Genomic DNA, 288,358 nt, shown 5'->3' with positions numbered 1-288,358 from the left:
CTGTAGAATTTTTGCTGAGAAATTGCTGATATAATGGGGGTTCCTTTGTAAGTTACATTCTATTTCCTTTCACTGCCTTTAAGATTCTTTCTTTATTACTGATTTTTGGCAGTTTCTTTATGATGTATTTTGGAGTAGGTCTCTTTGTATTTAGATAACAGTATGTTCTATTAGCTCCATGAATGTGTATGTTCAAGTCCCTTCCCAAGTTTGGGAAGTTCTCAGCTATTATTTCTTTAAATAAACTTTCTGCCCCCTTATCCCTCTCTTCTTCTTTTGAAACCCTAGTTATTTGAATATTTGCCTTTCTTATCATAATCTATCTGAAAGCTCTTGTAGGCTTTTTTCACTCTTTTTTTTAAATTGAAGTATAGTCAGTTACAATATGTCAATTTCTTCACTCTCTTAAAATCTTAGTTCCCTCTCTTCTAACTGAATTATTTCTATATTTCTATCTTCCAAGTCATTTGTTTATTCTTCCATGTGGTTTGCCCTAATGTAGATGTTTTCTATTGCATTTTTCACTTAATTCATTGACTTCTTCAGCTCCAGAATTTCAATTTGGTTATTTCTTTATAATTTCAATCTCTTTGATAAAGAACTTTTGTTTATTGACTTTATTCCTGATTTCACTGAATTGTTTTTCTGAGTTTTCTTGTAGCTTTTAGATTTCTTCATAATAGCTATTTTAAGTTCTTTATCAGTTAGTTCACAATATTCTGTGCCTTTTGGTTTGTTTGGTTTCTGGGGAATTATTATTTTCTTTTAATGATATCATATTTCCTTGGTTTTTCATTACTGCTTGTCAAGTGCTTCTGCTTTTGCATTTGAAGTAGCAGATACCTTTTTATTTTTTCTATTTTATTTATTTTTATTGAAGTATAGTCAGTTTACAGTGTTGTGCCAATTTCTGGTCTATAGCATAATGTTTCAGTTTTATGTATATATACATAAATTCCTTTTCATATTTTCTCATTGTACGTTACTATGACATTAAATATAGTTCCCTGAGCTATACAGTAGAAACTTGTTGTTTATCTATTTTATATCTAGTAGTTAGTATGTAGCAGATACCTTCTTAACTAAACTTTTATGTCTTCTTACAATTCACCAGGCTGGCTATTTAGAATCCTCTTTTTTGTATTCTAGAATGTGGTGCTAAAGGTCAATTTTGTTGTTCTCCCTTGTCCACCAACCTTGGCCTATTTCTGAGCAAGGTCCCTGTCTACCAGAGCTTACTCTCATGGACACACTCAGTATCATGCATAAGGAGCCAGCAGCATAGTGGAGGGAGGTGTGGGTTTAGCCCTTGGGGCTTAGGGGGTTCTTAGGAATCCAGTGGGAAGATCCTCAAGTTGGGTACTCCTAGAGGTTTGTGGGTGGATTTTCTGTTGAAGTCCTGAAGTGGACAGCAGGAACCATGTTTCTTTAATGCCCTTCAGTATTCTTATATGCTTCCTTTCTTTCATCCTCCTTCCCCTGAGTGATGGAAGTTGCTCCTCAGAAGTCAGAGTAATGCTGGAGAGAAACAGGTTCCTCCAGCTACAACCTGTGCTACTGAGGTAGCCAGGGTGACTCACCACTTTCACCACTCACTTCCTATGCAGGAAAGGTCTCTGCTTTCTACCTCCTCTGTGGGAAAGGTCACCACTGCCACTGCCAATGTCTAAGCCCTTTGAAGTGTCAGCCTAGGGAGGGGGGCAGTTCTGGTAAGTTCCTCCTCCTCCTCTGCATCCAAACTCTCTCTATCCTTTTCAGATAGAATGCTGAAATCTCCCCTCAGGCAGTTGTCACTTTTACAGTTTCTCTTTCACCTGTGAGTACCTGTTCAGGTTTGCCCTCCCCAAGTATTTTTCTGATCACAGTGAGAGGGGATGGTGAAGGGTCACTGAATTTCTTGGATCTGAAGCTCTTACTGAGGTCTTGTTTGTTTATTCATAGGGATACGGGTAGGCAACAATATTTTCTGGTCCCTCGCTGTAAGATATAAAGCACTTTTGTTCAATTTTAGATGTTTCTAATTGTTTAAAAAGAACAGGAAGAGAAGAGAAGAATGACTTACACTTCTATAATGCTGACATCACTCTTCCTGAGGTGTCATGATCAACAGTCTCACTTTGGTTATGCTGGCATCACAATTCTGGCCTATGAATAGTGCTGGTGAAGCAAGACGAGCAGTATTTTGAAAAATCCTGAATTCCAAACCAGAGTTTGTTCAGTTCCAGTTACCTATCCTGAGTAGTTGTGATTAAGAAAAAAGAGAGAAATCTAAGTACAAAAAAAAAAAAAAAAAGAGAGAGAGAGAGAGAGGAAGACAGGCATTGTGATCTCTACTTAAGAGATGATACCTAAACATCTGAGGTCTGACTTGAGAAAAGTATTTTGTTTGGTGCTGTGTTTATGAGTAGACTTGTAAGTGGATATTTAAATTGACAGTGAATTGCCTACTTAAAATAAAGGTAAAGGAATTGAAAGAAAAGACTATTCAGGTTAAAATGAGAAACACATAAAACAAACAAACAAAAAAAACCCCAGAAAGCTGAAAGGAACAAAGTCAATAAGAAGGCAAATATTGGTGCCTAAGGCAGCAGGGTCAACATTAGTATCTAATAAATAATTTGAGAAGGAAAGAAATAAGCAATACCAAAAGGAGTTATTTTACAGTAATAAATGGAACAGTCCATACTAAAGATGTTACAGTGTCCAGTGTACTGGACAACATAACAAAACAGATAAAGTGAAAAAACTTAAAAATACAGAAGAGAATGACATAACTGACAGATATATAATAGCAGTAAAGTAAAATAAGACCTTGACCATCACCATTCCTGCAACATAAATCAGACAAAAAAAAAAAAGATGATAATTTTTTAAAAGTATCTGGTAGGCTTTAGTTAAGTGTGGCATGGCTGTCTGAAATGGGAGTTATTCTGCAACTTTGCATTGTTCCACATTCTTGTCAACTCTTGTTATTGTCAACAATTTTAGCCATTTGGAACTGTGTACAGGAGTATCACGTTGAAGTTTTATTTTTCCTTTCCCCATTGATTGATGACACTGAACACTATATGATTATTAGCTACTCAGATACACTTTTTTTTGTTGTTCAAGTATTTCATCCATCTTTTAAAAATTTGGTGTTCCTCTTATCTTACAGATTTGTAAGAGTTCTTTAGGCATTTCAGATCTGAGTTATTTGAAAACAAAGAAACCAAAAGGAAAAACAGAAAATAGAGCAGAAGAAAACTTCAACATCTGAAGAAAATAGTCCATATGAAGAAATGGACAGTTAGACATTCACCCATAAAATAATTAAAAGCTCTTATAAAATAGAATCACAACAGGAAATAGCAATTTGAGAAAAAAGTAATAGTGGAAATTAAGCATTTATTTGTAGCTTTAAATAAAGATTCAGGAAAGTTTCAGAAGAGAATTAAAATGCAATAAAAGAAATAGAATAAAATGCAGGAAAAGATAGAGAAATTAAATGACTAATTCAAGATGTTAAAGATTCAAATTTAAAAAAAAAAGAATCAAATTTTAAGAGTTCTAGAAAGTGAGGTTATAGAAAAATGGTGACACATTACAAATTGCAGAAAACTGAGCCTAAAGAGAAGATCTAATGTTTTTAGGAAATTTGAAAAAAAAAAAAGAAAACAGTTCATGCAAATGATCATGAACCTGCTACTGGAAATTCTCAGCTGTTATAGCTGGAAACTAGAAATATAGAGAGCAACACTTTCAGAATTCTGTGGAAAAATATTACATAACCAAAATACAAATTGGTATTCCCATAGTAAATATTAAATATTAACTAACAGTTTAAACTAATTTTGTAATTATTTATATCATTTATATTTAAAAGCAAAAATTAAAATATTAACCAACAATTTAAAATAATTTTATCATATATTTAATATATGATCATTTGAGGAATGTTGGGAGGAGGACTGAGGGGAAAGTGCTTATAAGAGAGCTAAATCATTATCCATCATAAAGGCAGCAAATGAAGTTTCAAAATTAAGCATCATCAGCAGATCATTTAAATTATGGAATTAAATATCAGGCAATAGGAACGACTAAGAGTTGAAAATGGTTGTTGAACTGAGTAGGGCTAGGGACTGGGGAAACTATTTTTTATTATAATCTCTTTAGGTCAAAATGACTTAAAATATATACATATATTACTTTAATGATTAATAAGAATTAAAACTATCAACATAATTTTGAAGTATTGTAACTTCATAATTTCATTAAAAGTAACTTGTTTGTGCATACACACACACACACACACACACACATATGATAGGATAAAATATCAATAGGGAAATATTTATTAGACTCTTGATATAGCAGGTTCTTATTAACTAGAAGGTATTTACACATTTTTGTACTTGAATCTAATTAGCAGTTATACAGAGAGATTGGTATCAGTGACCAAGACTGAGAAAATTGAAATGACTGATGGGAGTATTAATATTTGGAACATCATTCTGGTTAATACATTTTGCAATTCTTAAGAGAATTAGAAAGAGTGAAGAATGTGAGTAATTGAGGTCATTTCTCATATAAATCTGGAATTCTGCAGAACTCACATAAGTGGAGAGATTCTTTTGAATTTACTGTTGTAAGCCAAGAAATAGCCCTACTGATTATTAGAAATAAGGGAGACTGTGAGGAGATAATATAATGATTTATGGGCTTTCCTTATAATTAGGTAGAAACATGACTCAAATGCAGAAACACTTATTCACAGGCATTGGACAAATGAGATTTGGTCATTTTTGTTACTGAAGAGTTAATTGGATGAACTTCAAGAGGCTTCTCAGAAAATATCTGATGTTTGTATCCCTGAGGTGTTCTGTGATTTTTCAAAAGTTAGTTATTTTTATGGAGGGTTACTATTTTTTTCAGTTCAATAAATTCTGTTCAGTAAATTAGATCCTTAAATACGTGCTTATAGATACTGGGAACCAAATTGTTCTTTAATCAATGCAAACATTAACTCACTTCATTTCTTTTTTTCCTTCCTTCCTGTTAGTCACCATACTGAGCACTTACTAGATGGCAAGCATTGTGCTGGTGTTTTAAAATACCCTTACACATATCGCAACAACTCAGGGAGTTTCAGGACTATTCTGCAGATGAGGAAATTTACATTCAGAGATGTTAATTAAATTCCCTAGGATCACAATGCTAGCAAATGGAAAAATAAATCTTTCTGAATGCAAATGCAAATCTTTTCCATTACATCATGCTGTATTATTTTAAACACATTTTTTTTCAGTCCACAAGTGTTTATTGAGTGCCTTGTATCTGTCATGTTCTATTCTTGACAACGAGAGAAATAAAATGCAGTCTCTTTTCTTATGATTATCATAGTTTGTTGGAGACAGTATTCACATAAACACATATTTCAGGAAGCATAGAAATTTGGCTTTGACTTTAGTATTCCTTTTTGGGAATTCTGTGCAAGTTGAGAAAATGATTTAAGAGAACAATGCCACTACAAAATTTCATGAGAAAGAAAAGACCCCAAATATCTACGATAAATAGTTTTTAATTATGATATAAAAATAGTGGGTAAGAAGAGAATTTTAAAAGTTGGAGATAAATAATGTACTGAAAACCATATGTTGTTTTCATTTACCAAACTTCAAAACAGAGTTTTCACAAATGATTTAGTAATCTTCTGATGATTTTAAGCCTATAGAGGCAAAAATTTTGAGCAAAGTCTTACTGAAATGTCTGCAAAAGAATACCACACATTTTCTGTGGATGAATATCAAAGAATTTTTAGTTTAATTCAAGCTGTTAATTCTAAGTAACAGAATTCCATTTATAAGACATGTTACTGAAACACTAAGTATTTGACTTACATTCTTCAGTGCATACCAACATAAATGTTAGCAATATTATTGAATTAGTATTTTTCTAACTTTTATAATCACACATTTAGACATAAAGATAAAACCATATATACATATTTTTAAGTTTTACAATGTTGAGTTACTGCTTTACTGAGTGGATCTGACTGATGAACTATTTATGGAATGGAAAATCGGTAAAGCAAATGTCAAATAATTGTGACTGACAATGCACCAAAAGTGGCAAAGGCTAGGAATGACATGTAAATAAGCAGACGATGGGTATTTTTCCCACATATTTCAATTGTATGTTAGAAAAGTAATTATAACACAAAATGTAACAGAATTTCTGCCCTTAGGCAGGGAAATAGTGAGCTAATGTTATCACTCTACTTAATTCAAAAACATCTACATGACATAAAAGAGATGTTGGAACTACTTTGTCAGATATCAGATGCTCAAACAAGATGGAATAGAAGCTACTGCATTAAAAAGATTGAATTAAAGATTTAACACTGCACTCTGCCAATAACAATGCCAGCTTTCAAGACAGCTTGCTTGTAGAGAACATGGTTTATTTGTTAGAACTGGGTAAAGAAATAACCAAACTGGTGTGACTGGAGAGCAGAAGTATTTCTTACATTGTGCCTGCTATAAGGATTTTCCCAACATTTTGCTTCATAGCACATTAGTGTGCAGGAAATGAAAGCTGAGGTGCAGGTGGAAATTTAGAGATTTGTCATATTGCAACCAATCAAATTTCTCCATTGCTCTATTTCTAGATCCAAGATTAAGGTAAATTTTATCTCAGGCAAGTAAGTATAAAACAGCAACTGAGCAAAAATATTCCTGATAAAATAATATGTGAAGACGTTTTTAAGTCTTCTGAAATTATAGAGAATCTTCTTTAAGCAGTGCAAACAACTCTAATTTGCAGGATTGATTAGGTGACATTACAGAAATTGAAGAGCTGATGAATCTTTACCTAGATGATGGAAAACTATCAAACTTAGTGACAATGTTACCACCAACAGTAGCCTACACTGGAAGAATTACCCCAAAACATTTGCACACCCACTGACCTCATTTGGAGGTGAGTGGAGAAATTGGTTTTTTCTAAGTTTTCAAACTAATAGAATTGGCTTTTAACAACTATAGCAGTGAAAGTATAATCATAATTGCCTTTTGGGGAACGTATTCAGATTTTTCTTCAAGTTCCGTGTTTATTCTATGATGGTATTAGTTGGCTTCCCTTAATGATTTTAACATTCAACTGTTTGGCATTTAGTTAAAGAGTATATTGAGACAACATTGTAAAATGACTATTACTCGTTAAGAAAAAAAGTATATTGAGGGCACATCTCATTTAAAATGTGGTGTGATAATTTTAGCCATGGAGACATTAAGGCAAGGTTATTAGGCAGTAGATATCGTAAGTATGGATCCTGTGGTAGGGTATCAAGGAAAGCTCTACACAGAATCTTGAGTAGTAGTCTGCTAAGTGACAAAGTCACTTATATGATAGTATTTAGAAATAAATAAAGTACTGATGATGAGAATTAACTTGATGGAAAGTTCAAACTTAATACAACTGTAAATACAACTTAATAAATCTGCATTGTTTTTGGACAGTTATCATTGTGTCTTCTATGTTGTCTGTACAACCAGTCAAATGTACACTATAAAAATAAAATTTGCATATGTAGACAAGGAGAAGACTGCGATCAGCAGTCCTCCCTGTCACCCCATCCCAAGGAAGCCAGGTGAGCTTCTGCTCTCAGCCCAAGGCCCTCTTCAGGCACTAGTGGCGCTGGTGAAGCAGTGTAGACATCGATGATGCCATTTGGTACTTAAAGTGACTTTACAGTGCTCAGGAGGAGAAATCACTTGCATGGACCTAACTCAGTTCTTTCAGTGTGAGGATTTACATTAATATTCTGTGAATGACCCAATTTGTTTTCCTTTGGATCTAAGCTTTTGAGTACAGTATAATTCTTTTCCAAATTCTTCCAGACTTCATCTAAAGTGGAGCCAACTGGAACACTACAGAAAGGGCCTTTTCTAAGTCCTCTTTACTAATTTTCATATGATTATTCTTTAGCAGTGAGAGAGAGAGAGAAGACCCCATGATTAGGGCTTCTGGGAGTGAGCTATCCAGTATTTGGCTAAACTACCACTGTGTTCTCGATTTGCCTCCCTTTTGTGGTCTAAGAATGTACTTGTCTTACAGTTCCCCTCCCCTTTTATTTTGGCAATTTTTCTCTGAGATCTTGTGAACTCTGTGTGTTTCCAGAATGCATTGACTTTTCACATTATATTTCTAATAACCAAACTCTGATAGCTCTGGTAACCTCCAACAAGACAACAGATTTCTACATTGTCACCACTACCTATTCTACACTAATCTATAGAGATTTGCAGAATCTCCCTGCATACCAATAAGATCAGTAATCCCTTGTAACAAGACAAGCTTCATTTGAAACCATTCTCCGTGTCCATTATGCATGTTTTATTAAGAAACAACAAATTTATTTTTGTGGTAAATTAAAACAGAGATAATAAATAGCATTAATAAATAACTTACTCTAGAATACTCAGTGGTTTATCATATTATTTTCTTTCCTCATTTCTAAAGCTCCTCCTCCACGTATTTTGTGAGTCTCTTTTCAAGTATGTTAAGATGACTTAATATTGAACCAGAGTAATGTTATTGATATTTAGCCCCTAAAAGTCTTGTTTAGTACTGATTTTTTTAAAAAAGGAAATGATGGTGCATTAGTTCAAATGCAGAAGTTTTATGATCAAAAAACTGTGATATTTAATTTTAAAAATACACACTATTCCAAAAGGCCTCTACAGCATGAATGCTTTTCTCTAAATCACTGTGCCATTATTTTCCAGACAGCCTGGCCTGAGGTAATTAGTTTTGCTTCTCTTTGTGAAATCCGTTGAGAACAGGTCAGTGGATAATGAATGTGAATCAGAAAATCTTCAGCACATTCATTTTTAAACAGTTCTCCACAATGACTAGTTGTTTCTGGTGTGGTCCCACTGAACGAGAGCAGCACAGGGGGCAGGATGTGTGACCCAGGTTCCCCTGTGCTGGATGATGTGAATCAGTCTTCAGCATGTTTTAATATTTCAGCTTTTTCTGTAGTTAGGCTCAGATAGACATTTTCTCTTCATTAATTTAATTTAAGTCTTATGAAAACAGATGAGATTGAAATCAAGTAATTTAAGAAGTTTGTTGGAAACATAACTCCTTGTAATCATTTGGGGACCAAGAGACTTGAATGTTGCTTCTAAATTGAACAGTAAGGAAAATGGTCTGAAAGGGAAAGATAAGAGGGTAAAGTGGGTTAGGTGGCATGACTTGTGCCTTAAAATAATGTTAATTTTATTTTATGAGCTCCTGTGAGTAAAAAGAGTAGTAAAGGTCATTTACAAAAAGACTCCATAGTGATACTAGTTTCTCAAAATAATTTTTCAGGATTTCTTAGGAGGAATCCTTCATACAAAGAAAATGTGACCAATTTTAGATTACTTTACAAATGCTGATGGATGGATTCAGCAATTTGAATGTAATTATATTAAATTTAATTTCAGTCATTACAGTTAAGTACCTAGTAACTTACTCATATGTGGTGGATACTTAATGGGAAATATTTTAAATAAGGAAATATGTAATAATGAGCTCTCTTGATTCTAGAAAGCCATAAGAAACATATTAAAACTCCTCTTGTACTACACCTCTGTATTTATTTTTTTAGAATTTTGTGATGACTTTTTTTTTTTTTCAACACAGCATTTCTCAGTCTGTTTCTGGCCTCCCATTCTAACTCAGGGGTGTGACAGTAGGAGGCATTTTGTGATGTAGGCAAAAGAGGGTTTCTTCTAGTCTAGCACTTAAGTTTGAAGGTGATGGAAGCTTGTTGTTTATGCCAGTTACTAATTCCAGGAGATCACTAGGTGGTCTGCATGCCTAATTTGCTTCCAGGTAAAGATGTAATTCTATGCCTAGGAAGCTATTACCCACAATAGATACATCATTGGACATGAGTCATGGGCAAAGAGTGATAACCTCCATGGTCCCAGATTCTTGTTGCAGGTGTATCAGACAGCCAATTGGGCAATACTGAAGAGGGTGTAGAGGGCATAAGCTTATTCCTGGACAGTGTGGAGGCTCTAGTGTGAATCAGAATCAGCTGTGGTGTTTGTTAAAATTTACTTTCTGCCACCTCTAGAGATCGTGATTTAGTAGATGTAGTTTGGCACCTAAGGAGCTAAGTTTAAAATATATACTTTACATTTTAGAAAAGGTTTAGATTTATGGAAAATTTGTGAAGATAGAGCAGACAATTCTTGCATAGCCACCACACAGAGAGCTGTGTTTTACTAAATAAACATGACAATTCTGAATCATGTGTTTTGAAACTCTCACTTTAAGAAGTATTAGGTAACATGATTGAGGAAGCAGAGTGGGGAGTGTATGGATGTCAGGCACAGCTTGCTCTTCCTGGGCACATCATAACCTGAACTATTGGAACAAAAGTCGAGGAGGTTAGCAAGCTCCAGAGATGGGAATTATAAAGAAGTTGATAATCATTGCCCCGAAATACCAGGACTTGAAATGTCATTAAATTGTAGGTCCTACAAGATTGTTGGGACTGAGGCTGCTGATACATTTCCTCTTTCAAACAGAAGCAGTCCCGGCCTGAGCTGTCAGTGGGAGGCTTCTGTAGCTCCAAGTCAAAGTAACCAGAAGCCAAAGGAGTAAGGATTTCTTTAAATCAATTGCACTAGTTACTAGATATGCCTTACTAGAAGATCTTATTTATAAAAATTCTGATACAATGATATTACTTATAGGATCCTCTAATTAGCCCGGAAGCTTCTGCTATTATAAAATATCATCAAGTCTTTAAACTGTAAATTTTATAATCTTTCAATTTTCTGGCTTTCAGAGCACTATTTATGTATCATTCTGAATACTTTCTTTTAGACTACAGGTAAAATACCCTTTAAAAAGTGATGGTTGGGGATCCATATAACTTAGAAGGGAACTAAGAAATGTAATCTAGAACTATGTTTAAAATAATTTTTAAAGGAATGCTGAACAGGTACTTCTGAACATGGGACTTATAAAATTCATAGCTTAATTTATGGACTAGTCTAATGCTTTAATGGATGTATCATAAAAGTGAATGTAAATCATCATAATGAAAGAATTGATAGATTTCTGACAATGCTATGACAGCTGAATTAATGTGTGCAGAATGTCAGTATTAATGATAAACATTAATAAATACTGCATATGATTGAATTAACAATGATGTAAAACAGTCTTTTGCTGCTATGCAAAACCCATTTAACTAGGCGGAGATACTGTTTTAGGCTTAGTATGAACACTTAATTTCAAGGAGCACCTCCTACAAGTTTCTCAAAAAGATTCCATTTATGTTGCATAAGCTTACTTTCTTAAGAACTAATTTTTCTTCATGTGACTTTGTCAGAAATCACAACTTTGATGATAGAAGTTCATATTTATACATTTTTATTTTTGAAAATAGAGTAATCATAAAGCACTGAAAAGGTATAAAATTTGTACTACCAGTAAGTCCTTGACTCCCTTGTCTAAATAGTGGGACACCAGTAACCACCTGTCAGCAAAGTCTACATTTCAGAAAGGGGCTACATTGTATATTAGTTTTGAGTTGTTTCAAATCAAAGGTCCTTTGGATTATTTCAGGATTTATTATTTTTGTGATGAATGAAAGGAGGGTGATATTAAAAATAAGGCATACCTACCATTCCCTTTAATCCTTTAGTGAATCATATAGCATCATTTCAGAATAGCTGAATCTTGCTCATGGATAGAAGAAGTGAACTTGATAATTTTTTGAAAATTTCGAAGAATCATATGGTAACACTATGCCCCCTCCTGTATTATTTGAAGATAGATATATCTCATAAGACCAAATTGTGACTGGAAGCCAGTGCTGTGCAGGATTTTGGATTACCATTGTTTGTAGATTTTGCTACATTTCAATTCTAGCCTCTGCTGAAGTACACATTCTCTTAAAATGAGTCATATCATTGCTTTTGACACAGGCTTGAGCTTGTCTTGTTTTTTTTTCCCCAGCATTCCACAGTTCTGCTCCATGGCTTACAGTAGCTATTATAAAATTATTTGGGAAAATTATACAGTGCTGTTAGATGCAATGGAAAATAATTTTATGCACATATAAACTTGATGCAAATATGCATATAGCTGAGTTTCGTCTCACCCACAATCTACTGAGAAAAAATTAAATATTATAAACATAATTACCTCCATTAGAATCTAAATATTATTTTTCTTAGATATAAAATGACTTTGCAAGCGAAGTATTTTTTCAGCACTATTAATTCTCATCACGATTTGTCCTAAATGATATTTATAGAAATTTTAAACCATAGACTAAAAAGAGAAATAGACTAGAAAGAAAGGAATAATGAATTATATTCATTATTAGAAAGCACGGGTGACTGAGCTTTAGAAAAAAAGATTGATCATTCAGTTTCAGACAGGTAGCTTTTTTCTAGGAGTTTTTATATATTCTTTTGCATTTATCTTCTCCAAATCTTATAAAGTCGATATTATTATACTGTGTTTTTAATGAGGAAGGGGAAAGAAAGTGAAGAGAAGTGAGCCACTCATGGATACACACTGAATCCTTCAGAATCAGAATCTGGTACCTGACCCTGTGTTTTCAGGTCTAATTCTCCCCCCACAGCACCAGAGGAAGCGAGTCAGATCTTCATGTGAGATCAAGGGATGAAACAGAAAGGTGAGGACAGAAAGGGAAGGCTGGGAGACCAAGAAAGAGGGACACTGCTATCTTGCCATTCTAGATCTCCTTTGGGAGCGGATGAATATTCTTGGGACCCAGGGTTCTAAGATCTCTCTCCTGCAGTACCTGGGGCAGATGGTGACTGGAATGGGTGGTTGTTTCATGAGATTTTGTTATCGTCCGATGGGGAAAACAGAACAAGGTGACTTTCTTCCTAGACATAGATGCATCTTAAACATGTCTGAACCATGAATTATCTACCATATTACTAAAATAGCTATCTGTTTTTAACTGTCAGGTGTCAATGGATTGGATTTTATTGTTTAATGACTTTGTTTATACATTAATTTTTAATGGGGATAATATTTTGCTATTAAGTTGGAAAATTCCACATAACATAGTAATAGGCTTTAATGAATCAGAGGCCAAAGGAAATGTGGAAAGTGCTCTTGATGTTCCACGTCTTCACTGGGATCTTTTTTTTGTGTGTGTGTGTCATGAGGTTGAAAGCTCAAATACTTGACTTTTTGGATGTTTAGATTCTTCTAATTTTAGAAATAACTAAATTTTATCATGTCATAAAACTATCAAACAGTGGATTTTCTTGAAATTAAAGAAGTTGATCTTTTTTTTTTTTTTTTTTTGCATTGCTCTGTTTATCTGGATAGGATGAAGTCATGAGATTTTATTATGGATACTGACTTTAAAAGTCTCTTTTCTGACAATCTCTGGCAAGTTTTCATTAAGACAGCTGAATATCTATAATGATGAGAAATTTATCATGTGCAGGAGTCAGTAAAGACTGCTGGTTAAGAGCAAATACTCTGAAGTCAGAATTTTTGTTGTGAATTACAATCACTTACTATATCTCATAAGATTATTGTGATGATTTAATGAGATAATACACCAAAATTATTCAGAATAGAGTGCCACACGGTAAATGCCTTATAAGTATTACTATATCTCAAAGCCACTCATTTCATTTCTGAATTGATATACTTTTAAATACTTAAAATGTATCTTTAATTTAGGATGTGGGTTGGCAAACTTTTCTTCTGAAGGGCTAAGTAGCAAAATTTTCAGCTTTGTAAGCCACAGGGTCTCTGTTGCCATTACTCAACATTGCCACATAAAAGTATAAAAGCCGTCTTTGAAAATACATAAATGAATGGGTGTGGCTCTATTCCTCAAAAATGCTTTATTGACAAAATACAGGTGATGGGCCAGATTTGGTTCAGAGGCCATAGTGTGCTGACCTCTTACTTGGAGATTATTTCAGTTCTTTTATAAAGATACCATTCGGACAAAAAACAGACCTTAAACCCAAGTTGAGAAAAATATTCCCTGTGGAAGGAAATCATGAACTCCGTATTCCCTTGAGCATTAATTAATCTGTGTTAGTCACCTGATCACGACTGCTTACACAGTGGCAGAATGATGGTATTAGAAGGACACTATTAGGGTGAAAACTTGAAAAGGAATATCAACTTTGAGTCTGTAACTAAAATATTAGAGTCTATCAAAAGAATATGCTGAAAAAATTTTCAGCTAGCTTTTAAATGAAGACGTGACACCTGCTGTATTGTATTATCATTTTGAATAGCAGAAACCATACATATTAATATGGTGTATAAAGACCTTGTCTGCCAATGTATTAGAAGAACTCATTAGTATAGATTCATAGCACTTTAATTACGATAATAATATTTTGTATAAATAGAGGCTTAAAACACAGCACAGAATGATTTGGAATTTAAATTAAAAAGGTAAAATATTTAGACAATTTTTTAAAAGTTCAAAACCTTGAAATAACAAGGGTTTGTTTTTGTTTTTTAAACAGTCTTCTCAGCCTTAAATTGCCTACTTCTGGTGATGAGGATGCCTTCTACCATCCTGGTACAGGAAGGTACTTTTTATACACCAGATGTGTTTTCTGCTTTCCGGGGGACAGAGGAAGGTCAGAGTGTCCTTGATGCAGAAGATGTTTAAGTAACCTTTAAAAATGGCTTCTTTTGGGGTGGCATATTCTGGCTTTCCTTCATGAACAGTGGTCTAGTATGACATTAAAAGAATGGGCAGTCATCTTTCTACTTTATCTCCAAGTTTTGGACACTCTATTGCAATACAAAATTTCATCAAAAAGAGTTTAACAGCAATTAGATATCCTAGTTGAAAATTATACATAAAGCAGCTGGAAACAAAAAGAATTAATAATTTAAAATGGTATTCTATTAAAAATAAGTGATCAAATGAATTTTGAAACTGAAAATTAGGAATAGTAGAAAATACCAAGATTTGAAAACAGTTGGTTCTACAAGAATAGTATTCTGAGAAACTTCAGTCTTAAGAAGTACATGTTGAAAGTACTTTTAATGGCTGATATTGTAGGTATATATTTGAATAAGGTTTTGAGCTCTGTATATATATGAAGGAACTTAAATCTAAAAGATAGCAGGATGCATTGCAATTGTGGTCATTTTCCTAAGCGTAAATTGATCTAACATCTAATGCAAATTATTAATAGAATTGGCCGTGGCATTAAAATCCATAATACTTCTCTTGTCTTTCCCTGTAAAAGGTATCAGACTTTTTATTAGGCTACCCAGGCATCCATCTGTGGGAATGGGTGGGGAGGAAATAAGAGGAGATCAGAACTTAGAACAGAGAGAATGGTGGAGAGAAATACTATTACTAATAATTTGTAATATTCTGCTTCTGACATTCAAGACAAGGATCATGCAATTAAGAATAACATTTCAAGCTAGACATTGTTTCAAGGAAACGTTTCTCAAATTTCTTGCACCCCCATTTATTTAGCACCTCAGTTGTCACCTAGCTTGGAGAATTAGGTGCACAGTGGTCAGTAGTGTAGGGGAACATTCTAGGACGCTCTTAGATTTTAGCTAAAGTATGGAGAGAGGAGATGGTTTAGGGCAATTAAAAAAAGTTCAATCCTTTCTCCCTTTGGGGAGTGCCATGAAGGAGAAAGAAAAGACAAATAGGAAACTGGATCAACCAGGCAAATGCTCAGTTTCCACCTTTCTGACTCTGGATTGGGAGAAACAAAATATATAAAGTGAAATGAGGAGAACAGTAAGGGACAAAGATGGTCGGGCACTCACCTCTGGCTCTTCTTTGGAACTCTGGAAAGAAACCAAATTTCAAGCTTCACTGTGTAAATATGGGATGTAGCCCCAGAAGTCAGGATTTCAGAGTGAGTTCCACTGAGCCAAACTAAGTTAGCGTTTATCAGTGACACTGATAACTGGGCTAAGAGCTACTGGGTATGCTGTGGTGTCATGTGGGCAGACTTGGTGGATCTCTAGGCCATTTGACTGGGTAGGAGATATGGTTACAGATTTAGGTATCTGAAAAAGGTTACAGTTATGAAAGGGATTACCTCAGGAACATTTCCTGGATCAAAAAAAAAAAAAAAAAAAAAGACTCTAAGTTCTTCCTTTTCAGATTTTAGCATCAGAAAATGGCAGGAAAATCAATGACCAAAGGACATGTGACACTGTCCAGCAGACCAGCTTATGCAGGAAGCACATGGCCAAAGTCCAGGATAAAGTCTCCCTTATTTAAACTCACAGTAATGCACAGCCACACATCTATCACACATCTGTCCCCCCTTACTCCTAGAGGATATTCTGAGGAGAAAACCAACCTAATGGTGAACTAAATGATAAACTGAATATTCTTTTATTTAAGAAAGTTTGAGCAAAATACAAAAATAAAAACAAAAAAGACTGAGCCCTATTTGAAGGGTCTTATACAGTTATCACGCTGGTTTAACTTTAAACCAAATTAGACATTCAAATAAGTTTCCCCACCTAAGCCCTAAGTACATGCTTTGATGAAAGTCCAGGTTGATTGTAGACTAATAAGAAATTCTGCACAACTGAAATGTAACATACTTATATTTTGTGACCCTGCTTCAAGGTCACAATTAGAATTCATAATGCCTTCTTGATTAATCTCATATTAAATACCTCAATAGTATTTATACACTACAGATAGAAAAATGTCTAATTTATTAACTAGGGTAACTGAAGATAAAGACCTTGGAACTTAAATTTAACAAGTACATAAGTAAGATGTTAGTATGTTGCTTTAATATTCTCTGTCAAATATTAATTTATCCAATGAAAGTAGTTACTTATTTTAAATGCCTATTAAGTATTTTGTGACTGCCCTGTAGTGTCATGGGCATTAAGAAGATATAATGAAAAGTCCTTATACAAGGGAAATTTCTTATTGAAGAGCTACAATTTGAGTACCTGTAAAATTAGATATTAACTCTTAGAAATACCAGTAGATAAGATAAAATATTGTATAAACAATTGTTGTAGAAACTTGGGAAAAAATCACCATCGGTTAACAAAAATTCCTAGGTGATTTGTAAGTACATATAGGGAAAAAATTAGATTAAGGTAGAGATAAGGGAAAAGCAAATATGGAGAGTGACAGAAATGTAACTTTAGGAAAGCTTTGGAATGGGTTCAGTTGAAGTAAAAAAAAAGTTATGTTTGGAATGCATAGTAAGTTCAAAAATAATAGCAATATTTGTAATGTATATGTTTAATATTAATGGTTCTATTATTGAATTTTCTTGTATGTAACTTGCCATAGAGCCAGTAAATAGGAGATTCATACTTAAAGTATTTTAGATCCCTGTCCTAAGCGTTTTCCAAAGCTGAAAGACTAAGATAATGTCAGATGAGATTGGGCATTGCATGTCAGGTTGAAGAGTTCAGAATTAATGAAGTAGACGTGGTAACATAAACATATTTGCATAACAGTAACTTCTACTGGGGTTTATACTTACAAGGCTGACAAGAAAAAGAAAAATAAGTAATGCAACAGCAATATGTATGTTAAAACTTTTGGGCTATCAGACCTGGCTCTTGTTTTTGGTTTGCTGCTTGCAAGCTTTATTACTTTGGTGCCTATTTCCTAATCTATAAAGTAACCATGATAATATCTACATCATAATGTTATGAGAATCCCAACACATCAATCCCAAATAAATGTGAAGACGCTATAGATATTTGAAAAAAAATTAGAATAGTTTTCTCAAATTCAAAATAATATTTTGTAAAGTCTTAAGTGTGTGTAAATGTGACAGTCCTAAAGGAAGGGGGGACAGGGAGTCATTATGTCCATGGCTGTGTACTCAGGATTGTAAGTCTCTCTACTCCAAGGGTACAAATTAGTGACAGTGCAATTTCAGGACACTCAGGGGCCAGGTGCCCTACCCTTTGGTAAATTAAGAATTAAGAATTTTGCGGGTGATATTATACTAAGAATAATGCCTGTGATTCCAGGTAGGATAAGATAGGATTAATTGGCATGATGTATAAAACCACACACCTTACTAGCCAAGGCATGGCCCTAGAACTGTAGCACATGTATTAATTATAACTCTGATTTTATCCCAGTCATTCATGAAGGAGATTCAGAACTTTAGTACTTATCCTCTTGTGGGAGGGCGATGATGAGGTCCAAAAATAAAGAGGTATAGGATATTAAGGATATTATTGAAGACAAAACACCAGGACCCACTTTGCTCTTCTTGAGACATAGCTAAGACTATCTGAACACTACAGAGAGAAGGGAGTGGAATAAATTAGGGCTGAAATTGAGGGTGCACTGTCAGAAATCAATGACAGTGATTTTTAGCAACACAGCACAGAGGTATAGTAGCCATTGGTGGATGCATTGAAAGAGTCACAACTTTGGATCACTGATTTTGAATATAATTTGAAGACAAAGGGGAATTTCAGCAAGCTCAGCAAAGCTAATTTGAGGTGTTGAAAAAATATGGAAACATAATTCTTTTTTTCTTGTATCCCCTTGTGCATCAATGAGGGGAGTGGGGTATTTGTTAAAAACTTTAAACAATGAGCATAATTTTTATGAACCAAAGAGGAAGCTCTTTCCCATACATTTCTTTCTGCCATAATTATTTAAGAGAACTTTTTAGAAAAATAGAATATGGGGGGAAGTTAAGGCATGTAGAATGTGGCATGGCATATTTTGCAGTACACAGCACAAGTGTCTACGTTATTGGGGGTAATCAACTGTCTTATGGGGAACTTGAGAAGATATCTTTGAAGTTTCTAGAAAAGAAAATAAATGATACAAAACTGAAGCTCCCAGACAGTTGGGCACTTACATATTAACAACACTGGCAGAGAGGTTTGAGTGCCTTGAAAATATTTGTAAATTTGATAAAATTACTCTTTATGAACTGCTTATCAATAGGCCTTATTAGTGTTATCGCATGAAAGATTCATCTAATGGCTAGACAAGCACTGAATTTCCTAGATCTGAGAATCAGCCTGGATTATGTTAGAAAGATAGTCATTAAAAATACATTTGTAATTTTCCAAGTATTAATCAAATACATGTAGTATTTGATATACTGTGTTGCTAGGTGTGAGGAGAGAGTTTAATATTAGAAAATTCCATTATACTCATATTTTCTTAAGGTTTTATCTCTATATGCCAACATTTACAATTTTATGGGGTTTTTAGCTTATCATTTGAGGCAACATGAAATATTTAAAATCCTTGTGAGAATATACAGTCAACTTGAACATATCCTGAAGCAAAATTAATCTAAAGGAGAAAGAGTAAAGGAAGTAGATGTGCATAATAGTTATGGGAAAAAATAATGAAATATAAAATACACTTGAATCTACCAGACACTTACAGTCACCAAAATGTTCTCAGCATTGCCTTAATTATTCAACATCAAGTTAACACTTTTACAACACCTGATCATCACCATTTTCCCATTCCCCACTTAAAACCTATTTTTAAATTAAATGTACTTGAATAAGCAAATGCAATTTTCTTAATCTTTATTACCTTGAATCCTAAGACCTTACTGCAATTCACTTATTTTTAGGATGATTTGGAATTTTTAATGTAAACAATCATATCCTCTATGAATAAAGACAGTGTTACTTCTTCCTTCCTTATTTTTATGACATGTTTCTTTTTCTTGACCTCGAGGAGATGAAAGTGGACATTCTTGCCTGGTTAAACAGTCTTGCATCTCTTGAATAATAAAATTTTCTTATTGTGGATTCTCATACTTTAAAAATTTGCTGGATTAAGTTTTGCTAAAAATTAATTTGATTTTAGACGGATGTTCATGAGAAAAGCCTGTAATTTTCTTTTTTTGTAATATCACTTTGCTTTTGATCACTCTTATGCTGGCTGTATAAAACAATCTTTATATCAATTTTATACTTTTATATAAAACTTCATTAAATATAAGAGTTTACTGGTGGAACCATCTGGGCACGAAGTTAACTTGCGGGAAGAGATTAAATTAACTCAATTTCTTCAATACAGTGCTATTCATATTTTCAAAATTTCTTATTTTTTGTAATTTGTATATTTTTCTACAAATTTTTATCATTTTATTCAAATTTTTAGTTTATTCATAATATTCTCTCATTAATTTTACTATCTGGCACTCTTTAAAATATTGTATTTTTCTTTTTTCTTGGTCTTTACTAAAGGTTTTAAAATTCTATAGTTTCAAAAAATTAACTTTTGGCATTGTTTCTATTAGATATTTCTTTCTTGTTTTCTAGTCTTATTTTTTCTAACATGTGTTTTTAAAGGTACAGATGTCTTCTTAATTATAGATTCATTCAGCTAAATCCCACAAATTTTGATTATTCTAATAATTTAAAAACATTTCCACTGTGAGTTCTTTGAGCGTGGATTAGTATAGTACTGCTTATTTTCATAATATTTGGAGGATTAAATTCACTTTTTATTGTTTTGTTGCTTAATTTCAGAATGCAATGCATGGTTTTGAAATACCCTTCCACTAACTATTTGAGCATACAAATTGCCAATGAATGTAAATGTCCCAAGAACCCTAGAAAACAATTTGCATTCTGAAATTCTAGAGTGAAGCACTTCATATGTGTCAGGTCAATTTGGTTCAACTTTTTCAAATCTTTTATGTCCATGTATCTTGTCAGTTATTGAAAGATATGCTAACCCTTATTTTTGTTGTGCTTTTAAATATCTCTTCTTTTTATTCTTAATTTATGTATTTTGAAGTTATGATACTGGGTGCTTATAAAATTAGAACTTTTACATCTTCTTGGTGGATTGGTTCCTATATCATTTAAAAAACTATTCCTTTCTGTTTCTAGTAGTGACTCTTGTGTCAAAGTCAACTTTCTGTTAGTTATTTATATATTTTTTCCTCTGCTTACTGTTTGCCATTTTGTATCGTTATAATTAGGTATGTCTTTTAAAAGAAGACTAAAACTATTGTTTTTAAATCCAGTGTGAAAATGTTTGTCTTTTAATTGGCGTGTTTAGTCTATTTACAGGTATTTGGATTTAAACCTACAATCTTAGTATTTCTACCAATTGGAGCCCCTTGTTCTAATACTCCCTCCTTCCTTGACTTTTTTGGGATTACTTAGGATTTATGTTACTATATTTTTCCTCTTTATTACCTTGCTATTCATACCTTCTATTACTACTTTGAGAGTACTGTGGAAATTACATTATGCACTGTTAACTAATTTTAATTATTGTGTGCAGTAGTTTATTAACATATTTCAGATTGTGTTAGAATGTTAGACTCTTGCTCTGCAAAGTGCAATCCACAGGCCAACAGTATTGCCATCTCCTAGATACTTGCCTAGAAAGGCAGAATTCTCAGGCCCCACCCTAGACCTACTGAAATAGAGCCTGTCAAGTGTAACTTATGCTCATTAAATGGGAGGGGTATTGCTTTGGAACATAATTAACTCTAATTACTCTCCTTCCTGCCTCTTTCTATTAACATGGCATGGCTATGTACTTTAATTCTAAAATACTTTTAAACCCCACAAGTAATTATTTAATTAGTAAATAGATTTACCCACCCATTTACTTGCATATTGGATTGAATCACGTATTTACTCTTCTTTTCTTTCTCTCTCTCTCTCTTCCTCCTTCCCTTCCTTCTTTATTTCATTTGGGATAGTTTTCTATTTTCTAGAAGAACTCCTTCAATATTTCTATTAGTGTGGGTCAGCTGGCATGTAATTTTCTCATTATTTTTGTCTTCAAGATGTATTTGTCACTGTTAATTGGGAAATATACAGTCACTAGGTATAAAATTCCAGTTAATCTTGTTCAGAGTGCCTAGCAGAATGTTTATGCCATAGTAGGTGCTCTATATATTTGGGAAATTGTTCATTATTATCAATGCAATTACTGAATTGATTTCTGTTTGATATGCAACAGAGAAATTAAATATTTTTATTAGAAAAAAGTGAGTTTTGCTAAAGACTATAAAGCAAAGAATTCTACTTTTCTACTTATTTGTGGAAAAATAATCTTTATAAAATCTCATATTGATTACAAGAGTCTCAAGGTTTTTATGGAGATCATACAAATTAAACAATTGACTATATTCAACTTCAAAGCTGTACAAAAACAAGTAAATATATAAAAGCATACCTCTATGCAGCAAGATTTAAGTTAAAGCTCAAATACTATCATGCAATGCTTTTAATTTTGTGATGGGCTCAAATTTAACTATAATTAAATTGCCTTCAGCAAACAAAGACCAAAATATATACAAGGAATTCGTTTCTCATGATATGTGTACACTTTAGTTGGAAAAGCATGTTTGAGCCCTGTAACTATAGAAGCATTGTTAAATAGGGAATGAGCTGAAAACTTAAACTACCGCTGCATATCTTACTGCATATTAAAGGAAACATCTAGATTTGGCAATATCGAGTTTTTTATTTTGAGCATGTGTTATCCATGTCATTTTAGTACCTTTTCTGTTCACAACTGACAGCTGTCAGTGTTCAACAAACAAACAAAACTCCTTAACATATGTTCTTGTTAAGCTAGAACTATTCCAATACTTTTTTTTAATATCCTTTATAACAGGAAGAATAAGAAAGTACCAAATTAACATTTTTTTCCTGAAGCTAATTTTTATTACACTTTTTAGTGTAACTCAAGTGCCACAAATGAGCATACATTATTTATTTTTAGCAAATACATGTTGAGTATCTACTATGTCATAGGTGGAATTTTGGATGATTATTTAGTAAAGCTTAATTGCCACTGATTTAGATTCTAATCTGCTTTGTAAGACAGCCAAGAAAAGGTATTTTATATGTCATTCTAATGTTTGACTACTCTTATGAAAAGTAAATTTATCCAACCTAAGTTCTACATGATATAACATAAGGTCTTTTGCTTTGGTATGAAAAATATTTGAAGTTAATAAGAGTATGAATGACTCTATCATACTTTTACATATATTTTTAACAATTTTACCTGAGTGAGATGGTTTTCTTCAGACGATTTAGTTGTTTGTGTCAGAAATAGGAATACAGTTGACTCTTGAACAACACAGGATTTGAACTGTGGGGTCCATTTATACGCTAACATTTTTACATGTTCTGAGGTGGGTTGAATCTGCTAACGCAGAACCATGGATAGTGGGGAACGGTGGGTGTGGAGGCCTGACTATAAATTATGCACAATTTTTTTTCTTTTTAATTGAAGTATAGTCAGTTACAATGTGTCAATTTCTGCTGTACAGCACAATGTCCCAGTCATGGATATATATACACACACACACACATATATTCATTTTCATATTCCTTTTTAATAAAGGTTACTATAAGATACTGAATATAGTTCCCTCTGCTATACAGAATAAAATTATTTTTTTAATCTATTTTATATATTGTGGCTAATATTTGCAAATCTCAAACTCCCAAATTTATCCCTTCCAAACACTTTACTTGGTAACCGTAAGATTACTATGTCTGCCAGTCTGTTTCTGTTTTGTAGATGAGTTCGTAGTGTCTCTTTTTTTTTTTTGAGAGTCAACCCATGAGTGATATCATATGGTATTTTTCTTTCTCCTTCTGGCTTACTTCACTTAGAATGACGATCTCTAGGTCCATCCATATTGCTTCAAATGGCATTATTTTATTATTTTTTATGGCTTAGTATTCCATTGTATAAATATACCACAGCTTCTTTATCTAGTCATTTGTCGATGGACATTTAGGTTGCTTCCATGTCCTGGCTATTGTAAATAGTGCTGCTATGAACACTGAGGTCCATGTATCTTTTTTAATTAGAGTTCCCTCTGGGCAAATGCCCAGGAGTGGGATTGCTGGATCATATGGTAAGTCTATTTTTAGTTTTTGAGGAATCTCCATACTGTTTTCCATAACGGGGGTACCAAACTACATTCCCACTAGCAGTGTGGGAGGGTTCCCTTTTCTCTACCCCCTCTGCAGCATTTCATTCATGACTTGAATAATGGCCATTCTGACTGGTATGAAATGACACCTCATTGTAGTTTTTATTTGCATTTCTCTGATAAATAGGAATATTGAGCATTTTTTCATGTGCCTATTGGTCATTTGTATGTCTTCATTGAAGAACTGCTTGTTTAAGCCTTCTGCCCATTTTTGGATTGGGTTGTTTGTTTAAGTTGTATGAGCTGTTTATATATACTGGAAATAAAGCCTTTGTCAGTTACATCATTTGCAAATATTTTCTCCCATTCCATAGGTTGTCGTTTTGTTTTGCTTGTGGTTTCCTTTGCCGTGCTTAATAAGGTCCCATTTGTTTATTTTTGCTTTTATTTCTATGGCCTGGGTAGACTGCCCTAGAAGAACATTGCTAAGATTTATGTCAGAGAATGTTTTGCCCATGTTTTCTTCTAGGAGGTTTATCGTGTCTTGCCCTATATTTAAGTCTTTAAGCCATTTTGAGTTTATTTTTGTGTCTGGTATGAGGGAGTGTTCTAATTTCATTGATCTACATGCTGCTGTCCAGTTTTCCCAAAACCACTTGGTGAAGAGACTAGATTTCTCCATTGTATATTCGTTCCTCCTTTGTGGAAGATTGACTGTAGGCCTGTGGATTTATTTCTGTGCTCTCTCTTCTGTTCCATTGATCCATATGTCTGTTCTTAATGCCAATAACATGCTGTCTTGATTACTGTAGCTCTGTAGTATTGTCTGAAATCTGGGAGGGTTATTCCTCCAGCTTTGTTCTTTTCCTTCAATATTGCTTCAGCAATTCTGGGTCTTTTGTGATTCCATATAAATTTTAAGATTATTTATTCTAGTTCTGTGAAAAATGTCCTGGGTAATTTGATAGGGATCACATTAAATCTGTAGATTGCCTTGGGCAGTATGGTCATTTTAACAATATTGATTCTTCGAGTCCAAGAGCATGGGATATCTTTCCATTTCTTTAAGTCATCTTTAATTTCCTTAAGGTCTTTCACCACCTTGGTCAGATTTATTCCTAAGTATTTTATTATTTTGGATGCAATTTTAAAAGTTTCTTTACTTTCTTTTCCTGTTAATTCATTGTTAGTGTAAAGAAATACAACTGATTTCTGTATGTTAATCTTGTATCCTGCCTTCCCAAATTCTTTCATCAGCTCTTATAGTTTTTGTGTGGAGCTTTTAGGGTTTTCTATATATAGTATCATATCAACCACATATCATGACAATTTTACCTCTTCTCTTCCAATTTGGATCTCATTTCTTTTTCTTGCCTGATTGCTGTGGCTAGGACTTCCAAGACTATATTAATAGAAGTGGTGAGAGTGGGCATCCTTGTTGTGTTCCAGATTTTAGTGGGAAGGCTCTCAGTTTTTTACCACTGAGTATTATGCTGGCTGTGGGTTTGTCATAAATAGCTTTTATTATGTTGAGATACATTTCCTCTACACCCACTTTGGTAAGAGTTTTTATCATAAATTGGTGTTGAATTTTATCAAATGCTTTTTCTGCATCTATTGAGATGATAATGTGGTTTTTGTCCTTTCTTTTGTTGATGTGTTTTATCACATCAAGTGATTTGCATATGTTGAACTATCCTTTTGTCCCTGGGATGAATGCAACTTGATCATGGTTTATGATCTTTTTTATGTGTTGTTAGATTCTGTTTGCTAATATTTTGTTGACGATTTCTTAGGCAGGGATTTTTGACTGCCCAAGGGATCAGTACCCCTAACCACCCTCATTGTTCAAGAGTCAACTGTAGTCTTGAAATTCTAGTTAAGAACCACCTGCTACACCACTGGAATCTGTCATCTCAATGGAGCTAATGAAGATTTGGTCAGCTTTTATATATGACCTCTTTTGGTTGACAACACATAGTAGCATGTTGCAGTACCAATATGGAGAAGGTTAACTTTTTGGAATTGTGTGATTACAGAATAAGAAAGCATAAGTGAGAAGGTACTAGATGTGGGGAAAAAAGCAATGATGAATAGTATCATTAATATTATCCCTTGGTTGTCTCTTATTTTGCCATGGTGTTTGAAATGTTTTCAATGTTTATTCTCTAATTAGGGTTAAAAAATTATCTGTGAGAATTCTCCAACTCCTTCTCATGTTAAATTATAGCTATCTTAATTTGGTCCTAGTTTAAATAGTGTTAATTAGAATGTAAAGTCATGGATTGATGTCTCATTTTCCTAATTGTTGGTATTTATATTTAGTAATACCAGCTTCCAATTTTTGAACCAAAATGTGTCCCTAAGTGTTAAGGACTTTATATGTATTTCTTACCAAAACAAAATTATAAAATAGAAAAAAATTTATCCCTGATTTAAGGATGAACCATCCTAATCACTAGATAGTTATGAACCATCTCTCCTTGACTCCAAAACACTGAAATCAAGTGCAGTTTTTTTTCCACTGCATCATATTTTTGAGGGGGAAATATGTCAATCTGAATTAATTAAATTTGCCATTGTAACATTCTTGAGAAGGTCAGATAGAAAATTGTACTGAAACATATTCTTCACATTGAAACTTAGGAATCAGTTTATCTGCAGATTTATTCACTCTTTCTGGAAATAAAATAGAAATCTTCCTTTTGCATTCAGTGCTGAATTTAAACAATAAACTACTTGCTTCTACTTTAGAAAAACACATCTAAGAAATGCTGATATAAACAAAAGTATAGTGGATTCTATCTTTTCATCCAATCTGCCAAAATTTTAATAGGAAAATAGGGAGGATTTATAAAGCCAATGGTTGACAACATATCTAAGAAAGATTTATGTTTTATACCTACTCATAGATGAATCCTTTTATTACTTAAAACTTCTGCTCTAGTTTTGATTATCTTGTTTTTAGTTGTCTGATTTGTTACAAAATATGGAGATGCCTTATCTGCCTTTTTATGGGTCCTGTGTGATGTGAATGCAGAAATTACACTCCCACTTACTCAGTTTTATTTCCAATCGAATTGTTCATTATAATTTGCAGTTGTAAACAGTGATATGAAGGATAAGTAAGAAAAATTGTAAATGAGATGGATAAATAATAACAATATATTATTTATAGACAATATATTCAACATTTGATGATTTATTTTTGAATTGTAGTATAAGTTTTAGTCTGTATAGAAGACCTATAGTTATTAATGGCAAAAAAACGTAGCTATGTGAATGCAATAAAAGTTATAAATAATCAACAAAGTATATATTTAGTCTCCAAATGCTAAATTATTGCCTCTATAGTTTTCAAAAATTGCTATCATATGCTTTACACAATTTAAAATAAAAGCCATTGTAAAAAGAACATTTATATTGTTCTTCCATCCTATTTAAGAAAGGAATATAGATGTGTATAAGACATACTATTACTAATAGTTATGCTATCAACATTAATAATAAATATTTATTGAAGATTTATGTCTTACAAATGATATCTAAATTAATTTTTTAAAAAACCCTATATATAATTGTTCTCTCCAGTTTTATAAATAAGGAAACTGAAACACAAAGAAGGTAAGAAATTGGTGAAACCAAGATCCCAACATAGGTAGGTAGATTTCAGAGTCCATGATTTTAAGCATAGTAGCACTGACTTGATTATGATATTTTTACAATATATTTTCTTCGTAGTTGTTGGACCATTGTGCTAAGTATGGTGCCATTACTCTTAGGCAGGTGTCTATGCTGCATTATTTTTAAAGCAGTTCTGATTGATTAGCAAAATTAATGGGAAACACCAAGATAAATTATGCTTGAAAAGTACAAACAGTTCACTCCCAAATAAGCCACAGAGCTGAAAATACCAAATATAAGCCCTGTATTAGTTATCTTTTGATGGGTAAAAGTGCATCACAAATTTAGTGGCTTGTTTGGTTTTCGGCAGAATTTTTCTTCGTGGTTTTATGACTGAGGACCCTAGCCTTTTGCTGGCTGTTGGCTGGAGGCCACTCTCAAATGGTTACTTGCAAAATCATTAAACTGCATTCCTCTGTTACCAAAAAAAAAAAGCTGCCTGTAGTTTCCTACCACTTTGGCTTCACCTACATGTTTACTTACTTCATCAAGAAAATACAAAGTTATTCTTTAAACTATATTGTACATTCATGATATAAGTGAAAACCAACTTAGGGCAATGGGTTTCAACTTTGGTTATCACTTGAAATCATCTGGGAAATTTTTTTATTGGTATATAACTGACATATAACATTGTATAAATTTAAATTGTATAACCTATTGATTTAATACATTTATATGTTGCAGTATGATTACCACCAGCACTAACACCTCATCACATAAATATCAGTACTTTTTTGCAGTGAGAACATTTAAGTCTAGTCTTTTTTGACAATTTTGAAGTATATGGCATGGTATTGTTGATGATGATCACTATGCTATGCATTAGATCTCCAGAACATATTCATCTTGTAGTTGCACAATTGTAGCCTTTAACAGCATCTTAATTCTCCCCACCCAGGACCTGGTAAACACCATTCTACTCTGTTTCTACAAGTTAAGCTTTTTTAGATTCTACATATAAGTGATATTATTCCATATTTGTCTTTATCTGCCTTGTTTCACTTAGCAGAGTACCCTCAGGGTCCATCCATGTTGTTGCAAATGGCAGTATTTCCTTCTTTCTTTCTCATGGTTTAACAATATGCCATTGTATCTCCCATATAGATAGATGGATAGATACCATGTTTTCATTCCCTCTGGTTATATACCTAGAAGTGGGATTGCTAGATCATACTATGATATAGATCATGATAGTGCTATATAAATTTTTTGAGAAACTTCCATATTGTTTTCCACAGTGGCTAAATATTCCCAGTGACAATGTAAAAGTGTCCTCTTTTCTTGACATATTCATCAACACTTGTCTCTTGATGATAATCATTTAACAGAATGAGGTGGTAACTCATAGTATTGATTTGCATTTCCCTAATGATTAGTGATAACTATATTTTCATTTCCCTGTTGGTCATCTGTGTGTCTTCTTTGGGGAAATGTCTATTCAGGTCATCTGCCCATATCTTAATCAGTTTGCTTATTTTTTTTCTTATTGAGTTGCATGAGTTATTTATATATTTTGACTATTAACTCCTTATCTAACATAGTTTGCAAATATTTTCTCCCATTCTGTAGGTTGCCTTTTTTATTGAAGTATAGTCAGTTTACAATGTTATGTCAATTTATGGTGTACAGCACAATACTTCAGTCATATAGGAACATACATATATTCATCTTCATATTCTTTTTCACTATAGATTACAAGATACTGAATATAGTTCCCTGTGCTATACAGTATAAACTAGTTTATCGGATTTTGTGAGAATCCTCCTGTATTTCGAAATGAGAGGTGCTCTGCCAGAATTCAGTATTATTTTGTTGATTGTTTCTTTTGCAGTGCAGATTAATTTTTAGTTTGATATAGTCCAACTTGTTGATTTTTGCTTTTGTTTCTTGTGCTTTAGGTGTCATATCCAAGACCACTGTCAAGGAGCTTTTCTCTGTATTTTCTTCTAGGAATTTTACAGTGTCAGTTTTATGTGTAAACCTTTAATCCATTTTGAATTAATTTTTGTGAGTGGTGTAAGGGATTGCCTTACATTTTTCTACATGTGTTTTTATCCAGTTTTCTCTTAACCATTTGTTATAAAAACTATCCTTTCTCCACTGCATGTTCTGAACTCCCTTGTCAAGTATTAGTTGACTATGTGGGGGGTTGTTTCCAGGCTCTCTATTCTGTTCCATTGGACTATGTTTCTATTTCTATGCTAGTACTGTTGTGGGCAGGAGGTTCTTGTCTTGTTGCAGAAAGAATTCAGAGACAAGACGCAGAGGTGAAGAAAGCAAAGCAAGGATTTTTTAAGGGATAGATAGTATGATCTCAAGGAAAGAGCAGACAGACCCAGGTAGGTGGCTGCCCTGAGTTTCCTTGGCAAGCTCATTATATGGATGTAAAAATGAATGGGCAGAATATTCATTGGTCGGGGGGGTGGGGTTTGGGGTCATCTTTCCTGATCTTCATCCCAGCTCCACCTTCCCAGGTGGGGAGGAGAGATTTTTCAACCTTATTTAATCTTGATCAGGAAGTTGAATGAGGTCCTAATGAACAAAAGGTTACATTTAGATGAGGGTATTATAAGCAAAAGGTTACATTTGGACATAGGTCATCATGATCAAAAGGTTACATTTGGATGGTGGGGATTCCTGTCCTGTCCCACCCTTCTGCCCCCAGAACATTTAACCCAGAAGGTATGGTTTTTTTTAATCAGTCCAGAGGATCCTGTTTTTCTTAGTCTGTCCAAGGACACCTGTTGCTCACAAGATGTATGGTTTTCTGCCATTTGCCCATGTCCCCCTTTCTCTACTCATATCTAGCTAACTGCCTGTTCTAACAGTACCATACTGTTTTCAACTATGGTAGATTTATAATATAGTTAGAATTCAGGAAGTGTGATGCCTCTGGCTTCATTCTTCTTTCTCAGGCTTTCTCTGGCTATTCTAGGTCTCTTTTGGTTCCATATGAACTTTGAGGTTTTTTAGAATATTTCTGTGACCAATGCTATTGCAATTTTAATAGGTATTGCACTGAATATATAAATGGCTTTGGGTAGTATGGACATTTGAACAATATTAATTATTCTGACCCATGAAAATGGGATGTTTTTCTTTCTTTGTGAGTCTTCAACTTCTTTCATTAAAATCCTGTCGTTTTAATTGTACAATTCTTTCACTTCCTTGGTTAAATTTATTCATAAGTATTGTGTTGTTTTTGATTCTACTGTAAATGGAATGGCTTGCTTTCTTCTTCAAATATTTAACTGTATCTAGAGACACAACTGATTTTTGTATGTTGCTTTTATACCCTGCAACTTTACTGAATTTGTTGATTAGTGCCAACAGTTTTTTTGGTTCAGTCTTGAGGATTTTCTACATATAACATTATATCATCTGCAAACAATGACAGTTTTACTTCTTCCTTTATGATTTGACTCCTTTTATTTCTTTATCTTGCCTGGTTACTCTGGCTAGGACTTCCAATAATATGTTGAATAACAATGGGCACCCTTGTCTTGTTCCTGATCTTTGAGGAAAATCTTTCACTACTGAGTATGTTAATTGTAGGTTTATTGTATATGACTTTTATTATATTGAAATATATTCCTTTTATACCTAATTTGTGGACAGTTTTTGTTATGAAAAGATGTTTATCAAATGCTTTTTCTGCATCTATTGAGATGATCATGTGATTTTTTTTTAGCTTTCATTTTTTAATGTGGTGTATCACATTTATTGATTTGCACATGTTGAACCATCATTGCATCTTAGAGGTAATTCCCACTTGACTATGATTATATGTTGTGGACTTGTGCTAATATTTTGTTAAAAAATTTTGCATCTCTATTAATCAGGGATATTGGTCTATAGTTTTCTCATAGTGTTCTTATCTAGCTTTGGTATCTAATTCTACAAGGCCAGCATTACTTAGTTTAGGAATGTTCTCTCCTTTTCTATTTTTTGGAAGACTTTTGATAAGGATTGGAATTAACTCTTCTTTAAATGTCTGATAGAATTCAGTGAAGCTATCTGGTCCTGGGATTTTCTGTGTTGGTAGGTTTTTTATTACTGATCTAATCTCCTTACTAGTTACTGGTCTGTTCGGGTTTTCTACTTCTTCATGTTTCAGTCTTGGTAGATTGGATAAATTCCTAGAAACTTTTTTTCTATGTTATCCAATTTGTTGGCATGTAATTGTTCACAGTAATTTTGAGTGATTTTACATATTTCTGTGGTATCAGTTACAATACTTCCTTTTTTACTTCTTACTTTGAGTCTTCTCTTATTTTCTAAGTTAGCCTAGCTAAAGGTTTGTCAATGTCAACAGCTCTGAGTTTTTTTGATCTTTTCTATTGTTTTCCTGATCTCTATTCAGTTTGTTTGCTGTTTTATTCCTTCTGCTAACTAGAGCTTAGTTTGTTTTTCTTTTTCTAGTTCCTTAAGATGTAAAGTTAGGTGGTTTATTTGAGATGTATTTCCTTAACATTTGCATTTATTACTATAAACTTCCCTCTCAGAATTGCTTTTCAACATTCCATATGTTTTTGTTTATATTTTAATTTTCACTTGTTTCAATATATTTTTTTGACTTCCCCTTTGATTCTTCTTCAACCCACTGGTTGTTCAGAGGTAAGTTGTTTTGTTTCCATATGTCTGTAAATTTTCCAGTTTTCCTTTTTTGTTGATTCAGAGTTACATACCATTATGGTCAGAAAACATCCTTGGAACAATTTGTCTTAAATTTCCCAAGACTTGTAATACTTAGCACTTTACAGTTCAAAGATCTTTTTCTTCCCTATTCTTTCTCCCAAGGGAATCTTAGTTGCCAAATACAAGTTCACATATTAAAGCAGCACTTAGTAATATTGGAAGTGGTTTTTCTCCACCCATTCTGCTAGCCACTTCTCAGTTACAGACTGTTTTCACTTGGTCAGGGACACTGGTCTCTCTTCAGCATCTGCTGCTGTTGTACAAAATTCTGCCATGATTTTAGGTTGACTTGGCCTATGGTACATCCTATGTAAATGTTCTTTTTTTCCAAACTTGAGAATTTTTCAACTCTACTGATCCTTTCAGCCATTCACATACCCATCTTGAGAGACAGAGCACAGAAACTCTCAGCAAGGGAAAGCAAATTGCCCTCAAGGTTATTCAGCTAAACAACAGTCTTTCACCCATTACCACTCCATTTTTCTGGTACCTAAATAGAATCAATAATTGAGGGTCTATCCCTTATATCTAAATATTTGAAGACATGATGTTTGAAAGAAATCATGTGTTATTTCAGACAGTAGAACTAGGACAACTATGTGGTACCTTATCTACCTTCAGTCTCTAATTTTCAAATGCACAGCTTTGTTTCTGATGGTGAAGCAAGATAAGCTGTTTGCTAGGTTGGGCCTTAATTCTAGCTCTTCCACAGTCTGGGAGGCTATCCTGTAAGGCTGAGCTTTGATTTCCCTTTTGATTTCTTCTCAAGAAAAAGGCACCCCCAAAACACCTCATCTCAGAAGTCCCCCAGTCACCTCCTTTCATATCGCCCTGCTTTCCTTTCATTAAAGCACATACATGATATTTTATTATTTTGTCTTTCTCCACTTCATGGTGAGAGCAGGAAGTTTTTCCTATGTCACGCTTATCTCCAAAATACAGACTCTGGTCTGGCACATCATGGCTAAATGGTTGCTTAATGAATGAATGATATGTGAATAAACACATATGTTTCTTATCTCTTATTTAATTGTGGCAAGGGCATGAGAAACATAGTTCTGAAGACATTTTTTTTTACTGGCTGCTATTCAACTGTTCATAATACTTCATATTATTAAGTATTTTGGATAACAAATACAGCTAAATCTACTATAGTAAATAGGTTATTAAATTTATGATTATTGAAGCCTGAATGCAAATTTTAAAATAAACTTTGTACTAGAAATTACTTTGTTTTAACATAGTAGAACATTACTTTTAAGTACCAGAGGAAATAATATTTGAGTTCAATTAGAGAAAGTTAAGAAAATTAGGCATTTATAATGTGTAACAAAAAAAATATTGAAATCTAGGAAATTAGAAAGATAATATATTGTAAAAAGATACTATATTAAGACTAGACTATAATTTCACTTTTTTTTTAAAAGTTACTTATTGAAAAGCTCTTGTAGAAGGAAATAGATATTCTGAAAATGGAGCAAAGAGATGAAAAGAAACAATACAAAGAGTTACTTAGAATTTAAGAAAGCACACTGAAATAGAAAGCCAAATACAGAATGATTATATTGTTCATAAATAGCTTTTAAGATTATTAAAAAAGCATTTACAAAGGTCTCATACTCAGGGGAAATATTCTAAAAGAGAAGTACACCAGAAAGTAAGAACATTAATGATGATGTTAAAATGCATACTGTCATTTTATTTGTCAATTTTCTTATTAAACTGTAGACAAGTGAAAAATAAAGACCTTGAAAAATTGTCAGTTGACAAAAAGTAGATAAAAGAGTAATAATTAGAAAAATATGCCTTATGCAAATCAGTGGGAATCGCTGACCTTATTTTCTAAGATTTTTCAAAGGATTGCTTTATGCACTTACAATTTCTGAAAAGTCATCCAGACACAAGGCTGTATTGTCTGGTATGTGAAAAGTCATTTAATTTTGAAAAGCTCCTGAAAGTCTGTAAGCAGTCACAGTGAATCTAATTAGAAGGATAAGTCTAATGGGGTATCAGAGATTTGTTGCTACATTGCCATGCTTAAAATCTTCAGCAGTTTGGAAAAAGCAAAAAGCTAACTATGCAAATGATCTTTGTAAATGCTAGTAAATAAGCAGACACTACAAAAACTAGTGGAAATTAAAATGTTATAAATAGCTTTAAGCTGTTAGTTCAATTTATCAAATTTTGGCATGCTGTAAATAGCAACAAATCTAAATCTCAAAGATTTCTGAATCTTCACTCTGACTTTAACAGAGCTGAATATTGAATGTATCTTTATATTTTAAGACCTATCTCAATCATCCCCACTGGAAGATGAAAGACAGTTGATATATTATATTCTTACTCATCTCTCTTATAAGTAAAATTTGAGCAAATAAAGTGATAGGCTATTACATGCCACATGAGAAGCAGTAACTGCTCTTATTGGTCAATTTTCTGGTTGGATTTTCACCAACTGTATTGCTCCTAAAAAGAAAGGTCCATTGTAAGAATCTAATGGATAGAAGCAAAATTCTCCAACACACCACCTTCCAGGAAAGATTGTAATGCACATCTACCAATTTTATAACAAAATAAGATTGGAAGGAAAATACATGAATCATCAAATCATCAAGCTGGTAAAAGACTTTTGCCAAATGGAAGCAAGATTTATTTGGTCTGCACTGAAGCCCTAATCCCCAATGTGATGATATCTGGAAGCAGGGCCTTGGAGAAATAATTAGGTTTAGATGAAGTCATGAGGGTGTAACCCCTATGATATGATTAGTGTACTTATAAGAAGAGACCAGAGAGTGGGCACACTCTTTCTCACAGTCATATGGGAATATGGCAAGAGGCATCTGTCTCCAAACCAGGGAGAGGGTCCTAACCAGACACTGAATCAGTTGGAACCCTGAGTTTGAACTTTTCAGGCTCCAGAACTGTGAAGAATAAATGTTTAAGCCACTCAGTCCGTGGTAATTTGTTATAGTGGCCCAAGCTGACTAATACAGACTGAATATAAAATGGTAACACATAGTCTCAATAAACGTAGGAAGACTAAAATCATATCAAGCATCTTTTCCAACCACAATGCTAGGATAATAGAAACCAACTACCACAGACAAATTGTAAAAAACCCAACATACTTGGAGGTGAAACAATATGCTATTAAACAACCAATGAGTTACTGAAGAAATCAAAGAGGAAATCAAAAAATACCTGGAGATAAAATAAAAAAGAACACAGCCATCCACAAATCTGTGGGATGCAGAAAAGAAAGTTATATGAGGGAATTTATAGAGATACAAGCCTACATCAGCAAACAAGAAAAATATCAAATAAACAATCTAACTTTACACTTAAAAGAACTAGAGGGAAAAACGAACAAACAAAATAGAAGACGTGGAAAGCATGATCAGACCAATTAACAGTAATGAAATGAAATTGAATCAGTAATAAAATAAACTGTCAATGAACAAAAGTCTTGGACCAGATGGCTTCACAGGTGAACTCTACCAAACATTTAAAGAAGAGTTAACATCCTTCTTAAACTATTCCAAGAAAATTAGAGGAAGAAATGCTTCTGAGTTTATTCCATGAGGCCAGCATCACCCTGATAGCAAAACCAGACAAATATATCACAAAATTATCATGAAATAGACAAATATATCACAAAAATATCACAAAAAAGATTAGGCCAAGATCGTTGATCAACTTGATGCAAAAACCCTCAACAAAATATTAGCAAACCAAATTCAACAATACATTAAAGGGTCATACACCATATTCAAGTGGGATTTATCCCAGGAGTGTAAGGATAGCTCAGTATCTGAAAATCAATCAATGTGATACACCAAATTAACAGATTTAAGAATAAATATCATATTATCATCTCAATAGATACAGAAAAATCTTTTGACAAAATTCAACATCCATTTATGTTAAAAAAAAAAAAAACAACTTTCCAGAAAGTGGGTATAAAGGGAACATGTGTCAAAATGATAACGGTCATTTATGACAAGCCCACAGCTAACATCATACTTATCAGTGAAAAGCTGAAAGCATTTCCTCTAAGATCAGGAAAATGACAATTATGCACATTCTCACCACTTTTATTCAACATAGTATTGGAAGTCCAAGCTACTGCAATCAGAGAAGAAAAAGAAATAAAAGGTCCAAATTAGAAAATTAAAACTATTACTGTTTGCAGATGGCATGATGCTATATAGAAAATCCTAAAGGTACCTCCCAAAACTGTTAGAACTCATCAAGAAATACAGTAAAGTTGCAGGTTGCAAAACGAATATACAGAAATTGCACTTCTATCTATTAACAACAAACTAGCAGAAAGAGAAATTAAGAAAATAATTCCACTTACAATCACATCAAAAAGAAAATAATATCTAGGAACAAATCTAAGGAGGTAAAAAACTGTACTCAGAAAAGTATGTCATTAATGAAAAAAATAGAAGACAACACTAACAAATGAAAATATATACTGTGATCATGGATTGGAAGAATTAATATTGTTTAAATGACAACACTATCCAAGGAAATCTACAGATTCAATGCAATCCCTATCAAAATACCAATGGCATTTTCCACAGAACAAACAATTCTAAAATTTTTATGGAAACCGAAAAGATCCCAAATATCCAAAACAATCTTGAGAAAAACGAACAAAGCTGGAGAAATTATGCACCCTCATTTCAAACTATATAACAAAGCTATGGTAATGAAAATAGTATAGTAATGGCACAAAATCAGAATATAGCTCTATGGAACAGAATAGAGAATTGAACCCACAGTTACATAGTCAATCTACAACAAACAAAGCAAGAATATATAATGGGAAAAAGATAGTCTCTTCAATAAATGGTGTTAGGAAACTGATTAGCTACATGTAAAAGAATCAAACTGGACTTCTTTTCACACCATGTTCAAAAATAAACTCAAAATGGATCAGACTTAAATGTAAGTTTTGAAATCAATTCCAGAAGAAAACATAAACTTTACACTCTTTGACATCAGTCTTAGCAATATATTTTTGAATATGTCCCCTCAGACAAGGAAAACAAATGCAAAAATAAACAAATGGAACTACATAAAACTAAAAAGCTATTGCACAGTAAAGAAAATTATCAAGAAGATGGAAAGGCAGCCTACTGAATGGGAGGAAATTTGCAAACAATATCTGATAAGGGGTTAATATAAAAAACATATAAAGAATTCATATAATTCAACATCAGAAGATCAAACAATCTGATTAATAATTCAGCATAGGACCTGAATAGGCATTTTTCCAAAGATATAGAGATAGGCAAATGGCACATGAAAAGATGCCCAACAGCACTATTAATCACAAATACAAATCAAACCCACAGTGAGGTATCAACTAACATCTGTCAGAATGGCTATTATAAAAAAGATCAAAAAAAGAAGTGTTGGTAAGGATATGGAGAAAGAACACTTGTACAACATTGGTGGGAATATAATTTAGTGCAGCCAGAATGAAAAACAGTATGGATGCTCCTAAAAACATTAAAAATCAAACTATCATAAGATTTAGAAATTCTACTTCTGGATATTTTTCTAAAGAAAATGAAAATGGGAATTCAAAATAATACATGCACTTGTTTGTTCTTTGTAGCACTATTTACAATAGCTAAGATATGAAAGCAACCTAAATATCCACAGGTAAATGAGTGGATAAAGAAAATATGGTATATTCAAAAAAATGGAATATTACTCAGACATAAAAAGAATGAAATCTTGCCATTTGTGACAACATGGGTGAACATAGAGGAATTTTGCTAAGTGAAATGAGACAAACAGAAAAACAAATACTGCCTGAATCTATCTATGTGTGGAATCTAAAAAAACAATGCAAATAAACAAATAAAACAGTCATAGATAATAGAACAAACAGGTGGTTTCCAGAGAGGAGGTGAGTAGAGGAATGAGAGAAATAGATGAGTTGGATTAAGATGTACAAGCTTCTAGTTACAAAATAAATGGGTCATGGGTATGAAATACATAGTGTGAGGAGTATAGCCCATAATAATATTATGTATGTGTATGGTGACAGATGGTAACTGGATTTACTCTGGTGATGATTTTGGAATGTGTAGAATACTTAATACACTGTTGTGCACCAGGAACTAACACAGTTCTGTAGGTCAATTATAATTCAAAAATGAACTCACTTACTCACAGAAAAAGAGATCAGATTTGTGTTTACCAGAAACAGGGGGCAGGAGAAGTATGAATTGGATCAGGGTTGTCAAAAGGCACAAACTTCTAGTTATAAGATAAATAAGTACTAGAGATGTAATATACAACAAGATAATAACATTGCTGTATGCTATATGTGAAAATTACTAAGAAAAAAAACGAGTTATTACAAGAAAGTATTTTTTTTCTTTTTATTTGATTTTGTATCTATATGAGATGATAGCTGTTCACTAAACTTACCATGGTAATCATTTCATGTTGGAAATCATTATGCTGTATACCTTAAACTTATAAAATACCATATGTCAATTATATCTCAGTAAAACTAAAGGAAAAACATAAAATGGTAAAATATCACTACAGATATGTATAATTGCTTTTCTTTGCATAATGTTATGAATTGCACAATTCTTAAGCTGTCATGGAAAGCTGAATAAGAAGGGAGAGAAAAATCCCCATTAGCAGAGGATAACTATTCATGTCTTATCTAAATTCATTGACTTCACATCATTTTAAAACTAATCACCAAGGAATCACTGAAAAGTCTACAAATGATGGATGCTGGAGAGGGTGTGGAGAAAAGAGAACCCTCCTACACTGTTGATGGGAATGTAGATCGGTGCAGACACTATGGAGGACAGTATGGAGGTTCCTTAAAAGACTGAAGAGACTTACCATGTGATCCAGCAATCCCACTCCTGGGCATATATCTGGAGAAGAATAAAATTCAAAAAGACACATGCACCCCAATGTTCACAGCAGCACTATTTACAATAGCCAAGACATGGAAACAACCCAGATGTCCATCAACAGATGACTGGATAAAGATGTGGTACATGTATACAATGGAACACTACTCAGCCATAAAAAAGAATAAAATAATGCCATTTGCAGCAATATGCATGGACCTGAAGATTGTCATTCTAAGTGAACTGGGCTGGAAAGAGAAAGAAAAATGCCATATGATATCACTTATATGAGTAATCTAAAAATAATAACAATAGTAGTAAGGACACAAATGAACTAATTATTATTTTGATTTCTTGAATATGTGTAAGCATATTTGACTGTCCTTTATGATTGGATTACTGCATTCTGTTGATTCTTATTTTGTAGTTGGCTTTATTCCTTTGATAACTATGTAAGTTTAAAAAGCTAAAGATCTAATCTGTTCTTAGAAACAATAATTAGTACATATATGTAAACTAAAAAGTGCAGTATACAGTATATATATTTACATGGAATATAATGTGTATGTGCAGTCGAACTGTAATAATTCTTCCTAATAAAAGGAGGAAAAAGAAAAACCAATCATCAAGGATGTCTTAATACATGCCAAAAGTAGTTCAGTGAGGTTCTGATCAACACCAGTTACATTTTTCAATAAGAAATGTCATATTATGTTCCTGCCTTGTTGGTCCCTAAATAATATTTTTAAACTATCTTTTAACTATCTCTTAATTAAGGCTACAAAGTAAAAGTCAAATAATTGTGTAGTTTTAAGGCTTGTGATGGTTAATTTTATGTGTCAATTTAGCTAGGTGAGGCTATGGTGCCCTATTGTTTGATCAAAATTAGTCTAGATGTTTCTGTGAATGTTTTTTGTAAGTGTGATTAAAACTTACGAGCACTTTTTTTTAAGTAGAGAGGATTACCCTTGTTAATGGTGAGTGGGCATTATTCAATCAGTTAAAGGCCTTAAGAGAAAAAAAAAAATGAATCTTCCTGAAGAAGAAGGAATTCTTTCTCAAGACTGTAACTGGCTGAAGTTCTAGCCTCCCAGTCTGCTATGTGGGTTTTGATTCAAGACAAACACCAACTCTTATTGGAATTTCTAACCTGCCAAACTGACCTACAGATTTTGAATCTACCAGTTTCCACAATCAAGAGGCATTCCCCTAAGATAAATCTATATATTTTATCTACCTATATATCTATATCCTATTGCTTTTGTTTCCTTAGAGAATCCTGACTAATAAAGTGCTCAATGCTTTCCTAGGAAGTCTAGGCTATACTAACATCTATAAGCAAACTTTCCTCCTTACTATCTACTGGAAGGACTGCTTTTATACATCACTTAAGCAGTTCTGCAAAGGCCCAAGCCCAGAGACAAAATACAGTGGTGGATTTCTCTGTTTCTTTCTTCTTAAAAACATCTTAAAATGAACATGAATGTAATGACTATATAAAAATACCAAGTTCTATTATTAATAATGCTAAGGATGAGGATACAAGATTAACATACAGAAATCAGTTGCATTTCTTTACACTAACAATGAAATAGCAGGAAAAGAAAGTAAAGAAACAATCCCTTTTAAATTGCATCCAAAATAATAAAATACTTAGGAATAAATCTGACCAAGGAGGTAAGAGACTTATACATGGAGAACTACAAAACATTGATTAAGGAAATTAAAGAAGACTTAAAGAAATGGAAAGATATCCCATGCTCTTGGACTCGAAGAATCAATATTGTTAAAATGGCCATACTGCCCAAGGCAATCTACAGATTTAATGTGATCCCTCTCAAATTACCCTGAACATTTTTCATAGACTAGAATAAATAATCCTAAAATTTATATGGAATCACAAAAGACTCAGAATTACCAAAGCAATATTGAAAAGAATAAAGCTGGAGGAATAACCCCCCCAGATTTCAGACAATACTACAGAGCTATAGTAATCAAGACAGCATGGTATTGTCATAAAAACAGACATACGGCTCAATGGAACAGAATAGAGAGCCCAGAAATAAATCCACAGGCCTACAGTCAATCTTCAACAAAGGAGGCATCGATATACAATGGAGAAAAGACAGTCTCTTCAGCAAGTGGTGTTGAGAAAACTGGACAGCAGCATGTAGATCAATGAAGTTAGAACACTCCCTCACACAAAAATAAACTCAAAATGGGTTAAAGACTTAAATATACGACAAGACCTGATAAACCTCCTAGAATAAAACATGGGCAAAACATTCTCTGACATAAAACTTAGCAATGTCCTAGGGTATTCTACCCAGGCAGTAGAAATAAAAGTAAAAATAAATAAATGGGACCTAATTAAACTTAACAAGCTTTTGCATAGCAAAGGAAACCATAAGCAAAACAAAACAACCACCTCTGGAATGGGAGAATATATTTGCAAATGATGCAACTGACAAAGGTTTAATTTCCTGAATATATAAACAGATCATACAGCTTAATAACAAAAAAACCCAAACAACACAATCCAAAATGGGCAGAAGACCTAAACAAGCAATTCTTCAATGAAGACATATGAATGGCCAATAGGCACATGAAAAAATGCTCAATATTGCTAATTATCAGAGAAATGCAAATCAAAACTACAATGACGTATCACCTCACACCAGTCAGAATGACCATCATTCAAAAGTCCACAAAGAATCAATGTTGGAGAGGGTGTAGAAAAAAGGGAACCCTCCTACACTGCTGATGGGAATGTAGTCTGGTGCAGCCATAATGGAAAACAGTATGGAGATCCTCAAAAAACTAAAAATAGACTTAGCATATGATCCAGCAATCCCACTCCTGGGCATATAACCTGAGGGAACTCAAATTTGAAAAGATACATGTGCCCCAGTGTTCATAGCAGTGCTATTTACAACAGCCAAGACATGATAGATGACTGGATAAAGAAGCTGTGGGGTATTTATACAATGGAATACTACTCAGCCATAAAAAATAGTAAAATAATGCCATTTGCAGCAACACGGATGGACCTAGAGATCGTCATTCTAAGTAAGCCAGAGAGAGAAAAATACCATATGATATCACTCATATATGGAATCTAAAAAAAGAAAAAAGGACACAAACGAATTCATCTACAAAACAGAAACAGACTTGTAGACATCGTAAACAATGTTATGGTTACTAAGGGGAAGAGGGTAGAAGGGCTAAATTTGGGAGTTTGAGATTTGCAAATTTTAGCCACTATATATAAAAACAGATTTAAAAAGCAAATTTCTTCTGTATAACATATGGAACTATGTTCAATACCTTATAATAATCTTTAATGAAAAAGAATATTAAATTGAGTATATGTATGTATATCAATGACTGGGACATTGTGCTGTACACCAGAAATTGACACACTATAGCTGACTATACTTCAAAAAAAACAATAATGCTAAGAATGGAACATGTGAGGATGTACTGTTGGGGCTTCATGAATTTGTTCTCTTTTTTCTATAAAACAAATTAACTTTATTGACATAGTTATGACATAAAAACTTATTGACATAAAATATAATTAGATAAAAGATAATATAATTTAGTAAGTCTATTATCACACATATGAAATCATTAGAAACTTATCAAATAATGGCAGTTTCTATTATCTATTCTAATTAACATTCTCAGAGTGGAGTTGTTAAAATATACTACTCTCCTCAACTTTGCCCTATTAATCTATCAATAAAAGTAGAATTTCAGAATATTCTGAACAGTGACTTAAGAATTGAATGATTCAAGCCATAATTTTGTCTATCAGTAATGGGATAACATGCTAGAATGGTATTATATGTTATTAAAATCTTCAAACACTACTTATAAAAATCCTCACTGAAAACATTACAAATTGCCAAAATTTGATTCTCAATTCAAGGCAGGAAAGGGGCATGAAAATATTTTTTAAAACAGATGGTAATTAATATGTGGGAGTGTGAGAGAAGTTGTCCCCAGTTAGTTTCTAATATATTTGTACAGTACTTTAAAGTTTACAAAACATTTTTACACATTCTTTCTTGTTTTCATATGTACCTATGATGTACAATAAGCTCAGACAAACAGAATCTTTTCCATAATTGCCCCAATATAGACAAAAATTCATGAATGGAAGTGGATTTTACCCAGACAGTCTACCCAAGAAGATGTGTCCACATTTTACTCTTCAAAAGAAAATGGTATGGCATTATATAAAAGCAATCTTGTTTCATTTTTCAAAAATATAGCACAGAATAAACTTATGGGGAAACATCAAGCACAGAAACAGAGCTAAGAAGGTTGTACATTTTCCTTATTCCTTTCCTTATGTGAGTTTCTCCTTGGGTAAAATCATCTTTATTCACTTCAGCACAAAGCTGAAAAGATTATTACATTTGAAGGCAAGAGGGAAATTAATTAGAGTCATGTGGTACTCACACTTAATCAGTCCTTTATTTCTTGGAAATGGTTCCTAACTCAGCACTCTCATAGAACATTTCTCATGCATTTTAAGATATTTCCTATACTGGAAGCCATTGTTTTCAAACTCGACATCTTGAATTGTTGTTTTGTCAAGCCAGGCTCATATGAGATTTGATATCAAGATCACCATTCACATAATTCATAAAGCTTTAATAGATTATAACTTAATTTCCCAAGGTTGAAATGTTAGTTACAAGGTCAGAGCTTTGTATTGTCAATGTTGTCTGATAAACGTTTTGTTGACTGTGCAAATGTCTTCATGCCTTTTTTGTGTTCCTATTCACAGTTCACGTTTTGATCTTTGCTATAGTCAATTTTCACAAGTCTTCACTTTTCAAAAGTCGGGTTACAATGAGATTGACTAATTTATTCACCTTTAATGAAGGAAAGTTCACTAAAGCTATTTTGCATCAACTTGGATCAAATCTTTTCAAATTGATATTATTTAGTAAACAATTAAAGAGCCAAATATATGCTTCCAGGGAGTCTATATATTCTAGGTAACTCAGGAAAGAATTCCTATTTTGTACCACTAGAAGACCTGCAGTATGCCATTAAATCACCTGAGAATGGCAAAGACTATTGCCTTCTATTACTCAATTTCAAAGTGTTTATTATTCATAGCATCTGGGAAATTCATAGAGCTATTATGGTATTTCCTCTCTTCCCTCACTGAAGTCTACAGTGCAGTGCTTGATAACATTTTTCACAAACATTCTTAGAGATTAGTATATATGAATACCAGAAAATGTGCGCAAATTTTGTATGCATGTGCATAGTTGCATTTTCCTAGAAAGTATTATTAAATTTTAACAGAGATGTAAGATATCTCTATTCTCACTACTACCAGTTAAAAATCATTTTTCTTGAAAACACAATAAAGTTGTATTATCAGCATATTAAAATAATATAGTTCATTTAACTAGTTAATATGGCTGGTATAGAAAAATATATTTGTGAATTATTTATTAGAAATATGATGTTTTTGTGAAATATTTATTAGAAATAGAAATGTGAGGGTGCAGATAAGGGTTATACAGTAATTTCGTTCTCTTAAATTTATATCTGTTTAGAGAGGTCAGACGTTTGAACACCTACATGATTTTTTTTAAATGCTTTTAATTAGGTAAAAAAGATATGGTCTAAAAATATTTATACATTATATAAATTTTTATGATCAAATTCTATACTAAAAATGAAGAAATGCTATTCTAGTAGATATTTAATATATGACTGCTTATATTTGATAAATCATTGCAAGGGAGTTAGGTTCAAGATGGTGATGGAGGAGGATCCTGAACTCACGTCCTCCCATGGGCACTGAAACTTCAGCTACATACAGAACAACTTCCTCTGAAAGAAAACCCCAAACCAGCTAAGCAACTCCTTATCTCAGGTGAATGAGAAGAAACCCACATCCAAGAAGACAGGAGAGACTGAGGAACAATCTTGCCATGAAATCCACCCCCTGGCATGATGAATCATATCTGGAGGGAACTCAGAAACCTGGGCTTCTCCCTGAGAACAGAAGTTTTAAACCCCACATCTGGCATCCCATGCTTTACAACCTGCACCTGAGAGATGACTCTCTCACATAATCTAGCTTCGAAAGCCAATGGAGTTTCTGTCCATGAGACTCACAAGTCTATAGCAAACTAAGAAATAGTTCTTAAATGACTCACAGACAAAGATTCATCCACCCTAGGGACCAGCACAGAGGCAGCCCATTGAGAGGTTCCCAGACTTTTGTTGAAAAATTCCTATTTATCTAAAAGCATCTGCCTGAGGGGTTGGCATCTAATTTAACACACATAAGGAGAATACTGAAATACTATCCCAAGGATGAAGGCTAGCTGGTACCTTCTTTTCCCTCTCCCTCTCCTCTCCCAGAAAGGAGCTTGTACTTTTTGTCTGGAAACCCCAGTTTTTGTGGCTGTCACTCAGGGGACATCTCTAGATCACCTTATTCTGGTGGCTAGCAGGATTTATGTTCATGGGTTCCACAGGACAAAACAAATGGAGAAAGAGTTCCTAACAAGCTGCCACCCTCAGGGCCCAGCAGAGTGGCAACAGAACAAAGGTCTCCTTAGGATTCCCTTAGGGACACTGATAGATTTTAACACATCTTCAACGACTGGAGCCATTAAGAAGTAAAGGCTGTTAGAAAATAACCAAGGTTTGAGAGACAACTAAGAGCCAGAATAGGGTTGAACAATAAGGTTTACCCCCTACATGAGGCTACTCCTTCAAGACTGGGAGAGGTGGCTGTTTTATCTAATGCATAGATACCAACACAGAGAGCTGAGAAAAATGAACAAACAGGGGAATATGTCCCAAACAAAAGAATAAGATAAAAAAAAAACCTCAAGAAAAAACCTTAAGGACATAAATAGCTTACTTGATAAAAAGTTCAAAATAATGGTCATAAAAGTGCTTACTTAACTCAGGAGAAGAATGGATGAATTAAGTGAGAATTTCAACAAAGAGAGAAAATGTGAGAAACTACCAAAGGTAAGTCACAGAGCTGAAGAATACAATAAATGAAATGATAAAAACCCCCCAACAATTTAGAAGATCAAGAACAGACTAGATAAAGCAGAAGAAAATACCAGTGAACTAGAGACAGGGCAGTGGAACTCACAATCACAGCAGAAGCAAGAAAAAAATTTAAATTAATATAGTTTAAAGGATTTATAGAAGAACTTCAAGCAGACCAACATTTGCCTTATGAGTCCAAGAAGAAAGAAAGAAAGAGGCAGGAAACTTAACTAATGAAATAATGGCTGAAAACTTCCCTAACCTAGGAAAGAAATGGACATCTAGATTCAGGAAGACCAGAGTTCCAAACATGATGAGCTCAAAGAGACCTACACCAAGACCATTATAATTAAAATGTCAAATGTTAAGGACAAGGAGAGAATCTTGAAAGCAGCAAGAGAGAAAAGAAAAAAAATCTTGCTATACACAAGGGAGCGTCCATAGGATGATCAGTAGATTTTACAGAAGAAACACTGTAGTCCAAAAAAGAGTGGAACAATGTACTCAAAGTGCTGGAAGAAAAAAACTGCCAACCAAAAATGTTCCATATATGAATATAACAAATAACCTGGCAAAGTTAGTTGTCAGAATTGAAAGGGAGAGAAAAAGTTTTCTAGACAAGCAAAAGCTAAACAAGTTCATTACTACAGACAGGTCTTTTAAGAACTGTTAAAGGAATTTTTTTAAGCTGAAAAGGGTGCTAATTAGTAGCATCAAAATATATAAAAGTATAACTCTCACTGGAAGAGGTACATATGTAGTAAATATTAGAATAATGTTGTAAAGGTTATGGGTTAATCACTTGTAAAGCTACTGTGAAAGTTAAAAAAGTAGTAAAAATAACTAACTACAGTAACTTGCCAATGGATACACAAGATAAAAAGATTTAAATTGTGACATTAAAAACATAAAACCTGAGGGCCTGGAGGAATAAAAACGTAGAGCTTTAAAATATGTTCAAACTTAACTTGTTATTGACTTAAGATAGACTAATCAGTCGTTTTATGTAAGCCTCATGGTAATCACAAAGCAAAAACCTGTATTAGATACATAAAAGGAAAAAAGGAAGGAACATAGGCCTATCACTACAGAAAATCATCAAATCACAAAGAGAACAAGAAAGGAAAGAGGTAACAGAGGAATTACAAAACAACTGGAAAACAGTGAACAAAATGGCGATAAAGCCACACCCATTAATAATTAAATGTAAATGGACTAAATGCTTCAATCAAAAGACAAAGAATGGCTCATGGATAAAATTACAAGAACCATCAAAAGACTCACTTCAAACCTAAAGACACACAGACTGAAAGTTAAGGGATGGAAAATAATATTCCATACAAATGGAAAATAAAAAGAAAGCTGAAGTAGCAGTACTTACACCAAAGTAAACTTTAAGAAAAAGACTATAGTAAGAGGTAAAGAAGCTCATTACATAATGATAAAAGATTCAATCCAATAAGAGGATATGACATTTGTAATTACTTCTGCACTCAACATAGTAACACCTAAATATATAGGGCAAATATTAACAGACCTAAAGGAGGGAGAAATAGAAAGCAATACAATACTAGAAGGAGAATTTAACAACTCACTTTGAGCAATGGATCGATCATCCAGGCAGAAAATCATTAAGGAAACATTGGCATTAAATTATCTGTTAGGCCAGATAGACTTAACAGACTTATACAGAACATTCCATTGAAAAGCAACAGAATATACATTATTCTTCAGTGCACATGGAACATTCTCCAGGACAGATCACATGCTAGGCCCCAAAATAAGTCTTAACTAAATTTAAGAAGACTGAAATTATATCAAGTATCTTTTCTGACCACAATGGTATGAAACTAGAAATCTATTACAAGAATAAAATGGGAAAATTAACAAATATGTGGAGATTAAACATGTTGAATCTCCTGTAATCTCCTGAACAACAATAGTTCAAAAAAATAAAGAAATTAAAAAATACTCTAAAAATGGAAATATATTGTACCAAAACATATGAGATACAGCAAAAGCAGTTCTAAGAGGTAAGTTCATAGCAATAAATCCCTGCATCAAGAAACAAGAAAGATTACAAATAACCTAATTTCATACCTCAAAGAAATGGAATGAGAAGACAAAATGAAGTCCAAAGTTAGAAGATTAGAGTAGAAATAAAGGTAAAATAGAGACCAAAAAGATAATAGAAATTATCAATGAAACCAAAAACTGATTTTTTGAAAAGATAAATCAAATAGGCAAACCTGTAGCTAGGCTCACCAAAAAAAAGAGGGAGAGGACTCAAAATGAGAAATGATGGAGGAGACATTACAACTGATACCACAAAAATAGAAAGGATCTTAGGAAAATGGCATAAATATACACCAACAAACTGGACAACTTGAAGAAATGGATAAATTCCTTGAAACATAAAACCTACCAATATTAAATCATAAAGAAGTGAAAAATCTCAACAGACTGATTAGTAGTAAGAAGATTGTATCAGTTATCAAAAACCTCCCAACATACAAAAGTCTGGGACCAGATGACTTCACTGGTGAAGTTTACCAAAAATCCTCAAAAAATATTACCAAATCAAATTCAACAATAAAGACTAATTATCACGATCAGATGATATTTATTCTAGGGATGAAAAGATGGCTCAACATCCACAAATCAATGTGATACAACATATTAACAAAATGAAGGCTAAAATCATATGAATATCTTAATAGATGCAGAAAAATTATGACAAAATTCAATAACCATTTATGATAATCACTCTTAAGAAAGTGGTTTTAGAGGGAACATACCTCAACATATTAAAGGCCATATATAAGCCTACAGCTAACATCATACTCAGTGGTGAAGATGTGATAGCTTTTCCTCTAAGATAATGAACAACACAAGGATATTCACTCTTGCCACTTTTATTCAACATACATTTGGAAGTCCTAGCCAGAGCAATTAGGCAAGAGAAAGAAATAAAGTTACCTAAATTGGAAAAGGAGAGGTAAAACTGTTCACTATTTACAGATTCCATGATACACATAGAAATCCCTAAATCTTTTAAAATTAATAAACAAATTCAGTGAAGTTGCAGGATCAAAGTCATTTTCCATAAATAACTTTTGTTTCCATACACTAATAATAAACTATCAGAAAGAACAATTAATAAAGCATTTCCATTGACAATTGCATACAAAAAATACCTAGGAATAAATTTAATCAAGGAGGTTAAAAAAAAAAAAAACAAAAAAAACCCTGTACCCTAAACCATAAGACACTGATGAAAAATTGAAGAAGACACAAATAAATGGAAACATATTCAGTGCTCATGGATTGGAAATTGATAGTTAAAATGCCCATATTGCTCTTAGCAATATACAGAGTCAACGCAATGCTTACCAAAGTTCCAATGGGATTTTTCACAAAAAGAACAAACAATCCTAAAATTTGTATGGAACCACAGAAGAATCTCAATAGCTAAATAATACTAGCATAATTTTCTAGATAAAGGTGTTTTATCTCAAAATATGAAAAAAAAAGTTGCTCAGAGGGAGTATCCCTTTGAACAGATTGGTGGACAAAATTTTCAAAGTTGAAATCAATATTTTTTATTTAGGAAATAGTATATTTGAAAATTTATAATTTAGATGCAAATATTTTGACAAATTAAGTGATCCATTTATTAGAATATTCTATTCAAAAAGCCATATCTTTGTGATATCATTCATATCACAGGATTGTGATATGAATGTTGTTTAATATTTGGTAAATGCATACATACTACTTACTGCTAAAATATGTGAATGATTTCTAGGTTTTTTTGTTTTGCTTGTTTAAAGATAAAATAATGCACTTTTGTGATGCAATACATTTCTGACACAGCACTTATATTTTAGTGATAGTCTAAACAATTTTTTTTTTTACTTTGAAATGGATACTTTTTATAATGAAGCACTATTTCAGAAAAGTACAAGTATTCCAGGAAAGATACTGTATAATATTTAGTTTTAATGTATGCATCTTGCAGTGTTCTAATAGTTTAAACATTACAGTTGTTGGCATACACATTTTTATAATGAATAAAGAATTTTATTCCATCATACTGAAAACAAGAACATCATCTTTCCATGGATTTGTCAACAGTACCCAAGTATAGTACTCATATAGATAGAGAAATAAACTACAAGAACACTAATGAATACTCTCAGAAAATTAACCCAGAGTAATTTTCCTCCACAACATTTCCATTGTAGACAAGCACTTAAACAATAACATCATTACAATCTTGTACTCAATGCAGATGGAGTAACCTTTCACTTTTAAGAATTACGTGGTTTATCATTTTCAGGTCTTCAGAAGGCACAAGAAACAGGCCATTATTTTTCTCTTACAGTAAAGAACTTTGTTTTAGCAGTGCATTCTAACAGGAATTCCCCTCTGAAACGAGATAGCTAACCATTTCTATTCATTTTAGTATCAACCTGACCAATAATTCCTCCTCTGCAAAATTCTAGTGCACTAAATGTACCTTTGTATACCTATTTAAAAACATAAAACTTCAAATTAAGACTGTGATGTGAATAAGTTTTCTTTTTGGGTATAATACAGCTGTTTGGGAAGGGGGATAGGAAATTAGAAGTAAAAGGGGCAATCATGTTAATGCTAGAGAAGCAGCAGATGTATTTCCCAGTGGATGGAAAAGGAGACATTTGGAAATAAGAGATTTGTTTTGAAGCTGTTTGCATTTTTAACATATATGTGTGTGTGTGTGTGTGTATGGGTATAAAATTTGTTTTGTGACTTGGGGGAGAATGATGGTGATTTGGGAGAGTGGCTAAGTCAGCATCTACCTGTTAGAATCTTGCAGTGCCACCTTGGGAGTGACAAAGAATCTGAATCTCAATACTGCAAGCTAGGTAGAAAGGTGTTTAGGATTTTAACAGGTGGTACTGCTTCAAGGCAGACTTCTGCCATGCTGTGGGATCTCTGGAATGACTGCATCATGATCAGAGCTAAGGCCATATAGATCTTCTTACTGGGAAGGAATTTGAGTATTTCCCTACTGCATATAGGTTAACTAAATGTTTCCCCAAATACTTATATTTTTATTTTGCATCTTTTTGAGGTCCTATGAAATCAATCAATAACTTCTAGTCATACAGTTTCAAAAGGCATGTTCAAAATGGCAATCTAGGCACATATACTTAGCTTCAGTTTTTCCTCTAATTCTACTAAAATAAAAAAGTTACATTTATTAAAATGATTCAATTTCTGCAGAGAAGGGAAAGTTGGTAGGCTATTCAATAGTGAATGAAACATTTCAACAAATTTCTCTAGGAAGAAAAATATAGGGAATGTTTGAGATTGATGCAGAAAAGAAATGGCTATAAGCGGGTGGTGGAAGAGGAGCAAAATGCATGGCATTGGAACCCCTAAGATGCTCTTAGGTCTGTGGAGTTTAGAATAGGGAAGTAGGCAGAAAAGAGAATTATTTGTCAGAATATTAAAGCAAACTGAAAACAGGTAAAGCTTTTAATGTATATTTTTGTGTCTAAGACTAGAGAAAACATAAAAATTGACTAGGAGGGGAAACCATCCAAGGAGAAAAATAGTTTAGGGGACTCGGATATTGAAAAAGAACACAAAATAGCAAAGCCAATTTGGTGTGAGTTTGAAGGGATGAGAATTTCTGCCTGATAGGAAGACTATTCTAAAGTAAGACCTGCAAGTTAGCATGCCTTGTCTGCCTCACAACACATATGCAGAACTCCAGTCAGGGGTTATTTTTTAAAAAGTGATTCTTATACAGCCAACAGTGGGCCAGTCCTTTATAATGAAAAATTAAGGATCCCAAGGCATATAAAAACAATGAATAATATAAAAGACAATGGCAGTAAACAAATAGAAAAACAAAAGTAACTCCAGAAGAAGCTGTTCAAGAAATTGAAATATATATATATATATATATATAGTTATTTTTAAGAGTTAAATTAATAAATTCAGAGAAAGTCAAGAATAATTATTTTTATAAATATGGGAACAGACTGATATTTAAGAAAGATAAATTTAAGAAGGAGGTAACACCTTTTTTCCAAATTTAAAAGAAGATTGCCAAGATGAAAAACCAAAACAGAAAGAAAAATATGGCTTAGAAATATCCCCAAACATAGACTAAAAAAACCAAAACACAGCAGTAGGTGATGGGAGAAGATAAAGGACATGATGGGTTAATCCAAGAGGGCCTTTATCAGAAAAACCCAGTTTTCTTTGCAAGTAGCAAGAAGGTAACTATAGAAGAGGATTTTCTCAAAGTTGAATGCATATATTCAATTTTTAAAAACCTACTTGGTGCCCAACAAAATAACATAATACGTATCTACATTTAATGATATCACTATGAAATTTCACAACAGAAAATTAAGAAGAGATTCTGAAAGCTTCCAGAGAGAAATCAAACCAAAAAAACCTAAATTAAATAAAGCTAAACAAATTTCTGGAAGAAAACAAACTGGCATTGGAACGGGTGTATCTTCTCATTGGGGACACTAGATGTTTAAAGACAAAGGAAGCACAAATTATTAGCTGAATACTTTGATCTCACCTTAATTGTCTTAAAGGTATTTGGCCTTGGAAAAAATTATTATTATGCTGGTAAGATAATATACTTAAAGTCTGTAACCTCAGGAGTGTGGTAAAAACAGATTGCTATTAATATATTAGACAAGTAAAAAAGGGGTCTTATTGAAATTGCAAAACATTTTGTTGTTCATTAATGTATAGACCATTGCAGGAAAATAAGTTAATGAACTGTGTTAATCTCACTTGGGTCTATAAAAAGAGTTTAGGCTTTTCTGTTAGTAGAAAAATATCAGTCTCTTGTGTCTAGTTTATATCCTTTTGGGATATTTAAGAAAAACAAATGGTAGCTTTAGCAGATTTAAATCTAAATACAACATAAAACTGATTTCTTTGGCACTGTAGCAATACTTTAAAAAATAATAAGGAAAAGGAAATTCTTACCTATAACTCATAATTGAATAATCTATCAATTAATTGCTAGGATATCATAAAGATACTCTCAAAACATTGTGGACTTAGTACTTTCACCTGATACGTACCATTTTTTAGGGAACTATTTTGGAATATGTCCCAGGAAAACTAGGAAACAAATTATGTGCATTTTGAAGAACTCAGCACAGACCAATCAGCTTGGATGCCATCAGGTGTGCTGTAATACTGGTTCAATAATTAGCTCTGGCTCTAATCCAGAGGAGTGCCATAAAGGGGGCAAGAGAATTACAGGATGGCAATGGCAGCCAGCCCATACTGTGAACATTATAATTTGGAAGAGCAGGAGGGAGAACTGTAAGAGGCAGCTTTCTGGGGAGGGAGTCCGTGTAAAAGGTAAAGGGGACTGAAATGAATAGATGTATGATTATGTAAATTAGAGTCAGGATAGCAGGGTTCACTTAAGGTCATCACCTCTGTAGCCTATGTTACATTTATCAACAGTTCTGTACCCCAGTTTGTTTCTCTGTGCAATTGGGATAATAAAATTATAGTAAAAAATTAGATTATTGTACTCAAAGCAGTAAGAACCATGCATAACACAGGGGAAAACAGGATCTAAGAGCTGAAGGAAAGATGAGGATATGATAATAAGGAAAAGGATTTAGAAAAACTATGTAGAAGAATTACCAGTTTCTGAAATGTGGCATCACTTAAAGAGAATAACAAAGGTTTCTAGTAGGCCTTGATCTAGGTACAATGTCCTTTTAGAGGGCCAGGCTTATTTTTTTCTAAAGGATAAAGAAAAAATAAAATTCTAACTCACAACTTGATATTGAGTAAGATTCATAAGATCATAATAATATCAGCAAATTACTGGGAGCTAAATTTTAGAGCAAACTTAAGAAAAAGTATGATTATTACCATGAAAACGTAAAAGTGACATTAGATACATAGCTGAGAGAATGTGGGCAGGGAAAAGGAAGAAAAAAGTAGTGTTGCTTACTAATAACCTTATCTGACAAAGAGCAAAGAAAAAATAACTTTTCATATATTGTAGAGGTTTAAAGAATATAATTTATAACTATAGAATAATCAATAGAAAAACAATAACATACACACATACACACATATATATATAATCCTCATTTAATGGTAGAAAATGTTGAAGACAGCAAAATCCTCTTCACTCATGTATCAAGGAGGCAGTGGACACTGCCTAGATTCCTGGTTTATCACTGAATAATGGTAGTAATCTAAATTAAAATCTCTCTACCCACATCTACCAAGAAAACCATAATTCATACCTTTAGCATGACTACAAGATGGAGAACACTCTGAACTTCAAATTACCTATACACATGAAAAGTGAACACCCGATCCACGAGAAACAACTCCAGATCCCACACGTAGGTGTGATGGGTCACCGGTACAGTAACTCTCAGAAAGACAGAACCCACACTGAGTGGTAAATACTGAGAACAAATCTGATGTCTAATAGATCAGAATAATAGCCATTGAGAAATCAAAAGGAAGAAAGTTGAAAGGTTGCAGGGCCCAAGGGAACAGTACTGGGGAGGCACCACTTCTGTAGAACACAGGACTGATTTCTTCCGGACATTCTTAAGGAGAGTCTGTTTCTTGCCTTTTAAAGCTTCTGATGTTGCCTGTGGCCTTGGCTTGTGACCCCTCCATCTTCAAAGTGCATCACTCAAAAATGTGCTTCCATTATCACATTTCTTTCTGTCTCTGGTTCTGTCTCTGTCCCTCTTATACGAACCATTGGGTCTATCCTTATATCTAGGATAATCTCCCCATCTTAAGGTCCTTAATTTAATCACAAAAGTCTCTTTTGCCACATAAAGTAACACTTAAACAGATTCTCAGAATTATAACACACACATAGTTACATAGTTGGGGGCCACTGTTTAATGTGTTCTCCCCCATCAAATAAAATAGCACTGTAACTAAAAGAAACTACACTTTCCTACGCCAAAGAGAGAGCAATCTAGAACTTAAAAACCTAGTTAGACCCCATATTTTTTCCCCTATGATTGTGCACAACTATTATAGCTGGTCCAGGGGGAAATAAAATTAGGAAATAAACAGAAAATGAAAAATAACTCTTATATAAGGCTTAAGAAAGAAAAAAAGAACGAGAATAAAAATGTTTCAAAGTATGAAAATCATTCCACCAATCACAAGGCAAGACTGAAGAAAAGTATGTCACAATATTAAAACCTGAATAAAATATCCTAAACAATGATTTTCAGATATAAAGAGTATCTTGAATTAGGAATTCAAAAACTGAGGACAGAAATACATAAAAACCAGAAGGATGTGAAACAATTAACCACTCAGGAAAAAAAAATATTGAACAAAAATACCACAACATGTTAAAAATGAAGACTAAGTTACAAGCCACTGAAGGGGGACTATGCTCACTTTAAAGTGGTATAGAGGAGATGCTTGAAAACCAACAAAAGAAAACAAAACTTTGTAAAATAAACAGTATAAAATAATAAAGTCAGTCTTCACATCAAAAGGGATTAAAAAGAAAGCTAAGGAATTAAACTATATAAAAAAGGAATACATATACACATGCAATAAATATAACAAAATAAAATAGCTGAGTTAGAACAAAATACATAAATCATATAATTAAATGTAAATAGATTTAACTCACTTATTCAAAGGATTTTTAAACTGACACAAAAACAAAATTCAGCTATGTGCAAGAGACAGCTAAAACAAAAGGACTCATGAAGCCTAGAAATATAATTGCAATGATATATGGGAAGAATGTTTAAACATCAAGAAAAATAGAGGTTATATTCTAGATATCAGACAAGGGAATTCTGGCTAAAAAATGATTAAATATATCAAATAAGATAATTTGAGATTCTGAAAACTCCGATTCACAACGAAGTATTAGAATGTTGAATATCTCTCCCCAAAATAACATGGTGGTAATCTTCATAAACAGAAACTAAAGGAGATTCAGGAAGAAGTATACAGAAACACACTAATAGCAAACCAAGCCACTCACAGTTAAAAAGAGGTCATGTGAACCAAACAATAAGGATATAAAATCATTAACAGCATAATCCTTAAAGCAGATTTTAAGGTAATGTCTCCAATATTATACCCTCTAAGAGAGAATATATCTTCCATTCAAGCATACATGAAACATTAATAAAAAATTGCCTATAAATTACATTTTAAAACACTATTAAGTTCCATATTACAGAAAAGTTACAAACGCTCTGATTAAAAGGTAATAAGTCTGGAAATACATAAAATAGGAATTCAAAAAGGATTTTGCACCTGGAAATTTGAAAGCTTTCTATTAAAAAACTTCTGGATGAAAGAAGAAGTTGAAACCAAAATTGTAGAAGTTGTGAACTATAATAACATAAAAATTTCATACCAACAGTATGCATTTAAAGCAGTGGACAGAAGAAAAAATAATGCTTTAAATATTCTATCAATGAAAATGAAAGAATGAAGGTATGAACTAATTACTGACTCAATAAAATGGAAAAGGCACAAAGTAAATCAAAAGGAAGGGCAAGATAGGAAAATTTAAGATTAAAAATGAGTAAGTCAGAAAAAATAAAAATGATAGTTAATCAAAGTGTTTATTTAAAATTTAATAATATAAACAAAGGGAATTAGGAAAACAAATATTCAAATTTATAAAGGAAAACTAAACATAAAAGGAAATTGAGAAATTTTGATACTTTGCATCAATTAAAAAAATGAAAATCTAGATGAAATGGATACTTCATTTCATGAAAATACATGAATCAAATTTAATGACAGTTAAATGAAAAAAATTAAACAAAAATTCCATGGGGGAAATAAAGAAAATTATTTAAAATATACCCCATAAAAATGTATCAAGTTCGGATCATTTATTGAGTATCATTAGCAACACTTAAAAGATCAGCATATTGCATTGTTACATCAATTGTTCTAGTATACATAAAACTGATACTTAAACCTGAAGAATGGAGTCCCCCAGAGGAAAACTACACACCAGTCTTAGGAATACTGATGCAAAAATCCTAAATAAAACATTAGCAAATAGAATCTATGACAACATTCAGACAATAATACACTGTGATTGAAACTATCAATTATACTTGATAGTTATATCAAGTTATACTTGTTTTTCTCAGGGTTGTTCATTGTTATTCAGAGACTAAAATTCTTCTCTGCAGTCATTGTTTATACAAAGGATTCAGATAAATGACTCAAAGACAGAAACATAATGAAGTCATGCTGAATGACATTTGAACCATAAAACTAGAGCTCTGCAAATGAAACCTTTCTTCAAGAAGAACCAACAACAGTAGTGAAGATCCTGACCACCCTCAATAATCTCTGCTGCAACTCTGACAATGAACAGAATGAAGGTGATAATGAGAGAACATAGGCAAAGTATTCTCTGACATAGCAGTGTTTCCCTAGGGCAGTCCACCCAGGCAATAGAAATAAAAGCAAAAATAAACAAATGGAACCTAAATAAACTTAAAACCTTTTTCACAGCAAAGGAAAACATAAACAAAACAAAAAGATAACCTACAGACTGAGAGAAAATATTTGCAAATGATGTGACCGAAAATGACTTAATTCTAGAATATACCAACTATTTATACAATTCAATAACAACAACAACAAAAAAACCCAAACAACCCATTAAAAAAATGGGCGGAAGACTTAGTTCTTCAGTGAAGACATACAGATGCCCAACTGGCACATGAGAAGATGCTCAATATTGCTAATTATTAAAGAAATGCAAATCAAAACAATGAGGTATCACCTCTCACCAGTCAGAATGGCCATCATTAAAAAGTTCACAAATGATAAATGCTGGAGAGGGTGTGGAGAAAAAGGGAACCCTCAGATACTGTTGTTGGGAATTTAAATTGGTGCAGCCACTATGGAAAGCAACATGGAGAATCCTTAAGAAACTAAAAACAGTTACCGTATGACCTAGTAATCCTGCTCCTGGGCATATATCTGAAGAAAACTCCAATTCAAAAAGAAACACACACCCTAATGTTCGTAGCAGCAGTATTGACAGTAGCCAGGACATAGAATCAACCTAAATGTCCATCAACAGAAGACTAGATAAAGAAGATGTGGTATGTATGTACAATGGGATACTACTTGGCCAAAAAAAAAGATGAAATAATGCCATTTGCAGCAACATGGATGGACCTAGACATTATCACACTAAGTGAAGTCAGTCAAAGACAAATATGTGATATCACTTATATGTGGAATCTAAAAGAATGACACAAATGAACTTTTTACCACACAGAAAGAGACTCACAGACATAGAAAACAAATATACAGTTACCAAAGGGGCAGGAGGGGACAAATTGGGAGTTTGGGCTTAGCAAGTACAAACTACTATTTACTACAAACAAGTACAGAATAGATAAACAACAACGTCCTACTGTATAGCTTAGAGAACTATATTCAATAACTTAATTCATAATGAAAAAGAATATAAAAAGAACATATATATGTGTGTGTATGTATGTGTGTGTGTGTGTGTATATATATATATATATATATATATATATATATATATATATATATGACTGAATCACTATGCTGTACACCAGAAAATAACACAACATTGTAAGTCAACTATACTTCCAAAAAAAAAAGAGAAAGGAAAGGAAGAATTCCCCAATACCTTGTAAAAGATCTGCCTCAGAACCCAGTCAGACCTATACAGGGATTCTGAGGAGTGTTTGTTCTGGAATTGCATTACCTGCTGGGAAAAGATTGGGTTGATTTCTTCCTTAGAAGGATATCTGTGTTGGTTCAAAGGCAGGAGAGGATTAAAATTACCTACAGGATTTTGTTGACTGAGGTTGAGTTCACCACAGAATTGCTGACTTTGAAAATATGAGGCAGCTATGAGTTGGTTTGTTTTCAGAAAAACATTCACTGTAGCGATCTGTCACTGATCAATTGTACATGAAAATCACTTACAGGATTACTTGTCATGGTTAAATAACTGCCATTAATTAAAAGTTTTCAATCTCTTTTGGTATCCACTTATAATCATTGGTATAGATGATCTCTTATTAGAACTATGGAAATTCATTATTTTCATCATCTTGACCTTGTTGTAGACAGGAGATGCCCCCTCTCTAGCCAAGTGGAATTAGTTTAATACATTGTGTTTTCTGCTTAAATGACTTACTTTCTCATCCTCCACTTGGTCCTGTTGATAAGCATAGATTTCCTCACCAAGACCTCTGGTTCCCACGATGCTTTAGGGATTTATCACTGCAGTATTTTAGCATGACAGAGTTTATCCCTTAAGCACAATGTGGGTTATATTATGTAAACTTACTGAGCTCAAGTGCTATTCCAATTTTATCCTAAATACAACGTAGAATACAAAATATTTTGCCTGTCATGTACACCTTCCCAGTTTTCTATTCATACACGTTTCTCCTTTCAACCTTTAACATCTACTCGTAAGGTAGTATGCTTCATTTGTGTTTCACTATTTAATAAGTGAAGTTTTGTTAATAAATATGTTATTTCTTTTGGGAAGAACTGGAAATAATGTATTACTTTTCAGTCAATTATATTAACTTATTTAGGATATATTAAGTATTTTCACCATTGTACAGCCTAATGATAAAATACTGTGGCAGAGATTGATAATTACCTACCCAGAATCTTCTCTCTCTTCATTCAAGTCAGAATCTCAATTTGAGTGCAAGTACCCACTAAAATCCATGTGACTCTCTTGTTGTTAATGAGATGTAATTCACTAGATGGGGCTTTGGGAAAACCCTTATAAAAGTGGGCTGTCTGCTGTCTCATGAGCATTTGTTATTTCCTTCTCCTTTCCTTTTTACTTTTTCTAGAATGCTGGAAGTGGAGAATCACCTTCTGACGTGCATACTCTGAAGACGCTGAATAAAAGTAGTAGAAAGTACCTATGACACAGAAGACATAACACCACTTAGCCAGCTCTGCACTGCTATCCTCTGAATTTATCATTAAATGATGGGGGGAAAAACCTATCCATTTGTTTAAATGAAGTTGTATATGTGTGTGTGTATCTATTATTTGCAGCTAAATGCATCCCTAACTGCTACAAATATCTTTGATTAAATACTATTACTGTACTCAGTAATACTATCTTATAGTCAGTAGGCACAAAATAATAATGTATGATTTTACAGTGACTTCATGTCACATACTTTGGGCATTAGGAAACATAACCAGAGAAGTATTATACTAGAAAAAAATAGAAAATAGGTATTTATAGGCTATACCCTTATTTTTATATGTTGTATGGGACTTTATTTTCTAAGAGTTTGAGTATCTGATTTTGTGTTTTAAGTGGGCAGGATGGTGTCACTGGTCAGTACAGTCAAACAAAAGAATAAAATGTGATTTATACTGGTTGTTTGGAATATATGGACTAAAAAGTCAACTAAACTTTTGACATTTTAAAACTGTTTGGCATCATATAGACATAGTAGATACAGAATACTATAGAAAATAATAATGATACACTTTTTAATGACTCTCTATGGAGAGGACATTGGGATCTGTAGTCATGAAAAATTCAATCACCTTTTGAAACTGCACTATGACAAGAGCTATAGCTTTGCCTTTATTATCCTTCTACCAAGAGCAAATTTTACTCTTACTAAGTGCCTCTGCCTAACCAACCTTAAAATAATTTAATTTTGATCATTAATTCCTTATTAAAATACTAAATATAACAAAAGGGGGACAGATTTTATTGAATATTAAGGAAACTTTTGATTAATTCTGAGCTAAAAGCTTGCAGCCTTGTTTTCCTTGGCATAAGAATGTTCTTTTCAATTATGAAAAAGTGCTTACATTGGAGCATTTATTTAGGAAAGAGTGAGGCAAAATCTTTGCTTTTTAATCACTGCATTCAAATTTTCAGGCCTCCTCCTGCTTCTTCTCCAGGAATTCTCCAAGTTAAGTTTATTTAAACATGTAAATGATTATTATTAAATATATAAACAAGCACTTAAGAAAATATATTTCAAAGTGCATGAATTGTCCCTGGGTCTAACAGCCTGCCACACTTAGGTTCGTTTAGAGGGAATTATATTAAAAATGAGCATTTACAATGACACAGGCACACTTCTTCCAAAGATGAGAATCATCCCACCACAGGTGTAATTGCACTCGGGCCCTGTGGCTTTCAGAGCAAAGTATGTCAGCAGAACAGAATCCTAGTTTTGCAAAAGTAGCTTTTGGCACTTGAGAAAGATTCATACACTTTCTAGGTTTAGTTTCCAAAAATATAAAAGAGGATGTTGACATATACAGTGTTTAAAGTTTCAACCATATCTGGAAGGCAGTGAAATTTATGGGAGGATAATAGGAAGTATAGTTCAGTTCTTAATACAGTTTCCTTCCAGGCCATGTTTGAGCTTCATCAGTTATCTCACTTTTCTGTGCTATAGCACAGCCAGTAGGGAGGGCATAAAGAATGTTGACTTTGGAATCAGAAGATCATAAAAGAACTGAACTGAGTAACAGTTTTACTGCTTACTGCCTGTGCGACCTTTCACAAAGCAATTAACCTTCAGACACTCAGTTTTATCATCTGCTAAATGGAGATTGCTATTCCTCCAGATATAAACAATAACTGAAATAATTTTCCAAGGCACCTAATAAAGTGGCTGGCACACTGTATAAAGTCAATAAATATTAGGCTAATTACAAGTGTACTTTAAAAACATACAGATAAACTCTGACATGGAATACATTGGCTTATTATGACTCATTGATAAGTAGCTGAAATGACTTTATCAGGTTTCAGGACAGCAGGAATTATGTTTGTTCATATTATGACCCCAGCATCTTGAATTATGTTTGTCTCTGAAAATGCTCCCTTCCTAAACTTGAATTATATTAACAAAATAACTATACTCTGAAAAAATACATGGGACAGTTTGTATATTTTGATAAAGGGAAGTCTTAGGAAAAGTATATATGATTTAGGGCTGCACAGCAGAGATTTTCTAAGGGATAAGTCTATGCTGGGACATTCTGAGAAGACTTGAGTTAGCATGAATTGAAGAGGCACATCTCAAATGAAAAGAAAATGAATCAAGCTGACTACAGTGCACTGAAATAAAAGTTTCCTGTTTTATTTCTGGTTAGCCAAATGCTTTGGGGATTTTTATTAGAGGATGGAGAGGTTGTTATTACGGCCTCTTGTGATTTAAATTTCATATTCATTATATGAATATAAACTATAATCAAGGCAAAGTTTTAAATTTTTTTTCTGAAAAATTGGGTGAAATCAAATACTATTTAAATTTGCTAATTGTTTTCCTATACAACAGATATTAACTCACTTTTTGTTTGCTGTGATGTATTTATACTACGATATCCACGAATTATCTATGAGGAAGAGTTTTTAGCTTTCTGTGGTCATTGTTATCAAATCTACTTCTTAGCTTGGATGATTTTTACTTTAATACAATTGACATATTAATTTTTTAAACTATCTGTGACATGCAAACAAAATATAGACTTTTGTGGAAAGGTTTTTCTTGCTTATTGGTCTCCGAACCTCAATAGAGTAATAGAACCAGTGTTTCTCAAGCTAACTTCTATGGTTTGGTAACCATGACAAGCTGTATTAAACCAGCTTTTCCTGCTGTCCCAGCATCTGATAAAGCCATTTGAACCACTTACCAGTGATTCATAATAAACCAATGCATTCCACATCAAAGCTTATCTATATGTTTTAATATCTAGTTAAGCACAGATGAATGCCAGTCTAGTGTCTTGTTTTTTTCTTTTCAGTTATAGTTACTGTTTCCATTTTTGTATCTGAAATAGTCAGTTATCTATTCTGATTTACTTTTAGAGTTTTTGAAGACTCATGGTCTTATAAAGGTCCAAAATAGAATTTTAAAGTTACTTGTGTATTACAGCTGAAGTTAAATCAAATATTGTCACTGAGGGACTTTGTGCTTTATTTTTATGCAGCTCTATGATTTTTATATAGATATAAGATTCTAAGAAACTTATTTTTGGTAAAGTATTGTGTATCTGGACAATGACCATTAAACTATTTATGTTCTCAATTAGATGTCTGTGAGAGACTGGGATACAAATGAACAGTGGTTAGATCATATATAAAAATAGGACTCTGACCCACAACCAGCTGAGGAAACCAACCCATCATCTACAACAACCAGTCCAGGAGGCCATTTTTCTTTTATCTTTAAATCAAACGTACAGCAAGTCAGACCACTCTTTCTAAAAAGTAGTCTATATGGCCAAACAATAACCCCCGTAACAGTTGGCTCAAAATGGCCAGGACTTGATTAGTAGTTGACTGTATTCCTAGTATTTGTCCTGTTTCCATCTTAATACCAACCAGAGAGAGCTAAATACGGGCCCCTATTCAAACACATGGGATGGGCTCTTCTAGTAAGCCTGCCTACAGCTTCTCCATGCCAACAGCCTCCAGACAGGGAACACCTGAAGCCTTCTCTCTTTTCCACCATAAAGCTTCCCCACTTCTCTGCCTGCTTTTGAGATTCTGTCTAAATGCAAGTGAGAGTGGCTGACTCACTTGCTAGAGTAAGATCTGAATAAATAGCCTTTGCCTGTACTAATTTAGTTGTTTTTTATTTTTACATTCATCTAGGCTATGTAAAATGAGTTTAATACCTTTGATGCAAACTTTTCTATATATCAGACTTTGTGCCAAGCACAGACTTATAACAACAAACTACATAAAGTTCACATCTTCACTCAATGTAAAATTGACAACAGAAGTAAGCAGATAAATAGAAAATATTAATATCACGGATTTGACTTTGAAGATAAAGCCAGGCATAGGTTGTTAATGGAATGCAGAGTAATCCACAAAGAGGAAAAATTGTGTAGATAAAAGGCAATAGTACATATATAGTTTGCTTTTGATACAAACATTTAGCAAATTATTTAGTAAGTGTAATAACATGTTTTACTTTCAATTAGTTATTTACAAAAGAATATCTTTTCATGATTATGGCTTTAAAATATTTGTAATATACATTTCTCAATATGCCTTCAGATTTGCATTTATGTTGAAATAGCATATATGTTTCCTTTTGCACTGATGAGATTAAACACTCCCTTGAGCATTATTTAATAGATGTTTCTGCTTAGATTCTCATATGTTTTTGACATAATTTATGGACCAAAAGGAAGATTTTGACAACTTGGATTTGGCAATTAGTATTTTCCAACTATCTCATATTTAAATAAGACCATTTAATTTTAGTTTTTAATATATACTCTGGAAAATTCTGGGCATGGTGTTAGATAAAAATTCTTTCTCCTTTTGGGACTAAGATGGGGTATTGGCTACCCAGTGTATTTCTAGATTGCTCAGTTCTTTTTGAAATCCTAACACTAGTCACATGTTAAAATATTGCCCCTGAAAATACATTCTTTATAACAATTTAAACTATATCTAAAATCTTGAACTTATAATTGTGCCAAATTCATAGACTTATTTTTGATTCATAATAAGCTGTAGAAAAGCCTAATGTGTGGTCTTCATCAGTGATTACTCCAATTACGTTTTTTTTCCATTCTGTTTTTAGTATCTGGACAAACAAGTTATAGCCTCAACTGGGTGATATGACAATTCTAGTGATTTGAAATGTTTCTCTCTTATTTATCTCTTATGATGTACTCTATTGCCCACACTTGGTTACTGGTTACTAAAATTTGGGAATGTGCAGTGTGTCTTGGAAACAAAGTGGAGTTGAGAGAGTTAAGGTGGGTTTAAAAAGGCATAGCTGGATCATGAATTTTAAGTAGGATTTTATAAGAGAGAAAACAAGGGAAGAAAATTCATTTTCCAGAAATACAATTTCTAAATATCCACTGACTATTTAGTTATGAAACACATACTAATATTAGAATACATGTATTTTAATTAATTAGTGGTGAAACCTACAAAAAGAGGAATCACTTAGAAGAACTAATCATAGACATCAATCCAAGTAGATAACATGGTGATGAACCCCAGTACTTTTGGAGTGCATCTTTAGAACCAAGTAGCATAACAGTTTCCAAAGACTAAGTATTTTGGAGATGGTTGTGTTTTAACTATCTTTACCTCAGGATGAGAAGAAGCTAGATAAAAGCATCTCCTCACACATATAAAGTCAAAATTCTGAAAATGCCAGTCTGAGAAAAAAAAGTGAGTCAGAAGAAAACTTACTCAGTAGAGGCAGATAGGCTGGGTACTTCTCTGTCTTTTATTAAGCTTTGGATGGAGGTGAAAGGTGAAATTTGAAAAGGCAAAAATAACAACAGTAACAACAACAAAACTATTGCAGAATTTTTAAAAAAGGCACTAGCTTATTCTCACTTGGGTTTGGAATTTAAATGCTCATTATTTGCGTTTCCTCCTCACACTCCTGCTGGAAAACAACAGCCACAACAACGTGGGAGGACTGTTTTAAACTATAGTGGACCTTTGTTCGGAAAACCTTCAGGATCCTGGGAAAACAAACGCTAGAAAAGATGAGCTCAGCCCAGGTCTGCTGGTACCTCTCTGAGGAAAAACCAATGAAAATTGACTTTAACTGTTTAACTAAAGTTAACAACACTCATATAACACAAAAATGGCAAGGCACCTTTAGCTAGAGTCAGAAAAATCAGCAAATTATTAGGAAAAAATATTAACAAAAGGACCAGACTCACAGAAACTTCAGCTAAAGGTGTTCTATATTACACAATTAAAAAAATCTATTCTATGTTTAAAGAAAAAAAGTTTGATTTTAAACAATGAAAAAGTAGCAATAACATATAATCTAAAATGTTTGAAAAGGACATGCAGAGCTTCTAGATACATAATATCTTAAATTAAAAATGCAATACCAGAGTTAAATGGTAAATGAGAAATGGCACAGAGAATTAAACTGAAAGGTAAACCAGAAGAAAATATATATGAAATGGAGTAATTATCTGCAAAGAGATGGAAAACATGACAGAGAGACTAAAAATCATGGGGGTGGAATTTCTGGTTGCCCTCCTGCAGAAAACAATTATAATTTAGACAAAATACATAATGTAGTTGTTTTCATACATTGAAACAATAGGAAGCATAGGACTGAGATCCTTGAAAGAGGGGGAACAGGTAAAGCAAGATCCACATTTACTTCATCATTCCACCTAAAGGCAAATTTTAAAATACAGCATGAGAGGTGGGACACAGTGGACAGTAATAGTTAAAAAGGTAGAGGAGAAGGAACAGATATAGGAGGTAGTAAGGTTCTTGAAACTGGGGGGACAAGGGATCATAGAAGAAGCTACAGGAAATAGGCTTCAGAAATCTGCATAGCAATTTCACAAGGTAGGGGCTCAATATTAATTTGTCCTTGTGTAGGACAAGACTCTGTTTGCCCTGGAAGAGAGCAGGTGCTGTGGACATGGTGGCTGAAAAGAGATTCTGGAGATGATTTCACTGTGCAAGAGAGATAGATACTGGAGTTCTTGTCCAGCAATAGCCTAGAAACATTAGTGAACAACATCAGAATTTGGCTAAGACACCAGGAAGGTTATATTTTAGGAGTAGGGACCATGCCCCAGGAGTAAAGAAAACATTCTAGAACAAAAGGCAAAACAGAAAAAATTTCACAATAATGAATACCAAGCTAAGCCTTAGTAAGATCCAAGTGATCTTACAGAAATGTAATGGGCTGCCAGAACAAAAGTCAACATTCTTTAGAAGGAGTTAACAAAATCCAGAGTCACTACGTTATCTCATCTAAAGTATCCAGTATAAAATAAAACAGAACAAATTATGAGATGTGTGAAGAAACACAATATAATACCTAATAAAAAGAAAAAAATAGAAACAGACCAACAAATGACCCAACTTTTGGAATTTGCAAATACATTAAAACAATATATTAAAGGATTTTATGGAAATGTGGATAGAATTAGAAAAGAGAGAAATTTGGAGAAATGGATTCTCAAAAAGAAAAACATATAATTGCACAAGTGGAAAATTTTATATCTGAGATAAAAAAAATTATTGGAAGCATACAATAGCACATTTGACAAAGAAAAAGAATCATAAAATCAAAGAAATGCGGGAGTAGAATAAGGTTAAAAAATTTTCTAAATTGAAGTCTAAAGGTGATAATAGAGATAATAGGAGAGAAGTGACAACCAAAGAAATAATGTCAGATATTTTTACAAAATTATTGATACACACAAATATTCACACTGAAAATTTTATAGACACATTGGTAAAACTTATTTTAAAAACTTAAAAAATAATCAGAAACAAAAGAGAAAAGTTATTGTGGGTGAAAGTTGAATTCTCAAGGTCACAAAAGGAATTCAGATAGTGGGGTAATCAAAATACTGTAGAAAAATCTCAATAAAATTAACTTTTGTATCAACTAAAGCTATTTTTAAAAAATGAGGATGAAATAAAACGAATACTTTATAACCAAGAGGACTTTGCTATGTGAAATCCTTAAAAATTTACTCTGATAAGAAACTCATTTCAGAAGGAAGATTGAGGAAAAAGAAGAAACAGTGAGTAAATACAATGGTAAATATGAGGGTATATCTAAAGAAGTATTTGGTACATTAAAAATCACTTAATGTATAGTTTTTGTGACCTGGGAATTATAGCATACAAATGGAATGAGGGACATGTGGTTGGCATTATTGTAGCTTATGATCCTTATATTTATTGAGCAGAGAGAAAAATTATTGATTTAAAAAAGCACTGTAAGGCTAACATCACAGGTTAACATTTCAATGGTAACTACCTAAGGTATGGAAAGAAAATATGTATCTTCCAACTAGTAAAAATGAGAACTAATGATCAGAGTGTAAGAAGGTAAGTCAATTTGAAAGTATTCAATAATTGAGAAGACACCTAGAGAAATAGGGTATCAGATAGAAATCAGAAAACAAGATGATAAATAGTTATAAAGTAAACATAAATCTAAGTGGATTTAGCTCTCAATTTAAAAGGCATAGATTAACAGACTAGTGAACACACACACACACACAATCTCCAAAAATGTTATTATCAAGAGACATTCTGAAACCAAAAAGTAGAGAAAGGTTTAAAATAAAATCATGAAAAATGCACTAGAAAGTGTTAATTATTAATCATGCTTTAGTATCTATTTTGTTTCATATATATATTGCCATCTAGATTCTAAGGCAACAGGTGATAATAGAAAGACTGTATTCATATCATGGCAAAAGTTTTAATTCATTGGAAAGATACAGCTATTACATATTTCAGAAACCTAATAAGGAAGCTTCAAAATAGATAAAATAAATAACAGAAAATTACAACAAGAAAGTGATAAATCCATTATCATACTGGCATACTTTTATACACATCTCAGTAATTTATCAAGCAGCAACATATTTATTAAAGATATAGAAGATGTAAAAAAATTACAGTATGTGATCTAACTGACATATAGAACATTCTGCCAACTATTAGAGAATATAGATTTTAAGTATGTATAAGTTAGTTATGGAATTGAGTATAAATCATGTATTAAAATGTGAGCCAACAAATCCCAAGGAACAGACTCTATACAGACCAAGGCTTTTTTTTTTGGTTTTTTTTGCCAAAATGCAGTTGTCATAAATCAAAAACCACAAAATGATTAACAAATAAATCTTCATAAAGCTAGATATCATATACTTTGCTAAATAAAATCTGAGTCCTGATGGTGTCAAAATGGAAATTACATTGCTATAATGAAAATACTACCTATCAACCTTGTGAAATGCTGGTAAAGCAGTAGTTAGAGGGAAATTTACAGTCTAAGACGCATATATTCAGTAAGAAGGAAGATTAAACAACTAAGCATATGCCTTAAGCAATTAGAAAATGAACATCAGTGTACCACACAGTAATTAGGAAGAAACCATAAAAAAAGGAAATTAATAAAATAGGAAAACAAGATAAAATAGGATTTGAAAACTCACAAGAGGTGATTCTTTGAAAAGACTAATAAAATTGATATATCTTTAAGTTGAATCAAGAAAAACAATTAGCATAAGTAAAATATTAGAACATAAAAGGAACAGAACTTCCATAACAGTAGTCTTTAAAATATAATTTAAAATACATACTTTCCTAGAAAAATGTAAATTATCAAAACTGACTAAAAATATTCCCAATTCCTATAATTATTAAAAATTAAATCAGTAATTTAAATTTTTCCCACAAAGAAAACACAAGGGTGAGCTAGTTTAGAATACGTGTTGTACTCTACCAGACAGTTAAGAAATAGTTTTAATCTTTAACAAACTCATCAAGAGTAGAAAAGTACAGGGAGTAGAGAATGAGGGAAATAAAATTCTTTAATGCTAGTATAAATTTATTTCCAGAACCAGATGTAAAAATTCCCCCAAATCTTTGTTATTGGAATAATAAACATTTATTATTTATTTCTGTGGCTCAGGAATCTCAGCTGCTTATCTGTAAGGTTCGGGCTCAGGATCTCTCTCTAGGCTATAATCAAGGTGTCTGAAAGGGGCTACAATCACTTCAGGACTTACCTGGAGGACTATCCATTTCCAAGTTCATTCACGTGGCTCTTGGCAGGTGGTGAGTACTCACTGGTCGTTGGAGGAAGACATGATTCCTTGCTGCACGGTTCTCTGCACAGGGCTGCTCACCACAAAGTATCTGAGAGAGAAGTGTGCATGAGAGTAACCAAGATGGAAGTCACAGTATTTCTAGAACCTGATATTGAAAGCGGCATCCCATCCCTTCTGCAATACTCTCCACATCACAGAGAAGGATTACACAAATGTGTGAATACCAGGAGGCAGGGATCCAAGGAAGACTGTTTTAAAGGCTGCCCACCATACAAGATAAGGAAATTGAGAGGATTGCAGACAATTTCATGAATATAAATCCTTAGCAGAAGAATAGGAATTAGATTGCATCAGTGATTTAAAATAAAATTACATCCTTACCCAATTGGGCTTGTCCAGGAATACAAAGGTTGTTTAAGATTAGGGGAAAACAAAAAACAAAAAACGATTACATTATACTGTACTAAATATAAAAAAAAGGTGGAAAAATGACTACATGAATAGGTGCAGAAAATAATCCTATGATAAAATTCTACACCCATTCATGAGAAAATAGCAAATTATGGCAAGGAGAGGACTTCCATAACCTTATAAACAATGTGAGCCCAAAATTTACAGGAAACATTATATTAAATGAGGAAGTATAAAAATCATTACCTGTAAAATCAAGAAATGGCCATTACCATTGACTTATATTCATAAATTGGATATTTATCCAGCATTTTCCTGGAGGTCTTAGCCAACTCAGTAAGACGATAAAAATAACTGAAAAATATAAGAATAGGAAAATAAGAAAAAAGTTAACATTGCCATAGTATATGATTGTCTATGTATACATAAAACTACTGAGTAACTTCATAATTAAAAGTTTAGTAATTTTGTTGAATACTAGTTAAATGCAAAAATTGCATTTCCACACCAGAAGTAACTCATAAATATAAGAAAAAATAAGATATTCATTATGGAACAAATACCATAACTAAATAGGAATTAATTTTAAAATAACACACATGAGCTCTACAGCAAAAACTGTACCTATGATAAGGATTATAGACAATTATCTATCTATATAGACAGCCATTACATACAAAAATAGAGCAACAAGAAAATACAAATGTTAAGGAAAATTACATTATTTAATATGAAAACATTCCACTTTCTATCTCTCTCTGTTATTTCATAACATGAATATTAAGCAATCTTGCTTAGTAAAATAAAATTTAAAAACCTAGTCAGTTGAAGAGATAAATTGGAGACTTTTTAAAATGAAAAACAAGAACTGTTTTGAATGAATATCTATCTAAAATATGATAAAATATTTTTTGAAAACTGCTTGTTAGAAATTTGTGAAGAATGAAATCTTGTACTACAAACATAACTGTAGGACATCATGGCAACTCAGTAGCAAACATGCTAAATTAAAGTAATACTGGTTCATTTTACTCTTGGGATTCAATTGCCATGAAAGTTTCTTGTGTGGTATGACAACTATAAGAAATAAAGAAGAAAAATCTGGAATTACATTTTCATGCTCCATTCAACTGAAGAAGTTAATCACCTATTCTGAATTTGGGTCCATATTTTGTATCCTCTACTTTTCATTTGTCTTGCTAATTGACCTACATAATACATTGTCACAGACCAAAAAAAAAAAAAAAAAAAAAGGCAGCAGCGTTTTGTGAACTGAAATGGAAGAGATTTACACTGTTACTTGTTCAGAAGTGTGTACACAAAATGATTTAACTAAGGATTTGTGCATAGATGTGTAACAGACTGACTTCACTTTTAAGGTAACAACTCAAGTCATACAAACAAAAAAGAAGTGGATTTTTAGATTTATAATTATATTATGGAGAAAACTAATTAATGAAATTAAATAAGGTGGAATTTTTGAATTGATGTTTTTTAAATTTTGATTTCTCCTTTTCTTTTTTTTCTTTGTAACGATTTTTTTTTAACTGTATGACTGAAAGACAGCAGTATTATTAAAGCACAGATCTTAATGAGTGTTAATGAAGCAGGAACAAGTATCTTCTGATAGATTCAGACATCTCTGTTGAGGATTTTTTTTGCAGGGGATTAGTGCCAGTTACGCTTTCTTCACAATGATAATAAATTAAGATTATATATTACTTCTCTTTGATTTTCCCTGACATATTATGATAATTGTTATTATGCTAATTGGCAAATTGTATGTTTGTTCACCAGTTTAATTTACTTTGATTTTTTAAAGTACGGGAACAAATTAGCATGGCATATGACACAAAATCACCATAGCAGCGTAATAAGCAAAGAAAAAAAGAATATGCACATATTTAAGTTACTTGGAAGACAATTCTGTTTTATTTTTTGAGATTCAGGATGTCGATTTATCTACTCTTGGTGAAAATTTCCATTAAAATAGGCAATATAGTAGACCCTTCTGAAGTTTGAAATTATACTGACCATTATGGTGACAAAGGTAAATTATTTTCTATTCTGTGGAGGGTTTCCTGCATATTTAAAATTGAAAATGTATGCCACAAGAGGTTTGTCTGTGCTAACATTCTAGAAACTCCAAACCTTCTTGAATGCAGAATGTGTCTGCAGATTATTTATTCAAGGTAGATTAATCAAACACTATGTTAGTGTTTTATGTACAAGAGTAAAAACCATCAAAAATCCTGTAGAATTTTGTTTTTTTATTAAAACTAAGTTTTAAGAAGAATGAAATCAGATTCTTAACTTTTTCATATGCAGAGATAACTGGCATGTAGTAGACATGCAATTAATGAAAAAAAAAAGAATAAATACCTAAATAGATGAATGGCAACCTAATAACTGTAATGGTTCTTGCTGTTTTTATTAATTTGCTGTTGCATTAGCAGAGCTAAGTTTCACAATGTATGTAGAGTGACAATCTTAGATTTGCTTTGGGGTAGAATGTGCTGAAAGGGAAATATAATCTCTGGGTGATCAGTCACACATTATATTGGAATGGCATAAAATGATGCACAGAAATAAAACAAGAGTATTGGCAACCCATTCGGCACATCAGGTGCCAATTCTTTTCCCTTCAGGAAGTCTCTCTTTAGCGAATGTGCAGTCCAGTTCGTATTGGAGTTTGATCTGTGACTGATGAAGGCAGCTCATATCCTGATGCCAACACAATCACTTAGAAAGGAAGGAGATCTGTTGTCATATAGACCCATAACAAAACCTGATGTTTACACAAAGACCCTTGGCACAGTCCAACAATCCTTGAAGCCAAGCAACCTCTGCAATAAGAGGTGGCTTAAGAGAGGAAGAGAGATTGGGATGCTTTGTATTCTTTTGTTTGGTTTGATCAAGCTGGTGTCTAAAAGGTAATTGATACCCTCAGAGGCACAGATGGCCTCCAAGCTCAGATTGAATTTAGGTTTTTGTAGCTGACGTCAATTTTCCTGAGAATTTATTCATTAAAAAAAGTTTTTTTTTCCTTTCACATAGTAAGATATTTCAGACCTGGCCTCCTAAACCCTCATGTTTGGATCTCCTCCAGAAAAGAGAAGACCCATACATGACTTATGACTTACATAAAGCCTGAATTGTCTTTTTTTGTGAAGGGGTTAATGAGTGTTAACAGAGAGTCATCTAAATCCTTTTGCTGGGAAAATTAAATATTTTAGAGTTAGGCCATTTCAAAAGGAATTTCCATAGGTTTCTCAACATAGTTTTATTAAGCCATATACTGAATTGAGGTATGTCCCCGCAAACTTCAAGTCCACTTGGAACCTGTGAATATGACCTTATCTGGAAGTAGGGTCCTGACAAATGTAATCAAGTTAAGATTAGAATAGGCCCTAAATCTAGTATGAATTGTGTCCTTATAAGAGGAGGGAAATTTGGATACAGAATCACCAACACCCAAGAAGGAAGGCCGTGTAAAATGGAGACAGACTGGAAAACCAAAGATTGCTGATAATTAACAGAAGCTGGGAGAAACAAAAGAAGGATCACCACCCACTCCACCCCTAGCCTTCAGAGAGAACATAGCCTTGCTGACTACTTGATTTGAACTTCCAGGTTCCAAAACTGTGAGACAAAGATTTTTGATTTTTTTTAAGCCTCCAAGTTTGACTGAGGAAACAAATTCAGATTTTGGTACTGGGAAGCTGGGTGCTACTGTACCAAGTACCCAAATGTGGAGGCCTCAGATGGAAATGAAAATTATGCTATTGGAAACCAAAGGAAAGGCCATCCTTGTTGGAAAATGGCATAAAACTTGGCTGGATTGTTTTCTGCTGTTGAATGGAAGACAAAACTTGTAAGCAATTAACTTGGATATTTAGCTGAGGAGATTTCTAAGCCAGGTTTAGAAGGTACAGCCTGATTTCTCCTCTCTGCTTATAGTATATTCTGAAAAGAAGGAGATAAACTGAATAATGAACTGTTCAGTGAAAAGGAACCAGCACTTGATGATTTGGAAAATTCTCAGCCCATCTAGATAGGTAACAGGGCCAAGTGTGTAGTTGAAAAACTATTTACTAAGGTAGCAGTTAAACATGTAATTACGCATGTGATTTATGGATCCAGCAACCAACTCAGCAGAAGCCAGGAATAAAGATGGAATTATCCAGAAAGGATCTATGGAGAATCTCAGTGTCTAAAGGCATGGATCGCCTCAAAATTCACAGAAGACAAATAGGATTTTGAGAATTTTATACCAGCAGAAACACTGCCAGCCTGGACTGAAAGGGACAGAGATGGGATTGAAGTCTGTTGTTTTAAGTCACTAGTTATGTTTCAATGTATTACATCAGTCCTAGGAAACTAATATAACCTCTAAAAGAAGCAAAACTCCATTGGAAGTTTCATGACTAAGGAAGGAATATGATCTTCTAGAGTGGAGGGGAGATGCCTGAGATTAGCTATGTGTGAATTACTGTCTTGAAATAAATATCTCTAATGTCTTACATATTAAGAGTTCAAGTAGAAAAGATATGTATCTGTCTATACCCATATCCATTGCCATTGTCACACCCATAATTATATATCTATATTTATAATTATATCTACATTTATATCCCTCCATAAAAGAATAAACACTTAACAACATAGGGAAACAGGAACAATGAAATCAAGAGAACAAGATATACTGCAAAAGGTATAAAACAAACAAATGCAGAAAGAGCACAAGGACATTCCATAGGTAGATCACAGGTAGACACCGTGATCGATAAATGCCCGTGGGTGCCATTCAGACAAATGAAATGAATGAAATACATGAGATACTTATTTATATAAACACATAGGGGTATTTCATTTATACAAAGAAATGTGTTCTCTCAGGATTTTCTTGGAACTATTATTCAAAATGCTTTCTGAGTCGATTGAAATTCATCTTTCCACTTTTGACTGAGACACTGGTATGGTCACATGTTCTGTGTGGTATTTATATAACTCTACAGTTACAGAGTAAAAGCAGCCATAGATGATACATAAAGGAATGAGCATGGCTGTATTTGTTTTTTTTTTTTTTTCTTTTTTACAGAAAAAAAGTGGCAGGCTAGGTTTTGTCCCATAAACCCTAGTTTGCTGATCTCTGCTCTACATGACAACAAAATTAATACTACTTTTGTTCTCTACCAGAGGGATGTGTAAATGCCTATGCAATATGGTACCTACCATTAAATTAGAAGTCTAGGCTGCACGTATGAAAGTAGCCATCATTTACTAGGTAGGATTTAGACATTCCCACCCTGGTCCTTGTTACACACTGCTGCCCTGATGTGCAGTTCTGAACATGCTGGTTTCCTACAAAAACATCTTCATATGATTTCCTGCTAATAATAGAAGTTTGCAGCCTCCCAGCTTCCAGACTTCCTTAAAATTACCTCCCCCTCTGCTCCTTAACACATCTTGTTAAATATAAATACTGCCTCCTTCTCTGTGGTTATTCTTTTCCTTCCACTTTGATATGTCCATATTCACACAGCTAGCGGAAATGGTACTTTTCCTCTTTTTCTAATGAAATTGTTCCTCATCTTCCAAGTCGATGTCTCTCCTGTTAGAACTCCCACAGCATTTGTTTTATTTATACTTTTTTTCTGGCATTTCATTATTACATTCTGCTCTTATTCTTCGTGTAATACATTATCTCTTTTATTATAATAAGATTTTTGAAGATAGGCTGGTATCTGATTCATCCTCATTTGTTCCCAAAGTATGTCATGAGGTGCCAAATAAATACTTTTTCCTTGAATTAATGTATGAGGGAAAACTGTGACATAGCTTTATTTGGAAGATTAGATTCTGTATTATTTTACTTATAGACATATTCTAAATCACCCTATTTTGCACAGAACTTGTATCATTCTTCCTGAGGCTTTTTTCTTGCTGTAGCTATTTTATCCACTATATATGTATATACATATACATACACACATATTCTTTATATTCTTATGATATATTTGATTAAATATGGGACTCCTTAAAGAAGAAAGGCTCTGTTTAGAATATAATAAGGGCATATTCAAGAACAGGAAAACTCAAGTCAACAACCTTGGTTTTCATCTTGACTCCATTTACCTGCTGACTGATCATGGGAAAAATTCCTTAAATTCTTAATTTCAGACTTTTAAACTGTAAAATGGATAATAAAAATATCTACCTCATAAGGGTTCTGTTAGAACTAAGTGCTTAGCACAGATAAGTCATATCATTGGTATTTCAATTAATTTGGGTTTTGGGATGATTAATTAATAGTGAGCGGCAACCACATACACATATATAGAGAAAGAGAATGCAATATATAATTCTAGGTTTGTATACTCATTCATTAACGTCACTGTAATAATTTTCACTTTTCAAATAACTTAAGCTAGATTTTCATTTCTATTGGTTTCTGTGCTCCATGGCAACAGCTGTTAACCTCTTCCAGCAGTGCCACTGCAGCAGATACTACATATGGTTCCTACGTGGTGTCAGTGACAGCGCTTCTAAGCACATTAACATGTACAGAGGCTATAGTGAGCCAAGCAACGTAAGTATAGCACAAGTTGTAATAAGTCAGCATTACTGTTTGTACCAAGTAAAGCAATTTACAGCAGAATGCAAGAAGTATTTAAGGATGGAAAAATGATCAGAATCTATTCTCAACAGAGAAACACTATAAATTTTCATAGTATTTTTGTCTTTTCCTCTTAAAATAAACCAATGTGAGATACTTCTTTGGCTTCATAGTTTCACAAATTGAAGGAAAATGCTTAAATTCATATTTAACAGATTAGAGTTATCTTATTTCACTTCATAAATATAAATCATTAATAAATAAATCATAGGCCACAGTAAGAAAACCAGAGTCCATGCTTAAAGTCTGGAAAATTATTCCATTTTCATGCTATACTTAGGCATTTAATAATTCTTTTCTCCAGTGAATAACACAAACTTTCTATTCCAAATGTGAATCCCTTGAGGATTAGGATTTTGATAGCTGAGTTATTTTCTGGTTTATGAAGCCACTGCCTCTGTGGGAACTCAGAAGCTATAATAACATAAAAAGTCCATAGCTTGGCACAACCCACTACACTATATTCTCAAAACCTGGGACACTCATTAATGTAACATTTAAATATTTTAGTACTAGTTTATTATGTGCCAGTTTAATTGTGAATCAGATTCTCTACCATATCAAAGTATAAGAAGCTTCTCTAAACATGGTGTAAAGAAATGAACATTTTGTCCATTATTTTTACCAAGCAGCAGAATTTAAATACACAAGTTTTGAAAAGTGTTACTCTTGAGCCAGCCAGACAACAGATGCTGCTGTTATAATGCTTCAGGGTCTTCGGTGAAGGAATATCTAGTTAAACGCAGAGGGCAAGACAGTGAATAGCACCGGGGAACAATGTAGGTCAGGCACCCTGAAGCTAGGTAGTAGGCCAAAACTGAAGGACTGGTGGCCTTTCTAGTCCACGGCCTAAATGAACACCTCAAAGGATTCCAGGAATCTATCATCATGGACTGAGGTCAAACATAAATGCAGTAACCTGCTTGAAGCCTGCAGTCTTATGAGTCAAGAGACCTCATGTCAAAAATAAATGTCTCGTGATATAAATATTATTTATTTTTTCCAGTAGATTCAAAATCTACCTGTTTACCTCTGTCATTATTGGCTATTTGCTTCAATGATTCTCAATTGTCTTTATCAACCTGAAGGTCTGCATGGAGTTAAGGCATTTGGTCTTGCAGAATTCTCACTCATCACTTTCAGCTGGATTTTGTATTATAGTGATCCTGATAAATCTTAGAAACTGAAATTAAAAAAACTATAAAATAACATGTGTGTATAAACATAGAAAGTTACAGAAGGAATCCCTAAGACATCACTTAGTAAAAGTATTTGCAATTAAATAATGTTAAGGAATCTAAAGCAGTTTATCAATCGTTTCAAAGCATTTGCTATCAAAAATATATAGAATAAGCTTACTTAAGGAATCATGTGATATGATGACAATACTCATTAAACTCTAGGTGTGAATCTTAATGAATTGGAAACAGTGGAGGACATATGCATTTGTCATATAGTTCTGTTTGCTGTAAGTACTATTTTGGCATTAAGTCACACTCATGGGAGGTAATGAGAGTGAGAGAGAGAGAAAGAGAAAGCAAGCAAGCGAGCTCTGCCAGAGAGAGAAGAGAGAGAACCAACCATGCAGGTGAAGAAAAAAATATCCTAACACAAACCAAGAGAATTATGACTCTGTTACAATAGTCACAATGATAGTAAAAGAAGTGCTAAGAGGTCAGGTATTACAGATTACAAAGCCACACTCTCCATGGGTTTGAGTTTCTTTGTTAAGGACATTCAGAGTTTTATATCAGTACATAAGAGTTTTATATCAGGGCTTAAGTTAGAAAGTTTTGGAGTTTGACAAACTTTGCTTAAATCTTACTTCTTTCACATACAACTTTGTTTGCTTAGCCAAATTTATTAAACAATTTGAGATTTGGCTTGTTCAGCTGTAAAACCAGAATACTTTTATCTACTTCAAATAATTATTACAAAAATTAAATGAAAAAATATTGGCTGCTCTGAGGACTTTAATATAGTGCTTGGTGTACAATAAATGTTTAATGTTGGTGCTCTTTTTTTCTTTTTCTCTTAATAACAGAACCATACACACGATTCAAGACTCACTTTCACAAGTCCATAGCTGGGACTCTCTTTGTTTTGATTTGGATAATAATCCTACTATGAAGGTGGCAGACCTGTGAATTATCCTTTTGGAATGCTTCTTCTAATGATTTACTTATTATCTCTAGTCATCAGCTGAAACCCCAGTCTCTTTGATGTGAACAGCAGCAGTAAGCCAGTGCTCTCACCATGGAATATTGCTACTTAAATACTTAGCTTATTATTTATAATCTCATATTTGGGTTAATATTATCCTGATAATGTATAGAAATCTTCTGAATTTTTGTCTTTTTCTCGATTTGTTATGATGCTTAAAAGTGATACATGGGCCATGTATATCATTGTGGAAAATACATAAAAATATGTCCTAATTTTTTGCAGTGGAAGAAACTTGAGCCACAGTGATCTGGATGTTCCTCCCAGCTGACCTGAGTGTATTGTGTTCTTATTATTTGAAATTTCAATCTTCATCTAGCTCATGGATTTATTTTGTGTGTATGATTACCATGAAACTTGGTTAATGTCCTGCTGAAATTCTGAAATACTCTATGTATGGGGTCCACTTGATCTGGCATTCTAATGTATGAATCAATAAATGAATTGATATCAGACTAGCATTCTGATATCCAGCCATTACTACTTCCCTTTTGAAATATTTACAGGCTCTTCTTTAAATAATCCATTTGAAGATTTGGCCTAGTTCCAGGTTCACTAGGTTATAAATTTTTCCATTATTTTTGCCCTTTCAAAAATTGAAATATCATTTCCCCCATACTTTTCTTTCACAATTTCCAGCTAGCCATGATTACTCAGAAATTACTACCATTGCCTTTACAATCTCACTACAGCTCTTTGCAGTGACCTGGTAGAATTGTTTCTGTGGTTGGAGATTGAATTCCCTGAAGAACATATAAGTTTTCTTTTACTATCTCCTCAATCATCTTTAGCTTCTGTTCAGATTATACATCTATCTTACTTTTTCTAGGTTGAAGATTCTGCTCTCTGGCAGAGGCAATGGAAGTAAAATTCAGATCTCCTAACTCCCTCTGTCTGCTAAATGTAGTCCAAGCTGTGAAAATATCCTTTCTTTGTTCTTCTCAGGCTAATGTATCTAGCAGCACCTCATCCCCCTCCCTTTCCTACCTTATTTTTATAAGACAAGACATTCTGGGTAGGTATACTTGGCCCTGGGTATACATCAGACCTCCTTTCACAACAGAATCAATCCTTACGTATAACCAAAGGTGTCTGGCATCTAATTTTAATGCTAATGTATACGGAAATGCTTGCTCTCTGATAACTATTGGAGATGTTGGCTATGTCAAAGAAAATCTTATTTGGATTTTCTTAAGTATGTTTTGAATGGATAACTTTGAAAGGACTTGTGCATTTTAACTCTGGTATTTAGAGTTTCCTCAGCAAAACTGTATGACAGAATGTCCAAAAATATTCTAAGAATTCTGAAAGTAAAAATGAATGACCTCTGTCTTAAGTAGTCTTTCCAGGAAAACAGACTGTGAAATGGAGACTTGCATGCCTGTAGTTTACTAGGGGATGTTCTCAGATCAACTCCCACTAAAAAGGGAAGAGACTGGGATGAGGGGAGGTTGTAATGCTCTACAGGAAGCTCTGAATCTGAGATGTCCTTGTTTTAGGCAAAGTGATCTAGATTTCATACCCCTGTATTGACTGGACACAAATGACAACTGCCCATGGGAAGAGGAGAGAGCCTCGAGTGAGGCAGTTTCCTTTGGTGGAAGGCAGTTTTGGGAAAGTGAATGCCTTAGCCCTAAGGATTATCTGGGAGGAATGCCATAGCATCTACTGTAATTCATCCTTTGCACCACTAAGAACCATTTGCTTCATGTAATCAACTGATCCCATTTTTGAAGGGATTCTCCGGAATTCTGATTTTTCCCTATTCCTGGGGAAACTAACAGGAGAAAGGTTAATAGGACAAACTATAAACCACCCACTGTATTTAGTCTTAGGACTGCAACTGATCTCATCTTTTCTCTACTGCTCATTCTTTGTTTAGAAACTCTGATGGTTTTAGGTGACTTACCTAGTGGGGTGATCCAGACCCTCATCCCTAAAAGTTCTCCACCCTCACTCATCACGCCTTTTTCAGGCTGTATCCACTATATTTGTCAATTTATGATAAAATCTGGGCAGGGGAATACCCACAGAAGACACCATGGATCATCTCCATGGCAAACATATTCTTTCTTGGCCCCATGGTATAATAGGAATATATCTTCTCCTGACAATTCTGGTCACAAGGAATCAATTTCACCTCAGACCCTGTATCCAGTTGTCCTTGAAATGTCAGGGTATTATTCTCTGCTCAAGTTCCTTTTAATCTATTCACACTTTATATGGATAAATGATCATAGGTCCCATTGGGGAAGGCATGCAAGGTTATAACCTTGTATGTTTGCTGTAGCCTTGCAGGTCCTTGTTCTTGGGGAATCTGGTCTCTCAGTCAATGGGTTCCAAGCCTGATTGGCTAAGGTCTTCCAACTTTTTTGAGGATTTGCTGTTCTAAGCTCCTGGTATTCAACCTTGATTTCTTACAGAATGAGTAACATCTTTGCTGCCTTTCTATTTTGTGCCTAGGGTTGTTCTGTACTAGTAATCATTTCCATTGCTCTGTGTCTAAGACTACCCTGGCTACCATCTGACACGGCCACTCAGCCAATATTTATGCTCAACAATTTGCCTTTACTTGGGTCCTACTGTTAGGGGACTCAATTCCGTAATAGCATCATCTACTCTCATCCCTGGCCTACAGAGGACAGCCCCTGTTGTGATTACCAATAAAGCTGGTGTGCTCTCCCTAGAGCATTCCTTATTGCTGTAGTAAATGGAGTGTCCTCTGGATTCTCTTACTGATGTTAGTCAGTTTGTGGATTTTCTGACATTATGCTATGTATCTACTCTAGTACATTAGCTTCTGTAAGCCAACGATCTCTTCTTTTACTCTCCGTCAAGGCAGTTCTGGCATTTCTGCTTTACACAGGGTAGGTCATCAATCACTGCTGCTTTCAAGAGCCACCCTAGATTTGCATTAGCACAGTTTCCTGGGACCCTATCAGGGCATTAAATCCCATATTGTGGGAGAGTCCTCCCATATTGATAAGGTATCACTTATCCAGTTTTATATACCACTTTCCTTGATCCAGCACACTTAGGGTCAGTTCTCAAGCATATTCCCTCTACTCTGCTGGTACCTGTTAAAGAGTTTCTTTTAGGTTATAATCACTTTTCTTTCTTAACATATCTGACATTTTCCTGACCAAATTATATTGCCACTTAATTCTAGTGGTGACTTATTGGTCAAATGGCCAGGATAAAAGATGAGGCTAGAGCCTGAGGGGAGTGGCATATTGTCTGTTAAGGCAGTGGCCTCTGAATCAACTTAATGGAAGGAGGGAATGCTAGTTTAAGCGAGAGAAGTGGGTCACGTCTGTAAGCCTAGAGGGTTCAGAAGAACCCGGACTTTCAAAAACTTTGAGTGCAGTAATCCTGAGGCTCCTATCCCAAAACTGATGGTCTCCCTACTTCCTAGTCAGACTCATTTGATTAGCTTTACTACCCTTCTAAGAAAATCTGGGGCAAGATCTTCCATTTTCTCTGTTCTCTGGTTGCAGGATTGTAGTCCCTTTAATAAGCTCCCAAGGGGACCATGTCACCCTCATATTTTACCTTGTGTTGGTGAGTGATCACCTTTTATTGTCCTCCAAAGTATACATATATATATAGTATATATCCCTCCAATATAATCACCAATTTCCACAGTTATTATGAGTAACTTTTTCCCCCAAGTCTCACAAACACCTTAGATATTCTATCCGCCAGTGCATTCCTTTATAGGTGTAGCATACCAATTCGTCCCCCGTGAGAGCGTCCACAGTTTCAACACACCTGCAAGCCAAAGGCCGTCAGTGCTCCTCTGACCAGTGAGCTGGTCTTCATTGCTAGCTGACTGACTGGAAATCCAGGTTCCAAAAGCCAGTTTAGAATCTGCTTCCTAAGGTAACTCCTGGCACCAATGTAGGTCAGATTCCCTAGAAATCAGAAACAAGAAGTAGCTGGATTATTGCAGTGTACTCCCAGAAACAACACTTGTGAGAGATTGAGAGAGGCGAGATTGAAATGAGAGAATTTGAACTTTGATACAAAGGAAACAAGCTTCAGCGAATTCCCCTGGGAGCACTGAAGTTGGTATCTTTTTTTTTTTTTTTTTACAATGATGTTCTGCATTCAATAGTCAGAGGCAAGTTGCCCTCAAGATAAGGCATATCCTTGGAGGAGGCAGCTCTGCTGGCCAGGGAAATTCATAGCTGTGAGCTGTTAGCCTGCAGCTCTCCCAGAAGCTGAGGGAATCAATGTCTCAATCTGAAGGGGTCGTCTGGGCAGTGCAGTACAGCATCTGCTGTCTGATCTCTTGCAGCTTTACAATACAGCAGAATAAAACTTATTTCCATGGGGGAAAAATATAACATAATAAGGCAATATAGTGAAATGTTGTAGTACTTCCAGTCCATATGGTAGTAGTATACTGAATAAAACATTTATAATTCTCAAATAATATACCTACAAAAATTTTAATTTGTTGATTAAAGATTTCCTCTTTTCCATTCATCTGGTTTTTAAAGAATATTGAAGTAATATCAATTATCATGCTTTCAGCTGCCGGTAATAGAGTATCCAGAAAGTGACTTAAATAATGTAGATGTCACTTAGCAGTGAAGTGTAAGCAAGCATTTTAGAGGGTTCATTCAGAAACTCAGCATATCATCAGGAAGCTAGGGCCTTCTGTATTTTCACCCTGTTCTTGGTGACACTGCAAGCATTGCACCCTAACGAAAGTGAGTCACACAAGCGGAGATGAAGTGGGTGCGGGAAAATGCTTGCCCTTCTCTCCATTTATGTTACAGATAAAAAAATTCCTAAGTTCCTTATGCTCATTGCCCAGAAATTTTTCACTTGATTACTCCTAGAATGTCAAAGAAGGGTGAGATTACAACAGTTGGCTTAAACAAACTGATTAACTGCTTGGAACAGGGCACACTGTTTCCCAGACCAACTAAATCAGCAACTATAAGGAAGTGAAAAGGGGAAATGGTTGTTGGATAGGCAACTGATTTTTTTTTTTTTTTTTTTTTTTGGTTTGTTTCACCATAGTTACTGTAGGGGAATCAAGCTGATGTGTAAATCAGGATGTGGAGGATGAGATGTTCACATTTAAGGAATGATAGAAGAGTGAGCGTGATTGTATTAAACAACATTTTATTAACTCGCACAGGAACAATTTTTTAAAATGCTGTAGAAAACATTGCTTCGGGAGAATCTGAGTAAACCTAGTGTCTTGGTAATCATACGACATATTATTTATTATTTTGCATCAATATACTCCTAGTTTCTCATCATTTCAGTGTATGGCAGGTAAATCAGTATGTCAACTAAAAAGGATGACAAGCAAATGTTCACTTCGATACTCTTTTTCTCCTTAAGTATTCAAAACATACTGTTATTTCAGGAAGACGATGGAGTCTATAGTTCCTTACTGAGAGCACACTTTTTTGTTTTTCTCTGTCCTACAACACCCACACACACAGACACTGGGCTGCTACCCTTTGATAGGTATAGTCTTCAGCTAGGGCATGTACAGTTTAAAAGAATTACTTTCAAATTTATTTATGAATGCCTGAATCTGATGTCTGCTTCTTTAACTTTTCTCTCACCCTCTTCTTATGGCTATCTGACACAACTCAGTTTGGCTTTCTGCCAGTCAAATTACATAAGCCTGGAGCATTTTGGCCTCTGTCCTCTAACAACTCTCTGCTCTTTTAACATTGTTCCCCATTCTTACTTCTTTGCCTTTGGTTATCTGCTTTGGTAACTAAAGCAACACTCACTTGAGTGTGACTGCAGGTTTCTCACCCGTGGCTCCTTCTCAGTTCAGCTTGCCAACTGAGCAGTCTAGAGGTTCAAGTTCAGCATCTTTTACTCTAAGATTTTAAAGGCTTTTTCCCCCTACATTTAAACTTTTTAACAAATAATCTAAATTTTTAAACATTAAACAAATATTCAGAAAAAAATTTGTTTTTCCATAAGAACATCTCTCCAAAAGAGAAATCTACATACATTTAAACTTCAGTCTATATGTTTTTAAATAAAAAGTGATTGTTATTTAATATGTAAAATTTTTTCTCCTTCCATGGTAACATTTTAAGAAAATACTCTACAATGTTATATTTTTTGAAGGGATTGGTTAATGATTAATTTTCATCTCACAATATTAAGATTTAAATGTCCATATGGGTATATCATATATAATCTGAATAGTGGTTAATATAAAGTTTTTAAAATTTTAAATATTGCCATATTTTAATTCATACACTACTTTATTCATTACCCATCCATGAGTTAAATATTGGGAACACAAAAAAGAAATGTAATATTAAGTGCAAATTAGTGTGGAAGTTTCTGTAGTGAAGAATCATGTATCAATCTGCATTCCACTCAAGTAGACTTCCACCAATTTAATTTTATGAAATAATCAATTATTTCCACAAAGATAGGATATAGTTGCAATAGCTGTAGCAATTTACTCTTGCAAAGCATTATGATTATTTTCATTAAAACAAATTGATTCTGTATTGCTTTTTTCTGAAGATCAATGTGAATCATTGAAGATTTATAGGCAAGAGTAACATAATCAGCTAAGCTATTCCTGTGGTATGGCAGAGCAGAGGAGTGGCAGGCTAAGGAGAACAAGGAACAACATTACTCCAGCAATGGCCAGATAATGAACAGCCTTGGTGCCTGAGAGGTGCCTAAGATGGCCTTAAATTGCACAGTTTCAGAGGAAGACTAGCAAGTTGAGGGAGTCCAGCCGTCAATATAGGTATACCGCAGTGACTTGGGGCACGGATAAATGGAGCTGATGCGCAGTACAGGCACTGGAGTCAGATGACTCAGGTTTGTGCCCAGCTCTCCACTAACCTGATCTGTGACCTAAGAGGGTATCATTCTCTAAGCCTCTGTTTGCTCATCTACAAAATAAAAAGAACTGGAGTAGGCACCCCGTTAGCCATCACTCATAAAGTGATGAAGATTAAATTAGATTAAACCAGGGATCCTTATAATGACATTGGGAAGAAACTTCATCATTATTGTTTTAAAGATTCACTTATTTCATGCCTTGCATCCTGTTCCATGAAGTGAAATTTTTTACCGAAACAAATGTGATCGAAGTTTTTCATGTCTTTTGTATGCTTCCTTGTATTTCTGTTCTGCTTTCTCCTCCTTTATCTAGAAAAACATCTTTCCTTAAGTTGTAAATTTTGCATATAAAAACTGATATATTCTGATACATTAATACCAATTCTGGAAATCTGACCTGTAATCTTGAAAGGATAGATATACACGTGGAACAATTATGACATGCTTTACAGTTACTTTGAAACTGTTCAATATTGTTACTGCATTAGCTAGTTCAACTTTATTTTTACAAATTATTAGTTTCCTTAATTTTCAAGCTTGTTTCAGTCATAGTTCTCAGCATCTGATAATTTGATTTTATTTACTTAAATATATTTAATTCATAATTAATATCTATGATTCTTTGTTTTCAAATGTAGCTTATCAAGTTCTCCTTGAAATACTGTTTTAATGTACTTCACAAAAAACATTATTTTAATGATTTCTCAGACCATCGTAATAGATAAAACCTTGTGTATTCTTTCTTTTTAGTCTCTAGCATCCCTATTTGATTCTTAGCATTTCCATCTCTCTGCTTATTTTACCCATTTATTCTTGCATGTTATCTACTTTCTCCATTAGAGACCTTAGCACACTAATGATAGTTGTTTTAAATTCATGGTCTGATAATTTAAAAATAACTGCCATATCCCAGTTTGATTCTAATGCTTGCATCATCTCTTCAAATTTTGATTTTTGCCTTTTAGTGTGCCTTGTGATTTTTCTGTTGAAAGCCAGACACGATATACTCAGTAAAATAAACTTGGTAAATAGCCCTTTAGTAATGTGCTGTTCTGGTATGGGGGAAGGGAAACACTATACATTCCTATGCTTACATCTCAGTCTTTTAGTGAGCCCCTGCCACTGGGCTGTGAATTTCACAAGTGCTTTCAGTTTAGTCTCCCCTCTTTGTGCCTCCCTCCCCACCATCATTTGGTGGGACAGGATTGCTAGAGAGGACTGGAGTTCCATATTTCTTTTCCTCTATGTTTAGTTAGGCTTAGATAGAATTCCAATATGTGAAGTTCTGGCAAAATAGCTTCTCTTGAGGGCAGGTCTTGTTAGAAGAACAGCATGCCCTGGTGCCTTTCCAAATGGCTACTTTTCCTCACCTACTGCTGGAATCACAAGGGAAATTTTTCTCCAGTCTTCACCAAGAGAAGCTGGTAGAGATTCTAGAGATGGAACTCACAAAAGTGTGGAGCTCCCCTTATGACTAGTACCCCCTGGAGGTTTTAACTTTTAGAATTGTCTACATTGAGCCTCCAGCAATTTGTCAGTTACAATTTAGATTTTCCTGCCCTGGTACTGGGTTATCCCAGATGTTTATGCTTGTGGGTTTCTTCTCTGGTAGGTTGTATTTCTCTGTATTCACCTATCTGCCTCTCCAATTTGGGGGGGTGGGAGGGGTGGACAGGACAGTAGTCTACCCTGTAACCTAACTTCTCAGGTGGATCTAAGAAGTGTTGATTTTTAAGGTTTATTTTTTTTACTACATTACATTACATTCATTACATTCTCATTACATTCTGGACAGGAAATGGAAGTCTGTTATTTTCTTTATAGATCAGTTATGATGACTCATTTGGAGCTATAGCATGAATGGAGTTAAGGTAATAAGGAAAAACTAAAGTTAGTCTAACTGAAAAACATAAACCTGAAAGGTATCTGCTGGATGATGATATAGAAGACAAGATGGTGAAGATCCAGGGAATGTTTAAAGTAAAAAGATTACATTCCTGACAAAAACTCTTAACAAATTAGATATAGAATAAATCTACCTCAACATATTAAAGTCCATATATGACAAGTGCACAACTGACATCATACTCAACAGTGAAAGGTCGAAAACTTTTCCTGTAAGATCAGGAACAAGACAGGGGTGCCCACTCTAACTACTCCTGTTCAACATAGTACTAGCAGTCCTAGACAGTCCCAGACAATTACTCAAGAAAAAGAAATAAAGGACATCAAAACTAGTAAGGAAGAAGTAAAATTGTTTCTATTTGCAGATGATGTGATTCTATATATAGAAAATCCTAAAGATTCCACAAAAACCTGCTAAATCTAGTCAAACTCAGTAAACTTGCAGAATACAAAAGTACCATAAAAAATCAGTAGCTTTTCTATACACTAATAATGAACTATATGAAAAATAAATAGAGAAAATCCCATTCACAATAGCATCAAAAACCATAAAATACTTAGGAATACATTTAACCAAGGAAATGAAAGACTTTTATACTGAAAACTATAAAACACTGCTGAAAGAAATTGAAGAGATACAAATAAATGAAAAGCTATTCATAGATTGGAAGAACGTTGTTAAAATCTCCATACTACCCAAAGATATTTATAGATTGAAAGGAACCCCTATTAAGATTCCAATAGTTTTTTTTTAAAGAAACATGAAAAACAACTCTAAAATTTCTATGGGCCCAGAAAAGATCTTGAATAACCAAAGCAATCCTGAGTAAGGACAAAGCAGGAAATGTCAATAATTCTATAGTAATCAAAACTGTATGGTACTGGCAAAAAACAGACACATAGACTAATGGAATGGAATCAAGAGCTCAGACATAAAACCATGCATGTATGTTCAACTAATATTTTACATGGGAACCAAGAATACTCATTGCAGAAAATGTAGTGACTTCAGTATATGGTGCTGGGAAAATTGGATATTCATATCTAAAAGAATGAAGCTAGACCCTTAACTTGTACCACTCATAAAAGTAATTTAAAATGGATTATTAAACACTTAAATGTAACCATAAAACTAAATAAAAGAAAAATATAAGGCATTATACTGTACATCTTAAAACTTATACCCTGCTATATGTTATTTATATCTAAATAAAACTGAAAAAAAAGTAAAAGGATTAGAAGGAATATGAGGACACTTCAGGCATGACACTTATTATGTTGTTTACATACATGATTTGTGTGTGTGTGTGTGTTTATATACTGGATCAGAATATAAAATATACTTTTTATAGATTGTGATTAAGAAGTTTGAAGTTACTAGAATAAGTTATATATTAAAATTTTTCTATTTAATTAACTTCCAGGTCAGAAATAATTTAAAGACATTTTTATTACAAAGTAACAGAATAATATATCCAAAAGGAACTTCACATGATCAACTTGTCCCTACTCAACTCTTTTGAAAAAGTTTAAAATATGTTAACTAAAATTGTTTTGAAAGTCTAAATACGTTTTGCCTATATTTTCTTTTAAGAGGTTTATAGTGTCTTGCCTTAAACTCTCAGCAATGTTCTCCTAGGGCAATCTAACCAAGCAATAAAAATAAAAGGAAAAATAAACAAATGGGCCTAATTAAACTTATAAGCTTTTGCACAGCAAAGAAAACCATAAGCAAAATGACAACCTACAGAATGGGAGAAAATATTTGCAAATGATGCAACTGACAAGGGCTTAATCTCCAGAATATATAAACAGCTCACACAACTTAATAAAAAAAAAAAAAGCAAACAACCAATCCAAAAATGGGCAGAAGAACTAAACAAGCAACTCTCCAGTGAAGACATACAAATGGCCAATAGGCGCATGAAAAAATGCTCAATATCGCTAATTTTCAGAGAAATGCAAGTCAAAACTACAATGAGATATCATTTCACAACAGTCAGAATGGCCATCATTCAAAAGTCCACAAACAATCAGTGCTGGAGAGGGTGTGGAGAAAAGGGAACCCTCCTACACTGTTGGTTGGAATGTAATTTGGTTCAGCCATTATGGAAAACAGTATGGAGATTCCTCAAAAAACTAAAAATAGACTTAGCATATGATCCAGCAATCCTACTCCTGGGCATATATCCAGAGGGAATCTTAATTCAAGAAGACACATGCACCCCAATGTTCATAGCAGCACTATTTATAACAGCCAAAGGGGAAGGGTATAGCTCAAATGGTAGAGCACATGTTCAGCACCCAAGACTTTACTGGTTCAATCCCCAGTACCTCTTCCAAGTGGAAATCAATGAAGAAACCTAATGACCTCCCCCTCAGAAAACAAACAATGTAACAGCCAAGACATGGAAATAACCTAAATGTCCATCAACAGATGACTGGATAAAGAAGCTGTGGTATATTTACATAATGGAATACTACTCAGCCATAAAAAATGATAAAATAATGCCATTTGCAGCAACATGTATGGACTCAGAGAATGTCATTCTAAGTGAATTAAGCCAGAAAGAGAAAGAAAAATACCATATGATATCACTCATATATGGGGGAAAAAAAAGATGAACTTATTTACAAAACAGAAACAGACTTTCAGACATAGAAAACAAACATGGTTACCAGGGAGGGGAGGGAGGGGAGGGATAAACTGGGAGTTCAAGGTTTGCAGATACTAGCTAATATACATAAAATAGAAAAACAAGTTTATACTGTATAGCACAGGGAACTATATTCAATATCTTTTAGTAACTTATGGTGAAAAAGAAAATGAAAATGAATGTATGTATGTTCCTATATGACTGAAGTATTGTGCTGTACACCAGAAATTGACACAACATTGTAACCTGACTATACTTCAATAAAAACCTATATTAAAGAAATCTATCAAATACCAAAATAAATTCACTTTTAAAATACCAAAGAAAAGGAAAGTCTAAATATGATCTGAATAATTAATGGCCTATGATAAAGATTTCTTCTCAGCTATTATAATTTTATTTTCTTCTAAAATTATAATAAATGATAAGTCATCAATATCATTATCATACAAATACAAATTTACTTTGTGGCAGACTAGAATTAAAACAACGAATTCTCATTTCTAGCCTCAGGTGTATTTCAAATAATAGTGCTATCTAATTTTAACATTATTTAAATAAATTAACTGAATACCTTTAAAATACAAGATAATATTAAAGCTCTGTGAAAATCTACATTATGTATCCTGATATGTCAAAATTATATACCCTTACTTTTTTTCTGGAACTTGACATTTTATTAATTCTATTTTTGACTTTCTAGATAAATCATCAACCAACAAAGGAGTATTAATTATTCACAGAATGTTCTTAACTACCCATTACCATACATTCCTATATTGAATTTGCAAGGTTACTTTTGTAGGTTCTTTAAATAGAATTTATTTTGAAATGTTTAATTGAGAAAATTGTAAGAATTTGGCCTATATCAAATAAGTCAAAGAAAAAGCCATATGGAGTTAATTATATAATTTTTTTGTCATTTTATTTCAGACAATGATTCATAGCATGCAGCAATTCAGCATTCCTTGGTAACCAAAGGATAATCTGGTTCAAAATGCCCATTTAACAAGAAGTCAATGTGGAATGAGATTTGTATTTTAATAAAGATTTTTATTTTTTCAAAGTATAATGAGTAATGCCATCCATTAAAAGTTAATCTACTTTGTTAATTTAACAGTCAAATATGTAATTTTATTTACAGGTCAATAGATCTGAATTAGGCTGCTAGTGGCACAGCTTGAAATAGTATGTACAGGAGAGAAAACTAAGTCCAGAAATGAGGACCAGCCATGTTTCCTCCTGAATTGTACTAGCCATGTGCCCCCATTTTCTGTTATAGTTCACATTTATTCTCCCAACATTCTAGTGGTTACCTATGCTGCAGACAGAATGTGAAAGAATAAAATTATGATTGCCAGTGCACATCTTGAAATAATAGATTACCTTATTAGTCCTTTGCATCCAGCTGTGATGTCTAAAAGAAATTGAGCATACTTTCTAATTGGGCTGGCTGAATCCATGTACATATGACTCCTTGGTGTCTCCAGCCAATGCCATGTGTAACTTCATAATAGCTGCTCATTCGTAGCGTTTCTTTGTAAAATTGCACGAAGTCCTTTTAAAATGCCATCCAAGAACAAAGACCTATTTTGTTTAACATTTATTCTTCTTCATTTAGAACATAGCTTCAAATAGGCAGTTTGAGCTTACATTTTCTTGGTATTTTGAAGAAAAATTAATTGATTTTTTTCTGCATTAGAGATGGGACAGCTAAGCTTTGGAAGCCATGGAAACTATAACTTAATATTATCCACCAAAGTTTTTCAAGTAATTGCAAAAGTGATAAACAAAAATAAGAAATATTATAAATTAATTTAGATACAGGGATACCTTATGAGAAATCAAATTCAAATAATAAAAACAAATATATGACTGAGGAAATTTTCTCTATAGAAAACAAATTTCTCTACATTAATTCTACTTATAGAGATTACTGGAAATGTGAACCTTGCCTAAGAATCATTTTTTTAAATTGAAGTAGTCAGTTACAATGCATCAATTTCTGGTGTACACAACAATGTCCCAGTCATGCATATACATACATATATTCATTTTCATATTGTTTCATTAAAGGTTATTACAAGATATTGAACATAGTTCTCTGTGCTATACAGAAGAAACTTTTTTAAAATCTATTTTTATATATGGTGTTTAACATTTGTAAATCTCAAACTCCCAAATCTACCCCTTCCCACCCTCTTTCCCCAGTAACCATAATATTGTTTACTATGCAAGTCTGTTTCTGTTTTGTAGATGAGTTCATAGTGTCCTTTTTTCTTCTTCTTCTTCATTTTTTAGATTCCACATATGAGTGATATCATATATTTTTCTTTCTTTCTGGCTTACTTCACTTAGAATGATGATCTCTAGGTCCAACTATGTTGCTGTAAATGGCATTATTTTAAATGGGACCTAATTAAACTTATATAAGCTTTTGCACAGCAAAGGAAACCATAAGCAAAATAAAATGACAACCTACAGAATGGGAGAAAATATTTGCAAATGATGCAACTGACAAGGGCTTAATCTCCAGAATATATAAACAGCTCATACAACTTAATAAAAAAAAAAGCAAACAACCCAACCCAAAAATGGGCAGAAGACCTAAACAAGCAATTCTCCAGTGAAGACATACAAATGGCCAACAGGCACATGAAAAAAATGCTCAATATCGCTAATTTTCAGAGAAATGCAAATCAAAACTACAATGAGGTATCATCTCACACCAGTCAGAATGGCCATCATTCAAAAGTCCACAATCAATCAATGCTGGAGAGGGTGTGGAGAAAAGGGAACCCTCCTACACTGCTGATGGGAATGTAGTTTAGTGCAGCCATTACGGAAAAGACTAAGAATCTTATATTTAAATGTAAAATTTAGTTTCAATGCTTCTGTTAATTCTTTGTGTTGTTAAAGCATAAAGCCATGGGATAGATGGCTCTTCTTTACCAGAGGACTTTAATAAGGTTTTATACCAACATAGATCAACCCAGAGCCTTCTTTGTATTGGAGGGTATTGGCAAACTGGAGTGTTATGCATATTAAGAATTAGACAAGTGTGCAGAAGGTGGTTTGTCCACTGACATTTGTTGAATAACATGCTTCTCTGAAACCTAAATGCCTAAAACAGGAACTGTGTGTTTATATTCTGAAGACTGGATGTTAGCGTTGAGTTCAGATAGGCATTTTCTAGGCCAGGTTGGGCTGATCTTGCCTGAACTTGCTCATGTATCATTCGTGAGCTGATATGTTGAATAGGGCTGGTGATTTATCATAGCTTCAGCTAGGGAGGCTGGGATGACTGAGGCTTCTTTCCAGAAGGCTTACCAGTGCCTATTTATGTGGAGAGTTGTAGTTACTGTCATAGCCGTAAGGCAAGCCTCCACACACAAGCCCTTAGTCTCCACTTGCTTCATAATTGCTACTTTCCAGGGCGTGTCATGTGGCCTGGCCTAGAGGAACTGTGGGAAGATACTAACAAAGGACATGTTTATAGGAAGTATGGGAGGCTGTTACTGCAGTCAGTTCACTTCAACAGGCTAATGATAAGAGATTGCACATGACCAGGGCAAGCCTGAGACTTAAGGAGGGATAAGGATACATACATTTAGTATAACAGGTACAGTAAATTTATTTCTGGAATAATATATCTAGCATTTTTATTTGGGTTTCAGCTTGCTACTTTGCAATGTGATAATCTCACTTCGATTCCCTAAAATTTCAGCAAAACTTTTTTTTCCTTTTTTTAATACAATAACTATTTTTCCCCTTTTTTTAATACAAGAACTGTGGTGTTATCTTTCATGGGGTTAATTGGAGTGAAAAAAGATTGTGGAAGGAAAGATGTGAAGAGAAATCAGAATCCATTAAAACAAGAAGTTCAGGCAAGAGGCACTTAGAAGATCAAGATGCTCATAGATTTTATAGATGTTGAAAGTGTTTGGATTTCCTACTGAAGGTGAGATGGGCATTTAAAAAAAGAGATAACTTTATTTGTCAGGCACTGTTTTGTTAGCCTTTTGTATATATTAAATTGTTTAATGCATTATTCCCTTAAGGTATACTGTGATATTCCCTTTCTATAAAAATCAAAACTTAAGTGCAAAATATTTAAGTAAACTCATGGTCACAGTGCTGGTAGATGATGAGTCCATGAGACCAATACAAATAGACTGCCTTTGGCTCTAAACTCTTGACTAGTCAACTTTATAAACTGTGGGGGAAAGGAAAATGTAACAAAATTATTGGATCATTTTATGAATTCAAAAGCTGATAGAGATTTTAATAATATTGATAATATTGTTGAGATGTTGGAAGACAATCTTTATTTTTATTCTGCATTTGGGAATTCATTTAAAGCAAACATATCTTCAGTTGTCCCCTGTCCCTGTTTATTCCCATCTTGCCTACATATGCCACATTGCTTGCTACTCAAAATGGGTGCTTTTCTCACTTTTTCTAAATTGGGCAATACCAGAGTGGTTCTTTCCTTCTTTTGTAACAAACTTGTTGATATTGTTACTTTCAGATACTTCATACCACATGGATGGACTTTTTAAGCCATTTAACCTTATCTTCTTAATGGCCCTATATCCAAATATTGTCATATTGGTGGCTATGGCTTCAACCTATGAACTTTGGGGCAACACAACTTTTTGAGAACAAAGTGAAATGATATATATAAAATCTGTAGTACAATAACACCTTGAAATGTGCAAGAAATTTAGCTATCATTATTATAATAATTATCTATCACAGTCGTCATTGCTCTGTCATTTAGAGATGACACTGAAAAACTTGAATGAAAATGGATATGACATTAATTCCATATACAGAATGAATAATAGAAACAAACAAGCCATGCGTTCCTGAATGTATGCCTTTTTACTTCATAGGATAAAATGTAGGAAATGAAGTGAAAAGCTATTGTGAAAATATTTTCAAATTTATTTTGTAAAGAACAGAGTAGAGTTATTTCCTTTTGTTACCAAAGACAGAATTTGGATAATCTGGTAGAAGTATTAAGTAGAAACATTCCATATTACTAATCATAGAGTAGGTTTCTTTTAAAAAGTGGCAAGGTTCCCATCCTGGAACTGTGTCAAGAAAAAGGTAGACCTCACGCTCTGGGACGTGGTTGGGTGACAGGTTGTTTTAAATGATTTCTAAAGTGAATTTCAATGCCAAAACTGTGATGTTATTGATTAAAATTTTGTATTTGTCTAGCAGTGGGTCATACATGATCCTAAGCTGAAAATTTGCATCCCAATGATGGAAGCACAATTTGGAATTTAAAGAGCTAAAGAGGGAACAAATTACTTTTAAGTGAAAATTGGTATAATTACTTGGATACAAGAATGTTCTTGAATAAAGGAAACATTAAATGGTAATTGTAATGAGCTTCAGGTGATAAGCAGTGCTGGGGTATAGAAGTTATGCATGTGTGGAAAGCCGAAGGGAGAAGACTGCAAATGGTGAGGTTATAAGGGAATGAGGTTGTTCTGAACACTGCAATGCAGAGTGAGAATCAGATGTTTTTTAACTCAGTCTAAATTAAGTCAAGCTCAGCAACTGTCTGTAATTTGTTTGAGACTCTTTATCACATATTCTTTGAAATCAGATTTAGTATTAAGATTAACTATACATAATGGATTTTTGATAGGACCTACAGGATAACTGACTTGAGAGAATAATTCTGAGATATCAGTGATCAGCTAGGCTTAGGGAAAAAAATTTGAATAATTTGAAACCAGGGCGAAATCTGTACATATAAAGTATCTCAATAGAAACTGAAATTCTTTGGAATATTAGATATTTCTTGATTTCTATAAGGGAAAATAACTGTGCCTCTCTCTACATTTCATTCAAGTATTATTTCCCTGAAACTAACAACTTAGGTTTAATTTTGTTTTTCCACACTGATTATCTTAACACATCATCAATTTTACATTTAAAAGATTAAATTTTATAAAATTTAGAATAATTTTAATTTAACCAAGTAACATGTTGCTGCTTCTTTTTCATGGGTATTTTCATTGCAACCACTTTTTATCTCTTCGTTTATTTTCACATTTTTAATAGTCACAATTAGGGTAGTTTATACTGCAGTAACAAATGAACTGAAATCTCAGTGAATGATGACCACATAGATTTATTGTTCATACTGTGAGCAATGTAGCCATAGTGGCTTTCCTTGGAATCAATCCTCATATGGTAACACAAGGTGCTTTCCATTCTATGGTGTTGCTTTCGTAAATACTTATTCTAGTGTCACCAATACAGGATGTTTAGAACTAAGCTTCCAAATACACTATGTCCTGCAAATATCCCCTGCTTTTTAAAGTTTGCTTCATGTTACTTCGCTTTTATGGAAGACCTACATTAATACCCATTTTTGCTAACCCAAAGGAGAATTTTCACTTTTAAGAAAAATAAAGAATGAAAGTAGCATTTCGCATTTGTTGTCCAGCAAGCCATTACAGAGGCAGCATGCGTCCTGACAGAGAGTGACACCACCCAGCTCCTTCCTCAGAAACTACACTCAGCCTCTCAGCATCAAGTCGCCACGGCTTTACACTGTGTGAGCATCTGTGCTTTTTTATCTCAATTTATTTCCTGCATCCGTTATCAAGATGTGTCCTAAGGTAATTGCTTCTTCAGTTTATGCCATTTCAGCTTAAAAGAGGTTTCATGGGAAGGCTTCTACTTTCAAAGAGCAGAGCAGGGGAAACCTGTAGGTCATTTGTCAAAACTCCAGCACAGACCCTCAACCCAGTCACACATACCAAACCTAGAAAGTCTAGTCTTCCTTTGTGGCCAGGAACAGAGAAATGAAAGAGAAATTTGTAAAACATGTAGTATGGTCTCTGCTATGATACTTAAGGATACATTCTCAGGAAAAAGGATGGAGGAGAAGGTCAGAAATTTTTCAGCAAGTGAGATCTAAAGGAGCAGAGGCTGAAAAGGGACAAGACTGTGGAGTAAACAAAAATTTAGGAAACATGTACTGATGAGAATCCAGCAACAATCTTAGACTAGTAAACTAGAGAGGAGAGAGTTAATGAATTATTAAAACAGAGGGTCAGACCAGTTTTTAGAAAGTCATATATGGAGTGAGTAATTGAAGAGACAAGGTGAATGTGCAGGGCTTGCTGTGTAGGAAAGTCAGATGTGGTAGACTGTATCAATTTTCAAAGAGATATTTGAGGTTCTTCCTGAAGTGAGATTATATGTTCCCATGCTTTTGAACTCCAGGATGGAAAGATAACTTGCTTTGACCAATGAAATATGAATGCAAGTAACAGGTGTCACTTCCAGGCAGAAACGTTAAGAGCCAGTGTGTGGTTTTTCATGATGTCTTTTCCCCAATGTCTGAACGTTAAAGCAGTGTTGAAATACAGAATCTGTCAGCCTGATATTTTAAGTGACTGAAATAAATTGATCCTCCTTACCGCCCAGTAAGCACACAGTGTGAGCTAGAAATAACCTCGTAGTTTTAAGTCACTGTAGTATTTTGTTTGTTGGTAATTGCAGAATGGCTTATCCCCCTCCTGACTGATACAGAAGTTGAGACCAGGAAGAGGGTCTTGATATATCAAAAAATGACATTATGTATTTTGTAACTGGATAGTGAATAGGAAGGATTCTATTACTGGGGGCTAGAAAGAGGGTGACTCATATTACGCCAAAATAAAACATGCCATTAGATAACTTGAAAGACAGATGAGGTATTTAATATTTTGAACCTATCAAGAAGAGGAAAATATAAAAGAAACTAAGAATGTGGGTCTTTCATAAAAGTCTGATAAGCTCAAAGTACCTAGCATTAATTCCAGAGTGTAAATATACTTATAGACACAATGGCTATGCTGCTATGGACAAAGAATTCTGCAATAAGGTACACACAGATGATACACGTGGATGACTCCATCTATCTTGTTGATTGCTATTATTCCAAGCACACAGCAAATGCCAGGGACATACTGTATTGTCATAAATATTGCAAAATGTTTCTAGCTTATAGTGTTTTTTATTTTTTAAGAAAAGAGAATAAAAGAAATGATACCATACATTACTATCTGTTTGCTTTTTTTTTTTTTAGTTCTTTATTCATCTTTTTCTTTTGTTACCAATAGAATTAAAAGAAAAAAGCTTTACTTACGTAGCTCTTTACTCTCCTGGAATACAGAAACACTTGTCCCTTAACACTGCTCACTCCATGGGCTTTGGCTTCTCTGAAATAGTGTCCTCATAACAGGCAAAGTCTCTGACAGTGTTCCACATTTATTTTTCTTTTTCCTAAAATTATTCCATAAATAACTTCTCCATTATTGATAGTTTCTCAAATTTGCTCATATTTTTGCCCTGGAAATTGATCACCAATCTTTATTCCCTTTATAAATTATGGACAGTCTATCATTTACTGGGCTTTCTACAAATGTTTGGCTTTCTCTCTGTATGTACTGCTATTAACTTGTGCACTTGTATACATGACGCTTCTTTATGTACTCACACATCATGTTGTTTTGTATTTGTGAAAATGTCTGTTAATACATATTTGTCTTTCCTCACCTCTGCCTAAGTGTCTTCCTCTGGAGTACATTTATCTGTAAGTATGTGTGTGTATACAGGTGAAAAGATGTGCTGACAAAGACAGACATATAGATCAATGGATCAGAATAGAGAGCCCAAGAATAAACCCACACACCTATGGTCAATTAATCTTTGACAAAGGAGGCAAAAATATACAATGGAGAAAAGATGACCTGTTTGGCAAGTGGTGTTGATACAGCAGGACAGCTGCATGTAAATCAATGAAGTTAGAACACTCCCTCACACCATACACAAAAATAAACTCAAAATGGCCTAATGACTTAAAGATAAGACAAGACACTATAAATCTAGAAGAAAACATAGGCAGAATATTTTCTGACATAAATCTTAGCGATGTTTTCCTAGGGCAGTCTACCCAGGCAATAGAAATAAAAGCAAAAATAAACAAGTGGACCTAATTAAATTTATAAACTTTTGCACAGAAAAGGAAACCATAAGCAAAGCAAAACAACCTATGGAATAGGAGAAAACACCTGCAAATGATGCAAGACAAGGGCTTAATTTCCAGAATATATAAACAGTTCACACAGCTTAATAACAAAAAAAATCTGATCCAAAAATGTGCAGAAGACAAACAATTCTCCAGTGAAGACATATGAATGGCCAACAGGCACATGAAAAAATACTCAATATTGCTAATTATCAGAGAAATGCAAATCAAAACAATGAGGTGTCACCTCACACCAGTCAGAATGGCCAGCATTCATAAGTCCACAAACGATAAATGCTGGAGAGGGTGTGGAGAAAAGGAACCCTCCCATACTGCTGGTTGGAATGTAGTTTGGTTCAGCCATCATGGAAAATCGTATGGAGATTTCTCAAAAAACTAAAAGTAGACTTACCATGTGATCCAGCAATCCCACTTCTGGGCATATATCTGGAGGGAACTCTAATTTGAAAAGAGAATTAGAGTTCATGCACCTTAAAATTAATAGCAGCACTATTTACAATAGCCAAGATATGGAAACAACCTAAATGTCCTTTGACAGTTGGCTGGATAAGGAAGTTGTGGTATATTTATAAAATGGAATACTACTCAGTGAAAAAAAGTAAAATAATGACATTTGCAGCAACATGAATAGATTCGAATATTGTCATTCTAAGTGAAGTAAGCCAGAAAGAGAAGGAAAATACCATGTGGTATCATTCATATGTGGAATCTTAAAAAAAAAAGACACAAATGAACTTATTTACAAAACATAGACAGATTCACAGACACGGAAAATGAACTTATGGTTACCAGGGGAAAGCGTGTGGGAAGGGCTAAATCAGGAGTTTGAGATTTGCAGATAGTAACTACTATATATAACATAGATATACAACAAATTTCTTCTGTATAGCACAGAGAACTATATTCAATATCTTGTAGTAACCTAAAGTGAAAAAGAATATGAAAACAAATATATGTATGTATATGTATCACTGAAACATTACGCTGTACACCAGAAATTGACACACACTGTAAAGTGACTACACTTCAATAAAAAGTCTATCCCTTCTATTACTTAATAAAGCAAATGAAATGCCATTGTTAGAAATCTTCCTCTTTCTAATTTCTGTTCAAAATTTTTCTTTTATATAGTGACTAATCCATTTTTATGGACTCTCAAACAGAAAATTAAGTGCTTTCCCTTATTCCTCCAACAATTAAAAAAATCCTTTCCATATAAATCAGAACTTTTCTCTTTCAAAATACTCCAAAATTTCCAGTTTTCATTTACTTCTGTAGTGAGAAAAGTGGATTTTAAAAATTGCCAACAGTATGATTTTCTAAGCACTTTTTTTTTCAATTCTGCAGATCCATTTACACTTTTTGTAGTATTGTATTTGGGTAGCATTTATGTCCAAGTACACTTACTTATTCAACCCTTTATCCTTACAGAACATATCTACTGTCTGATGCAATAGCCTTTTCACATATTTTTTCCAGTTTATTGAGATGATTACTATATAACATGTGTAAGTAACTTTCAAGTATAGGCCTCCATATCTGTGGGTTCTGCATCAGTGGATTCAATCAACTGCTGATCAAATAATATTTTCACCTGTAGTTGATTGAATCTGCAGATGTGGAACCAGTGGATACTGAGGGCTGATTGCAAGAGACTTGAGCATCCTTGGATTTTGGTATCCACAGAAGGACCCGGAAACAATCCCCTGCAGATACTGAGGGACACTGTATATATTACAATATTGCAAACTATAGGCAGTAGAAGAAAAAGAAACAGTCTGGTTAAAAAGTTGGCAAAGAACCTGAAGAGATTTTTTTCCCCAAAGACCTACAAATGGCAATAGCTATGTGAAAAGCTGCTGAACATCATTAATCATCAGGGAAATGCAAATAAAAACCACAATGAGAGAATGTATTGATTTACCAATGATATAAATGAACCTATTTATAAAACAGAAACAGACTCACAGACATAGAAAACAAACTTATGGTTACCAAAGAGGAAAGCAAGGGGTGGGGAAGGGATAAATTAGGAGTTTGGGATTAACATATACACATTACTATATATACAACAGATAAACAAAAAGACCTACTTATAGCACAGGGAACTATATTCCTTATCTTTTAATAATCTATAATGAAAACGAATCTGAAAAAGAATAGAGATATATATATGTATAACTGAATCACTCTGTCATACACCTGACTCTAACACAACATTGTAAATTAACTGCACTTCAATTTAAAAAATGGTTAAAATTAAAAAAAAAAACAACCCACGATGCGATATCACCTCACATCTATTATCAAAAAAGGTAACAAGTGTCCTTGTGGATGTGGACAAAGGGAACTCTTGTGCACTGTTGGTGGAAATGTAATTGGTGCATCTACAATGGAAAACAGTATGAGGTGCCTCAAAAATTAAAAACAGAATTACCATTATCCAGCAATCCTACTCCTGGGTATATACCCAAACTTAATCAAATCAGGGTCATGAAGAGATATCTGCACTCCCATGTTCACTGCAGCATTATTCACAATAGCCAGGATATTGAAAAAACTGAGTGTCTCTTTAAAGATGAATGGGCATGGGCGTGCGCACACACACAAACACAATGGAGTATTATTCAGCCACAAGATAGAAGGAAATCTCGCCATTTGCTACAAATATGGATGAACCTTGAGGGCTTTGTGCAAAGTGAGATAAGGCAGACTGAGAAAGGCTAATGTTGTATAATCTCATTTATATGTGGAAACCAAAAAAAAGCCAGACTCACAGGAATAGTAAAATGGTGGTTGCCAAAAGGTGGTGGCAGTAACAGGGAGATGTTGGTCGAAGGGTACAAACTTCCTGCTATAAGATGAATAAATTCTGGGGATCCAATGAACCACATAGCCTGGACACTACATTAGGCTTTTACTCACATTTTGCTCTATTCTAGATTTGGTTGAAATTCCTTTTCAATACTCAAACTGTCTTAACTGAAGAAATGGCATCATATCCTTAAAGAAATTTTCTTTTCCATCTCTTCTTGATGATATACAAATTTAGAACCCTGATATCTTTTCATCCTGACTCCTGACACTTTATAAAATGTCAAATAAAATTTTCACATATTCTAAACAACTATCACATATGGTAAAACTACTCTGGGCTAAAGCTATAATCATGCATCAATTCATTTACTCTGAAAGGATTGTTTGGAGAGCCTCACAGATACCAGGTGCTGTGGCAGATGCTCTGGATACAAAGGCAAGTAAATATGGTGTCTGTTCTCAAGGAGCTCCCAGTGTATTTGGGAGAACCCTGTCTGTCATTCACTACTATTTATTAAGCACTTTATTATCAGATGCCAGCCACTGTTGTAGGTGCTTAGAGAAAAACGGTGACAAAAGAGGCAAATATTCCTGCCCTTACGGGACTTATTTTTTGGTGGTAGAGCGGTAGACAAACAGGGAACAAAAACAATAATAAGTAAAGTGTGCAGTTTATTACATGGTAAAAAGTGCTGTAGAAAAATTGTAATAGATTAAAGGGCATTAGAATATGGGGAGGAGTGAGAGCCAGTGCACAGTATTAATCAGGCTAGTCAGGAAATCCACACTGAGCAGGTCAAGGCTTTGGAAACACTTGAAGGAAGTAAGGGTGTTAACCAAGCAGATATCTTGAGAAAGAGAGTTCTAAGCAGAGGGAACTGCTAGAAAAAAGGTTGAGATAGACCAGGCCAAACTCTTGCTATGTGTTTAATGCAAGAAGCCAGTGTCAACGGATTAGTATGAACAAAGGAGAGAGAAGTAGGAGACGAGGTCAGAATGGTAACAAGGGACGAGTGCTACAGATTATTTTAAGGACTCTGGCTTTCACTATGAGTGAGGTATTTTGAGCAGAGGAGGAATATACTAGGATTTATGCTCTGAAAGCAACAATCTGGATGTGCATGCAAAATACAAGAAAACATGCAAATAAAGATACATACAGCACAACGTTACAATTGTTATAATGGTACACAGCAGAGAGGTAACTCAAGGGAAGGGGCAGTGTGTCTGTCTCTTCACAGGGGTTAGAGAATTCCCTTTAGTCACCTGACACAATGATAATGACTTTTTCAAAACCAGTTTTCTCCTGTGAAGTCCATAAAGGCAGGACCTTGTCTATCTCGCTCTCCACAATAGCCTGAGTGCCTTGCACATAAGCTGTCACATATAAATTAGTTTTTGAAGTATGAGGAGAGTAGGAATTCTTCGGGAGTTGAAGCAGTGGCTTTCCAGACAGAGGAAACGACATGCTGGCAGGCTCTGGACGGCACTGGACTCACGACCTTTATTTACTGTAACTGACTCCTTTTTCAACTCTAGGTATGAGACAGTCTTCTCTTAGTCAATTAAAGTTTATACATTTTTTTCTCCTAAATTGCACAAAGCACTTTAAGTGAAATTATGGCTATATTTCCTATGCGTTTTCCAACCTCTTCTCAGGCTATGCCTCCCTGAGGGGACTCAACTGCTCCCATTTCAAATACTGTTCCTACGCTGATGCCGTAAATCTGTCTCTAGCTCCTACTCCGTCCTGAGCTCCAGGCCCACAGATACAACCAAATCCTAAATAGTGTCACTTAACTTTCCTACAGATCTTTCAAACTTAACCTGCCTCCCTGACCTGTTTTGTTCTCTATTTAATTGAATGACACTAAGAACCATCCAGTTTATTAAAAACCTAAGTTTCAGCTCATACCCTTCCTCCTCTTTGCTCTGCGCTTTCAATCACCAAATCTCCTGTATTCTAGTCCTAACTCGTTGGTGAACTTGTCACTTCTTTCTACCCCTGCTGCCAACTTTCTCTCAGCCCACCATCAACTCAGGGCAAGAGTACCTTACCAGCCGAGCTTTTTTTTTTTTTTTCCTGTCTCTGATTTCAACTTCCTCCCCACTGCCACCAGGATGATTTTTATAAAATGCAAATCTGCTCTTGGCATTCCCTTTCAGAATGCATTTTATCGCTTTCTGAATAAGAATTTCTTAATTGACTACACAATATTCATTTTCTAGGTCTTCCTTCAAAACAGAACCACAATTGTATTCAGGATAGCTCCTTCAAGAGTATAGGCTCAGAAAGGAGGTGTGTACTTTTGCCATTCTTCCTTTTTGTGCCTGGAAGTTGGCTATGATGTTGGAACTTCAGCAGCTATTTCGGACTATGAGGCTACGAGGATAGAAGTCATGTAGTAAAGATTGTGGAGGGGCTACAAAAAGGGAAGCTGAATCCCTGAGGTCTATGGAATAGTCACCCCAGTCCTGGCCTGCTTACCTTCACACTTTAATGTGAGAGAAACAAAGCTTTATCTTATTTATTCACATACTTGATTTTTTATTATATGCAGCCAAATATAATCCCAATTGTAGGATAAGCTATATAATTTGTAGGGAAGAGTACAAATGAAAATGCAGAGCACCTTGTTAAAAAATTACTAAGACTTTCAAGATGGCATTAAAACCAAGAAATAGGCCCCCTTTAAGGCCACATCCTGTGAGACTCTCAAGTCTAAAATCAGTGAAATCAGATCTGTTTGAACCAAAAGAGCAATAGTCTCTCAAAGTCCTAAGCATGCTTTACTAGACCCTTCGTAATCTGACGTCGCCTGCCTTTACAGATTCTTCTCTCACTTGCAATCTATGATGCAATCACAATGGACTATTATGAGTATTCTTGCATGCCTGGGATATGCCTATTCAAACAACCTCACCGTCTGTTGCTCATCTAACATCTATTCACCTTGGATCGTCGACTTTGAGGTAACTACTTTGGGGGAGATTTTTCTATCTTTCCAAGCCTAGCATAGATGTCCCTGACATGCATTTGCATTGAACTTTATAGTTCCTCTAATTTATGCCCTCATAAAATATGTCATTATTAATTATTCTATGTTCAACTACACTTTAATCTTTGCGAATGAAACATGTTCCCCTTGCTCAACCTCATATTCTTCATACCTAACACAGAATATAAAACATATAAGCTGCTCAAATATTTACTGCTGGATGTTGAATGAAAGACACATTTGAAGAACGGAAAGATTCTGAATTTTATTTCTATTTCTAAGAAATTATTCTCCACTTCTTGAACAGGCAAACCTAAATTCTGAGAGTAAAATAGTAAAGCAGACTGATAAAAATTGTTAGCCTTTCAAAGGTAGACTGTTCAATGTCAGGAACATAGTAAATATTCAAAATTTAATGGGACAAAAAAGACACTGTCTATTCCCAGTTGTAGTACTCAGCATGCAAAGTGTCAGAGCTCTTGTGACACTGAGCATCTAAAGCAAAGAACCTGAATTAATAATTTTTAAATGTGGTGTATAGTTAAAAACAATGTCCACAGACCTCTTACATAAGTCCTGTATTCATTTAAGAAACATTTTCAGTCCATGCAAGTCTTTTGTGCTTAAGCACATGGCAGACTTCACAAAGTCAGGAAGTATCTTGTGGAAAGTGTAAAGGCCAGTGTGACCCTCACAGACAAGTCACAAGAATTAGTGATTATAGATCCAAAGGAAATGAATGTAGCTGGTCAATGCCTTACCTTCTTAAAACGTGCAGAAACAGGCATCTTTTGTCTAGGTATGTATGATTATCACTTTATGACCTTAAAATGAGCATTTTAATGATATAAAACAATAGATAACCTCTCACTGAATTTATTAAATCTATCAAAAGAGTTGGTTCAAGTTAGAAAACACAAGATTCTTTTCTGTCATTTAAACATCATAGATAGACCTCTGACTGCTTGGAATTCATAATAAAATTTCAAATCATTTCACAATGACTTCTGAAAGTATGTTTTTGGTTAACTATAGAGTGAGTGTGCATACATGTGCATCTGTGGTATGTGTATGTGCGTGTGTATATGTGCACACACGTGTTTTGGTTACATATGGTTTTGGGTTGGTTTGAAATACAGAAGTCATTTTAAATTTTTAAATTGGTTTCCATTAACTTACTTCCTTTGAGTCTGATTTATCTTTCAGTTGTCAAGCTTAATTGCTTTCTCTCTCTCTCCCCTAATAGGTTTTACTTCTATTTTTAATGACCCATTTACCTTCTTCCCCTTCAGTATTTCCCTCCATTTGTTGCTTTAGATGTTTTACCCAACACTCTACTTTTCATCATTGAGAATTCAGGAAAATGCATTTCTCTGGCGGTACATGCCACCTGGCTCCTTTGTTGCTCAAGCCCCCTCTTCTGATTCCTTTCTTACCCTTTGTTTGTGCCTTCCTAGCCTGTTTTTCATTCCCTTTTCCTCAACTTCTGTTTGAAATCCCCATGAGGTTTGATCTTTCTCATTTTCTGCCCCCAGCCCCATCCTACTTTTTTTTCTCTTGAACAGCAAGGCTGGGTCACGTAAGGAGAAGGTTCTGAGCCTGGGATTCAGAGAGTGCTAACTTTAAAGTGGGCTTGTTTCTTGCTGCCTGTGTAGTCTTGGGTAAGTATTTGGCCCTGAGTCCCAGTTTCCACCTCAGTGAAACTGAGATCCTGGAAGCCATTTTGTGAGACTGTTGCCAGGATGAGAGATAAGGAAGTGCAAGACTTGCTGCCTTACTCCACATCAGAGCGCCCCCTTCTCATTTTCACCCTTGCTGCTGCCCCAGTTGGGTTACCGTATTCATTAAAGCAGACATTAGTTTTGCTGATTCATTTCCGCTTTCAATCCAGACCCTTGAAACTGCACTGCTGAGCTTGCTTCCATTTTAACTTGACATGTCTTGGGGGAAGTTTTTACAGAAAGGATTAATCTGAAGGTTACCTTTAATCATTTCTTCATTAAAAACCCACTAACACGTACTTGTCCTCTATACAGAAAATGTTTTGTCTGACAACCCTTATGTTTTTGGACTGTGTTTGTCTGCTAAAAATCAGCTATGACCCCTTTCTGTTCTAAAGCTACGTATGTAATTAGAAGAACAGTCATTTTCTGAAATAGTATATTACCTTTTTAATGCACACTATAAACTAGAAATAAACTTTTTCTGAAACTATGATGACATTATTTTTGTAACTAATTCCCAGTGTTTATATGACTATGCATATTATTGGGGATATTCTGTTATTTTAGGACTGAGTTCTTAATATGAGTAATCTGAAAATAGAAATACCCAGAATAAAATTCAGGGACCTGCCCACCAAGTAAAGTTTCTTGGGGCTATGTGAGAAGATTCACAATTCACTCAACTTCTGTGTTAGTAAAACAAACTATTGTCCCTTCAGGTCCCCTTGACCAAAAAGGAAGCCCTGGACCTTGGATTCTTGAGTATTGGACACAGTACCTGTCCAACTGAGGCATGTTCCTTGGTTCCTTATGTGGACTAATATGCCTGCAGTATCTTCTGAGTGGAGCTCAAACCAGCTGGCTTCAGAAGAAGCATTCCATCAAGATGTGGCACGATATTCACCATTGAAGCCACACAACTCAAGTGACTTCTTGAAAATACAAGTATCTTTGATGCTTTTTTCCATTTGGAGCCTTTGGAAAGATAGACATACTCAAACTGGAGATAAACTTTAGGATTTGGATTATCTTCCCCACAGATATTCTTTCCCACTGATATGCTTTTTTGGGGGGCGGGGGAGTTATTAGCCTGCACGTCAGTTTCTGGTGAGAGCCCTCCTCTAAGATTTCAGATGGCTGCTTTCTTCTGTACCTTCACAGGGCAGAAAGAAGAGAGAGAGGGAATTCTCTAGTGTCTGTTCTTAAAAGGCCACTAATCCCAGCATGAGGGTCCCACCCTCATGACCTCATCTCACCATCACCTCGAGAGCTGGAGCTTAAAAATATGAATTTGCAGGGAGATAAACATTCAGTTCATAACAGCCTGCTACTGTGTTTCATCAAAACTGAACACCTGGCCCAATACTGTTAGTGGAGTAGAAAATGGGACCAAACTGACTGCTCTCAAGTAATGTGCTATGGACCAAATGTTTATTTCACCCTCAAATTCATGTCCTGAAATCTTAATGCCCGAAGTGATGGTATTAGGAATGGGAGGTCATTAGGTCATGAAGGCGGAGCCTTAGAGCTCTTATGAAAGAAACCCCATGGAGCTCCCTGGCCCCTCCTGCCATGTGAAGATACAGTAAGAAATCTGCCACCTGGAAGAGGGTCTTCACTTAAACATGCTGGCACCCTGATCTCAGACTTGCAAACTCCGGAACTGTGAGAAATAAATTTCTGTTGTTTATACCCAGTCTGTGGTATTTTGTAATAGCAGCATAAATGAACTAAGACATAGTCCTTCCAAAGTCAAAGACTACACTCAATTATACAGATTTGGGAACACTGGGAACACTAAGGCTTACAAGCCATCTGGAAACCATGTTGAAGGCAACTTAACCTGGGTATCCCAACTGTGGTATGCCCTATGTGGAAGGAATGTACAGTAACTAACAGCATTTTCTTTCCAGGGGACACACATGTGCACTTAGGACTGTGAATCTTTTAAAGAAGCCAGGCATTCATTTCTCTGCGCCTCAGAACATGGTAGCTTTTACCCTAGAGGCAGCCATAAGAGGCTCCCAACTGTTAAACACTCTACCAGTACTCTATGCAGGCTTCTATAGGAATATCTTTGAAAGCAGTCTACCCTTAATTACAGGAGAGCTCTCCAGAAGGATAATCCACTAATTATAAACACTCAGGAAATGTTGTCCTTATCTTGGGGGTCATCTAATTAGAAAAGGTGATATGTAATGTTTCCCAGACTTTGGTAAGCTGAGTTCCTGAAAGAAGGATTCTTTACTGGCTGGCTATCCACTAATACATATTTCTCAAGGTTCACTCTTTGCTTTGCAGACTATATCATCCCTATTTCTTCCATGGAGTCCTCTTATTCTGCCCATCCTTTCTACTCAGAAACTCAGTAGGTCTCCAAACTCTATGCTCTTTTCATCATGTCTTTTTTCACCTCCTTTTCTGTCTATTCCTACAGCTTCACCTAACACCTATATCCAACTAATTTCCATAACTACATCTTTATCTTTAACATCTTTCTTCTTATCTATCTCATATATCCATCTGTCAGATACTTTATATATAAATATCTCATTTAATCCTCACACTAATCCTATAAAGTAATTTTTTATCCCCAGAATGCAAAACTGAGATCTGAAGAGATTCTATTAACAAAGTGGCAAAACCTAATTTTGAACCCATGAGTTAAAGCCTATTTTTTCCCACTACTTCCTTACTGCTCTGAATTCAAGAGGCTCTATGACATGGACATAGAATGGTTTTCCAACAATTCCCCAGTTGACAACCACTGGTTAAATCATACTGAACTACTTACATTTTGGGGGAAAAATTTGTCTTCCACATTTCCTTGCCCTTGTACGTTTTATGTTCATTGTCTAGAACACTCATTTCTTCCTTATCCTAATAGGATACCTAGTCATGCTTTGGTCCTTTTTTCTCTTCCCCAATCCCGTAACTGCTACCTAGGTAGTGTACCTTACAGTATGCTCCCATATTAAAGCATTTTTATGTGGCGTTTACATGTTTCTCTCTCCTACTAGATTTTAAACTCACTAAAGATAGGGATCTAATCACAATGCAATCTTCATTTAAAGCCTAGACAGCTACAAATCATTTTATTAAATAAATCAAGCAACCATGTTTTTGGTTTGAGGCTTGGTAAATGTATTAATATATTTTTATGTGTTATTAATCAAAGCTGTTATTTTTCTTATATATGTTCACTTGGTAATAATGTTTATGCTAAACTCTAAGTTTTCTTAGCTTTTAAAATTCTAGACATACATATAATCATTTTCCCCCTCTCTTTCCCCATCTGTTTTGTTATGAACTGAAAAGAGCAGACGTTAAGTCAAGCTAGGATCTGTATCACAGATACAGACTGGGTTTCAGACAGCTCCACTTCCCCATTGCTCCTGGGTTTCTGGCTTCACAGAAATTAATGCAGAGATTTCATTTCATGTGTAAGAGATCATGAGGTCATTATAAGAGTGATAGGAGCTGGTAACTAGATTATTTCTTCTGGGCTTGAAGCCAATTATTACTACAGAAAAAATTTTAAAAAGGATGCAGAAAAAGATGCAGGTTTAACAATTTCATTAGTTTTCTCTTGATAGCCTTAGTTGCTTCTACTTAGGTATGAATATTTTCTGTTAAAAAACTCCCATGTGCCAAAACTAAAAACTTCATTGGCACAATTGGTTTTTTTTCATTTTTAGGAAATTCATTGATGCTATTTCCAATTGGTTCTTCCCACATTCTGCCCTGGGATAGACATTTGTTCCTTGGCAGTACTAGAGAAAATATAAACATGGGCTTTTGACACTCAAGGCTTGCATTTGGTCTACTGCATTTCCAATGTTCTTTATCCAGAGTATTTTTAACTTAGCCTTCCTAAACATATGACTTTAACAAATATTCTTTCAGATGTGACAGGTATTAAGATCACTCTAGGGAATTCTCTGGATCTTTCTATTATAGCCCCCAGCTAGCAGATTTTGAAAGCTTCTGCCCACACATGCTTCTGCTATGGTAACTTCTATTCTAATAATAAGATATAAGAATTTGTATTTCAAAATACTGCACTTGAAGTATAAACTTCAAATGGCCATTTTAATAGTAATTGTTACACTATAACTTATAATACATCTATTGATTTATATGTGTATGTGTATATAATCTAGAAAACAGTAAGGAAACTTCACTGTTAAATTTTATTTTTTGAAAAACAATTCTCAGGTTAGTAAGAAAATACTGCCTCTAAGAATTGTTTCCTATTCATTTATATATTTTGTCTTCAAGGAGTTGAATCTGTTGATGCTATTATTGTAATTCCTGATTGCTAACTCTAAATGTATTTTTAAATAGTAGTTTACCCTGAATATAAGGCTAAATATATATAATGTTTGATTTACAAACATGAAAAAAGTGCCTACTTAAATTTTAAAAAGGTTATAATAAAAAGCCAAAAGCTATAATAAATTATTTTTTTTACTCAAGATTTGATGTGAAAATCATTTTTTTTTTTTTGCTTTGTGTTTTACAGAGAAACTCCTAGTATTACAAGAACATTCTGCATATTACTTATGATAATACTATGGCCCTAAAATGTAATTTCCAACAGGAATAGGATTTTTGTCTGTTTTATTCACTGTTATAGTTTGAAAGGACTAGAAATAATGCTTGATGCATAGTAGACACTCAAAAAACATTTGTTGAAAGAATAGTCGCTTCTTGACTATCAGATCAGTAGACATAAAGTTCAGAATATCAACCCCATAATTCAGTATGTTCTCTTTTGCTTGTTATTAACCATACAGTCCCCCCAGGAGACAGCAATTACTTAATTTTAATTCAAGGGAAAGAACAAATAAACAGACAGCTGACAAAGATTGTCTTTCTGGGAACAACACAATGAAAATGAAAACATTTTTTCAAGATAAGGTAGGTTGATTCTATTATATTTTGGAATAAAGATTATTGTTTTTCTGTCTCCTTATTTTTTTCCTACACAAGAAGCACAACAATGAAGTAGAAAAAAATTGGAGTAAATATTCAAATTCTCTTCTGGAATAGCTCTGAGGGCAGAGGTTGAAAATCCAATCTTAAAAACAAATCTGGAGAATCCCCTTTGACCAATCACTCTTCTACTGGTCTTCTTGGCTCTGCATTTTCTCCATCTGGTAAACCACCCCCTACCACCCTCACACCAACCAAAATGGATCTAGACTTTGCTTAATCCTAGAGTCCTTGAAAACTAGGTTTTAATTTTTAATCCATAAAATTGTCCTTAAGATTTAAACCTGTCTAAATGCCAGAAATTCCCCCACTTTGACAAGACTAAAAATCCTGAGAAAAATTTTAAACAGCTCCTCATTTAGATAAGATGACTGAGAATGTCAGTAATCAGGGTATTAAAAAAAAATTCTGCAGCTTAACTGATGTTTAGATACCTTTCAAGGTGATTTCCACTGACCACTCTGAGGAGATTTAAAACAGCTGCTTGGACATCGAGTAAGGGGTTCCATTTCCTTTTAAACAATGAAACTGAAAATTCAGCAAAATCTGCTATCTCCTACAGCTTGAAATCTGATCACCTGTCACAAATCATTGTTTCTTTAGCCTAGCAAATAGTAAAACACCCTGAGGAACCCCATTTTGTAGCTATCTGGCAAAACAATTATTAGAATAATGGTATTTCATAGGGGGCAATGTATGTGCAAGCGTTTTGTCAACTCAGCAGTGCTGTATGTGTTAGTTGTTTTCACCACCCATAATTGAAATTGTCATGACTTAAATTGTTTTTGAGGCCGGATGAGAAAGTCTTTATTTAACTTATGCTTCCTTTTGCATTGGCTCAGAAAGTATATCACAGACAGTAACTGGGACAGTTTTCGGGAAAGCTTCCTCGTGTTTGCAATGTCTTTGTGGCAGATTTCTTCAGATTATAGCTAGTTTCAGAATGTGGCATTTTAGTTGGTCAAATTAATTATTTGTGAAGGAACGTCACTGTGCAATGTATCATTGAAAACAGTGAAGATGATGTAGTTTGCTTTTTCTGCAAATAGTGATTTCTGAATATTTTAATATTAATTGAACCTGGAGTTTGTGATGGAAAGTGTTCAGAAACTGGAAGAAAAGAATTGGAGTCTAATGAGCAAATGCTAGAAGGCATGCTCGTTAGCGCCCATTGGAACTGTAGCCACAAGAGTACAGGTGCTTGTTCTCTGTGTCAGCACTAAGTCACACGCTCACGGCTTGACTTACAAAAGGCCAGAAATACAGAATCCTCTCCCTAGTCGTTCTTACTTCACTTGTTATGTGTGTGCATGTGTGTGTACACTCAGAAGTAGTCATTTAGTATTTTGTATATACAATGACATTTTTGGACGCAAAAAAATCTGCTTGAGGGGTATCAGCTGTTGAGATTTTTCCACCCAGCCCCTCATTCCCCACTTATCAATTTGTTTTACTGTAAATCTCTGCTCTTTAAGCAGCTACTAATGAGAGGCGATCCCCCAGCAGGGAGTACAGGCGGATCAGGAGGAAACCCTGCTTGATGTGATCCTCTCCAACAGACATCTGCTTAAATCACTTAGCTCTGGGAATCTCTGCTGCCTGACAGCAGCAGAGTGAACATCAGCCTAGGGGATGAGCAGATGCCATAATCTCAACGTCTGTAAAGAAAGTGATGTTTGTCTGGCAGTTATACTCCAGGTATACATACTAATGTATTTAATATGATCTCATTTTTATGCTAATTTTGAAAATATACACACACACACACATAACCTTGATCTTTCCTAGAATAGTTGTATAAAAAGATTTCTTCTTTCAAAATTAGTCTGAAATGTTAAATTTGCATGTTGTATTAGAAGGCAGCGTAAATTATGGGAGCAAGCCAAGCTTTTTGTCCAGTATGAGATAATTTTCCCTCAAATATATACTGTCAAGGGTGTGCTGTACACTTTGGTAAACTCATCTTAAAGGTCTGTAAAGATTACATCAATTACCTGAGAGTCTGCCCTGCACTTTGAGAATACAATACTCAAATGAAGGACTTGGTCTTTGTAAGGCAGGATTTTCCATTAGTTTCTACAGGAGATACTGCCCTAGTCCATTCAGGCTGCTCTATCAGAATGCCACAGACCATGTGGCTTATCAACTGAAATTCATTCCTCACAGCTCTGCAGGCTGGGAAGGCCAAGATCTAGATGCTGGCAGATTTGGGGTCTGGTAAGAGCCTGCTCCCTGGTTCACAGCCATTTTTTCACTATGTCCCCGTATGAAGGGGCAAGAAAGCTCTCTGCTGTCTCTTTTATAAGGACACTATTCTTGGTCATTATAACCTAGTCACCTCCTAGAAGGCTCTGCCTCCAAATACCATCACATTGGGGATTAGGTTTCAACAGATGAATTGAGGGGCAGAGCATAAAATTTCAGTCTATAGCATCTATTAAAAAGACAAGATTCCAGCCAAAATTTAGGCCATCACAACCTGCTCCATGACACCATCAAGGAACCAGTCTCCTCCCCTCCTGTTCTACCATCTTTGGTATGGCTGCTGCAATTCCAGGCACAGTGCAGAAAGCTCAGGCTTAGAGGAAGAGGCAGAAGCAGCAGAACTGTTTCACTGTCCAGGACTTGGATACAGGACCAACAGGGAAGTAGTGAAATTGAGTTTTGGCTTTTATAACCTGTGACAGTACATGTGGGCGAACCTCTATCTTTCACAAGTCACAATTCCTTTGTTCTCTTTGCTACTTTAGAGCCTGACTCCTCTAGAAAGCAAGTATTTGTCACTTAGTAGAAATGCCCCAGTAAAAGTTGAAGAAACACTGAAAAATGGCACACATACCATAATTTCAAAATTTGACATACGTTTATAATTTATGAAAATATAACGTATTTGAGGGACAAAAAGAAAGAAATGAGCCTGTAATGACAGAAGTGTTTATCACAGTGGAACACAGACAGGATCTGAGTCTGACCCGGGGCTATCTATCCTACAGTGCAGGCGTGCCATTCTGTGTCCTTTCTCAGGCAAAGCTCCAACTGCAGTCTAGGGACACTGAAGTGCACGCAAGCCAATGAGTTTTATATTCACAAGAACCAGAGAACAAGACTCATTAATGTACTTACAAGGTCTAAAAAGGAGCCAACGATGTGTCTCTTATTTCCCCACTGAGAAATTCATCAGCTTTCTTTGTTCAAGAGCTCAATCGCCAAAAACCTTTTCTGTCTATTCCTGAATGTTACTCAATAGTGATCAAAGAGTAACAGTTGGAAACATTTTCCTAAAATATTTATCCTGTCAATTATTATTGTCAGAGTTTAGACATTTCTTTGCTCCTGTGTTACTTTTTAGCATGGTATATTTTTATAGTAAGCTACGTCTGAGAAGGCCAACAACATTTAAGAACAAAGATTTTTAAAGCTAGAATAAACTTTAAGACAAATTTTTCCAGCTTTCCTGTCTTCAGGCAGGCAAGTTTATACTACATTCATTTTAAGGAGGTTATCCTAAATCCAGCATGACTTTAATCAGCAGTTTATGGGAAAGAAGTTCAAAATAGTGATGAGAGGAGGAGACAGTACTCAGGTCAGCCAGTCAAATCACCAAAGAGCTAGCTACCTGGTTATCCAGGCAGGGCTTAAGAGGCAGAGAGTTTACAAGTCTTCTTTAAAGAAGGATGTCGTCTGTAAGGCCTGACAACAGATGAACTGCCATTGTGTTGTTGCATGAATCGTCAATGACTGGATGAAAAGAAGGAAGGAAGAAGGTAGGACAGTAGGAAGGGAAGGAGAGGAACTCCAACCAGCAATAGTGTTCAAGAGCAGATCCTCACTCCAAGTGCCAACAGCAAACCATTGCTGAGAGTTTATGTAACTGGAGCGCAGACAGGCAGCAATAAGACAAGGACCTAGTTCCTCAGACTGTTCATTTGCTCTTAGCCAGAGGCAGTTTAAGACTCCTACTCAGAAGAGTGATAAAGAGACATGTTCCCTGTTCTAATTCACAGCACCAGTTCTAATCAATGAATTTCTGTCTTGTTCCTTGGTTCCTACCTAGAAACAGGAAATGATGAATCTGGTCCAATTTCTAAAACAAGAAGAATTTTCAAGAATCATTTTATCTGAAAAATTATCCAAGGATGTTAGAAGGGGATACAAGGGTAAAAGACTATTGGAAACCCACTAATGATTCTGCTGTAAAGCCCAAGTCAAGAAAGACTGGGCCAGACTGGGGCTTGGCTATGGCAGTAAGGAGAAATGCTCCAAAAATCACATTAGCTCAAATCTGGATTATCAGTATACTTGGCTTGACTCAGTCACCTGAGACTCTTTTTCAATTTTTTTTTTCAAATTGTCTAACGCACAAAGTTCTAAAATTCAAAAAGTTTTATAGGTTAATAAGAGCAATACAAAGCAGCACCTGCCCTGATAGGTGCTTCTTATTCTTGCTTCACAGAGGCAGCTATTTGAAGTATTTATCCTAGTAATCACCTCCATATTTCTAAATCAAATGCTCATGTAATATTGTGAGTTTGCAGTACTAGTTTTAGATACTATCTCTGTCCTTCCTACTAAAGATGAGGACGTTGCTTCCTACCTGACCAGCACTTCTCCTCACATGCATTTGTCTTTTCCCTGCCCTCCCAATATAGTTAGTACATTAGAGTTCTTATTCCATGTGTACATCATAATCTCCATGTAATTATTGTTCATAATTGAACCCTTTGGTATACAAATACTGCATTTCTTTTCTTATGCAACTTTTATTTTTTGCTGAAGGTAAAGACTGCCCAGTTTTTCATTTGTTTCATTTTCTGTACTTTTATGAAGTCACCGTTACACTCAGAGGTGTAAATCTTTCTTCAACATTTTTTTAATGTTCATTTTCACATTAGTTTCACTTCTGGGTATCACTCTTTATTAGAGCCTTGTGTCCCCACTCCAGTAAGCCCTGGATTTTCTCTGATCCTTTCACTATCACCTCCAGGATTCCCATCACCTCCCTCCTGTGTTAAACCTCTGGTGTTCTCAGTTCCATACCATCTTCTTTCTTGATTACCTCACCTAATTTGGTGGAATGTATCTTCAGTATGTTCTTGAGAATAAATGGATGGAAGGGAAATACTTTGAGACCTTACATTACTAAAAATTCTCTCCTCCATTCTTGAATGATATGGTGACTGGATGTAAAATTCTAGTTTGGGAATTAATTCCCCTTAGAATTGTCAAGGCATTACTCAGCTGCCTTCTGGTATCCAGGGTTGCTTTTGTGAAGGATAGCACAGTTTGGCTGCTTCCTATTTTGATTTCTTTTTTTTTTTTTCCTCTTTAATTGGAGACTTCTTTCTGTGGAAACTCAGGTTCTTAATTTATGTTTTGTGTTTTGAAATTTCACTATGATGTACTTTGGGGAAGAGTCTTCTTCATCATTTGATATGTTAGTTTGCTAAGGCTGTCATGACAAAATACCACAGACTGGCTGGCTGAAACAAGAGTTGTGTTTTCCTCACAGCTCTGGAGCCTGAAGTCCAAGACCAAGGTGTCAGCAGGTTTAGTTCCTTCTGAGGTCTCTCTCCTTGGCTTGCAGACGGCTGCCTTTCACATGTGTCCTCACAGGGTGTCTGCTCTGTAAGTGCACCCCTGGGATTTTTGTGTCTCCAAATTTCCTCTTATGGGTACACCAGTCAGATTAGGGCCCATGCTAATGACCTCATTTTAACCTAATCACTTTTTGAAAAGCTCTATCATCAAATACAGTTACATTCTGAGGTATAGTATTTTAGGGTTTCAACATATAAATTTGGGGGTTATGATGCAGATCATAACACTTGGGGTGATCCCTGTAGTTCTGAGATATTCCCTTGGATTATTTTGATAGTTTATGCTCCAGCTGTTTTGTCTAATTTCTGAGATTCTTTATTATAAGGATGCTGGAATTCTTAACTGATCTTCTAATTCCCTAATATTTCCTTTTCAATTTTCCTCTCTGTATTCTTATTCTTCTTTCTAGTAGTGTTCTTCAGCTTTATTTTTTCATATTAATTTGATTCTCATACTATACTTTTACTTTTTAGGAGATGCTTTGTATTATCTGTATCTTCTATTTTTGTGAACTTGTTTTATTTAATCATTTCCCTTATCCCTGCAATACCACAAAACTTTAGGTTTTTTAGAAGAACATTTTCACCTGATGTTTGCATTCTCCCTTTTTCTTTCCTATCTTATATCTTAGAGTTTTTGCTCAGATGCGTGGTGATCTTTGGCTGTCCATAGATATTTAAGAGTGAGGCAATTTAACAGCTGATTGGACACCATTGTCTAAGGTGAGTCTTACCAGCTGGTCAGCTTCACCAGTGGATGCTCTTTTGTTGGGAAAGCCGAGGCTGCTAATATTCATACATTATTTCTTTGAGGCTTATTTTCCCTGGTGACAAGTTCTTCAATTTCTTGTCTCTGGGGATCTAAACTCATATGTCAGCATTCCCAGGATATCATGGAATTGGCAACCAGATACAGCTGAGTAGCTAGCCTTGAATTTCATCTCTCTCCTCCAAGTCTCGGACTCCTGCACTCAGTTCTTCTTGGTGTTCTTCAGTCCAGACTTTCCAGGGTTCAATCTCTTTAGAATAAACTCCATTCTCCTGGAGGTTTATGAAACTTGATCTGGGAGACTGTTTCATGCAAAGATCTTTAACCAATCCTACTTTTTTTTCCCCCCTGTTATGTTGTGTCTTATTAATCTTCTCATGTCATTTTAATGAGGTTTAATGAAGGAATGGAGGAAAATGTAGGTATTTAATCCACCACAGTTAATGAGGATTCTTTACTCAGGCCCTGAGTAAATCTAGAATCACAAGAGTGATTCTCAACCAGGGACACTTGACAATGTCTGGAGATAACTTAGGTTGTCACAGCTAAGGGTGCTGTATATCTAGTGAGTAGAGATCAGGGATGGTAAACAGCCTACCATGCACTAGATGTCCTGCACAAAACGATCACTCAGCCCCAGTGTCTTTAGTGCTGTGGCTGAGAAAACCTCTTCTAGAGGGAGTTTAAAACTTTTCCTATGGGTGTGGTTTAACATTTTTAAGAAGTGTAATATATTTGAATATGAGGAACAAGTTAGATATTAAGCTTGCAGCAACCAAAGGAAATACTTTAACAAGAAAGAAAAATATCTCCACTTTGAGCATTTGTTTAAAACATTGTAATATTTAAACTAACATTTATGCTGAGATAAAAATTTTAATGCAAAAAGTTTAAAGAAAAGTGTGTACATGTTTTTCTTATCATATTTAGGAAAGTGAAGCTACCATGGTGGTTCTCATCTGTGCACACTTTCCTTTAAAACTAAAATTATTCTCATTTTAAGAGGCAATTTTTTTGACTTTATATATCTGTGGTGATTTATTTCTTGTCCTTTTAATAATGTTTATATAACACCTGCTTAGCAGTGGGTCATCTGTCTTAATTCCTTTCACCTTCCATTTAGTTTTCAGTGACCTTCCTTGCATACATAGTATCTGAGTAACTGATTCTTACAACCATATTAAAATATTGATAACCTCCAAATCAGCTTTTAAAGGTGAATTAAAGTAATTAAAACATTTTTCTGACATACTAGTATGAAAACTAAGGACTTTGATAAGTTTAATAAAGAGCATGGAATAACAGAAAAGTCCAAATGAATAATATATACAATTTTTTAAAATACACAATGCTGCATTTTATGTGGCTATAACAATGATATCCAGCTGACGTTTACTAAAAAGTTACTATGCACAAGGCATATTACATGTAATTATTTAATGTAAATTAATTGCACTATTTAATCTAATCTATGTGGTTGGTGCCATTTCAATAATGAAGAAATAAAGGTATAGAAAGAATCAGTACATTGCAAGAGGTCATACAACTTTAATAGGAAAGTCAGGACTTAAACCCAAGGCATTTAATTCAGGCGACTATGTTCTTAACCACTCTGCTACTATCTGGCTGAAGAGCTTTATAAATGCATTGGTGCATGGAATAAAACTTTTGAGAAGAAATACAACCAAAAGCTGGTCTTGTTTGTTTTACTCTGTATTTATGTTATTCTTAAGTATTTCATATTTTTTATTATGAAAACTTACATAATTTATCCCAATGATAAATTAAAATTTGCTGTCACCTGTTTACTCTAAAATATGTATGTAATACAATTATCTGCACAAATACTTTTTTCTATATAAACTTATATTCAGGTATCTGCATGAACTACTTATAGATATAAATTTATAGATACGGACTTTTAATTAGTTAGGACTTATTTATCATTAGGATAATCATACTATTTTGATATTAACTAATCTCTAGCTATTAAAAATTATATAACTCTTTCTTTCTCATAATGGCCAGTGTGGAAAGTTTACAACTATATTTCTTATCCTCTTTCATGCTAAAAACCCAATGTTCTTGGGCTGTCTCTTCATTTGTCACAGTATCGTAGAAAGCCAAGAACTCTGGGGCATCAGACGTATCCAATGTTCAGCGTAAGAACTGCACTTCCTGGCTCTATAATCTTTAGCAAGTTTCTTAATGTCTCTGAACTTCAACTTTTCTCACTTTCAAAATGAGATTAATACCTAACGCACAGTGTTGTGCAGAGACTAAATTAAATAGAATACATAAAAGACTCCGTGCAGATGCAACCCAGCAAGTTGCATCTACTCCTGCCACGGGTCCCCAGTCCCTCTGCCACAACAGCCAAGTCACATTTCTGGAGCAAAGAGGCAACCAGATTCTACTAGTCTGTTTTGCTTTGTTCTGCCACCAATCTTAGCCAAGAGGATACACAAATGCCTACTTTTCAGAAGGCTTCTCAATATGGAATAAGGACAGTGCAGAATTGTCCTAAGGTGTGTAGGGGTGGAGGTAGGGTGTCTAAATATGGAAATGTTATAGATGCTGACTTTGCAGTTTTCCTGTCCTTATTCCTAGGAGTGAATATAGAACATAAAGTATGCTCAGAGGAAATGGATAATTTTCTTGGTTTTTTTTTTGTATTTCCTTCTTAAATTGGAAAGTGTGTAGCTTTACCCTTTTTGGGACCATTTCTCTTTACTGTAAGATCATCCTACACTCTCTGAGACCTATATACATTATCTTCTTAGAAGCGCATGGCTTTACTTTTCCCTCATTATGTGAACTGAATAAAATGTGCCATAGTTACCCTAAAACCTAATATTTTAGAGGCTTTTCCAACCAAAATCAGAGTGAGATTGAAACATTTGGGTTCTGAACCCTTAACTAACTATACATCCTGTTCTCACGGTAGACCATTTGTAGACCCCAAATTTTCCACTGGCTACTTTGAAGGCTTCATATACAGAAAATTGACCTATGTTTCCCTTAGCTTGATATCTGACTGACATATAGATGCATAGAAGGTAGAGGCATAGAATCAAAGGTTTCCAGATAGGAAGAGAACTTAGGAAAACTATAGTCTATGACTCTTATTTTACAGGAAAAAAAAAGTTTCACTAACTACTTCAGAAAAATCCCTTCCAGTGTCTTATTTAAATAGATTATTCAATTAATTTTTATGGCATATATACATTTGTTAAGATATCCAAAATATTTAAACACTTATCTTTGTTATTTCTCAATAAATCTCATAGTAATGATACAATATGATCTTTATATCAAGTGGATAGTATCTTATGAAATTATCATTGCAATTCAATAGTCAATTTCCTATTGCATTTATTTATATATAAAAACACATAGAAGTTAACATTTTAGAAAGTAGGAAGCACTATCCTGGCTTCTTCCTCAGTGCTTTAAAGCACTTACTATAAAATTGTACATATTTTGGAACTGGATTAAACTGTATAATTATGGTTTGATGTATTTGGTTAATCTATAATTATAGTCTTTTTGACTATTGGCACATAGCATTTAAAATTATAGAACAAGATTAAAAATATTACATCAAATTCGTTGCTAAATTAATAGTAAATTGCTGAATCCAAATGTTAATAAGTGGTATCTTTAAAATTTAAAACACCACCAATCCCCTATATGAGAATAGTTAATTTAAAAATTAGTGGTATATGACAATATTCCAAGTTAAACAGAATATAGCTTCAGGAATTTCTTGGCTTGGAATGCTGATTGAGTCTTACAGATCCTAGTCTGATGACTGTCTCAGTAATAGATTTTATCTATTATTTATGTTAGAGCTTTTTAAATTCATGCTGACAGTTTACTGTTTTATAAGTTTTAGAAATAATTTTTTAGATAACACTTTGTTAATTTCCAAAGCTTAAATCTGCCTAGTTTTATCAATGGTCCAGATATGGCATTCTCCTGACCAAAACTATAATTTTTTAAAATTTGTTTTCCAAATATACACCTCATTGGGAATGTTTGTACTTCTTTTGTAATTTCTTACATTCCTAAACATTTCCCTGTTCTTATTTGAAACATTTCTTTATAACTAAGGAATATTGCAAGAATACTGGGGTATCTGTAGACTAGGCTAAAGACTGGTAGGTAACAGTCTTAAGAAAATTACTAAGAACTCAAGAGGTAAATTTTTGTTCTACAAAAATAGGATTTTCAGTTCCCTATATTGCTAAAGTCCTTTTAAAGTAGAGCTAGCATACTGATGACTATTAGGATAAAATTACTTTCTCCTACTTACTGTCATTTTCTTTCTGTAAAGAAAGCTTCTTTGATTTACACATTTCAAAATTCTGCTTGCCTGGTGGAAGCTATTACCTGCATTCATGGTATTTAAATAATAGAGTGAGTAATAGTGAACAAATGATTGAACACCACCTGTTTTTCTATCTCACATTGTTACCTTCTTAATGAGAAGATTTTTACTACAAAACTAATAAACAGAAGAATATCCAAACATTCAGAGTACAGTATCAAGGGCTACCTATGTTTCCAGAAACAAAATGTTTCATAGTGACATCAAAAGAGAACAGGAGGGGAAAAGGAAGGAGGACATTACTGGTTGGATACACTGCAGAGCACTTTAGTTCAAAAAGATTCTAAGAGAAAATGTAAACCTGTTTCAAGACAGAATATGTTCATTACAATGACTTTGTTTTAAAGTGTCCTCTCCTTAGTAGTGAGTGGGAATCAAAAAAGAACAATAATTAAGTATGAAGACACTCTATTTTGAGGGTTAGCACTGAAGGTACATAACACAGTCTAGTAAATGCAGAAAGAGACAAAGGAATATTGAGCTGCAGAACGCCAAGTTCCATGCTGTTATTGATATAAATAGCTTGATGGAGACTCTTTTCTTTTTGTGAGACTGCCAGAGGATATGTCTACTGCATCTTGATTATGGAAATTTTATTTATATGACACTATTAAAAATCAATGACATGTAGCAACTTACTTTTTAATATACTTTTGTCTTAGATTGAATTTTGCTCTGTATGGAGATAGATGGTGATTGGCTTACCAGCTTAACTTTGCTCAGGAATTCTGCTCCCATTTGTAAAACTTAAGTCAGTCTCCACTTATTTTCCCTGTCCTCACACTCTCAGGATTTTACAATAACAGTATGTCTTGGTATATCCTTTCTCTTTAAAAAAAAAAAGAAGGAAAAAAATGTGTTCTTCAGTCAGATACAACATCAGTCAAATCTTTCCCCACCGAACTCCATCTTTCTGTGCTTAAGACACCGTCGATGGGTATACATCACCTCAAAAGTCCTGCCTACTATGGCTGTGTTAGAATAACAGACAAGCATTGGTTTGAAACCAGAATTCTACGTCTTTTTTTCTTCTGTAGAAATATTCAGGGCTCCCTGGATCTTCAACTGTCTTATGTCCCATGAGTTTTTGTAACCATAGTAATGCTTTTAAGATTATTCTTTTAAAGTAGTATCTTGAAAAAGAGTAACAGTCCTAAGAGTCTTGTTTATATCCTCAGTTTTTCCCTTTTTCCTAGGCTGTCCTCTCTTCATTATTGCCAAAATGGTTGTGGGCTAGAAGGCCAAAAATATTGAGATGTGGACAGAGCTAATTAGCTCTAGAACCCTAGTAAACCTCCTTCTGTGAGAGCCATAACTGTAAATACAAGCCTGCTTCAAACCACTCTCTCATTTGAGAGCAATCATAACAAGTGCCATCTGCCAAAGGGGAGAGAGAAGGCCGCTTGGAGCAGTTGGCATGCAGGACGAGCTGCAACTTGTATCACTGTGTCCTAGCTCATTGTTTCAAGACAGTATGCTTGATTTGACAATGAGCCCTCATGTTTTCTTTTAAATATTGTTTACATAGGAGTTCAACATCAAATAAACAACAGGCATTGATGTTAAGAAATTCAGGGCTGATATCCTTTGCATTCCTCTTTCATCTAGCAGATTTCTCTATTGTTCCTAGTCGCATTCAAATTATTCGCATATGTTGTAATTAAAATCTTTGAAATTTACTGATTACTGATATGTGTAGGACAAAGCATTATCTTTAATCAATATATGCTGTACAGGTAAATAATATGCATAAAAAACAGTTAAGGCACTGTTGGGTGTACATTAAAATTATCAGATACATTTTTCTATTAATAAGGGCCTATTGTCTAGGTTTCAAGGCAGGATATATGCATAATAATGACAACTAACATTTTCGGTACGTATTATAATTCAGGTAGCTGCTCATTTAGATACATTGTTTTACTGGAAGTCACACAATAACATTTAATTACAAATCAAGACATGATATAATTCAATGGCCATGTGTTGTTCCAAAACTAGTTCTATTATTGGGAGTGGAAAGAATACTGTTGATCAAAGAGGTCAAGACAGACATCACAGAAGAGGGTACAAAAGATTATTACTGATAAATAGATAGGAATAAAATATTAAGGAGACAGAAAAATAGGGAAGCCATATGGAGATTTATTTAGCAAAAGATTATAAAGTTGCTTTAGGACATGGCCTGTTTCAAAGGGCACTGTTTAGTTAAAGCAGAAAAAAATGTCCAGTTGAAGAGGTGGAGCTAGAACTCAAGTACCGATTTGGATAAGAGAGTCATCAGTCACTACAGGCGTGTGCTAATTGTAAGTTGAGAGTAGAAGAGTTCCCCTGCTTTAAACTCAAGGCTTTGGTTGGAGCAGGGATGTAGGGTATGATCATCATCTGGGTACCTCATCAGTGTATCAGGGAGGGCAGTTCTGGAGGATCTACTTTAGTTGTTCATGATTCTGGGTAATGGTTTCACTGAGGCAATTACTGCATGTTTAGAAAAGTTATCTGGAATAATATTGAGTGTTGGAGAATTCTAATAATGTCTGGATAAGGCTAAAGCAGGAAGACTAACAAAGAAGGAGAAACAGAGAGATAGGAGGAAATGTAGGTGCTATGAATTACAGATAACTAAGGAAGTGAGTGATGAGTATTAAAGGATGCTAAAATGACCAGTAGAATGAGTCTAAGAAAGGCTGGCTGGATTTTGTGATCAATTGTCCGCTAGTAACTTTTGTGATTACCTTTTCTGAAGAGAGTATGTCAAACTGAATTGATCTAAGAATAAAATGAAGGATGATAGACTTGTAAACATAATGGGAAATTTGTTAATAAAAGAGCAAAGAAATAAAAGGGTAGTCAGAAGGATCAGTGTAATCGACTTAATCAGTCACCACCAGGGAGTGGTTATTGCTCAAACACTGAGTATGTGTCATTCTACTAGATTAACACTGCCCAGTGGAACACTGCAGTGATAGGAATGTTTTATATATGCACTGACCAATGCAGTAGCCACTAGCTGTATGTGCTTACTGAGCACATGAAATATGGCTAGTTCAGATAAGGAAATGAATTGTTAATTCAATTTAAGTTATATAGCCACATGTGGCTAATAGCTACTATATTGGATAGCAGATACACATATTACTGATATAAACAGAAGAATACAATATCACCTTTTGAAATTAAAGTATGATTAATATACAATAAAATGCATAATTCTTAAAGTGAGTAATTTAATCAGCTTTGAGAATTGAATATTCCCATAAAACTACCACACAAAACAATGTATAAAATTTCCCATTGATCGAAACCATTCCTTCATGTCCTTTTCAAATCAGTTCCCTTTCTACTTCTGAGAGCTGCCACTTTCTGATTTTTTATATAAGCAGATTGTTACAGCATTTTCTCATTTCTGTCTGGCTTCTTTCATGTAACAAAGTATTTAATGTTCATGAATATTATTATATATATCAATTCCATCATGTGGAATTGACTAATTTGTTTATCCACTGCCCTACTGATGAATACTTGCGCAGTTTTCAGTTTGGGACTATTATGTACCTACTGTTTGTAACCCGGAGGGACAATGTCAGCCATCACCATTTCTGCTTCAAGTTGCAGGACACCAAAATGACCTGGTTTATGTGACTGAAATATCTAGGGGAAGATCTGGCCTCGGACGCAAACTGGTGTAGGTGCTCATGCAGTACCATTAAGATCTAATTTCTTTCTGTCCATCTTAGCTCTTCTTCCTGTCCCACTCAGAGTCTAGCGTCATGGTAGCAAAAAAAAAAAAGGTGGAGCCACTTCAGTGTATTCTTGCATCCTTATAAACATAATTCCATCAGGTAATGTATAAAAAACACAAATATAATTTCAACTGAGATAATTATTTAATAGGTTTTCTGAAAGCCAAATTGATCTCCAAAGTGTAGTTAAACCATCTAGTTGCATGCATATACTACAGCAGGAAATCTGATTGCCAAGAGAGTCTTGCTTTTTGAAAAAAAAACTTTGATGAGGAAAAGACAAGAATAGTATGAAATATATAATCTAATAGTTACAATTCTGGCCTTTGGACTAAGATTTTAAATATTAGCACTATCACCTATAAGATACATGATATTGGTCAAGTTATTTGGTTCCTCTATTTCTTTATATGTAAAATGGAAATAATTTATAGCACCTGTAACACTGTTAGGTTGTATGACTATTTAGTGCAATGATATATGCAAATGTTAGCATAGTGCCTGGAACAAAATATGTTGATAAATAATGAATTATAATTATTAAATATGCTCAATGAGGCTCTTCTACAAATGTAGAATTTGAGATTAAATACACTATTTTATATTTGAAGACTTGAGATGTCTGGAGCTAAATGGCTTTTCTAAGCTCATGCATTAGTAAGTTGATGAACCAGAGCTAAGACCATTTCCCATTTTTCTTTCCAATAATACATAAACATTTTTTTCAAGTCCTGAACTGTTATATTTACCTACTCTTTTTCTATGAGACACACAAAAAAATCTTATTTACAAATAAGCAGTTACCTCTCCCTGTGTCATCCTCACAAGATATGATGTTAGTAATCAGGGAATAGTTCATTCTTAGGAAAACAACTGGAATAGTTGGCCATATTTATCTCTTTCATTGTTTTATCTGCTTTTATCCTGTTGATACCTTTATTCATTCTCAGTTCTCTATATGGAGTCTTCCTAATGGGGATTCTAAATTATGCTCACTTTTCAATTTATCCAAGAATCTACTGTGCAGCCAGGAAGGTGTTCCTGAGATGCGAAGATTTCAGTAAACACCAACCACATCTGTACCACTGAGGAGACTGCCAGCCCTGCCAAGAGGTTAACTTTATCACCATTTCCTTTCTCCTCCCTACTGTCTTCTGCATTCTCACGTCTTCCCATGGATTAAATAGGGTACATGATCCTGTGTTAATGCATTCCTAAAGCTTGTTGTCAAAGGGAACGTCAAAGAAACCAAAGGTAGGAATAGACTAAAGAGGAAAATAAAAAAGAACAATTGCCATGCCTCTAATACACTGCATGCAATTTCTGCCATTCCTTGGAGCTGCCACATATCATATATGGCTATTATTCAATTGGGAGTTTCCTTAAACTGAAGAAACTGAAAATAGTACAGAAGATTTGCTTTGATTCTTAGCAAGAATTGCCCTCCTGGTGGTTATGGCCAATTTTTCTTCTCAAAGTTCTGTGTTAGAGATTTCCTGAAGGGTATATAGCCCCTTCCACCAAGGGAAGGGAAGCATCTGAAAAAATTTTTGCCCAAAACACAGAGTTCTTGAAATATAAAAGGGATGTGGGGAAAGGAAGTGTGGGCAGGGAGGGAAGTAGCATCAGAAAGAGAGAACAAGAGATAAAGTGCTAACAGATGAGTTTGAAGGAAATCAGGTAAGAAAAAAGGCATGGCAGAAAAGAGGAGAGGAAAAAAATGGCTGCTGAAATCAGAGGACAAACCAATGTTGCTGAATCTAAAAAAGTCAGATTTATGGTAGTAACAATGGGAAATGGTGATACTTGCCATGGAAATCTGTTTGATCCTGCAATGCACCCTATAACATTAAATGAAAGAATAATCAATCAAGCCAAAGATAGGGAAAAAAAATGGGTTGAGATATAGAGCTAGCTAGCGTCCCAGACTAGCAAACAGTTGTATCCTCTGGCAAGGAAGGAATGGTAATTCAGTTTCTATTTTTAATGTTTTCCTATAAGCACCTGTAATTAGCTTCTGTTTTAAATTTAACTGATTGATAAAGCTGGTTATAATTTTTCCCATATTGTGCTGACTGAGTTATTTTTAAATAGTTTTTTGATTCTGAGATACGGCTTTGAGAATCCTAACCAAGACTGTTTGGAATTTAAATACTTGAATCTGTCCACATTGTTCTCACACTTTGGCCATTATATTTCTATGTATTATTGATGCAAAGGGCAAATTATTATCTTAATTTTCACATAGGCTATTATTGATATATTATGGAAGATAATTAGATTGATTATGTTCTAGAAAGAAAAATCACCTATTTTTATACTACTAATAACATAATTTGGATACAGTGTCCAGGAAAATGAAGTTTATAGCAGTGTAGGACAGGATCACTGGGCAATATTACATTTAGTATTCTTCTGTGTGAAAAGGAGATATACTGTTTTTAAATATTTGACATATATCTTAGGTAGAACTAGTTATGTGAAATAAAATAATTTACCAATATTACATTGCATACATTCAATGTATGCCAATACTCTAAGTATTTGGTATTGCTGATAAAATATGATCTCAATATTTTAGTGTCTACATTTTCTTCTGATTTTTTCTAGAATAAATTGCAACATACCACTTCCTCCCCATTTTGATGTCTTTTATTTAACTTTTGAGTGATTTCTGTATAGTTCTTATTTGGATGATACTTTAACGCCTAAAAAGAGATCAATACATTTTCCAAAATAACTTTTCAATCAACCTCAGTTTAAATTTTTACTTAAAACATTTACATGAAGATTTTCCAGAACCCTATCTACATTGGCCACACACGGCCACATTTCTCTTTGTCAAATGTTGACTTAGTTTTATTATTCCTTGCTATCTTCTAAGCTATTTGTGAGTTTGGTCAGCTGGTTCCTTGCTTTAATGTTTAAGCAGTTTTTCCAGACTTTTTATGCAATCATGGAAATTTTCTAACCAAAACCAGAAAACTTTGATGAATCATGGTGTCTATTTCATATACACATTTCACAACAGCCTTTTATTTGGGGGAGTTTCTGGTTACCATGCTTGGATTATTTCACTTAGAGTCATCATAATAAAAGTCAAGCTATTCAGTCTACTTTAATAGAAGATCCATGACATAGGGACAAAGACAAAAAACAAAACAAAACAAAACAAAACAAAAAAAACACAGGTGGAGCTGTTAAAATGTAGTTTTAGTAAATTATACAATAGTTTTGAATACATTTAAAAATAGAATGGTGGATTAATATAAAATTTTCTGTTTAAAATACATAGGTGTTTTTAATTTTTTTTCTTTCCAGGTAAAAAATAGTAGTATTTGACATTTATTTGGTGATGAGTATCAAAACTCATCCATGATAAAATAGTTCTGGGTTTCATGCTTTATTTTCTACCAAATTTTCCTTATTGCTTTCTTAAAATAAATGTCACATAGTAGCCACTGCTTCAGATTTGAGGACCTGATCTGAATCTCCATACTGCTTTGAGTCCAGAGGCCACATGATTAGAACTTAAAGATTTACCTTTTGTTTCATAAATGTTACTTTTGGGAATTCTAGTATGCTTAATACATAAATACTCTGCACAAATAACATATTCAGCTTATACGGCTAAAACACAAAATGATACATTATTTCCTAGGTCAATAAATTAAGCTTCCATGTTCCTAGCCTTAGGAAAATTGTTACCATATTTGCATAGCTGTGTACCTGCAAGATACTTTCCTTAAGGTTCTCTGCCCACATAAAAATCCTTCCAGGTATTCCTGAAACAGAAGGCTTCATTGATTGTCTGGGGCCTAAATGCCCACCACTAAGTAAATGACCTCAGAGTGTTACGCTTCAGTCTTCTCTAATCCTAGTTTATTCACCTAAATGTAATCATTCACATCCATCTTCAGACTTACTTATCTATTTTCTATTGATTTCATCCAACATCTTGTGACCTCCAGGACCTTGTGCCATCCCCTTCCTTCCTTCTCAGTTGTAAAAGCCTGTGTCCTTCTATAGGATATGCTATATTCTTACAAATTTTAGATCACAGTCATCCACATCTACCTACAAAGGCCTGCAAATGAAAACGCATCATATTTTCTTCAGGTCTATGTAAAAATGTTTATGACAGCATTCTATGCACAGTGTAGCTTCATAGGATGGTTTGAAATCAACTGTTACACCTCAATTTGTTTTCATGGCTCTATTTGATGATGGTGTTATATTACTTCCATTTTTTAGATGAGAAAATGGATACTTAGAGACTTTATGTTACCTGACCAAAATTATTCAATGAATGGGGGCTTTGTATGACTTCAAAGCTAAATCCTTTTATACAATATCATGTCAATATTCTGACCAGAAATTATCTATGAGTTTTCCTGAGCCTGCAATCTAGGTATATATATGCTCAGAATGTGTCATCAGGTATGAAGTTTTATTATTCAAGGCAAAGGACGAGGTGGAAGTTTTATTCCACTTAAGCAGAGATATTTATAAACATGACTTTTCTGTTTGGTATTGGTGTTATGAGGGACTGGAAATAAGTAACATACTGAACTAATTCATAAAGTTAGAAAGTGGAGAGAACTGAGACAGGATCCATAAACATGGCATTATACCTGTCAAACATGCAGTCAATGGTTAAATGAATGGGGAAATATGAGAATTAAGATACAATCACAGGTACAATTTATCAAGCACTTCCTATGTCTATACACAGGGAATTGTGAATATACATGTATATGCAAATATACACGTGTACTCAAACCTACAAACTTCCATGCATATGGAGTTAAATCAGTCTTTACAAAACTATGCGAGTTAAATATTTTGTCTCATGCTAATGGGTAAGGAATTTGAAAACTGAAAAATTAAGAGATGTGTCTAAGGTCACATGTTGGTAAGAGACAGCATCAACACCTGGATCTAGTTCTGTTATCAAAGTCCACCATGTTTTAATGCCTCAAGAAGGGAGGCAGATTACTGTAGGACAGCATGCTTAGGGAAACGTTCTTGAAATGGGCGAAATGTGTGTCGGGCTTTTAAGCATTAGGAGATGGGGAGATGTGAAGAGATGGGGGAGAGATTATCAAGATTTGGAGCAACAGTCAGCACAGTGTACCTAAAGGAATGAAAATTTTTATAAGGAATTTAAAGTGTAGTGGGAATATCAGTTTGGTTGGAATTATAATGACATATTGGGAACAAAGAAAAGTACAGACAAAAGAGCAAGCACACTGTTTAGGCTTATAATTTTTAGATTGCTAAGTGGGAAACCAAGAGGACTAATTAAGTAATCACTGAAAAAAATTTTAAATAAAAATAAATTTAAACGTTATTAAATAATATTTTCTTTTTAGAGCAGGTTTAGGTTCACAGAAAAGCAGAGGAAGATATAGAGATTTCCCATTTACCTCCAGCTCTGTAAAGTGCATAGCCTCCTCCATTATCAATAGCCCCCACCAGAGTGGTATGTTTGTACAACTGGTGAACTCACCACAGCATATCTTAATCACTCAAATTCTATAGTTTACCTTAGGTTTTACTCTTGGCATTTTACCCTCTATGGGCTTGGGAAAGCATATGATGACATATATCCTTCATTGTGATACTGTACAGGGTATCTTCATTGCCCTAAAAATTCTCTGTGCTCTGCCTATTTAATCCCTTCCCTCTTCTCACCACTGAAGTTCTTTGAGAATGAAAATACCATAATAATATTCATATTTTAGGAATATTAATCAGATGTTGATTTTTCTAGTGCTGGAAAGAATAGAAATATTATTTTTTCTAAGTTATCATTTGGAATAATTCATTCATGTAGGGAATGCAAAAGGAGGGTCCCAAGAAAAAATTGAAAGAAGTCAAACCTCAGTCTCTGAAGAAAGAGAACATGGCATGAAAAGAAAGAGTTTTAAATATAACTAGTAGGGAAAAAAGGAATTCAACTCATTCTACATTTTCTAAGCACCATCTAAGTGTGAAGTATGATGTTAAGAATTAGTTTAACCCTGTCCCAATAGGTATGGGAATTGAGAGAGAAAGGACATCATAGACAGAGACGAGTTTGATGTCATGCTGTAAGAATTATTAGGAATCACTTAATTTAAAGGTTTGTCTGAAATAGGAGATAGAGGTCAATATTTGAAAATTAGAAAATGGCCTTTTTAAGGATCAGAGAATAGAATTTAAAGAAGTGATGACCAGGCCTTTCATCTTGCAAAATAGATCCTTCTGGAGGGAAGAAAGGGGAGCCAGTGAGGAAGATAAAGACCAATAAGTAAAACAAAATGAGAATGTTGTATTTTCATAGAAGAAAGATACTTTATAAATTATGCAAAAACACTAAAGAATCGTCTTTAAGCACTTTGGAAAATGAAAGACTTGTATATTGTGTATTTTTTATTTTGTCTTTTGGTTTAAAGAGATTTTGTTGTGGTTTTTGCTTGCTTCTCAAGCACATATTTTCCCTCTATAAACTGTAGTCTTCAAAAGAAAGCTCAGAGTTCTGTGAGATCTCTTTCAAGAGTTTCTATAGTGCTCTTACAAAAACAAACAAAAAAAAAAAACAAAAAACAACTTTGCTGTTTAAGAAGAAAAGATCAAAAACACAGGAATGGATATTTTATTAAAAATATTCTTTTCTAAATAAGTTTGTTATGGAAACGTAACCTACTTTTCATTTAAATAAGAGACTGCAAAAATGTGCAGTTTCTAATCTCTCAGGAATGACATGATGAAAAATCATGATACCCTGGATGAACTGCACCACTTTAATTACAGTAATCTGTCAGCTACCAGAACCAACTTAAAGCATGTAAAGCACTGTTGCCTAAAACACGTCTTTCTGAGTTGCTATAATTTTCATTTACAATGGCTTTCATTATTATGACAATACATATTTCCAAAGTTTACAAAGTAGATGATAATCACAAATTGATTTGGACCCAAACTTTCCTTAAGGAATTTAAAGATGATAGAACTAAAATATAAAATGATTTTCATAGCATGACAGATATAAGTTTGAATTGTGTGATTTGAAATCCACCAAAGTATCTAAGCCCAAATTGTCTTCTTCAGAATTGGTATGCACATTTTACATTGTTTTAAATGCATTCATTGTGTTTGACTCCAGTTCCCTTCAAAAGCAAAGAATGCTGCCTAAGGCTTGGCAGTATAAATCAAAGAAGAGTCCCATTCTATTGACAGTTGCTGCCTTGGGGAATCTGATACTTCTAGGTTATATATATTCTTTAAATTTCATGTTACATTCATTACCAGTTTTTATCCCCCATTTCAAGGAACTCATTTTAGAATTGCCTAAAAATCTGAGAAGACAAACCAAAGATATACCACTCTACTATTCAGATATACCACAGGAATGGTAAAGCTGCAGAAACATGGGCAATACAGAATCATCAGGCAGTCCAAAACTGGTATGTTACTAGCTTAAAATGAAGGCACCTTGGTGAAACAACTTGACATAATGTATAAAACACAAGCAGTTTTTAGTAATAGTCTGTATTTAGTAGAACCACATCTCTTCCTTAAATCACAGGATCATTCTGTGAATCAAATGTGCGATCAATCAAAAATCAAGGACAGAAAATTAGTATCCATTTTCAGATGGGAAAAAGTTATTTGCAAATTATAGCCAAGATATATGGGCTATATTTGGTAAAAATATTGCTCAAGTTGGGGGGAACTTAAGGACTTAACACATGCTAAAAGGTCACTTTGCAAAACAAACTCCTACAAATTGTAAGTGATTAAAATTGGGAAACGGAAGTGACCACAAAGAAATGTTTCTCTAATTCTGGAAACAGCAATGGATAAGTGGAAGGTTGTGGTATACCTGAGGATTTTCTCTAAGAAAATTCAGAGACAAAAATACCACCTCTCCTCCCCTAACCCAGTATGCTGAGAGCAGGCCAACAGCAGAAAAGTCTTATAGAAAAATGTCATAACTAATGCAGGAATCTTTCTGTATGTAAAATGCCATGGTTGGGTCAAGCCAGTGAAACAGGAAGGGGGCAGGGCACAACCATTCAAGGAATGATAGAGCAGTTAACATCAAAATAGTGGAAGATTCAACCCCCATTAGGCCTTGAGGCTCAAGATGGTGGGAGATTTGACTTCTAGCAGATCTTGAGCTTCATTATACGCCCATTGTAATATATTAACATGGTGAATAACATGCCCCCAGGCACCATGGCAGTCCCAAGGCTAGCCACAAAAGGTCTAAGAGTGGGAAATGGCCAACTTCCTGAGAATCCCAGCCACTTCCCCAGATTAGTTAGACTGGTCCTTCCACCTATTAGCATATGAAGCCACCAAGCCCATAAAAACTGGCAACACTGAGCCTCCTGGCCCCTGGTCTCTCTCTCTCTCTCTGTTCGGAGATGGCCCACGCTCTGTCTATGGAGTGTGTACCGACTTTTACTCTGAGCACCCAACCCTGACACCTCGTGGCCTTTCTCTTGCCTTTTGATGTCTCTCTAAATAAATCTACCTTTACTCAACTGTGGCTCACTCTCGAATTCTTTCCTGTGCGAAGCCAAGGACCCACACTTGGCGGGGCACGTCCCAGAGGTTCAACCGAAGCCTGGGACACAGCCCTTCTCACGCCCCACATCTGTTTTTCCTGCATCACCAGGACACAGAGATCTATGTGCAGCAACTGAGAAGTACACTTATAAAGATCAGAAAGAAAGTGAATGTGACCAATTGTGATGTTCATTTTGAGAATCCAGATTGAGACCACATTCTCACTATTTTCAGTGGTTTTATTAATCTGATAAAAAGTGTGTGGAACATGAGAGCATTATGAGAAATACAACTTTTTGTTTCTTTTTTTACATTCTCACCAGATAGAGAGTTTTGCAGTAACTTAATTAAATTGTATTCACCTTCATATCACAGGGTATATAAAAGTATGTGTTTCAATATAAGTGCTAATTAAATGTTTGGCAGTGAATGAATGACCCCCTTAGGATTAGAGAACAAAGAAGCACATGAAGTCTTTAAAGTATGTAATAGGCACATCAAAAATTGGGGACCATTATAGAAAATGAATCCAACATAAATAATGTGATAAAGGCAATTACAGTGGACATGAGAAGAAAATTCAGTAATTCTTAACCTTTTAGGGTCATTGACCTTTTGAGAGACTGAAGAAAAATGGATATACACACACACAAATACACACTCAGATATTTGCTTTCAACTTAGGAGAATTAGATACCATTTAAGGCCCTTTCTTGGGCCCATGAGTGTTTTGTCTTTCTTTTTCATGTATGATAATCAGCTTTATCCATTCTGTCTTGGATAGTTATGGTTTACTCCTGTGTACTAGTGTAACTATCCATTGTTCTCGCAATGCAGGAAATCAATAAAATGAAAAAGCAACCTACTGAATGGAAGAAAATATTTGCAAATCATATGTGATATGTGGTTAATATCCAAAATATGTAAAAATACATATATACAACTCAATAGCAAAGAACAAATCCAACTAAAAATGTGAGAGGACATGAATAAACGTTTTTCCAAAGAAGACGTACAGATGGCCAGCAGGTACCTACTCAACATCACTCATCATAAGGGAAATGCAAATCAAAACCACAATGAGATATCACCTCATGCCTGTTAGAATGAACATTGTCAAAAAGACAGGAAATAACAAGTGTTGGTGAGGATGTGGAGAATAGGGAACATTTATGAGCACTTGGTGGATGTATAAATTTGGGCAGCCACTATGAAAACAGTATGGAGTTTTCTCAAAAAGTTAAAAGTTGAACTATCATATTCTCTAGCAATTATGCTTGTATGTATTCATCTGAACAATATGAAAACACTAACTCTGACATGTATCTGCATCTCCATGTTCGGTGCAGCATTATTTATAGTAGTCAAGACGGGGAAACATCCTAAGCGTTCATCAATAGATGAAAAGGTAACGAAAAGAAAAAGAAAACATATATATATATACACACAATGGCTGGTAAGCCATAAAAAGAAGGAAATCTTGTCCTTTGCCACAACATGGATGGAACTTGATGGCATTATGCCAAGTGAAATGAATCAGACAAAGATAAATACTGTATGATTTCACTTACATGTGGAATCTAGGGATAAAAAACCAATCTCATACATACAGAAAGCAGACTGGTGGTTGTCAGAGGTAGGGTGTGGGTTGGGCAAAATGGGTGAAGGGAATCAAAATGTACACGCTTTCAGTTATAAAATAAATACGTCCTAGGGATGTAAAAAGTCTAGCATGGTGACTATAGTTAATAATATTGTATTGTGTATTGAAAGATGCTAAGAGAGTAGGTTTTAAATGTTTCCACATCAAGATAAGAAAATTTGTAACTGTATATGATGATGGGTGTTAACTAGACTTACTGTGATCATTTTGCAGTATATACAAATACTGAATCATTATGTTGTATAACTGTATGTAATGTGTCAGTTATATTTTAATTAAAAAAAATGAAGGAAATATCCCTCTAATCATAAACTATCCCTCTCCATCAGGAGATAACATACTTCTGCCTAGAATCACACAAACAGAATGTTTTCATATCACTAGAACTCTAGGAGATAACAGGCCACCAGTGCCACCTTGGGCTGCAAGTTTCAGGAACTTGAAAAGGAGACTTCTCTATCCTAGTTCTTGCTTTGGCAGTGTTCTCAAGTGTCAGCATATGATGGTGGGCATGGCATTGGTCTAAGCCACCTTTTGTGTTCCTAAATAACAAGGCTAAGATGCTGTCCTCCTTCACCACAGAGCCCTGGACACTCATCTATCAACCAGCTTGTCTGGGTGTACCTACTATGTGCAGGCCTTTACAAAACAAGTCACTTCTTTATGTAGTTTTTAAAATAGTGGAGGGAAAGATGATATGCAAGATAAGATTAATAAAAGCTCCGATACTACCAAAGCGAAAGGTACTCGCTCAAGGTCACAGACTCCAGAAGACATCGGTCCAGGACTTAATTACATTACCCTGAGTTAAGATACAAACATTTAGCAGGACTAAATTCACTGGGACCTGGCCAGCACTAGTCTCTGCAACTGGTGCTTCTGGATCCATATCCATCTTATGTTTCCAGATAGCACACTGCTCGTTATGGTCTCCAGGCCTTTGCACAGACTGATGCATGTGCTGGTAACACTCTGTCCAGCCCCCACCCTCTTCACCTGACTGATCACTGGCCACTCTTTTGTTCAAAGCATTAAAAAACAAAACAAAACTGTCACCCTATTGGGAAGGTGTAGATTATATGCTCACTCTATTAATACATTTGAGTATAAACCTACATAGGCACATATTTGTACACACACACACACACACACACACTGAGTACGCACAGTACAATCAGTCAAGTCTTCAATCATAGAAACAGACTAGCAGGAGATATAATTTAAGCGATCTATTACAGGGAATTGGCTTGCAGGATCTTAGGGTTTGGCTGAACAAGTCCAAATTCCCTGAGGCAGGCTATTAGGAAAGGCAGGCTGGAATCATACTGGCCATGAATGAAACTGCTGTCCACAGGTTGAATTTCTTCATCAGGGAAACCTCAGCTCTGCTCTTAGGGCATTTCAGATGATTAAATCAGTCACATCCAGATTATTTGGGAAAATCTTTTGCTTAAAGTGACTGATTATAGATTTCAATCACATCTATGGAAATACCTTCAGAGCAATACCTATGTTAGTGTTTGATTGAATAACTAGGGGCTGTAGGCTAGCAGAATTCACACATTAAGAAAAAGAAAGTTGTGGTATATTTATACAAAGGAATACTGCTCAGCTATAAAAAAATAAAATAAAATAATGCCATTTGTACCAACATGGATGGACCTAGAGATTGTCATTCTAAGTGAAGTAAGCCAGAAAGAGAAGGAAAAATACCATATGATATCACTCATGTGGAATCCAAAAAAAAAAAAAAAAAAAAAAGAAACACACTAACTTACAAAACAGAAACAGACATAGAAAACAAACTTATGGTTACCAGGGCGGGAAGAGGGTGGGAAGGGATAAATTGGGAGTTCAGGATTTGCAGATACTAACTAATATACATAAAATAGATAAACAACAAGTTTATACTGTATAGCACAGGGAACTATATTCAATATCTTGTAGTAATTTATGGTTAAAAAGAATATGAAAACAAATATACGTATGTATATGTATGGCTGAAGCATTATGCTGTACACCAGAAATTGATACAACATTGTAAACTGACTATACTTCAATAAAAATATATAAAAAAAGAAATCGTCACAATAGTATGCACAGTTTGGGAGCTGACATCACTTTTTTAGTTATATAATGCCACATCTCTTTTCCTTATTATAGTTAGCATCTAATATCCAAGACTGAGTTTTGGGATCCTTGGCTCCAAAAATATTATAAGTGCATTAATAAATATTTTCAGAATTATATTGAATATACATGAAAATCATGGAAATAGTAGAGCATCTGTTTTATATTACTGAGGTAATTATCCAAACATACTTACTTGTATTTTGTGGCTTTATGTTTTAATATAAGCCCAGCCTATTTTTCCAGCATCCTAGAACAATTATATTATAATGCTTTTTCACTTAAACATTTAATATATATGTATATACATACACATGTATTATATGTATGTACCAATTAGATTACACTAGTAATATAAATCTTATTCCTATTTTATGCTCCCAGCCAATGAAAGCCAGTGAATAAATCTGTGGTATACATCCTTGGTCAAAAGGTTTTTTGCACCACTTCACCAACACCGAGCCTATAAGCACTAGACTGAGCCATCGTAAATTCAGTAAGATGTAAAATATCTGCTGTTTACTGTGGTTTCATGTTAATTAATATTTTCCAATTTGTAAGCAAGTGATAGCAATATTAGCACTGTTCAATACATCCAAAAAGCGAATTTCAAGAAGATTCAAGGAATGTATAATATAGCACACAGAGCTAAAGTTGAATTGGAAATTACAAATTTATAGAAGTATCCACACGTTAGGAACTTAATAAATATCACTTTTCCTGGGAAAATTACTCAATAATCATATAACTGTAGCTGAAAGTAACTATGATCTAAGGCATGTCATTACCTCAGTAGATGCAAAGAGATGAGAAGAGTGACCACCAATCTACGAAGCGAGAACTTAGAGCTGATTTTAAGAGTTCCTTTGGTGGGGATGCATGACCTCTCCTCTGACTCCAGGCAAAATACGATATGCAAGTGCTAAGACATTTTTAATATGAGCACTGTTGTCTGTGTATTTGGTGCTGCATTTTCGGTGGATAGGGCAACCTACTACTGAGCAGTTTATTATCCTTACACAACATAAAAACCAAATTAAAAGTTCCTAGAGTAGTCACCTGAGAGGTGAGCATGATACCTGATAACAGCACAGTCATGGAGGACAGCAGAAAAAGGTCTACTGTTGTCACAAATACATTGTTATGTGCAAAAGAAAGGTACAGATGAGAAGAGAAAGGAAACCCTTCATGAAAGATGGGATGTTGGATATGATCACAAAGAAAGTGTAGAGTTTGCCTAAACAAAGAGGAGGCAAAGCCTTCTTGTTGAAGGAGGAGGTTGGCAGCTACAGTGTTCCTAGTAGACCTTCAGACTTGAATAGGGCAGCCTCGTTGCTGTGGAAGATTTGGGTACAGAAAGCAGGGGAAGAGGTTGGGAAAGTAGGCTGTGACCAAACTGTGGAGGAGCATCAATACCAGGAAACAAAGTTGGAATTTATCCTTACAGGTAACGACTCCTGAGAGAGCCATCAGCACTGTAAGTGGTGACAAGAATAACTGAACATGAGAATTTGAGAGAACACTTTAACTTAATAAATGTATCACATGTATCACTTACCATAATGGACAGAATAAAATGATTTATTTTAATGCTGGTAGTAACACATGAGGCCAGTGTTCTAATGAAAATGATTTGGTTTAATGAATTAACTTGTAAACCTACTGGGCAAGATATCTAATGCTATATTAGGTGCTAGGCTTAGCATACAGCCACTTTTCAAAAAGTGAAATGTAATAATGGGACTTGTCAAGACCCTGAAGTAATAAATGTCATTAAACCCAAGAGCCAAGGAGATTGCTTCGCTTTCATTGACTCAGAGACCTAAAGTCCCAGTTTCTCGGGAAAACCTAAAAGCCTGTTAATAAATTTACATTTAAAAGAATGAATACATTATTTAAAGCCTGATTCAGGCCTTCCCATCCTAAAGGACAGGAAGTTTTACCTACAGTGATTTTACATCTTTCAAAGATGTATGGGAAAACACCCCGCTCCTAATCACCAAATTAAATAGAATTTGCTAGCATTGGTTTAATCAGTACCCTGTAATCAAATCAGGCATGAAATCAAGTTTTGATTATACATTATTCTCCCTATTACGAACAAATTGCCAAATCACTGGAAACGCCCCTAAGTACGGGGGAGGATGGCAAAGGATGGGGGAGGCAAATAGTTTATTTAGTAAAACAGAGAAATACAATTAGATTTCACCCAGTTTACAGTTATTTAGCCTTCTTTTTTGAGCTCTCCTGACAGAACTGACTTTTTTCCTGTAACATTTCTTCAGTCTGCCCCCAAAAGGCAGAAACAAGTGGACATAAAACTACTTGCTTTCTATGAAATTTTTTCTAAAAATGCTTTAAAATGTACCACCATATTTTAAAAGCAAAGACTAAGACTTTCTACTTTTCTATAACTATTCTTATTTAATTTTCCAATTTAAAGTGTTTTTTTTTAAAAAGAACAGTTAATTTAAAAATTTTTGCTTTTTTTCTAGATAAAGTCATGTTTAGGGCTGAACACCATGCCAAATCTTTTACTTACATATTCACATTAAATTCTAACAACCCTATGAAGAAGGGTTCCATTTTACAGGTAAGAAAAAGGAGGTTAACATTCTGGTCATAAAGCTACTAAGTAGCAAATGTGAAATCAAAATGTGCTTGACTCCAGAGTCCTGTTTTCTATATTATCACTATAAAAGCCATTTTCCCATTGCAAGATTTATATATTTGCACCTGTTCAGGATGCCAGAAAGGCAGTTGATGGGTATGGGAAAAAGTACCCTCTCAGGCTAGCACACCTCTAATAAATTAAATCTTTTCAAACCTACAAATCAAAGATTTTGACTGACACATCAACTCATTCAATTAAAAAAAAGGTTTGTTGAAGACTTAATGTGTTTCTGCATCAGTTCAACAACGTACAATTATTCCACATAATCTAGTATGCTTTATTACAGGGATTCATGGTGTGGAAATTTTTTAAAAAATGCATCTATTACTAACTTCATTTTAGTTTTAGTAAAATTGGGAATGGAAAAGGTAAGTGATCTGCTGACTACTGTTCAATTGTTTATTGCAGAATTTTGCTCTGAAAGACAATTATATGCAGAACACACAATTGGGTATTTCATTATCCAGAAAGAAAACTTAGACATAGTCTGGAGATCTCAAAAATCTTATTATTTCTACAAGACATTTATTACATTTTAAACAAGTAGAAATACAAGAAAGCTTTGTAATTTGTTTAATGAAGATTATGGTTGAAGACCATGACTAGAATAATTTAATGAGTAAATCTCAGAAATGATCAATGGACAGAAAAAAAGCAAAATGTGGCCAAGTGAATGACAAGAATAAATCATTTGGGTTGAGAAGTGACAAGAAATTTTAAAAGAAAAGGATATTGTCTGAAAGCAGCAAGAGCAAAGTGTGGCCTGTAATTTCTTCTGGTTATCAGAAAAAGATGATGCTACATCCAGAATTCTGAAGGGAAAAATTATACCCCTAGAATTGAATGTTCAATTAAACCATCATTTCTGTGAGGAGAACTAAAAATCTTCTCAGACATGTACAGACAGAATCATTTACAAGAACCTGTTCTGAAAATATGAGCTTACTGTACTTTTAGAAAATATACACTAAAACGAGACAGGTAGTGTTTGTCTTCATCAATACAACAACATTTATTGCACTTTAACGATGTACTAAGCCCTGCAAGCAGGAGAAGGGTATACAAAAGTGATCAAGACTGATTTTTTTTTTCCCCACAAAGAGCTCAGGAAACAACAGAGTAGCAAATAACAATGTAAGAGGATAAGGGCCAAAGGAAAGGCACAGTTCGCACAATATCCCACAAAGGGGATACATTTGTGGAAAAAAATAGACTCTGCCTAGCAGGAGAAAGGGAAGGGGGATGATCTCAGGGTGTTTTAGACAAGGTGTCACCTTCACAAATATGTCACCTTTACAAATGAGTAGGAGTTTGCTGCATGGAAAAGGGGACAGGTTAGATGAAGAATAGAAAAGGGACCAGCAGGTAAATAGAGTAACATAAACAAAGGCAAAGAAATTAATTCTAAAATAGCTAAGGTAAGGCAAGACCTGAAGAACACATAGAAGTTAATTATCTATTTTAGTTACTACATTTTACCAGTGTTTCATTCCTTCAAAACGGTAAGCCTCATACTACTTTCATGAAAGTATGTAAATGATTTTTCCTTTTTCTTTTTTAAGCCACAGACTTTTAGTTAATTTCTGGAGATTCTTTTGTTTGGGTAGAGTACCTACATTATTATATTTCTTGACTTAGAGGAGCAAATTTTAAAAAATCCCTCAATTAAGTTCACTCTGAACACCTGTGTTAGAGAAGTAATTAACCATGGACTTAACATCAATACTTTGTGTCCCAGAACAGACTAAGCAGTCTTTTTCAAAATGAGCACACAGATAGATATTCATTGGTTATTTCAATACGTGTTGCACAGCTGCTCACTTTCTATTAACCTACCTAGGGCTTCAGATTTAAAATGGTACTATGAGGTGAAAAAACACATACATAATAAAAAATGTCCCATTGCTCTTTCAAACAAGTTTTAAAAGCACACTGGTAGTATAAATAGAAACATATTAGAATATCCATTGTTAATTTTGTATAGAAGGGTCTCTTACAATATTTTTCCACTTTGAAAAAAATTGCTTAGAATCCTATGGATCAGTGCATTTAGAAGTTACAAGTTTGTCACTCAGTTTGAAGTCCTTATTACCATCTGGCAATGAACTTTTGTTTCTTTTCTCATCCTGGTACACTCATGTTGATAACAGAGAATGCAGCCAGGCATGTACAGCCCCACACCCACACTTCAGTTAAAATCTTTCTTCCTGTCCCATGAAGCCAGCGCTGCTGAACTGCAATCTTTCTCTGTGTACAGAGATACTCTTTTGAAGCATAACATGACATCAAATTCAATGTCATTTTCAAGTAGATTAAGTTGCCTTCACAGTGCCAATATTGATAAACAGCCACTGTTGTAGAGATGATGGGTTTTCTATTTTTTTTAAAGCAACCAGTGCACATATTTGGACGCAACAAACACCTCCCTTTCTATACAGAACTTACAAAAGACTCCACAGGATCCCTGGCTTCATGGGCTCTGCGCTAGCAGGCCTATTTACTCCTACTGTGGCAAGCATATGTCTGCACCGTTCACGAACAGTTTACAGCTTTGTCAGGCATCAATTGCAGCAAATGTCTGCTTTTCTGTATTTGATTATACCTTTTGTTCATTTTTTTCCTCAAAGCCCTTAAGTCAGAGGTTTTCAAGGACTAACACAGAAAAGGGCAAGTGGGAAGCAAAATGTGCACACAGGTCACGTCCTCAGACCCCATCTAGGACCCTAACAGGGCTCACAACATTGGGGATCACTGGGTTTTCTGTCCTTTGAACCTATTCCAAGGATATTTGGAATAGAGTAACCCTCTAAACTGGTTTCTAAATATAAACATGTTACAAGCTTTACTTTTCTTACCAGATACCTATTGATATTTTTCACTGTCTCAGCACAGGTTTTGCATAGAACAAGTACATGCACAAATTCTGGAGATTTTGACATTAGCATTCTACTAGATCTATATGTAACAATATAAAGAGGCTAAGAGCTTCGTGTTGACAAAGACAAGATTTCTGTTGCTATTGGTGACATAATGTTTTTTCATCTAAATTATAAGCTCTTTTGCAGGCTAACATTTATATCCATCCTATTTTAGACCTTGATCCCTAGAAAACAAAACCTGAGGCAAGGATTATTGCTAGTCTTTGATTTAGGAGGTACAATCAAAAGGCAAGAAGAATAAGGGAAATGGCAGGTGAAACAGGGAAGCATGGGAAGCAATGCAAGTGGTACTTCATCAAATTCACCAATAAATGCAAAGAGATGCAGCCAGCTGCTCAGCGGGTTCACCTATTCAGCAACATAGGACATATCTCCCCAGCAAGGTGTACCCAATGGTCGGGGAGGGGGGTAGGAAAAAGGGCAAATTTGTTTGCCCAAATCTCTGTAGACTTCTTTATCAATGGCCAATGTTTCCCCATAGGGAAAAAGCTCCACTTTACTTCCAATATGTATGTGCTAACCTTTCTTTACTTAGTTAGGAAGCCAGACCTCATGCTCTATGGTGGGTGCCTCATTCAATTGGTAAGTGGTGAGAGAAATCATGAAGTGAGGTCATGTGGCAGATTGGTGTGACTATATGGAAATAAACTAAGAAGGTCCAGCTCCACTAAGCAAACATCTAGTCTACTCCAGGCAGCAAAACCACATGGGCTTAAGCTATTATACTCAGTGGCTAAGGGTCTGGGAAATGATGGTCCTGAGTGAATAGGAGGAGGCACTTGAAATCTGTCCAATACTCAATAAACCCCGTAGGACGTATTTACTGCATTGTTTCTGTTAGTTCTTTTTGATGCTGCCCATCAGGAAAGAGGTACATGATTATTGATGATGAGGAGGGTGACAGTCAAAACAGCAAGTTCTTAGGTTGAAAAATAGTATTAATACATTATATTCACTGGTTATCAGTTAGTAGATACTTTACATGGGTAACAATTAAGTCAAGGCCAGAAATAAAATAGCCAGTATTATTTGAGAGCCTTTGCTGTAGGAATTGGTCTAATTTCTGTGGATAGAAAACTGATTAAAACTGAAACTTCACACTCAAGATTTACAGCTTAACAGGAGTTACATGAAAGTATATTAAAAAGTATGATCTTAATAATTATAAATAAAAGTAACCTCAGGATATTATTGGATTATAGAAGAGGAAAATTCAAAAGACTTGGGGGTAGCACCGATTCTTTAAGGGAAAAGTTAACCCAGTCTCAAAGGAAAAGAAAAGAGTTAATCAGGTGAATAAAACAGACAAACTCATTACAGGAAATGACAACAGATTGTTCAAACAATTGGAGGAATGAAAGTGTTCCGTGTATTATGAGATCAGCAAGATGTTGTACTTAAGGAAACAGTAAGAGTTGAGACTGGGGCCTTGTGTGATCAGCTTAAGAACTTTAGTTCAGTCCCCAAGGCAGTGGGGGCCTGTCAATAGATTCGCAAATCAGTGACAATACAGGTTCTGAGTTTTGGAATATCACTCTAGTTGTAGAACAAAACTAACTGGAAATGTCCAAGGAATGGAAGAGACTAGTCAGGACTTTGTTGTGTGGATGTGTGGAAATAAATGAAGACCAACCAAATGAGAACAAGCAAGGTTATTTATTCAGAGCTTCCTATAGCAAGGGAGTCAGCCACCATCACTTGCATTCTGGCTGAGACTCAAAGGCACACAGAGGTGTAGGAAAGCTTTATAATGAAAAAAGGGAAGACCTCAGGTATGCCCTGACTGCAGGCCATTGGCATGGGGAAGCTGGAGGTGGGCTAACTAGAAATAGGCATCCTGCGTGATTGGTTAGTGGTGCATATTTGGCTTTATCTGGTTGGTCCTAAGTTAGAATCGGGGCAGAAATTAGGGAAGCTAGCAGTTACTAATCAAGTCCTAACCATTTGGGGCCAATTTTTATAGAAGTTACTGTTTAGCTTCCTGGATCGTTACTAGAGATAGTGTTCTGAGTTCCTATAAGTCTGATTTATGACCGATTGGCTCCCTGGGTTTGTTATTGTACATAAAAGGGTTGGTTTTCTGGACAGGTTGCTGCGTGTTGTGAGATAAATTCCTATTTTTATACATTGTCTGGCCATTGTTCATTTGTATATTCAGTTTCTCAGTTGGTCTAGTCCAATTATCACATAGAGACTAAAGAAAAGTAGTAGCAGTGAGGATGGGATTACAAAGATTTTAGAAGAAGTTATAATGTAATTTTTGTAATAATGTGTATGTGAAAGAAAAGATACAGACATATTTGTATTTGAGGTTAAATTACATTTGGTGTAGCAGTAATCAGAGCAAGAGGAACACAGTAACAAAATAAAAAATAATCAAGTGGGGTCACATCAAACTAAAAAATGTCTAGATGGCAAAAGAATGATCAACATATTGAAAAGCAAACCTAGAGAATAAAAAAAACTTCAAATCATATTTAATAAGAGGTTAATATGTAAGATATATAAAGGACTCATATAACTCAATAGCAAAAACCAAATAATCCAATGGGCAAAGGACCTGAATAAATATTTTTGTTAAGAAGGTACATGAATGTCCAACAGGTACATGAGAAGGTGATTGATATCACTAATCATAAGGAAAATGCAAATCAAAACTATGAGTTATCACCTTATGCCTGTTAGAATGGCTACTGTCAAAAGAGTTAACAAATGCTGTCAAGGATGTAGAGAAAAAGAAACCATTGTGCATTGTTGGTGGGATATAAACTAGTATAGCAAGTATGAAAAAAAAAGTATGAGGCTGCTCAATAGATTAAAAAATAGAACTAAAACATCATCTAGCAATTCCACTTCTGGGATATATCTGAAGGATAATAAAAACACTATGCCAAAGATGTATCTGCACCCCCATGTTCATAACAGCATTATTAAAAATAGCCAAGACATGGAAACAACCTAAGTGTCCACTAAGAGATGAGTAAAGAAAATGTAAAAAGTATATATAAATATAAAATGAAATACTATTTAGCCATTAAAAGAAGGAAATCCTGCCATCTGCAACAATGTGGATGGACCTTGTGGTCATTATGCTAAGTAAAATAAGTCAGTCAGAGAGAGACAAATACTTATGATCTCACTTATACATAGAATCTTAAATAACCAAAAAAAAAAAACCCCAAATTCATAGAAGAGGTCAAGTTTGTGATTACCAGAGGAAAGGGAGGGAGAATTGGATGAAGTGGTCTAAGGGTACAAACTTCCAGTTATAAAATATATAAGTACTAGAGATGTAATGTACAATATGATGCCTATAGTTAATGCTGCTCTATGATAAATAGGAAAGTTGTTAAGAGAGTAAATCTAGAGAAATCTTATCACAAGGAAAAATGTTTTTTGTATCTATATAAGATGATGAGCATTAACTAAAGTAATTGTGGTAATCATTTTACAATATATGTAAGTCAAATTATTATGCTACATACCATAAACTTATACCCTGTTGTATGTCAATTATCTCAACTGGATAAAAAGAGGAAGAGAATGCTCTGGAGGTTGGTAGTAGAGGATGAAGATTAGTCTGTTAACTTCAGTTTGGGGCACATTGAGTATCATGTATGACGCTTAGTAGTATCCAAGCATGTAAGAATGATATTGTAGGCACTGTATCTCCAGCCCCTCTAAAAATGCCTAGAAAATAGAGCATCCTCAAAACACTTAATTTAACAAATTTAATATCTTTATTTAGCATTTGGGAGAAATATATAATTGAGAGCAAACACATAGGTCACTATTGGTGTTACAAATCATGGTAATGGATACAATTCCATCAGTTAAATATCTAGACTTAAAGTGAAGGCTAAAGGGTCAGTCCCAGGAGAAACCCAAGTGTCAAGGGTAGAAAGAGGAAGGTGGAGAAAAGATTAATGGATGGTAGTAAAAAGAAAACTTTATGAAAAATCAAAGACGATAGTATTTAAAGAAGTTCAGTAATTCCTAACGCTTTAGAAAAAAGAGTAAGCATTAAAATGTGAGAATTTGGTGGGTAGATGATGATTGCGTAAAGTGGTGACCTTATTGAGAGCTATTGACAATATATAAGAATATAAAACAAATATAGTAATACAGTCCAAATACTTACAAACATTATGATCATTTTTACATTAAATAAAAATTTTTTTGGTAATACAAATATGAAATATCTTATTTGCCTAAAGAATGAAGTAAAATCTTAAAATATCAATACCCGAGCTACGTAGGGACAATTCTGAGAAGCTACGAGACACCCCGGAACTTCGTCTCTCGACCTTAACTCATTTGGGGAATGGTGTATATTAATTATAGTTGCAAGGATTAGAAACATTATTATAAGCTAGAGTAACTATAAACTTGTTAGATGATGACAACACATTAAAATTTAAAATAATGGGACAACCACTAAAGGTAGAGATGTTGTATACTGTCTTTCATTTAACAATATCTATTATCTACTATATGCTGGGTAGTAAGATAACAACCAGAACACAATTTTAAACCGAAAAGACATAAGGTTCCTGCCTCAGGGAGCTTATTACCATGTGGATGAGATAAATGCTAAGAAAATAATCACATAAATAATTAATAAATTAAAATTAACATGTGATAAGTGCTATAACTGAAATGTACAAGATATGTGAGAGAACATAAGAAGAATCAATCCATTTGGGAAGATAAGGAAACAATTCCTTGAAGAGGTGAGTTTAAGCTCAAAACAGAACAGAGTGTTAAACAGATGGCGAGGAAGAGTATGTGTGAGGGGAAAGAGAGCAGGTAAAATAGTCCAGATGGAGGGTACTAAAGTTGTAAAGGTCTGAGGGGAATGGGAGAACTGAGGAGTGGAAAGAGAGTACCAGAATACACAAAAGACAAGGGGATGAAGATGTGTGGTCGTGAGCCCATGCATGGAAGTTCATGTGAATTCATTAACAGAGCATGTTAATATACTTAGTCATTAGCCTAAGCATAATGGAAAGAGAATATGTTTTTAAGTAGGGACAGGGGCATGAGCAAATATGTATTTCAAACCTATTGCTCTGGATTTAATGGATGGAATAGAGGAGGCAAAAAGAATAGAAGTGAAGAGAAACATTAGAGGGCTATTGTCATGTTGAAGCCACAAGGCATAACTTCCACTAGAAATTCAGTTCAAACAACTATATAGATACAGTCATATATATGGAAAATTAAACAAAATATTTGGAACAGAAGTTCTTAAAATGTGATGAGTATGTATATCAGTATCACTGTGGTGCTTTTTTCCCCCAAATTGAATAGGTCAATCTTCCCTTTCTAACTTTCTTGATTCTTATATTTCTTGAAGCTAGAGCTACATACACATTAAAAACCATTTCACAAAGACTCTGATATGTTCCTCTAATATGTTCACCACTAATAACCAATTATTTAACAAGTTACTGAACAACAAATGGGTCAAAGGAGAAATCAAAAGAGAAATTAAAAAATACTTTGAGACAAATGGAAATGGAAATAAAACTTACCAAAACAATTGGGATGCAGCAAAAGCATCCTAAAATACAACCTAACTTTACACCTTAGGGAGCTAGAAAAATAAGAAATGAAGTCCGAAGTTAGGAGGAGGAAGAAAATAAAAATGAGAGCACAAATAAATAAAATAGAGACCTCAAAATATAAAAAACCAATGAAACCAAGAGCTGTTTTTTTAAAAAAGATAAACAAAATTAACAAGCATTTAATTAGACTCACCAAGAAAAAAGAGAATTTAATTAAAATCAGAAATGAAAGAGAAGATGTTATAGACCATACTATAGAACTGCAAAGAATCATAAGACACTACTATTAAAAATAGTATATCAAAAATGGACAACCTAGATGAAGTGGACAAATTCCTAGAAATATACAACCTACCAAGACTCAGAAACAGAAAATCTGAACAGACTGATTACTCCTAGGGAGACTGAATCAAGAATCAAAAACCTCCCAACAAACAGAAGTCCAGAACTAGATGGCTTCTCTGGTGCATTCTGCCAAACATTTAAAGAAGAATTAATACCGATTATTCACAAACTCTTCCAAGAAACAGAAGAGGAGAGAATAATAACTTCTAAATACACATTATGAGGCCAGCATTACCCTGTACAGAAACCTGACAAAGGTATCACACAGAAACTACAGGCAATATCTCTGATGAACATAGATGTAAAATCCTCAACTAAATACGAGCAAACCATGTTCAAAAATACATTAAAAGAATCATAAACAATTGAGATTTATTCCAGGAATGTGAGGATGGCTTAACACTGGCATATCCATCAGTGTTACAACACATTAACAGAATGAAGGATAAGGATCATATGATTATCACAGTATATGCAGAAGAAAACATTTGACAGAATTCAACATCCATTTATGATAACTCTCAACAAAGTGGCTATACAGGGAATGTACATTAACATAATAAAGGCCATGTATGACAACCCTACAGGTAACATCATACTTAACAGTAAAAAGTTGACAGCACTTCCTGAAGATCAGGAACAGACAAGAATGCCTACTCTCACCACTTTTATTCAACATAGTTTTGGAGTCCCTAACTAGGGAAATTAGGCAAGAAAAAGAAAAAAAGTCATCAAAATGGAAGGGAAACAGTACAATGGTCACTTGTTATTATATATAGAAAATCCTAACAACTTCACCAACATGAAAAAGAAAAGAAATCGTTTGGACTAATAAATGAATTTAGTAAAGTTGCTGGATACAAAAAAAAAATAAATAAATAAAACTCCAATGTGTTTCTATACCCTAGTAACTATCAGATAAAGAAATTAAAAAAAAAATTCCATTGCAATTGCATCAAAAAAATAGAATATGTAGGGATAAATTTAATCAGGGAAAGTAAAGACCTATACACTGAAAACTCTAAGACATTGATTAAAGAAACTGATGAAGACAAATATAAGTAGAAAGATATCCATGCTCATGGACCAAAAGAATTAATACTGTTAAAATATTTATACTATCAAAGTCAATCTACAGATTCAATGTAATCTCTGTCAAAATTCCAATGGCACTTTTTCTGCAGAAATAGAACAATTTTAAAATTTGTATTTAACTGCAGAAGACAGAAAATAAACAAAGCAGCCTTGGCTATTAAGAAAAAAAAAGATGAAGGCATCATGCGTCCTGATTTTAGACTATATTACACAGCAATAGTAATCAAAACAGTATGGCATTGACATAAGCACTGACAATAGATCAATGGAACAGAATACAGTCCAGATATAAACCCAGCCATATATAGTCATTTAATTTATAGCAAAAGAGCCAAAAATATACAATGGAGAAAAGACAGTCTCTTCAGTAAATGGTACTGGGAAACTGAACAGCTCAGTTAGTTAGTTTCTGATTTGTAATGTGATTTGTAGAAAGTCTGAGGTTATATTGTATGGTAGTGATCAGTGATTCAGGTATTATGTGTTATTGACTGGAGACGGTTCAATGTGCATCAGAAATCAAGCAGCCAGATGCAGAACTGAAACCTTCACACAGAAATTGAGAAGTGTGAAAAACATCTCACCAATATGGATAATCATCCCAACTCTAACGTGATTTGCCCCAATACAATTCTTTTTCATTTTTACAAGACCCTTATGAAGAAATATTTTTATTAACATTGTTAAGAATTAGGGCTAGTTTTCAAGATTACTAAGTACCTAGCCCAAGGGCTTTTCATTAAATTGACTCAAATATTCAAATATATTCTGACTATAAAGATATAAACTTCATATGCTAAATGTTAAATATAAAAAAGTTTTTATCTTAACATAAAGATGAAATAATTTAGAAATATAGAAACAAATATGAAATAAAGTAGAACTTAGGGTGTATTTTACAAATCTATTACTGTGGATATCCTACACTTAATTCTTTTTCTTAATAGCAAACTGGTGTTCTTTTAGAGATTTACTACCAAATTATGCTCCATCTTGATGAGATTGTTGAAGAAAGTTTTCTATTCTCTCACTACAAAAATTAAACAATAGTCTGATATTTTCTCCACTATATTCATATTCTCAATGTCAATGAGTGCTCAGGCAGTAGATTTACTCTCTAGTCTAAGGGACTGAGAATATAGAACAAGTAGTGCAAGAAAGAAAATGTTACTCAGAGCCTGATGTCAAGTGTTTCCAGTGACCTTCAGGGGCTAACTTATTTCTGACTGTTTTCAAGCCTGTTTCTTTTATTCTTTTGAAATAAATGTGCTTTAAGGATAAATATTTAACAGGCATGGTAAAGGGCTAGCATGTTGCAGTTATCATGAGAATTAATTGTTTCAATTAGGAGTTGATTTATAAGCTAAGTGTATCATTGTCTATATGTCTATGACACGCAGACCTATGTCTACATCTCTAAGTCTAAAAAGCACACCTATTCATGGTTTATATATGTTGAAGAGGTCCAAAGTGTGGAGGGGCAGGAGAAGGAGAACAGCATCTTTCAAAAATGATGTTGGTATTTTCTTTAGGAAACTTGAAGTCAAACTCTAGTATTGCTTCTGCAAGTTCTGTATACTAATGTAAGTAATAATATGAAGGATGTGATAGTGCCTGGAAGAGTCCAAATTTTGTAGAAGGGAAGTATGAAAAGAAATGAACCAGACAGTCAGGGGTTGTCAAAGAAAAGGATAATTTCAGTTGAGGCTTGAATGTGGTGTCATTACTGATAGTGTTTGAGATCTGAATGTACGAATTGATAGGTGAGAAAAGGTGAGGAATAAGGTCACTGGAGGTGAGGAAGTCAAGGAAATAAGATACTAGGGTGCTGGGAGAATCAGAATCGCTATTAAAAATCACAAGGCATGTGTAGCAATGAATAAAAGTCTAGAAAACAGAGTTCTAATGTCTTCAAGGAAGAGAAAGCATAACAGGGAGAATAGCTGCAATGTGCAGAGAGTGCTGGTACTGTGTGTTTTAGGAAAACTGAATTCTCATTAGAAAGGGGAAAGTACTGATCTAGAAATAGAAATAAAAAGCAAAGGCAGATAACAGGTGGTTGTGGTGGGGTTCTGGCTAGGTGTCAAAAGCATGGTGAAATCAAGTGCATCTTCTCCCTTTAACGTATAATGGGGTCTCAGTAAATATTTACAGAATGAAAGAATGGTAAAGTATAAAAATCAATCAATTCAGATGAAACAGAAGGGACTCGGGCCTTATCTTAGTCAGCCTGGACTACTATAACAAAAATACCATAGAGTGAGTGGCTTAAACAAACATTTATTACAGTTCTGGAGGAAAGAAGTCCAAGGTCAAGAGGGTGACAGGTTTGGTATCTGGTAAGGTCTCCTTCCTCACCAAACATCATAGGCCATTTTTTGCTGGGTCCTAATGTGGCAGAAAGACCAAGAGACTTCTCTGGAGTTCCTTTTATAAGGGTGCTAATCCCATTCATGACCTAAATTACCTTCCAAAGCCCTCATCTGCAACTACCATCACATCGAGGGTTAGGATTTCAACATAGAAATTTGGAGGGAACACAAGCCTGAAACTTTGATATTAAGAAAATTTAGATATACTTTGTTTCTTATTGATAAAAAATATTTGGGCTAGATTTGTTAAGTATGATATGTGGTTAAAAATAATATTACTTGGAATAATATCACATTCAATTCTTTAAAGATATTGGCAATCACATAACTGAGAATCTTCTATGAGCATAAAACAAGCAACTCTTTCTAATTTTAGTTCCTAGTACTCCCTGGAACATCAGCCAACACTAGTTACTTTAAAAATGCACATTTTTATACGTTCTCTACCTATTTTTGTTTATTTAAATGTATTTCAAAGTTGTGGGCTTTTTTCTTGAATATCTTCATATAATTAGTAATATTCTAAATATATTTTTATTGCTTTTGTAATTTTTGGATGGAGCTTATTATCTACATTAAAAAGATTACTATAGTATTAATCAATTTTTTTATTCCAGCCTTTACAAGTTTCATTGTTATTTTCTTTAATTATTCTCTTACCATTCTAAAATCCCTGCAGTTATTATTAAAATGATATGGATATTGCGTGCATTTAAAAATATTCTGAGTTTATTTAGGAAAACAGTATCAATAAAATATGCTTTGTTAATTTTTCATAAAATTATTCAAAATAGTAAAAAGAGAATTCAGATAAATTATCATATGGGACTTTCAAACATATTGAATAACATTCTCCTTTCAAGGACGTTTAAACAGAATTTTTGTTGATACCAATGATCTTGATGTTAGCCTGAAAAAAAAGTTGAGTGGATTAAAAATTTATGAACTCTTGAGATTAGGAACACAGGAAGGCAACCTATGGAGATAAAGGAAGTTGTCAACAAAAAGAAGTTTAAGAAAGTTTGAGGAAAATTATTGAGCTCTACTTTAGGTAGTATACTTAAAGAGAATTTTAAAAAATCTTGTGTAGGTATTTTATAGATAACAGACAGTAATTGAAAGTCTACAAGTTGATGTATTCCTCTAGGAAAAGTAATATGTAGTAACAATGTGAAAGACATAATATCCTGTACAATCCAACAAAGCCAGTGGGAGATTGTATTGAGTACATTGGCCTGTGTTTAAATCACAAAATCGATAAAGATTTGTCTTTATTTGGGAAGGCCCTCAGAAGATAGATTAAGATGCTAACACTAAATGATTATTTTTTTTAATCTTCGGTATATTGAAAATTGTAGGTTGTTCAGAAAACATCTTTCAGTATTAAAAACATTTGGAAGAATATTTAGCCATCATCTTTAGTAAACATTTATTAAATATCTAATGCGTATAGAACTGTGCTAAGTCTCTAGATGTAGAACATTATTATATTTTGGTTTTCAACTGGTATTTTTTCCTGTGCTAATACAAACCCCAAAGGTACAGTAGAGTAATAATCATTTAAACTCTTCTTTTAGCCTAGATATTTTTCCCCTTATTTCATATGATTTTTAAATATGTTGCTATGAAACATTTTTTCTTGCATAAAATGAATTCATCCTGAAGTTTAAATACTGTGTCAATCATGCTGTTAGTCTTCAAAATGCAATATGCATTTAACAGATAAAAGAGAAGAAGATAAACCATTTGCAAGCACTCTAAAAAACTTCCAGACATTATTTCACGAGCACAAATTATTAAGGCAACATGAAATGAATTAAGATACAGATCAAGATGACTGTGATAACTGCTTTAAAACATGCATCTAATATCACCAGCCTTAAAATGCTATTGCAATGGTCTTACTGAGCATACTAAACTTCTACATATTTGCTTATTTGGAGCATAAGAAAAATTTAGAAATATTTTATATAGAAAAAAATGGGCAAACATGGGAAACAGAACTGGATTTTCACTACTGAGATAAGGCAATGAGATAGAAAATAAAAGATACTGTTCTGCCACTCAGAGTCCATCCTTCCTCTTACAAACACTTGCACGTGCATACATGCCAAGACACAGAACCTACTGATGAAATAACAAAAAGAGGGGAAAAAATGGAACAGAGGAAATTAGGCCTAGAAATAGTCCTTATTTACACACAAATACAATCCAACACAAGATTTTTTTTTTCATTTTTAATAAGATAATATTCTATTTATTTTGGAAGATTTTTCCTGTCAAGGGGAAAATCTATTTTTAGTACAGTATCAAGCAAGACTCAACGCCATTCAGGAGCAAGGAATATTACATATGAAAACAGGCAGTTTCAGCAGCTACTAGCCTTAGTGCAATTATATCTCCTTATTTTCTCTTAATTAGTTGTAAAGGTATATTAGGCTACCACAAATTCTCTTTGCTCTATACCAGCAGTACATATTGGTAGATTTTCTTAGAGCAGGCAGATGGCTAGATATGAGCAGAGAAAGGGGGATGCAGACCAAATGGCAGGAATTGGGCAGAAAAGAGGGGCACAGGCCAAATACAGGAAACCATACATCATGTAAGCACCAGGGGTCCCTGAGCAGAGAAAGAAAAGCAGAAAACTTGGCTGGATAAGTGGTCACACCTTTTGGGCTGATCAGAGACCTGGAGGCTGACAAAGATAGGTTGGAAAAGGCAGGAATCTCCAGTGTCCGAATGTAACCTTTTGTTCATTATGCCCTCATTACAATAAAAGCAGCCTTGCAGATTAGAAGTACCCATCATGCACCAACACTGTGACACTTCCGATCCAGACTAAATAAGGACAAAAATCCTTCCTCCCTTTGGGAAGGTGAAGTTGGGATGAAAATCAGGGAATAGGAATCCAAACCTTTCCCCCACTAATGAATATTCTGTCCATTCATTTCTATACTCTATATAACCAACTTGCCAAAGAAACTCAGCAGAGCTGCTCACCTGAGCCTGCCCGCTCTCCCCTTGAGAGTGTACTATCTATCCCTAATAAATCCTGACTTTCTTAACCTCTGTCTTGTCTCTGAATTCTTTCTGGGACGGGACAAGAACTGAGACACTGGTTACATGTACCGGGAACATTTTCATTATATTTATGTTGAGAATATCCATATATTATTTTCCTAACAGTCTTGACCATGAAGTAAGTTCCCACTTAATATCAAGTTATTCTTTTTAATTTAACTAATCATAATTAGTAGTCATGGTTAATTTGTTTCACAATTTTATTTCATTCGACTTCTGTACAGTTTATCACTTTTACCTTTCGATGATACAACATATTTAATGTCTTTGGTGTGAGAGTTTTAGAAATGTACAATATCTTCCTTTAGAATCGCATAAAGTACTTTTCAGGTGACCACGTATCACCTCGATACTAGTAGATAGTTGGAAGTAGTGACAGTTTAAATTCAGCCATTAATACATTAAAAAAAAAAAAAGACACTACAAATTCCCTTATCAGCTATGCTATTGTGCAGAAAATCTTGTGGCATCTACAAATGGCCAATACATTTTCTTGCAAACAGATACAGCATCTTACCACAGTGGCCCTATGGATACTGAATGTAGTTGTCTGGAGTTTGGCACAACTTTTTAAAAAACTTTTTTCTTTAATCCTAGGTCAGTGCATCTTTTCATTAATAATCTACTTATTCTAATAATGGCATCTCTAAAGGGGGCTGGCAATCTGCATCCCATAATACGTCTAAACACCTTGTGTGTGTGTTTTCTCACCATGATTTACTATTCAAAAGAAAGATTGAAAATATTCATTGACAGAACAAGGGAGCATATCTTTATTTATGATGCCTCTTTCCAAGGCAAGTATTGAGATCTCAACTAACTGAGGATTTTTCCTAAATAATTTGCATATATTCAGGCCTATCACTCTGAAGTAAGATGCTGAAGTGTTTTTAATCAGATTAGCTCCTGCATTGCTACACATTTTAAGACTTTATTTGGCAAATATTTAGTGTGCCTGTCTTACAGCATCAAAAATAAAAGTTTGCATTGTGTAAATGTAGCTTTCCCCCATGGACAGCTACAAAAGATACTATATTCATGGAATGCTATCAAATTTTAGAAATCTTCTGGTCCCCCAAAGTGAATAGATTAGTTCAGAAAACAAGCTATTTATTTATCAACCAGGAAAGATAATAATGGGTATTTTGTTGTTTCCTGATTTGTGAATGACATTGTATTAGGTCCAATGAAGAATGTTAAAAGTAACTGAAATTCATACAGAAAGGGGAAATACAAAGCAAACAAATGTTAAATGTAGGACATAAAATTTGCCAAGTGCCTGTAGAAGAAATTCTGTACTTAAGCTCTAAAAGAGACATTAAGCTCAAGATGACTATCTGTCCCGAAGTTAAGTAATTGTTAAAATGAGTGCACCAACCAAGGATTTTTAAATAGATATTTGAAAGTTTGGAGGGAAAGATGGTTGGGGGAGGGGTGGGATTGAATCCAGTCTAGAGCAAAGACTTACACAAAGTTCAGGAACAAATATTCAAAATGTATCAACAAGAAAATAACCACCCTAGATGGACTGGAATGGAACTTCTGCACAGATAATAATGAAAGACAAGAATAATTAGACAAGGGAGACAAGGAAATGAATAGCGTACATTTGAAAAGAGAGACTAAAGATCCAGGGTTTGAAAACAATGGCAAGAACATACTACTTCTTTCAAAAAGGGAAATTTACAACTATATAGTTTACAGATCTGATATCCTGTGTGGAGTTTTTGGTTAAATCATCTCATAATTGACACCCACTGAGCTTGGGTGGTCAAGGCTACAAAACATTCTCTCAATGCCAAAGAACTACTCTTCCTTCCCTGGAATGGGAATTTGGGGATTAGAGGGGTGCCAATGCTTATTAGTAACTTTTGATAGGATCATGAAATGTAGGCTTGGCAATTTTCCTAGGAGGAATGATAAATGAACCATGGATCAGTTCTTTAATGTGCTTTATTAATACAATTAAGACTCATTGATTTGACTAATGTTTTCAGTAATGTAATACTTTATTTTTGTGCCTAATTTAAGGAGCTTCATGAACTCTAGACCACTGTTTGGTTCAACATCACATTGAGGGGAAGAAATAGGGACTAACATTTGGATAGAGAAATGTAATATGACCTAAAACTCTCAGAAGTGAAAAATCACTTTAGAAAACTAAATTCAAATGCTCAATTCAGAGGCAAGATTCTTTATTAAATGTTCCTTATTGCTAAGTTCTAGTCTATTTCCTTTTCATTTTACATCCTCTCCTGGGGTGATCACATCCATGCCCATTATTCTTAATGACCACTTATAAGCATATTAGTCACACATCTTATCTCCAGTTCAGGGATCTCTCATGAGTTTTGGTTCCGTGGTTATAACTGTACTTGGCATTTTTGATGGATCTTTCAAAGGCACTCGAAGTTCAACAAGTCTCAAAATAAATTCATGATCTTTCCCACACTTACTACTTTCTCTCTTTCACTGTTTTGAGTCATACTGAATGGCAGCATTATTTATAAACAAAAGAAGTGTAGGAGCTTAGATTAATCCTCACATCTGTTACTTTCATTACAAGTATACCTTAAGGCTTTTCAGATCTTTTGTTTAGGATAATTTCCCTCATATCTTTATGACTATCCTTTAAATTTTTTATTTTCGTAGTTTATGTTAGTTTTAAAATGTTTTGTTTAAAATGTTATTTGGTTCTAACTTTTGAAAGGTATTTTTGACTTCATATAATGTCTGATGTTGACATTCATTTTCTCTTAGTGAGGTAAGGATGTTATTCCATCATATTCTGGCTTCCATCATATCTATTGGAAAGTTCAGGAGTCACTAGTATATCAGTTCCACTGAAGTTAATTATCTTTTCTTTTTCTGGCTGTTTGATTAGAATTTTCCTTTTGTTTCCCACATTTTAATTTGTTGTGTCTAGTTGTGCATTTCTCTGCATATTTTTCAGAGGATTCAGCTGCCTTCTCACATCAGTAACATATGATACTTATTTATTTATGAAAAACTTCTCCTCTGTTATCTTGTTAAACATTGTATCTCTTTCATTTCCTTTCTCATTTCCTTCAAAAGCCCCAATTGGATGTATATTGCATGTTCTCTCTCTGCTCTCCATGTCTCTACTCAATGTTTTCATATTTTAAACTTGTTTCTCTATTAAATTTTTGATAATTTCTTTATATCTATTTTTCAGGATAAAAATTCTCTTCAAATTCTGGTAGCCTACTGCTAATACTATTTATATAATACTATTTAAATAAAACTGCTATGTTTAATTTTTAGAATTTTTATATAAATATATGTTGTATTCATATATGCCTGCCAATTTTCAATCCCTTGCCTTTTATTTAGTTTTAGTTTCCTCTTATTTATTCCTCTTAAACATTTTTAACATTTTGTTCAATAATTTCAATATCTGAAACTTTTGTTCACCTCAGCCTTGTCTTTTTTTTTTCCTGTTATTCATGATGCCCTGTATTTCATTGTCTGCTGTCACTGTTTTTGTATCTCTGTTTTTGCCACTGTGGTATTATTCTTGGAGATTTATCTCTAGCAATTCCTGAAAACACTCCTTAAAAGTGAGTCTTCAAAAATATGTATTTGCTTTGCTTTAACAAGTATCTGAGAGCACTACAATTTTAACTAAATTCTCATCTTGAGGTAACATGAACTCATATCTAAGATTCCTTAAGTGAACTTTCCTCCCTTCTTCAGTAAATTAACCTCTGTTATCTTATTTTTCTCTCCCTATCAGAATATGAAACATAATAATTGACGCATATCTTGGATGATGTGCATTTTATTAAATGCATTTATTTCATACTGCCAAAATCCTAAGGAAATAGTCAGGCTCCAAGTGGAATATCTGACATGATTAATTGAGTGCACTGGGTGACAAAGAGTGTAAACAGTACCCTTATCTCCTCCTTTAATTGAAAATAATATAATTCTGTGCCCTGCCTCCCCGTGTTTATCATTCCAGTTCAAAATTAAGTGTGAGAGCAAAAATCTCACCATGTACAAATAAAAGTATAATATAAATAAAATTAAAGGCACAAAAAGATGATAGGCAAAATCTGTTTCAAAATCAATTTCAAACAATTCACAAAATGCTATTCAAATGTGAAATGAAAATAATTTGGCATAAAAAGGATTGTTTACCAAAATTATTTGAAGTCATTAGAAAAATTCCCTATAGTACTAAAACTTCTATTTCAGTATGTAGTATAAAAATACCTCTTGAAGTGATTTCTGGATCTGTTCATCTCGTACATGCACAGTACCATATTTAAGAACTCTTACTGTAGATGAGCAAAGCAATTATTTCTCTGTACTCTAAGTGTGATTTCAATGTCTGATATACTAAGTGGCTATCAAAACACATCATTTTAGAAAATGTTTTCTAAAGTCCACTTTACACATAACTGAGATAATGCTGTGGTTAATAAGCTAACTAAGCAACCACTTTATCTGTCTTTACAAGTAAATCATAAAATCCTGTATTTGCAAATGATCAACAGGACCAATATAAAAACAAAATAACAAAAGAATTAAAATATAAGAACTGCACTGTCTTAAGCTGCTATAAGTTAACTTTATTAAGTTAGATGAAAAAAGCTTATTTTCATGAATTGATTGCCAGCTGTTTCCATTTGTTAATTTTAAGAAAAAATTTTGCACAATTGGCAAACAGCTTTTTATTAATAATATTTAGGGTATTTTTCTGTTTAACAAAATAATTCTATTTGATTCAGAAGGCAAAGAAAACAGAAAAGCTCAATAAAACAGAAATGACCTAAAATACCAATATCCCAGAAGAATCATGTCTTTGCAGTGGATCCTTCTAAACTTTTGTCCATATCTATGACATATGTAGATAGATACATTGTAAAAAAAATATGTAACATATGCATATATAAAATTTGCATAAACACATCTCACAAAACTCACTCAGAGCAGATATAATTTAAAACTAGCTATTTAAAAATACACATGTACACATACACATATATTGGAAATACAGTTCATACAACTGTTCTCTTAATGTATTGATAAGCACAGCAAATAAATACCACGATCCTTTAATTTCACATTTAAACTACATAATTTTAATAATCATAGGGTCCTCCTACCTACTCTAAATGATTTCCACACTTTACACTCTCTCCTTATTACTATAAATAATTCAAACCTTCTAAAGGCAATGTGTTCTAGATTGAAATTTTCATCTCATCTATAAACTTTAAACTTGGGTGCTGATGAACGTCCAATTCACATACAGAAGCCTTGAGAGACTAAACAATGTGAAGGTACCATAACTTACAATAATAGTTAGCACTTCTATATCACTTGATAGTCACTTTTTAATAATATCTGAGGTAGATATTAATAGTAAAAGAACTGTATGGATTTAGGACAGATGCATACCTGGCTGAAATCAGGACTGCAACTTTCTAGTTATAGAATCTCTGATAAGTTTATTAGTATCTCAAATCCCCAGTTTCCCCTCTTTATAAATGGATTATTACCCATCCCCTGTATTCATTAGAGTGAATTTTTAAAAAAGCATATGTGAATTGCTTAGCATTATGCTAGTATGAATTAACTTCTCAGTCAATGTCCTTTGTTATGATCTGCCTTTTTTTCAGATGAAGAAATGGAAGCATGGAGAGATGAAAAACACATATCAGAACATACTTGGTGGTGGTAACCACAGAGCTGGACCTTGAATCCCATTCTTTCATACTTCATACCATTTTAAAATATTGCTGAGTACTCTCTACTGACACGAGGTATGAGATAAATGACAGATCTAATTGTGGCTCTCAGCTTGAAATTGTAGGATGAGAGGAGAGTTAGATATTTTCCCTAGGCATTATACTAAGTCAAATAAAAAGGAGGTGGCTAGAATCTTCAGTGTTTGAATGATTCATAAAATATAAGACGGGATTAACAGAAATGGAATTAAAAGTGAAATTATTCTGCTTTAATGCTGGTTCCAAACACATTGTCCTAAAAAAATTAACAAGGGTAGGGAGAGATTTTTGTATGTGTGTCACTCCATCCAATAACAAACCTATTCTGCACAACCTTATTCATGATAATACACATTTTTCTACAAATTCTAGATTTGGAGTATTTTGCCTTTTAATATTACAGCTGAAAATTTATTTTCTGTATTATTCTGACTAGTTAGTATAAATATTGACAATAAATTTAATGTGAAATATAGCAAAACAATTCTAATGCTCTGGTTAAATGAAATAATGCAGTCTTGATTAAATTTGACAATGAATAATCTCTTAAATAGATATTAACTGGGCTTATTTTAAAAGCAGAGATCACTTTAAAAAATTAGGTTAAAAATATTGATCTAAGAATATTCATATTTAGGCTAAAACTATATGTTAATACTAAAGAGAAAACTATAATATATCCCAAATAAATAGTCTTCTAAAGATGTTGGTCAATGTTTGAGATCTAAAGATCCATCTAATCTATCTAGATAGTGATCTATACTCCTCAGAAAACATGCTACCCTATATGCTTATGTTAGGTAAAATATGGAACACAGTTGTCTTGTTTTTACTGTAAAAATCACAATATCATGAAAATGATTTTGAACCTTTCTATAGCTCTATATCCATTCTTAACTTTATTAAATGAAGAAATAATGCAGAAAGATCAAGGAAAGAGGCACAAAACCCAACGTGGAAAAGCAAGGTAACATGTGACAGCACCATGGAATCATCATTGGCCAGGATCTGGTCCTCAGTGTTTCCAAGTCTGAAACTCCACTTGTGGGTACAACCAGACTGGATTTGGTCTGAGGAGGCTTAATCGTGCTAATTAACTAACAGGATAATAATTTATAAAGTAGATTCCAATTACTTAACTGTGGAAGGTGTACCTTTCCCAGAAAATGAATGTTCCCCCAACCCACAAACCTTTATGTTAACAAGATCAGAGGATAAGAAATTGATAATCACAATCTGTCCATTGTGTTTGAACATAGTGTCCCAATAAAGAGATACAGATGGCTGTGAGCAGGTGGTCTCAAATGGAGCTGATCTGGGAGGTTGAGTTTATCTTCCCAGGTGAGTTGAAAATTATGTCTGCTTTATTATCACCCTAACACTTCATAAAAATTCAAGGGAAAACAGTTTTTTTGAAGAACTAATACATAATCAGCATGTGAAATCTGAAGAAATTCTTTAGGTAATTCTGATACACAGTTTGAGAACTACAATTTTTTAGAGATATTTCTTCCAGGCCAAGGGATAGCCTGATAAAAATATTCCCTGACATAGTAAGGTAGTTATTTTAGTATAGTTATACTCATGTCTTCCAGATAGTCACTTCCTTTCTTACCTGAGCAGCATTTGATAAATTTGAAACTTATCTCACTTATCTAGGCATTGTGTTTCTTTCCACTGATCATCTCTTCTCATTTTATAGATGAGGGATTTGAAATGAAATAGACAATAATATCATAACTAGGATTCAGACACTTGTCTGCTTAAAATTTGAATCTTTACAACTCACTTGCCCTCAATAGGGACAGTGTTTGATAAAACACGTTATTTTACAAATCACTCATTTTTGCACTTGACAAACACTCTCCAAATTTATATATTTCTATAGACATCATTACATGCTGTTTGTTCAGATAACACTATAATTGATATTTTGGTCATATTTTAATTCTGATGATAAACCTTACTTGGATTCCAGTGACTCCTAAACTTCTATCACATTAACAGCAGTTTTCAATGAGAGATGGGCCAAGGTGGTGGAGTAGAAAGACCCTGAACTCACCTCTTCTCATAAGCACACTAAAATTACAACTATTTGCAGAACAATCATAGATTTTGGCCTTTTCATCAACCAGAAAAGATCTTCTACAACTAAAGACACAATGAAGGAGCCATAATGAGACAGGTAGGAGGGGCAGACTTGCAAAATAATGAAGTCCCATACCCCTGGGTGGGCAACCCACAAACTGAAGCATAATTATACTGCAGAGGTCCCACAGGAGTTAGAGTTCTAACACCCATGTCAGGCTCCCTAGCCTGGAAATCCTGCAATGGACCTCCAAAGCATTTGGCTTTGAAAGCCAGCAGGGCTTAATTTCAGGAGTCCCAAAGGGCTCAAGGAAATAGACCTCAATCTTACAAGGTGCACATAAAATATCACACACACTGTGCCCAGGGAAAAAGCAGTAATTTGATTGGAGCCTGGGTCACAACTACTTGCTGGTCTTGGAGAGTCTCGTGGAGAGGCAGGGCAGGGGGTTGTAGCTTTGGCTCACTCTGGGGACATAGACACTGGTGGAAGCCATTCTTGAGAGCTCCTACTAACCCATGTAGACAATGGTGTGAGTGGGCACCATCATGGTAACCTCCCTCTAGCTCATTAGCACAGAGATCTGGCTTCACCCAGCAGGCTATAGTTGCCACTGCTGGGATGTCTCAGGCCAAACAACTAACTTGGCAGGGACATAGCTCCACTGATCAGCAGACAGGCTGCCTAAAGACTTCTTGAGCCCACAGCTGCCTCTAGACACACCTCTAGACGCAACTCTGCCCACCAGGGAGCCAAGACCCAGCCCTACCAACTAGTGGGCAGGCACTGGGCCCACCCTCCAGGAAGCTTGCTCCAGCCTCTGGACCAGCCTTAACCACCAATGGACAATCACAGAAAAACCACTGTCCCACAGCCTGGAGACCTAGCCTGCCCACAGCAGGCCAGACCCTGCTCTGGGACCAGCTGGGCCCTGGCCCTGTCCACTAATGAGGAAACACAAGCTTCAGGACACCCCAGACCTTTACCCAACTGTGTCAGGAACCAGATACCTCACCACCCACCCCACCACTATCCAGCAATCTGACACCAGCTCTGGGATCCCTGGGCCCTGCAGCCAGACTCCCGAACCTGGGTCTGCTGGCAAATAGTCCTGCACTAACCCCAGGACTTGGATTTACCCCCCAGTGGGTAGGCAACACCCCTGGAGTCTTCTCGACCCTGACTCTGCCCACTAGCAATCCAGCTAGCCCTTTAGCCGCATGGGGTTCTGCAGTCAGCCACCTCATGACCAGACCCTGTCAACCAGCAGCCAGAAGACTCAGCACAAGGCAGGGCTTGGCAATCAACTGGAATTGGGGCCAAACAAGTCTAGGGTGGTGAGAGGGGAGTGCATTACTGGGATACATAGGAAGTCTCCTACAGAAGGTCACTTCTTCAAGGCTGGGAAATGTAACTAACCTACCAGATACATAAAAATATAAGTAGCAACTTAGGCAAAATGAGACAGCAGAGGAACATGTTACAGATGAAGGAACAAGATAAAACCCCAGAAGAAGAACTAAGTGAAGTAGAGATAGGCCATCTACCCAAGAAAGAGTTCACGGTAATGATTGTAAAGATGAACAAAGAACTCAGGAGAAGAACAGATGCATAGTGTAAGGAGTTAGAAATTTTTACCCAAGAGTTAGAAAACATAAAGAACAGAACAGAGATGAAGAGTACAATAATTGAAATGAAAAATGCACTATAAGGAATCAACAGTAGACTAAATGATACAGAGCAATGGAGCAGTCAGCTAGAAGACAGAGCAGAGGAAATCACTGCTCCTGAACAGAAAAAAGAAACTGAAAATAAGAGATCAGCAACTTAAAATAATCATATGTATATATGTTTCTATACAAAAATCTGATGGTAACTATAAACTAAAAATCTACAATAGATAACACTCACAAAATAAATGTGTGTGTATTTATAAATCCAAATATGACACTAAAGATAGTCATCAAATCACAACAGGGAGCAAAAAATAATTTATACAAAAATAACCCTGAAACAACTTTAACAATGGTAATAAGAACATACATGTCAATAATACCTTAAATGTAAATGGACTAAATGCTCAAATCAAAAGGCAGAGTGACTGAATGGCTACAAAAATAAGACCTGTATGTATTTTGCCTACAAGAGACTCACTTCAGATGTAAAGACACATACAGACAGAAAGTGAGAGGATGGCAAAAGGTATTCCATGCAAATAGAAAACAAAAGAGTAGCAATACTTACATCAGACAAAATTGATTTTAAAATGGACATAAAAAAAGAAATCAACAGTATCACAGTAACTGTGGGGAATTTTAACACCTCACTTACATCAATGGATAGATGATCCAGGCAGAAAGTCAGTAAGAAATTACTGGCCTTAAACGATACATTAGATCAGACAGACTTAATTGATAAATGTAGAGAGAGCATTTCATCTAAAATGAGTAGAGTACACATGAAAAATTCTACAAAATTCTACAAAACAGATTGTATGATAGGCCATAAAGGAAGCCTTGGTAAATTCAAGGAAAACAAATCATACCAACCATTTTTTCTGACCACACTGCTAAGAGACTAGAAATCAAGAAAAAAAAATACAACAAATGCAAACACTTGGAGGCTAAGCAATACGCTACTACACTACCAATGGATCATTCAAGAAATCAAAGAGGAAATAAAAAATACCTAGAGACAAATGAAGATGGAAACATGAATGTCCAAAATCTAAGGGATGAAGTTCTAAGAGGGAAGCTTATAGCAATATAAGCTTACCTAAAGAAACAAGAAAAATCTAAAATAAACTACCTAACCTTACAATTAAAAGAACTAGAGAAAGAACAAACAAAACCTAAAGTTAGTCAAAGGGAAGTAATCATAACTATCGGAACAGAAATAGGGACTAAAAAAAAAATAGAAAAGATCAATGAGACAAAAGCTGGTTCTTTGAAAAGATACACAAAATTGATCAATCTTCAACCAGACTCATCATGGGAAAAAAGGGGCCAAATCTATTAAGTCAGAAATAAAAACGATGTTACAATCAACAAAGGATCAAAGGAGATTACTATGAACAATTATACAACAATAAAATGCACAACCTAGAAGAGATGGACAAATTCATAGAAAGGTACAACTTTCCAAGACTGAAGAAGGAAGAAATAGAAAATATAATCAGACCAGTTATCAGTACTAAAACTTACCAGTAAAAACTTTCCAACAAACAAAAGTCCAGGATCAGATGGCTTCACAGGTAATTCTAGCAAACACAGAGAAGAGTTAGCACCTTTTCTTCTCAAACTACTCTAAAAAATTGCAGAGGAAGAAACACTTCTTATCTCATTCTGTGAAGCCAGGCATCACCCTGATAGTAAAACCAGACAAAGATATCACACAAAAAAGAAAATTACAGGCCAATATCACTGATGATTATAGATGCAAACATCTTCAACAGAATATTAGCAAACTGAATCCAACAATATATTCAAAGGATCATATACCTCATGATCAAGTGAGATTTATCCCAGAGATTAAATATCCACAAATCAATCAATGTGATATACCACATTAACAAACTGAAGAATAAAAACTATACCATCCCAATAGATGCATTAAAAACTTTAACAAAATTCAACATTCATTTATGATAATTACTCTCCAAATAATGGTAATAGAGGGAACATACACCAACACATTCAATGCCACAAAGGACAGACCCACAGCTAACATACTCAGTGATGAAAAGCTGAAAACATTTCCTTTAAGATCAGGAACAAGGATGCCAACTCTCACTATTTTTATTCAACATAGTTATTGGAAGTCCTACCCACAGTAATCAGAAGAAAAATGAGAAGAATCCAAATTGGGGGGAAAAAAAGTAGTAGAACTGTCACTGTTTGCAGATGACATTAATATTATACATAGAAAATCCTAAAGTCACCACCAAAAAACTACTACATCTTGTTAATGAAATCAGTAAAGTTGCAGGATACAAAATTAATATACAGAAATATGTTGCATTTCTATACACTAACAACAAAATATCAAATAGAGAAATTAAGGAAAGAATTCCATTTACCATCACAGCAAAAATAATAAAATACCTAAGAATAAACAAACCCGAGGAGGCAAAAGACCTGTACTCCAAAAACTATAAGGCACTGATGAAAGAAATTGAAGAGCACACAAGCAAATGCAAACATACCTTATTTTTGGATTGGAAGAATCAGTATTGTTAAAATGATTACACTATCCAAGGCACCTACAGATTAAATGCAATCCCTATCAAAATACCAATAGCATTTTTCACAGATGTAGAAAAATTATTTTAAAAATCTGTATGGAAATACGAATAGCCAATACAATCTTGAAGTAGAATGAAGTTGGAAGAATCATGCTCCCTGACTTCAGACTATACTACAAAGCTACAGTAATCAAAGAAGTATAGTACTAGCACAGAAGCAGACACATAGGTCAAGGCAACAGGACAGGAAGTCCAGAAATAAACCCTCACACTTACAGTCAATTAATCCACAATAAAGAAGGCAAGAATATACAGTGGAGAAAAGTCAGTCTCTTCAATAAGTGGTGTTGGGAAAGCTGGACAGCTACATGTAAAAGAATGACATTAAAACATTCTCTAATATCAATACAGAAGATTGAAAAATGGATTAAGGACCTAAATTTAAGACTGAAACCATAAAACTCCTAGAGGAAAATATAGGCAGAACTCTTTTTAAAATACTAAGATTTATGTCAAAAGAATCTGTATCCTGAAGTAAAGCAAATAAAAGCAAAAAGAAACAAATGGGATCTGACTAAACTTAAAAGCTTTGCACAGCAAAGGAAACCATAGACAAAAGGAAAAGACAACCTACTGAACTGGAGAAAATGTTTGTAAATGAAATGGCCAATAAGGGATTAATATCAACATGTATAAACAACTCATACAGCTTAACATCAAAAAACCAGTCAAATTAAAAATAGGGCAGAAGACTTGAATAGATATTTTTCCAAAAAGGGAATGTAGACAGCCAACAGGCACTGAAAAGATGCTCATCATCACTGATCAGAGAAATACAAATCAAAACCACAATAAGATATGACCTCACACTTGTCAGTATGGCTATCATTATGAAGAACACATATAACAAATGTTGACAAGTATGTGAAGAAAAGGGGAACCCTCCTACACTTGACGGGAATGTAAATTGGTAATGCCAGTGTGGAAAACAGTGTAGAGGTTTCTCTAAAAACTAAATATAAAACTTCCATATGACCCAAGAATTCTATTCCTCTATATATAACCAAAAATTCAAAAACACTAATTCAAAAATATATGTGCACTGGCAATGGTCATAGCATTATTTATAATAGCCAAGATACAGAAGCAACCTAAGTGTCCATCAACAGGTGAATGGATCAAGCAGATGTGGTATATATACACTCAAATATGAAAAAAAATGAAATTACACCATTTTCAGCAACATGGATGGATTTGGAGGGTATTAAGCTAAGTTAAATACGTAGAGAAAGACAAATACTATATGGTATAACTTACAATGTGGAATCTAAAAAGTACAACAAACTAGAAAATATTCTAACAGAAAAGAAGCGGACTTATTTTTATACAGAACAAACTAGTGGTTACCAGTGGTAAGAGGGAAGGGGGAGGGGCAATAGAGTGGTAGGGGATTAAGAGGTACAAACTATCAAGTACAAAATAAGCTACAAGGATATATTGTACGATAGAGGGAACATAGCCAACAGTTAATAATAACCATAAATGGAGTATAACCTTTAAAAACTGAATTACTGTATTGTACACCTGTAACTTACATTGTACACCAACTCGACTTTAAAAAAAACAGTTTTGGTTGGGATTACTCTGCTTATAAGCAGAACTGAAAACATGCCCAACTAAGGTTGAACATCAATTAAACAAATGGTTAATATACTAGCAACTAGACGTATCAGGATTGGGTATGGGCTTGAAGAAGAAATCACTAGAAGACACTACAGAGTACATTTTTGGCCTTAATCTCAGAAATACCAAAGCTTGTCCTTCTAAGTGGAGAGCATTTGTAACTAATTGTTACTTTCTGATAGCAGAAGAGAAACAGCAAAGTAAAATCCAGTTCTTTTGCAGCATTCTAAACAATTTCAAAAGTCAATCTTGACAGGCATTTTTTTTTCCCCTGAATTAACTATATACATTGTTAATCCCTGGAAAACTGTTCACATTTACACAGCTTGAGTCTCTATCTTGTGAAATGATACATATAGTAATGTCATTGGGGAGTAAGTTAGAAGCAAATAGGTTTTTCTAAGACCCAGAAGAAGGTAGTTTAATACCACTTTCACGTAAAACAAACTTTCCACCTCTAGCAAAAATAGGCTATTTAAAAACATCTGTACTTTCAGTGAGTTATGTGAACTCACACGCGGAAGGCTGCATTATGCTTTGTAATAAAATCCAGTGTTAGAAGTACGCTGACAGTATCAGAATTCTCTTCGAAAATATTTCTCATGTTTGTGAAAAGGTAAAATCTAGAGCATTCTTTCTTAAAGGCTTCAGTCTCCATTGTTTCTAACATTCCTGCCATGACCGGATACATTCTTTCTTTTGGCGTTTGAATGCAGCACAGTATCAATTTCACATAATTTAAATGAGAACCGTGTCTATTGCATTTGTGCTTATGCTGTAAAATCAAGATTCATGAGGGCTCAAGGAGAATCAGTCTATGAATGTGTTATAAGTGAGACTGCTAAAGGCCATAAAACTAAGGAAGTCATGTTATGACAAATTGTGATTTCCATTACAAATACAAATCCGAAAAATATATGCTGTGTTGTTAAAGATTATAATTAATATGCAAAAAATGTACTAATTTATTTTATAGCATTTCAAAGAAAAACATTATTTCAAAAATAATCTCCTGACTGACTGCCAAATATTAGAATGTTTGTGATGATTTATAGCCAAGATATTTTCGGTCTTCACAATGAAACGTGTATGGGCTTTAGTTGACATTCCTATGTAATTGACCTATGCTAAAATAGACCTTTTTCAGAAAGATAATAGTTGCCTCAAGGTATTTCTGAATTCATTCAGACACAAAAGAAAGGTCTCAATTCTTAATTCTACTTCTAGTGATTAAGATGCTAATTCATTTTGTTAAATTTTTTCATCTACCTTATTCCCTCTGCCAGGGTCATACAGTATTTTCTGCATAGCTTTTTTTTGACATTTCTAACAAACAGAATATCTTTGTTACTTAGTGTAGTTTGGGGGTTTTTTGTTTGTTTGTTTTAGACAAGTAGTAGACTGCCTTTTCTTTTTTTGCCAATACATTCTGAATATATTGTATGAATTTACACAATACATGTTGTATTTCTCCATTTGCATTTATATGTCTATATATAATGTCAGTGGTATTACTATAACCCAAACTTCATTTGTTTTACTAGGATTGGTCTTGAGTGGACTGTGTGATACTTTAAGTCATATTTGATTAATTTTATTTATGTATCATCACAGGCATGTGCTTTAAGAATAAGTCGACCTATTTAGGCAAACATTAAACATTTTAATTATATTCTCCATTAAAAAAATTCAAACCAACTTACATTGACATACTTAAAATCAATTTACACTATAAAAGCTTACTGGTACCATATGCTTGGCATGGATAATACTTAGTTTGATAATGGCCTTTGAAATTTTAACTGCATATTGTGAAACAGAGTGATTGCTAACTAAAAATAACATGATGGTCTTGCTTTGTCAAAATGGTTTCAATATAAAGAATTCATATGTATAGTCTCTCACTCTTCACTTCCTGCCCTCTCTTCCCACACCTCTGTTAGGGATGGTTGCACAGTGACCCTGTGCTCTTGCCTGATAAACTCTCCTTCATTAAAGTGATCTATTATCATTTTTTTAATTTATTTTTGTTTTGTTTTAACTTATTACATAGCCCGCTTCTTTCAAACTCAAGGGTAAGGGTTTCACAACCACGGTCTCCTCTGTCTAGACTGCCTTATCCACGCTTCCCTTGGCTCTTTCCCTGCTCTTCCAGTAGGTATTTGTTTAAATGTCACTTACTCAGAGTGATCTTTTCTGGGTTCGTAGTCTTGAATCAAGTTTTTCCTGCTATTTCCCCTCAAATTAAACTGCTCTTTTCCTTTACGTCACTTACACTATTTATAATTGTGTATCTATTTAACTATTTGGTTGAAATCTGCTTCTTATACTAAAAAGCAAAAGCCAAATGAAACTGAAAAATGTACATGTGGAGAAGTTCCATGTATTTTGGTTTTACTATTGTATTGATTACTCAGTGCAGGAACAAATTGTGAATGTAATAATGAAATATTTTTGGTGTGAACATTACCTTGATGGTCAAAACAATGCTCTGTGAAACATCTAGAAAAAATGCTTTCGGATTATATTCAAACATGATCTCTAGTGAGGAAATATGAATTTAGGAAAGATTCAGATTTTAGACAGTCATTTGAATCCCAGTTACAGTAATTACTAGCTATAGAACAGTGAACAAATAAACAATCTATTCTAGCTCCTTCATCTATAAATGGGAAAGATCCAGCAAAATGCCTGAAAATGCCTGAAAAGTAATACGTAGCAAATAATTAGCAGCTGTTAATATTGTAGAAATATATTACAATAGAACTATACTAAAAGATAGTTCTTTTTTCCTAGATTCCATATCAATAAGTGAAATAGACTCAAACTGTTCACAATTATTATGCTGGTCACCACTGCTTCAGGCAAGTCATTTTGTGATTTTTATCTTACTTGTAATTTCTATTCTAGAATGATGATCTTAACTACAATTCAACGTTTTGTCAGGTTTATGCAGTACCTTATTTTACAGAAATGTTTATAGATCAGGTTTTGCAAAATCTGCAGTAACTTTGGGGAAAAAATAGTTGTGTTTTTTAAACTCTCTTTCACAGCATGATCCTGTTGTTAATTGTGTAAGCTATTAGTGGGGTGTATGAATGGCCTCACGTACATACTATCGAATCTGATGATTTACTCAAGTATCAAACATTCTTCTGGAATTTTCAAATTTCTTTTTGTTGAGATTTAGCTAAAAAAAACAAAGCTGATTTAAACATGTTTTAACAATGAAGTTCTGGGCAAACTTCATGTTTTTGATCAATAACATATGGCCTAATTAAAACAGTAGGTAAAATATTTAACATATTTTTGGTTCAGTGATTTGTTTTAACATATGTTCCTATAGTTGTTTGGTCAGTGAGTTGCTATGATTTCAGGTATTCTACTTACTAACTTTTCTTTCTTCTCTATACCAATTAAAATTCTCATTTCTGTTGTGAGCCTGATACCAGGTAGACATAAAGTAGACAGCAACCAGTACAAATGATTAGAGTAAGATAAGTTAAGATATTAAATCTCCTACCCAAGAGAATATATTTTAAAAAAATAAATAATTCAAATCTAAAGCTGCTGAAAACTATCTGTGGAAATTTTTTTCATGACAACTATCTGGTTTACCTTATTATTTCTTATTATTTTTGGCCCCTTCAACAGCTCTTCAAGATAAAAATGGATCACTAATGGGGCACTGCACTTCTGAGAGATTTCTCAGATCACTACCTTATTTTATATAACATTTACATTATAACATTAACATTGAACTTTATCCTGAAGTTCACAGGTGATCATTTTGAGGATATGTGAACTTCTTTAGCAAAAATAATTTTAAGAATATTTATTTAAGAAGGTGGAATTTATTTAGCATTATGTAACATATTTCTCAGCAAGTTTAAGTCATTAAAAGGCACACAGGAAGCCATTTGATCTATTTTTCTCCCCTCTGAAAGAGTTGACAAATTGAATGTTTTTGGAGACTGAGACCCACAGCAGTACACTGAGCTTTTCTTTGGTTCTCTTATCAGACAATGACAATGATTAAAAGTGATGAATAGCAGATGCATTTGAATCTATAATTGAACTTCTTTAAGCATGACATTTTCTCTCATTCTGAATTGGCTTGTAGGATCCTGATGTTCAGCAAGAGCAAACATTCAGCCTAGAATGACTTATCTGTGGTCCCAGGTTGACTCCTCCAAATACTCTCATTGCAGCTGGCAACCTTTAAATCAGAGACTACAGCCAAATCAGAAGACAGCTGAAACTCGTGTCATATTGCAATGTGAGATATGTACCAGACTTAGAGTACTTATTATGCATTTGCTTTTCAGAGGATTATGTTTTTTCCTGCATTGATAGGACCAGATGTTGCCGTTAATACATCTGGGAAGCACATTTTTCTTTGTTTTGTGTCAGATGAGAGGATGCTGTCAACTCTGGCAAAGTATCAACTGATGCTTCTTAAGCTGCTAAGGGCACTAGGAAGGTAGACAGTGATTAATCACAGAATGGAATTGTAGTGTTTCAGGTTATCAGAACTTGGACCAAGGATTCGCATCACTGTATGTTGCATTATCAAGGGAATCCATAATCCTCAGCAATTTTCAGTTAGTACTGGGTGACATGTCTTTTATCTGACACTGCTAGTATATTGCCTGGAGTATGTTTTAAACATACCAGTCATTTGAATTGATGACTGAATGGGTTACAACCCATGATCATTCATTGGTTTTCCTTTTACACACTGAGACTAAATGTGTTATTCATTTGCCTCTATGAGAAAATGAGAGATAAACATTAATATATAAATATACAATATATAGCAATCACAATACCAGAGTTATAGTTCCAATTTAGCAAGACCTTGGCTGGTGGACTTGTTTCTCAAATTTCTTTGAATTATAAAAGAAGAAAGCTGACAAAATAATCTGTTATCCTTTGATTTCTAAGAATCTATGATTTTCTTTGCCTCTGACATTAAGGTAAAATTGTTAACTCACAGCGCACATCTTTTGAACAGAAAACACCATGTTTAAATGCTTCCCATTTCCTGCTCCTTGTCACTCTCTTTCATTCTTCTATTTTGACAGTTAAATTGAAATGTATTTTCCATTCCACAGAACTGTTTAGTATGCCTTTTCCTATTTTCTTATAGCAAAATCTATAGAAGTATTATTATTTTATTGTTAATATTATTATTTTATCATTCTTTTTATAGAGAGAAGGCAGTTGAATGGTTAAATGAATTGCCTAAAATCCCCCAGTTAAGAGGAACAGAACAGTGTCAACCCAAGTCATTTATTTTAAACATTTAAAGCATATTAGTTGACTCTAAACTTGGAGCTAAAGTAAATAATACAAAGCTTATTACACTATATAACTTCTGTCTTCTGGAAAATTGAAACCTAAGGTTCTCAATGCCATTGTCGATCTAGGTAAAGCATATACACAAACTCTAGAATCACTACGAAAATAACAACCAAACAAACAGATGCAGACAGTAAGCAATAAAATGGGTAAATGCTAACTGCAAAATGAAATATTAGGGAGAATTGCAAGCTATATTTACTTTAGCATTATTAGTCATATAAAGTTTTTTCACTTTCTAGTAAACAGTGAAATTTTCAAGTAAGATTCAAAGTTCAGATAATCGTTTATGAGAAGTTCAAATAGTAGTTAAAGAGAAGCAAATTGAGATCAGCAGTCCTGTGCTTCCAGGCTAGGTACTTACTGCCCTGGGTAAGTTCAAGCCACTCTAGACCTTAGTTTCTTCATTTATAACATAAGGATTAGACTTAAAAACGTTAATGCTCCTTAATTCCAAAGTTTTGTGACATGATTTTTTTTTTAAAAAAGCTCAGTAAATTTCTCAAAAAGTATATCAGGAAGGCAGCAGAAAATTAACCATTAATAGTTCAAGTCCTGATTCCTGAATGTCTCCATTATTAATTGTTGGACAATACTAAACTCTTCAAGCCTCAATTTCCTCAACCATGAAATGAGGATGACAATAATATTGTCTCCCAGAGAGTTTTGAGATGATTAAGTGAGAAAATATGTGTAATGCACCCAGAGAATTGTCTATAATAAAATACCTAACATTTATTGAGTGCTTTCTAAGGACAATAATCTTCTAGAAAATTAGCTATTATTTTTACTAGGGGAAGAATGTAATTTTATGGGTGTATTCATGGTAGATGGATACACATAAACAGAGGCTGGCCACCTTATATCTTGCTATTACTTAGACCAGTCTTTCAACCAAGCTTCTCTAGATTCCTCTGTTTCTTCCTTCAATAATTTTTATAAAATATCACTGAATGTGTGGATTTTCTGTGATTTTGATATGAAAGGTGATTTCTTCCTCTGTCTGCTTCACTCTGCACGTTCCAAAGTTTAACTACTCTCTTTTCAGTATGTTTGTTAGTTTCATGTTGGGCTTAAACCCTAAAATTTCCTCTTTAAAAATAATTATTTGTTGACATTTCACAATCATTTTAAATTTTTTATTTTTAATCTACTTTCCACACTAAGAAGCAATTTCATACTTCCTGAAATTTTTTTCTTTTCATTTCTGTGACATTGGATTTCCTTGGTTCTTCTCTTTGTTAGATATTCCTTTTCAACCTTGCACACTTGCTCTCCTTTCCTCTTCCCAACTTTTGAATGTAGGCTTCCCTTCATTTGCAAGCTCTTTTAATCCCAAGACTTCAAATATTACCTTTAGGTAGCTGATGCCAAAATCTATGCCTCTAGCCCCGGCCCATTCCTGAACTCAGACAGCCTTTCTAAAAGCCTGTTACACATTTTCTCATAAATTTCATAGATGCCATTCAAGCATTTCAAGCTCAATTTATTCTATAGGACTCAGTTTACTTTCCATCCCGCTTTTACTTCAAGTATTATTCTATTCCCTAATTTTCCGTATTATTTAATGGCATTTTATTGTACTCTGTCCTGCATTTTTTTAATGTTGTTAAGAACTGTAAGTGTTTATACCTCACTTAGAATATATGGTTACTGTCCTTCGGGTATTCAGTAAGTGATAATGACCATAACGATTTTTCTATTTATCTTCTGGCTTATTCTAAAAATAAGGTACTACAGAGTACCTATGATACAGTAAAATTAATTTTAAAAATAAAAAATGAGTTTAATTTTTGTTACATTGGTTTGAACCATATGCCTATGGTACAAATCTCATTATAATTCTAATTTTGCTACATAAATGCCATTATAAGCAAACATTTGATGTTAACAGCTACATCTAAACTGTAATTGAAGTCTTCCTAGTTTCAACAAGTTACACAAAATTAATAAATGAAAAATGTCAGTGGTTATAGTTTATGTAGTAGATGGATTCTAACCTATATATTAGGATTGATGAATTCATTTCATTTAAATAGCTTTATTATCTTTACTTCCAAGAGTTTTCATTCATAAATATGAAGATATTCTCCTTTTTCACTTTAGATTTATAGTTTTTGAAACTATATATTGCTCATCTTTCTTGATAGGCATTTTAAATATTTTATTCATAGTCATATTTCTAAAAATAGTCAATGTTTTGTTAGCTATTGATTTTCAAACACTTGCTATTTAAACCACTTTGTGAATGGGCACTATTATTAAAATTTTTATATTTTTAATTTATAGATTTATATTTAAAGTGATATTAAATAACTTGGCCAAACCTACATTTAGTATATGGCAGAACTGGACTTAAGATATATCTTAAGATTCCCAGTTCAATGCTCCTTCTACTCCATATATCAAAATATTAGGGGACATATTTTATTTCTGACCTATTTAATTTTTAGAAAAATGAAAGTCTTAAAAAAATTTGATACCGTATGATGGTACCATAGTCAGAATAATCATAATAAATCCTAAATCTGATCATGTCACTTTACTGCTTGGTCCATTTTTGCCCACAGATGGTCCACCTTTCTCAGCATGGGGCTCCTAATAACTGCTCTGTGTCCTCTGGCACACACACAGCCCCCAAGAAGTGTGCATGCTGTTATAAACTAAATGTTATCATTTCTTTAATCTACAAGACTTTATAGCATCCTGATTTTCCCTTGTAGTATTTTCTTTCAGGTAGATTTTGTTCCTACTCATTTTTATGACTGGACTCTTCAAGCCTCATTTATATATGATTTTTTTCTGGGAGTTCTTTCTTGACTACCAATTCTCCCCACTAACTTAAATCCAGCCTAAGTATTTCTTTGGTGGGCTCTAGTAAGACCGTACTTCCTTATCATGGTACTTCTCTCATTGTTTTTAATTCCCTGCTCACATTATTTAATCTTTTCCTAGACCTTGTTCAATTGTGTCCTTAGTGTCTGGCAGTACCTAAAGTAGATGCTGAATTAATGTTCTTTGAATTAATTACAACTTTCCTATTCTGCTCTAGTTTTCTCATTCAAATTCATTTAAACATTGGTAAATGCTTATAATTTTTAGCTTATTTTCAAACTTATGATTTGACAGTTTTAAGGGTGGGTAATCTATAAGCCAGAAATCTGACATACAAGTTAGGTATTAGGAGCACATTTTGAACCAAATACAGTAGAGTCAGTATTCGTGCGTTTAACACTGGCAGCTTCTACAATGATGTGCTGATCTACCAGAAGGTTAGTATATTAACACATAACAGTTAAGGAAGGAAATGAGAGCAAATTTAATTTTAGGCTAATGTGAAGAGAGGAGTCACTAAACTAGCTATTGAGCCTACCTGACCTTGTGACTTCTGCATTTCAGTGTGGCTTTATATTCCTACAACGTAACCATCATCTTTTTTCTTTTTAATTGTCTGAAGAAAAATCCAGCTCTCAGGGTTTAAGATGATTGAAACAAAATTGAAGAGGTCTGGGTTTTAGCTTAAAGGAAAAGTTTTATGAAGAAAATTATAGGGCATAGATGGTATTAACTCATCTCCAGTCATTTCTGGAAGAAACTGAATATAGGTAAATTAGAGGAAAATAGTAGTATTTTAGAAAATTGATATCCACAAAAGATATTCAGATATATCAACTATAGATATCAAAAGTTATTTCACAATAGCACAGTTGTTCATTTTACCCCAGAACAGTAAATATTATAGTGAAAAAAACAAAGAGAAAACCAAAAGCAGTATAATGTATTTTAATCACTTGTGTTGGGATTTTTGCTTGTTTTAAATTTTTTTTTGGATGGGTCTATAAGGCTGAGCCTTTCTGTATTTAAGATCACTTTCCTAATTCCCTCCTGTCTCTTTTCTCACTGTCTTCATTCTTGCTCAGTAAACTATTTTTCCACCAACACTTTAACTACAAGTCCATCTCCGGATCTAGACTCTCTCTGCTAGCTGATGTTCTGAATAAAAATCATCAATTTCCTTCTCTACCATTGAAACATGCTAGTCATTCCTTATTTCTTCTCTTGCCCAACAAAATCATCATTTACTCAGTTATTCAGATTATAATTTTGATACTGTCCTCGGTTCTCAATCTTCTACTTAGAATTAATCAGCAAATAATCACATCAGTACAACCCTAAATTTTGTCTCATATACGTCTGCTTTCTAAGATCCTGGTTGCTAAAATCCATCAACCTTAGAATCTTTCTTTAGAACAGCTACCATAATTTTTTACTAAGTTGTTTTCCTGTTGCTTTTTTCTTTCAATTTCAGCCTCTACATTAATTACAGATTTACCAGACGGCTTCCATTTTAAAAACTTGTTAAAATTTCATTTGGCTAGTAGTCTCTTACTCTTTCTCAAATGACTAATAGACAACAAAAAGTGCCATCTGAAACAGCCTAGTAATGAAATCTTCAAGAAATTTATGTGAAATACATAAAATAATGGAACTAGAAGGAAAGAAACAGTTGAGGACACATGAATGCTCTTCTTAATAAAACAGAGATTACAAAAAAAAAAAAAAAAGATAAAAAGGAAATAAACCAAAGACAAAACAAGGGAGACAGATAAAAGTCAAATATTTAGTTGGATGCCCCTGAAACATCTTCTCATGTGGTATTGCTTTTTCTGGTGACCACTGAATTTTTCATCTGCCAGTAATTCACACCTCTTTTAATTTATTCAGAGACTTCAAGTTTTGGCAAGTAAAAAGGCATTAAGAGGTGACTGGGTCAGGGATTATAGCTAGAAATATATTCCAACTTGGACAAGGTTTATTAACTAAAGATTAAATTCAACAGGTTAAGTGGTGAATGTGAAAGAAATAGAATGGATTCTCATAGAAATGCAGATTTTAGAACACCAAAAACTGTACTTTTAAATTAAGAGAATGTTACTATCACACACAGATTCAGCACTTCTACATTAAGTGAAAAAATGCTAGGCATTAGAAACTGGGTTAGGAAAGATGCACATGACAAGTTATTAATTTGACAAAAGCTTTCATCAATTGATCAAAAATACAATGAGGACAGAAAATAGTCAATACACCTCTGTTTTCAAAATTTGAGCCATATTTGAGAATGAGCTAATACAGCAGTTGACCCATGAACTTGGGGGTTATGGGGCTCTGACCCTCTACACAGAGAAAAATCTGCATATGACTTTACAGTTGGCCCTCCATATCTGTCGTTCTGTATCTGCAGATTCAACCAACCATGGACTGTGTAGTACTGCAGTATGTACTTGGTGAAAAAAAAAATCTGAGTAAAAGTGGACCTGCACAGTTCAAACCTGTATTTTTCAAGGGTCAACTGTAGGAAAAAGAAACAAAAGCAAACAAAAAATAAATGAAGGATGTCAGCAAAAATGGCAGAGTGAGGGAATGCAAATATCTGCCTCTCCATAGAGGCAATGAAAAAATTAGCAAAAACTGCAAAAGTCAACTTTTTTGGAACTCTGGAAACTAATCAAAAGCTTGCAGCAATTTGCCAAGTGCTTGTTCAAGAAAAATGGCTGAATCTCTGCAAGAACAGTAAGACTTGTTAGCATGTTAACTTATACTAGTCCCTTTCCTGACTTCCCATCTTAGAAATACAGTTGAAAGTAATTATATTCCCTGATTTAGAACTCATCTTGCACCAAATCATTATCTGTGAGACATTTGTCAAAACATTTGCAGGTAGACAGTTTAATCACTAAGGCAGTGGATAGAAATTTTGGCAAAGACTAAGAATCTTGGAAGAAAAGACTAGGAATGAAATGCTTTGGCGGAATATGGACTTTGAAAAACTGACATATTCCTGGGAATCTAGAGAGCCACATGCATACCCTGTGTATGCTCAGGAAAGACATAAGATCCTAAGCATTCACCTCTATCCAACCTTGAGGCTCTCTGCAAGCAACACTTGAAGACTAAAGTAGAGTTGTAAACTGCCTGCCTGTGCGTTGAAGGTGTACACACATTTGCAGACTACAAAGACTGGGAAATGTTTTCATTCCAGGCGTATAATAATATCTGTCCGATTATTAGCTGACCACTAAGTTAATGGAGCAGAGACATCAGTGACTACACATGACAAGGAACACAGATATCTTTGGGAGGTCATAATTCAGTCTAAATGAATAGCTTTCCTGTTTACCCTCTACCTCAGGTAAATGAAATTGTAACACAATACAGTTAAGAAGTTAGTGGCCTAAACGTTAACAGTCTTCTGCAAATTTATTTCTCTGTCGTTTAGTTAAATGAGTAAGAGAGAACCACAGCCAAATAAATACAATAATCAAATATTCCAGGATACTCTCCAATAAAGAAAGGTAACAAAATAAATTTAAAATCCCAAAAGATAAGGCAAACTTGGCTTTTCCACTTGCAGGAATTCTACCGTAGTCAAGTGATTTATTTACCCCAAGCCTCAGTATTCTCATCTTTTGACAACATGGAGAGGGATCATTTATACATTCCTTAAAGGTTTGCTGCAGTAACTAAATAAGTCAATGGCACAAAGACTGACACAGAGAAAATGTATTATTAGTCAGTATTTTGATAATCATTATATTTTCTAAAGATACTTAATTATTAGAGATTTGTGTAAATACTTACTAAAAAGAAACATTTGGAAAAAAAGAAGGGATTTCATGTATTTCTATTTTTTTTTAGTGCTGTTTTATTCTATAAAGGAATTCCTATCTATACTTCCCTCACAGTATGTGGTCCAGCATCTACCGCTGAGTAGAGAGGAAATCTTCTACAGCTATATTAACATCATATGGCCAGTAAGGGTTATTTTTTTCACTCTGTAGTCATAATTTATTACATTGGCTTTTTATTAGTTTGAAGAAGTCAATACTAACATTCCCAATGCACTAATATAGTCAAGCTCATTGTTGGGAAATAGATATGAAGTTCTCAGTGAATAATGTTCTATAAACATAATTTGATGATGTTTTAATAGCAAAGGCTTGGTGATAATTATGCTTTCCAATGTGCTGAGTAGAGAACTCTTTAATGTCTTGTGCTCTTGAGGTCTTAACTCCACAATATGACTCTAGCTAAATATCTGGCAGCAAGTCACCACAAGGAAGTTAACCGTATGCTTTCTATGTGAGTATGCATGTATTTTCCAAGTGTTGAACCATCTTGTCTTATTTCTAATTGATACAGTGGTGACACCACTTAATTATATGCTTATCAAGAATTAATATGACAGCAGCTGCCATAGACACTGCAATGGTAGTTGATAATTTCCTGCAACATTATTTACACTTGTTGCATTTAAGCTTCTCAAATAAACTTTCTAATGAAGTTTTAATGTAAAATCTTAAAACTTAGTCACTGAAGTAAGAAAACCAATTATTTATGAAAGTTGACACTTGATGTTATATTGGGAATCTAAAGAAAAGTTCTAATCTTTAAAACAATTTTATCTATATGTCTATATCTACATACATACATATTAAAGATGTTACATTAATATATGTATATACAAATTAATGTAACATTTTAAATTTAAATTCCTTTTATCATTTTACCATACATTACCCAGTTAACTTCTCATAAAAGCACTTTTGCCAACTATTAAAACAGTATCTATCCAAAAATAAAATTGAAACTAATTTACTGTCCTTTGATAAACACAACTTCTAATTACTTCAAGTAATAAAGGAAGCTCTCTTATCTAATAATTTTAAAAGATATCAAACTCTATCTTTAAATTCTAAAAATGTTTTATCTGCTTCCTTTAGGTCCTTAACTTTATACTACAATTCTTTCCTTACATTCAAGCACAATAGCCTAAAAACATTTTTCTTTTAATTGACCAAAGACATAACTTTTAAAAGTAATAATAGTAACAATGTATTGGGTGGTCTAGCATATGGATAAGTGAAATGAGTGACAGCAATGTCACAAAAATGGGGAAGGAGGAATTGGGAATACTCCACTATCAAGTACCTTCTATACACATGAAGTGGTATAGTGTTATATGAGGGTACACTTAGATTAGATAAAAATTTATACTGGAAACTTTATGACAAACACTAGAAAATAATATTACAGTGGATATATAAAGAGAGAATGCAAAATTGAATTCATATAAAATGCTTGATTAAACCAGGGAAGGCTGAAAAAGAAGACATGAACAAATGCAACAAATAAGCAGACACAAACCTAGTGGATATTAATCCTACCATATCAATTATCATTTTGAGTAAATGGTCTAAATGCAGCAATCAACAGATAGAATGACAGAACTAATTAAAAATAAGGTACCTAACTATATACCACATACAAGCAAATATAAATATTAACACTCAAATTCACTAGGTTTTAAGCAAAGGGTTGGAAAATATAATTATAAACAAATCAAAAGAAAGTGGAATTAGCTGTTCTAATTTCAAACAAAGCGTTATTTCCAGAGTATTTCCAAGAAGTAAAATTATCAGAGATAAAGAAGTGTATTACATAATAATAAAGAGGTCAATTATCCAATAAGACAATTTAAGTCTGTATGGACCTAAGAACAGAGCATCAAAAAGATGAAACAAAAACTATAGAACGAAAAAGAGATAGATAAATCTACTATATTTGGGACTTCAACAAACCTCTTTCAGCCATTGCTATGTCAAGCAGGCATAAAGTCAGTAAGGATATAGTTGACTGAATAAGACAATAAATCAACTCAATCTAATTAACATTTACAGAATACTTCCAACAACAGAAGAATATATTCTTTTTAAACTTACATGTAATAATCACCAGGATGAACCACATTCCGTGCCATAAATCACATTTTAAGAAATTTAAAGGACACATAAATTAAGAGTTTGGGATTAGCAGATACAAGCTACCATGTATAGAACAGATAGACAGCAAGGTCCTACTGTGTTTCACAGGGAAATATATTCAATATCCTTTTATAAACCATAATGGAAATGCATATGAAAAAGAGTATATATATTTATATATAACTGAATCAGTTTGCTGAACACCAGAAACCAACACAACATTAATTCAATCAAGAAAACTTTAAAAATAAATTTAAAGGCTACAAACCATACAAAATTATGTTCTCAAACTACAAGAGAATTAAACTAAAAATTATTAAGACATACCAGCAGAAAACCTCCAACTATTTGGAGATCAAACACATGTCTATGTAACATGAAGAACAAAAAAGTCAAGAAAAATTTCAAAATATTTGAGTAAATTATATAATAATAAAAATAAAGAATTATTGGATAGAGCAAAAATACTATGTAGAAAAAAATTATAAGATTATATTCATAGAAACATTAGAAAAATAAAAATCTATAACCTATGCTTCCATCTTAGGTTACTAGGAAAAGGAGAGTTATTTAAGACTAAGACAAGCATTTGAAATACAGTTAAAGAAGAAATTAATGATATTGAAAATAGGAAAATAGAGGAAAAAAATCAATAAATCCTAAAGCTTGGTGTTTGAAACAGCAATGAAATTGATAAACTTTAGTTAGGCCAAACAAGAAACAAAAGAGAAAGCACAAATTAACAATATTAGAAATGAGATAGGGGTAACACGACTGAACCCATGGACATTATAAAGAAAATAAGAGAATATGATAAGCCAACTCTATGGCTACAAATTTGTAACTTAGATGAAATGGACTCATTTCTTCAAAGATATACAAAAATAACTTATAGTGAGGATAGCCACACCAAACAGACTGCCCATAGTAAATAACTCACTACAACAGAAGGACCCATAGGGGGCACCTCTAGATCATGTGTCTGGTGACCAGGGGCAAGTGTGATGTTGGGATGCATAAGTCATCTCCTACAAAAGGCCACTTCTCAAATGTTATGAAACAAAACCAAATTCCCAATTCATAGAAATAAAAACAGCAAATTATACAAAATGAGGTAACAGAGAAATATGTTCCAAATGAAGAAGCAAGGTAAAACACCAGAAAAACTAAGTGAGGTGGAAATAAGCAATCTACCTGATAAAGAATTCTAACAATTATAAAGATGTTCAGAAGAACTCAAAAGAAGATTGTTAAAAACTTCTAATGTCTCATTCCTTCAAAGGATTAGAAAATATGAAGAACAAAACAAATGAAGAATACAATAACTGAAACAAAAAATACACTAGAAGAAATCAATAGTAGATTAGATACAGAGCAACAGATTAGTAAGCTGGAAGACAGAACTGTAGAAATCACTGAAGCTGAAAAGAGAACCAACAACTAAAAAGTAAATAACAGTTTAAGAGACTTTTATGACAATATGAAGTATACTTACATTTGTATTGTGGGGGTCCCAGAAGGAAGAGAGAGATAAAGGAGGAGCAAAAAACATATTTGAAGATGTAATGGCTGAAAACATTCCTAACTGGGAAAAGGAGACATCCAAGTCTAGGAAGTACAGAGAGTCCCCAATAGGATAAACTCTAAGAGGACCACACCCAAGACACATTGTTAATATATAGATGGCTATATATAAACCTCATGGTGACCACAAACTAAAAATCTGTGATAAATACAAACAAAAAAATAAGATAATTATAAATTAAGATTAAAGATAGTCATCAAATCACAAGGCAAGAGAGCAAGAAGAACAGAACAGAAATAAAAAACTCAAAATCAATTTTAAAATGTCAATAAGTAGATATCCATCAATTACCACTTGAAATATCAATAGACTAACCAAGGCTCCAATCAAAAGAGGATGGCTGAATGGATCCAAAAACAAGACCCATATATATGCTGTCTATAAAAGACTCACTTCAGATCTAAAGATACACACAGGCTGAAATTGAAGGGAGGGAATAAAGTATTCCATGGAAATGAAAAGAAAGATTAGCAACACTTATACCAGACACAATACGCTTTAAAGCAAAGACTGAAGAAACAAAGACGGATATTACATAATGATCAAGGGATAAATCTAATATGATAAAACAATAAATATATATACACCCAACATAGAAGTACCCAAATATATAACGCACATATTAGTAGATAAAGGGAGAAAACTGAAAGTAACACAGTAACAGTCGGGGATGTTAACATCTTATTTACATCAACTGGCAGGTCATCTAGACAGAAAATCAGTAAGAAAACACACCTTAAACAACGTAAGACCAATAAAACTTCATAGATATATAGAACATTCCATTCAAAAGCTGCAGTATACATTCTTTTCAAGCGCACGTGAAACATTTCTTCAGGATAGATTACATGCTAGGTTACACACACACACACAAACTCAGTAAATTTATCAAAATTGAAATCATATCAAGCATCTTTTCTGACCATAAAGCTACAGAAGTAAACATCAACTACAAAAGAACTGTCAAAAAACACAAACATGTGGAGGCTAAACAATATAATTCTACACAACCAATAGATCCCTGAAGCAATCAAAGAAGAAATAAAAATATATACCTTGAGACAAATGAAAAGGAAAATAACAACCCAAAATCTATGGAAAACAGCAAAAACCGTTATAAAAGGGAAGTTTATAGTGATACAAGCCTACCTGAGGAAAAAAAAAATCTCAAATAAACTGCCTAACTTCACAGCTAAAGTAACTTGAAAAAGAAAAAAAACCCCAAAGTTAGTGGAAAGCGGTCATAAAGATCAGAACTGAAGTAAGTTGAGACTAAAAAAATAGAAAAGATCAATGAAACCAAAGACTGTTTTTTTTGAAAAGGTAAACAAAATTGATAAATTTTTAGCCAGATTCACCAAGAAGAAAAAGAGGGTTCAAATCAATAAATGAGAAATGAAAAAGGAGAAGTTATAACTGACACCACAGAAACAACAAGGGATCAAAAGAGATTAATACAAACAACTATATGAAAAAAATGGACAACCTAGAAGAAATGGACAAATTATTCGAAATATGCAATCTACCAAGATTGAACCAGTAACAGAAAACCTGAGCAGACTAATTATGAGAAATGAAATTGAATCAGTAATAAAACAACTCCCAATAAACCAACGTCCAGGACCAGACAGCTCACAGGTAAATTCTTTTGAACATTTAGAGAACAGTTAATACCTATTCTTCTCAAACTATTCTACAAAATTGCAGAGAAATAAGTGTTTCCAAAATCATTTTATGGGGCCAGCATCACTGTCATATCAAAACCAAACAAAGACATCAAACACACATACACAAAATTTACAGGCCAATAGCACGGGTGAACATAGATGCAAACATACTCAACAAAATATTAACAAATTGAATTCAAATACCTAATTTAGAGTTTACTCAAACTATGAAATTAAAAAAAACTGATTTTTAAACACTATAAATTCAGTGTTATCTTAATACTAACATATTTAAGAGAGGTAATTCAGAAGAAATGTTTTTCTATATCAGATAAAAAATTGCTTAAAATCTCATTTTTGTATATATTTTAATCTTTAACTTCCATAATTAGAAGAATATTTGGAATTAAGTATTACTCTGAAGTAAAATTCTAGAAAATAGAGATCAACATTCCTACATCTTGGCTTCAAATACATTGGAATAAGGAAAGTAGATTTAAGTTCACTGTCTACCAAAAGTTTAAAGCCTCATTTAACTTAGAGACAGTTTTACGTGAACTTGACTCCCATTGAGGGGAAAGAAGGTTGAATTTCGTCAGTTTTTTCCCCACTGTTTCACCTGCATATGTTGTTTCATATGACTGATTTTAAAACCTCCTTTAAACAGTATTTCCCAAAATTCCTTAATAATAGGAGTCACTTGGGTAATTAAAAAATGTAAACATCTGGGAGAAGCCCCAGGCCTCATAAATCACATGTAAGAGGGAATCTGCAAAGCTATATATTTAACCAATGCCCCAAATGATTCTCATTATCAAGGCAAGTTTGGTAAATACTTCTATGAAAGTGTTAAAATGAAATCAAACATTTAGAAATATTTTATCTCTAAAAAAATTCCTATTTCTGAAACTGTAAGGCACTGGTTTATTTTTCTTATGGATGGTGATCTGACACAGCCAATTTAGCGGAATTTTAAGAGATTTTTATGCTTTTTAGTGAGAGATAAAATAATCTTTGGTATTTGTATATTTTTTCCTCCACTACTTTATTTTACTGTTGTGTCAAGTTTAGTTTTTCCAAAACTCATATTTATAAAAGTACTGAGAATTATATATTTCATTTTTTCTTTCCATCCCTTATACAGTTTTCACCCTGTAATTTAATTCAATAAGATTAATATTCCATTCTACTTAAATTTTAAATGTTTCATATTTTATATTATATATAATTTACATTTAATAACATTTTTATTATTTATACATACACAAATACGTGTGCTTTTCCTTCCATTAGCTAGATGAAAATGCACAAAGATTTTCTATTGGCTATTGAACTTACTCTAATAGTTCCTCCTAGAATATAGAACCCAGAAACAGTTAACGTGAGTTAGTGTAAAATGATTGATTTTCTGTTTAAATAAGACAACATGATGAAAAAGTAGATTTAAAATTCCCGAAAGTCTATGTTAAAATAATAGAAAGCAACACTATTGTTTAGGCTTGTATATGCTTCTTAACACATGCATTTTTAAAAGAGCATTTTTCTTTGGTTAGTTAAATAATATCTTTTTAAGTTATAGAAGTATGTGTGGTTGTTAAAGATTAAACTAATTTAGAATAAAAGAAACCACCCCACACCTGCCTTCCTCACATCTGTGGAAGTCACTGGAGTTAATAATTTGGTCAGCTTTTTTCAGACATTTGTTGTAAATTTACAGACAAATATGTACACATTCAATCGTTTATTTTTCTTGAGTGTAGTGTAGGTTAGAATTCTGCTGCTATTTTTCCAAAACCACTTATCAAATGAAAAGAATTGAAAGGTTGCACTGATGGCTTATATCTTTGTGTTGTCTTGAAATTTAATTAGAATATTTCTATCATTTTACCAATGAAGTTTAATATTTATATTGGATACTGAGGCTATATCTGACATTCTTATAATGACTTCTGTTCTTTTCTTAGCTTGCCAAGCTTTACAATGAATGATTGTGTTTATCAAAACTATATATATTTTTTCTGCTGGTCTAATATAGTGAATAGATTTCCCAGAGTAGACCTAATTTTACAATCCCAAATTTCTCATTAAGATATAATATTCTTTTAAAATAGCAATGAATTTAATTTGAAAATATTTCACACAGACTATTTACATGTATATTCAAAATAAATTTCACCTATTGTTTTATTCTTCTAGTTTTCTGCTATTTTCAAATCCAAGTTTGAAAATGTTATTTTTCTGTAGCAGTTATGTTTTAAATTCTATTCAGTTTATCACTATAAATATTAAACAAAAACTCTTATTTTACTTTCATAATTAAATGATTCTTTAATCACTTACAAAAGTGTAAGGTCAAAAAGTGCTTTCATTATAAAGTATAATGCCAGTAAAATTCTCCTTCTATGTAAGAAATCTGCTTATTTATGCTAGAAGGTTTAGTATTTTCTCCATACCCCTAGACTAAAAAAATATTTCAAAGGAAATGTCTGAATAGAAATAATTTTTATTAATTGTACTTATTGTTGGGCTCTTTAAATCCAAATGCTAAGGTTTTTTTCAGCTGTGGGAAATTATCTTTACCATTTCATTGATTCTATATCTTTGTTAGTGTTTTCACTTCTCTCTATTTAGAGATCCAAAGAGATGGATTATTAAAATTGCTGGCTTTACCAATGACATCTTTAAACTTCTCATTTTGTTTGTAAACTTACAAACTTTCCATTCATTTATAATTTTGTAATGTATTCTCAGAAACTATCAACTAATCTTCCAACTCAAAAATTTGATCTTCTATTCTGTTTATTTCATTGCTAAGTCGAGAGTTTTAAAGTTTTTGCATAGTATGCAGTATTGTTTTATACACACCTTCTTATCCCTTATAAGGCACTGATTAGATAACAACAAAAAATACTTCCATTTCTCCATTAACTTTTTGGATTGTGTTTTTAAGAAAAGCTTAAAATTGACTTTTTTTTTTTTTTTAACCTAGTGTATACTTGACCACACAACCAAAGAAACTGAAGGGGTTGTCAAAGATTTGTTCATAAAAATACCATGGTAATACAGTTTTACAGTTATAGGCTATATTTAAAATTAAAAATTGAATCACATAATTCTGTAGTATTCAAACTAATGTAGAGAAAAAGAAAGCTTACTAAATTATGAAGCAAGCAATACTCATTATTAACAACTTATAAGCATGAAAATACAGACTCTTATCCATGTATAAAGATGCCAAAGTTTTAGTAAACCAGGAGGAGATCAAATACAGGTATGAATTTGAAAAATAATACACCACGGCCAAGTCTCTCTTCATCCCAGAAATGTAGGAATTTTCAAAATTAGGATATAAATTACCATGCATTTTTACATGAATAGCTCAATGGAGAAAACTAATATATCAACACATTTACAAAAATAACTTACATTTCAATAATACGTAAGAATTTCTGAATAAAAAAATTATGAAAGGAACTTGTCCTATAATAAGGAAAACCCACCATGATCAGTAGCAAACATTAAACTAAGGAGCAAACTTAACTGGGCTCAAATGTGGCTCCCCCATTTCCTAGCTTTCGTGTTTTGGGTAAATTATTTAACATTCTGTGCTTCAGTTCCCTCATAGTATTCTTGAGAGAATTAAAAGAAAGAATACAGGTGAAGTGAGTACAGGTGAATACAGCTTGCAATACCTTGGCATACAGTAGCATTATTAAGTTTCAGGTGTTGCTATTGTAACTAAAGAGAACATGTCAGTTGATATCTGCTATCAACACTCTCAAAATCACTCTGAAGATTTCTAATGTAATGGGATGAAGAAAAGAAAAGTGCATACTGAAAAAAAAACAATTATTACAAGTATTAAAAGATATCTGTGTAGTGGTTAGTTTTATGGTAAGTATGTGGGGAAAAGCGACTTCCTATGTCTGAATTAATCAGTTTAAAAATGTGATAAGCAAATCTCTTTCATTGGAGATAGAATTACTTTTTGTTTCTAAATACAAACAGAAGAAATGTACAAGATCAATGCAACAAAACCCAGAAAAAACACTGATATTATATATAAGTACAAAAATCAGAAATAGACTGTACATGAGATGATTTAATAAGTTGAAGAGGTAACTTCTGCCAAAATTAGTAAGTACATTTAGTGCAACTAATCAGATTCTCAGTTTTGGGGGCTAAAACACATTGCTTATATATTTCACCTGATAGAATAACTCCAAAACATTTTAAATAAGAACAAAGGGGAGAAATCTGTTTTAACCAGAACAGAAGGAACTTACGTAAGATCAACAGTAGTAGACAAGACAATCCTGCTTTGAATCAGAGATTACAAAGATTTTTGAATCCTAAAAAAGAGCTCTAACATTCGACTGTATTGAATAAATGTCAATGTTCGAACATAGAACTGACATGCTTGAGATTAAGCAGATTGAAAAATTAAACATTTACCTTCAAAATATGGAGTCAATCCCGCAGGCAAAGGATCCCAGAAGTTAGGCTTGCAACACACTACGCCGCAATAACCTGGGTTATGTATTCACAGAGTTATCGCGAGACTTCCTGAGTAAGACTTTCTCACAGTGGGACGTGGCAATCTGCCTTTCTAACTAGCCCTCCTGGTGATTTCAATGAGCAGAGTTTCGAACACTAATCTTAGCCTTCAAAGGTCATCATTCATGAGAATCACCTGAAGAACGCGACTGTAGAACGTGTAGCTTTCCAAGTTCCTCCGTAAGAGATTCTGCCTCAAGAGATCTAAGAAGGAAAACAGGACTCAAAATTTTAAATAAGCAATTTAAATTGGAGTAGTAAACTCTAAGAGAAATATAACTTAACTAATAGTCATTTTAATTTTTAATTTTATCTCCAAGCTAAATATATTTTCTATGTGCAGACAGAAGTAACTCAGGAGAAGATTAAAGGTGGGTTTAAAAAGCACCCATAATGTGTGATTATTAGAAACAGGTGGTTTTATACAGTATGGCTTTAAGGGTTTGGATAGAATTTATAGCATTTGGTAACTAACTAGTGTCATTAGTAGAAGGAGGAGTCAAACATGGCAATTGATGATGAAGTTAGAACAGGCAGGTTTGAGGAGGTGAACATATATTTGTGTTATATTTATAAACTTTATCAGTTAATAGAAATGAATAGGACTAAAATGTCCCAGGAAATTTAAGGCCCTCTTTAAAAGAATAGAAATGACATTTGAAATACTTAAAAGGAAAGAAGATTGATGAAGAGACAAGCTTAGAATAGAGTTTTTGAAAATGTAAACCTCTCAAAAAGTAAGAAGCAAACGTGACAAATTTATAAAATGAATGAGAATGCAAAGTATTTGAAAATTAATTAAATTTATATCACAACTCCCCAGAGAAAAGCTAAATGTAGCTGGCCTCTACCCTGAAAATTTTCCCACATATGCACAAAGAATATGCCTATTCTATCAATTCCCAACTTGTAACACAAACCTTCGTAACCTTTACTCACCACTCATTGATTCTAAGTGTTATTTTTCCCCATTAACTATATTTGCAACCCAAATATAGTGTGCAAACACTTGAATAACCTGTTTTTAACCCCAAATAAGTATTAAGTTACAAATTACATATGTCCAGTATCAATTTTAATTTTAGCCTTTGAAATATCTTTTTATAACCACCAAATTTACCTTTAACCACTTTTCATCTGTGTTGAAAAAAGATTCTTAGTGTGTTAGAAATTGTTTTTTGAAATATATGTTCCAAGAGAACTCTTTGAGAATCTCATTTTATAAATTGAATATTTTAAGTGAATAGAATGCTTAAAAATTCTCTAGTGAATTAAGCTGTAGGTGAAAGAGTTTTATAAGGTGCTTCTATTCATCTTTTTTATGTTCTACTTTTCATAACTGGAATTTTCTTATATTAATTCACCAAATCATAAAGTCAGATCTCTTAATCTAATCTCCTATACAGTGAAAAAACTCCCCCAAACTGAACAAGTCACACCATTAAGAAACATAAATATCTATTTTGTATATCATTATGTAAGTATATTTAATATACAATAATTGACTATTTTTTCATTTTACCAACTTGTTTTGCTTAATTTTAAATAAATATACTTAGAAATTACTTATCACTTTATGATGTAGTGCATCTTTAATTTTTATGCTACAGATTTCATTAAAACCCCTGGTATATTCCATGAGTATCTACTTTGAAGCACAGAAAGACTGTTAAGAAATTAAAAGTTCCAAATCAATTTTTTTCCCATTAGATTGTTCTTTTTTTCCTTTCAATCAATATTGAATCTCTTAAAGGTTCAGCTCTTGTTTTTGTATTTCTCACTGGGAATACTAGTGGTAGGTTTGGTAAAGCAATTTTGAGCTTATCCCAAAGTGAGGCATCCTGTTGAATGTTGTGAGCCACTGGAAATCAAATAATCTTATCTTAGACTCACCCATTTTCATTAAAAAAAAAAAACAGAAACAAAAATAAAAACAAAAAACAGTTATCTTCAAAACTTGTCCTATTCTAGCCAGGAGATCAATGAGAACTAGACCTGTTGGTATTTAGGGGCTGCTCATCTCATACTATTAGTGTTGAATTTAGACTCTGCAAGAGTGTGTAGGCACATTCTCCATACAAAACTCCAACCATGTGAAATGAACAATCTGAGCCATCCTCTATTCTAGTTTATGATTTTTAATCTGATTTCTTTCTGAAAATGGATCATAACCCAATTGGCCATTTCTTCTGAAGATGAACTCTACTAAATTTTTGCCACTTTGTGTTTTATGTGTCTACAAAGTTGCCCACCAGATAAATTTCTTTAATGTCAAACATGTCAAGTAATAAGATCAAGTTAACCAGATTTCAGACAATTTTGTGTTGGGTTACTGCTCATTCCTCAGGAAAAAGATGACACCCCTACAAACATTAATAGCTCATGAACTCCCTATCACCTGAATTAAACTATAATTCTATTTATGCCATGTCCTGGCTTCAAAATGCCAGCAAGTTTTAAAACTGTTGGCATACTTCAAGATCTTGATTAATGACTTCTTAGAATAAAATTCTTCTCTGTAGGAAATACTAATTAATCTTATTTCATCTTATTAATAAGCATTATTATTCATCTTTTGTAGTTGAACTAATAGCTTAACTAGCAATTTCCTTTTAAAATATGTTTTTTTCATTTATAGTTTATAAGGTTGAAGTCATATATAATTTATTGCAATTCTCACCTTTCTTTTCCATTGAGAAAGTCCTTCAGTAACTCCAACTCCCTGAGTAAGACTGGAAAGTGATGTTCATTTATTTTCTACTATAATTCACCTACAATAGCAAGAAATCTTTAGATACAATTAGCAACTGCATTTCTTAGTGTTTAAATGGTTTGCCTCACTAGTTATTAAATAATGAAAATTAGAAATAAAGTATTTTCATCCCAAGCTATAACCTTTTCCTTATAGTGGGACATTTAATAAAACTGGTCTCATGTTATTTTTTAAAAATTTCCAGACATGATAAAATATAAGTTTACAAAATGTAGAACTCATGTTGACAAAGGGTATAGCAATAGTTTGTAATCAATCCTATTCTAAAAATAGAGTTACCATATGATCTAGCAATCTCATCTTCTGGGTGTATATCTAGAGGAAACTCTAATTCGAAAAGATATATGAACCCCAATTTTCAGAGCAGCATTACTTACAATAGCCAAGACATGGAAGCAACCTAAATGTCCATCAAAAGATGACTGGATAAAGAAGTTGTGGTATATTTATACAATGGAATACTACTCAGCCATAAAAAGAATAAAATAATGTCATTTGCAGCAACATGGATGGACCTGGAGATCATCATTGTAAGTGCAGTAAGCCAGAAAGAGAAAGAAAAATACCATATATCACTCATATGTGGAATCTAAAGAAAAAAAGGACACTGTGAACTCATCTACAAAACAGAAACTGACTTGCAGACATAGTAAACAATCCTATTGTTACTGGAAAAGGGAGTTAAAGGGATAAATCTGGGAGCTTGAGATTTACAAATGTTAGCCACAAAATAAAAAATAGATTAAAAAAGTTTCTTCTGTATAGCACAGGGAACTATGTTCAATATCTTGTAATAACCTTTAATGAAAAAGAATATGAATACAAATATATGTATATATATGCATGACTGGGACATCATGCTGTGCACCAGAAATTGACACACTGTGGCTGACTCTACTTAAATTAAAAAAAAAAATCTATTGACCCATGTTTTAGTGATATGCCTCATTAATCGTTGATTCTTATTGAATCCATGTAAAAATGTTCTGTGATCTTACTATTGAGTATAAATTGACTGAAAATATGCAAACACTCCTCTGCTGGTTTCCTTGTCTAATATGGTTTCTTACACTTTTTTTTTATATTTTTGTTATTCTCAGTTCAACTTTAAGTTACTCAATGAGTTTCATGTAATAATTACTAGACATGTATTTTCTTCAGTGAAATAATACTTAAAAAATTGGATTTATAAATGTTCTACACCCACTTGTTATAGACTTCATTGTATTTCTACATCATATAATTAAATAAATTTCACAAAATTCAAATAACTTTGAAGAAACTTTGCTGTGCCCACTGAAAATTTCCTTTATTAAAAATGAAATTGTTACAATGAATTTTAGATGAGTCAGGGAATGAAAAATTTATCACTTGAGTATAACCTCTTGTTCATCTCTTCCATCTCTATGTAGTTCTTATAATATGCTGCTTTGATTTTGGAGGGTTTTATAACTTAAGGTGGTAAAAATAGAAATTCAGTTTTTCCTACCTGTTCTTCACAATATAGGATAAACGAAATAAGATAAATCAATTTTCTAGATATCCAAATCATCACATCTATAAGTTTGTTGAGGCTTAGTTGTTTGATATCTGTTTGCCTTTGGGCATTTATTTGAATGTTAGTTTCAGATAATAGAAATAATCCTGTTCCTCTGGGTGCGGTTCACTTTTATCATTAGTCCACTCACAGGCCCTATCATGTCTAATTTATCAAAATATCTGATACTGAACACTTCTCTTAACCTTAAATGCTAAATAAATATCACTGTTTCAAACTATTACCGTTTTGACATGAGTTAATGTGTTAGAGGTTCTCCTTTAGAGCTCTGCACTGGTCTTGCTCTCTGACTAGAATGATCTCCCGTATTCGCTCATGGATAAACTCTCCAATTTCTTTAAGACTTTGCTCAAAAATCCAGCTGTCAATAGCTAACATGTTACTCTGTAACCTACTCCTGCCAAAACTCTTGAAACTTTTTATTTTGCTCTGTTTTTTAGTACCATGACACTTTAAACTTTCTATAACTTACTCATTATTTTTTCTGTTTACTATCTGTTGCCTTTCTGCCAACGTTGTCTTTTTTTTCTGTTACATTAAAGTGCCTAGAATAATATTTGGCCTTCAAATGACTGCATGAAGAGAGTTTTTACCTTATATTAAACATGTATCTTACCAAGACTTTGGGGGACTATTAATACTTTTTTGTCTACAGATATATGAGCGTGGCACTGTCAATGTAGTGGACCAATGTGATCAGGCTCCATGTTCTTCTTCTGAAATCTTTCTAGATATCTCATTCTACGGTGAATAAGATTTTCATACGCTTCAACTTCATATGTATCGTTTGTACCTCTTTGTCTTGAATAGTGCCTGGCTTTCCTCCAGTTACACCATTTTGCCTGCAGCTTTTTCGGATGGAAACTTCTGCTCCCATAACCCACAAAATCTCCCATTATAATTATCCATCATCCTCATCAGAGTCTGACATAGGATCATAGCTGAGATCAAACACTTCTTATTCCACATTGTCTTCCACTACTTTTGCGACAACAAGAAAATCCTAGCTTCTCTAAGGTGCGTGGCTTTATTAAAGTCATATGTTATACAGAAAACTGTAGGTAGCAAGCATTATGATCAGAATTGTATGTACAATACAGTTAATGAAATCCACATATGCCACAATCCATTCTTTCTCTCCATTTACATTTTCTAAACTCCCAGTTATTTACCATCATTTTTAAAGTTGTAATTTCTTCTATAAATTGGTGTTATTCTGCGTGGCCTTCAAAATCACAGACAAATAGTTCAATACCCAAATCCTAATCTTCCCTGGCTATTTCTCTTCATTCATCTTTTTCTCTGCTTTCACTCTAGACACCACTCCCCTTGTCACCCCTAAGACTTTCTCATCATACACAACTATTCTATGCCTAGTATCCTTTCTCCAATTGTCCACTAAAAGATTACTTTTCCCTGATCTTCAAATATTCTCCATTAATTCAGCCTTCTACATTTCTTCTGAAATCTCCTCTAGATATTTGGTCCCATATCCCTCTTCTTTTTACTTAACAATGACATTTATCCCATAATATGTGACTATTTCATTATTTTTTCGTTTGCTTCACAAGGCAAGTCACCATTTCCCTATCTGTTAGCCCTCTCTTGCTTTTATATTCTACTCATCTAGCATGGATTCTGCAATCCTATACTTTAACCTGTAGTCAGTTTTTCTCACTTACCCATTATCATTTCATTGCATCACACCCCAATTCTGCAAAATGTTATATGTTTTCATGTCCCTTTCCTATCGATAGGCATTTGAGAGCTGCTGAAGAATATACTGATAATGATAGATAACATTAATAGAATGCTTACCCTCACCATTTGCTATTGGAAGTGCTAATATACATGAATTTTGTAATCTTCAAAATCACTTAAAGTGAGCACTAACATTAAGCCATTTTTTTAAAAAGGACTAACTGGAAATAAAAAGAACTTAAGTAATTTGACCAAGATCATGTGGCCATTAAGCGATGCAACCAGGCTTGAAATGCAGGCAGCTTGATTCTATTGTCTGTCCTCTTAACTGCAATACCCTATCATTACCCACTAAAAAAATTTTTAAAAATTAAAAATCACATAGGTATAGGTATGCCTATAGGCAATTGTAATTTTAAAATCTCTAATTTCAAATGAATCTTTCATACTTCCTGGCAGTTGATCTCTTTTTAACCATTTTGTTTAAAAAAAATGGACCTTGATATAGAGAAATCAAAAGTTGACATTTTGTTTCCCCATTAATATTATTTTAAACCTACTTCTCTCTAGGATGAAATTTTTAGATGATAAAAAGCCCTCTGTTAACTGTAGTTACAAATCACAGTTTAAAATTCAGTAAATAATAATTCCGTATCATATAGTGATAAAACTTCTGATAGTCATTTTAAATTTCTCCCTCCCTCATTTCTAGCTTATTTCTAGATCAAGCCTGCAGTTAGAAATGAGAGAAATTTGGGCTCTTCTCTATTTCACTCGCTTTCCTCATTCTCTTTGCTTATAGATTTCTAGCTGTGATTTGTAGTAGTTTCAGCTTAGAAAAAGAGATAGCGAGACTATGTATAATGGTATAAAGATCTCAGTTGCCTTTTAATATCATGACATGGCATTACTCCTCTATTAATTTGGAGGATTTAAAAAGGCTGAGTATTTTAATAAGATTGGTTGGCTCATCAGAGATAAACTCTCCCTGGATATTTCTCACTTGTCTCATCTTAATATGGGTAAGCTAACTCTTGCTCACCACTTTGATTTACCTTCATTCTCTGGTTTATGGTGGTCTACCCACATACTATGTGGAGAGCCCATTGCTCATTCAGAAAGTCCTCCAAGGCAGAGTACTTTCAAGATGGCCCCAGAATGGGTTTATTACTTCCACTTGGCTCATATCTAATACACAGGAAATACCTATGCTTCCTTTACCCCAACAAGTTTTGGGAATGCAAACCAAGTCTAATATAGACTCTTCTTTTTCCACCAACAGAGCAGCAAGGCAGGCTGCCACTTCTCGTAAGTGATGAATGAATCAAACAATAGCTCCCCCATCACTCACTCTAGGAGACACATTAAGCTCTCCAGGAAGTTTAAAGCTTTTCTCTAAGATTCTTTAACTTTCATTCTTTTACATATTAAGATAAGGTACATACTAAATACTATAACATTGTTTAAACAATTGCCCTTGCAATGCCTAAAGAAGTTTTCTAACATCTTCAAAAAGAAAAGTGGAATAAGTTGACCTGTATTATTTTGGCCTTCAGCTAAAATAGAGTCAGAATATTTCCCATTTTGTTATGTTTTTCATACATTTATTACTTAGCATCTTGAAAACCTCATGAACTATTTTTAAGACAAGTTTATTGAGGCATATCTTACATGTTATAAAATACTCAAAATAATATAAATGTACCCATTCACCAACTGATGAACATTTTGTTAGATTTCAAGTTTTTGTTATTATGTATCAGCCTATTATGAACATTCCTGTGCAACTCTTTGAGTGGATTTATGTTTTCACTGCTCTTGCTTATATACCTATGACTGAAATGGCTGGTAGTAGTTTTTATGTTTAAATTTTTGAGATCCTACCAAACTGTTTTCAAATGTAGGTGCACCATTTTCCTTTTCTTCCAGAAATATATGAAGGTTCCTGTTTCTCCACATTCTTGTCAACACTTGCCATTATCTATCTTGTTTTTTTTCAATTATAGCCATCCTGGAATGTGTGATGTGTAAAGTGGTCTCTCCTTGTGGTTTTGATTTGCCCTTGCCTAATGACCAAGAATGTTGAATATCTGTATATGCTAATAAGATTTCTGTATATCTTCTTTTGTGAAATGTCTGTTGACATGCTTGTCAATTTTTACTGGGTTGTCATCTTGTTCTTCAGTTGTAGCAGTTTTATTTATCTTCTGCCTACAGGTCTCCTGCCAGAGATGTGCTTTCCCCAGTTGGTTGCTTGTGCTTGTCTTCATTTAAACTTTAGCTAAGATACTCGAATCTTTAACCCTACCACCCATCTTATTTTCCCATCATGCTAAAAAAAACTAGTTTTCTTTTTCCAGAGAATCTACATGCCATCAAACTAATAATACTTATTTTAATGCCAATGCACTGACACACATAGTTTCATCTTTACCTATGATTTCCAAGTTTCTCTATTACAAAGTACTGATTCTTCTCTTAAGTTTAGGTTTCAATTTATGCTTTAGATCTTATACCTTCGTACTCTCTCTGGTACATAAATCTATTAATCACCTCTTGTGTCTTATTTCTTACAGTTTTCTGACCCAACTCTCTTCTTCCCATTAGAATTCAAATATGCTCAGCTCTCTTCAATGTTTAATTTTTAGAACTAAACTAAACTAAACCAAATTCCCTTAGTTCCACATCTTCCCAAAACCAACTCTGTCTCTATTTTCTTTCATAATAAAACCTCTTTCATGAATTTTTTCACACTTATGTCTCCAGTTACTCATCTTTCATTTTCTCTTCAATCTAATGGGGCTAATTCTACCATAACACTGAAATGTCTCTCAACAAACTCATTAATAAACTCTTTTTATTAATCAAAACAATGCATAATTTTGTTTTCATTTTACTCGACCTTTACCAGTGTGTGATAATATTGAATTCTCACTTCCCTTAGCTTCCACATTACATGCTTTTAATTTTCCTCTTCCCTGTCTATACTTCTTCATGTGAACTTCTTTACAAGCTCACCCCATAAAATTGGTTTTTATGTTTATAATATTGTCACATTTCTTATCAGCTTACAAACTATTCACTTAGATGATTTTATTACATATTCTGAAGTCTCTAAAGTCTGTATTTTTAATAGAAATCTCTCGACCAAGCTCTAACAAATTTATAATCAAACTACCCATATCTATTTGGATGTCATTTAATCACCACAGATTTATCATTTCTCCTAAACAAAACTCACCACTACACTCAGCCTTCTTTCCCTGCCTACCCTATAACAATAAGTATAACATCACCATCCAAAATTTGCCTTCAGTAGAAACTTGGACATTGGAGACTTCTAGAAGCTTAATTATACCAATAAAATGGGTAAAACTATGAAAAGTGATTTCACTGAGGAAGAATGCACTTTGCTAATAGCATATGAAAATAAAATTTATTTAAATTCACTAGCAATTAAATGCTAAGTAAAATAATAAAATGCTAATTATTGTCTATTTATTGGCAAAATTTAAAAAGAATTATATATTTATACAGTCACTGCCTGATAAATAGGATCTTCATATGGTATTGGTAGAAGTATAAATGATAATCCTTTCTAGAGGACAATTTTGCAAAGTGTTTTTGATTCATGCCATCTATACTTGTACATGAAATTATAACTATTGGTGTTAATAAAATATTTAAATTATAGTGATCTTACTCATAAAATATTAAATTTGACTATACAGTTAGTAGACAAATGTGTAGTTTGTATTTACTAAAGATAGCTTAAAATGTTCATGTTTAATGTGTAAGTATATTAAAAATCCAACATAATTACCTTTCTGGTGATGTTGGATATTTAAGTTATAATATTATGCAATGTGAAGATACTATACTGCAATTTAAGAAAAATGTAATAACTCTACCACGAACCAGATGGTATACTGACATGAAACAATTAAAGAGTATTGAATAAAGTGACTTCACAAAGATATGGTCACGGTAAAGGAAAACAAACAAGGAAAGGTAAAGCCTCCATGCTAGACCCCACAGGGAAAGGAATGTAATCAGCTCTAGTCTTCAAGGGGTCAAAAGCATGCAGAGGTTACCAGACCTTCAGAGAGTTTGTAGACTAAGAGGGTCACCAGACAGAAACTGAGCCTTGTGTTGAGAACCCAGCCACAGCCTATCCGTAGCCAGACAAAAAGGAAGCCAGGTGAATATATACTTCACCCTTGTTGTCACTCTATCCACTAATTTCCTATCCTATAGTTCTGAAACCAGTGGAAAGTCCAAGGGCAAGAGAGCCTGTCAACTTAGCCCATGAAGTTCAGCCTTCTCAGGCACAGAATAGGATGAATAAAGGTACAGAATGATTTTGGAGATAAATGGACAATATTGATGACAAACATTTTCAAAATATAAAATGTAAGTAACTTTTTTTAATGTTCAAAGTATTGCATTTTTAGAATAAATTCAATGAAAAATGCTATTGGGTACTAAAAGACATTAATTTTCTTTTATGTAAGTATAATTTTCCTGTATGGAAGTTTGTATTTTGCTAATTACTACACACAAAAGAACTTTCAACAGTAAACTTTCTGCTACACTGAGACAGAGATTATAAATCCTTTTCAATAACAGTTTATTGCTTGATGTCTGTCATAATATATTTTTGTTTCCTCATTTTCATGGAAATGTGTACTTATTTTAATTGATTAAATAATAATAATATTTTAATTAAAACTTTTATTAGGGAATTGATAATTAGCAATTCCAAATAAATGATTATATGAAGTCTGTCTTTCTTATGTTTTCATTCCTTTCTTTACTTTTCCCTACCAGTTCTTCTAATTCCAAGCATATATTGTGTCTGTGAGAAAAGGCAAAAATGTCTGGATGCAATGTGAAAAACTCTGTCAATTCTTTAGACCTTTTCATGTTATTGAATATTTGCTATGGATAGTTCTAATAAGCAAATAATTGTGGTGTTTTATTTGTTGTCATGCACATATTAGATATTATGTAGATCAGGAAATCTAGTAGCTGTGTGACAAGCAGCCACAATTGAACTGTGACAAGAAAATAAACCTCAATACCAGAACAATTAGCATGAAATATTTAATCTATTATAAACTTAATCTCTTTCAATGATAGCCATAACATATTACAACAAAACTGATTACAATAGCCTTTTTAAATTGCATTTTGTACCTTATTATTGACATATTCAATTACAAGTGTTACCCTTTGCTCAATACCAAGATTCAAATGCTTTATTAGAAAAGGAGATGATAAGATTTTCTAGAAATCCTAGCTAAATAGTGTATGCATTTCTTGCTGAATAGCTTATCGAACATGAAAGGATTTAGCATAATTACAAATTTGACCCCAAATAATTCACAATGAATTTAAATCACAAACGTTCTCATCCATCAAAGACTATAGAAGAAAACAAAAGGAAGCCAAATCATGTTTTGGAAAATAAATAAGTTCAATGCTTAATAGAATTTTATTGAGCACCTGCTTCTGAAATAATTAAAGTAAGAATTATAAACAAATGCAGCTTAAAAAACAAGGATACCATCTTGAAAGAACTGAAAGTATATGAAAAAATACACTTACGGTGCTATATGGAACTAATTAAAATAATGTATTGAGAAATGATACATAATGTCTATTGAAAATGCCTATTAATATCTTTTCTTTTTTCACTTTTCTGCCACCCTTCTGATATTTACCCAGTCTCTTTTTCCTATTCACAGGCATCAAATTAATGTTCACAAACATTACATTATGCTTATTTCTTCTCAAAGTTTTGAATAAAATTCAGTTCCTCTGGGTATCAAACTGACTTGAACTGACCATTGCAGATTTATCTCACTCTCTTCTCCAAAATCAGTTATCTGATTCAGTCATGTTGTCCTGCTACACCCACACAAAAAGTCACTGCATCTTTTCCCCTGGTGGTCTGTGAGGAGGTACTTAGTAATGAGCATAAGGCAGTGTTGGTGTTATTATAGTTAGACGGATGTAATGCAGTTGGATTGTACTTTGATTTACAGTGGTATCTGCATCTCAGTATATTCAATTGAATTTATGTTGCACCGAAGACCACCAGGAATAACTGTTAGTAAACAGAGTTGATATTCGATTTCACTAAAAGAAACTGCAGAACATGGGGAACAGGAAATGTCTTGGAAGTTGGTAAAAGAGGCTTCTTACAGGAACTGGGATTGTGTTAAGTCATTTTGGGAGAGTTTGCATATTATTCTTGCTTTCTTTTCTCATGTGAAAATTTTTTGGCATTGTCTTACAACAAATAATATATATTACATTTTCTTGTTCCCTCAATAAAGTCAGCTTTTGTACTACATTAAGCAATCAACAGATATTTGCTGATTTCAATATTCATTTCTGATTTCAATATTTTATTGCTTTATTTTGAAGGAGGGTGTGTTTCATGTTATGCAAATAAAACTTAAGACAATATGTGAAAATTGTACTATAGTTATATTCAGAGAAAAATAATCAAGATTCTTACTTGTAAATATTTAGTTTAACCAATGTAGCCATTATCATAAAATACCAGCAATAGAAAAATTTAAAAATTCAGAATACTATTTTATTACTATTCTTTAAAATAGATTTCCTATTATAGGCTTTCAGAAAGGCAGTCAAGGAATGATATACTTTATTAAGATACAAATGATCAAGAAAATTTTTAGAATGTATAAGCTAGTAATATCAGTTAGAATTACTTTTGGTTGGAAATAACAAAAAATTATAATACAGTGGCTTAAACGATAATAGGTTTATTCATCTCAATAATAAGAGGTTCAATGGAAAGAGGCCAGGGTGGATATGGCAGTCTGGGGCTGTCATAGAAGATCCTAGCTCCTTCTCTCATCCTGCCCTTACATTCTTGGTATGTGTTTTTTTACAAGATAGCTGGTTTATCTCTTGACTTCATATCTATGTTGCAGGAAACATGAAAAGCTAAAGGCCCAAACTATCTCCTCATTAAGTTTTGGGGGGTTTTGTTTTGTTTAAAAGAATAAAGACAATCTACTTTATTCTTTGGCCATGGCTGCTATACCTGGCCAGACCTAACTGCCAAGCAGTTTAAAAAGCTGACTTTTATCTTTCCTATGTCTGTCGTAGAGGAATTCAAAGGAAGAAGGAGGTTGTAATTGGCTTCTGGGAAACATTCTATAGTGGTCACATTGATTAAAATACACATACATGCACATATACAGTTTAACTACATACACATGTTAGCTTATCAATTCTGAAAAATTTCAAGATAATTTGTATTTCAATAAAAAAATTTATGAATGCCTTCTTGAAACCGATACATTGAAAACACACTTAAAATAATTATATATATCTTTAAAGCTAAATTAATGTATTATCAAATTATATATGTATATAGACATATATAAGCAAATAAAATCTATGTGTGGAAATAAATTATTTAAAAATTATAGAATATATCTTTAAAGGTAATAATTACAGCTTTGTTTTCATATCAATATAAAAAAAAAGCAACTGTCATTGCTAAGCAATGTTTCATGCTCAGTAATATTAGGAGATATCATTTTAAAATAAAGTAATAAATCCTCATAAAATGACTGGGTAAGTTCTAAAGTTAAATTGAAATTTAAAACCCAAGAGAAAAATTTCAAAATAGGATTTTCAAAAAAATTAAATGCATTCCATTTACCTTGTTCTGCAGTATATTTCCCTAGACTCCATTTTTGTTACATTTTGATAACTCATTCTGGAAGTATTAAAGGTTAATTTAGACTCCTTACTGGTAAGAATAGTAGGTGTGTGTTGTTGATTGTTCATTATCTACTGAGGATGGTCAAATATCCTTATCTGATCCCAGCTCAGGTTCCATGTTCATGGCCCACACATCTAATACTGCCTAGCGTGAATTTACTTATTATTCTCTGATGAGTTCATCTCACATATATTAACTGCTTCCCACTTAGTTCTTATGTAGTTTATACCACTGTTACGGATTTGAAGAGATGACTGCACTGAGTGAGGAAAATGAAATTTTATTTTTCATCCTCCCCAACCCTCAAAAGCCATCCATACAAAAGTAAATTGCTACCTCTATTATGATTGGTATAGAGATGATATCTTATAATTATTAGACTGTTTTAACTTAATCTAGCTTCATCTACTTTATATTTATTGTGGGTTTCTCCAAAATTCTGTCCTTAAGATTTCTGTCTCACTTGAATTTTAATGCTGTTAGATATTACTTCTTTTCTCTGTTTCCATAGAGGTTTTTTTTTTTTAAATTGAGAATAAAGAGAGGATGGTTTGAATATGAAAGTTCTAATCGATACTTTAAAAAAGAAAATGATAAAATTAGCTAGCTTGGGGGAAATGAACTGAAATCAATGAGAAAGAAGACAGGAAGATAAAGATAATTTAAATATATTAAAACTGAGAAAATTTTGAATTACAATTAAGATGTCAAATCTATGGATATTAAACACAGAAGTGGACCTAAATGGATTCCAAATGGGAAAATGAGAGTTTAGAATAAGATTATATGAATATTCAGTCTTCTTCATAGCTAATAACTAGATTTTCTATGGGCAGCTTCAATTCCCAGCAAGTTGGTTTTGAAAATTTTTCTTTTTAAGGGGTTCTATTGTTGGATATACTAGTCTTTCCTGAACTGGGAGAGCCTGACTATTAACTTTCAGGTCACCATGAAAGATATGATATAATGAACCAGGATTTTCTTGATTTGATTGCTTACTTAAATGCCTTTAAAAAAAAAGACAGAAAGGGAAAAAGAAGAAAGAAAGAAATGAAAAAAAAAATTAGGAGAGAGAGAGAATGAGAGAGAAAGGGAAATGTTACCAAAAGATCATTTATCTATCTACATTACAATATATAAAGTTGAAATAATTAATTATTTGTATATTATTAGGCTTCTTTATGTAACATTTAATAAACTGACACTGAAAATAAATTTTAAGTTACCAATTTATGTGAAAGTATTACAATTTCATTCAAACATTTTGTCAATTGCTTCTCAAATTGGCACTACTAAGAAATGTCTAAAACAGAGACAAATTTTAGGGAAAGTGTAGTAGCACACAAAGGCAAGTTACATCAGTGACATAAGGTTTTATTTATTGATTTAAAATGCTTTGGAATGTCTTTTACTTGCAGTAAGTGGTGCATTCAATACTCATATAGCCACATGCCTATTGATTGGAATGTAGACAAGGATATGGTTCAAATTGGCAAAACTTCTGAACCAAAGGCACTAGATGAGACAAGATGAAATAAAAATGTTCTTCAGTCTGCAAAACTTCTAAGAAAAGAGACTGAATGAGATAAAATAAAAATAACAGATGAGACTCCTTTGCCATATTTAGTGATACACTTTGGGTATTCTTTCTATGTCATTTTTGGCAGTGATGGAGAATGCTAATAAGGAAAAAAATGAAGACAACACCAATTATTCTCGGAGCATGCAGTTAGGTACATGACAACTAACCTGAAGCTTTGTGGATTCCAGATGGGACAAGTAATCAGATTACTTGTGGGTATTTTAATAGTACCCAGAGGGTATCATAAAATCACTCACCATATGCTTAATATCCATATAGCTCTGTTTCTTTGAACTGTTACTTTAGTCTTCCTTTTTATTTACTTTTTATTGCCATACACTTAAACTGATGTCTTTTCTTATCTACAGGTAAACTTACAGGCAATATGTGAACACACGTGCACATCTCTTATCTCTCATTTTACTATATGTCCTACTTTTTCCATTGATATTTTAGTCATCTGACCTATAATATGGCTGTAATTCAAGTTTTATGTCTGAAGATTTCCATTCCTGTGTCTGTTTGCTGAATTTACTATAGGTTTTGTGATTAGGAGTATAAAGTTCAAAAACCAATTTATGACTGGTTGGAAAAAAATGGAAGCTATAGAAATATAGAAAGTGAGTATAAATTGTATGTAAATGTATCAGAAGACTTTAACTGATTCTAAGTCACATTTAACATACTTGTTGTATGCATGTATGGTAGACTAGCTTACATTATAATGGTCTTAAGTAATATGTGCCCATAAATTCCTTAGTTGTGATAAGGTGACTTAAATAGTGTTACAATTTTTTTTTTCTGTTAAGTGGGAACGTGTTTTCAAATAAAACTCTGGGAAGGAAGTGTGCAGTAGTTGGAGAACACATAAACAAAGTATATAAAGGAAAACATATTACTAACTGTGTTAAATGCTATTTAATAGTCCAAGTAAAATTAAAGTTGAAAATTGGGTATTGGATTTAGCAATTTTGTGGTCATTGGTGAACCGGCCAAGAGCAATTTGGTTCAATTATAGGGACAGGGAACCTGTCTGAAAAAGGTTAAAAATGTAAAGATAGAAATTGGTGGATTTTTTCTGGAAAAAAAGAAAAAGAAAAAGAAAAAAAAAGCAGATAAATTGACACTGAAGAGAAAATTTTATCAGAAGTATTTTAGTTGTGGTTGTTTTACTTTGTTCTGTTTTTTTTTTCTTTTTTCTTTTCTTTTCTTTCCTAGAATGGAGAAATAAAAGGATGTTTATATACTGATGATAATTATCCAATATGAACTGGAAATTCAGCAGTGAGTCGATGACAGGGATGATAGCTAATGAAGAGGCAAGGAAGTAGCTTAAGAAAAGAGCATTGAAAGTTTTGTTTTAATAGACAGGAAGGCAGAGTTATGGGCACCGATACTGATAGGTGTCCATATGTGGTATTAGGAATCTATTAAAGTTTTTAGAATTGCTTCAGTTTGCTTTGTGAATTAAGGAGAAAATTCATTAGCTAAGAATAAGGCAGGAAAAACATGTTCATGTTTTTTGGGGGGGTGGGTTATAGCATATTTTTTCTTTTTTATTGAAGTATAGCTGATTTACAATATTGTATTTGTTTCAGGTGTAGAGCATAGTGATTCAATATTTTATAGATTATAGTCCATTTATAATTATAAAATATTTGTTATATTCCCTGTGCTATATACTATATCCCTGTATCCTTGTAGCTTATTTATTTTATATTCATAGTTTGTACTTCTTAACCCCATAGGCTTATCTTGCCCTTCCCCCCTTCTCTTTCCCTACTTGTAACCACTAGTTTGTTCCCCAGATCTGATAGTCTGCTTCTATTTTGTTATATGTTTTAAATTTCACGTCTAAGTGATAATATACAGTATTTGTCTTTCTTTGTCTGACTTATTTCACTAAGCTTAATACCCTCTAGGTCCATCCATGTTGTTGGTTTTTGAAGACACTAGAGAAGGTCTGAAATAATATTTGGGGAAATTGGGAAAGTGAGGCTCAAGATATGTAATATATTTTCTAAACAGCTTTAAGCCCCCTTGAGGTTGATGTTAATGGTTTTTAAAGGGAGACCAATTAGTGTGAATGTTGCTTTTCTTCTACTAGATTTATCTGTATAAGTTCAGGCTCAAAGTAGGCAGATAATTACATTTAAACAAAGTTATAGATTTTTCTTGTGTATAAGGCCAAGTCAAGTTGAGGGTATATGAGAGGAAGTGATTATGAGAACTGGCCACAAAATTAACCTGGATAATCTGAAAAGAGAGGTCATTAAGATGATCAAGATGTGACAGTAATTGATAATGACAAGGTCTAAGATTATCACGATGGAAATAAGAGGCTTAAGCAGAGTGAAAGTTGAAATTATTTGAAGGTACAGAATAACACAGGTAGCATGATTCAAGTATTGTTTTTAAGGAATACATGAAGGAAAATTGTTTGCCAGAGTCAAGGAGGATAAGGAAGGAGATTACTCTAACTCAAACATAGTGATATGAAGGAAATGGGAGTCACTGCTTTAGAGGGCTGCAGCAGAAATAGTCCAAACGTTGCCCAGCTTTAGAACAAAAAGGTGATGAGGAGTCTCAGAAACTGAGAATGTAGAGAAATTTGTTGATTATGGATTGGGGAATTAAGGGCACTGTGTCTGGTTTTCATGAGTTAGAGGGTAGTGGAAGATGGAGAAAGAGAAGAGAATGTGCAAAGACTTACAAATATTAGGGTAGGAAAGATGAGGGTGGCCTGGGCTTCTCATGTCAGGTGTCAGCACATACACAGAGCTAAAGGATATAATGAGATTAGTTCAGATGACCTAAAGGCATTCAGTAATGGTGGTGATAGGGATAGAGGATGGCTGAAAGTCTTCCAGTTGATGTAGTTTAGAATATCAGTGGAATTAGGGTCTCGTTCTGAGCTTTCATGTCTTGTCTCTATGTGGGTCAATGGTGTGGGGGTTGAATTAAATCAAAAGAAAAAATGCTTGTATTTGAAAGAATCATGTGTTCTTTTAAATCTTAAAATTTAGAGCAAATTGAAATATCTGCGTACTATCTACAAAAAAAAATATAGTTGAATAAAAAATGTTTAAGTCAAGTGAAATTTGGAGCCAGAATATGAAGAATTAAAAGCTGCCTTAGAAACCAGCACTATTTAATAGTGTATTGGAGGTGGTATATGCTAAATCCATACAAACTTCTTCAAATATTGTATAATACTTATTTTAATATTTTAATTAAGCTTGTTAGATGTTTTAACTTAAGCATATTAAGTTAAACAACTATAGAGTATTGCCTTGTAGCCTTACATGTTTTTAAATTTCAGCCCAGATAAACATGTTATTTTAATTATTACCTTGGATAAATTGCCTTATAAAGAGTAAGTATAGTTATGCCAACAAGTACAATCTATGTTACTTGGATTCTGTTGCATGCATTGGTTAGCTTTGATGTCACTTTTTATGAAGGCCAGGTGACTTGCCTGACAGATCTGACTTGGTAAACAGAACTGTTTTGCAATGGTAAAAGTTATTTTTTCTCTCTGAGACACGTTTAAGTTCATGATGTTCAAATGTTTATCCCCTGAAGATCTCAAAGGTAACTTACCCATGGGACTCATTATTTCTTTCTCTGCTGGAATTTATGTTTTTATCTCTAGACTTGCATCTGTAAAAAGTTGGCATGGAAGGAAAAAACGATGTTTAGTGCATAATATAGCGTATAGAGGCAGCCAAACAATTTTTATTGCCATTCTGAACACTAACTTTTGTATTGAAGGCATTCAGAATATATATATTTTTTGTAACCTAAATCTGAAATCTCAGAATTATTTAATTTAAAAATTTTTACTGTTTATTATTTAGTTAGTATGATCAATAATGCTCTAGCAACGAACTCACAATTTCACTGCCTTAAATTCATAAAGTTATATTTCTTGCCAAGGATTGACTGGATTGTGTCTTTTATTCCTGTAATGTTCTCACTGCAGGACCCAGCCTGGTAGAGTAGACACTCTAAAATACCAGTAGTCATCAAGACAGTAGTAAATAAATTTTGGAGGGATTTACTCTGCGCTTAAAAGCTCTAGCTGGGAGTCATATATATCCCTTCTTACTGCTAATTACAGGTCCCTACCACTTCCAAGGAATTCAGAAGTTCAGTCCTACCCATGAGAGGAAAGTGGAGATTAGTTAGTATTATATAGTTATATAGTACTTATAATCACTATATTTGTGTTATTATTCACTGCATTTTCTTTTTTAAAAAAATAAGGACCATTAAAATTTAAGATTTCTATGGGTGCTGATACAATGTTACTAGAATATGCATAAAGGTTATACCTGAAAAGACAAATCAAATGAGACATACCATTAGTGGTAATAGAGAGAACACAGATATTAAGAAATTATTTTGTCCTGAAAAATCTTAATGTTTTTTGCTAATAATAAAAAGGAGAAAGTTTACATTTTTGATTAGGTCTATGCTAAACCCACATATTATTATGAATTTAATAATATAAACATATGTTAGAAATTAAACAGTATATTGTCATAAATAATTTACATAAAATTGTAAAGTTTGTGATTTTGGTCTTATTTGTTAAGATTTTCTCATAGCTTGTAAACAAACAGATGTCAGGCTTGCTCTTTTCTGGTGTACAGCATAGCGATTAATTTATACACATATCTATATACATATATTCCTTTCCATATTTCTTTTCATTATAGGTCATTAAAAGGTATTGGATACAGTTCCCTGTGCTACACAGTAGGACCTTGTTGTTTATCTATTTTATATATAGTAGCTATTATTTACAAATTCTGAGCTCCCAATTTATCCCTCTCCACCACTTTTCCCCCTGGTAACCATGTTTGTTTACTATTTTCTATGTCTGTGAGTCTATCTTGCAAATAATTTCATTTGTGTCTGTCTTTCTTTTTTTTTTTCTTTTTTAGATTCCACATATAAGTGATATCGTATGGTACTTATCTTTCTCTTTCTGGCTTCTTCACTTAGAATGACCATCTCCAGGTCCATCCATAATCCTGCAAATGGCATTATTTCCTTTTTATGGTTGGAAAAAAAAATATGTACCACAGTTCTTTATCCAGTTATTTGTCAATGGGCATTTAGGTTGCTTCCATGTCTTGGCTATTGTAAACAGTGCTACTATGAACATTGGAATGCATATATCTTTTCAAATTAGATTTCTTCTGGATATATGGCCAGGAGTGGGATTGCTGGATCATAGGTAAGTCTATTTTCAGTTTTTTGAGGAATCTCCATACTGTTTTCTATAATGGTTGCACCAAAATACATTCCTACCAACAATGTCGAAGCATTCTTTCTTCTGCACATCCTTTCCAGCATTTATTGTTTGTGGACTTTTTAGTAATGGCCATTCTGATCAGTGTGAGGTGATACCTCATTATTGATTTGCATATCTCTGACAATTAGTGATATAGAGCATTTTTTTATGTGCCTATTGGCCATTTGTATATCTTCACTGGAGAAATATTTGTTTAGATTTTCTCTCCATTTTTTTGACTGGGTTGTTTATTTTTTTGTTATTGAGTTGTATGACCTGTTTGTATATTCTGGAAGTTAAGCTCTTGTCGGTCACATCATTTGCAAATATTTTTTCCTAGTCAGTAAGTTGTATTTTCATTTTATATATTGTTTCACTTGATGTGCAAAAGCTTATAAGTTTAATTAAGTCCCATTTGTTTATTTTTGCTTTTATTTCTATTGCCTCTGTAGACTGCTCTAGGACAACATTGCTATGATTTATGTCAGAGAATGTTTTGCCTATGTTCTCATCTAGGAGGTTTATGGAGTCTTGCCTTATGTTTAAGTTTTTAAGCCATTTTGAAGTTTTTTTTTTTGTATGGTGTGAGGGAGTGTTATAATTTTATTAATTTATATGCAACTATCCAACTTTCCCAACACCATTTGTTGAAGAGACTGTCTTTTCTTCATTGTATACTCTTGCCTCCTTTGTTGAAGATGAATTGACCATAAGTATGTGGGCTTATTTCTGAGCTCTCTATTCTGATCCATTATCCATATGTCTGTTTTTGTGCCAACACCATTCTGTTGGATTACTGTAGCTGTACAGTATTGTCTGGAGTCTGGGAGGGTTATTCCTCCAGCTTCATTTTCTTTCTACAGTATTGCTTTGGCAATTCTGGGTCTTTTTTGATTCGAGTATAACTCAGTGGTAGACAGCATGCTTAGCATGCACAAAGTCCTGAGTTCAATCCCCAGTACCTCCATTAAAAAAAAAAAAAAAAAAAGGCTTGCTCATTTTGAATTTTCTAGGGCACCTGGAGTAGACATTCATTCTGAAAAATAGTAAATTAAGTTGCTAAAAATAAAGAAAATGAACTTTATTTTCCCCAAAAATACAAAGAGAAGAAACAAAAAAGGAATATAAATTATTGGCTATAACACAGTTTACTTGATTTAAGAGATAATTAATCATATTAATCTAAAAGTAAACATTGGTTTTGAACATCAACTAAAGGAAAAACATAATTCAAATATGAATGTATTTATTTACACACAAGTTAATGAGTATAGGAATCTGTATCAATGGGTCATAATGTGTATGCATTTTAGAATGTTTATCACAGATTCTCTTTTTCTTCTAAGATGTTAGAGAAAAAGAACATTAAAAATTTTAAAGTGTTCTTTCATATAACAAATGTACATTTCTTTTTAAAAAATCTAGGTTTTTGAATATTTGTTTTTATTCAAATATTTTGTATAAGAAAGAAGAAATTGTAATTATACATATTTAAGATTTTATAGAAATTATCATAATAAATTTGTACTTTCTACTCTACAACCCATCTTACTCAAAGTTGCATTTGAGAGAAGACTGACTGCATGCATAGACTATGATTGTAGGATGAACCTTTCTTTTGAAATAAGAGGATGGTGTGTTGCTTGAATATTATCTTGGTCCCAGTGATACTCTGCTATCCCCATTTGTAGAGAGAAAAAGAACAACTAATCACACTCCTCTTCTCCACAACAGACTCAATGAAAGGCAGGGGGCCAAGAAACATGAGTATGATCTCTCTGAAGTGCTTTTATAAATAATTAGAAAAGAACTTTTAGTAATCATCTCCCCTGCAGAGTCAGCTTGACAGACCATAAGAATTAGGAGTCCAAAAGTCAATCTTAACAACATAACATAAAAAAGTCTAATTTTTCTGTGTTCTATTTTTCAACATTTGCTTTAGTTTTCATTACTTAACACCCTGTAATAACCTCTCATTTCTTTAAAGATAACTCAATATTCTTTTTTTCATAGAGTTCTATTGAGAGATATAATTGACATATAGCACTGTGTAAGTTTACAGTATAAGCCTAGTGAGTTTACTTACATACCTTATGAAATGATTACTACAGTAAGTTTAGTGAACTTTATTTTCTCATATAAATACAAAATAAAAGGGAAGAACTCTTAGGATTTACTCTCTAACCAACTTTCATATATAACATACAGCAGTATTAATCACATTAATCACATTGTATTACATTCCTAGTATTTATTTATCTTATAACTGGAAGTTTGTATCTTTTTACCACTTTCACCCATTCCCCCTCATCTCATCCCTCACATCTGGTAACCACAAATATCCCTTTTACTATGAGTTTGTTTGTTTGTTATTTAAAGTATAATTGACCTACAACACTATGTTAGTCCCTTGTGCACAGCATAGAGATTCAATATTTCTATATATTACAAATACAGAATGATTCAATAGTCTTCATGTCAAATAGTAAGTAGTAAGTTATCTGACCACTGATTATGTCTATGGCCTCATGTCAAGACTTAGATAAAGAAAATGTTATACATATACATCACATTTATATATAACACATACACACACTGAATATTATTCAACCATAAAACAGAAGGAAATCTTGCTTTTGCAACAACATGGATGGACTTTGAGGGCATTATGTTAAGTGAACAAGTCAGACAGCAAAGCCTAACACTCCATGTTCTCACTTATATGTGGAATCTGAAAAAAAGCTACATTCACAGAAATTGTGAGCAGAGTGGTGACTAACAGAGGCTGGGGGCAGGGGGAGAAATGGGGAGATATTGGTGAAAGGGTATAAACTTCTACTTATAAGATGAATAAGTGCTAAGGATCTAACGTACAGCACAGTGACTACAATGGACAGTGCTGTATCGTGTACTTGAAAGTTGTTAAGAGAGTAGATCTTAATGCTACCGCCACAAAAAAGTAATTATATGAAGGGAAAGGGGTGTTAACTAAAACTTTCATGCTTATCATTTTGCAATATGTATTGTGTCAAATCATCATGTTATATATCTTAAGCTTACATATGCTATATATCAATAATATCTCAATACAGATGGAAAAACTGATTCCATGTGCTTGAGAATTTTCTAACCCTTCTCTCCAACTCCACACCCCCCTTACCTCCATTCCAAATACCCTTTCCTGTCAAATGCCTATTTATCTTATGTAGGCTCATTTTCAGCACACTCAGAAGACTTCTCTGAACCTCAAGTTCAAGTTAGATCCCTTACTATAAAGCAAATAGAATTTTGTGCCATGGATTACATAACATTGTACAGTCAAGCTCAAACATTCTGAATCAAGCAGCAAATGCAATAATAGGTGACAGAATGGATATTGTGGCACTAATTAAACTGCCAATTAATGCTTTTGTATCTGAAACAAACTGAATTATTGGGCTACATAGTGTTCTATCTCAGCTCAAGGCATATTCCTTTTATTTCCTTTTCCTTCTAGTTCCAGGAAACTATAACATGTTTTTAGCATACAAAAGAAATAGCCAGTCTCCTCAATTAAAATTAAACCAAATAAATTATCCTTCTGAGATATACAATCTATTTTCCCCCATGTCCCACATTTTAAATAATTAAATGTAAGAATAAACAGTTGAGTCTAGAGTGTTTATATTTCTATTACCTCACTTTGTCTGCAGTTAAATCAAGAAAAATGAGTAAGTAAAATGTTTAGGTCTGAATGACTAAGAAGTCCTCCCAAAAGAATCCTTCCTAAACAAGGAATGTCTGGTTCAAGGACATATTTCTGTACTCATTTCTCTAGAGTCATAGGAAGCAAATTTCTGCTTTCAGGTGCTAAAGACGCAGAAATATTGAGGATTTCTTTCAGCAAATCCTGCTGTGTAAACCAAAGAAAATACTTTTCAAAACACTGGATCATGGGCCCTACTCCCCCGCCCCCACCTCTCATTTTATTACATAAAAAGTCACACTGGAAAACTACCTTGTTGGATACTGGGGGCATAAGTACTTTCTCTCTTTTTCTTTAGCAGAAATCATTGCATGTATGATTATGGATTCATACCTAGGGGCTCCACTAGAATGTAAGTTCCATGAAAGCAGACTCTATGAATGTCTTGGATACAACCCTGTGCCATTACTCTGCCAGATGCTGCTGGTGATATAAATACTCAGTAAATATTTGTGGTTGAATGAATGAGATAAATAAGCAAGTATGTGCATAGAGAAGTGAAAAGCATGTTTACAAAACCATAATGCTACAAGCTATTTTTTTCCAATGTCTTCATTTGTGACGACATTTATTTTTTCTATAGAGACAATTTAGTTCAAAGAAAGTCTTCATTTTTGACAATATTTCTCAGTTGACATTCTTTTGCGAGCATGAATTACATCTCAAAGAATTGTGAAATCATCTATTGTGTGCCTTACTAAACTTTGTTTTCCCATTTCTTAATTTAGGGTCTGTGATAATTCATGCACTCAATAAATATTTGCTAAATATGTATTTGTATGTACTTTAAAAAGAAATTAAGTAACAGCAATTTTAGAGGATGTATTGATTCTGATATGGATTTATTGAGAGATTATATATTCCTGCTTATGTAATATTACTCTACAATTATCAAGAATAAAAAATGCTGCATCTTATTTCTGTATTTTAGTACTCTAAGTATATAAACTATTTTATACCTCCCATTGTGTTATAATTACTTGGAATTCTCTAAATGTATTACTTGTGTGCTTTGTATACATTTAATTTCATTATAGAGAGAACTTGCCTGCTTAAATATATTTTCCCAGTGTTGAATGAAAATGTGTTTTGACATCAGGAAAATACGTGGTTTGGTGATAAACAATAGCTATACAGAGTGCAAATGTATTTGAGGTGGATCATAAGATATAAACTCCACACAGTGGTTATTTCCAAACAATCCAGATTCAGTCAAATTCTTCATACCATCACTTTCTGAAGAAACAAAAATATAGGACTTTGATTTGCCTTTGGATTGAAAGATGCAATTGTAATGCTTTGTAGCAAAGAATTTTGGTTTCAAGTGGAAAACTAATTTATAAAGCAGGACAGAAACAATTGCTGAGGCCATTTTTACTGCTTTTAATTAGCAGTATCAGAAGCTTTGGTTAAAAGGAAATTCCTAATAGGCACAGAAAATTTAGACTGAAATAATTTCTACCATTGCACTAACTTCCATAGTTTATTCCTTGCATATGCCTGAGTGACAAAAGTCTATTAGATTTATTTCTTTTATTAATAAATGTATTCATTTTTAGTAACCCCTATGTAAGCCCAATATGTTTATTATTATTTGATACTATACATTAAAAGCATAAACCTTCTTGCCACAATTCATGTTAACCAATGTTGTTATACAATGCATTAATTTCACTGCAATGTGAGAATGGAATTTATTTTAGACAAGGAAACATTGCTGCCTTTCCTACAAAAGAACATATGTGGAAAATGATTAGTCCTTTGGGCTGAATACCTAAATTTATTTAGTAATAGAGGATTTGAATCTTGATATAATAAGCATCTAAGCTCATGGGCTTATTCTTATTTCCTAGGCAGTTTGCTGTCTTCATTGGAAACCTGAAATTTAACCCACATTTATTATTGTAACCTCAAAAAATTTGAATCATATTAGGACTACAAGCAGGCTTAGAAAGAAATGATCATGTCAGATCTCATGGGGTATGGGTGACATTTAAGCTGAGATGTTGACTGTGCTACCCAAAAAAAAAAAACCAACCAGGAAAGATAGGAAGTGTGGATAATACCTGATGTACTTCTTCACGAAAGTGAAATAGAAGAAACTGAAATTGAAGTAAATATTATCATTCTTATGGTATTTGATCTTGAGAGAGAAAAACATAAAAAATATTTATATGTTTTATGTCTCAGTTAAATTACATGTTGATAGTGTAAGGGAAAGATCTGTAAGTTCCCCAAAATAAAAATAAAATAAAATAAAATATTTTCCCATTTACTGGAATTTAAAATATTAATGTTTTAGAGAGTTGACTTCTTCCCTCCTTCAATTCCCCTTCTTCCTTCCCTCCCTTCATTTTTCCTTCCTTCCTTTCCTTCAACAAACATTTATTAAACAAGTTCTATTCATTAAGCAGAGTCTTAGCTACTGAAGATAAATAGATGAGTTAAGTCACCTCAGAGGCTTTTTGTCACACTGTTCACTGCCCAGTCGGGAATCCCAATTCTTTCCTATATACAGGGAATTCAGGAGAACGCTCTTCAACGTGAGAAGCTGTATGAGGCAGAGCTTACCGTTGCTAAGGAACCTGGAAAAGACAGCCACATGCATTTGCAGATCCTTTCCTGCTTACCTGGACAGTACTTAAGAGGGACCAATTAGCTTCAAACATCCCTGATTTTAATCAGAGCCAAAGAGGGAAAGACCCCAGGAAGACGACACTCAGTTTTGTCAGCAGTATCTTGTTTCCTGGGGTAGGAGTGGACTTGGTATCATCGATAATATTCTGAATTTCATGTTAACAGAAGAGACGTCTAACTGGACTGCTTCCATGTTGTGAATTTTGCTGTACTTCTGGCTGTCATCCTTTTCTTTCTTCTCATTAAGGAACCATTTGTTCTTGAGACTTAATTCTTGGTGTTATTTAGTATTCTCTCAATACAATAACTTTTTTTTAGTTGGTTAATGTCATTTTCCTTTCCTGGCAACTAAAAACTCCCACAAGTATCATCTTAGTCCTCAGAGAGCACTATATGGAAGGCTAAGCTAGCCAAGAAGTCTGGCAAGCTGCCATAATTATTATAAGTGCCGTATTTTTTATTTAAATAATAGTAAAGGTGAGATCTCATGTGTAGACTAGAAAGATACGGGCTAAATGTATGGCCTGAGTTGCTTACTACCTACTGGTACTAGACAGAAAGCAACACACAGGAGAGCATTTGCACCATGGTCTAAAGAATACAGAATTTAGATATTCAAAATCTGAAAGTATATCAGAGAATAACAAGCAATTTGGGGTGACTGGAGCTAAGATTGCTTGAAAAAATAAAATGAAAAGTGACAATAGAAAGGTGAAATAGGTTAGAACTCTGCTAGTCCTTGAACACCTTATAAGAATATTTGCATTCCAGAAATAAAGGTGGACAACTGAAAGTTTTTGTGTGGAGGAAAAAAAACTAGAGACAATCACCTACTGCTAACTCCACAGTTTATTCATCAAGCAATATTTTAAAATATTTTAGTTTAAGCATACATTATACTTTTTATCAAAGTATAGCATACTTACAGAAAAGGGCACAAATCATAACTGTGCAACTTTATGAATGTTCAGCGAGTAAACATGTTCAGCTAACCAGGACCACCCTCAGAATCCTAGAAGACCCCCTTATGCCCTGTCCAGTCACTATCACCTCAAATGTGACCTTTCTCCTGATTTCTAAAACAGGTTATTTCTTGAACATTATACAAATAGAACATACAGTTTGTACTTTTTGTGTCTCCATTCTTTTTCTCACCATTGTATTTGTAAGATCATCAATATTATTATGTATTGTGGCAGTTTGTTTTCTCCTTGCTATATGGTATTCTATTTTTCAGTATACCACCATTAATTCATGTTGCTATTGATGGCACTGGCTATTTTGACTGGAGCTACTATGAACATCTGTACATGTTACTTAATTAACATTATTATACCAAATGCTTTTTAACATCAATAGGATGAGCTTGGACTGAAGACTATCTAAATATTCTGATTTTCAGGAAATGATATATTTTATTCCTGATTCTACTAGCCATTCCACGTGGACATATCAAAACTATATAATCCATTAACTGTATCTCAGATAAAAAATAGTGATCATTGTATTTTATGTACTAAATCAGCTCTAACAATAAAACGTACATAGAGTTGAATTTGTTGTTTTATCATTGAACTGAGATCAGTTTGTAATTAATTTTAAGGGACATCCACTTTCACTTGTGACATGTACAGATCTTGGAAATAATCACTCTGTCTTTACAACAAGAGGATGCCAGACAAACTGAAAATCAATGAGTTTTCTTGGAATAATCAGAGAACTGAAATTACAGGGAAAATTTCCACCTTGAATTCTGGAGAGACAGGTGAATATAGATAGTCACAACCAAGATCGTCTTACTTGGAGCAAAAGCCTTAGGAGCCACAAACTGTGTGGGAAAACATACACAGTAATTCTGAAAATGGATGGAGCTGAGTGTGGACTAGCATGAAAGTAAGAAGCTTGCGGTGTTGTGAGGGGCATGTAGTATTCTGGATGGGATCCTGGAACAGACAAAGACATTAGATAAAATAGAGGAACTTTGAAGAAAGTAGGGACTTTAGTTAATAATGATATATCAATATTGGTTATTATGTTGTAATAAATGTACCACACTAATGAAAGATACTAACATTATAGGAAACAGGAAACATTATTGGCTATCTGAGGGTTTCTGCATTATTTTTCCAAATTTTCTGTACGTCAAAAGCTATCATAAAAATTAAAAGTTTATTTTTTAAAACAAAGCAAAAACAAAATAAAAAAGCAATTCCAGTGGCTTTATAAGTATTAGGTTGGGCACATTTATACTATATCTTTTGGATTTGGAGCAGCAATATACTCCTGACTCTAGCAATAAGTCAGCTTATAAGTAGTTTATAATAAATGGTTTATAAAGATAAAAAATTTTTATCTGAAAATCTTTGATAAAGAATTCTTCACTGTTCTAGGCATAATTCTACATCTCTATTTTCTATCTAGTGGTATGGACAGAGAATTGAGATAAAACAAGTAATGTTGCGATTTCAACTATAAAATAATATGAAATAGTTATAGTAAGCAGTGATATCTTATTAGAGGTACTATAAAATTTATCTAAAAAAGCTTTAATTTGGAGATCTCTAAACAATTATTTAAATGCTAGAACTAGATTTTGAAATGGGGAGATAAAGAACCTTGCTTATGTGCATCTGGAAGGACTTTTTTGTGAGCAAGTTAGTATGTTAGTCTGGTCTCTTGATTAGAATACCAGACATAAGGTCTGGGTCTTAGATTTTATCCACACGTAGGCCAGGAAACTTTGTTACATAAACTGAACAGTGGCTATCCTGTGATTTTGATTAACAGGGAGTTTTAGAGATTGGACTCTCATGGTCAGCATTCTGGTAATCCTCACAAGTTGTATGTGGAGTACTGTTATCTACAAATGAAGAGACTTTGTGATGTGGTGGTGTGCCATAGGATGCCAAACACTCCAATTAAGGGGTGGAGTCAGTCTGTATTGGAGGTCAGTTCTTTATCTCTGTATAAACTGCCTCCCCAAATTTTAGAACCTGGCCTAGTACTTACGTTTCTTATGTCATATGTTGGGAATAAAACTGTTATGGGTTGAATTATGCCTCCTCTCCCCTCCTTCCCAAAATACCACAGAATGTGACCTTATATGGAAAGTGTCTTTATAGAGTAATCAATTTAAAATGAGGTCATGAGAGTGGTCCCTAATCCAACATGATCAGTGAACTTATAAAAAGATGAAATTTGGACACAGAAACAGATGTGCATAGTAGGGAGAATATGTGAAGACACAAGGAAAACACCGTGTGAAGAGAGAGGCAGAGACTAGAGAGATACTGCTACAAGCCAAAGGATACTAAGGATTGACAGTCACCACCAGAAACTAGGAAGAGGTGAGGAAGGATTCTCGCTTACAGGCTTCAAGGGAGTATAGCCCACACAAAATCTGGATTTTGAACTTCTAGCCTCCAGAACTGTGAGAAAATAAATTTCTATTATTTTAAGCCACACAGTTTTTGGTGTTTTGTATGGCAGCCCCAGAAACTAGTAAAAAAAAAAAAAAAAAAGGAAATTTTTGGATGCACTGAATATTCTCAGACTGCTATACAATCATTTCACTCATCTTTCTATTTTATTTACTATAATTTGGCACAGAATCCATGTTAAGATTTCATCAATTTTTTCCCATTATCCAAGCTTTATTCACATTTTTTTCATGCTGTCAGTGTCTTCCTCCGATTGATTGCTTTTCCTGCCAATTATGAGGTATATGTTTCTTTTTTAGCTATTGCTTCAGATGTAGTAGAATGTTGCTTGCCTCCTCCTAGAAATGTAACTCTCACTTGATTTCACCACGTTAGTTTTTTTTTTAATAGTTTACTACGCCAGTATTGTACACCTATTATGCTTTCCAGTTTCTCACATAGTTCTAGATCCTACCTTTGCAAGGCTTCAGTTAAAGAATTTAATAGTATTACTGAAGAACTCAGCAATATTGGGAATATGGTTATCTTGCTTTATCACAATGTCAGTGTGCATGCACATACCCAGTACTTATATATATTTGTGTTTCCATGTGAGCAAATATGCACCAAATGCTTATCCCTTTAATATTTTTTTCATTAATTGTTAATAATGTTAATTTAAATTCTCCCAGTACACACCTCTAGGGAAAGTAGTAGGGAAGTTTGCTGAGTGCCAGAAGTCTGCCCGTGGCTACATATTTGCTGTAGTAAATTGCCATATAAATATTTGAAAGTTAAATTTGGTAAGTTTCTTACTTTAGTACACTAAAGGATAGGTCAGTTGATGTAAAGATTTAATGCATTTAAGAAATGAACTAATTTTGTTCTTATCAAAAAGGTACTTTTTCCTCCAAAATTTAATTGATGTAGCACACTTCAAGATTTGTTATATTAAAATCCTAGCAATTGAACTGTCAGATTTATGATTTGCATAATTAGGTTAATTAGTTATTTCACTGATATATGTATCCCTGAATTTAAATCCTTTATTTTATATTTTATTTCAGTAAGTCCTGCTGCAATGATTTCTAAAAGTTATATCAGTTGTATTTTAGGTTTCTATAAATTTCTTGAGATCCTAACAGGCAATGGCTAATGGAATTGCTAAAGCTAAGTCACTTCTACAGCTTTTTCACTTAAGCCCATTTAGAAAGAAAATATATCATTATAACAAAAATGTTCTATTATGTTCTATCAAAGGAGTTCATGTAATTTTCATTTTTAACAACACAAAAAATACTACATGCGAATCTTTTATCCACTAATAAACATAATTTGGTACTTGTGCTGTACATCACTCTAATTACAACAGTATCTTTTATGCTAAAGACAGCCTCAAACTATGGGTAAGAGGAGGCATTTTTTTCTTTCATGAGAGGGTTTAATTATGTAGTCTCAGAATTGTCTTTGTTGCTTAGTATTTGCCTTCCTTTCAAAACACAATACTCCAATTTATCAAGTAATCATTCTACCTGTTCTTTTATCCCTAATTTCACATATTCATCCAAAAGCTTTAAAAATAATTATTTCACAATTCATCTGCATTTGTCTTTCTTTCAAGTAGGATGGTTTATTTCTAAGTGCTTTCAGTTCTAACCTCTACCGTTAGTAAGAAGTATACAACTTCCAAAACACATGAAAATGTAAAACACATGAAAGCTTTTACAAGATAAAGATATTGAAATTCATATGTCAGAGGATGAGCAATGAAATCTATACCCTGTATCTGACAGTTACTGCTTTGAACTGTATGACCTAATTCCATAGTTGTATATATGGATTAGACAGTATATGAATACTACATTTTTCTCCTTTTTAGCATACGTCTGATTAAGGAGAAGCAATATATAATAGTTCATCTTCTAAAATTACTACAAAATTAGACTTCTTTTAGTCAACACTAAAATTTTGACTCATAGATGATTCCTTATTTTTTATCCATCATGAGATTTCTTTAAAGTTATAATTTCTATATTTTAAACACATGACAATTATTCAAATGTTATTGTTTTTAACAATATTACATTGTTACCAATAATTTATAAATGTGTTCTACTAAATGTTTAAAGACACCATTTGGGGGAAGATATAAGCAGATTTGTATCTTAAAAGCTATGCAGCTTTAGGTAAGTTAGATGAACTCTGTGAATCACAATTATCTCACCAGTCAGATGAAGATTATATTGGTACACAGCTCAGACAGATAATTTAGGCAAGAAATAAGCATTTAATACCTGCTATCTTTAAGTGCACTTCTGGGAGCTAAGGATACCATTTTTAATAAAATTAGCAAATCTCTGCTGTCCTGGAGCTTCCAAAAGGCAGCATAGTGGTTGAAAGCTAATAAAAAATACATAAAATACTAGGAATTATATGTGCAATGGAAAAGAATAAACAGATTCAGCAGTGAGAAAGTTAGATGACAGGGTGCTATTTAAATTGAGGATGGTTGGTAGACTTTTTTGCTCTGGTGACATTTGAGTGGCAACCAAAATTAAAAGAGAAAGAGGGTCAAGAAAGTATCTGAGGGAGAAGGAAGCAGGAAGTGCAAATTTCCTAAGGAGCATGTTGGTGTCTTCAAATTGCAGCCAACAGGCTAGGGAGGAAGAAAATGTCCTCTACCCTTCTAGGTTCTTCTGGCTGGTCTAAGAATAAATTAAATTGACATGAGACACATTAACAGGAGAAAATCAAATAAAAATTTAAAACCATGTATACATGGCAGAGACCCACGAAAACTGAGTAACTCACCAAAATGGTTAAACCCCTCATCTGAAATATGGTCTTCAACTAAAGATAAAAGAGGATGTTGGGAGTTAGTGGTCTGGGATTTCAAAGGGGAGGAAGGCAATCTATATGAAGATGGAAAAGCAAATGTTTGGTGAACAAATGTTTGTAGGGCCATGCAGAGACAATGGGACACAGAGTGGACTCTGGTCTCTGGGCCTACTGGGTGTCCCCACCACATCTAGCCTATCCTCTTTGTGGACACAGCTCAATTCTAGGAATAGTCCCTCAATCTAATTTTTTTTTTTGAGGCAATTAGGGGGAAGGTCAACATTTCTTCCTAAATTGTGCCTTGATTGTTTACAGCTTGAAATAATCTGCATGCCAAAGAGACAATTTAGGGTGGCAAATTTTATTCCCCTATACCATATGGCTGCAGCTGAATGAACTAGGATGGGAATGGAAGTAGCTGACTTTCAGAAGGAACAGAATATGGAAAAAGGGACAGATCATGTGGACCATCAAACAGACCACGGACTTTAACCTGAGTGAGGCAAGAAGTCACTGCGAGGTCTCAAGCAGGAAAATGATAGTTTGATTTATATTTTGAAGAGACTGTTCTGGAAGATGGTGAGAATAGATTAGTAATGAGCAAGGGGGGAAGCAGAAAGTTCATTTAGGGTGTAGTCCCAGGTGTGTTCCTGCCTCGGGGCTCTTTGCCAGCTACCTTTAGCCTGGATGCTGTTTCTACCATTCTTTGTGGCTGACTCCCCCTCAGTCATCAGGTTTTGGCTCCAATATTATCTTATCAGAAAACCTTTCCCAGACCACCCTTTCTAAACTCTTTCCACTATCACTCCTTATAACATTATCCTAATGTATTTTCTTCCTTAAAGTATCAGTATTTAAGATTATTTGTATATTGAGTGTTCCTCGTCTCAAGCAAGGCCATTATCAGTCTTCTTCTTTTTTGTTTTCAGCCATTGGGTTTCTCCTCGCTCAAAAATATGACTGGAATATGGTAGCTATTCACTTAATATTTCATGAGGAAAGGATGAGTATTCCAGGTAAGTAGAATTATTTTAAAACAAGAGTTTAATAAATGCATAATAAATTAGTGACAAAGACTCTTTTCTTGGTCAAATTTTAGTCAAGGCCTCTGTGAGCCCTCTTTTAGACTAGGTTTCAAACTTGGCCCCCAATCCTTACCAGGCCTGCATAGATTGACTTTACAGCAAGAATCCTGCTGTCAGTTTAGAGAGAATCCTCCACCCACGATATCTGATCTCTCTGGCCTGTCTTCAGCAAGAATCCTGTTAATCTCCTACCCTTGATGTCTCTCCTCAGACATCCTTTTGGCTATAAATCCTCACTTGTTCTTGTTGTATTTGAAGTTGAACCCGTCTCTCTTCTCTATTGCAATACTATTTCTAAACATTTGGATTGCTTTAATTTTTTTTTTTTTTTACTATTACTCAGAACTTAAGTATAAATAAATTTCTGCCTGTTTTAACTTTTTTTTAAAAAATTCAATATATATAATGGATTCTGAGGTGTAGTTATGGCAGCAAATTTATTCAATTATTTCACTGAAAATAAATGAAATGCAGGTTTATTGAAAAAAAGAAAAGAAAAAGACATAAAACTTTGTGCAATTTATCATTTTATCAAAATGCTGATAAACTTACAGAATTACCTGGCCCAACTCTTAGTGAAATAAGCTCAGAAAGATAAAGGAGAGCTATAAAGGTTGGTTTTGCTCTGAGAGTATTTTCTAATTCAGTCTAAATGGCTGCAAATTAAAATTTGGTTAGTAAGGAGACACTCTTCCCACTCCACATTTTCATGAGCATGTAGAGACTCAATGAGCCAATTAAAAAATATAAAACCTTGACTGTGTTTAACATCAAAAACAAACATAAAAAGAGAGCACAAGATCTTTTCTGTATCAGAGAAGAAAGAAAGGGAAGAAAGGAAGAAAAAGAAAGAAAAGGAAATTATTAAAATTACTACTACTTACTATGCATAGATTTCTTAGAAAAACTTGTTGGTTTTAACCTCTGGGTCTTTCCTTCGGCCTATTACCTCTTCTCTTCATTGCCTTCCCCTCCCCTCCACACCCCCAGAACACTAGAGTAACTAGTTCATTGCTGCTCTGGAAGAAAAGGGTTCTACAGGCAAATAAGATATGAAAATATTGCCTACTTTCCTTTCTTGGAAATAAACAATGCAAGCATGCACATTAAAGGCTCTGAGAAACTCTGTAGTAATAAAACCAATATTTTAAATTTATTTTAACCTTCAACTCTATTTCTTAAAATACATATACATATTATTAGCTCCTCAAAAACTCCATGAGTTGCATGTACATAAAATATGTATTAATATTATTTATCCTTTATGGTTATTAATATATCAAATCAAAATGATGGATTTCAATTCCCAGGACCTAGAGCAGTGAATATGGCACAAGGTATGTGCTCAAAAAAATTTTGCTGCTTGAACTTTATGAATCAGGTTGTCACATATAAAGTTATGAATTGATGTACAGTATGAGAATATATTATGTCTGCTCTATTAAGTTTTACTTTGAGGCAGGAGGTTAGGGGACAGGGCACAACCACTGAAGGAATGACACAGCAATTGAGGGCAGGACAAACTGGTTACAACCAAGACAGCAAAAGGTCCCACTTCCAGTAGACCCTGAGCCTCAGGGCACACCCACAGGCTCCCTGACAGTTCCTAGGCTGACCAAAAAGGTCAAAAAGTGGGCGGGGGCGGATTCCTGGAAATCCCTGCCCCTTCCGCAAAGTAGTTGAAATAATCCTCGTACTTGTTAGCATATGGAATTACTGAGCCTGTAAAAACTAACAATTCCGCACCTTGTGATCATGCTCTCGCACTCGGACTCTCCTCTCTCTCACACCTTCTGAGACAGCCCGCATTCTTCCTGTGGGGTGTGTATCTCTCTAAATAAACTTGCTTTCACTTTACTCTGCCTCACTCTTGAATTCTTTCCTGCAGAACACAAGAACCTATTCTCTAGCAACCACTTCGCCTTCGTTTTTCTCACAAAATCTGAATTTTCTCACAGCATCAGAATTTCCACAGGTGTCACTGGCAAAGCTCACTAAGGTCCTCAGGAGACATAAGATGAAATGCTAACCTCTTCTTTGGTGCTTAGTCCAGTTTCACTTGCTCACAGGGTGTTGCATGCAAAGGTCTTTCACCGGCCCTTCACACCAGAGTTCCTAGCGCCAAACTGCTGCACCCGACATTTTAGCTCCGGCCGGCTCAGAAGCCTCTGCGCAGAAGCATCACGCGCCACACCTGGGTTCAAGATGGTGGCCGACGGCCGCCTGCGGAGATCTGTGCCCAGCGCTGTGATTAGAGCCTGAGCAGCACAGGTGCGCCTGCGCAGCCCTGGGGCACGCCATCCCCTCCCACCGCTGACAGACCCCTGTGAAGCAACCACCCACGCCTCTCGCCTTTCGGGAGAGCCGGAGAGCCTGGGTTCTAGAGTGAGAGCTCGCCGCTCTCTGTTCTCTAATCAAAGTATAAAACTTTCCTTTGCTTCTGAGCCGAACTCGGTCTTGTTCTGTTGGCTGGAAGGACACCGGGCAGGAGGACCCTCGGGGCCGGACTTAAAAGGGTAGGTAACACATGTTCTGTCACAGGACTTATTCATGACAGGACTTCATCCGTACAGAGCCAGGTTTCCAGGCTGTCTTAGGATAACATTGCAAACATTGTCCTTGTGAAACAAGCAATGTAGAAGGCTGAGTTGTTTTCCAAATTTCTTGAAGTGTTTAAAAAAGGTTATTTTTGTCCAAACTCTTATTAGGTATATGTAACAGACTAAATAATAGTGATGAGAAGAATACTAAAGGAAAGAGAGTGTTCTTTGGAAAAATCTCAGAAAATTATATGGATGATAGCTGGGAAATGCCCATATTAACCTAAATTTTTGGAACACGTTTATTAATAAAACAAGAGAAAAAATTTAGAAAGAACAAAAGGAAGCAAAACAAAGGACAGGAAGGAGAAGGAAAAATGATTATATTAGTAATTCTGTGAAGTGTTTTTAATATATTAAGTATTTGTCATTTTGTCAAGAGCTGTATATGTGGCTTACGTTATCTTCATGATTCAACAAAAAGCGTTAAAACTTGGAAGGCTTAAAAAAGGTTTTCAAGGTCCCAGACTAGTATGTAGCACTTGTGAGGATCTTTGCATAGTTCCTTTTGATTCCAATGTAAGTATTAACTCATAACTTTCTCTATGTGCATGTGCCTCATTCTGTAATAGCACTGTGCTGTGATTGTACTGATGGGATTTCTGGGGCCAGACCTTTGGGCTCACTGGAGCCAAGACAGGTTAACTCTGCAACTTGTGTGTGCTCATTTTTATGCTTCCTATTATAAATGGCATTATGATGCTTATAAAAATGTTTAAATGTACGATTTTTGTCAATACTGACACCTGCAGGGCAATTTTCCATTTCAGACAAGTATTGGATTTTGCTTTCTGTCCTGTTTTTACTATCATTATTGTTATCATTATCATCTTAGTCATTATTTTAATTTCAGACCCACATGTACACCAGTAAATACAATACTTCTTCTTGATGATTTTGGCTTTATGGAGAGAAATTGAAAATATAAAAATAGTTTTTTATCCGAGAAGTGTCAGTCTTAACTTGATATGAACTCACTTTGTCCTTGACTTACCTCTTTCTTTGTGACTATGTTGGTTGAAATAATATACCTGCCATTATACTAAATAGTGAAGTACACGCTCCACATTTCTCAAACGACTGAAGAAAAGTTTTCATGTACTCAGATAGATCCAAGACATTTTGCTTTATTGAATTTATCCAGGTCACTTAAAAGAATCTGTAGAATCTAATTGAGTATTTTTCTAATAAGCAGTGTTGTTAAAGAGATATCTAAATGCTATGTAATTTTTAATGAATCAAAAGTTTGCTTTTATTAAATTTGGTTTAATGGTCTAGATTATTTTCTCTCTCATTTGTCTTTTACTGAACAATGCTTCTTTGAGTATCTGCACTTTTCAAAGTGTGTGATCAGTTTGTTTTTAACAGTAATATACAGCTGCAGGAGACCTCTGTCTACCTCAACAGAATTTCCATTGCAATTTGCTCTTGAGTTGAACATTAATAACAACTAAAGAAAACACTGTCTTTGTGGGGGAATAATAAAAATTTGATTGATGTATTTAAGAATGTGATTTCAGTCCTTACTGCCCCAAGTTATTAACAAAACATAATTTCTACCTATAGCAAATTGCCCTTCTCTAATGATCTTACTTTGAAATGAAGTTTTAAATAATTTCATTGTGTAACCATTCTCTATTCTTCGTCATTTTTTCCCTTTCAAAAATGAAGTCTGTTCTTTGAAATGATATTTTGTGGGCTATGGACAGAAAATCCAGGCACCTTTTCATATATTGATATTCATCCATTAGTGCTGAATACTTCATGCATATGAATGAATAAACTGGATGGCTCTTTTGGCACACTAAAAATACAGTTAGAATTTTCAAAATGTTATGTTAATTGTTTTTGTTCATGTTGTGTGTGTCAGGCACTGGAGTTTAAGGGTAAACTTGTCAATGATTTGAATCCTAGAATGAGAAATAGAATCTTCATTATTTCCTGGGAGTTATTTTGTAATTAGTGTACCAAAATCTCCATGGTGCCACTTTAAAATATCTGAGATCTAATTTTTCACTACTTTACACTAATCAATATATTATTTTATCCTTCAACAGTGTCAATAGAAATTTCTTTGTGCAAAGCCATTTATAGAACATTTATGAAACTATGTGAGGCACAACATAAAGAAGCATTTCTACAAAATGTTACCTCTCCCATCCCAACCAAAGCTGCTTCACATACACACATATGCATATGCACACACATTTTTAAACAAACATTTTGTAATATATTAAATACTATATCCATCCGTAAAGATAGAAAGACACAAGATAAATTGAAAATTTACTGAATCCCAACATTTTCACATAGCTTAACCATCATGTCTTTTCATATTAACATAAATTCCTTGTAAAATGTTGTCCTGTGTGTTAGAGAACTACTGATGGTTTTGGAATTTATGAGACTGAAAAAAATTTATGAGACTGATATCTGTGTATATTATAGAATCTAAATATTGCCTTTATGTTATAGGTGATCAGTATGTATTTGCTGAATGAATAAATGAGTGAAAGGAGGAGCCAGATCTCAGATTTGCTTCAAGAAAATTAATCTTGTAATAATGTGTACAATGAAGTGGAATGGGGGATATTAGAAACAGTGTAGTTGGACAGGAAGCTATTACATACTTAAGACAGGTGCTATGAGATCACTACAATAAGTGCTTTGCTTATTCTTAATGCAATGCCTACTCTGTTTATATGCATATTTCATAATTCCATTAATAACAATGCAGATTCAATTTATTTCCTGAATTTCAGTCTTTGTACTCATAGTTTAATAAAAACTACTTAGTATGTTGTTCTGATACTTCAAGTATAGTTTGTTGGAGACATTGAGTTCATATATCATTTCAGTTATTTTAAACTCCTCCATTAATACCACCAATGAGCCATACCTAATGCCACAGACAAAACAAGATCATCAAAGAGCATTTACTCAATCACTGTCAAAACCATTTTTACTGAAACTCTTTTTTGCTTCAGTAGACAGGTGAGACAACCCTAAGTAAATACTAAGTGACAAGTTAATGTGGAAAAATTGGAGGCAAAGTAGAGTGAAAGAATTGCCAAAGTACAAGATTAAGTCAAACTACTCCTTTCTATGTTGCTTCATTTCCCTGCTTTAGATATCCTTTCTCATCAGTGTTTTGAAATCACATTCTTACTTTACAATTCAGCTCAAATCCTACCTCCTTAATATTTCTTTCCAAATATCTTTCACTGCAATACACTTTCCTCTCAAATTTGATTAACTTACTTTAAAAGTGTTTACTGAGCACCTACTTTAAGTCAGTTACTATTTACAGGCTTGAGATACAGTAGTGAACAAAATAAACCAGGAATTTGATATCATGGAACTTACATTCTAGCATGAAAGGCAGACTATAAGCAATAAGGAGATAAAGTTTGGCGAGTAGTGCTAATAGCTATGGAGGAAAAAAAAACACAGAGTAATTGGGTAAACTTTATTATAGAAGTCATGACTGTTTGTGTGATAATCATGTGTATGTATGTCAGCAGCATCATGGGTGAATTGTAATACAAAGTCTGACTCAATCTTTCGGCGTTTGACTGCTGGCAGCTTTAAGCCTCACACCCCTTCCTCCCCTCTGCTCCACGTGTGGGCAAACTGATAAGAAAATGCAGGTGATTTTTCATTTAGCATCAGTGGGAGTTTCTAATCATATAAGCCCTTGCCAGCATGCAGGAATCCCATCCCTTAACCACCGTAAAAACCCCAAGTCCATCTCCTTTCCCTGCTCTCTCAAGTCGGTTTTGGACAAGCTTGGAAGGACTAATCTGCTCTCCTCAGAGAGCCTCATTACCCTTTGTGTGTGACATCATCAGTCTTGGCATCCAGAACAAAATTCCAGTGGGTTTCTCTACGGATTGTGCAGAATGCAAGCACCACTTGCAGATATAAATGGGGTGAAATATGAACAAAGCTCCAGAAGTATGACATGTCTGGGTGTTTGGGTGAACTAACAGTTCAGTCTTACTGGAGTAAACATGATGAAGTATAAAGTGGTAGAAGATGAGACTAGAGAGGAAGGCATGGAATACATGACAGAGGAATGACATTTACTTCTTGGTGAACATCTTGGCCCATATAGCAGGGTTGATAAAGGCACAAGGTTTGGAGTCAGAAAAACCTAGAACATAAGCCTACATTAGTGACATTGGGAGAGCCAGCTAACCTCACCCAGTCTCAGTTTATTCCTAACAAGTTACGTTGCATCCAAGCTTGTACTTGTGGCATTTTTCCTTGACAGTACTGTCAGAGTGGTTTTAAAAATGCATATATTTGATACAGGTCCATTGTTTATACTAGTCAGATAGCTGATAGCTTTCAGGGCAATATTCAAGCACTATCTAGGTCCTACTTGAATATCCATTCTTATTTCTTGTCATTTCCTGATACCTAATCTACTGACTTGAGTCATAATAAAACATCTTAGCATGTGCCATGTTTTCTCACACAATCAGTGCCAATGCACCAGCTGGTCTTTTATCTAGAATCTCCTTTCTAGCTTGCCTTAACACCCAACAGTCCTTATTTGCCCTTCAAGTCATAGCTACAGTAACCCTTATTTTCTCGGAATTCTTCCTTGACTACTACACTCAGCCTGAGCGGTTCCTCCTTTCTGGTGTACAGCACAGTGATTCAGTTAAACACATATGCATATATGTTATGTTTCATATTATTTTCCATTATGTTTTATTACAGGATATTGAGCATAGTTCCCTGGGCTATACAGTAGGACAATTTTGTTTATTTTATATGTAGTAGTTTGCATCTTCATATCCAAAACTCCTAATTTATCCCCTTCTTATCTCCCTTCCCCTTTGGTAACCATAAGTTTGTTTTCTATGTCTGTGAGTCTGTTTCTGTTTTGTACATAGATTAATTTGTGTCATATTTTAGATTCCACATATACGTGATAACATATTTGCTTTTTTCTGTCTGACTTATTTCACTTAGTATGATAATCTCTAGGTTCATCCATTTTGCTGCAAATGGCAAAATGGCATTATTTCATTCTTTTTTATGGCTAAATAGTGTTCCACTATATATATATGTGTGTGCATATATATATATACGCACACACATACTTCTTTATCTAGTCATCTGTCAGTGGACATTTAGGTTGCTTCCATGTCTTGTCTATTGTAAATAGTGGTAAACTGATTCTTGATGACTCTTATTTACATAGGACACAGGTTTTAAGTTAAGGGCTCTGGGTTACCTATAGCCACTGTCAATCCTTGAGCTTCAGTTGATGTGAGCCCACATGTCAGCTGTCACTTATGGGTACTCTGAGCATAATGCCACCCTCATCTATAGGATTTGAGGTCACTGGTGGTAGTGATAAGTATTGTTTACTCTGTGACTCCCTTGACATCAATACCTGGAGTAATCACACCACCTCCTCTGCAGGTTTCTTGCTGTGTGTCAGGCACTCCTTCAGGATTGGCTGCCCCTGTCTCTTTTGTGCCCTTTAAAGCTATTTCAACCCAATAGGCCTTTGCAGTTAATCTCTTCTCTTGCCCCTGTTGATGAAACAATTAATCAATAGTCAGTCTAAGAAAGAAATGGCATTTTTTTTCGTGACAACCTGAGGGTTATAACTCGGGAGACAGTTTTTCAGACAGCTCTGAGGACTGTTCTGAAGAGGTAAGGAGGCGAGGCCAGCATATATGTGATTTTGGTTAAGGGGTACATGCAGACAAGCACACATCTTGGTAAAAGTTTCTACTATTTGCAAGGAACAGATATAACTTAAAGTATTTGGTGCTTTTCTAAGTATGAGAAGATGCAAGAAACTGGGTTCATTAAGTTTTCTCCTGAAATATCTAACTACCCTAGGGCCAGTTCTGCCAGTTTTCCCAGAGCACAAAATGAATCATTCTGATTTTTACCCTGAAATTCCTTTCAAGATATACTGTAAGTCAGTGACTACAGTGGATAATGACTTGATTCTTAGAACTAGATGGTGGGCAACATTCTTTATTTTACAGTTCCCTCCCTTTTAGTCTTAATCTCAACCAAATTTTGGGAGACATTTTGTAACCAATTTGTCCCACGATGCTAGGAATGGTCATTCTTAGGTCAGGTGAGGATTTTGTCGATAGGGCACTCAATGTGCTATTGCTGGACTAGGTCCCATTAACAACAGCCAAAAGCCTCTGGACCATCTGTCTTTCTAGACTGTCATGGTGTAGAAAATGATTCCCTCTTATTTCTTCCCATATCTAGAGTTACACTATTACAATAATTACCCTTACAGAACTGTTTATTTAATCATTTCAAGTCACCTAGTCATCACTACTTATCAGAGGCTCCGTCACACATTTGGTAATGCAAGGAACAGTATTCTTATAAAAGAGGCAGAGTTCAATATACCTAGTAACATTAACATGGTTATAGGTAAGTATTCTTCTAAGGAGTTACCTGGCTGGTGTTAAAAGAAGAAAAATTGATCATCTTTATAATTGAGCAGATATTTCTGCCATAGGGGAATTCTAGTTAATGCATAGTGCAGATGCACAGTGCACACTGGGGTTGGGCAATGGGCAGAGGAAAATTTTGGTTTACATTTTTCTTGTCTTATTTTTAAATATGAATTTTATTTCATTACCTTTGATCAATGTGGTGATGCTATGCTCTTTTTGTTCACTCTTAAATTAGGCTGAACTAGGGATGGATGTTATTTGCATGAATGGGACAACTCTTCTTGATCCATACATGACCCACCTTGCCTATCCACCCTGGTGGTAGTTGTGTGTAGAGGGCAGGGGAATGGACAAATATAAGCTCTAGAAAAACAGAGTCTTTTTCTGTTTCATTCAGTCCTGCTTCTTCAGTACCTAGCACAATGTCAGGCACATAGTAATAGTTTAATAAATACTGGGTAACAAACAACTTAATGAGTCTTACTTGAATCATCTTCACATTACATTAAACCCACTTCATAAAATATTTTCCCTCTTGTTGTCTTCTCTTACATTTATTCTTTGTGGGTTTTGTACCATTTAAATATTAGTTGGCACCTGGTTCCATTCTTCATTTCTTAGACTAGCCACACTCCTTGAACAGGCTCATCTACTTGCTTGTCTACAGTTACTTACCGTCTATAACACAACCCTGAAATGTGTTTTTCCAACTCAAATTTTCTTCTAATCTGCAGACAGAAGATACGAGATATCTTTACCCAGATATCACACAATATGTCATCCCAATGCATATAAAACTCATATTCCTACCCATAACGTTTTACTTTTCCTGCGTTCCCTTTCTCAAATACCTGGTCAACAAAACCTTTTGCCTATAGATAAGGAAGAGACAATGCAGCATATCTCACTAATAGACTGAAAGTAAGATTAAGGAATATGTCATGGAAAAACTCTAATATAATAAAAATACTATAAACGAAGGAGTAGACCTGACAGGTAGAGCCATTCTCTCTTGTATCCTAGCTAGAATTTTGAGCTGAGAACATGAAAAAGAAACAAGAGGTAAGATTTAAGGTGAAGGGCCCAATGGAAGGAAGATCAATAATTCAGAGTTACCTAGCATACATTTCATTATGTGATACAATTTACTCTTTTCTCCTTTCATCTGAGAATTATACTTTCACAATCCAGGAACAATTTAAAATATTCAATTAAATTTGATTTGATTCAATTAAACAAATAATTATCTTCCTATTGTCTATCAGGTACTTTCCCATTGCATGTGAATAATCAATATACAGAATAATCAGTAGTTAAGACAGATAGACTTTATACTTATTGAAACAGCTAATATTACAGATGATTTGCCATTATTTCTGTGAGTTCAAACAATGTGGTCAAGAATCTTTCCTTTTCCTCTTTCAGCTACTTCTTCCCTTTTATGACTATGGCCTAGGAAGAAAGTGCTCTGAATGCCCAGGTTCAGACTGTTAGCCCGAATCTGGGCCCTGGAGTTGGCATCAATCCTATACAGATCACATGGGCAGAGAACAGGTGAGGGATAGTTTTTGAAAGGAAGAGAGAATGTCTGTTAGCAGGAGTATAAACATGGTATAGGCAAAAGCACAGTAAACCACCTGTATTCTACCACTTTGTTGGGTGCCCAGAACTTTTCTTCCTGTACACTTCACTTAAAAAATGTTTTCTCTTAACATAATACAACTATTCTATATACAATTGAAAACTCACTCATTCTGTCCCCAAAGGAAGATAATACACAGCCTGCCCAGTTGCACATCCAGGGTGATTAACATCCCTTTTATTTGGGTCCAGATGGAGCTCATCACAGTCCAGTAATCTGTGGAGAAGTGATAAATTTTGTAAACTCTCACACATCCAAAACACAATAGTACAGAAGAATGGCAATAAAAGTTGCAATCTGGAATATGGTACAGGAAGAAAGAATCACAGTGGTCTTTCCGGGCAAGGAGAGCAAAGATTCCTGTCTTGGAAGAGGAGTATGTTCTCAGGCAGCCACATCGTCTGTTTGGCTGACCAAGACTCTCCTTTCAGTAGGAGTCCTTTAGTCTACTGTCTACATATAAAATAACTGTTTGGAATATTTTCCTTCAGGAGCTGCTTCACTACAATTTACCAATTTATCTTGGGTACTAGGGACTTTCAATGATGATAAATCAAACCTGTGACAAATTTAGATTTGGCCTTTGTCTTGCAATATAAGTTCTCAATTCATCTTAGACTGAATCCAAGGATTTGCAACTTGAACACTGAGCATTCTCTTTCCATTAGAATGTATAATTGATGATGGCTAGGATTTTTGTTTATTTTATTCACTCTTGTATCACAAAAGCCAGCAATCTTGCAGTAGTTTAATAAATATGTGTTACATGAATGAATTCTTTCTTTCTTTTATTCTGCCCCAAGTTCTATCATTTCTGCCCACTAAATAGTTCTTGGACTTGGTCGCTTCTCCCTCTTTTCCTTTATCATCCTACCCCAATTCTTCATCAACTACTGTCTAAAATATTGTGTCAGCCTACTAAATGGTCCCTCTTCCACAAGACTTAGCCCACCCCTTTCCATTTTATACACAACAGCAAACCTATAGTTTTTAAACATGATCAGAACACGTTATCCCATCTTTAAGTGGTTTCCCATTGCTTTTAAGATCAAGTTTAAAATTCCTACCATGGCCTATAGTCTGCCTCCTCTTTTTCTCTCTGTACCTCCGCCCTCCCATTCCACTGATCTCTCTCTTCATTGTTCCCTAGATTGCAGACATTCTGAAACTTTCTCAATTTATTAAATATTCCACAATATTTCAAATTTATTTCTTTTATTTGTTATTCATTCTGTCTGAAATACCTCCTTTGACCTGCTCTCATCTCTCTGTTCTTTGGCAGATTCCTGGTGGTTCTACACATCAGAAAAACGTTTACAAGCCACTTAATTCCCTTAGTAATGAAGCCTTAAATGCAATTTAATAACACGCATCCCTCTCATAATTACTTGCCGAATGTCTGCACAGTGGACATCTGTTGTGTTAGCCTGCATAGCACCACTTCTGGTACAGAATCCTTTCCTTTTGGGAGTCATCCATTTTACTGACATTTCATTGCTGACAGTTCATGTGAGGTGTCCTATACCCTATTACAGGGCAAGACACATGATTCAGATCTGGCCTTGGAACTCTGCTATCCCTTCTACTTCTTAGCTCAGTGGTAGAGACAGACCTCTGCCTCAGGACAACACTAGGATTAATTTGTTCCTTTCTCTCTATGCTGCCTCTGAAGATCGTTTTATGAAAAAGAGATATTTTTTTTTCAGAGGGCTGTGGGAGAGGAATCTGAGAGATCAAGAATTTCTTGGGTCCAAAAAGGAACAGTGCATCAAGTTTAAATCAAATCTTTAAAATTTTAAGACAGGAATACTGCTTTAATTTTTAATTGACTTCTCTTTTTAGCTTCTAGTTGATAAGATTTTAGAAAACAATTAGGATCTTTGCAGCATCCACTTTTATTTAAATTCCTGGTGGATAAAGTAGTATTGAACAAATAATAATGACTTAGCACATATTTTTTAAATTAAAAAAGAACAAATGAATGAACAGCTCAACATGTTTTCCTATCAATTGTTTCTTGTAGTCAGAGTAGGAAAACTCATTTAAGAGATTGCTTTCCATTCAGACCTCATGAGAATATTTTAGTTAAGATTCTGAGAAACATATCCACCAAAGGAAAAGATTAGGGTATTCTGATATATGAGAAGTATACATTTTATGGTTTTAATCACTATTTTTATTTTCCAGGATAGAACATATTAATGATAAATTTCATAAAATGAATTTGAGGGGCTAGGTGATTTTAGTCATTAATTTCATCGTTTCTAATTTTTCACAGTAAGTCTCCTTTTTCCATATCCTGTGACAAAAGTCAATTCACTGAATTATTTTCGCTACTATTTAAAAATCTGGTTCAGTTGCACATATCTGTATTATTTATTCAATTATTGGGTTACAATATGTACAGTATACAGGTGAAAAAGAGTAAAAACACTTCTAAAGTTCTTTTCCAAAGATTCAGAAAAATATTTACATAGGAAAAATACCACTAAAGTCTACTGCAGCTCTAAAAATACAAGTGACAATCAAATATTTGTCAGAATCACAGGTGTTTTTAAATAAATCACACCACTGTTTGGAACAAATTAAAAAATGTCATAGATATTTTCCATATGTCTTGTTTCTTAAAAAAATCATACAGATAACTTTATTCACTAGTAGATGTATGTTTAAAATATAATCAAAGATGATGTTATTTAATAATATGGATAAGTTATAAGTTATATAAAGGAGTCTTTTCCTGAACTGTTCACTATGGTGCATCATCCAGAAAAATAAACAATGTAAAGTAAATAAAGCTATTCACCCACTTGTTAGTTTAACCCCAAAATAATGGCCTGATGTATTCTTAAGATATAAACTGCCCTTATGTTGTAAGCAAATACAACATAACTTATAAACAAGTGATTTTTTTTTAACATACCCTTATATACTACAGGTGTAAATACACTGGGAAAAATGAGGTAGCCTTGAACAACTACAATGTAAGGTGTGTCTATAACAGCTAGGGCCACAGTAGCATAAAAAGCCTCTCTGTACCACCGAATAATAGAGAGCTACAGGAGAGGTCTGCATCACCTCAGAATGTGGTGAGAATGTTCACAGACTGGACTGAAAATATCAGAGGCTAAGCAACTCCTTGGGCAGGTCAGGTTGAGGGTATCAGTGAACAGAGGCCATTAGGCACCAGCTGGAAGGGACAAGCTCTCCAAGGGCCTCAAGAGAGACTGGCCTGATCAGTCCCTACAGTAAAAGAGTACGTGCCTTACATGCCTCCCCGCTCTTTCTCCTTTTTGTGAGCTAACATACCTGCTTAATTGCTAAATTAACTTAATTGCTTAATTGACTTCAAGACTCAAAAAGCTTGTTGAATCAGAATAAATATATGTTTACAAATGCTCTTTTGGTTACTTTTTTCAACACCCTGAACTGTGTCTTTGCTATAACCAGAGCCAAAGATTTGATTTCTAATGCAAGCACTTGAACATACTTGTTGGATCTTAGCTCAAGTGCAATATATGAAAAAAAAAACACCATACCACAGATGAAAAATTGATGGAATAAAACAATGTATGAAATTGTCAATGCAGTATGATCATATAAAGCAATATTGACCTGAAAGAAATAATTCCAAAATCATAGTGCCTCCATGGTGGGACCATGGATTTAATATTTCATTCTTTCCAATATTCTGTTGTCAAAATATTGGAGATTTATTTCTGTTTCAATTTAAAAGACTGTAAGAGTGTATATATGCAATGCTTATTTTATGTCTAATTGCACACCACTTTCACACTTTAAGTACGTTTAATAAATATGATTTTGGTGCTGTTCTAAGATTCCATGCTTATAGGTTGGACTATAGTGGAAAATGTGCCATAGTCAGTCTTGGAATGAGTAGGGAGCAGACCTGAAGTTACAGTGTTTTGCCTGATGCTACAGGGTTACGTTTGTGTTAATAAAATTTGAATAGCATAAGAGTTAAGTGAAGTATTAAACATGGACAAACATGACATAGAAACCGTGGTAAAAACATTAATTAAGGTTGACAGATGTGAATACCATACTGTAATGTTAAATTCCACTATTACAATAGAGCTAAAGAAAAAATAAGGTAGTACCTGCTTCATGGAGTAATTTCAAATGCCAGGTCATTAATTAAGTTTTTAGATGCTTCTATTATTTTAGTAAGTATGAGTTCTAGTCTTTAAGGGAGGATTTAATTTTCATAAACATCTTTAAGATCAGTTTATTGATTTCATAGTTGAGAGCTAAAATTAGTTACAATTTTACCTATGACCACACATGGTGAAGGCACATGAGCTACTTTAGAGATTGTAATTTTTAAACAACAAATGAATTATAAAGCATTAAAATTTATAATTTAGAAAGCTGCTTTTTCAATTTCCTTATATCCTATTTGATTTCTGCTTGCTTATGTAAAACTTTTAAGTATCTAGTAATCCTGAAACCAAGCTCCTTGTAGTTTGGAATCATTTTTTCCAGCAGATGCAAGCAATGTGCAGCCCCTAATAAATGGAGATAGTGTTTTGTTTGTAGGGCTGCTGTAACAAAACACCATAGACTACAGAAATTTATTTTTTCACAGTTTTGGAGGCTAGAAGTCCAAAATCAGAGTGTCAGTCAGTCTAGTTTCTTCTGCAGCCTCTCTCCTTGGCTTGCAGACAGCTGCCTCCTTGCTGTGTCCTCATACTGTGTTTCCTCTTTGTGTGTCCTAATCTTCTCTTCTTCTAAGAACAGAAGTCAGATTGGATTAGGGTACATCCTAATGGCTTAATTTTAACTTAATTACCCCTTTGAAGGACCTATCTCCAAACACAGCCAGAAGTCCTGGAGTTAGGACTTCAGCTTATAGATTTCAGGGGGATGTAATTCTGCTATAACAACTAGGAAGCCCTGCATGGTCAGCTTTATCTACCTCAGTTCATTTGCGTTTTCTGGATTTGTAGTGGCTCTTCAACATAAACTTGAGAACAAACAAACAAACAAAATAACTCGGTATGTATTTGAATATGTGCTAAAGTAGTGAAGTTTCACACAGCAAAAGAGTTCATTAGATATACTTGATACTCTGTGATCCTTATTTTACTACCACTATCTTTTTAGTAAAAATTAGCAATGAAGGATTCACTTACATCACACTCCCAGCTCTTCTGGTACCTAATCATTCCCAAAATATTTACCCAAAATTTTATAAACCTAAAGTATTAGCTTCTAAACCTCCATATGTTGGGAGTTTCTGTGGTTCCCAGATTCCTATTTTTGTTTAGTTTTGGTTTAGTCATTATAACATAAAAGACTTTTATTTTAATTAGCAATACACATTGTTCATTTTAATGCTGTTTTTGCACCTGAACAATCGTGGAGAGCTAATCAAACTATTCTCTATATTATTCTCCAACTTTTCCTGTCAAAAGGTAGGGCAAATGTTGATCTACTTTTTGAGAAAAGTCCCATGCTTTTGGTGGGAAATACTAGCTTTTAAGTGGCTAATTAGTAAGCTCGCCTCACAAGTTGAAAAGATAAAAATAGAACTCTTTATTGTCCTTAATATTTATTTATTCTTAGTATTTCAATTGCTACCATGTGGCAGGTCAAAAAGTAAGGTATACTAGCTGGCAGAAAATTGTTCTTTCTTCTCCTCCCATGTACTATATAACATGCATGATATTGCATATTGCAGTGTGCTGTAATACATTTTTAATATTTTGGTTATCTCCTCAGTATTCATGTCCCGAAGGACTTTTGTGATAATCAAATGCAGACTGAAACCAAGCTAGCTCAAAGAAATTTAGAAAAATTTACTAACCACTGAAATGGAGATCACCATGGAGATCACCAACACGGTATTATAAATTACATGGTATTTTATCTACAGAATTTATGTAGTTTATGCTGGAGTGGCTTATTACTTTATGCTGGGGAGGTTATTCAAGTAATTCCAATTTCTCTGGTTTGCATAGAAAGGAGTTTCCTTTCACCTTTGGCCCACTCCTTTTACTCCTCCAAGTTGAGGCAGAGTGAGTTAATTCGATCATAAATGTCAGCCATTGGTCTGCGTTTCTCAGGGACAGAGAAAATTTCAGCATACATGAAAGAGATCCCTATTTATGTCCTCTTTCATTTATCCTGAATGAGGGAGAGTTGGTGACCTGGGTAGATGTATCTTCCCTGAAAACTCCAGCACTGCCTCTGATGAGAGCTGTTCAAGTGGCCTGGCGTGTGCGAGCTCTCCCACTGAGGTGTGTCCCGGGAGAGTGCTGTCAGGAATGAAGCAGACATTTCTCCCTCTTTCACTTGATGGTTTCATCTTTTTTTTTTTTTTTTTTTTACTTTTACTTCATTCAGAATTTAAGAGGAATGTTACGTATTGAATCTCTCAAACCTCAGCTCTTTTTAAACTTTTTCCCCTTGGAAATATTTCTGTCAATATTTTTCCATCAACACGGCAGCTCAAACCATATGTGTGAAGAGTGCCAGGTGTGGTGAGTGTTGGGCAGGGGTTACATGAAGAAAAAGGAGAAGTAGTAAATGATTAGTCATATACAACACATGACAACAATTCAGAAATATTGTTCTTTGGAGGTTTTAACCAGTCAGCTTACTACTTTGTTTGGTTTTGGTTCCTAGTGATCCTTAGACCACTGAAATCACTGGAGAAATCTGTGATGGAGACAGCAGTTCTCAAAAATCTTGACAAAAAGGCATAGTTCAGGCTGACATGTCCTGCATTTAAATGATAAGAAAAAGAACCCTAATGCATAAATCCTACATGTTATATAAAAGACAAATGGCTGAAATAAGCATTCTGTGAAAAAAGACTATGAAATTATTACCAAATCCATCCATCCTTAGATAAGGAAAATCATGACATTGGTGAACCTGGAATACTGTTTAATGTGGAGGTTCCACTGACCAAAGCATGGTGTTAATCTTTTAAACTGAGTGAATATAGTCATCTTAACTCTCCTTGAGCACACCCTGTTTAAGCCTGCCTTAATAGTATCAATTTCCTACACTTAATCATTAGTTTTATTCTATCTTGAAACTTCTGAACTGAGTATGGGTCTGGTACATAGAAAGTGCTCAATAAAGTTTGAAACAAAGGAAAGGAAGGAGAAGGAAGGGAAGAGAAAGGAAAAGAGAGAAGCAGGGGTCACAAAATGTTACGGTAGCTCACAGAGAAAAAAATGTGACAATGAGTGTGTATATGTCCATGTATGACTGAAAAATTGTGCTGAACACTGGAATTTGACACAATATTGTAAAATGATTATAAATCAATAAAAAATGTTAAAAATAAAAAATAAAAAAATAAAAAATCCAAAAAAAAAAGAAGCAGGGGTAATTGGTAATAGGTTTTTTAATACGTCCCCTTCTTTTGCATCTGAGTTCCATAACACAAATATTAATTGCAAAAGATCTATAAACCTCTTAAAACACATACAATTATACATTTTTCCCCTTAAATTAAATCTATTCTGCATACCTCAATAATCACTACAGATTGTATTTTTGTGATCTGGTACTTATTACAGCCAAAGATCATGTGAAAATATTTTAATATTAATTTATACTGTATGTTTCCTTCTTCATTGTTTAATATGCCATAGCATCTTGAAGTAGGTATATCTTTTTTAAGCATTTAAGGAAACTGAGTGAGTTTTCATTTTGGCTGTCAATATAATACATATTTCAGCAACACATTAGAAGATTCTTTCTCTGTGAATTATCCTTAGAGATTAAAAATAAAAATACGGTGGTATAGAAATGCTGCCAAAGCACGTTATATGACTATTCCTGGATCCCACTCAATTTTTTTCCTATCCAAATGAAGCATCTTTCTGCCAAAAAGATACAGGTGTGGAAGCAGATCTTTCAGTTTGTGAACTCTTGGGTTTACATCTGAAGGATGTATCTTATTTTAGAATATATATTGATGCTTTATAAAAAAATAGAAGTGGGATGTTCTTACGAAAATGAATAAGAAGGGAAGCAGATGTCAGCCTTTTGCATTATGGAAAATGTCAGTGGGATATAGCTACTCAGTTATGCTCAAATACTTGTGATGCAATATTGGGTGCAGTGATCCAGATACACATGTTGAGTGTTAAAAAATAGATCTTAAATACAATCTGCAAAGCCTGCACAATATCATACTAGTTCATAGTGATGTTTGGAAAGATCAATGCTTATAAGTGACTTGTGTTTTATGTTTTGCCAAGTATAATTAATGTGGTGTTATAGTATTTTTGATGAATAGTCTAAAACATTTTATTCCAGTGAAAAGAAGGGATGATTACAATAGATTCTGGCAAAGAGAATGAGAAAATATTCACATCAGAATCCTAAGATCATTTTAGGCATAGTTGGAAATGTGTTCTTATTGTTGGAAAAAATATAGCAATTAAATTGTTGAATAGCAAATATTCAGATTCATGGAGTGTTATTATTTTTGATTCAGTAGTCCTGTCCAATGAATTGCTTTGTAATGATATGTGTGTTTATATACTAAATGCAGCATTATAATTTGAATGATAACTATGGGTCAACTATTATGGGAAGAAACATGTGGGATCCAAAATGGTCCATGGTATGAAATGGTCTCTTTTCTTAATCTTTAGTTTAAAAATATTTTTCTGGTTCAAAAACAAAGAGAAATTTGGTTTTAAACTCTAGTGTGTACTGAAGTAAGGTCATATTACTTATCTTAACATTCAAGTCCTACCACTTTTGGTTCTCAACTTATATTTCATTTTTATCCTCCACTCATCCTCACTTGAGCACACTGTTCTTTTCATCTTTATGATCTTTGTCACATTTTCAGTGATGTGGTGATTAGGTCAGTTATACATCTATTAATAGTGCATAGAAATAAAAGGTTAGTGCCTGTAAATATTAAAATAGAGAAACTGTAAGAATAGAAATTACTCTTCAGTGATGTGATCAGAAAGTACACTAAGTGAAAGTAATATTTGAATTGAGCTTGAAGGAAAATTTTATTTTGACCATGAAAGATGTTGGCAAAATAACATTTTTGACAGAGGGAAGAGGATGAATAAAGATGGAAAAGTGAAAATCATATTATATGTTGAAGTAAATTTCTAAGAATTTTTTAGGGGGGTAGAGTGGGAGATTATTTCGAAAATGCAAGATTAAGATATTGGAAGGAATATGTCAGATGTCAAGGTAAGTAGTTTGTCTCAGTAAATAGCAGGGGGGAAAAACGGTCTTCTATTTTAAAGAGATGGAGCTCAGTAAACTTAAGTTATACTTGTAAAAATTGTCTGAAGGATTTGTAAAGGTAGTCATGTTTGTGCATATATTTCTAGAAACAGTCCATCTAAAAACCAACTAAGTAATGTTTATTAGAGATATGGTTTAACAATAGCCAGTTGTTCCAACTAACCTGTTAATGTTTCTTATTAGGGTAAAACCTCCCCCAGAATACATCAGTGCAAGGAAAATAATACAATAAAAGTGGTTTTCTTTAATGTGAATATGTAAAGTAATGTACACATTACTGAATGGTACCATCATTAAAGGAGTTCTGTTCACAGAACAAGATTGGGAGTTAGGAAACTTGAATTCTTGTCAGAGTTCTGCCATTACATAGCTAAGTTATCTTAATTATTCTTTATTATATCATCTATAAAATATTGATTCAGGCTTAATAACTTTGCTGTTTGGGGCTATACATATTTAAATAATTAAATATACATTTACATATGAAGTATATATTTATATATATTTTGGCACAGTAAAAATTAGCATCAAAATATGCTTACCAAAAATGTATTACTGATATGTATCAATATGTATATATACTTATTACTGATATATATAAAATTTATTACATGATACATATTATTGATATTTTCAGTTTAATTAAAGAGAAGAGAGATTAGCAAATTTTCATCATTTCTGACCTTTCTATCTCAAAGATTTTCATTAACTCATACAATTCATTCTATTCCCTTTAAATAAAATATCCAAATGAACAAGTACTTACAGTTTATGAAGCCCCAATATAACCTGCCATACATTTATGTGGATATTTTATTGAAATATTATTTTGAGATATATTTATTAGGATAATTTACCAATCTATCATTATTTTAATTACTGAATATTAGCTATATTTTCCTTCCCTACACCAAGAAGATTTTCTGATTAGATTTAGGGCTTTCTAAGCTACATGAAACATTTTTCTGGCTTGGTGTTATTGTGCTGACATAGAAAATTATAAGGTACTGGGGAACAGGTTTCTGTTTTGGGAGTTGGCTCAGTCAGAGTCCCAGGTAGAAACAGATGACAATCAATTTAGGATAATTCAAGGAAGATTTATTACCAGGGGCTAATCATAAGGTGTGGGCAAGGGTAGCAGGAGACCTCAAGGAACAGGGAAAGCACAGGACTGAGTCATGGTTCTCAAACACTCAGTTCTATTCAGCTCTACTTTCAGCATCTGCAATTTTCTTATGCTCCCTATTTCAAACTAAATGCAAGAACACTCTACCTTACACAGTGTCTGCACTGATTCTGCCCTCAATAAATGGTTATTTGAATTGAACTAGATTAATAAAACATATAAATCAAGAAGACAATTAAAATCTAACTCACTTGAGGCTTAATTTAACATATGTAAGATTTTTTTAATAGTAAAAAGGATGTTATTGCTTTATCTTGGTAAAACATAGAGCAAAATGTTACCTTAGAGAATATCTAAAATGTGTTTTCACATTAGTAGTTGAAATAACAATTACAAAATAAAATAATCATCAATATTGTCAGATATGTACATCATGAATATAGAATACACTTTTTGGGGACCAGTAAAATTTCACATATAATGCCCCAGGAGTTTTACTCCTGCCTATGAAAACTGTTACTTACAAGTACTCTAGAACTCTGCAGATAATTTGGCTATTTTTCTAGTTTCAAGAAAAAAAAATGTAAGCATGATTACAATTTTATATTATCTATCTTGATAAAATTTTCCCTTTTGTTTTCAAATGAGATACCTTCCAAATTTATCTCAGCTCTCATCTGACATTTACTGTTTACTGTTGTCCATAATAGATATCTTATTGCCCTAGATACTGGGTGTTCAAAGTCATCCAATATCTTTCCAACTGTTCTACTTTTATGATTCATCAGCTTCCACTGAAGTCACTTTGCCTCTGTCTTTATTGAAAGATACAACAGGAAATGCTGTTGATATAATTCTGAACATTTATTTGTAGCAACTCATGTTTAGTAACACTCATTAATGCTGTTGGATTAACATGTGCTTTAATTACATATTTGCATTCATTTTCTGATATGAAATGGAATTATTTTTACTCTTAAATACACTGTGTGAAATCTCATAATTTAATATATATTCATGATAAATAAAAGCTTGATACAATAGGAAATAGGACGTTTGGCATAAAGCTATTCAGGAATCTCTTGCAAATGCCAGTGTAAATTTTCTGGAATAGTTAATACATTCTAGAAGTTGGAAAGAAACTGAAAAGTGATGTAGGTCACCTCTGGAGGCAAAAGTTTCCAAGTATAGCCAAATATCTATACTTCATCAACAAAACAGTCATAGAGTCCATAATGATTTTGAAACTTTATTTAAATTATGTTCAGCAGTGGAGTCAATGGTCAGACACAAAGCAAAATGGGGTCTGCAGAAAGCAAAACATAGAAATCGAAAAGCATATCTTTTTCTCAATTTCCACTTTCCAAGTAAGATTTCCTTTTTATGAAACATCTCATTTACATCCTTCCTTAGGTTCATATTGCTGAGTGTCCTTGTGTTTTCTAGTTCCTCTCAATTTTTGAATCCTTTCCTTAGGAAATGATCTCATATCAGCCACTTATGTTTTCTTATATGAAAGGCTTCCCCCCAGTTAAAGGAATTACAGGCCTGGGAAAAGATTGTTGGAGAAGCACTAAGATTTTCCCACAGCCTTTAAAATCACAATGTGTGGACAGGTGCTTGCTGCACTAATGAGGAAGAAGTGGCCTTGCTCTTGATGTGTGAAAAGCTCTAAGGACAAGATCAGCATACGTGCAGCAATTTTCTCTCTTTCCCCAGATGTGTGGATAGAGTAGAGAAGGCTTTTGAAACAGGTAATTTCAATGCTGGATATTGAGGAATTACTTCTGACCACAGTGAGTACAATGAAAATGTAACACTTTAAAAAGAGTGTTGACACATTTATTATCTATATCAGAAATGATTGATCATTTGGGATGGTGAAGAAGGGTACTTGGGAAGGAGAGCAAGTGTGAAATATTAAAGTACTTGGAAGCTACAGCAGGTAAAGACAGAAATCAGTATTTATTCCACTGCAGCAGGTGGTTAACTGAGGGTGGTCAGACAAGACGTGGGAGCCAAAGAAGCAAAATGTGTGAAATGAGCAACTAATTGACAGGAGGTTCTGAGGGCTCCAGAAACAAGGAACAGGAAGCAAAGTCAATGAAGGTGAGGGAAAGATGCAAAGAGAAATAAAAAAGGAGGCTCAGAAAATGGTCTGCTATTTCAGTCCAGTTTTATCCAGTACCATAATCACGATAGTGCTAGACTCTTCCCAACCATCTCCAGAATTTTATTTGTTCTAAAACCAAGCAGCACAAGGAAATTGTGATCTGTATAATCATCATCTGAAGAGTAGCATCTTGCGGAACTGGTAAGGTTGATAATGTGGCAAAAATCTCAAAGTCATTTGTTGGTGTTTCAGTCGATGTGTTGAAACTATGACAATTTTTGAACTCCTCTATGAGGGAGGCCATCTAGATTATATTCTTCTTTCACTGAAATATTCTTTGATGGATTATTGTTATAGCTGTGCCTTTATAGTCATAAATAGAGCATTACTAAATGGGGGGGGGAAGGTATTGCCTTCCAGACACCTGAATAAGAAAATTGGGTATATTTTATATACTGTTAACAATGAAAAAAGTATTCTATACCTAGGCCAATTCTTTAGATGCATTTAACCTTCAGCAGATAGTTAATGAATTAATTTGACTTGTATTTGAATTGTTTTGGAGACAGATTAAACACACACATATTCCCAAGAAGCACAGTTTCTCTTTATGTTATATGTCTGGACCTTATTACTGAATGTAACATAGAAATTAGGCCTAGATGAAAAATCTAGACCATATACAGTAAATTGTACCCCTATTTTCCTCTGCCATCCCTGCCTTCTATTTACTAGATGGAGAAACTGAAGCCAAGAAAGTTAAATAATTACCTAAATGACTTAACAGTTATTTAGAGTCAGAGGCTTGGTTTCTTCCTTCCAAGCTAATTTCATTTTCATTTTTACCATACTACTTAAGTCAGTATGTAAGCAGAAAAAATTTAAGTTTGGTTATTACTTATTGCCATATTTTTTCAAATGGTTTTAAAATTGATGAAACAGTAGCTTTTCCCCTTTTAAATGCATAGTCATATATGTTCTAGTTGTTTTAATTTAAAATGTATTCTTTGATATGTATTAATAGCATTAATTACTTACTTAATGGACACAATCAAGGTTAGCAGCATAGTAACATTTTTAAATCTATTTGGAAATGTTTGATGATAGGTATGGTTAAAGTTTGTGGCATTGTAACTCACAGAATCTTAGACTTAAAGTTGTTAAATGTCCTGTGTTACCTTTTTGTGAGGGGGAGGTGAGGAGACTAATATTGGAGAGAGGAATGGTAAGAATTAAGTGTTTCAAAAGAAATGTAATAATACTATGCAAAGTCTGACTCCATTTCCAGAATACTTTCCAAAGAAGAAGTGATTGTTTCTGTCAGAGGATTTGTCAACACACAGCTCATAGGAAACTGTTGGCTGTTACAGGGAGAATGAGTCCTCCATAGACATACACAACAAAAGCGCTGCAGTGCCAGAGATAGGCTTTTTGGTTTTTGTTTATTTTGTTCATTTGTTTTGTTTTGCTTTTTGTGTTTTAAATAGAATGCGATGGTTCGCCAAATCAGTAGGCAAAGATCAGAAACAATCTGTGGACAGCAATAAAGGCCATAAGATAAGTAAACTTCCTGGAGTACGGCTGAATCACAATATAGTGGGGTGCACATAAGTGGGGACAATCTGGGATAGTGCTGTTATAATCAGTAGATGAACCTGACTCTATTATTTCCACAGATTTAAGAAGTTATGATTTTGGTTAGTTAATTATTTTTAATGTGTTATATTGGTTTAGAGTATATTTGATAATTGTAAAACCCACTGGAGAGTTTCAGACAACCACACGTTTTTATCTTATCCATGAAGTTTAATAGTTATCACCATTTTCTTAGTGAAAGGTTAACAGAAAGCATGTTAAGATTCACTGAAAATAATTTTTCATTTCTGGCATTTATCTCTACGGCATATACCTCTGTGAAGTTCATAAAGGTATGCCACTATATTTGTTAAAGTTTGTCTTCTCGATGCCTAGCATAGGACTTGATTTCTGAGACACATCTGATATAATGAATTCATGAATGATGAATAAATTACCTGGACCAGGTTTGATCTTTCCTAATTAAATCTTACTTTAAAGAAACCTTTAATGTATTGTTAAGTATAGACAACATATTGGTAAACTCCATTAGTGTTGCTACATTTAGAAATAAGAATACAGGATATACAATTAAATCTGAATTTTAGATAAAAATCAAAACTTTTAGTGTATGTCCCAAATATTGTATGGAACATATTATACTTGAAAAATGTTATTTATCTAAACTTCAAATTTAACTGGACATCCTGTATTTTATCTGGCAATCATAAACTTTATTATTAGATTAAGAATTCTGTTTGTAGTATGAAGATCAGGTTAGTAGAATCCTTTATGGAATGCTGCCTTTGAAAAGATCTATTTCTGTCAGTGTTTATTCTCTGTTAGTCCATCACTGAGACATTGAGATACTTCCATGAATACTTCTAGGCCGCGAATGTTCTTTTGTATTATTATGAATACTTGCCTTTCCTATCTCTCAGTTTTCTGGTGCATGATATGCTTTTAATTCCCATCCCATTTTGTAACAGAATAATTCATTTTGGAACAAGAAAGGATACCAGGGATCATCAAGTTAAGTACACTTATTTCCCAAATGAGAACACTCAATGTCAAAGACAGAAAGGGATTCACAGTAGTTTTTAGGTCTATAAAAGAGGCATTTCTGCTCCAGTCAATGGACTGTCCAACTCCCTCCAAATAGCAGTTGACTGGAGAATCAAAAACAATTAGGCTGAAATTAAAAAAAAAAGTTTTAATTAGTCCAATAAGATTAGCAAATTTAAGGGGGAAAAAGGAAAAAAATGATTTGGCCAATACTATGTTCCAGACTGTGGTTTTCCTCATTTAATCCTCTCAAAAATCCTGTGAAGTAATTATTATCTCTAGTTTGTAAGTTTCTCAAGAGGTTGAGAAAGTGTCATTTGGAGGTTTGAGAAACTGTCCCCAAAATACATTATTCAAGTCCAGTTCTGTCTCTTCTCCAAAACTGTCCTTTCCTCTCCTCAGAATTTGGCATTCTAACACATCATCAGCTAAGAAAGTATCAGGTTGTATGGAGCTATACACTGAACTGAAATTACAGGTATTTGTCCAAATAGTTTCAGATGAAGAAAATATATAGAATTTGGCAGGGAGGACACCAGGAGACATTACTGCATCGAGTAGAACTCATACTTTCTGCAAAAGAGCAGACACTTTCCTGAGTGTTACATGCCTCCACTGCCGCTCTTAGTTTTGTAAGCAGCTTTCCACAGCTATTAACTTTTTCTTTTCATGGGTCCGAAGGATTGTTCTACATACTACATTTTTAAGACACCATTTGACTTTAAAAAGTCACCACCATTCATTTTTATGTCTTTCCTTTTAAGTTCATTGGCTATGTAAAGAGCAAATAAGGTCATGCCACTTTTCTCCTTTAAATCTTTTACTATATTTTAAGTTTTGGTGTGAAAGTCACTTCTTGAGAGTCAATGCTAACCACCTCCCACAGCCCAGACTTGATGCCTCTACACTTACTCTCATTTGTAAGGCAGCTATGCCAGTTGCTACACTTATCAAACTTGTCTGCCTCCCACCCTAAGCTCTTTGGGGGCCAAAACTTTGTCATATTCTTCATCGTGTTTTTAGTATCCTGAACAATCCTAGTGACTAGTTAGTGCTCAAACTAGTTGTTTAATGAATATTGAGGGTGCAAGTTAAGTAAGTTTATATACATTGACAAGCCTAAAGTTTTTAACTTCTCTTGGGTTTTTCAACTAACAGAGGACAGTACTGTTCAGAATCAGTTTTTAATTCCAGGCTGGACTTCAGGTATTTTTTTTCCTATTTTTTTTGCTAAAATGGCTTCACCCTTGATATATATTCTCTCATTTTCATCTTATGGTTGTTATACATACCTGAGTAGAACAAAGAGCTATTAATGAGGTATCATAGGGATTAAAGCTTAAAATACAAATTATTTTACATTTCCTAGGAGTCTTTAGGCAGGCTATCCTAATACCCAACAAAATCATCTTGGATCATTTTATTACATAGTCACATTAATTATCAATTTGAGATTTGTTTTAGATGCTTTTACTATTCAGAAATAATCATTAGAATGAGAGCTTTTTTTTTTTAATGCTAAAAATGACACAGAGTATATTGCACATATAAAACTAGGTGGAAAATTTTAATAGAAATTTTAACTGTTCTCTTTATTTTGTGTCCCTATGCGAAATACCTGATGAATTTGAAGTTAGCGTCTTCTTTATAGGCAAGATATAGGCAACTAAGATTGAACCCTGATGTTACAGTTAATGGCATTTATCTCTGTTTATGGTGAAGCTTTTCACATACTCTGATAATTTAAAGCAATGCTACTGAAGGTAATATGTTAAACTATATATGGCACTTTTAGGAATTGCAATGCACATCACAGAATAGTGCATCTCAAAAACACAATGTAGCTATTTACAATCAGAGCCTAATGTGGAATGTGATGGCCCATAAAATATAAATACAAATCTTGGTGGATAAATGTGCAATCTCTTCAGTACTAAATTTCCACTCTGAAAAATTAGTGGCTGTTCAGAAAACTGGTTCTCTTCCAGGAGTGGGAGTTTTCAATTATTAGGGGATAGATCAAATCCTGTGATAATTTAGCATCAGCACATTTCTGATTGAAGGGTCTCTCCCATAAAGCATCTGACAAGGTCAGGAGGTTTCGTTCTGCGCTGTTTACTCACAATTGATTTCTTCCCTCATTTCACATTTTCAAGCAATTAATATTTTTCCTGTACTAAATGTATTCTACTCCCTCTTGTTCCCCTATCAAATTCTCTATTTCATGAGTGAAAAAGAGAGGGCAGAAAAAAGGAAAATAAAGGAGAAAATGCAGGATAAAAAGAAAAAAGTTAAAGTGGAAAAAACCGTGAAGCTCCTGTTTAAGGAAAATACTTTTGTTTTATATATCTAAATTACTAAACGCTATGTTGTTTTAAATTACTTAAACCACTTATTCAGTTCTCCTCATTATTCAGGTATATATTCTCATCTTTTAATTACCTAATGACCTTCTGAGTTATAACTTTGAAGCAACCTTGAATCTTGTCTTTGTACTTTATTACTTTAAAAATCCTTTAAAGATCAGGCACCCTTAGTCTCCAAGAAGCATTAACATCTGAAGGTGAAAGATCTAGAGGATGAAACATATAAAAAAAAATTCAAGGACATGTAATTATTTAAGTAATTAATAGGGGATTGGTGGTTTTCATTATGTCTGTTCTGTGACTAGACAGAGAGATCTAGAGAAAGTGAGGGGGAAATTGAGAGAAGTGTCTTTAACTGAACCCATCGATAAAAGCATATAGAAATTTTGACTAGAAAGGATCTTACGTGTAGTCTGCTCATCCATATTTCAGTCTGAGACACTGATTTTTCCCGTATGATGAGAAATTTCAGGATATCAAATCTTTTGTAAATGACACAAAGTAAAGAGATTATTTTGTCCCGATATTTTCCCTATATTAAGAGAGAGTGTTAGAAATACAGCCAATATATGACAGTCTCTGTTCATTCTGATGTTCTTGTATGAAAAGCCTGTGATAAAATGGTGACAGAGCAGAGTATGGAAAGGTTTTTCATAAATGTTTTATGCTGTGAAATTGACTTACATGACTAAAAACAAAACTAAGTACTTATAATTTTCTTCTTGAATTAGTTTTATTCCAAACCTTCAATGCTGTTATTTAATACATTCAATCTTCTATCAAAATTTAACTAAGTATAAAAATATTTAAAAATTACATTTTATTCAGGATGGTGACCCACTTGAGTAGCCAGTTATTTTTGTTTTGGAACAAACTGCATAAAAAAAAAAAAAACTTATGGCAGCCCCTTTTGCCATGTGAGGACACAAGGAAAGGAGGAAAGGTCTGCAATCTGGAAGAGACCCTCACCCAACCATGCAGGCACTCTGACTTCAGACTTCTAGCCTCTAAAACTGTGAGAAATAAATTTCTGGGTTTTTTAAAATAAGCTTAAATAAGTAAATAAATAAACAAAAGCAGATTATTTTGGACACTTTAATATAATAGACTTGGCTCACTTTCGTCTTCTTCAGCACTTAGAGGTGATTGGTCTTGTCCCTAGATGAATTGGAGGAAATTTATATATTAAGGAAAAGTGTTTGAGCACTTGCTTTAATGTTTCCTTATACTTGCCTTGTACTTAGGTGTCAATGTGTCAAGTGAACCTTGACTTAATTTTCTCTACCATTTTCATGGAATTCTTGGTTGTTTATCATCTAACATGGTAGATTATTGAGAGCCATGATAACAATTCTTTATGTTTTTACAGGGGTCAGGATAGAAAACCTCTCCGTCTCATTGAAATCCATAGCAGTTAGTTAAATCCTCTGCTCTCACATTCCCAAATTCACCCAGACCAGACACTTCCTTTCTATTCTGAGAATAACTGTTCTTTTCACTGACTTAAATGCTCACTGTTGCTTATAAAATGTCTATTTCTTATCATGAAAGTAGAGTTGAAAAACATTGATTGGTATATAATCAACATTGGGATAAATAATAAAGTAAACCAGCAAAAGAAAGCCACACACTACAACATGCACACACACACGCACACACACCAGTGTTCTCCTTTAACCTAACACCTTAAGGGCTTATGTGCTTTGGAAGTCCCACTATCCTGTAAAGTTCCTGCAAAGTCAGTAGGATCGCCTTTCTTGAATTCACACTTCCAGTTCTAAGACAAATGAAAAAAAGCCCACGTTTCTCCTAGATGTTTTCCTAGTACATGCAGCTTTAATTGCTTCAATACAGTCTTTTGCTTAAAATAGCCTACCATTTCTTTTTCTTAGGTCATACCCAGTAAAAGAGAGAATACAAAGCATTTCTAAAGAAGACAGTGGGTGTTTCAGAAAAGAGGTAAGCAACTACACAGAAAGTGGAAAACAGTTAGGCAAGCAAATGATTGGATCAATGCCTGGGAGTGTGAGTGCCCTGCTGGAGGTTAATATGAATGAGATGCTATGCTTCATTGACTAAGTTTACCTAATTCTTTTATACATCAATATTGCTTTTTACGATGCAGTTGCCTAACTTTGTTGCAAGTTGCTACCTAATCTATAATGCTATTATTACTCCAACAGTGATGGGAAAGCAGCAGGTGAATGCTCTGATTAAACCTTAATTATTATACCGCCTTTGCTGTATGTACAGTGAGAATGTATGATCTCTACCAACCCTATTACTCTCAGCATCTTACTTCAAAGCAGCAGCTAAAGACAACACCTCAGTTTAAAAGCAAATCTGCTATGTTAGTTTACATAATGAACTGCAAAATCAGAGCAGTTTGTTTATCCCCTCGTACCTTACGATCAAGAGAAGCCCTTAGTTAACCACTAATATATTACACGGTGTCATGGAAAGTAGAAGCTTCATAAATGAAAAACGTTTTGGTTTGTTTATTATAAGATATAGCTAAAAGCTTGATTTTGTATTCTGTCAGTTTCTATAGTTAAAAGCTGCATTAACATGGCTGAAATACTTTGAAGTATGTAGAGATGAAACAAATCAGCAGGCATTTAAACTGAGGGCCGTGAGGTGGAAAAATCACCACTTTCCCTTCGGGTAGATGCCTAAAGATATATCTTTGTTAATGAGGTTTCATGCTGTCCTACTGGGTCCTTAATCATTTAAAATGCAAATCCTGAAGAATGAAGTAAGACTATCATATATGTAAGAAGGTGGCTCATTTTTTAATAAATGTTTATACCATCTGCTTCCCTCATCATTCTACTGACTGTGACATTCCATCTATGCAATTATATGAATTTGTAAACTATAAACAACACACCTCAGAAGTCAACAAATGGAATATTATTTTTCTTGGATTCCCTGCCTCCTCCCCTCAGTTTAGAGTTTGTTAATATGGTCAGGCTCATAGGAAGGCAAAAATTACCTTTTATGAACAACAGACATTCTGCTATTTATGATTCTTATATTATTGTTTTTTATTCAGTGATTTATGAATCAATAAGAAGGACTTTTTAAAAGAATTATTTCAAAGTGACCTACTTTAGATATCTTGAATACTCAGAGATCCTAGCCGTGCCTGCAAAATTTTTCAGGTAATTCTGTGTGAAATCAGGAATGCAGGAAGAGAACTTTGTGTTTTCAGAGGGGGATTTTTATCTCAAGGAGAACTCGGGGTTGACTTTCACTCCACTTTCAATATCACCTGCCTCTAATGTACTTGATGGGTTTCTTTTTATTTCTTGTTTTCTTTTGTTTTTTAATTCCACTTCTGACCCAATCCACACTTCAGCCTCCTTCTCTCTTGTTACGTTGCTCTTAACAGTTACTTTGGGGTCTGTTTTGAGTCACCCCTTATTTCCCTTTTTCCTTCACCTTGAACCCTGGAATTACCATCGTTTTCATCCCCATTTTGTCCCTAGCAAGGGTTGAGAAGGCTGTCTTTACTTCCATCGGCAAATCTCTTTAATTCCTCTCCATAACACTAACACACATTCAATTTTAAAGCAAAGCTATATGAAGCAAAGAAATAAACTAAGCAATAAGAAAATTCCTTGAGTTAGGAAGGAAATAAACACTGAGTCTTTGCAAGATGATAACCCTGGATGCTTTAGCTTTGTTATCTGGCCACTAAGTCCAAATTCTCTGTCCTCCTTAGAGACCTGGTTTCTTAGGAATTGTTCGTTTGGTCTTGGAATCCTAATGGCTCACTTGCGCTTGAATTATCATGTGTCTTTAATATATATTTATAAAGTAATTGAATTTGCATTTAAAATTTTATTATGCTTTGTCCCATCATAAAACAGTGAGTTTTTTTAATCTATCATAAATTAATGTATTAATAAACTCCCCAAGAGATTATGTATTTTTGAACTGCTCAGACAAAATCAAAGAGGGAGTGGTGAAAATTAAAGCTGGGCAATGTAGGGTAAGACTGAATTCATTTCATGAAAGGTCTTGTATTTCAGGATGACTTTGGAGTATATTTTGATGAAAATGGACACTTATTATAAGATTTGATATAAGGAAATGTCTATCACGTGTACAGTTTTGAATAATCACTTATGGCAGTGGCTGGGCAAAAGGCAGGTTAAGACGGTATTTGGTTCATACTGGTAAGAATAATGACCACCTGTATGTGGCCATATGTGTTGGTGAGGGGGAAAATATCTTAAGAAAGCAGTTGAAGTGGGGAGGGTATAGCTTAGTGGTAGAGAGCATGTCTAGCTTGCACAAGGTCCTGGGTTCAATCCCCAGTACCTCCATTAAAAGATAAATAAAAGCCTAATTCTCCTCCACAAAAATTTTTTAAATTAAAAATTTTTTTCAGTTTTTAAAAAAGCAGTTGAAGAGAGAAGAGTTTGATTTAAAATTGTCAGAATGTAAGTGACAAGACTATGCCTACCTTTTCAAATTTAAAAAGCAGTCCAAAATGTCCCATGTACAATGCAGTCCTGCACATCATGTTCAGCTCCAAAGCCTCAGCCTAATACCTAAATAAGTAGTCAAACAAGGCAACCTGTGGTGTTTGATTTTCCCTGGTATTTAAATCACCTTATATTTGGGTTCAGTATTTCTCTATCCAAACTGGCTTTCAGCATTCTGGGTGAATGACAATAAAATAAATCTGATTCCCTCCCAAAGTTACATTTACGTTATTTCCAATTTCCATGTCATGCAATATAATTTTAAAAACACTTAAAATTATATATGTAGATTATTATATTCAGTTTAATATTATTATTCAAAATCTAATGTTTCAAGTAATTTGTACAAACTAAAAGCTGTGTGTATGTATGTATGTGTGTACTTGGGGTCCATTTTACTTTTTATCAGCGTTCCTGAATTAAAATAGGAAGGCCTGCTTTTTATTTATTAATTTTTGTTTTCACAGAAATTTGTCTTAAAAACTGTGATAAATCCATTATAAATATGAAAAATAGTAACCTATTTTAAGTATTAAGAAAAGTGAATTAGCACAAGTGTATAATTGTGTAGTTTGTAAAGTGGTATTTTTAAAGCTGGTTGTGCATTGATTTTTTTTTTCATTTAATCCCCAATACAGTTTTCTCCATGAATCTGAAAACTTTAAACTCTGATTTATAATGAAAGTTCAGAATTCTACAAAGTGATTATGTAAAATAATAAGAAAAAGCCTATGAATGAATTATGTCTTAGTTAGATAATTGCAAAACTGATTCAAGCTACTCTCTGGAGGATATCAGAGGAAGAAAAGGTAGAAAAAAGACTAAATATGCAGTTGTTTTTGTGTTTTTAATGAATAGGACATAATTTCTGCTTCAAGAATGATTCAGGAATGTATGTATTCAATCAATAATAACTTTGTGTCTACTCAGCATATGTCATTATGCTAACTAGCACTATGAGGCATAAACATAGACACCATCTCTCCTCCATCAGCTTGTAGCATAGTAGGGGACACAAAATAATTATTAAACAAGAGAGATTGTCACATGCCATAAAAGACTGAAATATGTCTTTAAAACTTCAGAGGAAAAATAAGTCACTCCTGGTGAATGATGGGGAAAGAAATTTAAAGAAGTTAACATTTTTGCTGATTTGTGAAGGATGAACAAAAGTCAACAGTGGGAGATGGGGAAGAAAAGACACTGTATATGAAATGAACAGCATGAAAAAATGTGTCAGTGGAAGAATATGGGGAAAAATTGGAAATGACATGGTGGCACGTGAACTTTACAAAAGCTATACAGTGACTAGGGCAATGGGAAGGAGGTACAGTTGTGGTGATAAGGGTCACCCTGAGTGATAAGCTCAAGAATTTGAACTAAAGTTTTTAGTAAAGAATTGGACTAAAATGGAGGGACGGATGGGAAGCATTGAAAATAATGAAAAGATGAGCATGGAAGTGAAAGAATTAGAATCATATTTTAGGGTGAATTTGTGGGCTTAAGTAGAGAAGTTAGAGAAGTTGAAAAACAAGTAAAAAATGTAGTGTTATCTATGAAATGAGAAATACTGAGGATATAAACAGTGTTAGTGATAAACTTTAATAGGAAAATTACACGTTTAGGAGGAATTACTTCAGTATAGAGGGCCTATAATGAAGGAGGTTTTGCTTTAATACTCTTTTGCGAAGAATGGAATAGAAGTGAGAACAGCAAATCTATTGGCGACCCGTATATTGTTATGCCCTGGGAGTTGCTAATTTGTATAAAGTTTTGCCACTGAATTCTCTATGCAAACAGGCATATATGAAATGTACATCCTATTAAAGTGCCATGTATTCTGACTGGAAAAGTTAAGCAAGTTTGGGGAAGATGCAACATTCATTCAGTACTTTCAAATCATCCACCTTATTTACTTTTCATATGAAATTTGAGGTGTATTACTTAAATATCAAAATCACCAAATTTGACAATCCCTGTTTCATATTTATCTAAAGGATTGCAGATATTGTATTTAAATGATCAAAACCTGATATACTTTCTGAGCCCCATAATGTTATCAAGGAATGGCCAAATTAAAGTTTCTAAAACAGAAATTACATGATACTATGTGTCATCCATATCTGTCACCTCATTTTACTTTCTTTGGACCCCATATATCAGTGATAAAAAGAAAAGTACCCAAATTTTCAAAAAAACTGTTCATCTTTTTAGTATCATATGTAGGAACCCCCCGGGATATTTATTTTGTATTACTACATGTAAAATTAAGTTCTATCTCTACACATATATAGATAGATAGATAGATAGATAGATAGATAGATAGATAGATAGATATAAATATCTGTATATATCTCCTCATGTAAAAATATTATGAGATTTTGAAATGCTTAAAACCCACATTTTCTAAATTTCCTTATAGCTAGGATTCTAGATATGAATTACATGTGTGCCCGTAAAAATTGGAGGTCAGAGTCAGGGAAGGCCCTCTTACAACTCTGGCTACCCTTATTATTTTGGAAATTCATGGTCCTCTTGCACTGGGGCCCAGTGCTCCTTGTTCAGCTTTCTGAAAGAAGCAGTAACCACTTCATTTTACTGCTTACTCCATGGGTTACAGCTTTGTGTGTCATTTCAGTTTTTTGCTGTTAAGGCTTCTCTGGAAAGAGACAAGGCATTACAGCCCGCCTTAGAACAGCCTAGCTTCAAAAGTAGGCTGGTTTTAGATTCTCCTTGGAATCACTCTGGAGTCAGCCTTGAACTGGCTCCTTTAGCCTTTTCAACAATTTTGTAAGCACCTAATTTTAATACTGAATTCTTTTTTCCTTAGAGTGAGTGGTTTCTGTTTTCTGCCTTGGATACTAAATGATGCAGCCTGTGTTGTATTGAAATTACATGATTATCTCCAGCTTTATCTCTTGATATTTTCTGAACTCATATGAGAACAAACTTCTTCAAGTAAGCCCTATTCACTCAAATTAAGTGACTATGAAAGTGGGGAAAAGTGCTTTGTAGGAGTACTTTGTCTGAAGCAAGCTATTAAGCTGAAAAATGTATGGTTAACTCTATTGGACAGGCATTTTTGTGAGGATGGCTATCCTTGCTTTTAGACTTCGAGTTTGCTGTATTTTTTTCTATGCCCTGTGTTCCTCCGTTAAGCATTCCTCCTTCATCCCTTCTGTCCTTGTCTTTGTTTATTACTCTGTTTTCTCATATTTCTATTATTTTCCAGTCACTCTTTCCATCTCTGTCACAATTCTCCCTCACAACAGTCCAATCAGTAATTTTTATTGAGCACTAAGATAACAGGTTCTTCTGGTTCAAGGCCTGAAAGAGCTGTCAAAATGACAGATATTCTTTAAATGGATCCTCAAATTTTACTGATTTGTAGGGTGCCAGAATCACTGCTTTCTCTGAAGTTTCCTTTCCTCTAATAGAATAAAATTCTGAGATTATGTTTGCTGTTTGTCTGGTGTGTAAAAAAGAAGTTGATATGTACACAAACAAAAATGTCAATAATGGCTGCTTTAAAGAATATGGAGAGAAATAATATAGAAGCATCTATCTAGGCAAAACTGAACTTTAGAAGCCTCTTGAAAGATTTAAGATGTCTATTAAAATGGTCTTGCTGAGGAATTCACTGATTAGATTCACGAGAGGGGCCAGGAGATATTGGCCATTTTCTCGTATGGCTACATAAGGCCTGTTGTGATTCAAAGGAAAGGGATAATTAAGTCAATGGGGAAACCTAACAACACATACTTGTCAAATAAAAGCAAGTGCCTTGAAGTTTCATGACATACTTTCTAGATGTACACTCAGTTCACAGAGTTAGAAAACTTGTCAACTCAAGGCTTACAGAGAAAAATCTTCCTTATAAATGTTGACAGGATAGTGAGACAAAACTCACAGTCTTACCTTGCTATAGTTTGCATGAAATATTTTTATTTTCATTACTAGAATTGTGCATATCACAATTATGATATTAAACTGACATGAGAAAGAGTGTATATGATGTACGTCTTAATGATAAGCATCCTTATGAAGCAGCTTTTTGTATTCTACTTGTGCAAACTGGCTTTTCTTACCAATGTGATTTGAGATATATTCATGATAATTTTACTTCTCAATACCTATTTAATCCATGAGTTAATAATTACCCTAATTGTTAATTATAGACTATGTGATTTCCAATTAGGGGCAATTATTCTATGCATGGAATATTTTTAATTAAAAATGATACAAAAATTGGGAGAAAAATACTGTATCATATATCTCTGGATGGACCAACATCTGGCAAACACATTATGGTAATACTCGTTTAGTTCTGGACATCACATGCAGGTTCAAACCTTCAGCATCAATTCTCTGGAGCAAAAATACAGAATACAAAGAAGTTAATGGGATTATTGCATCTAACTGAACATTTTCCTTTCTTTTCATTCCTTTCTCTTGTTACACATAATGAAACGCTGGTGCTCACCACAGTCCTTAAAGCTACGTACAGTCCCTAGAGGTAGTTCAGCCATTTGCCCATAGGAAGCCTCTGCACCTCCAGCCAGAAATCATCACGCTAATGATGACACTAAGCACTAATTAAACTAGTCCATAGTTTTATTTCCCTTCTTCTTTCAGCTGTTTTTGTAAAGTCTCCTGATGAACAGAATTTCTTAAAATCAAGAGTTTTAAAATATAGTATTGGCAAACAATAAGTTGTGCCTATTTAGTTATAAAATTAAACACTTTACATATGTATACATGGAGAAACCATCAACAAAATTAAGATAATTAACATATTTATCATTATAAATTTTCTTCTTGCCCTGCAAGAAACCACTGATCTAATTTCTCACTAAAGACTAGGTTTCATTTTGTAGAAATGTATATAAAGAGATAGAGTATATGTGATTTTTTTTTGGTTTGGTTTATTAATTCAACATAATTATTTAGAGAATCATTCATATTGTAGCATGTTTCAAGAACTCATTCATTTTAGTTTTTGAGTATCTTTCCATTGCATGGGTATACCAGTTTGTTTTTTCATTCACCTGTTATTGGATATTCTTGTTGCTTCCACTTTGAGTTAATATAAACAGTCCTTTAGCATTTGATGTGATCAGTATTTTTAACTTTTAGCCATCCTACTGTGTGCATGGTAGTATGTCATTATGGCTTTAATTTTAGTTTCCTAATAACTAATGAATGGTGATGAGCATCTTCAGTATGTATCTTCTTTGGTTAAGTACCTTTTCAAATTTGTGTCCTTTTAAAATTTTTTTAATTTAATTTTTAAGGTTTTCTTAAGATAAGGAATGTGATTTTATTGTAGTATAATCAGTTTACAATGTTGTGTCAGTGTCTGGTGTACAGTATAATGTTACAGTCATACATATACATACATATATTGTTTTCATATTCTTTTTCATTATAAGCTACTACAAGATATTGAATATAGTTCCCTGTGCTATACAGTAGGAACTCACTGTTTATGTATTTTATATGTAGTAGTTAGTATCTGCAAATCCCAAACACCCAATTTATCCCTTCTCACCCCTTTTCACCTCTGGTAACCATAAGTTTGCTTTCCATGTCTGTGAGTCTGTTTCTTTTCTGTAAATAAGTTCATTTGTGTCTTTTTTTTTTTTTTAAGGTTCCACATATGAGTGATATCATATGGTATTTTTCTTTCTCTTTCTGGCTTACTTAGAATGACAATCTCTAGGTCTATCCATGTTGCTGCAAATGTTGTTATTTTATTCTTTTTATGGCTGAGTAGTATTCCATTATATAAATATACCACAACTTCTTTATCACATCACCTGTCAATGGACATTTAGATTGCTTCCATGTCTTGCCTATTGTAGAAGCCATAGTGCTTCTATGAACATTGGGGTGCATGTATCTTTTCAAATTAGAGTTCCCTCTGGATATATGCCCAGGAATGGAGTTGCTGGATCATATGGTAAGTCTATTTTCAGTTTTTTGAGGAATCTCCATACTGTTTTCCATAATGGCTGTACCAAACTACATTCCCATCAACAGTGTAGTGGGGTTTCCTTTTCTCCACACCCTCTCCAACATTTATTGTTTTTGGACTTTTGAATGATTGCCATTCTGACTGGTGTGAGGTAATACCTCATTGTAGTTTTGATTTGCACTTCTTTGATAATTAGGGAAATTGAGCATTTTTTCAGGTGCCTATTGGCCATTTGTATATCTTCATTGGAGAATTGCTTGTTTAGGTCTTCTGCCCATATTTGGATTGTGTTGTTTGTTTCTTTTCTTATTAAGTTGTATGAGCTGTTTATATATTCTGGAAAGTAAGTCCTTGTCAGTATCATCATTTGCAAATATTTTCTCCCATTCCATGGGTTGTCTTTTTGTTTTACTTACGGTTTCCTTTGCTGTGCAAAAGCTTATAAGTTTAATTAGATCCCATTTGTTTATTTTTGCTTTTATTTCTGTTGCCTGGGTAGACTGCCCACAGAGATCATTGCCAAGATTTACATCAGAGAATGTTTTGCCTGTATTTTCTTCTAAGAGGTTTATAGTGTCTTGTGTTATATTTAAGTCTTTAAGCCATTTTGAGTTTATTTTTGTATGTGGTGTGAGGGAGTGTTCTAACTTCATTGATTTACATGCAGCTGTCCAGTTTTCCCAATGCCACTTGAGGAAGAGACTGTCTTTACTCCATTGTATATTCTTGCCTCCTTTGTGGAAGATCAATTTACCATAAGGCTGTAGGTTTATTTTGGGGCTCCCTATTCTGTTCCATTGATCCATGTGTCTGTTTTTGTGCCAATACCATGCTATTTTGATTTCTGTAGCTCTGTAGTATTGTCTGAAATCTAGGAGGGTTATTCGTCCAGCTTCATTCTTTTTTCTCAGTATTGCATTGGCAATTCTGGGTCTTTTGTGATTCCATATAAATTTTAGGATTATTTGTTCTAGTTTTGTGGAAAATGTCCTGGGTAATTTGTTAGGGATCATATTAAATCTGTCGAATACTTTGGGGAGTATGGCTATTTTAACAATATTAATTTTTCTAATCCAAGAGCATGGGATGTCTTTCCATTTCTTTAAGTCCTTTAATTTCCTTAATCAGTGTTTTGTAGTGTCCTTTTATTAAAGTTGGCATTTTTTTTTTATTGTAGTATAGTCAGTTTACAATGTTGTGTTAATTTCTGGTGTACAACATAATGATTCAGTTATATGTGTGTGTGTGTGTGTGTGTGTGTGTATTCTTTTTCATGTTCTTTTTCATTATAGGCTGTTACAAAATACTGAATATAATTCCCTGTGCTGTACAATGGGACCTTGCTGTTTATCTATTATATATATAGTAGTTAGTATCTGTAATTCCCCAAATTTTAAATTGGCATTTTAAAAATGAATTTTAAAAAATTTAATGTATTGCAGAGACTCAATTATATTCTTTGCAAATATTTTCTCCTATTCTGTTGTTTGTCTTTCATTATTTTAACTATGTTCTTAGAAAAGCAAACATTTTTAATTTTGGAGAGATCAAATTGATCTTTTCCTTCTTTAAAGAATTGTGCTTTTGGTATCATATCTGAGAAATTGACAAATTCACAAAAAATGTTCTCCTAATTTTTTATTGAAGTATTATTGTTTTAAATTTTATATTTATGTCAATAATCTAGTTTTGTTAGTATTTATACAGAATAAAGTATGGATCAAAGTTCATTTTTAATATGAATATCCAATTAATCTAAGACATTTGTGGAAAGGAATCAAATATGGAATTTTGCCAAATGGTTTTTCTTTGTCATCTGAGATGATCATGTGGTTTTTCTTTACTAATTTGTTAACATTGTGAATTACATTTATCAGTATTTGAATGTTAAATAAATCTTTCATTCCTGGGGTTGCTCCTATTGGGTCATTGTTTAAAAAGACTTGCTTAGGTTTGATTTGCTTAAGTTTTGTTTAGGATTTTTGCATCTGCTTTGACAAAGTAATTTTTGCATACTACTTTGTAGTTCTTTTCTGTAGTAATGTATTTCTTGTGGTTTTTATATCAGGGGAAAACTCTCTTATAAAATGAGTTGCAATATATTCTTAATCCTTGTCAATTTTCTGGAATTGTTTGTGTAGAAAAAGTATTTTTTTCCTATAAATGTTTACTAGAATTAGCTAGTGAATCCATTCTGACCGATTTTCTTTGTGGGAATGTTCTTAGCTATAATTTCTATGTTCTAATACATACTGTTACGTTTAGTTTCTCTCTTTTTCCCTGATTAAGATGTGTGTTTCAAGGATTTTGCTGATTTGTATTAAGTTGTTGAATTTATTGTCATTATGTAGTTTAGAACTTTCCCTTATTGTATCATTTTAAAATTTATATAATTTATAGTGATGTCAATTTTCTAAATCCTGATAGTTGTAATTTTGTGTATTTCCCCATTTTTCCCAATAAATCTGACTGGAGGCTTGTCAGTTTATTGATCTTCTTAATGAATCATTTGTGGCTTTACTGAGTTTCTCTATTTATTTTCCTGTTTGTATTTCATTGATATCCACTCTTATCTTTATGATTTCCTTTCTTTTACTCACTTTGCATTTAATTTGCTTTAGTTTCTTAAAGGGGAACATAAGGCCTTTATTATGGATAACTTTATGATTTTCTATTATAGTTCTAATGAATTTCAGTATTATCAATTTTCCTCTGTCTACTGCTTTTAAATAACATTTTATGAATTTGAATATGTTATGTTTTCACTTTTACTCAGTTCAAAATATTTTGCAATTTCCCTTTTATTTCTTCTTGAGTAATGAGTTATTTAGAATTATTTTATCTGGTTTCTAAATATTTGAAGATTTAAAAAATGTATCTTCCTGAGATTAATAGCTGATTTAATTCCATTTTTGTCAGAGAATATATCCTATGGGAATATATCCTATCCATTTTCTAAAGTCTATTGCAACAGACGTATTTATATAAGATGGAGAGTATGGCCCATGTGTATATGACAAGCACGTATAATCCATTGTTGTAGGATAGAATGTTATATAAATGTGAATTGAGTCAAGTTTGATAGTGTTGAACAGAACTCTTATAACCTTAATTGTTTTCTGTCTCTTCTTCCATCAGTACTTGAGAGGGGAGTTGAAATAGCTGTTTATATATTTTGATTTATATATTTCTCTTTGCAGTTATACAAGTTTTTGCTTTACATATTTTGAAGTGCTGCTATTAGGTGCACAAACACTTAAGATTTGTTCTATCTATGATAAATTGACATAGTTATTGCTATGCAGGGGTCTTCTTTAACCTTGATTCTATTTTTTGCTCTGAAATCAACTTTCTCTTACATTAATATAGCCAGTCCTGCTTTCTTTTGACTATTGTTATCATATTTTCTCTATTCAATCTATTTGAATCTTTATATTTAGAGTGTGTTTTTTTTAACTTATTCCATTTTTATTGTGGTGAGAACACTTAACATGAGATCAACAGTCTTAACAATGTTTCAGTGCACAATACACTATTGTTATGTATAGGCATAATATTGTACAGCAGTTTTCTAGATTTTATTTACTTGCATAACTGAATAGCAACTCTCATTTCTTTCTCCCTCAGCCCCTGGAAACCACCATTCTACTCTCTGTTACACTGAGTTTAACTATTTTATATACCTTATATAAGTGGAATAATGCAGTATTTGTCCTGTGACTGGCTTATTTCACTTTGCGTAATGTCCTCCATGACCCATGTTGTCCCATATAGTATATAGTACATATATAGTATATAGACATTCTCTTCTTTTTAAAGGCTGAATAATAATATTTCATAGTATGTATTCACCACATTTTCTTTATCCATCATTCATTGATTTAAATTTATGTTGTTTCCACATCTTGGCTATTATGATTAATGCTGCTATGATCATGGGAATGCAACTATCTCTTTAAATCATGATTTCAATTCTTTTGAATATATACCCAGAAGTGGAATTGCTGGATCATGTGCTCATTCAATTTTAAATCTTTTGAAGAATTTCCGTAATGTTTTCTATAGCAGCCACAACATTTTATATTTCTACAAAAAGTGTACAAATGCTCCAATTTTTCCACATCCTCTCCAACCCTTATTATCCTTTATTTTTTTTGATAGCAATCATCCTAACAGGAATGAGGTGATATCTCTTTGTGTTTTTGATTTGCATTTTCCAGATGAATGGCGATGTTAATCATCTTTTCATATACCTACTGGCCACTTACATGTCTTCTTTGGAGAAATGTCTATTCAAGTCTTTTGTCCATTTTTAACTGGATAATTTATATTGCTTGCTATTAAGTTGTTTAAGTTCCTTGTGTATTTTGGATATTAACCCCTTTTCAGCAATATGGTTTGCAAATATTTTTTCCTATCCAAAAATTTTTTTATAGAAATAGTAAAAGCAATTTTAAAATTCATGTGGAACCACAAGAGACCCTCAATAATCAATGCAATCTTGAGAAAGAACAAAGGTAGAGGCATCACACTTCCTGATCACAAAATATATTACAAAGCCATAGTAATTAATATAGTATGGTACTAGCATAAAAATGGACAGATACCAAGGGAATAGAATAAGAACCTCAGAAATAAATTCATGCATGTATGTTTAACTGATCTTTGACCAAGGTTCCAAGAATACACAGTAGGGAAAGGATATGCTCTTAAACAAATGATGTTAGGAAAATTGGACATCTACATGCAAAAGAATGAAATTGGATATTTATTTTAAATAGCACTCAGAAATCAACTAAAAATGGATAAAAGATTTAACATAAGATATTAAACTGTAAAGCAGTTACAGGAAAACATAGAATAAAAGCTTCATGACATTAGTGTTAGCAATGATTTCTTATATATTACAACAAAAGCAAAAATGGACAAGTTGGACTGCATCAAATTAAAAAGCTCTGCATAACAAAGGAAACCATCAGCAATGTGAGAAACCTATAAAATGGAATATAACATTTGCAATTATATATCTGATAAGGGGTTAATAATCAAGTGTGTTTCATTTAGGCAGCGTAGATTTGAGTCTTGCTTTAGTGTCCAGTCTGAAAATCTCTCCTTTATAATTGGTGTATTTAGATTATTTACACTTTACTTTTCTATTATTATTAATGTGATTAATTTTAAGTGTACTATCTCCATCTTACTTGCTTCCTACTTTTACAACCTATTTTTTGCTTCTTTTTTCCTCCTTTTCACTATCTTTTGAATTAATAATTTTTTATTCCATTTTATTTCCTTCTTTGACTTATTAGTTACACTCTTTGTTTTGTTATTTTAGAGGCTTATTCAGAGGAGACATATATATATATATAAAGTATATGAGATATTTTATATACATAGAAAATATGTATATAAAATATATAAAATCTTTATGTTTTATTGTGCTTCACAGATGTGTTTTTAACAAATTAAAGATACGTGGCAACCCTACATCAAGCAAGTCTGTTGTTACCATTTTATCAACAGCATTTGCTCACAATATTTTAAACTTTTATTATTATTTTTAGTTACAATAATCTGTGATCAGCAGTTTTTGGTGTTACTATAGCAAGAGATTACAACCCACTGAAGGCTGATATGGTTAACATTTTTTAGCAATAGTTTTTTTTTACTTAAGTTATGTACATTGTTTTTTAGACATAATGCTATTGCACACTTAATAGACTAGACTATAGTGTAAACATAACTTTTATACACTTTGGGAAATAAAAAAATTCATGTGACTCATTTTTTGCCATATTCACTTTATTGCAGTGGTATGGAACCAAACCTGCAATATCGCCAAGGTATGCCTGTATAAATATATCTTTGTATATATAAATATATGTTTACATATATATAATTTTTAACATATCATATTTGACCTTTTAGTGATACATTACTTCACCTGTAGAATAAGTACTATATAATGCTATACTCTCATTTCCTCCCTTTCTGGTGATAATCTCACACATTTTACTTTTATATATGCTCTAAATCCCAAATACATTTTAATATTTTTTTTAAAAGACAGCATTTAAAAAAATTAAGTAGTAAAAAAAAAGCTTTTGGAATAACCCGCTGCTGGGCTGCTCTGCCTGGAGGGGAAGCCTGTACTCCAGTTCTCCAGCCTGCTATCTTCCTGTGGTTCGACTGACTTCGACACAGAAGAAGAGGGACTGGCAGTCAAGATGATGGAGCAGAAAGAGGTCACTTCCTCTCACAGACACATCAAGATCACAACTAACTGCAGAAAAATTATTGATTAAAAAAAGGCTGACAAGTACCAGAAAAGATCTTTTATAGCTAAAAATTTAAAGAAGAAAGGACAACAATCCTGAGAGGAGTCGTGGATTTGTGATATAACCAGGTCCCATACCCCTTGGGTGGGTGACCCACAAACTTGAGAATAATTATATTGTAGAAATTCTCCTATGATTGTGAGAGTTCTGAGTTCTGTATCAGGCTCCCTAACCCAGTGGTCCAGCACCAGGAAGTGAGCCCCCAGAATGTTGGGCTTTGAAGGCCAGTGGGGCTTGATTACAGGAGCTTGGTGGGACTGGGAGAAACAGAGACTTTGCATTTAAGGGTCTCACAGAAAACCTCATGCTCACCTGGGACCAAGGACAAAAGCAGTAATTTCATAGGAGCCTGGGCCAGACTACCTTCTGGCCTTGGGAGTCTCCTGGAGAGGTGTAGGGTGGCTGTGGCTCAACCTGTGGACATAGACACTGTGGCAAACACTGAGGGGTGTTCATCTGAATGCACTCTCCTTCTGGGAGGCTGACATCTTTCTTGGACATCAGCACCATGACTTAAACCCTCTCAACATTTTTCAGACTCTAGTTCTGGGATTCCTCAGGCGAAACAGCTAACTAGGTGGGACAAATCCCCACCCATCAGCTGACAGACTACCTAAAGAATCCCTGACCTCATAGGTGCCTCTAGAAACACCCTTAGTCCTCGTTCTGCCCGCCAGAAGGCTAAGTACCAGCTCTACCCACTGGTGGGCAGGCACCAGCCCCTCCCTAGAGGAAGACTACCCAAGCCTCTAGACCAGTCTCACCCACAAGGGGGCAGACATCAGTAAATAGAAAACATCATTCTTGCAACCTGCATAACCAGTCTGCAAACACAGGTCAGAATCTACCCTGGCACTAGTTGACCACAAGCTTCTGGATATTGAGAAGAGAGTGCACTGCTGGGATGCACAGGATGTCTTGTATAATGGGCTACTTCTCCAAGATTGAGAAATATAAATAACCTGCCACATGCATAAAAATATAAATAGAAATTTAAACAAAGTGAGGCAGCAGAGGAATAACTTCCAGACAAAGGAACAACATAAAACACCAGAAGAACTAAGTGATGTGGAGATAGGCAATCTACCCAAGAAAGAGTTCAGAGTTATGATCATAAGGATGATCAAAGACCTTAGAAAGGGAATGGATGAAAAGATAGAAGTTGTTAGCAAGAAATACAAAAAATAAAGAACAACCAATCAGAGTCAAAGAATACAATAACTTAAATGAAAAATACACTAAAAGGAACAAAGAGTAGACTAAAAGAGGCAAAAGGATGAATCAATGAGCTGGAAGACAGAGTAGAATAAATCACTGCCAAAGAACAGAAAAAAAAAGAATGAAAAGAAATGAAGAAAGTTTAAGAGACCTCTGGGACATTATAAAGTGCACTAACATTTGCACTATAGGGGTCCTAGAAGGAGAAGAAAGAGAGAAAGGGCCTGGGAAAATATTTGAAGAGAAAATAGCTGAAAAATTCCCTAACCTGGGGGAGGAAACAGTCACCCAAGTCCAGGAAGCACAGAAAGTCCCATACAGGATTAACCCAAAGAGGAATAATGAAAATGTCAAAAATAAAAGATAAAGAGAGAATATTCAAAGCATCAAGGGAAAAGCAACAAATAACATATGAGGGAACTCCAATAAGACTATCAGCTGATTTTTCAGCAGAAACTCTGCAGGCCAGAAGGGAGTGGCATGATATATTTAAAGTGATTAAAGGGGAAAATATACAACCAAGAATACTCATTTTACAAAGCTCTCATTCAGATTATAGATAAGAAAAGCTAAAAAAATTTAGCACCACCAAACCAACTTTACAACAAATGCTAAAGGGGCTTCTCTGGCAGAAAAGAAAAACTAGAAATAAGAAAATTACAAAAGGAAGAGCTCACTGGTAAAGGCAAACATGGTAAAGGCAGGAAATTATTCTTGTCCAAACTAGTAGGAAGGGTAAAAGACAATAGTAGTAAAATCATCTGTATCCACAGTTAACAGTTAAGAGATACACAAAATAAATGTAAAATATGATATCAAAACCAGTAATTTTAAGGGGAAGAGATTAAAAATGCAGGACACTTAAAATGCATTTGAAAATAAGATAGCAAATTAAAGCAATCATATATAAATAGAGAGAATGTTATAACAAAACCTTATGGTAACCACAAACCAAAAATCTATAATAGATATATACTCAAAAAAAGAAAAAGGAATCCAAACATAACACTAAAGAGCCACCAAATTGCAATAGAATAGACAAAAAGAATAAAAGGAAGAAAAACGTTTACTGAAACAAATCCAAAATAATTAGCAAAATGGCAATAAGAACACACATAGCGATAATTACCTTAAATGTAAATGGACTAAGTGCTCCAACCAAAAAACTGGCTGAGTGCATACAAAAACAAGACCCCAGTATTTGCTGCCTACAAGAGACTCCATATCTTGAGACACATAAAGACTGGAAGTGAGAAGATGGAAGATGGTATTCCACATAAATAGAAATCAAAAGAAAGCCAGAGTCACATTACTTAATATCAGACAAAATAGACTTTAAAATACAGACTGTTACAAGAGACAAAGAAGAACACTACATAATGTTCAAGGGATCAATCCAAGAAGATGTAACAATTCTGAATATATATGCACCCAGCATAGGAGCACCACAACATATAAGGCAACTGTTAATAGACATAAAAGGAGAAATCAACAGTAACACAGTAATAGTGGGGGACCTTAACACCCCACTTACATCGATGGACAGATCATCCAGACAGAAAAATCAATAAGGACGTAAAGGCCTTAAATGACATATTAGACGAGGTGGACTTAATTGATATTTATAGAACATTACATCCAAAACCAGTAGAATACACATTCTTCTCAAGTGCTCATGGAACATTCTTCAAGGTTGATCACAGGCTGGGTCACAAAGCAAGCCTCAGTAAATTTAAGAAAACAAATCAAATCAAGCATCATTTCCGACTCCAACAATATGAGATTAGAAATCAACTACAAGAAGAAAAACTGCAAAAACAACAAACATGTGGAGGCTAACCAATATGCTGCTAAACAACCAATGGATCCTTGAAGAAATCAAAGAGGAAATCAAAAAATACTTAGAGACAAATGAAAACATGATGATCCAGAACCTCTGGGACACAGCAAAAGTAGTTCTAAGAGGGAAGTTTATAATGATACAAGCTTACCTAAGGAAACAAGAACAGTCTCAAGTAAGCAACCTAACCTTACACCTAAAGCAACTAGAGAAAGAAGAACAAACAAAACCCAAAGTTAGTAGAAGGGAAAAAAATCATTAAGATTACAGCAGAAATAAATAAAATAGAGACTAACAAAAGTAGAAAAGATCAATTAAACTAAAACTGTGTTTTTGAAAAGATAAATAAAATTGATAAACCTTTATCCAGATTCATCAAGAAAAAAAGGGAGAGGGCCCAAATTAATAAAATCAGAAATGAAAAAGGAGAAGTTACAACCAACACCACAGAAATATAAGGATTTTAAGAGGCTACTGAGCAATTATATGCCAACAAAATGGACAGCTTAGAAGAAATGGACCATTTCTTAGAAGGGTGCAATCTCTTAAGACTGAACAGACCAATTACCAGCACTGAAATTGAATCAGTAATTTAAAAATGTTCAACAACAAGAAAAAATGTCCTAGACCAGATGGCTTTACAGGGGAATTCTATCATTTAGAGAACAGTTAATGCCTATCCTTCTGAAACTATTCCAAAAAATTGCAGAGGAAGGAATATTTCTGAACTCATTCTTTGAGGCCACCATCATCCTGATACCAAAACCAGACAAAGATATCACAAAAAAAGAAAATCACAGGCCAATATTGTTTATGAATACAGATGCAAAAATCTTCAACAAAATACTAGCAGATAGATTCCAATAATATATTAAAAGGATCATAAACCATGATCAAGTGAGATTTATCCCAGGGTGCAAGGATTTTTTAATATCTTCAAATCAATCAATGTGATACAGCACATTAACAAATTGAAGAATAAAAACCATATGATCATCTCAGTTGATGCAGAAAAATCTTTTGATAAAATTCAACATCCATGTATGATAAAAACTCTCCAGAAAGTGGGCATAAAGGGAACATACCTCAACATAATAAAGGTTATATATGACAAACCCACAGCTAATGTCATACTTAATGGTAAGAAGTTGAAAGATTTCCTCTGAGATCAGAAACAAGACCCAGATGCCCACTCTTGTCATTTTTTTCAAGGAAGTTTTGGATGTCCTAGTCACAGCAATCAGAGAAGAAAAAGAAATAAAAGGAATCCAAATTGGGAAAGAAATAAAAACTGTTTGCAGGTGACATAATACTATACATAGAAAATCCTAAAGATGCAACCAGAAAACTACTAGAGCTCATCAATAAATTCAGTAAAGTTGCAGGATACAAAATTGCATACAGAGATTAGTTCCATTTCTATATACTAACAATGAAACACCAGAAAAAAAAAGTTAAGGAAACAATCCCATTTATCATCACATCAAAAACAATAAAATATCTAGGAATAAACCTACCTAAGGATGCAAAGAACCTGTACTCTGAAAACTATGACACTAAGAAGAGAAATTGAAGACAATAAAAACAGATGGAAAGATACACCATGTTCCTGGATTGGAAGACTCAATATTGTTAAAATGGCCATACTACCCAAGACAATATACATGTTCAATGCAAATCCCTATCAATTACTAATGACATTTTTCACAGAACTGGAACAAAACATTTTAAAATTTGTATAGAAACACAAAAGACCATGAAGGGCCAAAACAATCTTGATAAAGAAGATCAGAGGTGGAGGAATCATGCTTCATGTCTTCAGATTATACTACAAGGCTACAGTAATCAAAACAGTATGGTACTGACACAAAAATAGATACAGATTAATGGAACAAGATAGAAAGTTCAGAAATATACCCATGCATTAATGGTCAATTAATCTACATCAAAGAGGTAAGACTATACAATGGAGAAAAAAGCAGTCTTTTCTATAAGTGGTGCTAGGTAAACTGGACAACTACATGTAAAAGGAGGAAATTAGATCATTCTCTAACACCTATACAAAAATAAACTCAAAATGGATTAAAGACCAAAATATAAGGCCATATACTATAAAACTCCCAGAGGAAACTTCATAGGCAGAATACTCCTTGACAAAAATTGCAGCAATTTTTTTTTTTGAACTAGCTCCTAAAGTAATGGAAATAAAAGCAAAAATAAATGAATGGGACCTAATTAAACTTAAAAGCTTTTGCACAATACAGGAAACCACAAACAAAACAAAAAGACAACCTACAGAATGGGATAAAATAATTGCAAGTGACACGACCAACAGGGGAATAATTTCCAAGACATACAAACAGCTCATACAGCTTAATATCAAAAAAACCAAACAACCTAATCAAAAAATGGGCAGAAGACCTAAATAGACATTTCTTCAAAGAAGACATCTAGATGCCTAGCAGACTCATGAAAAGATGCTCAATATCGCTAATTATGAGAGAAATGCAAATCAAAACTACAATGAGGTATCACATTACACCAGTCAGAATGGTCATCATTAAAAAGTCTACAAATAATATATACTGGAGAGGGTGTGGAGTAAAGGGAACCTTCCTACACTGTTGGTGTGAATGTAAACTGGTGCAGCCACTATGGAGGATAGTATGGAGTTTCCTTTAAAAATTCAAAATAGACATACCCTATGATCCAATAATCCCACTCTTGGGCATATATGCAGAGAAAACTATAATTCAAAAATACATATGCACCCCAACGTTCATAGCAGCATTTTTTAAATAGCCAAGACATGGAAACAATCCAAACATCCATCAACAGATGACTGGATAAAGAAGATGTGGTATGCATTACACACACACACACACAATGGAATATTACTCAGTCTTAAAAAAAGAATAAAATAATGCCATTTGCAGCAACATGGTTGGACCTAGAGATTATTATATTAATTGAAGTAAGCCAAAAAGAGAAAGACAAATATCATATGATACCACTTACATGTAGAATCTAAAAAAAAGATACATATCTTATTTATAAACCAAAAATAGACTCATGAACCTAGAAATCAAACTATGGTTACCAAAGAGAAGAGTTGGGGAAGGATAAATTAGGAGTTTGGTATTAACAGATATACATTACTATGTATAAAATAGATAAACAACAAAAACCTACTATATAGCACAGGAAATTATATTCAATTCCTTGTAATAACATATAATGAGAAAGAATCTTAAAAAATTCATGTGTGTATATGTATAACTGAATGTTATTTTTGATTAGTGTAGATCTTTAGGTTGACTTTTTTTCTTTCAGTTCTTTTAACATGTTACGCTGTTGTCTTCTAGCTTGCATTGGTTTTGTCAAGAGATCTTCAGTCAGCCTCATATTTCTCCTGTTTCCTTTTTCTTTTCTGGTTACTTTTGAGGCATATTTTTTCTTTAGCACTGGTTTAGGTCAATTTAATTATGATCTGCCTTGGTGCAATTTTTCTTATTTTTCTTAAACTTCTTGGATATGTGAGTTTACATATTTCCTTAAAATTTTAAAATTTTCATCAATTTTTCTTCAAATATATATTTTTTCCTCTTCATACAAATGCTTTCCCTTGTTGGGAGACACAAATTATATTAGATCATTTGAAGTTGTTCCACAGATTACTGACTTCCATTAATTTCTATTTATTTTAAATTTGTTTTCTGTTTCATTTTTAATATTTTATTGCTATGTCTATAAGTTCACTGTTCATTTCTTCTTCAATCTCTACTCAATATAGAGAACTTTTCCTCTTGCACGTTGTAATTTTCATCTCTAGAATTTAGATTTGTATTCTATTTATATCTTCTGTATCTCTGCTTAACTTTGTGAATATATTGATAGAATTATAATAACTGTTTCAATTTCTGCTAATTCTAACATCTTTATTAGTTCTGGGTACGTTTCTATGGATTGACAAATTTTTCATTGTTACAGATGTATTTCCCTATTTATTTGCATGCCTTATAATTTTTTATTGTATACTAGACATTGTGATTTTTACATTGTTTGGTGCTGGATTATTTTATATTCCTATACAGTTTTTGAGCTTTTTCTTGGATGCTATTAATTTACTTAGAAACAGTTTGATCCTTTCAGGTCCTGCTTTTTTAGGCCCCACTGTAGAGGCAAGACCCTCAGTGTACTACCCCATGCCTTGTGTGTCATGAGGTTTTCCAGTCTAACTGATGGGAACAGACACTATTCCCAGTCTTGCATGAATATCAGATACTCTTGTCTAAAACCTGTTTGAGTACTTCTTTTCTTAGTTCTGGGTGGATGCTTTACCCTTATGTGCTCATCAATAGTCAGCTGAATACTCAAAGAGAAAAATTTCTAGATTTTTGAAATTTTCTCTCTGTACTGTTCTCTCCTATTTATAGTTTTTCTTGTGAAAAAAATAGCTATCTTGATCTTTCTGTAGTCTCAGCTCTGTTTCTACCACTCAGGGAGTACACTGGAGTCTGTCTGGTTTCATGCTCTCTGCACCATACCTCTAATCCATCCAAGTCTAAGGCTTTGAATGTTCACTGAGTGCATCTTATTTGTTTCTCATCTCATCTCTCAGGGATCACTAAACTTACCTAAAACTCAGTGACTTTAAAACCATTGTTTGATATTGCCTGTTTGTTTTAAGCAGGAAGTAAATCTGATCCTCATTACTCTTGAACAGAAACAGAACTACTTATAGGTTTTTGGTATTTGCATTTTTCAAGATCAGAAATTATTGGAAACAATGGCATTTTTCTCATATCCTCAACATTCAACTGTTTTCTGTTCTAAGTCATTTTAAACCATGAGTTAGGTTCATAGAGGACATGTTTAATCGCAATAGGAATGGTAAAAGTGATTGCTCAGCCCTTAGGTTAACAGGCTATTTTCCAAATAAATCATTATCATTATTAATTACTATGGGTGCTATTGCAGTGGCAGCACCATCCATCTCATTAGGCATGTCAGTAAGCTAGGTGTCACCGCTGACATCTACTTTCCATCATCCTTATTCATTTATTGCCAAGTTCAGTCAATTTATACCATAAATTTTTTCAAAATCTTTGACGTGTCTCAATATCCACAACCAAAATCTGCCGCCATCTGTCACCTTTCCTTATCCACTCTTACATTCTTTATAGCTGTTTCTTCAGACTGTGATCAGAGGCAACTTTTTGACACAAATCTTTGATCATATTAGCATCTTATTTTAAACACATTATTGACTTCTCTTGCCTTTAGAAAAATTATTAAAATGCTTAAGAAGTCCTATAAAACCACTGTTTTAAAATTAATTTAATTTTAACTTTAAAGACTCAACCTTAATATGATACATTTCTCCTTGTCACTAATCACAACTGTAATTTTATATTAATTTGTGTGATTGATTGATTGATTAGTATTTACCTCCCCAGAAGCTTATAAACAAAGCATTTGCTTATTTTCAAATTTCCCAAACTTACTAGAGTGCTTGACACATTTTAGCAATAATTAAAGATGCATTGATTGAATCATACAACTTATTCATTATATTAGAGCAATTATAAATATATGTATAATAATATAATAAAACAATTTTGAATACTTTGCAAGGCACTGTGCCAAATCATTTACATAAATCATCTTATTTCATACTTAAATTCAACTGGTGAACTATTATTTAAACTATATATAAAGAGGAAAATGGTTCAGAGATATTAAGAAACTTGCTCAGTGTCTAACAGCCAGTAGAAAGCAGAATGGAATTTAAATGAAGATTTGTCCTACTCAAATATATACCCTTTCAGGCACTACAATATAGTCCGTTTTCCCTGTATAAAATCTGAATAAACTGACAATCAGCTTTTGCAAATAAAAATCTTTGCCACAGACTTCTGGTTCATCTATGGGCAAAGTTCTCACGTGCACACATTCTGCTGTCATTCTGTAATAATCCACCCACTGGAAGATATTTAGAAATCATGTAATGTGACATTTCTGACAGTTTCCCCAATGTACAATTACAGTATAATGAGGGAATAATGAGACTGGGATACCTGATTAAAAATTAAAGGCCTGTGTTCAGCTGTAAATATATGCAGACCTTCAGAGTTTTAAATGTAAGAAATAAAAAGCCACTTGGAATCATTCAGGGTCAATGCAGTATAAGGAAGAGGGAAACTGTGGGATATGGTTCTTCTAGATGAGACCCTTAGTAAATGAATGTCCTTTATATTAGCAGGTAATATTGCTTCTCCTCACTCACAAAGTTGGGTGTGTCAAATAGTGAATAAAATAATCTTCAGGAAAATGTTCTATTGTTGCTGTTGTGTTCTAATTTTTTTTTTCTTACACTTAGGGAGAACAAATATCCAAATCACAAACACAGAGTAAGGTCATTTAAGAAGAAAATCTTTAAATGACTACATCCTATTTTTCTGGTAAAAATTCTAGCAGTTTACAGAAGTTCCTTCTGATTATTTTTTCTAATAAACTCAAGGATTTCTGTAACTTGCCCATAATGTACTATACCCACTGGGATGACCTGAATCTAGGTATATGCTTGAGGTCCAATTCTGTCACCTATCACTTCAGGAAATTCTAATTCAAATATTATTTGTATCTTGTGGCTCGTTTGTGAACTTCTGTATTGCTAACACAGCCTGCTAAAACCTTGACAATTCATAGAGCTGAGGCTCTGATCACCTGCTTGCCCCTTCTCTTTCTCAGAGCAAACTCCGCCATCGCTGCCATGAATGCCGATCTTAGAATATTACCCAGGCTGTAATAGGTTTGAGGTCACTCAACACTCCTCTCCTTTGGTCTGCTTCCAATACAGGATATACAACCAAAGAAAACAGTTAAATGGAAAATATTGTGGTAAAAAATGTCCAAGATTCTGGTTTCCCAGTAGAAAGATATAATCAAAGCTAGATTAGAAAACATGGCTTTTACTTGATATTAAGTGGGGCCTCCTGCTTATTACTCTAAAAAGAAAATCTGTGTTCATTTGCTCAGGTGTGCCTATATATTATGAGAAAACAGTAGCTCTAATGGGCAGACTTCAAGACTGGCCAGCTGCATTACTTACCTTGCTTCAAAAGAGAAAGAAAGTACTTGGAGAGTAGCCAAATCTGGCAAAATAGGCCACGCCAGATGTGCTTTGCCACATAGAAGTAAAGAAGTTAAAGTCCGTAAAAGGAGATACTATGCATTAGCTTCACTTATATTTCATGTATTAATAGGATTCTTGCCCATTAGTGTGCCCATTGCCTCAGTCAGGCTTTCGTCAATAACACTAGGAGCCCCCATCATGGGGAGGGATAAATAAGAGGATTAAAAGGGGAATTTCCTCCAAATCTGATGTGTAGTCAGATGGCCATCCATGGGCCAGGACTGCAATGTGAGGATACTGAAAGGAGCACGAACATTTCTCCCTATACTATTGCAATATACTATTGATTACTTGAGGCAGTTTCTTCCCTCTGACTACATTTAATATGAGATATTCTATCGTAAAACTTCCTAGAAAAGGGCAAGTTCATAGTTTATAGCATTAGAGAAATAATTTTTTAAATTCACACACAGAGAGCCATTGCCCTTCAAGTGCAAGTAATTGGGCTGGATTTGGTTCTAGAGTCAGTTTTACACAGTGCCAGAAACAGTCACTCTGTCTGACAGCTTGAGATCCAGTGCTAAATTAAGAACATCATAGTGCCTGGACTACCCCATCGCATAAATAGCTACTAACTAGAGTACATTAATTTTTAAGTGGTCCATGAATCTATTCTTATAATCTGTCTTGGGACCGGTGTCTGGGCACAGTGTGAGGTGGCAGGATCATTATCAAGATCTTGTACATTTGCCCTCAAGAGGAATCTCTACCTATCTTGTATTTAAGTGATGAGATACACTGAAATGCTGTCAGCGGCTAACATATTAAACACTTTACGTTTTGCCCTATCTTGTGACCTGTGTTGGCATGCATTATCTCCTTTAATGTTCACAACAAACTTAAGATTTCAAATATAATTCTTATTTTATGGTTAGGTGTGATGGATAATTTTGGTGTCAACTTGACCAGGCTAAAGGATTTTTTACCTAGAAAGCTGGTAAAATATTTCTGGGTGTGTCTGTGAGGGTGTTTCTGGAAGAGATTAGCATTTGAATTGGTGCACTGAAGGAAAAAGACGACCCTCACCAATGCAGGTGGGCATCATCCAGTCCACTGAGGACATAAACAGAACAAAACGGCAGAGGAAGGGTGAATTTGTTCTCTTGCTTGAGCTGGGACATTCATCTTCTCCCAACTTCAGACATTTGTGCACCTTTGGACTCAGACTGGGACTTACTATTATTGGTTCTCCTGGTACTCAGGATTTCAGGTTAGAACTCGAACTACACCAGTAGCTTTCTTGGGACTCTAGTGTGCAGACAGCAAATCAAGGGACTCCTTGGTCTCCATAATTGTACAAACCAGTCCCTCACAGTAGACATCTTTCTATATAAATGTATATTTAGCCTATGCCCTCTGTTTCTCTGGAGAACCCTGACTAATACAATGGGGGAACTAAAGCTTAGAGAAAAGAAGCAATTTGGCCAAAATAATATAATCAATAATTAATGGACCCAGAACTGAAACTGCAGATCCAAGGGCAATAGACACTATTTAGCTACATCAGTAAAATTGATGCCTCAATCGGGCATGGATGAAACCAACTCCACCTACCAATTGTGTAATTCTAAATTCCTTGTCAAATAATTTTTTAAATATCCTTTTATAGTTACAATATTATAAAATAATCATATGTATGTGACACAGCTAATTATAAGTGCACATATATTATTTGGGGCAGTAAGTGGTTTTAGCTGACCAAAAACTTGCTTTTTTTTTTTTTTCCATTCAGAAACATTGTGTTTCATCATCTGAAAATAGAAGTTTATACATGCTTGTTTTTTCTTGCTTTAGACCTGGAACTGATTTCAAGGATGTGACAACTAGATCTCACAGCTTGAAATCTGCTATGTCTAGCCTTAGATGTAAAGATTTTGAAGGGACTTTATTGTCCAAGAAAACTTCAATACTTGGGCTGTTGCAAAGTAAGTAGAGACATTTAGGAGGAGCAATAACTTTTCTCATTGAGAAAGGAGGATTGGTGGAATATTAGGATGTTATAGGTGTTATTTTTGTTTTAAATATGTTATTTGGGTTTGAGTCATATCATACTCCTGGTACAACATCCAAGTACTTTTCTGTAAGTGAAGCATAGGTAAACACTCAGGGGCAAGCTTAGGTATCACATATAAAATATAGTAAACAAAACTGTCCTTCAAGGGTAGAGTCACTGCTAGAGAGAACCGTCATAATAAGTCAAGCAGGAGAGAGCACACATTCTGATTTAGAAAGTTATTTGTCTATATGTGTGGCCACTCCAATAAATCACAAGACTATCTATGGTTATACAATGCAACATTGATGAATGGCTAACTTATTATAAATGCTTAGGAATTAACATAGACTTAAGAAGTTCAAAAATTTAATGGTGGGATGACTTCACTTACATTCCTTATTGAGTGTCAGGTACTATTCTAAGCACTATATGAATTAATCCATGCAAAGCTCTGGTAGCACAAATTTGTGCTAAAAATGTGACTGATCTACTAATGCCTTTCTTCAACATAAAAGTGTCTTTGCCAGTAGTGAACAAACTGAAATGGCTAGATGCCAGGCTTAGGGAGCTGAGTAAAGGCTGCAAGTTGATATTCAACGGAATGAAGCACCAATGTTAAAGGCATAGTTTCAACAGATAAAGACTGGAGCATATACCTTAGTCTCTGTTTTCTCTCGCCTCCATTTCAGTAGATGCTCTGCTCTCAGACCCAGTGACTTATCAAATACTGAAGGGCAAGTGTCCTATAGGACTGATTATCTAGATGTTGTGTGGAAGCCCAGTTATGGGAACTTAGAAATATGAATCCCAGCTGGAGGAAATACCAGATCTAAGCTGAATGCAATTACCTACATAATGAATTACAGGTATTATTTCAAGAAACTAAACAGAAGACACAACTGATAGAGCTGGAGACAGACCCTTGTGAGTGATCCTATAGAGATCATGAATTAAAATCATTTAGAAAAGATATTTCCACTAAGGAATTATCACTAAACCTGCCCTGAGGTAAGAACTGGCACTGGCAGGTGAACAACTGGATTATTTAAATTTTTAAATTGCCATTTTCCCCCATTAAAATCTTTAAATATAAAAATTCTTTCTTCTTATTGTAAAGAATGGCATCCCTGAAGAAGTACACTAGAGCAATGATTCTTAACTAAGAGCAATTTCTCCCTCAAAGGATATTTGGCAATGTCTGGAGAGATTTTTGGTTGTAACAACGGTGGAGTGGGTGTGGTTAGCATGTACTGGGTAGAGGATAGGGTTAGTGCTAAATATTCCACAGTTCACAGTACAGCTCCTCCCACAAGAGCATTATTCAGCCCCAAACACGAAAAGTACCTAGGTTGAGAAACCATGCACTAAAGTAAAATTAATTTTTACATGAGTCACTACTGCTATGATCCATTTATTTTTAACTGTTGTCATCTTTTAGGTAGATAAACAGTTAACTTGGTAAAATAAGCTGTTTATAAGCAGTTTGAAAATGTTTTATGAAAATTTATAAATCTCTTGCTCTCTTTCTCTCTTCATACACAATACTTATGTATATCAGCATTGGGATTAATATTTAAAAATTGATTTTATTTTTAGCAAGCCCATTAGACTATAAGCTCTTAACTGTTTGTGTGGTCTCATTTATATTCCCAAATCCTAACAAAAGTTTTTCTTCCTGAAAATAAAGTATGTGTAAAATAGACAAACAGATGATCCGAGCTTATGTTTTGTGTATGTTGTATGCAGATGGAGAAAAAAGTGATAGCAAACTAATGAAGTAAGTAATAAAGTATGATAGTTCTGATTATGATTTAGACCTCCTTGGTTTAATCTTGTTTCCTTTATTCTACCAGCAGAGTGATATTGGCAACGTTGTGTAATGCCAATCCCTCAGTGCCTCAATTTGCTCACATATAAAATGGACCTATTATACAAGGTTGTTATAAGAATTAAGTGATTAATGTGTTTTAAAAACTCATAACAATGCTGGGGCACATAACGCATTTTTAGTTGTTGCCATCTGTATCCATTCTTCTTCCTAAATTCTTTTAGATGGTAATGAAATTGGGCAGATCCCAGAACATTCATCTGACCTCAGCATTTCTGCCTGTATGTCTATAAGAAAAATAGAAGTGGTACTTTGTTCTTTGTAAGGAGTGTGAGAATAGGGCCCATAGCAGATGAAAGACTGAGCTTTTCTTCCAGAACACAGGCAAATCATGAGGCCCTCAAGATGCTGAAGTCTCAGCATGTAGAAGCCAGTCAATTTCACCAGAAAAATACAGGATTTCACTGTGAAAAAGTTAACAGCAGTAACAGTCATGAGAAAGCTCACACATATGCACAATGATTTTCTGAAACAAATGAAATCCCAAGGTTTTCAAATTTTAAAAAGTAGTAGGTCAACTGAAAAACAGGATTTTTACTATTAGGAATAGAAAATTACTGAGGAAAATAAAATAATATGTATATATGTATATTAAAAAATGGTATCTTTTCTTTCTGTCTATAATATGTATGCAAATGGAATTCATGTGGGAAAATAACAGGCACAGAGAGCAAGTAAAGGAAATCTCAAATGCAAATAAAGAAAACTATGTAACAGAAAAATACTGCAGAGATGGTAATTGACCATTAGAGAATTTCCCTAAATTGAAGAAAATCTTGGCTTAAAATTTTTTCTAGAAAATTAATTTTAAAGACTTCTTTTAAGGCACAACAGTAATATTTCTACATTTCCTGGATAAATGGATGTTTAACCAAACTTCAGACCAAATAAAACTTACTTACAGATATATCATTTGATATACTAGAAGCTAAAGACATTGGGAGAACATCTACAGACAGGGAATATGACAGCAACCCCACATCCTTCATCCAGCCAATGTATCTCTTTACTATCGACATCAAAGTGCTACATAGTTAGACATGCAAGAACTCAGAAAATATTCACCACTATGTACTGTAATCATATGTCAATTGCATTGGTGCAGATATATAAAGACATAAAAGATACATATAAAGATATAAAAGATACATTGCAAACAGTGACTAGTAAGAAGTCTTACACTATCTATGCTTAAATTCAGATGGTAATATTGAAACATAGGTAAAAATAAGTAATTAAGTAATGATTATTAAAACAGAAGATGAAATATGCAAGACAAAATACATAATAACCCAGAACGAAGACATTTTACATTTTGGTGGTATAATCAGGATAAATTAAGCAAGTAAAATAATTTTAAATTAAGATTTCATGTTGGGGAGTAGAGCAGCAAAGTAAAAGTATTCAAAATGTTTCATTCTGATGGAAAAGCAGTTGGTGAATAAATCATCTGGATGAGAGGGTAATCTGAAAGACTAAAGAAATACGGCTCTATTTACTATTGATAAGAAAGGGAAAGATCAGAGCTGAATTTAATAACTAGGAAGAGTAAGAGATGAATGAGCAGAAATGTAGCCTGGTAAGAGGTATTATCAAAAGGAACAAAATCAAATGTCAGTTTTTCCACTAAATGCGGACTGGTTGACTCCTTTATCAAAATGTAGATGTTGTCAGGCTGGGTGTCTAGGCTACGGTGCCCTTTTGTCCAGGGCAAATTTTTGAAGAACTGCAGTGATGCAGGGCCTGAGAGGAATGCGAATGGGCCCTTCTCAGAGAAGTTACAAACTTTCAGTAAAACTGGAGTCACCAGACT

The 288,358-nt window shown here is 33.9% G+C and overlaps 1 long non-coding RNA gene across 1 annotated transcript; it reads right to left on the bottom strand.

Annotated features, from left to right (window-relative positions):
* Positions 1–69,672: 69,672 nt before the first annotated feature.
* On the bottom strand, positions 69,673–192,931 carry LOC141579383 (uncharacterized). The gene is made up of 4 exons (XR_012510600.1): positions 192,864–192,931; positions 83,007–83,149; positions 70,580–70,687; positions 69,673–70,010 (listed from the first exon to the last, which is right to left on the bottom strand). It is a non-coding gene; the product is annotated as an uncharacterized LOC141579383 (long non-coding RNA).
* Between the last annotated feature and the right edge of the window lie 95,427 nt (positions 192,932–288,358).

This window comes from Camelus bactrianus, chromosome 2 (genome assembly GCF_048773025.1).
Source record: "Camelus bactrianus isolate YW-2024 breed Bactrian camel chromosome 2, ASM4877302v1, whole genome shotgun sequence".
In the NCBI taxonomy this organism is placed as follows: domain Eukaryota; kingdom Metazoa; phylum Chordata; class Mammalia; order Artiodactyla; family Camelidae; genus Camelus; species Camelus bactrianus.
Note: the sequence above shows the minus strand (reverse complement) of the source record. Positions and strands in the feature narration are given on the sequence as shown.